The sequence below is a fragment of the Gobio gobio genome (genome assembly GCF_949357685.1).
Source record: "Gobio gobio genome assembly, chromosome: 19".
NCBI classification, from domain to species: Eukaryota; Metazoa; Chordata; class Actinopteri; order Cypriniformes; family Gobionidae; genus Gobio; species Gobio gobio.
The window spans coordinates 25,293,641-25,581,998 of record NC_137112.1 but is presented as its reverse complement, the minus strand read 5'-3'; the positions used below and the strand labels follow the sequence as shown (position 1 = coordinate 25,581,998).

The 288,358-nt window shown below is 38.6% G+C and overlaps 7 protein-coding genes across 16 annotated transcripts in view; 4 read left to right on the top strand and 3 right to left on the bottom strand.

The window, feature by feature from the left end:
• slc4a10a (solute carrier family 4 member 10a) overlaps window positions 1-62,301 on the bottom strand; it is a 74,625-nt gene extending 12,324 nt beyond the window's left edge. For 2 of the 6 annotated variants that reach the window (XM_079844897.1, XM_079844894.1), the window contains exons 1-15: window positions 48,407-48,764; window positions 25,839-25,920; window positions 16,116-16,259; window positions 15,887-16,025; window positions 15,230-15,390; window positions 12,130-12,318; window positions 10,161-10,249; window positions 5,417-5,574; window positions 5,208-5,295; window positions 4,979-5,125; window positions 2,869-2,969; window positions 2,580-2,754; window positions 2,347-2,480; window positions 451-696; window positions 227-332 (exon numbers count right to left, since the gene is read on the bottom strand). In XM_079844897.1, coding sequence (XP_079701023.1) covers window positions 227-332; window positions 451-696; window positions 2,347-2,480; window positions 2,580-2,754; window positions 2,869-2,969; window positions 4,979-5,125; window positions 5,208-5,295; window positions 5,417-5,574; window positions 10,161-10,249; window positions 12,130-12,318; window positions 15,230-15,390; window positions 15,887-16,025; window positions 16,116-16,259; window positions 25,839-25,920; window positions 48,407-48,448 — 2,001 coding nt within the window. In that variant the 5' untranslated portion in view covers window positions 48,449-48,764. Of the gene's footprint in view, window positions 1-226; window positions 333-450; window positions 697-2,346; window positions 2,481-2,579; window positions 2,755-2,868; window positions 2,970-4,978; window positions 5,126-5,207; window positions 5,296-5,416; window positions 5,575-10,160; window positions 10,250-12,129; window positions 12,319-15,229; window positions 15,391-15,886; window positions 16,026-16,115; window positions 16,260-25,838; window positions 25,921-48,406; window positions 48,765-56,451; window positions 56,479-62,055 lie in introns of those variants that run through there. The other 4 variants (XM_079844895.1, XM_079844892.1, XM_079844896.1 and 1 more) reach the window with 4 other exon arrangements.
• A 3,379-nt stretch (window positions 62,302-65,680) lies between these two features.
• On the bottom strand, window positions 65,681-71,223 carry tbr1a (T-box brain transcription factor 1a; the record flags this gene model as incomplete). The annotated part of the gene is made up of 6 exons (XM_079845349.1): window positions 65,681-66,467; window positions 68,803-68,864; window positions 68,954-69,112; window positions 69,870-69,991; window positions 70,273-70,427; window positions 70,688-71,223. 6 exons carry the CDS (start codon window positions 71,221-71,223, stop codon window positions 65,681-65,683), a joined length of 1,821 nt encoding a protein of 606 aa, XP_079701475.1.
• Window positions 71,224-73,991: 2,768 nt separating this feature from the next.
• psmd14 (proteasome 26S subunit, non-ATPase 14) lies at window positions 73,992-93,869 on the bottom strand. The gene is made up of 11 exons (XM_079843950.1): window positions 93,773-93,869; window positions 93,142-93,198; window positions 88,210-88,281; window positions 87,390-87,509; window positions 82,946-83,016; window positions 82,685-82,835; window positions 78,128-78,235; window positions 77,963-78,037; window positions 77,755-77,880; window positions 77,542-77,604; window positions 73,992-74,788 (listed from the first exon to the last, which is right to left on the bottom strand). Exons 2-11 carry the CDS (start codon window positions 93,187-93,189, stop codon window positions 74,690-74,692), a joined length of 933 nt encoding a protein of 310 aa, XP_079700076.1. The 5' UTR covers window positions 93,190-93,198; window positions 93,773-93,869; the 3' UTR covers window positions 73,992-74,689.
• Window positions 93,870-135,151: 41,282 nt separating this feature from the next.
• On the top strand, window positions 135,152-159,752 carry rbms1a (RNA binding motif, single stranded interacting protein 1a). Of its 2 annotated transcripts, none has more exons than XM_079845048.1 (14): window positions 135,152-135,461; window positions 141,676-141,857; window positions 146,018-146,076; window positions 147,009-147,100; window positions 150,598-150,755; window positions 150,885-150,964; window positions 151,097-151,203; window positions 151,462-151,508; window positions 153,558-153,645; window positions 153,752-153,802; window positions 153,995-154,105; window positions 154,219-154,299; window positions 154,930-155,011; window positions 157,513-159,752. In XM_079845048.1, exons 1-13 carry the CDS (start codon window positions 135,408-135,410, stop codon window positions 155,005-155,007), a joined length of 1,188 nt encoding a protein of 395 aa, XP_079701174.1. In that variant the 5' UTR covers window positions 135,152-135,407; the 3' UTR covers window positions 155,008-155,011; window positions 157,513-159,752. The 2 variants fall into 2 exon arrangements, with proteins under 2 accessions (XP_079701174.1, XP_079701173.1); XM_079845047.1 differs by having other exon boundaries at window positions 151,097-151,212.
• A 3,382-nt stretch (window positions 159,753-163,134) lies between these two features.
• On the top strand, window positions 163,135-193,937 carry itgb6 (integrin, beta 6). 3 transcript variants are annotated; one of them, XM_079845305.1, is made up of 17 exons: window positions 163,135-163,461; window positions 172,184-172,253; window positions 173,464-173,543; window positions 174,281-174,479; window positions 174,735-174,981; window positions 175,210-175,375; window positions 175,480-175,641; window positions 176,739-176,834; window positions 177,209-177,298; window positions 183,504-183,638; window positions 184,267-184,532; window positions 184,608-184,759; window positions 185,698-185,920; window positions 189,745-189,839; window positions 192,807-192,923; window positions 193,051-193,217; window positions 193,357-193,937. In XM_079845305.1, exons 2-17 carry the CDS (start codon window positions 172,199-172,201, stop codon window positions 193,444-193,446), a joined length of 2,340 nt encoding a protein of 779 aa, XP_079701431.1. In that variant the 5' UTR covers window positions 163,135-163,461; window positions 172,184-172,198; the 3' UTR covers window positions 193,447-193,937. The 3 variants fall into 3 exon arrangements, with proteins under 3 accessions (XP_079701431.1, XP_079701432.1, XP_079701433.1); XM_079845306.1 differs by lacking the exon at window positions 163,135-163,461 and adding an exon at window positions 171,801-172,072; XM_079845307.1 differs by lacking the exon at window positions 163,135-163,461 and having other exon boundaries at window positions 172,088-172,253; window positions 174,281-174,560.
• A 627-nt stretch (window positions 193,938-194,564) lies between these two features.
• On the top strand, window positions 194,565-230,278 carry pla2r1 (phospholipase A2 receptor 1). The gene is made up of 30 exons (XM_079843837.1): window positions 194,565-194,821; window positions 203,265-203,645; window positions 204,967-205,140; window positions 206,484-206,648; window positions 208,457-208,570; window positions 208,665-208,811; window positions 210,659-210,847; window positions 210,923-211,074; window positions 211,388-211,498; window positions 215,807-215,919; window positions 217,136-217,305; window positions 217,409-217,617; window positions 217,786-217,931; window positions 219,063-219,147; window positions 219,366-219,498; window positions 219,948-219,983; window positions 220,067-220,218; window positions 221,553-221,608; window positions 221,977-222,074; window positions 222,166-222,302; window positions 223,189-223,306; window positions 223,392-223,504; window positions 223,590-223,725; window positions 225,236-225,474; window positions 225,547-225,712; window positions 225,802-225,933; window positions 226,039-226,161; window positions 229,231-229,407; window positions 229,739-229,780; window positions 230,015-230,278. The coding sequence occupies exons 1-30, from the start codon at window positions 194,671-194,673 to the stop codon at window positions 230,230-230,232; spliced, it is 4,383 nt and encodes a 1,460-aa protein (XP_079699963.1). The 5' UTR covers window positions 194,565-194,670; the 3' UTR covers window positions 230,233-230,278.
• A 10,290-nt stretch (window positions 230,279-240,568) lies between these two features.
• Window positions 240,569-286,506, top strand: ly75 (lymphocyte antigen 75). 2 transcript variants are annotated; one of them, XM_079845268.1, is made up of 35 exons: window positions 240,569-240,844; window positions 242,887-243,255; window positions 251,228-251,401; window positions 251,967-252,125; window positions 254,150-254,266; window positions 255,843-255,977; window positions 256,061-256,258; window positions 256,386-256,543; window positions 256,638-256,745; window positions 256,946-257,034; window positions 260,661-260,830; window positions 261,152-261,360; window positions 261,452-261,594; window positions 261,715-261,793; window positions 261,946-262,017; window positions 267,749-267,872; window positions 268,085-268,120; window positions 268,214-268,383; window positions 270,231-270,301; window positions 270,683-270,759; window positions 272,519-272,655; window positions 272,746-272,854; window positions 272,972-273,135; window positions 274,183-274,312; window positions 274,400-274,620; window positions 277,416-277,578; window positions 277,696-277,854; window positions 278,061-278,183; window positions 279,453-279,641; window positions 280,870-281,093; window positions 281,210-281,393; window positions 281,478-281,636; window positions 283,053-283,175; window positions 283,356-283,538; window positions 285,185-286,506. In XM_079845268.1, the coding sequence occupies exons 1-35, from the start codon at window positions 240,751-240,753 to the stop codon at window positions 285,355-285,357; spliced, it is 5,193 nt and encodes a 1,730-aa protein (XP_079701394.1). In that variant the 5' UTR covers window positions 240,569-240,750; the 3' UTR covers window positions 285,358-286,506. The 2 variants fall into 2 exon arrangements, with proteins under 2 accessions (XP_079701394.1, XP_079701393.1); XM_079845267.1 differs by having other exon boundaries at window positions 240,573-240,844; window positions 256,058-256,258.
• Window positions 286,507-288,358: the final 1,852 nt, after the last annotated feature.

The following is a 288,358-nucleotide window of genomic DNA, read 5'->3' as shown; positions in this document are numbered from 1 at the left end:
GCCGGAGACGGGTTTATTGAGGATGACATATCGATTTAACAATTATTAAATTGTAATATTCGAACAATCGGAGTCATCACGCCGGAGACGGTTTTATTGAGGATGCCGTGTCGACGAGGCAATTTCAGGGGGAGTTTAATTGACATGGTCTCTGCAGACACTTCAGGGCCAACAGTCCCAGGCAAACATCCCAGGAGGACTTGAATGCACCAATAGTCACACTTACCTTGACATCTAGACCTAACCAGTCAATCTCAGATGCAGTGATGTTTTTTTCCTCCCAGTAATTCAGTGTGGCATTACTTGGTTCTTTAGGCATTGTGCACACACACCTGCAAAATAACACACACACAAATGCATCACCGTATTTCACATTAATAACTTTACCACACATACAGCGGAATTATAACTGTGAATTCGAGGAAGAATGATATGTGTGTCATTACTCACGAGTACTGAGTGAGCTGGTTGAGGTTGTTGTGCATGTTAAAAGGGTATATCTCTCCCAGATGAATGAGTTTCTCCAGAGCCTCATAGATGAAGATGATGCAAATAAGGGAAGCGAAGGCTTCCTCTGTGAACCGTGTAATGTAACACACCAGTGAGCTGGCGTCTGTGGCAACCAGCAAAAGACAGAAAAAGGCCGTCCACAGACCGATACACACGCGTAAGGAGAGGTAGGACAAACCATAATCTCTGAGGAGAAAGACACAAATGAAAACAAAATTGACTTAAAATGACTCTAATAGATTAACTAAATAATTACGGCAACTCTGTGTGATTTTTCAGCTAATAAAAAAATATTTTAAAACCTTTTTTTTCCTTTCTTTAAATCGTAGTCACTAATCACCCACAATTCGTATTTTTCCTTTATTTTCTTTTGTATCTATTTTATTTTTATTATTTCATTATGAATTAATACATTTTGATTTGTGGGAAAGTACTTTGTATACACACTCTATTGCCAAAATTATTGGGACACCCCTCCAAATCTTTGAATTCAGGTGTTCCAATCACTTCCATGGCCACAGATGTATAAAATCAAGCACCTAGGCATGCAGACGCTTCTACAAACATTTGTGAAAGAATGGGTTGCTCTCAGGAGATCAGTGAATTCAAGTGTGGTACCGTGATAGGTTGCCACCAGTGCAATAAGTCCAATCGTGAAATTTTCTCACTCCTAAATATTCCACAGTCAACTGTTGTGGTATTATAACAAAGTGGAAGCAATTGGGAACAACAGCAACTCAGCCACGAAGTGGTAGGCCACGAAAATCACAGAGCGGGGTCAGTGCATGCTGAGGCTCACAGAAGTCGCCAACTTGCTGCATATTCAATAGCTACAGACCTCCAAAGTTCATGTGGCCTTCAGATTAGCTCAAGAACATTGCGTAGAGAGCTTCATGGAATGGGTTATCAGGGCCGAGCAGCTGCATCCAAGCCTTACATTACCAAGTGCAATGCAAAGTGTGGGATGCTGTGGTGTAAAGCACGCCGCCACTGGACTCTAGAGCAGTGGAGATGTGTTCTCTGGAGTGACGAATCAAGCTTCTCTGTCTGGCAATCCGATGACCGAGTCTGGGTTTGGCGGTTGCCAGGAGAATGGTACTTGCCTGACTGTATTGTGCCAAGTGTAAAGTTTGGTGGAGGGGGGATGGCCCTTTAGTTCCAGTGAGAGGAACTCTTAATGCTTCAGCATATCAAGACATTTTGGACAATTTCATACTCCCAAATTTGTGGGAACAGTTTGGGGATGGCCTCTTCCTGTTCCAACATGACTGCGCACCAGTGCATAAAGCAAGGTCCATAAAGACATGGATGAACGAGTTTGGTGTGGAGGAAATTGACTGGCCTGCACAGAGTCCTGAGCTCAAGCCGATAGAGCACCTTTGGGATGAACTAGAGTGGAGAATGCGAGCCAGGCCTTCTCAGTGCCTGACCTCACAAATGCGCTTCTAGAAGAATGGTCAAAAATACCCATAAACACACTCCTAATCCTTGTGGAAAGCCTTCCCAGAAGATTTGAAGCTGTTATAGCTGTAAAGGGTGGGCCAACTCCATATTAATCCGGATTAAGAATGGGAGGCCATTCAATTTCATGTGCTGTAAAGGCAGACATACCAAAACTTTTGGCAATATAGTGTATATATTTTTGTAATTTTCCCAGTAATTTATTGAGTGAAAAAAAAATAATTTAGATAGTTAGACAGACAGACAGACAGTTAGATAGATGCATGTGCAAATAAACAACACTATCAGCACAATTAATTCTTAGATAATTCCCCCCTTAATCAGACTTTGAAATACTTTGAAATGGTTATTGCAAATGAATCATAGGAGCCTTACTTGCAGAATTTGAAGAGGATTTTCTCAAAGACCAAGACAGGTCCCGTACTGCCCAGGATAGTGAGGGGCTGCCCAGCAAACAATGAATATGCTATACCCGTCATAGAGGCTCCAAACAGAGACTCTATCGCACTCTAAGAGAGAAATCGGAAGAACATATCATCAGTCACAGCATAATTATTCAATATACAGTACATGTTTTTGCTAATATAAATTCACTTATGTGTTCTTACTATGCGTCCTTCTGTAGCTTCACCCAGCAGACCTCCAAAGGTGATCACAGGAGACATGCAGGCACAGTACAGGAAGAGGAAGGAGGCGAGACACTGCAAACTTATGGCATCTGTGTAATCGGACAGGTAGTGAGGAGCCTTACGCTTTATGTCCATAAGTAGGCCCCCAAATATCCTGTAGAAACAATTAAAAGACATCATCTGAGATCCGGGTCTGTCTCAGACATGAAATTGACAGACTTTACGAACACAAAAAGATATGGACAGTACATATTCATAGATTACTCACATCCCTGTGCGCTGTAGCTCTGGTCCTCCGTGGCCTCCGTGTTCCTCAGCTTCCCCCAGATCAGCCCCTCCATTGGCCAGAGGAGGAACCTTCCGCTTCTCCTGCCAGATTAAGACATAAAACCAACGTTACCACTGATCTCAGACTAGAGATAAGAATATGAATTATTCCAGCTAAATCAATTTTTTACAGAAACCGAAATTAAAGTTTTCATTTAGCTGAAAAATGAAATCAACATCTATTTAATAATCTCAATTAGGTAATTAAATCTATTTAATAATCAACACTCAATTTTTCAAAACAAAGTTGTATATAAACACTTAAATTGCACAGTTGCACGGTTTTATATCAACTTTTTAATGTTATGATTTTAATGTTTCTACTCCAATTCTTTGTTGAAACATATACACTTAAATGGTGGCTGTAATAAAAAAAAAATCCTGACATTTATTCAAGCATGCAATAAATAATGAAGATGACAGGTTAAGTAAACACATAATTAATAGTCAATATAGTGCATATATTTAGCAAAATGCTCCTCTCTAGAGTTGACTACATGCTATGGCTAACTACAGTAGCTGACTAATGAGCATTGGACATTTATTGGCTTTCCTGAGGTAAATGTAAGGTTATGTGACATTTTGGGCACTATTTTAACGTTCTAAGCGCATGGTCTAAACTAAAGTGCACAGCGCAGTTGCACCAATAGCTATGTTTCCATCCAAAGTTGCGAATATAATTTATCCGCAATAAATTTTGATTTTAAACGCAATATCACATAAAACATCGAAAAAAGTCGAAAAGAACATAATCGTCACTTGCAGATGTGCTTTTTGGGAACACAGTCATGTAAGACAGTTCAAGGAGGGAAATATACCGAGCATGTTTGACAACAGACTTTTTAAAGACCAAAACTGCATTTCAGATGCAGTGCCAACAAGATTTTTCCGCTTGTTAGTAGATTTATGCTGTTACATCGCGAAAGTCACATGATTTTCTTTATGCGCATCAAGGAATTTATTCAGTAAATGCATTTCCATCTTAGTTTATGCGCATGTTTTCGTATCGGATAGAACATTTATCCGACTCAAACGAGCGCATACGTTTTTAATGCACGTTTTTAGAATTTATGCGCATCTTGGCGTTTCCATTCAGCATTTTTTGATGCGATATCCCAAAATGCGCATAAAATAGGTGGATGGAAACACAGCTAATGGCGTGTCTGAATCCACTTTTTCTAGTTTAACGACGGGAAAAATGGTCGGCACACCAGGTGCATGGTCTAAAAGGGTTGCCCCTATTCTCTTAATGAATAATGACTGTATTTTGGGTGTAACGTGCAATAAAAACAATCAGTCTCATCTCCCATTCCCTTTAAAAGCCAGTTGCGGTTGCAACATGACGGATTCGCTATTTACATGACGGAATTTGCGAGTGGAAAGACTGAACACCTCTCCAGAAAGGAATCCTTTTATTTGTAATATTTAAAAATGTTTATAAAAAATTTAAAAATTACCATTGTGTGTAATAAGTGTGTTGTGGACACGCCTATAGGCTCATATTACTAACACGCTCTTTAAATAACAAAAAAATGGTCTGTTTCAGTTGCCTCAAAATAGCAATCGGCCAACAATGCACCTAAACACACCTCGTTTTCAGATGACGCACAAATGGGCGCAAATGCATTTGCTATTTAAACAACATGGCGCAGGACATGAAAATGATAACTGCGTCAGGCTGAAACTAGCAAAAAACTATTGCGTAGCGCCTGGCGCCACAGTGTGCCGGTTGTATGATAGGGCCCGTTGTATACAAGTTGATTGAGTGATTACACATTTCAGTAAGTATCTCTTAACATACCCTCTGATGTTCATTTATGTTATTTTGTATTATAGCAATTAGTAAAGATTGAGAAGACTGATCGGTTCATGCATACTCTGCACTGACACTGAACTGAGATGACTAAGTTTCCATTTTGGTTAATAATTTTGGCCCTCCAAAACTGTTCAAAAATTCATTTTTTGGCTGGGATCGTTTTCGAAATCTATATCAATAATTCCAGTATCAGATCTGTGACGAATTAGCGCATGGAGTTTGAGAACTGGGTTACCTGTGATGGCACGTTTTTGGGTGGCTCTATTCTGATGGTGGGATCCCACTCGCCTGGGGGCAGAACAGTGACCTGGTCCAAAAACTCATCAATTCCTGCCACAAGGTCAGAACGATCCTTTGCTTTATAAGCCACATCATGGAACACCTGAAAAAGAAACATAACACCCAGTTGCCTGTAGTATATCATCATTAATAGAAATAAACATGGTGTTGCCCATAGCACTAACCTCGTCTGTCATGAGCGTGGCGATGGAACGGCCAATCTCGTGGTACTGAGGCCCTTTGCCCATCGGCCCCAGCAGAATGAAGAGAAACCTGCACAACGACAAAGGGCTTAGAAGTGAACTCGGAGGCACATCGCTCTGCAAAATGAACTTGAATGATTGAGACATTAACACATTTCATGAGTTTTTTGCACAGATCACTCTGCTCTTACCTGGTGGTGATGGGAACCTCTGCCAGGCCGTTGAGCAGCACAGCGGGAGACAGGCGGATGAAGGCCACCACAGGTTTCTCCAGAAACTCTAGCTCACCCACCAGGATGTTGGATGCCTCAGCCCCCGGAGGGATTTTCTTCATGAAGTGGAGATCTATCTGCAGACACAAAAACATGCTTCCTCAGTAATTCAACTTTTTTAAACCATCAACACTTTCATGGTATTAAAATTGTTGGTATAAACCTTTATCTGTTGAGAAAGCATGCTTATAAAGCACAGCGTTGCCCCTAAATCAAAAATCGGATGTTTTTGACAGAAGTATCCTCTGCACAGTAGAGGAACCCAGCGACCCGATGCTTTCGGCAAAATATTATCAATCTGCCTACTGCTTTCGGGAGATATCCATCAGTGTCCGGGCCCTACTAACTCTGAAACAGTGGAATACCGGCAAAAGAAGTTTACCATCAACTGCTGCCCTAACTGCGGAAAGGTGGTAAGAGCAAACGCCAAAGCAGTTGCCTGTGACTTGTGTGACGTTTTTGTTCATATAAAATGCGGGAATATTGCTCCACAATTGTATGACCGGGCAGTAAGAACTGAGTCGGATATCCCGCTGGTTTGTAACCGGTGTTGTGCGGCGTAAATGTCTTTGATGACACAAAGGAATTGCGAACTTATGATGACGACAGTATGGACGAGAGACACTCTGAGTCACTTGGTCTTTTAAATCAGAAAGGGATGCATTTTATTCACGTTAATGCAAGGAGTCTGTTACCCAAACTGGATGAAATTGGCCACCTCGCGTTTACATCTAAGGCTGCTGTGATCGCTGTATCGGAGACCTGGCTAGACTGTTCGATTCAAGAGTGTGAAGTTGGGCTTACAGGTTATTCCATCTACCGACGCGATCGCAACAGACATGGAGGAGGAGTGTGCCTTTTTATAAGGTCTGATATAACTTTCAATCCGCGCCACGATCTGCAGGTTGATGGCTTGGAGGCAGCTTGGGTGGAGTTAATTCTTCCTAAAACCAAGCCCATCATTGTTGGTGTATGTTATCGTCCTCCTAAGCAAACTGACTTTTATGAACTCCTTGAATCTGTCTGTTGTAAAAGCAATGTATGCCTAGAGAAAGAATGCATCATTATGGGTGATTTTAATACAAATCTATTATTGCCACGAAGTAGCTTGAAAGAATGTCTCTCATGTCTATGTAGGGTGTCTGGTTTACAGCAATTAATTACAGAGCCTACTAGGTTGTCTATAAACAGTCAGTCCCTTCTTGATTTCATTTTGGTATCTGACCATGAAATGATAAGTAAATCGGGTGTGTTGGATGTGGCTTTTAGTGATCATAATGCAGTCTTTTGCACACGCAAAAAAATGAAATCTCAACCAATAAATGAGCACTGTTCTATCAAATACAGATGTACCAAACAGTACTCTGCTGAGGTGTTCAATCAAAGGCTGTCTGAGAGAGACTGGTCTGATGTGTTTGAATGTAATGATGTTGATAAGGCTTGGGATTTGTTTAAGCAGCGTTTTATAGCAGCTCTTGATGAAGTCGCTCCTATGAGGGAAACAAGAATTAGGCATAGAAGTGCATGTTGGATGACATCTGAAATTGTTGACATGATCAGACAACGTAATAGATGTTTCAGAAAGTTTAAAAAGTCTAAACTTCCAGCGGACTATAACTCTTATGCTTATCTTAGAAATCAAGTTAATTGCAAGATACAGCAAGCTAAGTCTCAGTGGAAAATTCTCAATGATATGGGATCAACAGCAAAGGCAAAATCTAAGTCTGGAAAAGCGGGGCTTATTAATCAGAATGAGATGTGTTTTGATAAGCGGCTGATTGCCTGTCATTTTAACCATTATTTTACAACCATTGCTGCCAGTTTGGTAAGTAAATTGCCTGGTGTTTCTGACAAATTTGGCATAAATTTTGTTAACTCTTTTTATAAAAGTAAAAATGTCTCTGTAGGTGCATTTGTAATTAGCCCGGTCACAGAGGATAAAGTAAAAGCGATCCTCTCCACCCTGTCAGTGAATAAGGCTTCTGGCTTGGATCTTATCCCCTCCAGGTTTCTTAGGGATAGTGCAGGGGTTATATATACTATTCTTACCCATATTATAAATTTGTCCTTAAGTCAGGGTGTTTTTCCATGTGATATGAAAAATGCAAGAGTGGTTCCTCTTTTTAAGAAAAGTAGCAGAGCTGATGTTGGAAATTATAGGCCAGTATCAATCCTGTCAGCTGTATCGAAGATTTTTGAGCGCCTTGTGTATGAACAGGTGGAGGAGTATTTCATCAGGCATGATTTATTATATGAGCTCCAGTCTGGGTTTAGAGCTGCATATTCTACCGACACCTGTCTCATTCACCTTTTTGATTATGTGCGTCAGAATTTTGATCGAGGGAATTATGTTGGTATGCTATTACTTGACCTGCAAAAAGCATTCGACACTGTGAACCATAAGATTTTGATTTCTAAATTACAGTGTATGGGTTTTAGTAACTCAGCACTCATATGGTTCACTTCTTTCTTAACAGACAGGACCCAGGTCTGTGATGTTGAGGGGACCCTTTCTGATCCACAGAGTATAACATGCGGGGTGCCCCAAGGTTCGATCCTGGGGCCCCTGTTATTTTTAGTATATATAAATGATATATCAGCTGCGGTACGGTGCAAGTTGCTATTATATGCTGATGATTCTGTTTTACTTGTCCCAGGGTGTAATGTTAAAGACATTGAAAATACTCTTGGCATAGAGCTCGAGTCTGGCAGCCAGTGGCTAGTAGACAATAAGCTCTCTATGCATCTGGGCAAGACTGAATCAATTTTGTTTGGTACAAAAAGGAAACTGGCAAAATCAAATACTTTAAAGGTGATGTGTAATGGGTTTGAAATTGTATCCAAATCAAGTGTTACATATTTGGGTGTAACATTGGATCAATCACTTAAAGGTGAAGCCATTGCAGCCAAGGTTTTAGCCAAATGTGCCTGTAAGTTAAAGTTTTTATATTGTAAGACAAAGCTTTTTGATTCCTCTGTAAAGAAATTATTGGTATTAACTCTGATTCAATGTCATGTAGATTTTGCTTGCTCTGCATGGTTTTCTGAGTTGACAGCGAAATTTAAAAATAAATTCCAAGTGCTGCAAAACAATGTTATTCGGTACCTATTAAAAGTACCCTCCCGTACTCATATAGGTAGGGAGGAGTTTACAAGAGCTGGTCTACTACCTGTACATCTAAGAGTAGAACAACTTAAGTTAAATCATATGTTTAACATTGTTAATGGTCATGCCCCCAAATATTTATGCTCTAACGTAAACATGGTCCATACGCAGCATGGCTATAATACTAGGGCCAGCATCCGCTCTTGCATAGTTCCTAGAGCTACAAATGCAATTAAAAATTCTTTCTTTTATACTGGTATCATGGCATGGAATATTTTGCCTACTGCTACAAAACTCCTATCATCAAGAGGGATTTTTAAAACACAGGTCAAAAAACATTTATGGGATAGGGTAAATTAGTTATTAATAGTTTGGAGAGTCTTTATAGTGTTTTTATTTTGTTTTAGTTTGTTTTATGTGATTTTTATTTTTACCCTTCTCTTCATATTGTATGGGTTTGTTTTTGTTTTTTCTTTATTTTTGTCCATTATGTTTCTGTTTATTGTTTTACAGTGTGTAACACCAAGGACCATGCTGGAAATAAGTATTTTTACTTTAGCATGTTATCCTTTTGGATTACTGTTTTTTTCTTTTTGTACCGGTTTGATCCAGAAATAAAATCAATCAATCAATCAATCACACAAGATTTACTAAACAAGGAAAATTAGCGTGAGCGCAATTCCAAAAAAGCGCAGATGGGAGTGGAAAGTTCTGCGCGTGATCTACTGACGACACGCAAATAAAAAAGAACACAGACACAGCCAGATCATTTCCATAATGACCAACCCAATCTACCAGTTAGCGTCTGGTTTAAGACTCTCCTTCCATACATTTTGTGTCTGAAAGTTAACTCCTACAAATGTACATTAAATAAGTTCAGCCACAAAAATAACTATGTCCACGACTTTTCAGCGCACATTTTTCACTGTGTGTCTTTAGTAAATCCTGACAGTAGTTTTTAACACCAAAAGATGGGTTTCCGCTGGCGCAAGCTGTTAGTAAATCGGACCCCAAGACTTCATTTATTTGATCAAATATACAGTAAAAACAATAATATTGAGAAATATTATTACAAATAAATATTTAAGTTATTTAAATTAACTGTCCTCTATTTCTTCTATTCTATATCAGCAGAAATTACTCCAGTCTTTAGTCACATGATGTTTCAGAAATCATTCTGATATGCTGATTTGGTGCTCAAGAAACATTTCTTATTATTATCAATGCTGAAAATTATTTCAGAGTTCAATAATTCATAAAATTCATTTTTGACCGGAATATTTTCAGTTGATCTGTGATTTAACAGCTGATTAACATTTTTTGTGGAAACTGTGATGCATTTTTTCATGATTCTTTTAATAGAAAGTTTAAAATAACAGCATTTATTTGAAATAGAAAACATTTGCAACAATGCAAAAGTCTTTACTGTAACTATTGATCTATTGAAGTTAATGCGTCCTTGCTGAACAATTTCTTTGAAAATATACCTCACTAGTTTATATTTACATACTTAAGTTCTGGAGTAAGATTTACAACTGTCTGAAATGTGATTCTTACTTTGCTGAAGTCAACAGCACTGTTCTCACGACTGCCATCCCCACGTCCCTCTGTAGTGGTGGGCTGAGCCTGAGGGGACACCATCTGACCTGGAAGCAGTGCAGCAAACATACAAAACAGAGGAAATATATAACAGACTATCATATTAACAGATCTGATTGTTTAGAAGAAAGACAGTAATGTTAAGGTCATAGAGAGATAAAGACGTATGTACACTTACCTGGTTAAAATAGTTGTAAGAAACAGGTTAAGAAAGTCAGATACAAACTTCCTTGTCTAAATCTAAATCAAACTTAATCTAGAAGCAGTGAAGAAACAATTAGATGAGGTTGGATATATAGTCTACTACAAGTCCCTGTACTTTAAAAACTACTTCCTATGTGGTTAAATGCTACGCTAAGTGTATTGTTGGTTAGAGAATAGATATGGAACACCTAAGGGTGTGTTCACACTTGGCAGGTTTGGTTTGATTAAAACCAACAGGTGTTGCTCTGTTAGTACAGTTCATTTGATTAAGTTTGAACCCTGCCATTCAAACTTTGGAGCGCACCAAACAAGTGGACTGAGACAAGGGAGCCTCGGCCTACTTCCAAACAAACTCTGGTGTAGTTTGACTGAAATATGAGAGTAACATGGAACAAAGACATCTAAACGAAGCCAAAACAGGATGTGATGTCACAAGATGCAACCCAAAAATGAACAGAATGCTCAAGGATAACTGGTTCTTCTCATCATAGATATGTTGCCCATTACAGTTCGGTACTGGCGTCGGAACCACCATCTCCTTGCAGCAGATCTTCATTTGTATGTGTAACGGAGGAATTCCTGCCACTGTTTTCACTCATTTACACATTTTATAAGCTCTTTGTGAGTTCTCAGCTGGTAAACAATACCATCATATATACGCACTAACAACGAGTGCTTTAGACTAGCAAACAGCTTTGGTTTGGATGTTCAGGAAGTTCCGTCACAAAATATACCTCACAAAAGCTGTTTTTTGGTCTTGTATATTTTGGTTTGGTGTTAAAAATTACAGTGTGAATGCTAAGCGAAACAGGACTAAATGTATCTTCTTTTTTTTGGTCTGGACCAAAAGGATCAAAGGAGAAAACCAAACTACAAGTGTGAACACACCCTTAATGACGCACTATCAATTATTGCTAATTACCGTGTTGCATTTGCATATCCACCATATTGGAAAGGCCAAGATCCACCCATAAACATGCAAATTAATTGACATGGGATCATCGATTGCAGTATCTAGATCATCTAGATCCATATCTATGCGTTAAGGTGTGGTCACATTTAGTGTTTTCCACAATTTTTGCAAGCAAAATCCAGTTATTTCAATAGGAATCCACGCAATCAAAAATTTCGCATAAGGGCAAAAGATTTCTGCATGCAGGTTTCGCAAGATGGTCACACAAATTCACTGCGTTGACCAATAGAAAGCTGCTTGGTTCATACATCACCACACTATTGACAAAGGACTGTTTGTGCTTGCAAAATTTTGCTGAAATTTCACTAATATGACTGCACCTTTAGATTACAAGCGAATCTATGATCATATTGCCTGATTGTGGCTCTTCTTCAGGGTCGATGGTGGGGATGACATGGTAACCATAAGGCAGGCTTAATCGTTTGCTGAAGGGCATAAAGGTTTTTTTGGGTCGGATGAGGAGGTTGTCTGGGGCAGGGGGGACAGAAGAGCATGTGTGGGGTTTCTGGGAAGATGACACACACTTGGGACACCTAATGGACCAGGTTTTACATGAGAGCACCTGTCTGTTTCTCACACTGCGACTGAACCTAGACCAGAGAGAGGAGAGGGGACTGGGGGGCGAATTGGTCATGAAGAAAACTGGGAAACACAGACAGACACACCATTAAAAAAGGATGGTAAGACACATGCATGGCCAATGTAGAACAATGTAGAACAATGCATCTGCTGGAGAGTGTGGAGCAGTACCATTCTTATCCATGGAGTGTGGTTCGGACTGCTTTCTGCCGATATCTGCGAAAGAGCGTACGATGGGGATCCGGTTAGCCAGTTTCTTCTGGTTCTGATGGTGGTGCTGTTTAAGGAGAGCATTTCGGACCTTCTTCCTCACTTCCTCTCCCAATAAACCTGACGTCTCGTGCTGGTCCAGAACCATATCTTTAAAATAAAGACAATAAATAAAGCCATTTATGTAGAATTTATTCAAAAGTTTGGGGTCAGTAAGATTTTTTAAAAAATAAATTAATAGCAAGGGGATATATATTCATATGGTATATAGTTTTATATATACGTAGTGAAATTAGCAAGATGCAAATGCTTGCAAATAACCATATGTGACTCCATATGACCCAATACTAGTGCACTATATATGGGCGGCACAGGGGTTCAGTGGAGAGTGGGTCCCAGGTTTGAGTCCCGGCTGAGTCAGGAGGCCTGTCTGTATGGGTTTCCTGCGGGTGCTCCGGTTTCCCCCACAATCCAAAAACATGCAGTATAGGTGAATTGGAGACTCTAAATTGTGAATGTGTGTGTGAGTCCCAAGCCATGTAATGGGGAGGGTTGAGGAAAGACCTTGCAACCTACCCCAGAAAAAACATCGCCAAGACAGTCTCTCATGTTTGGCATGAGATGGCCCATAGAATCACCAAGAGTTGATTGAAATGGGCTGCACAATATAAAAACGTATTTTTTGTTTTTGCAATTCCTCTTCTTAGACTTTCATTCAAAATATTCACAAAACATCTAACCTTTAATTCAAGTCAAATAGTTGAATATTAAAAACATTTATCACATTTTTCCCCCTGAAATACATTCATTCCACAATTATTGGCACCCTTACAATCCAGTAATAATTAGAGTAAAAATCCGAAATCTAAACTGAAGTGTATTCCCATTCATATGGTGTTTCTAAGATCACCTTAGTGATCAGGAACACTTAAGTGACAAGTCATGATGAGTTGCTGTTTCACTGGGCTCCAAATTCCTAGTCATCAATCAGTATGGGAAAGACCTGAGAATACAGTAATGATGTGTGACAAAAGGTTGTTGAGCAATAAGTGGCTATAAGATAAAAGTTTAATTGTTGGAATACTCATTTCCACTATCTGGGCATAATTAATACGTTTAAATCAACTGGAGATTGTAACAATCTACCTGGAATAAGATGTGTTTGGCCCCACACGCACTGAGTAGGATGGTTCCAGTCACAAAACAAACTGTAAGGATCAAAGTTGAAGAACTGGAGATGCTAGTTGGGTCATGGGGTCAGAAAGTCTACAAAACTATGATCATACCATATTTATATAACCTGAAATTGCCTCACCGACACGGCATCCTCAATAAACCCGTCTCCGGCGTGATGACTCCTATCTTTCGAATATTCCTATTTAATATTTGTTTAATCGACATGTCATTCTCAATAAACCCGTATTCCGGCGTGATGACTCAGATCTTTCGAATATTCCTATTTAATAATTGTTTAATCGACATGTCATCCTCAATAAACCTGTATTCTGGCGTGATGACTCCGATCTTTCGAATATTCCGATCTAATATGACCTCTGACCTGTAAAGTTGCCAGAATAATAATCATACACTGTTTGTTAATTGGCCAGAGGAGAACTGGCACCCCGACTGAGCCTGGTTTCTCCCAAGGTTTATTTTTCTCCATTATGCCACCTGATGGAGTTTTGGTTCCTTGCCACTGTCGCCTTTGGCTTGGCTTGCTCAGTTGGGGACACTAAATTTTCAACTAAATATCCAAATAAATTTAATTACTAAATTAGCTGTATCAACTAAATTACTGATCTGCCCACATTGTCACTGTATGATAATTGAAATGAGCTAGATGACATAACCAAGTGGCTGTACAGCCGAATTAAAATAGTTGCATTATTTTCCTGTTTAACACTGAATCTGCTTTGAAACAATCTGCATTGTAAAAAGCGCTATATAAATAAAGTTGACTTGACTTGACAACTTGTTTGTGAAGGTTACAATAAAGAGCCTTTGATGACATCAAACAGCAATCACATACACCTACAGTTTGCCAGGCTTTACAGGAACTTTCAGTGGGACTGGGTTTTATGGTCAGATGAGACCAAAATAAAGCTTTTTGGAAAAACACCAGAGGTGGGTTTGGCATAGACAGAAACAAATCCATGTAGAAAAGCGCCTCATCCCCACTGAGAAGTATGGTGGTGGATCTTTAATGCTGTAAACTGGGCTGTGGTTTGATCTTCCAGCATGACAATGATCCAAAGCACATCTCAAAACAAACAACAGAACAGCTCACTGACCACAGAATGAAGGTTTTGCCATGGAAACAGCAATCATCTGACCCATAAAAAATGTAGTGGTATAAGCTAAAGAAAAAAGTCCACAAGCATAGACCTCTAAATCTGAAGGATCTGAAGATTCTCAGGGGGAATATGGAGGAATGGTCTCAGATCTCTTACCATATGTTCATCAACCTTACTATGCATTATAGGAGAAGATCCAGAGCTGTTATCTTGATTTCAGGAAGAATTTTTTTTTTTTATGGTAGAATTTTTCTTTCAACTATTTTACTTTAATTAAAGGTTACATTTTTCAGAATAAGACTAAGAGGAGAAATTGCAAAAACTAATTTTCACAGTCACGACTTGGGTCGTATGGAGTAACATATGGTTAATGTTTGCAAGCATTATCATCTATCTAATTTCACTGTTAAAGTGTAACTTTTATATTTAGGGCTGAAAGAGAACCATCACAAACCCCGTTTCTGTTATGTTAAGAGCTGTTGGCATGCATTAGCATATTAGCTGAAAGAAATGCACAGATCATGAAAATCCACCCTAAAAAGTATATCAACCATCACCTGTAGCACAATATTTTCAATGTACTATCGTTTAGGATGCAATAATCTAATCTTGAATAATATTTAGGATGGTCAGTGTGTTAAGTGGGACACTAAATGTTTAATGGGCCTGTATTGCAAACTGAAATGAGTAAACAGCTAATTAAAATTTGGATCTGAGAGGAAGGTCTTCAGAAGATCAGGTTTGGCCAATGTTTTCAGACTCTGTACCTGCAATCTCCTCCAGTGAGTTGGCCCTCATGTCCAGCATGACGATGCCATTTAGGATGCAGCTCCGCAGCTCAAACAGGCTATGAAGGGAAAGAGTAGCCACATATGGCTTACTCCACCTCTCCCCTCCGTCCTCCACATCCTCCTCAAACTTCAGCCATCTAGAGACAAATAAGGGACATGAGAGAGAAGAGTAGGAAGAATGGGAGGAAAAAAAGAGAGAATGACAATGACAATTAAATTCGTTTTCTCATTTAGCTGCAGCACCACAAATTGGTATTGCATTAGTTGTAATGGATACATGCCCATTCCTCTCCTAATCTCTTATTCCATACCACAAATATTGCTCTTAAATAGGTTTGTTCTTGATTTAAAACACTTTTAATCTCACTCCACTGTTTGTTTCTGGCAGGTCATCAAACCCTCGTTGACCCATACTTTGGACTTCTGAAATTAGGAGCAAAGTCTCCTTATTTGGTTTAAGTTTTTGTTCCAGTTTAATGTTATGGTTTCAACCTAACTATATTTTGAACAATATCCTTTTTATGGGTCGAAAAAGAGAAAATATCCAGTGAGCGGAAGTTCGGGGTGAAAATGCCTTGTTGTTGATGCCAGAGGAATGTTTCAGCACCTTGTTGAACTTGTGTGGATTCGTACCTAGCTGTCTCTTTCCATTCCGCGTCCTCTCCCTCTTTCAGGCAGATCTCGTCCAGCTCGGTGAAGAGAGCATGAGGAATGTGTTCCTCGTCATCCTCCATTCCCAGCAGAAACTGTACACGCTGTGATGGTGTGTCCGCTAGAGAGAAACAAGAGTTTTTATCTCTTAACTCTGTCCTTTTTGACATAATCCATTTTTTCGGTTATCCTTCTAGAGTGTCAGTCTTACTGTAAGAAGGAGATTCTCTGCCATCTTCAGTTCCGGAGTCTCTTTCCCGTGACCTCTTCCTGTGGCGGTGTCCATGGTGACGATGCCGTCTGTGTGACCTCCGACCCAAAGGTACATGCACCCCAATGTAGAGGGTACGGTGGCCTGCCAGGGACAAAAAGAAAAGAGCAGTTATCACAAAACAACCTTAAAAAAATAACTACAATTTACATAAAATCAAAAGAATCGTTCAACCAAATTGAAAAATTAAACCAATTGACCAGTTCATTAAAAAATATATATATTGTTTTAAACAGGATCCAGGGAACCTAAGGGGGCCAAAGAAGGGTGTTTGGCAGTCAATGACAATTTTTGTGATAAACTAACCAATTCTTTTATTACTACAGCTTATTACTGTTATAACGGATTGCTTTAAACCAAACAAACAGCTTTACAGTTTTAAACATGAAAAAACAGTGTCACTTTTGATTTCAATTAGAATGATTCAATTTCTACTATGAAGCAGCTCTCCAGTGTTTATGTTTTCACTTGCGGATGTCTGACCTCGATGGACTCAATAGAGGAAATGAACCAGAGATTTCCACGTCAAAGAGGGCGGAGCCTCAGAGAGCACCTACCTATTATGTAATGCCATGGACCAATGGTGGTTTGAAAGTGTTCACCAACTTTTCCAGAAAGTTTGCTTTGGTAAACTGTTTTGAACTCCAGAAACTCACTTCGTTTTGGCCTGATTTTGTTCGAAATAACATCACACTACTTCATCCTTCGATTGTGCTTTAAAGGGGTAGTTCACCCAAAAATAAAAATGTTGTCATCATTTACTCACCCTTAAGTTGTTCCAAACCTGTATGAGTTTCTTTGTTCTGCTGAACACAAATGTTTGTAACAAAGCAGATAGAGCAACTATTGACTACCATAGTAGGAAAAAAAATGCTATGGTAGTCAATAGTTGCTCTATCTGTTTTGTTACAAACATTCTTCACTCTATCTTCTTTTGTGTTCAGCAGAACAAAGAAACTCATACAGGTTTGGAACAACTTGAGGGTGAGTAAATGATGACAGAATTTTCATTTTTGGGTGAACTATCCCTTTAAGTATTGGGCCTTTACCATATTTTACAGTGCCCCTATTATGCTATTTTAAAGTTTCCTAATTTTGTTTTGAAGGTCTCCTACAACAGGTTTACATGCATTAAAGGTCAAAAATCACTTTCATTTTCTCATAATATACATTGCACTTCACCACAGTGTTCAATGATTCTCAAACGACTTGTTTGATTAATCGGTCTCTCTAAATCCCTCCTTTGGCGCAGGCTACTCTGCTCTGGTTGGCCAGATGGCCCAGTCTGTTGTGATTGGTCTACCGCTTTCAGCGCACGTCGGAAACAAGCAGCCATTACCATAACTGTCCTTGAGCTTACAAGGCTTCCTCAAACCTCAGCGATTGTACACACTGTGAAGACAGTAACGATGACGTCGATTTTACCCTATCAATCCCAGCGCGAGTCCGATGATGAAATATTGGAAGAACTAATTATTCAACCCGAACCTCTATCGCAAAGACATCTTGAGCAGGAAGTTTCTTAGTGATGCTACTCAGTTTGAGATACATTATTAGATGTTTAATCTTTTATTCCTCACCATCAGCATTAACAAGTGTATGTCCATCAACAAACCGATGTGTGTGTAATTTATTGCCGTGCACATGCAGGAACTGTAACAATAATTAACTGTATCAATAACGGTGCATACATTAGCCGAGCACTGACATGAATTTACTTGTGTAATATTAAAGTTTGCAAAACAAATTTTGCTCCATCCTTTATCTTTACTCAAAGTAGTAAGAACGACAGACAAGCTGTGTTAATAGACACAGTTTTAGGTAATAGTGGCACAGCTGATTTTCAGTTGTACTTCAGTAAGACAGAAATAACACGAGTTAGCAGTTAGCCAGATACCTACTCAATATTAAACACAAAACTACATATTTTGAACGCCCGGTAAAAAATATATGAATCAATAATGAATCATACTAAAGGCCAAAGTATACTTCACTTTTTACGCGAACGCAAGGGTCAGCGTACAGTGCGCCAGATGTGAATTTCGTCATTAAAAGACGACGTGCAGGTTGCACATGCGGATTTAATTTTTTTGCAGTACTGACATGGGTTGTAACCATAGACTGTAAAAAAAATTATAGACGTAGTGTCAGTGACGTCACCCATAGGATTCTGAAGAGCAGTTTTGAAGTGTAAAGTAGGGTCGAGCTAGCTGTTGCCATCTAGGCAGCGTGTCATCGCGCATCACTCCTGGATAACAGAAAATGGGCAAAGAGGCGGGACATGGGTGGAGGTGAGGTGACATGATGACTAACAGACAGCAGACAAACGGCAATCCACCTGTCACTCAAAGTGGCCACACTCTTAATTATGCAGAACTTTAAGGCTTTATATAATGTAAAGAAATGAGTAATAAAAAAAATTCACCCCCCTCACAGTTTTCATAAAGGGCAAAATTAGCTATATATACCAAAACCACAATTTGTACCAGGCTGTAAACATGTTTTAATCTGCTGTAAAGTTGGGCATTTTAACATGGAGCTCAATGAGACTCTGCTCCCTTTCAGAGTCTGTCCCTAGCGGCCAGTTGATGAATTACAGTTTAAGTCACTTCCCTATTGGCTTCAAGAGAAACTGGGGGAGGTAGCCGCTTGGTTGTAACTGTTCTGCATTCGACTGTGCGCATACCCTCGCGTCCGTGTAAAAAACGAAGTATACTTTCGGATTTACAGGTTGTGATTCTGAGGAGCAGGATGGTCCAAACAAACTGAGTACTGACCCATTTTTTAAGAGCAAGCATTTTGCGAATCCTGTGTTGAACTCAGAGGTTTGAGAAGCAGTCGTCAGTAAAATGATGTATTCACTGGCGGATAACGTACAACATAGGCGGGCATCATGCAAATGTTGTTTCTAGTGATGTAGAACCGTCACGCAGTAAGATTTAAAAACAAAAACGACTCGCATTGGCAGGAGTCTTGATTTATCGTGCACTTTCGACTTTACAACTTTGCAGAACGTTTACATTAGCAAACAGATATATCACACACAGCATGAAAGGAAATATTCGCAAATAATAGAGGCACTTTAATGTATTGTCGTAATTATAAAAAAAAAACACTGGTTTGTAGAGCAAATAGTTTTACTTTTTTACTGCACTTTGTTATTTTTGTCCATACAATTTACGTTGGCTTTCGTATAATGAAACGACAAAAAACTAACCATTTCATTTTAAAACTATAATGTTTTAACCGTTAGTTTCACTGATTAAAAATTATAATAAAATTAGTTTTTTGGGGGGAGAAGGGGTGAACTGTTACTTGATGAATAGATCCTTTATTTGTTTGTCTTAAAGTGTCTAGCAGATGTAGAAGACTGTTGTGTAAGATTCAATCTCAGTAGTCACATAATCAGACTCAGTGATTCTGTACTTGTTTACGGTCTCAGATTAAACTATAGCATTAAATCCCAATCTCTCTCCCTCGGCAGCCCCTCCCTCCAGCTCACTGTGTCTCTCTGAACAGAGATGCAGCCTGACAGTGCGTGTCTGTGGGGAGAGAGCACATATGTGTGCTTGTGTGATTCCAGCCCTGGGCACTGACACAGAGAAGTAGGAGACACAAATCAGACCTTTACGTCACGACTTAAGTGTGTGAAGCAGACAGATGGAGACCAAAAGCAGATCTGCATATAGAAACAGCTGCTGGCCCATGCTGACAGTGTCTTGTGAATCACACATCATTTTTTAATATAACCTGCGTCTCATTCTTCAGAAATACACACTCTAACGAGCTTTAGTTTCACAGGCTCACAATTTAGCATCTAAATAAGTGATAAAGACCTCCAGGGTCCACACAAACACACACGTGTGCTTTAATCTCATTACCTTCACTGATATCTTCCCCCTGCAGCCTTGAGGTGTGTGTGTGGCCATGTGGTAGTTCATACAAAGCGGAGTCACTTTCTCTTACATCAGTGAAACATCCTCTAAATAACATCTAAACACTGCAATACAGAGTAATGGGACTGTTGAACAATCTATTGTCAGTCTGTCATGTGCATTTCTGTCTTCTGCAGAACACAAAGATTTAGAAGAACGTTAGGAAATAATCAACACTGGAGCCCATCGACTAAATTGTATTGATAAAAAATACATTCTTCGAAACAACTTGCTTTGTGTTCCACAAAAGAAAGAAAGACTGTTTGGAATGGCATGACGGTCAGGGATTCTGGGTGAACCATCCCTTTAACAAATTTTAGCCTCCTAAAATCCAAAAACCTCACATTCCCTATAGGGTCTGAGAGCTATTTGAAGAACTAATATACTAAATATATATATTTAAAATCTAAAATTTGGGGTCTCAAGGACCCTAAAGGCCCTGAAACTCTTCAAAACTGGTGTGATGTCATTTTTAACAAAATCAGGTTCGATACAGTTCTGGAAAAGTTTGATCTGGTTGGTAAATAACTTTGAACTATCGGTCCTTGACAATTAAAAGGATTCACCCAAAAATCTAAATTCTGTCATCATTTACTCACCCTCAATATTTTGTAAACCTGTATGAATTTCTTTCTTCTGCTGAACACAAAAGAAGATATTTTGAAGAATATGGGTAACCAAGCAGTTGATGGGCCCCATTGACTTTCATACTATGAAAAAAAAGCTATGAAAAGAAAATAAATTATTTATTTATAATTTCTTCTGTTCAGTCCGTCGAGGTCAGACGCGAGTAAAAACATAAACAGACTGTAGAGCTACTATAGTAGAAATTGAAGTTGTGAAAGTGACACTCTCACAGTTTTTTTATGTTCATACTGTAAAGCTGCTTGATTTAAAGCAAGCTATTGTTTAAAGTGGTATATACATAAACATGATGTGACTTGTTTATTTTGTTATTGAGAGAAAAAAATGTCAGAACATATTTACATATTCGTCTAAATGTCACTCTCAGTAATGTGGGTGGTGTTTGGATGTTTCCTAACAGTATAGGCTATCGCTACAAAGGTATTTCACACTTCTTTTTAGCCCTAAGTTAAAGGGATAGTTCACCCAAAAATTTAAATTACCCCATCATTTACTCACCCTCAAGCCATCCTAGGTGTATATGACATTCTTCTTTCAGATGAATACAATCAGAGTTGTATCAGTGTTCTTGAGCTAATCTGAAGGCCACACAAAGTTTGGTGGTCTGTAGCTATTGACTCTGCAGAAAGTTGGCGACTTCTGTGCACCCATATGGAAATGTAATATATGTACATATATGAGTCATGTGGGTGCAAATGATCAGGCAGGGCAGAGGATCTAAACGCAGGAATATTTTAATAACACATGGAGAAACACTAGGACCAGGTATACATGAAGAAACGCCACACATATCATCCACAACATGGCACAAGACAGGAAATAACAAAAGAGTCCACAAACAGACAGAGAATTTATGACAATATGTCCCTATGTGGTGATGTCATATATGTTTCATATAAGGCAATACATTATTAGCACATATATATCATCACGATAGATGAAGATATAGGTTTATACCATGTGTGAAATACCCATAGAAGAATTATTATACATATATTCAAATTATTTATATGATGACTTTTTATATGGTATTGTATGTTAATGCCATATATGTAAACAATATATGTCTAATTTATATATGCAAGTTTATTTAAACAACATATATGCAAACATTCAGTATGCTTATATAGGATTTTATATGGATTTAGTTGTATACCACATATAAAATATCTATAGTAAAATGAGTATATACAGTATATGCATATGTTACAGATAATGAATATAATGGATGTTGGTAACACTTTACAATAAGGTTCATTAGTTAACATTAGTTACAGTTAACATGAACTAATAATGAACTACACTTATAAACCATTTATTAACCTTTGTTCATTTTAATTTCAACATTTAGTAATGCATTATTAAAATCTTTCTAATATTAGTTAATGCACTGTGAACAAACATGAACAAACCATGAACAGCTGGATTTGAATGAATGTTAACAAATATTAACTAATGCTGAACAGGTGTTGTTCATGGTTAATTCATGTTAACTAATGCATTAACTAATGTTAACTAATACAACCTTATTGTAAAGTGTTACCAATAGTTTATATTTTAATTTTCATTTGTTTTATACATAAAATATATAACTCTACGACATTTATCAGTGACATGTCAGTGACAGTAATTTGTCACATACTGTATATAATTTGAACATATATAATATATGGAATAGAGTCATATGTCAATATTTGGAATTGTTTTAATTTCTGATAGGTTTCATAGCGGTGCATATATGTGCTGTGCATTTATGTTTTTACTCTATGTGAGCACATTAGGATATTTCATATGAGACAAATATTTCAAAATATGTATTGTACATACATAATCATATATAATATATGAGATAAATGTATATGTTAATATATGTAATTGTTCCAATTTCTAATAGGTTTCATTTATGTGTTTACTTTATATGAGCATATATTGATTATATTGATATTTTATATATGCACATATATTACATTTCTGTATGGGCACTGTACGTCTCAGTGTGCGGTGACCCCGCTCTGTGATTTTACGTGGCCTACCAATTCGTTGACCGTGGAATATTTAGTACTTATTGGACAGGTGGCAACCTATCACGGTACCACGCTTGAATTCACTGAGCTCCTAAGGCAACCCATTCTTTCACAAATGTTTGTAGAAGCGTCTGCATGCCTAGGTGCTTGATTTTATACATCTGTGGTCATGAAAGTGATTGGAACACCTGAATTAAATTATTTGGAGGGGTGTCCCAATACTTTTGGCAATATAGTGTATATCAGGGCCTTTTTCTTCATCTGAGGTAATTTAACCTTTATATTATACAGTATGTCCATTTTTTTATCTATTTGTTTTTTGATGTGGCAAACTGAAAGCAATGTTACTAGCATGGATACCACTCTCATTTATGAAATGTGCATGCATGTGGTTAAACAAATGGGTAAAGATTCAAATAGCTGTAAAGCTTCATAATAACTGTCTAATTGGTCGTGATTATGTCAGAGGAACATCTTAAAATAATTTGAAGAAAATACAAATTAATTAAATGAGAGAAATGACAGAAATGACCTTTAAAAGGAAACAAATTTGTTGGTAAAATAATGATTTAACATTAAAAAAATATATATATATGCACACACACACACACACACACACACACACACACACACACACACACACACACACACACACACACACACACACACACACACACACACACACACACACACACACACACACACACACACATTTACTTATCTGGTTTGCTATCTTTGCTATCTTTCTATAGACATAATTGTTTTTATACAGTACAAACTGTATATTCGATCCCTTAACACCAACCCTACCCCTAAACCGACCAGAATTTTCACACAAAACTTCTTTTTTACACTTCCAAAAAGACTAATTCTGTATGATTTATAAGCTTGTTTCCTCATGGCAACCTCAATTTGGGTCCCGACGGTGACTCGAGTCCCCACCAGGATACAAATACATGTACACACACACACAAAGCATTAACACACACTTTCTCTGAAAATCCGGAGTCTTCACAAAGGTTAAGTAAGGATGAGGATGAAACATTCTTCAGGCACAGACACTCTTTGGCTCCGAGTGTGTGTGAAGGAGCTGGAATGAAATGTTTCTCTAAATGGAATATTTCCTCAGGACTAAGAACAGCTAATGTCAAACACTGGATTCATTTCCTCTCTACTTCTCTGTTCTCGGAAAATTAGGGCAGGATTCTAAAATGGGTTTTTGAGCTTGTATGTTGGCATCTATGAGTTTAATGCCTCCTGAATGACTGTTTAAAGTGGCTTTGATGCACTACCAGTGCTGGCTAGATTACTTACAAATTGTAGTGGGTTACTGATTCCAAAGTACATGACAAAAAATACACATTTACGTTATTCGAACGACTTTTAGATTACTTTCGACATAACTCGCATTGAGACTATCACATTGCTTTGAATAAAATAATCTTGTACCATATTGAAATAAAAATATATAAATTCCAGACTGGGTTTTGTGATGTAACTGCAGGGGGTTTGTTTAAAGCTACAATATGTATTTTTTGCCGGTAGGGGTCGCTAACCTCTAACCTAACAATAACAAAGCCGTAGATTGATGACGCAGTGAATAAGCGTAGAATTATGGAACTTGTCGTCATACCGATGGATCTAATAATGTTTATGGGGAAATAATGTTGAGTGAATGCATTCATGTTTTTTAACAGGGCGCGATTACTAATAAGAGACCGATATCAGCGCCACAAGCGAGTCCCAGGGGATATAAAGAAATGAGGACATTTCATTCTACCGAACTACCCGTAAGTGCAGAATTACTACTGTACTCATACAGGTCAGTTTATTTGACGAATTAAAACTGTGAGGAAACGCAATGCTGTTTCACTTGGTCTACACTATCTAAACTGCATTTAAGTGTGTTGAAAGTTATAATGTTATTCTCTGTGTTAGTTTGTTGGCTGTATGAGACTAGCAGTAAGCTTTCATTTCATTGTGTTGAGCTACATAACATTGTTTTGTTTTATGTGCATTTGCTCACCTGTCTAATAAAGCACATGCAAGAACGCCATCTCTATCAAGTCGAAGTTTGTTGCGAAGCTCTCGCCATCTCGAAAACGCCACGTCGATACTGGTCCACTTTTGATTTCTCATTTTATTCCAAAGGCTGCTTGCCATGGTCCATAATGTTTGAACGAAACTACAACAGCGAGACGTTATGCAGTTGTCCATGTATGTTGCCATGGTTTTTACGGCAGTAAAAGCGGAAACCGAGGGTAACGCAGATATGATACGACTCCCTCACACGTCCCGGTTACTTGGTTAAAAACGCAATTTTCTCACGATTTACCAATAGTTAGAAACATTTGGGATATTGTAAGCACTCCATTGAACAAAATATATAACACTGGCCTAGTGGTTTTTGGATATTTTACTGCAAAAATCCTACATATTGCACCTTTAATGAAAAACTATTAACTCTTTCCCCGCCAGCGTGTTTTAAAAAAAAGTTGCCTAGAATTTTGTATCATTTTCACCAAATTTGTATGGCTCACAGAATATTTTGTTGTATGAATATCTGAACATGCAATATATCAAAAGAAAGAACAGACCCTCTGTCATTTTGAGCAAAAAGCTGAGATAATCATGTTTTTGTCAGCATATGCTAGACTACATCCAGATTGGATTCAGAATGATGATCAAAACACAGATGGAGTAGATCGAGTCCACCAACACCCCCAAAGCTTCACAGTCCTATAGCTCTTCCTGGGTCAACACTTCATTCAGTAACGTTTTGATTTATATGCTGTTCAATGCTGATGATGATCACGGGTATTTTACATATGCATCTGCTTGGGTAATTCCTGCATTGCATGTAAATATGAAATTATGTGAATTTGTACATTTTAATGTGTTTGAAAGACAAAACCTTCCGAAAATAGTAATGCATTAAATGACTCACTGAGTGATAATTGAGATGAATGTGTTAGTCAGGAGCTGACTAGATATGTAATGTTGCAGTGCTGTGTGGGTCTCAGTTTTCACTCATGAGTGTGTGTTATAGCTTCAATTACCTTCTAGCTCCTCTTTCTCGAAATTCGTGTTGAGCATGGACCGAGTTCCACCCCTGTCCAGCACGGCTTCCTCATCGTTTCTCTGCAAAACAAAGTACAAGGCACAATCACACATACAAATTCATGTTCTCTTATAGATGATCACTCACTGACAGTAACTCATCTACAATCCATATCAAATAGGCCTACGTCCCAAAAAAACATACTTTACACATATAAACACATATACAATACCATTCAAATGAGTCTGTAAGATTATGTCTTATGCTCACCAAAGCATTTATTTAATCAAAAATATAATATGATTCGATCAAGAAATATTTCTCATTATTATTAATGCTGAAAACAGCTGTGCTGGCTTACATTAATATTTTTGTGGAAACCATGATACATTTTTTTAGGATTCTTTACATTTTGTTAGAACAGCATTTATTTTGTATAGCTATAAATGTTTTTACTGTATCTTCTGATCAATTTAAGCATCCTTACTGAACTAAATAATAAACTAAATAAAAGACCCCAAACTTTTGAATAGGTGTGTACATGTATATACATATTAGTTATGTTGTTGTTATTATTATTATCAGATTCATTGGTTAGTCATTGCAGCCCTACTTGAATTGTTTTGAACCATGCACTTTTAACAAATGCACATGTGGGAGGTTTGGACTCTCTGAGTCACGACTAAAAGGAATACTTTTTTATTTTTAAACACACAAATCCTTTCACCTGATTGTCTTCGGTTTACTGACGTCACATACAACACCAGTCCATTCATGTCTCCAGGGCAAAATATGCACTTAATGATTTACACTTTTCATGATTTACTCCAAATAAATGCCACACTGAGGCCATAACAGACAGACCCTCATTCTCTCTCACACCACCAATGGATGACATCCCAAATTTAAGCAGCCGGTCTGCCTGAGCCTAACCTTAGCAGACAGTTTCCATGACAACTAATGTGGCCTGCCGCTAGTTGTCCCCAGAACATAAATGACATTGTTTTATTCCCCTGTGAAGCCAAAGTCTCACACATGTGGCTCAGAATCCAGATCACCCACAGTCCAGTATAGATGGAGTGCTCATTCATACTCTTTAGCAGGGTAAATAACCGCTCACACATAATCAGTTGCATGTCTTTAGAGTAACATCTGGATACACAGCAGAACCAAAGCAATTCATTTTAAAGGGATAGATGACTGTGATAAGATCCGCTTGTACATGAGTGCAGAAAGAATGATGGCATTATGGATGGGAGACATAAAGGGCCATATCAAGAGAAAGACAAGATTGTTCACCTCACAAAAGACAAGGGCTGAATCCGAAATTACCCCCTATACACTCAAATAGGGCATTATTTGAGGGGACAGCCATTTGTAGAGGTGTCCGAAACCATAATGGACATTATTGAGTGCACTCATTCATTCCCACATTGCACCGCAATAACGAGTATAACAACGGCTGTCCGACTTCTCGCACACGTTTTCATTCACTCCTTCAAGTGAACTATATTAGTGGACTAAAGTAGGGAATAGTGAATGATGGTTAAGGGGGAGATTTTGGATCCAGCCAAGGAGAACTCTAGCCGGATGAGACACGGACCACATGGGAAAAGATTATAATTGTGTGCTGGAACATCCCAACATACATATGAGCGTGCGTGTGAGAGAGCCAAGGGGATCATGGGAGAGATCAGCAAATGCCACAAGTTTGGTTGGTTTGACCACAACAGTGTATATATGTGGAAATGAGGAATCATAAGGTTATTTATAATAACACTATAAGAGTTCAACAGTTCATGCCCCATTTTTCAGCGGTGCTAACTCCGGAAGTATTATTTTCATTCATTTTTCCCATAGGGATTTTTTAAAAAAAAGTCTTTGTTAAAGAGTTATAAGCCATGAACCAAGCTAATCAGCTACGAGGTGAATCAAAGCATTACAAACTTAGCAAAAACATTTGAAAATCTGCAAAATAACAAAGGTGCGCTTAACGGTTTTAGTGAGGGAAAGAACTACAACTCCATGAAGCACATAATCAGCATAATCTAACGAAAAACAATGAGAAAAATAAATCTTTCCATGTAGAAATGTATACTATATACATAAAACCAATATATTTTAAGTTTATTGCAAATATTTAAGTATTTTGAGAGCTTAGAGAGATTGGCTGAATCCGAAATCGCCCCCTTAACCCTCATTCACTATTCTCTCGGTTAGTCCACTAATACAGTTCACTTGAAAAAGTGAATGAAAACGAGTGAGTGGATTCGGACAGCCGTTGTGTGTACATCGGCTGTCCATTCATTATTGCGGTGCAATGTAGGATTGAATGAGTGCACTCAATAATGTCCGCTATGGTTTCGGACACCACTACAAATGGATGTCCCCTCAAATAATGCCCTATTTGAGGGTATAGGGGGCGATTTCGGATTCAGCCATTGACTCGATTATGTCATTCGCAGAGCTTCATAGGAGTGGGTGGAGCTAAAAAGCTATTTTGGAGTAATTGATTGGTGTCATTTTCTGTACAGCATCATGGGTGATGTAGTTTTTCACCAGGAATTCCGCTGGTAAATACATTTAATTTAAAAATAAACAGAAATAACTCAGGCTGACGGCTTCAACAGAAGCAAATACTTTGGGTTAACAACTTCGTAGCTCACAGTAGGTCTTAAAAAGTATTGTTCAAAATCAGTTTCCATGAATGGAGATTTTACTTACGGAACCTGACTGTTGCACTCTATAACAGGCCATCTGACATGTCTGTCAACTTCTCAACACTCTTAATTTCCAAATTACATAAAAGTGGTACTGATTAGCTCCAACTAGATTATTACATTCTATGAATAAAAAAAATAAAAAAATAGTTAGCTGTGCATGCGATGCAAAACTTTCCAGTACAATGCAAAGGTGTTGTAAGTGGGTGCCAGGGCATAGTTATGCAGTATGCAGTTCAATGTGGAGGTTTTTGTACATTGCTATGTGTGTTTGCTATGGTGTTCTGACTGATTTCTATCAAGTAGCTAGTCTGTTGCTAAATTGTTCTGTGGATATACGGAGCATGCATGAACCTAACACCGTCTGAACCACCGTCTTTTTCTTTCAGACAACAGATGCTGTGCTGATACTATGAGCAGGGGTGAACCGAGGAATAAGGGGGCGAATTTGGCGAAATGTACACTTATTTAATAACAAATAAAACATATAAAACATCCACGTTTGCACATCAGTGCCTGTATTGAGTGCTTTAGGGTGTACTCACACTAGGCACGGTTGCCTCTTACCGCGCCCGAGCGCGATTGTCTCCCCTCCCCACTCCCCCGCTGGCCTACTCTCACACTTGCACTTAATGTACCGGGCCGGAGCACGCTTACGTCATTCACGATGCAACTTTTTGTTTTGAAGAAGACCGGAGGAAAAACACTTTTGCTAATAGACTGGCTATTAGATTTATCATTTATGCCGCACACCGATTTTTCACTTGATTGCACTGCACGTATCAGAAGAATACGGAGGCAGCTGACTTTGATGGAGGAATTTGCAGCTTTACTCGCAAACTACAATTCATGTTCATCAATAAGGTGAGAACCAGGCCCGTTATAAACCTAAATCTACAAGTAAAAATAGTTTGCTGTTTGCTGTTGTAATGACGACAGTAGCGCACAGCTGTTCCGTTCTCTGGCACGGTTAGCGCTCACACTGCATGCGTACCACTCCCGAGGCCAACCAAACCGCGCTCTGGCCTACCTCTTCCAGACTTTGGGGGTCAAACGCGCCCAGGCACGGTTCAGATCGCCTAGTGTGAGTACACCCTTAGTTGCAAAACATAAATGTTAGAAACCCAAGAAGGTGATGATGATGATGATGATGATTATTATTTAACTTAAGTTCAGTCAGGACCACTTAAGTCAAAAACACCATAGACAAACTTTTAGTCAACATTTTGATTGGCATATTTTGCAAAAGTTACATTTGGCGATATGGCTCTGTTCTAAATTCCCCATCCTTTTCATGAGCTCCATGAAAAGCCGAGACAGGGAAGAGCAGCAACTTCTGGGGACAACCTCCAATTTTTTTAAACTGGGAGAGCAGCGTGAATCCCTCCATTGAGAACAGAGCATGCATCAATGACAACAGAATTATATTGATTAAGTTAAACTCAGTTTAAGGAGGAGCTGACGAGGAGGTGGGTTGCAAAGCAGCGTGGAAGCAGCCAAGCAGGCATATTGAACTTAAGCTGTGCTTAAGTAAGGCGCCCTGTTTGAGAGTTGCCAATTTGCATAGGAATCGGATCAGCTGATATGGGCGGGTTGGAATTTCAATCCAATCAGCTGATAGCAGAGCATGACTACGTGGCCTGCAAGAACTAACGCAGAATGCTTGATTTATAATTACAAATAACTTTATTTGAATGTGTTTTCATCCACCAGGATGATAAAATTGACATCATTATATGTGGACGTAAATAACCTGATTATTTAAACAAACTGTCTGAAAGAACTGGTTTGCGGAAAAGAACCGGCCTTCCCATCACTAGTTCTATGCTGCTATGTATTTCCTTAGGTGTTCTGAAGGGCTAACCCCCAATTTCCACCTGTTGCGTTACGGCTGCGGAACGGCTCCGCTGCGTGACAGCTCCGTGTTACGTCGTCCGTCAATACCCACCAGGTCCGGATTTGTTGCGGAACGGCTGCGGTCATGACTGACAGCTGACGTCACGAGGCCCCATGCAATCTCGCGAATTCTGGTGTGATCGCGCGATATGTAGTTTCTATAAAAAGAACTACCAAACCAGGAACAGTTTTCCATCCTTTTTAATGTTGTCCTTATAAAAAGGATGTGAGGGGTCATAGATGATGGGTTGATTCTGTACCTCAATAATCAGCATTTCTTCATCCATCGTGTCAACGGGGTTAAAACAAGCCTGTCTCCGCCCATTTTGACGTTTTCAAGGTGTAGTGTAGGGAAATATGAGCGCGGTGTATTTTATTTTGAAAATTAAACGGATCTTTTATTTTGTTTCTGGCTGTTCTGTTTTGTCACTCGACTTCCTGTCCTGCGTACTCTGCCCTGTAGTGCTGCGGAGCGCTCCGGCATCCGGCAAAAATAGAAGCTCTGCGTATTTGATGCGGAGGGCTGCGGATCGCCGGAGTCGGAACGCAGCTGTAACGCATTCAGTGGAAATACACTCATGGACTTTAATGGAAACCTATTGACTCCGCCGCCGTGACGGAGCCGTAACGCAGCCGGTGGAAATTGGGGGTTAGACTGCCCTAATCATGGGTTAGCTTCATAAAGGAAGATAGAGTAATGGAGTAAAGAGTAAATTAATGTTTCACGAAGGGTCAGCAGCACTTTTTACCCAGGGTTATGAAACCCTGCTCAACAACAGACAACCAATCACGTCCATGCCTCATATTCACACGTTTTGGACAGCCACAGAAACAATGTGTGTTGTGAAAAGTAATAGAAAACGCCCATTGATTATTCAGGACAATTAGCAAAGGCAAACACTTCCTGTGTGAGCGAACAGGGCCACCAACAGTAGTTTCAGCGTTTGAGGGGGAAAATGTTAAATGGATGTGGAGTGAAGAAGAGACTTTATCTCTTATATTTTTATCTCTATTTAACTTTATAGTCTAAAAAGTCCATTCTGGCTAAACTTAAAAGTACACTCTGCAATGTATAATATATTCTGTTTATAGTAATAACGTCTCTCTATTTATACATATTTATACATATTCAGTACATATCCATGTCCTGCACTTACGCATCCATTGTATATCCTGCACTTGCTGCTATTGCACTTCTGGTTAGACCTAAACTGCATTTCGTTGCCTTGTACTTGTACTTGTGTAATGACAATAAAGTTGAATCTAATCTAATCTAATCTAATATGAGGATGCACAATGCTAAAGCCTTTATGTAAACATATCGTGTTCGGCGTTCGTCCAATCAGCGACACTGACACCACAAAAATACAAATAAGTACATTAACCCAGGGTTTAGGAATGTACAGTGTGAAACATCAGTTTATCGATACTCAGAGTCAATTTTTAAATGTGAAGGAAAATCACCCAGGGATCTGTTTACCTGGAGGTTTAGAATGAAATGCGTTATGAAAAGCCTTTTTTTTTTTTTCTCCATGCATTTGCTGTGGTGGTTTCTACCTATTTGCTATTGTTGCTTGGCTGTTCATAGTGGTTTTTACTACGTTGAGGTTAGCTAATGTCACATGGTGTTTTGGTGTTGGTTCATGTTTCATGTGTTTAGTTCATCAAGTTTACTGTCATGTTTCTAGTTTGTCTTGTCCTTTCAGTTTCCTGGTTTTGTCATGTTTCATTGTCATGTGACTCCCATGCCCTCATGTAATCTTGTGTCTTGTCCTGTCATTGGTTCATTGTTTAATCACTGTTCACAGGTGTCACTTGTCTTGTCATTTAGTGTGTGTATTTAAGCCCTCATGTTTGCCATGTGTCTTTGTCTGTTATTAACGTTGTAACCTGCTGGTGGTGAGTTTTGTTTAGCCATGCCATGACTTTGTTTTATGTTTTGACCAAGTTAAGCCAAGTCTTTGTTTTAAGTTTTGTTTATTGTTAATAAATGCTGCACATGGGTTCGAAACACTTGCCTCCAGTGGACCGTATGTTACAGAATAACAGACCTACAAAATGGACCCAGCAGTTATATCCTTGCTTCGTCTACGCCAGGGAAACCAAGCCATAGAGAACTATGTGGAGGAGTTTTGTGGACTGTGCTACCAGGTGAACTTTAATGATGTTGCCCTCAAGGGTATTTTCTTAAATGGACTTAATGACCTTTTAAGGTATTTGATGCCAGAGAGCAATTCTCCAGGAACTCTAGCTGGATATATTGACTATGCACTTCAGTTGAGTGGCTCATCTTTTACTGTGGGAACGGTGGATGAGGAGCTCCACGTTCCCACAGTACTCTCCACCCCAGTGAGCCCAGCCCACGGCCCCGTCCCGGCTCCAGCCCACGGCCCCGTCCCGGCTCCAGCCCACGGCCCCGTCCCGGCTCCAGCCCACGGCCCCGTCCCGGCTCCAGCCCACGGCCCCGTCCAGGCTCCAGCCCACGGCCCCGTCCAGGCTCCAGCCCACGGCCCCGTCCAGGCTCCAGCCCACGGCCCCGCTGTCCCGCCCAAGAAAATTTTGGGGGGGGGCAGGGGGTACATGGAGGCCATGAAGGCCACGCCTCTGTGGGCCCCTGAACCGCCATTAACGCCATGGCCTGATGAACTGCCGTTACCGTCATGGCCTGATGAACTGCCGTTGCCGCCATGGCCTGGTGAACTGCCGTTGCCGCCATGGTCACCCACGCCTAAGGGTCCAGGTCCTCCCACGCCTGAGGGTCCTGGTCCGCCCACGCCACAGGGTCCGCCCACGCCACAGGGTCCGCCCACGCCACAGGGTCCGCCCACGCCACAGGGTCCGCCCACGCCACAGGGTCCGGGTCCGCCCACGCCACAGGGTCCGCCCACGCCACAGGGTCCAGGTCCGCCCACGCCACAGGGTCCTGGTCCGCCCACGCCACAGGGTCCTGGTCCGCCCACGCCACAGGGTCCTGGTCCGCCCACGCCACAGGGTCCTGGTCCGCCCACGCCACAGGGTCCGCCCACGCCACAGGGTCCAGGTCCGCCCACGCCACAGGGTCCTGGTCCGCCCACGCCACAGGGTCCTGGTCCGCCCACGCCACAGGGTCCGCCCACGCCACAGGGTCCAGGTCCGCCCACGCCACAGGGTCCTGGTCCGCCCGCCCACGCCACAGGGTCCAGGTCCGCCCACGCTCCCAGGCCCGTCCAGGTCATGTCTGGGTCCGGTGCCCCTGCACGGGCCTGGCCCACCATCCCTCCCCCAAGACCGCCCCCCAAGACTTTTTGTTAAGACTCTTTGTTAGGTTATTGATGTGTTGGTGTTTGGGCGTCAGGGGCCGCCCATAGAGGGGGGGATCTGTCACATGGTGTTTTGGTGTTGGTTCATGTTTCATGTGTTTAGTTCATCAAGTTTACTGTCATGTTTCTAGTTTGTCTTGTCCTTTCAGTTTCCTGGTTTTGTCATGTTTCATTGTCATGTGACTCCCATGCCCTCATGTAATCTTGTGTCTTGTCCTGTCATTGGTTCATTGTTTAATCACTGTTCACAGGTGTCACTTGTCTTGTCATTTAGTGTGTGTATTTAAGCCCTCATGTTTGCCATGTGTCTTTGTCTGTTATTAACGTTGTAACCTGCTGGTGGTGAGTTTTGTTTAGCCATGCCATGACTTTGTTTTATGTTTTGACCAAGTTAAGCCAAGTCTTTGTTTTAAGTTTTGTTTATTGTTAATAAATGCTGCACATGGGTTCGAAACACTTGCCTCCAGTGGACCGTATGTTACAGCTAAGGTGTTCTGAGTAGTTTTAGTTGCCAGGGCGTTGCTATAAGGTTGCTTAGGTTTCCTTAGTGGGTTTTAGTTACTTTAGTTTTAGGGCGTTTTCACACCTATAGATCGTTTGTTTTGTTCCGAAACAGGGACTTAATTTTTTACACTGTTGCATTTCTTCTTGGTGAGCTTCGTTTTCATAAGGCAATGTTTCAAAGCGTACCAAAATGTGTTTATGTAAGTCACATGCGAGTACAACCATCCTCTTATTGGTCAGATTTTCCTCTGCGTCATACATCAAGATGACTGACAAGTTCGCTCCATGAGCTTATTGTGGCTTTATCTGTAACTGTCGAGACACATACAAACACCATACAAATGTAGCTGTCATTCCTGCTGTTAAACGATAAACTACATTCGTATTAATACTGCAGCAAATTCAAATGCGCTCTCACTGGATCGCCCAGTGCTGTCTAGAGGTTAACTGTCACATGTCTGTCCTGTCTCTTGAGCACATGTGGTGTTTTGTTATTTTGGGCCATGTGCTCCTGTCTGCAGTCTTGACCCCACCCTTCTTGTCATCTAATTAGTGATTCATTTGCCCCACGTGTTGTCCTCGTTACCTGCCTTGTTTGTCTCCTATTTAGGCCCCGTTTACACGTACATGGTTAATTTGAAAAACGGAGACATTTCCCTTCATTTGCGCCCTTTGTTTACACGCAAATGGAGAATTCGCCTCTGAAAACGAGTCTTTCTAAAAACTCTGGCCAGAGTGGAGATTTTGAAAATCTTCGTTTGCACGTTTGTATGTAAACTGAGACTGTTTAGAGAGCCAACGTCACAGTATGCGCCAGAGCTCGCACCTACGTCAAAAGTGCGACCTATGTTTACATGTGATCATGGAAGCGTTGAGAGTAGCAGTCGCATTTATGTTGGTGCAAACTCTTCTCATGTGTTTGCACTTGCAAATACAGCTGCTCCATTATGTCGAGGAGCAGAGACGAATGAGTGCTCGGAGGTCAGCAATTTTGCAACAACTACTCCCTCCAACACGAAGAACCAGTCCGCGTCACCGCCAGCGGTTTTGGGTCCGACCAGGGGGCGAACTGCTGTCTGTTGGGAGAACTTCGAAAATGAAGTGAGCTTCTCGTTACACCGCCACCTACAGGTTTGGCATGCTCTTGACGGCATAAATACACAGGTACGTGTAAATGAACACTTTTCTGAAAACTGACATGTGTGCACGGTGTTATTTTTTGAAATCGGAAAGGTTGAAATATCCGTTTATGAAAATAGCCGCCCACGTGTAAACGTAGCCTTAATCTCCTTCTGTTTTCTGTCCTGTGCTGGTACGTTGTCTATGTCACGTCGTCTGTTTCCCGTTCCTGACTTCTGGTTCATGTTCGTGGTTTGTTTTTGTATTATGTTTGATTTTCCCCCTCGTGGGTTTTTGTTTTGTGTTCTGTTTATTTTGTTAATAAATTCCACCATTCTCTGCTATTGAGTCCTCACTCCAGTTCTTCCTTGGTTAAACATAACATTAACTGTGTCAAGACACACACAAACACTGTCAAGGCTTCATCGGGACAGCATTCTCGCACATAGAAGCGCAATTGCACAACATTTTAAGATGAAGAGGGGCTCTTTTGGTTTTCAACTGTGATAACCAATGTGCTCACTCACAGAATCAGACACTATTGCTATTATGGCATATTTCCTGTTATGAATTATAATACCACTTGGTTCGTTGGTCCGTTGGGTTGGATTGCTTTCACACCTAAAGCGAACCGCCCCAGAGTTAATTTGCAATCGGGCCGAGACCACCTCATTCAGGCACTCTCAGAGCGATCATTGTGTTCACATATGCCTCAATGAACTGACCCAAGGGAGAAAACGCACCAGGTTCCGTAACAAACTCTCAGGTGTAAAAGCACTCTTAGTTACTATGCAGACTCAGGTCTGTACCAAATGCACTGCATCAGTAATAATGACGCTTGTCTAATAAAAGAAACAATCTCAGAGCATCACTGCCATGGTGAGTCATTTTCTTTAGCTATGATGCGTGCGTGCGTGTGGTCTGAGGTGGTGGCGGAGCACTCATGCCTGCAAAGAAACCATAAATGGGAATCCAGGGTGAACTATATAGATTACCATGGCAACTCAGCCCAGCAGACTCATGAGAAGCTCCATTCAGTCTGGCTGTGATGTCATCAAAATGAGCCCTGATCTCTCCATCTTGTTCTTGGAGGAGAGATGAAGGACACACGTGCGCACAGACATTCTGATAACTCATTAGCACGTCTGTCGAACACGTCATTAGCACGGCACATAACGAGAGGTTACGGTTATAAACATGAAGGGGAAAAAACAGCTGGCACTGTTTGATCGAGGTAACACCTGTGCAAACACACACACACACACGTGACGTGGACACTCACACACACATGATCGCGCCCCCTTGTGTGTTCAGATCTTACTAATGAAAGCTAACAGTGTGTCCCGCAGGCCTGATCCTCTTTATATTAATAAGCATCTTCCTGTGTGCAGCTGAGGTATGACATTATATCTGAGATCCCCCTCGTCCTGTCCTTCCTCGCTTGCTATGCCTCCGTCATCCCTAATCTTTCGCACTTCTTTTTTTTGGTCCTCTCTTTGTATTCCATTTTATGTCCTTCTCTCGTTCAGTCCCTCTCAGCCTCAGCAGCATGTCGGGTACAGTCACATGACCACGACTGCTCGGGTTGAATAATGATGAGGCAGATTCGAACATGTGGGGACAATTTACATACACAGAGGTGGGGGAGGGATCGGGGTCACTTTCATATGCCGGTTTCATGTAGAGCAGAGCAATTTAGAGGGTTTTTTTATTTTTATGTAAAAACTAGGCTGTCAATCGATTTAGATTTTAATCAAATTAATTGTATAATATGAGGATAGATTAATTAAATTGATTGCAATTAATCGCACAATTCAATATTTCATGTACAGTTCAGGGAGCAGGATTCATTTCTCTATTTTGCATAATGTTTTTATAATTAATCAACATGTTAAATTAACAGCCATAGCAAAATCACAAAGGATCAGAATAATGATTTTGAATAATGAAAAAACTGAATGTAGCCGTGTGAGATAATAAAGTGCAGTTCAATGGGAAGTTAAAAAGTATCACTATAACAGCCATGAATCCCACTGCAGTTTTTCCATTAAATATTTAAAAATAATCCACCCTGACCTCATTTTATACTTAAAAACAGATTCTACTCTTCTTCCAGAAACGCAAACAAACATTACATTTTCACAGGCTAAAAGACATGAATGTTGCTGAAGCCAACATGAAATCAACATGAAATCAATATTTACCATATTTTTTGTTTTGTTTTTAACACATGATTTTGAGGATCTGTTTATGCCCAACTCATAAATCCATGTTAGGCCTTGTCCACACGAACACAGGTATTTTCAAACCCCTTTTCTAAGTGGTTTGGCCGTTCGTCCACATGCAAACGCAGTATCCGGTCACTGAAACCAAACTTTTTTGAAAACTCCTGCCAGTGTGAAAATTTTTAGAAACTCCGGTTTTAGTGTTGTCATGTGGACAGTGGAATCTGAGATTTTGGCTTGTTGCGTCAGAACCGGAACCGACAATAACCTTTTTTCCAGGCTTCTAATTGGCCAACATGGCGTTACGGTTAGGGTTATATTTCCACCTGCTAGTTTGGCATGCTCTTGACAGTGCTTCATGGCGTCTTTTGCGTTTTCATGTGGACGCAATTTTTTTTTGTTTATAGAACTGTTTATAGAAATACCAGTGTATGTGTGGACTAAGGCTTTACCGAATAAAAAAAACGTATCTAGACAATCTAAACATTTAGACTGACAACACATCACTTTCAACCCCTCTCCTAGAAACACCTGACTCTTTTTTGGTATGTTATGCCCACTTTTCATAATCAAATCAATTCCCAACGGATAATATCAAGTACTACATTTTTGTCTCACCTTTGGAAATAAGTCAGATCAGGTTGCTTCTTTAATCTCCTATTGTTTTTCATTGTTTGTCGACTATATAAAGCTAAAGACATGAATTAAAAGCACAGTATGTAAGTTTCACTACTAGAGGTTGCTTATTCAAAACAATCACAAAGGTGTAACCTGATGACGCCGTGACTGAGCGTGGAATCATGGGAATTGACGTTTTCACCTCCACATCTGATGGAAAGCAATCCAGAAATCATGTTCATGCATTAAAGGGATAAAAAAACACCCTTTATTAACACCCCGGAGCTGCGTGGAGCACGTTTTTTGACGGACAGATGCACTTTTTATGGACTTCAAAAACAGAGCAACTATTACAGCTATTATAATGCTGGATTAGCCTGGACTTTTTTTAATATAACTCTGATTGTATTCGTCTGAAAGAAGAATGTCATATACACCTAGGATTACTTGAGGGTGAGTAAATCATGGGCTAATTTTCATTTTTGGGTGAACTATCCCTTTAATGTTTTATTAAAGTTACTGTGGCATAAAGCAGGGCGCGCAGGGACATTTTACGTTTCCGTTTTTATTATGCTTTGACAAAATCAGATGCTCCTGCTTCTTTCGTTTTGTTGTTTATATTTATTTTATGATTAAAGTTACGTTTAACGTCCGCCTCCTTCACGTTATTTTATTTAATTATAATGAAATAGCCACAAGTGCTAAATTACTACTCATACAGGTTACTTTACTTGACAAATTAAAATTGTGGGGTAATGCAGTGCTGTTTTACAAGGGCAAAACACTATACTAAAAATACATTTGAGTGTATTGAAAGTTATGTTAACGCTACGTGCGTTTGCTCAGTGACTGGTGTGCAGTATCGATATTAGAATATCATATTAATAAAAGCTGGATGACTTATGATGCTAAATGGCATGCAATTCAAGAATAAAAGAGATTCAAACAATAAGATTTGTTTGGTGTTTCCATGGTTTCTACGGAAGTAAAACAGGGAATCGAGGGTAGCGCGGATATTACATCATTGACAGATGGCGTTGATTTTTGAATAGGCGGATTTCTCTGGATTTAAATACTGTTGGAAACATTGTTCTGGTGGTTTTTGGATATTTTAATCCAAAAACGTACATATTGTGCCTTTAAGACATTAAAAGATAAAGGCTCAATACTGTATATATGGAGTCTGATGAAGCAAAATGATGTTCAATTATACCATTGACCTTTGAAAAGAAAATCTTATTAGGACCTTATTAATAAGTTTTCTGTTTACCCTTTACCACTAATCTCCAAAGGAAATTTCCATCGTAAACTCTCTAGAAATAAAATAAAATGTTCAAATTGATGTATATGTTCATTATTTTTTATATAATAATAAAAACTAATTGAAAATAATTGTTTACATTGACTAACTACTTTTCCTGATTTTGAACAGATTATTGAGAAGGAATAACCCAGCCCACCCAAACCTGAACTACAGAATGTACATTTCTGTTTTCAGAATCAAACTAATTGTATTATATCACTTACTGTATACTGTAATTATATCAACCAAAAACCACCCTACACTCAAGATATGGACATCTAAAGCTGGATTCTTTGCTGTCCAGCATCTCCCAGAACATGAAGATAAAGGCTGCCTATCTTACACCAGCAGCCGGAGAGTATCTCCAGCACTTCATCCTTTCCAGTGTCACCCTCTTGCTGTCCTCTGTCCCCTCATGCCCCATTTAACATTGACAAAGAAAGCCACTGTTACAAGCAGAAGAGGAGCGAGTGAAGAAGGCAGGAAAAGATTGAGTCGGGACACTTTGAATGTAAGTGCCGAGATATATACTACCCACATTTGCCTCTCTGCTGAAACAATACCGAACTAAACAAATCAACATAAATAAAAGACAAACGTTGTTGTGTGAATGCATTAAGCTCCTATATATTTACTCCTGTGGTTTGTAGAGTCACAACAGATTGGACATCTTACAGGAAATTCCAGTGCCAGAACTGAACAGCATCCATTAACTCTGCAGAAGTGCATGTACATGTATATTCACACAACATTCCTGAATAGCAATGGCTCTCATTAGACATTAGACTGAATGGGCTACTAAGAGTTTATGCTCTGAAAGGCTCTTTTGTGCCATCCGGTAAGAATTACAGTCTGAATTTACACTAACATCTCCGTTCTTCAGCCATGATAGCATTCTCAAAGTCTTCTGTCTGCATCTAAGGAGACCTCAGTCAACTGCTTCCGCTAATAAAGCAAGCCTCGAACTGCGTTTAGACAAAGAGGCATTATGAGGACGCGAGGATGTATAATCAGTCATCAAATGTTGCATGACACCCAGCATTAGATCATAACGGCTTTATGGAAATGGTTAATAGCGGATAAAAAGGTCATTTATATATGGTGAGTGCCGGATGTTGCTTTTCTGCTCCATCCAGAGCAAGTGAGCTATAATGAGCGACTTTAAGGCTTTCAGAGATTGATGCTGGATTGGTGTACGCTCAAGGGTTTTCATGGACGTTTAATGCGAAAAGTAATCAACAAACTTCAAAAAGCCAAGAATTGTGCTGGGATTTGTATTGTCTAACACTACGAAGTCATCACAATGCAACCAGAAGAGTCTGCAAGAGATGAAAGAAGATCAGATACTACTGGACTAATGATTCTCACTCCTAAAATCAGACCGGACAGAGTCGCCTCTGAGGGGGGACATCCAGTCAACTGTAGCTGAACTGCAACTGAGGGCCTGGAGGGTCCTTCAGGCGATGTTCTCTCTAAAGTACAGCATAAATACACAACGGAAAATGAATGGTGACACACGACCAGATGCAGAGTTGAAGACCCAATGAAATGGCTTGATGAGTGCAGTTTTATGTACTTGGAAGTTGTGGTTTATCGATTCTAATATCAGTTTAAACCATATTCAATACAAAAGAATATATGGCACACTGGCTAATTATTGAAATTATTTAGATGAAACTCGTGTTATATTATGTAAGTACAGTTTTTAATGTTATAGCAAATAAGCAACAAATTAAAATTCATTCCTATTTTATATAAACAAATTAAAAATAAAACACCAAAAACTAGAATGTATAGTTTTATCCAAGTGAAAAACAAATCCATATGAATTAATTTGTTTAGTCCAAGGTTCTGAAGGGATGTAATTGCTTTATATGATGGATGAAAATATTTAATTTAGACCTATATTCACAAATAAACATTCATCAACTCACACATCAGCTACGGTAAATGGAAGCACAAGCATGTTTGCTTGATGTGCAAGAACCAATAATGTTCATCCTTGTGTGTTATGCAGCACATTTGAGCTTCCATATTGCCACATTGGCAGGTAGCCAATGAGAATTGAGTGATTCATTGGGCAGTTTGAGAGGATGCGACTACGCTCATGTGATCGGAAAGAAGATGAGGCCCTTCTCTGACTACGTTTGGATGTGCGAGTATTAAACTGTTGGTGAGATGCGACGAGATAATGCAACGCTGATGTAGGCTACAGTACAATGACAGTTGCACAGATGTGTGTGCGTCGTGTGCATGTGCATGTTGGAAGTTGGAAACCGGTGAGAAAATGTGCGGTACCCAGTAACTTTACCAGTAATAATAATATTAATTTAGTTCTGTTTAACGGTTCCCGAACGCTGTAACTAACAGCTGCCAAGACCTGTCTACTTGACTAAATCATCCATCAACACAGCTGCGTGTGATGTGTTTACATATGAGCTGCGGTAGGTCTATATCTGTGGACTCAGTCAGTATATGACTGTCTGTGACACGGGAAATCAATTAATAAAAATATATTTTTTTAAATTATTATTACTTATATTGATTTTGTTAATAACTTGTTTGTTAGTTAAAGAACAATGTTTGTGGGACTAGTGGATTTTTTGAAGGGGCAAGTGAAAGAGAATTTTACTAGACTAAAACTTCAATAACAAAAAACAACTATGGAATCACCAAAAGGCAAGAATAATTCTGCATTAATTTAGTGTAAGTGGCGATCGATAGTGGATAATAATATATAGCCTAATGTAATGTAACACGGTAACACCGTTGCGCTGTTGATGCTTGCGCAGCCTCTCGAGGAGAAATCAATTAATTAACATTAAGTCACTTACATTTTAGATGCACTATTGAGTTTTGTTCGATTTCAGCAGCGAAAATAGTTCCAAACAAAGATCATAGCAGAACCATAAAAATGTTTTAATGCAGTTGTCATTTTTCAGTGTAAATTATTTAATTTGATTGGTAAAAGCCCTACAGTGTCTTATTATTCTAATTTAAGTTATAGATCAAAAGCTGAAGCATAGCCTTTATTTAATTAGATTAAGGGGAAAAAAATCCCTTTATAAAAGGTAAAAATATCAAAGATATGCAGATTTAAATATCTCAAAGAAGATTGAACACTGGTGAGAATATTGTTTCAGAATAAATTATATTTACAACACACACGTGAACAGGCTCAAAGTCGAGCCCTGTGAGGCAAAAAAGAAAAAAAAAGTGGCTGGTAAAAAGTCAATGTGGCAGGTGGAATTAAAAGTCCACCTGCCACAGTGACTTTTTACCAGCCACTTTTTTTTTTTTTTTTTGCCTCACAGCAAAAAACCCTGGTGGTCAAAAAAGTTAATTCCAGGCCCTGGTTTATGCAGCAGGTTTGAGCTTCTGCAAGAACCAATGAGAATCATTCTCGTGTGTTATGCAGCAGGTTTGACCTTCCGCAAGAACCAATGTGGATCGTGTGTTATGCAGCACGTTTGAGCTTCCACAAGAACCAATGAGGTTCATTCTCGTGTGTTACGCAGCATGTTAGAGCTTCCACAAGAACCAATGATGTTCATTCTCGTGTGTTACGCTGCACGTTTGAGCTTCCACAAGAACCAATGAGGTTCATTCTCATGTTACGCAGCACGTTTGAGCTTCTGCAAGCACCAATGAGGTTCAATCTCGTGTGTTATGCAGCATGTTTGAGCTTCCACAAGAACCAATGAGGATCGTGTGTTATGCAGCATGTTTGAGCTTCCACAAGAACCAATGAGGTTCATTCTCATGTGTTACGCAGCACATTTGAGCTTCCACAAGAACCAATGATGTTCATTCTCGTGTGTTACGCAGCAGGTTTGAGCTTCCACAAGAACCAATGAGGTTCATTCTCATGTTACGCAGCACGTTTGAGCTTCCATAAGAACCAATGAGGCTCATTCTCGTGTGTTACGCAGCAGGTTTGAGCTTCCACAAGAACCAATGAGGCTCATTCTCGTGTGTTACGCAGCACATTTGAGCTTCCACAAGAACCAATGATGTTCATTCTCGTGTGTTACGCAGCACATTTGAGCTTCCACAAGAACCAATGATGTTCATTCTCGTGTGTTACGCTGCACGTTTGAGCTTCCACAAGAACCAATGAGGTTCATTCTCATGTTACGCAGCACGTTTGAGCTTCCATAAGAACCAATGAGGCTCATTCTCGTGTGTTACGCAGCAGGTTTGAGCTTCCACAAGAACCAATGAGGCTCATTCTCGTGTGTTACGCAGCAGGTTTGAGCTTCCACAAGAACCAATGAGGTTCATTCTCGTGTTACGCAGCACGTTTGAGTTTCCACAAGAACCAATGACGTTCATTTTCGTGTGTTACGCAGCAGGTTTGAGCTTCCACAAGAACCAATGAGGTTCATTCTCGTGTTACGCAGCACGTTTGAGCTTCTACAAGAACCAATGATGTTTATTCTCATGTGTTACGCAGCAGGTTTGAGCTTCCACAAGAACCAATGAGGTTCATTCATCTGTTATGCAGCACGTTTGAGCTTCTGCAAGCACCAATGAGGTTCAATCTCGTGTGTTATGCAGCATGTTTGAGCTTCCACAAGAACCAATGAGGTTCATTCTCATGTTACGCAGCACGTTTGAGCTTCCATAAGAACCAATGAGGCTCATTCATCTGTTATGCAGCATGTTAGAGCTTCCACAAGAACCAATGATGTTCATTCTCGTGTGTTACGCAGCAGGTTTGAGCTTCCACTAGAACGAATGAGGTTCATACTTGTGTGTTACGCAGCACGTTTGAGCTTCTACAAGAACCAATGATGTTTATTCTCGTGTGTTACGCAGCAGGTTTGAGCTTCCACAAGAACCAATGAGGTTCATTCATCTGTTATGCAGCACGTTTGAGCTCCCGCAAGAACCAATGAGGTTCCTTCTCGTGTTACGCAGCAGGTTTGAGCTTCCACAAGAACCAATGAGGTTCATTCTCGTGTTACGCAGCACGTTTGAGTTTCCACAAGAACCAATGATGTTCATTCTCGTGTGTTACGCAGCACGTTTGAGTTTCCACTACAACGAATGAGGTTCATACTTGTGTGTTACGCAGCACGTTTGAGCTTCCACAAGAACCAATGAGGTTCAATCTTGTGTTACGCAGCACGTTTGAGCTTCCACAAGAACCAATGAGGTTCATTCTCCTGTTATGCAGCACGTTTGAGCTCCCTAAAGAACCAATGAGGTTCATTCCCGTGTGTTGCGCAGCAGGTTTGAGCTTCCACAAGAACCAATGAGTTTCATTCTCGTGTGTTACGCAGCAGGTTTGAGCTTCCACAAGAACCAATGATGTTCATTCTCGTGTGTTACGCAGCAGGTTTGAGCTTCCACAAGAGCCAATGAGGTTCATTCTCATGTTACGCAGCAGGTTTGAGCTTCCACAAGAACCAATGAGGTTCATTCTCGTGTTACGCAGCACGTTTGAGCTTCCACAAGAACCAATGAGGTTCATTCTCCTGTTATGCAGCACGTTTGAGCTCCCGCAAGAACCAATGAGGTTCATTCTTGTGTGTTACGCAGCATGTTTGAGCTTCTGCAAGAACCAATGAGGTTCATTCTCGTGTGTTACGCAGCACATTTGAGTTTCCACAAGAACCAATGAGGTTCATTCTCGTGTGTTACGCAGCACGTTTGAGCTTCCACAAGAACCAATGAGGTTCCTTCTCGTGTGTTACGCAGCACGTTTGAGCTTCCACAAGAACCAATGAGGTTCCTTCTCGTGTGTTACGCAGCACGTTTGAGCTTCCACAAGAACCAATGAGGATCCTTCTCGGGTGTTGCGCAGCACGTTTGAGCTTCCACAAGAACCAATGAGGTTCCTTCTCGGGTGTTGCGCAGCACGTTTGAGCTTCCACAAGAACCAATGAGGTTCAATCTTGTGTGTTACGCCGCACGTCTGAGGTTCAACAAGAACCATTGAGGTTCATTCTCGTGTTTCGCAGCAGGTTTGAGCTTCCACAAGAACCAATGAGGTTCATTCTCGTGTTACGCAGCACGTTTGAGTTTCCACAAGAACCAATGATGTTCATTCTCGTGTGTTACGCAGCACGTTTGAGTTTCCACTAGAACGAATGAGGTTCATACTTGTGTGTTACGCAGCACGTTTGAGCTTCCACAAGAACCAATGAGGTTCAATCTTGTGTTACGCAGCACGTTTGAGCTTCCACAAGAACCAATGAGGTTCATTCTCCTGTTATGCAGCACGTTTGAGCTCCCTAAAGAACCAATGAGGTTCATTCCCGTGTGTTGCGCAGCAGGTTTGAGCTTCCACAAGAACCAATGAGTTTCATTCTCGTGTGTTACGCAGCAGGTTTGAGCTTCCACAAGAACCAATGATGTTCATTCTCGTGTGTTACGCAGCAGGTTTGAGCTTCCACAAGAGCCAATGAGGTTCATTCTCATGTTACGCAGCAGGTTTGAGCTTCCACAAGAACCAATGAGGTTCATTCTCGTGTTACGCAGCACGTTTGAGCTTCCACAAGAACCAATGAGGTTCATTCTCCTGTTATGCAGCACGTTTGAGCTCCCGCAAGAACCAATGAGGTTCATTCTTGTGTGTTACGCAGCATGTTTGAGCTTCTGCAAGAACCAATGAGGTTCATTCTCGTGTGTTACGCAGCACATTTGAGTTTCCACAAGAACCAATGAGGTTCATTCTCGTGTGTTACGCAGCACGTTTGAGCTTCCACAAGAACCAATGAGGTTCCTTCTCGTGTGTTACGCAGCACGTTTGAGCTTCCACAAGAACCAATGAGGTTCCTTCTCGTGTGTTACGCAGCACGTTTGAGCTTCCACAAGAACCAATGAGGTTCCTTCTCGGGTGTTGCGCAGCACGTTTGAGCTTCCACAAGAACCAATGAGGTTCCTTCTCGGGTGTTGCGCAGCACGTTTGAGCTTCCACAAGAACCAATGAGGTTCAATCTTGTGTGTTACGCCGCACGTCTGAGGTTCAACAAGAACCATTGAGGTTCATTCTCGTGTTTCGCAGCACGTTTGAGCTTCCACAAGAACCAATGAGGTTCATTCTCGTGTGTTAAGCAGCAGGTTTGAGCTTCCACAAGAACCAATGAGGTTCATTCTCATGTTACGCAGCAGGTTTGAGCTTCCACAAGAACCAATGATGTTCATTCTCGTGTGTTACGCAGCACGTTTGAACTTCCACAAGAACCAATGAGGTTCATTCTCATGTTACGCAGCACGTTTGAGCTTCCACAAGAAGCAATGAGGTTCATTCTGGTGTTATGCAGCACGTTTGAGCTTCCACAAGAAGCAATGAGGTTCAATCTCGTGTTACGCAGCACGTTTGAGCTTCCACAAGAACCAATGAGGTTCAATCTTGTGTTACGCAGCACAATTGAGCTTCCCCAAGAACCAAGGATGTTCATTCTCGTGTGTTACGCAGCACGTTTGAGCTTCAGCAAGAATCAATGAGGTTTCATCATTTTCATTTTTGGATGTATCAAAAAGTGTAAAGAGGAAAGTCGACAGCGAAATTTTGCAAATTACTGATACATTTTAGTTCTAAAAGTACTAACTAAAATAAACATAAAACTGAAATAAAAACAAATTAAAACAATTTGAAATATTTTTTAAAATGACAAATACAACAGAAAACAGAAAAGTATTGAAAGAGAAGTATAGAAAAATCTGTAATGTAGCGTATATATCTAACATTCATTTACTCAGGTATCCAATCTTTTGCCGGTAGCAGATGTGGTATGAAACGATTTGGTGCAAAATAATTTGGTTCAAGAAGGTCATTTTATAATTGTATGTCTCTTAGTCACACCGGATTTGCCATAAACAGGCTTTTGCACACTGAAATGCTATCACTTTCTGTTAATCTTTTTCAGCACACAAAGCTCTGCAGTTTTCTGGGTCACGGTACCTTGTGACCCAGTTCTGCCTATGGAACTTTATTAACTGAAAAATCTGCATTTGCTGCACGCAGTCTTCTCCATAAAAGATCACTTTTCAGCACAGCGCCAGACCATGATGCCAGACCCTTTAAACAGCCGAAACAGAACAGTGTGTCACCTGCCATGGATCACGTTATTCACTCAGTTTGTCTATCCAAGAGATTTCCCTGCATGTGAGCCTTCAAAACTGCGTGATCATGCAGTAACAACCATGAGAGAGAGGATTACTGGGATGGCTGATGAGGCTGAGGGGGGATGAATGGGATCTGAGCTGTTCGATTGGTCGAAAGCAGCGGGACTGATCCCTACAGATGGCTCTGGTTACCATGGCAATGGAAGGATCAGCATCAGCATCCGTCCAGAGAGCAGAAAGCGACGCACACTAGCATGACGCTCACACAAACAGCCCGTGCCTCATCAGCATCATTAAAACGCATATTTACAGCTTCATCCATCATCAACCTAAATATTTTCTGCTGTCAGATACAATATTTTCTTCCTCTGACCTTGTCGTCCTCCTCGTCCTGTCCCTTTTCTATCCATTTGTGTACATCTGCTCCTTCTAAAGCTCATGTCTTCCGTTTGAGGGGGATGGATCTGAACAAACCCCCTCCGACAACCAGATATAATTCCTTTCCATCACAGTAAACACAGAGAAAGATGAAAAGGGAGCGAAGAGAGAGAAAGAATGATGTGAAACAGAGGACCTGTGGGAAGGAGAAAAGGGACCAAAATAGCTCCAAGAAGACACAAACAGGAAGGTTGAGAGAAAGAGGGTAGAAGCTGAAAGTGCACCTTAAGCAACCAGGAGGAAAAACACATCTTTAAATGTTATATAAACATTAACTCAACGCTGAATCAACCACGTCTCTACACACGCAAACACTCTCAAGGACACGGGAGAGACACTCCGGCTCTCAGGATGCTCCATCCTACCTGACAGTTAAAGCCAGCATTCTCAGAGGATCTGTGCTGCATGCTGTCTGCAGCGAGTCCCGACGACCGTCCCTTATCCCAAGGAGAGGAAATGTGCAGAGAGGATGCACCGGAGAGCAGCTGAGGTTCCTCTGTGCACCTCTCGCCGCACTAACCCTTCTGACACGGCAGTAACCCTGTTCGCCGGGGCTGTGTTGTCCAACTGTTGAGAAGAAGACGTGCAGCCTGTGTTTGACAGACGTCCCTCCACCAATCAGAGCAGAAATTAGAGTGCTGACATCACTGGCTGCGTGGACTGGTATCTGAATTGGGGCTGTATGAGCGCGTGTGCTCTGTGATTCACACTCCGTGTGTGAGTGTTTTGGATGGTGTGTGGAGCTCTGAGCTCCCTCCTCTCAGCTAAAACATCAACATCCTTACGTGTCTAATGCATGATGGGAAATGTAGTGTTTCCTTCTTAACCTTTTTAGAGACACAGAGACTGCTGTTTAATTTTTAGGAGCCAATTGAAGATAGATTTTTATAAAATGTGTTATTTACAAAACCATTTTTTCATTTTCTATTTTTTCAGATGTTACAACAAGGCTTGTGTAACCCTGAGAATTCATTTGAAATAAAATGAAATTCCGGAATTTGATTTCAATTGAAAAAAATAATTTTGATAGATAGTCTTTTAGTCAAAAATAGTCACAATTTGGTTTTCATGACCATTTTTCTCTTTGACCCTTAGGCCCTGTTTACACCTGGTATGTGTTTTGGTCGATCAGATCACAAGTGGACGACACTAAATACAGGTGTAAATGGGGTCTAAAACGATTTGAGCGTGTCCACTTTCATCCACTTCCAGAGGTCGTCGAAAAACACATTAGCCTCGATTGCTATCATAGTATAGACCGGGGTCGCCAAAAAAAAATCGCCACAAGATGGTGGGCCAGAATATAGTCAAGGGATAATTTAATAAATTAATTGATGAAAAATACAACTAGAATTGCCTGTGACATACTGTTACAGTGTCTTTTGTAACTGGTAGTAGGCTGTTAAAAAAAATGATAAATTAATAAAGCAGTAGTGACACGTAACTTGGCAAAGTATCTTCATTCACCAACTTGCAACACAGACCGCCTTGCTAAAACACACATATGTGGGAGATGCGGAATGGATTAAAATAACTAAAAAAATAAAAGAGTGACTTGAATAAGCCCATTAATGGCATGATTGAGTCATGCCAGGCCTTGTTCTACGGGGGTGCTAGAAGGTGCTAAGCACCCTCAAACGCAAGCAAAAGCACCCTCAGTTGATACTGTAATAATATTGGCGAAACAGATTTGGCAGATTTGCAAATTTGTGTCCGAGCTCTGAAGAGCGTCAAATGCATTATTTACAGCGTGTTTTTGCAGCGGTGAGTAATGTAGCCAATCACAGATAGTTGTTGATCTCTCAAACGCGATCAGTTTTTATTCAGTGCTGAGTTAATGCAGGCTCGCGAAAACTCTCATTAACAAACAAAGTCAAGACATGATGTAAGTAAGAGATTTATTATTGACAACTTCATTTTTAGAACGGAACTTTGTGAGATTGAGATGAACTGACAAAGCAACAGCATTTTAGTGATCATAGCAATCTTGGCTCGCTTTTGAGTCTAACGTCTATAACATTCACTGAATAAAACTATTGTTGCTAAGAGGACCGACGGCCAATTGCATGCTGCAAAGGTTTGGAATTGACCATTTCGACAGAAAAATACAGCAGTAGTACAAGCTCCTGACTGGTGGAAAGCAAATGAACAGCGCTTCCCAAGGCTGGCCACTCTAGCCAGGCGTTATCTCTGTATTCCCGGGACATCAGTGCCATCTGAAGCCTTGTTTAAGGCTTTTCGTAGTGTGGTTTTGGTCAAGTTTACTAAAGTAAACATTGTCACGTATGTTCTACTAGCCGCTATTTCCTGATGGTTTATAGAACAATTACTCCGAGTCGCCCTCTGTCGTTTCAAAGAACAACACAACGGGGAGCGCACCCCGAGACTATTGGGCATTGCAAATTGAACATGTAGCTCGACTTGAATCGCCTTTCTTTTGAATTAAAGTACTGCCACGTTTTCTGTTCATGAGTTCCATTTTCACTTTCTCACAGCTGACTGGATTCGAACGGTCCACCTAGTAAACACCTTCCTGTAGCCTAATCAATGGCAGCGTCATTACGTTCGACCAGCGGAGCGCGCATAGTGCAAACCTTTCGGTGGAAAAAATTCTGAGGTTCGGCAGAAACCGAACCCCGTCAAAAAGCCCAATATTCGGCCGAATCCGAATCCTGGATTCGGTGCATCCCTAATTTTGATCCAATTGACCAATACCAGGTTTAAACAGGGCCATAGATAAAGAGGCTGTTTTTACTGCTGTTCCTGTAACTGCTTCATCCTTAAAGGGTCACTTCAGTGATTTAGCATTAAGCTTTGTATCAGGAGAAGCCCCGTAGTATATTTGAATTATGGTACTTTCCCCCCTCATATCCCCCTGAAAAAAGAGAATTATGCATTTTATTTCTGGAAAAAATCCTCAGATGACGCAAAATGACGATATTTGCGTCATCTGAGGATTTTTTGGCCAGAGCCTAAAAACTACAGCCAGTAGAGGGAGCTGTTCCGCATGTTATCAACCCGCCCACAGGGGAGAGATCTCACTCACAGAATGTAAATACATGTTCAGTTTTTAATTGTATTGTTTATTCTCTAACTGAACGAAATTATTGTAATATTATGAAGATCAAAACGACGTTGGGGGCGGTGTAGGGAGTGGCCTCGTTGGGCAGCGAATCAAGTGCATTCTGGGAGTTGTTGTCTTTCATCCACATGAGACAAAAATACATTTTGTGTCTTTTCACAGTCTAGAAGGCACCAAATTCAAAAATACTTTCACATTTCTACAACATAAATGACACAGTTTAAATACACATTCATCTTCTCAGCGCTGAAGTGCCCCTTTAAATATCAGCCTCTTTTTAAAGAGGGGCCAAGTTTCTTCTTGCAGGCATGTGCAAATGTAGGCAGTATGGGGCATTTATTATTATTTCTAGTGTAATTGTTTTCCAGCTGAGATAAAGCTGATCTTTTGATCTGGTAAGTAATACCTGAGCTCTGAAAGTTACTATATACTTTCATAGTACAATAAGCTCTAAAAATAAAGGAAAATGATTCCTCATGACATGGCCCATTTAAAGACACATTAAAAGTCTGACCTGATTGGTCTGAGTGTCCTGTTGTAATGGTTAGCCTATATTTTATTCTGTTCTGTTCTGTTTTGGCTAGGTTTCGCTGTGTTTTAGTTCTGTGCCTGTTTGCCTGTGTGACCCAGTTTCCTAGTGTGTGCCAGTTTGTTCCCTTGATTGATCTCATTCACCTACTGCCCACTTAATTAGCTCTTTTGATCCTCTGTGTATTTCAGTCCCATCATCCTTCAGTTCACTGCTCGGTGTCGTCAATGTTAAGAGGTTTTTTCCCGTGTTTTGCTGTTACTGACTATTGACTACTGACTATGTTACCTGACTATCTGTTAAGACTATCTCCTAGTATCTCTCCTTCATTGTTTTAGAAATAATATGCAAGACATCATTTGATAATATAACTTGGAGGCCATTCACATAGTAAGCTTTCTCGCAATCCATCTGGTCTATGTACATATATGGATATCGGCATAACATTATGACAGGTGAAGTGAATAACACTGATTATCTCTTCATCATGGCACCTGTTAGTGGGAGGGATATATTAGGCAGCAAGTGAGCATTTTGTCCTCAAAGTTGATGTGTTAAAAGCAGGATAAATGGCCAAGCGTAAGGATTTGAGCGAGTTTGACAAGGGCCAAATTGTGATGGGTAAACGACTGGGTCAGAGCATCTTCAAAACTGCAGCTCTTTGTGGGGTTCCCGGTCTGCAGTAGTTTTTATCTATCAAAAGTGGTCCAAGGAAGGAACAGTGGTGAACTGGTGACAGAGTCATGGGCTGACAAGGCTCATTGATGCACATTGGGAGCGAAGGCTGACCCTTGTGGTCTGATCAAACAGACGAGATACTGTAGCACAAATTGCTCAAGAAGTTAATGCTGGTGCCGCAGACCAGTCAGGGTGCCCATGCTGACCCCTGTCCACCGCCGAAAGCGCCAACATTGGATCAGAACTGGACCACGGAGCAATGGAAGTAGGTGGCCTGGTCTGATGAATCACGTTTTCTTTTACAGCACGTGGATGGCCGGGTGCGTGTGCGTCGCTTACCTGGGGAACACATGGCACCAGGATGCACTATGGGAAGAAGGCAAGCCGGCGGAGACAGTGTGATGCTTTGGGTAATGTTCTGCTGGAAAACCTTGGGTCCAGCCATCCATGTGACCATGTACACCCTTTCATGGAAATGTTATTCCCTGGTGGCTGTGGCCTCTTTCAACAGAATAATGCACCCTGCCACAAAGCAAAAATGGTTCAGGAATGGCTTGAGGAGCACAAAAACGAGTTTGAGGTGTTGACTTGGCCTCCAAATTCCCCAGATCTCAATCCAATCGAGCATCTGTGGGTTGTGCTGAATAAATAAGTCCAATCCATGGAGGCCCCAACTCGCAACTTACAGGACTTAAAGGATTTGCTGTTAACATCTTGGTGCCAGATACTACAGCACACCTTCAGGGGTCTAGTGGAGTCCATGCCTTGACGGGTCAGGGCAGCAAAAGGGGGACCAACACAGAATTAGGAAGTTTGTCATAATGTTATACCTGATTGGTGTATATGGAGAGAGAGAGAGAGAGAGAGAGAGAGAGAGAGAGAGAGAGAGAGAGAGAGAGAGAGAGAGAGAGAGAGAGAGAGAGAGAGATTTTTATGCACAGTCCCCCAACTTTCAGGGGCTCAAATGTAATTGGACAAATTAATATAATCAAATAAAATGTTAATTTTTTATATTTTGTTGAGAATCCTTTGCAAGCAATGACTGCCTGGAGTCTGAAACCCATGGACATCACCAAAGACTGGATTTCCTCCTTTGTGATGCTTTGCCAGGACTTTACTGCAGTGGTCTTCAGTTGTTGTTTGTTTGTGAGATCATCTTCTGTCACATCATCAATAAACACCAGTGACATAGTGCCACTGGAAGCAATGCATGTCCATGGCATCACACTGCCGTCATTTTGGTACATGTTGATCTTAGTTTCATCTGTCCGAAGAATACTTTTCCAGAACAGGTCTGGCTTTTTTAGATGTTAAGTCTAATCTAATCTAATTCTTGAGGCTTATGAATGGTTTGCACCTAATGGAGAACCCACTGTGTTTGCTCTCGTGAAGTCTTCTCTTGATTATAGACATTGACAATGACATGCCTCCTGGAGAGTGTTTTTCACTTGGCTGGATGTTGTGAAGGGGTTTTTCTTTACAATGGAGAGAATCCTGCGAACACCCACCACTGCTGGTAAACATGTTTATGTTGCTGAGCTCACCAGCGCATTCTTTTTTTCTCTCAGAATGTTTTCTCCGAAATTCCACCCTGCAGCTAATTTCATTGGTCAAGGTTACAGTGACGGTGACGGTGTGGCAATCACGCCACTGTAGGTTTAGGGTGTTTGGTGTAGGAAATCAGTACTGTGATTGACATGACCAGTACAATCGTAAGAATCGGCTGAAGGGCAGAGTTACCACTGAACTGGTTTTGGGGGAAAAACCACACTGGAGCTCTGAGCACAGACTGAGAGCAGAGGGAACCGGACAACACAGATGGTCAGGGAAGCCGAGGTGGAGCCACAGTTATGAACGTCCTAGGTGGAGCCAGGGTGCCTGAGGACTGAGGCAGAGCCGGTGGGACCAAGGAGGAGCTGGAGGGAAGGCGGAGCCAGATGGAGCCAAAGGGGTGAAGAGACGGAGCGCAGTGGCGTTCATGGTGCCAGCATGGCGACATCTGACCAAGGCACAGCCGAAGGGACGAGGGAGCCCAGTGGAGCCGCAAGGATGAAGGTATCTGGTGAAGCCGATGGAGGCAGGAGCCAAGGTGAAGCCGGCAGGTCAACGGATCGAGGTGGAGTGACGGGATTAGCAGATGGAGGTGGAGCCAGGAGATCCACTTGCCTGGGTAACGCTGGAAACCTGAAGACTAGAGGTGAATCCACACAGTGGAGTGGTATCAGAGGCAGGGCTGAGGAACTGACTGCCTTTGGAAGAGGAGGACACAGTAAATTTCATGCTGGACAGGATCAGTGGGGGCACAGGAGACTTTGTGCTGGACGGGACCAGCGGGGGCACAGGAGACTTCAAAATGGCTGGATTGGACCAGTGGGGAGAAACATGCAAATTTCCTCTAAATAATTTCCAGAGGACAGGCAAAACTCTTCCACACGGGTGGGGGTGTGGGAGGGGCTTTCCCTACATGCCATCGAACTTCACAAGCAATCACACCAGGACAGATGATCTAGCCGGCTCTATCTTTCTCTGTGGCTCGGGCTCCAGGGCTATGATTTACTCTTTTTTCCTACTGGCTCGTGCATCGTGGCAGGCTCTGTCTCACTGTCACATATTCAGTTAAATTCTGACTTTTCTGAAAAACAGACGTGCTTTTGTTTTCCGCATTGAAACTGATTAAATAAAAGACGTGCAGAGAGCGGTCCTGAAAGTTGGTTAAAAATCCACTGGTGTGCTTGAGAGATTGCTGCGCCCTGCTTAAGGCAAGGCAGCTGGACTGCCGGTAAGACCATATTTGCGTAGCTGAGTGAAGCGCACAACGAAGATAGCAGGAATAATTACTCAAATACAACTATGCACACATCGACAATAAAGGACAAAGAACTAAGGAAAACTCAGTGATTAAATACATGGGGAGTAAAGAGGATACAAATTAGACAAAATTAAAATAACTAACTTCTGGCGGACCGCTGTACGCATCGATTTACGGCGAAAGAGTAACCCTGGACCCTTGAACCCTTGACGCATGCGTATTGACGAACGCAGAAGCACAGAGGATAGAGCAAAACAAAACACCGGACATGAATTAGAAGTCTAAAACAATAATTTTAGATAGAAATGGCGGAGGATTTCGATATAAGAGAAGAGGGGCTTGAGTTTGTTGCCCAGCCCTATCTGTGAGAGGCGTCAAAGCTTGTGATGCTCCTATCGCATCAGGGGTTACTCTTTTGCCGTAAGCCGACTTGCGTACCACTGACCACCGGAGGCTAGTTATTTTAGTCTATACAATTTTAAATATGAATATTTTTCTTACACTAACGCATCACTTCGCTTCTCCCCCCTGCAACCCCCAAATGACCCGAGGGAAGGATGAGGGTTAAATCTTAAAAGCTGTTGATTATCACTGATTTTGGCCCAGAAATTCCTTATCGATACATCTCTACATATCACATTATGTAATTTTCGACAGTTTACACTTTCTTGCCAATTGCCATTTCCAGCAAATCCTCGCAGCATTTGACAAACCAACTCTTGTATGATGACATTCCCACAAGCTCTGTGGGCTTTTAAGCAGGGTGTGTTTGGTTATTAGAGTGATGAATCGTACATGCAGTCCTGTAAATCTTTGGTTATTGAGACATGTAGCAGGCTGAGGCTCGCCACAGGTCTCAGAGCTCTATGTCCTCCAGAGCAGCATGTTTCCCCCGGTCACGCCGTCTGCTCACACTGGCTCTTCTCCAGCTCACTATATGATCAACTCTACAAGCTGTCTTCTCTCTCTCTCTTTAGACTCACAGCTATAGACTAAACAAAGATTGGTGCCTAAAACATCTCAAGATCTCTTAAACTGTCCCAGTGACCAAAAGCTTGTGGATGGAGATTTGAATTAACAGCAAGTGACAAGCTTTACAGCGTGTCTACAAATATCCAGTCAAGCGGTGTCACTCTCACATGGAGGCATTAAAAATTGACTGACAATCAGTCACAACGAATCGCATCATTTGGGTGCATGAAGAGCAGACACTCGCTCACTCTCGCAAACAAACCAGTAATTAATTCCAAAGTCCACTGCATTGTGCATGCTGTGAAAAACATAACATAGGAAATAAAGAACTGGGACTCACCCCGTTATCACTAGCAGGACTCTGAACCTGCAGAGGAGCAGAAAGGCAATAAAATCACTCACACCATCACTGAGTATTTACACGAAACACATCATTACAGTCAGAAAGATCTCAGACTTTATACAACCTACATGCAAAGTTTTTCTAAAAAAAGCATATGCATGAAACAATCACAACACAAAACAATCAAAAACTAGTTTAAAATAAGTTCTTAAAGCCCGTTCACACCAAGGACGATATAAAGATTTAGTTCTTAAAATCGTTCTCAATATTAAAGAATAGCAGAGTTCACACCACAACTATAACGATAACGGCACAGAGAAACGTTAACGTTGGAATCACTTTCAGAATATTTTTTTCCAGCTGATGAAAACATTAACAGCCAATCAGAATCCATCCTGCTGTCACGAGCTTGAGCATTTAAAGTGAAAGACAAGCATGCACATTGAATAAACACAACAATATCATCCGCTGGTGTGAACGCTAATATAGTTATCTTTGTAGTTAATGGTTTCATGTGGTTTTCAAGACACGTTGACATTCGACTCATGTGTCATGTGGTGTCACCATCAAGTAAAAGTAATAGCATATTTTCCTTACACACTGAATACAAATTTTATTCATAATTTAAGTATTTTTCTAAATAAGTATTTTAACAGATATCGTGAATTATGAATTCAAAACTATCATTACGTTTTTGGGGAGTCACATCACACAACATTTTACAATATGAACTAACCTTGCCTTGTCAAAAAAAGGTGAAATGATCTGATATTATAAGAGACTTCTTGATCTCGACACACAGTCAAGAGGGTCCTATGATATCATTTGTGTTTTTAGCGGAGTGCCTATTTACACAAAGTCTTGTCGGCAGAGGCTATTTACACTAGCTAGACCCACCATTGTCTGACTGAGCTGGACAAAATTTCAAAAGAAATCCTGATAACAACAGGAGCAGTGGTGTGGAGAGCCAGGCGGATGACGTTAGCTTTTGACACGATCAACCCAAGTTCGAATCTGACTTTTTTCCTGAACTCATTCTTTTCCCCATATCATATCAGCTCAAAGAGGCATTTATTTTAAATAAAATCAATAAAATATTCTAAAAGTGGAAATAAAGTGCCTAATGGGTATTTAATAATGGGAATAGAGTGTTTAAAGGGTAGGGTTGTGTAGGGATGGGCTTTAGGGACAAGGACAAGTAATGTCCCAATTTATGATTTTAATAAAAAAAATATAATCATATACACTGAATCATTTGTTATTATTGCATACTGTTTTATAATATACCACAATACACTGAGGTGCAAATAGAATCTCCCACTAGTATTTGCATTTTTCACATAGTATAAATAGTGTTGTTTTTTTCTTGTTTTTTTCTTTACCACATCAATATTTTGTGTCTAGGAAGAGGAAAAACTGTAAACTTCAAATGTATATATTCGCAACTGGATAATTTTAAACTACAACGCAAACAGACATGCACTAAAAGCCACAAAACTCCCATTTTGATTTCACAAGGTCTAGTAAAATCAGATGAGCGAATAGCACAAATTTACCGACATTAAAAAATAAAGGCCTACCAAGGTAATTTCTGGTCAGACTAAAGGACAAAGATTCATTCACTCTTCTTTGACCTGTTTTATTACTCACACATCAGCATTCAGGGCACCAGCTGCAGCTAAGCGGGCAATGACTTATGATGGTCAGAAAGGGCCCTCTGGGACAGAGATCACTGGCATCAGTTCAGCTCACAGTGAGAGCAACAGATAAATGTACCAGCCCAGTGGATTCAATTGGCGCACCAGAAACAATTCAACCGATCGCTGGATCTCTGCCAGTGACATTGTGTTCAATCTGTCCCTCAGCTCAGCCAAAAGATCACAAAAAACATATTAAAATGTTTCTATATTTTAAATTTGAGTAGAATTTTTAAGCCATTTCTACTTCTTGTTCAGGTTTTTATGGAAGATTATTTCCGCCACAGAATAAAACATTTTAAAAGATAATTGCAACATTTTATCTCACAAGTGTGTTTACATCTCACAATTCGGACTTTTTTTTCCTCAGAATTGCTAGATATAAACACGCAGTTGCGAGAATTCTGAGAGTTGTCAGAATTGCGTGATATAAAGTCAGAATTGCGAGATATGTCAGAATTGCGTGATACGTCAGAATTGCGTGATATAAAGTCAGAATTGCGAGATATAATATCAGAATTACGAGACATAAAGTCAGAATTGCGTTATATACAGTCAGAATTGTGAGATATGTCAGAATTACGAGATATAAAGTCAAAATTGCGAGATATAATGTCAGAATTGCGTGATATAATGTCAGAATTGCGAGATATAAAGTCAGAATTACGAGATATAAAGTCAGAATTGTGAGATATAAAGTCAGAATTGTGAGATATAATGTCAGAATTACGAGATATAAAGTCAAAATTGCGAGATATAATGTCAGAATTGTGAGATATGTCAGAATTGCGAGATATAAAGTCAGAATTGCGTAATATGTTAAAAATTGCGTGATATAAAATCAGAATTGCGAGATCCTGGGAAAAAAAGTCTGAATTGCGAGAAAAAAAAGTTGCAATTACCTTTTACATTTTTTTATTCTGTGGCGGAAACAAGCTTCCATAGTTTTTCAACCTTTACACCATATATACTCAGAAAAAAAACTGCAAAAAATTATCCTTTAACTTCACTAGGGCAGTTAATACTTTTTCATTCGGCAAGGATGCATTAAATTGATCAAAAGTGACAGTAAAGACATTTATAATGTTACAAAAGATGTCCTTTTTTTTTTTTAAATGCTGTCCTTTTGAACTTTCTATTCATCAAAGAATAAAAATGTATCAGTTTCCACAAAAATAATGGAATGGAAACTTCCAACAAATTCTTCAACACTATAAATATTCTCTTGGTGTATTTCTGAAGGCAGCATCTGCTTTTTGTCTTGCACTACGCTATACTGAAAGTCTGGTTTTCTGATGCGTTTATTACATGGTTGGCGGCTAAAGTTCAAATAGTCGAAGTGGCTGATAAAGCCTTGCTGCTGCATATGCGCAAACTGTACTTAAGGATTTTGTAAGTGTACACTGCTCTTAGCAAAGTCTGGAATCCTTTGAAGCGTGCACGCAAGGGATTAGACAGGAATGCAAACCACAAGCAGAGTGTGTATAGCTGTGAATATATTCTGAGGAGCCAAATGAGTGTGTGTCTTTGCTGCATGGATGGCAGAATCAATAAGGTGTGGGCCAACTCTTCTCAACTCCAGCACCAAACTGTCACAGAGGAAGAAGCAGAGACCCTGGCTCTGACCCACGTTAAGATGGCTGATGCTTTTTTGGGTTGATTCAATCTTTTTTTTTTTTTTACAGGGATGAAGAGCAATTACAGTAAGAGGCTAGAGAGCGCTGCTTGTTTTGGGGTCACTTAACCAACAGATTATGAAACACAGGCTGGAAAAGCAATATGCTGCGATTAATCCAGGTGTTTCGGCTATAAATCACGTGACCCAGAATGTTCTGATGTTAATAGCCGAGTTTCCACCGCAGGAACTTTCCCCAGGAACTATAGGGACTTTGGGGTGGCACTTGGGGTGTTTCGACCACAGGAACCAGGGTCTAAATGAAGTAATGTATCCTCAAAACGTCCCTGCTTCCGAGGTAGTACTTTTTCAAAGTTCAGGAACTTTCAAGAGAGGGACATGGGCGCTGAACATGCTGATTGGTTGAGTTCACGCAGCATTTTAAAAGTTTGGTGGAAACAGGGCTTAAAGCCCAACCAAGATCTTAGTGGTCAACCAATTCTGGACCGTCATGTCGCATGCACTTTCTTCAACTGTTTTTGTCTGTAAAATGAAAGTCAATTGGGGTCCGAAACAATTGGACTTCACTAACTTTCAGTGTATGGACAAAATTACACTGAGGGGGTTTTCATACTGGGCATGTTTGCCACGGTCCAAATCTGAGTGCCTTTGTTCCAAGCCTTTGTGCACAGGCTACATTACTTCCTGAACAAATGTGCACACAAGTCTAAATTGCTTACACATTCACGCAAATTGTACCACAGTTCAATGCAACCCAGGTCCTTAAGTGATGACAACATTTTCATTTTTTGGAGAACTATCCAACCTAGGCTCAATGGGGAAAAACATGCTTGTGGCGACATTTCCGCACACACCTTGCTTCTTGCACATTTCGCGACAATTTAAAAGTGTGATGTCCAGTTGCTGCTAAAAGCACATTCCGTTCTTACCAAAGCCAATTAACGTCAAGGTTTTATTTCATTGGTTGCTGTACGTATCACACAATTTCGGAAATTAAATATCAGGTGAGTTGCGCTAGGCAACCATGCCATTTCGGCTTGCTTCTACAAGTCTTCGACAAATCATGACCTGTGTATACCGAACACTTCACATTGCAAGCTGTACCAGGTGAGCTACCGATCAAGTTTAATACGTCAAAAAAGCCATACGACAGTGGTTACGTGACATAAATGTAAAAATGAATTAGTTTACAACTCTTCTCAACTCCAAGTGTTTTGAACACTTTTACCATAGTGGATGGTAAACTAAACAAGTCTTTATTAATCAATAATATGTGTAAAAGGGAATAAAATAGGTTGCTGTTTTTAATGGCGCTAGTGTTCATGTCAGCTGGAAACTGCAGTTAATTGTAATTTTTTGAAGTTTTGCAAAAATGCAGGTAAATGCGTGTTTTTTCCAATGAGCCTATGCTGGTGCTATCACTTTAATTTTTACATATGGCCTCTCCAACCATAAATGTGACCCTGGACCACAAAACCAGTCATAAGTCGTACGGGTATACTTGTGGCAATAGCCAATTGTACATTGTATGGGTCAAAATCCTACCGTAAATATATATCAAAAATTTATTATTAGTAGTAATATGCATCGCTAATGACTTCATGTGGACAACTTTAAAGGCAATTTTCTCAATATTTCGATTTTTTAGCAACCTCAGATTCCAGATTTTCAAATAGGTGTATCTCGTACCGGAAAGCTTATTTATTCAGCTTTCAGAGTATGTATAAATCTCAATTTTTAAAAAATGTAGGCTAACCGTATGATTGGTTTTGTGGTTCAGGGTCACAAATGTACATCCATGGCAATAAATGTAAATGTGGCGAACAGGTGGAATCTCGTGTCAAACGCAATCACATGTGAAGGCCTCATCAAATTCAAGAGTAATGCAGGGGGAATTTGATTTACGCAACTCATGAGAATGCTGAACACACACATCTACAGCGCATAGCCTACTGTACGTCATTACACTTTACTAAACGTGTGTAATGAAATGCATAATACACTCAAGCCTGTGTGAACCTTATAGTGACCCAACAAACGCCGTATCCATGTAACATGAGCCATATTCCCAGTAAATGAGCCTGTATTAAAGGTGCTATGAATAATTAAAACGACGTCTTCCAATGGTGGTGGCTGAATGATGCTCATAATGGGCTTTAACCCAATGCGGCTCGAACCACCGAGACCTCTTTCCCGCAAAACGCAACAGCATCATGTCATTGTTCTTCCATTTACGGACCCCACATGAAAGATGAAACAGGTTCTTACCGCAGGAAGAAGCGGCTCCATCTGCGCCCCTTGATCTTTCACATCCATCCTAGATATTTTGGCTTAGCTTTTGTCTTGTTCGTCTGTGGTGAATGTTCTCTAAAATACTGATAGGAAGGTGGCGAAAATGTAATGTATGTTGATGCGTAGAGGTGTAGTAACCATTGGGGGGGGGTTTCCGCTCTTCCTTCACTCGCGCGCGTCCGTGCTTGCGCTCCTTCAGCGTGTCATTTGCGCTCGCGTGACGCAACTGCGACCGGCAGCACGTGAGTTAACAGAAACCACCGGGACGTGATGGATAAACGGATGAAAGACACAGGGGACAAACGGACACTTGAAGCTTCAGTTTACTACAGTGTGAGAATATTATTTATAGAGCGCGCTGAGTTCAACAAATGCCGAACCTGACGGGGGGGAAACGTGATTGATTTATAACATCTATAAACTAGATTTTATTTGTCAAAAATGTTTGAATAGCCTATAACTAAAACTGAAAGTATGTAGCCCATATTTATTTAAATATATATATATATTTGATTTACAAATGTCAGTAGGCTAATTAGCTTTTGTGTTTCTTGCAGTGTAGCCTAATTTTTTAATCTTCTAGTTCAAAACCAGATAGGCTGTTATTAACATAAAATCGCAAAGTTGTCGCAAAATGAACTTCCTATTTTTTCTGGCCAATAACAGTGGACGTACAATAGCATACGGGTGTCTTAAACGCACGTCTGGTTAGATATTTGTGGGGACTCTCCATAAACGTAATGGTTTTTACAACTGTAGCTATATTCTACCCCCTTACACTTACCCTACCCCTAAATCCATCACACACAACTTTTTGCATTTTTACATTTTCAAAATAAATAAATAAATTATAATTAATTCTGTATGATTTATAAGCTTGTTTCCTCATGGGAACCTCAATTTGGGTCCCCACGGTGACTCGAGTCCCCATCAGTGTGCATTCAGGTTTAAGTCTCCATCAGGATAGAAAAACATGTACACACACACACACACACACACGTTTGTTTTTGTGAAATGTTAGGACATTCCATAGGCGTAATAGTTTTTATACCGTACATGTAGGCCTATATGTATATTCTATCCCCCATACACTGCCCCTGCCCCTAAACCTACCCATCACAGGAGACATTCTGCATTTTTACATTTTCAAAAAGCATCACTTAGTCTGATTTATAAGATGTTTTCCTCATGGGGACCTAAAAATGTCCCCACAAGGACGAGGATTTCGGATATTGCCATCTTTGTGGGGACATTTTGTCCCCATAACGTAGGGATTACCAGTCCCCCCCCCCCCCCCCCCCCACACCCCCCACACCCCCCACACACACACACACACACAATCACCATTCAGCTGAATAGCCAGCAGTGGAATTGCATTTACAGCATGGACAATTAAAACAAAAAGTACCTTCTTAAACAATCAAATGTAAAAAATGAATGAACATGCACAGTTTTCAGTGACAGGCCAAGTTCTACCTTTTCTGACCATTGGACTAATGTCCATCTCTTCGTAAGACATAATTGTGCTTTATCTAGGCTAAACCCACATATATAACTGTACATAAAACTTATCTATTACCAAAAGCATTGGCCTACAGTTTATCTAAAGTGCTTTACCGCTGGACAACTGAGTGTCAATCAATCTCTTCCACTAGACTTTGACGCCACCTTGTGGGTGAATAGCTATATAACGAGAACGGACCTTTTAGCGATGTAATACCCGAAATAATTTCATTATTATTTAGACTAGCTACTCACCTTCATCATGGTTTTCGAATTCCAAATTTGTATTTTTATGTGGAACAAAAAATGAGATAGGCTGTGTATCTTCAAGTGCCAAAACACATTAAAAGCACTATAAAAATAAGTTAGGAAGCTATAGCTACATAATATACATATTATAGCTTTGTGTGGAAAAATGTAGCCTAAAATGGTTGTCAGTAGGCAGTGAAAATCTTCCTTTCCGCGTTAACCGATAAATGATATGCGTATATCAAACTGTCGACGCGCAGTGTTTGGGTGGACAAGTCAAGAACAAACTGAACATGACCGAATGAAATGCCATGTAGGTGAGGAAATAGTGTAACATTTCCATTCCTGGAAGGTCTATAAATAAATTGATTAGTATTTTACATAGGCTATGTAAACAGTTTGGCCAGCAGGGTTGTTTTGTGTAGGGTCTCTGGTTATTTCAGGTTGACAGCTGCGGAAATAGCTATTCACACTTGATCCCTTCACTGTAATGTAGCCTACACTAAGAGAGTTTGTAGCGGCATTTAGTCATAGATTCTGCTTCCGTGTTTAAGCCTATTGCTTATGGTAGAATTACACTCTTATTTCCTCCGGGTCAAGGACACATAGCCTACTAAGCTGTGTCCCAAAACCATGGTCAGCTGCACATTGCCTACATAAGACAGACAGCATTCGAAAGTTCATTCTTACGTTTGCCGCTAGGAGTCAGTGTTGTAAAGTAGGCTATTATACACTCACACCAACTTGCAATGTTGTAAATAGTGTCAAATGGGTTAATCGCGATTAATCACATCCAAAATATATAATGTATATATTTAAGAACTATTTGCAAGTATATACTGTATTTATATCATTTATATTATATATAAATATTGTATATATAAATATAGGCTAACATTTTTTTCTTAAATATATACATGCATGTGTGTGTATTTATACATAATAATTCTACACAGTACACACACATATTATGTAAACACATCCTTTTATTTCGGATGCACAGTACACACATATAAACACATGCGATTAATCGCGATTATTCGATTTGATAGCACTAAATGTAAATAATACATCAAACGATCAAGGAGTCGAATATAAACTGTAATTTAAGTTGCAGCGATTTTTTGAGGGATTTAATATACTCAAACATCTGACAATTTATTTAGGTTACACATCAAACATTCTGACACCAGCAGAATGCCATGACTTCACATTAACATATTCTATATTTTACAATAAGCATCTAATCAAAGAAGCTTTAAATAAAGATACAGTTTTGATAGACCACGATTATTAAATTCCCATAGTAAACACTGTTGTGATAGTAGGCTAATAACAATTTATCTAGATTCATTATATTGGGACTGTATGTTTTAACAAACACTCATATGATGGTCTATAAATGCATATTTTTTCCTTTCCTTTGTTTCATATTACCACCACTAAAAAAAAAATACACAGAATACTCAGTTCAGACATGGTGGAGCAATGGTGCAGAGTCATTAAAGGGTTAGTTCACCCAAAAATGAAAATTCTGTCATTATTTACTCACCCTCATGTCGTTCCAAACCCGTAGGACCTTCGTTCATCTTCTGTACACAAATTAATATATTTTAGAGGAAATCCCAGAGCTTTCTGACCCCTCCATAGACAGCAATTTCAAGGGCCAGAAAGGTAGTAAAGACATCATTAGTCCATGTGACTACAGTGGTTCAACCAAAATACTTTCATACTTTCACTTTCATTTTTGGGTGAACTAACCCTTTAACATTAAAATAAATAAATATTGTATACATAATGTTATTTCTATACTAACAGCATTATAATTGCACACTCAGTCCAGGGAGGTTTACATTTGAGTGTCAAAATGAAAAAAGTCAGGTTCTTTGATCAAATTTCTTTCCCTGTTCTGTGAGACCTGAGTGTCTTTTGCAGTTTGAACATCTGAAACAGGAGTGATAGAGGAATTTCTCTGTTGCGCTTCTTCCAAAATCCTTAAATCACTGGAATCGACTGATTCAATGGAAGATTGAGTCTCGGTCCACGTCGAATCCGTGGCATCTTTTCCTTCAAGCTCCTCAGAAACCTCCAGAGCAGATCCGTCTATTTCCAACATATCTCCATCCTCGGGCATGTAATTCAGTTGGGTTGATCTTTCAAGAGTCGCGTCTACGCCCCAGCCAGGCAGATTTGAGACGGTTTTACTACAGTTCTCCAACAAACCCTTTGAATCCCATCCAGCGGCACTGGTGTAGTAATCCAAACTGTTACTAGTGCCACCAGTACTAGTAAAAGGCACACTTTTGACCCCCGCTGTGGCGTAAGAGAGGAGAGCTGCTGTGTTTACATCAGTTTCGTATGATGGAGCAGCTGAGGAAGACACAAACCAGCGCTGTCCGGAGGGTGTACTGCTCTCTTGGGTTTGGTTTGTTAGGCTGTTAGTAAGCGTGAGGTGTCGGTCAGTAGTGCCAGGGTCAGGGCTAAGAGTTGTAAAACAGGATTTTGCGTAACTGTTGACAAACTGCTCCTGGAATAAGGCGCTTGTCATTGCGTACCGGGAGCCAAGAAGCCACTGTGAGTGTGGAGAGTCGACGGGTGTGGGGGTCAGTCGGTCAGCGTCGCAGCCACTGTAACTTCTAGAGACGTGGAGAAAAGAACAGAAAAACAGGAGGAAATTAGGTAATATTATCCACCTTTTTCCTACGCCCGATGCTGGGAGTAACTTTTGTTAAACTGTAAACAATCTCTGTGAACGCAATAAGCACTGGTACAATGAGATGGCATTATTCTTCTCGCCCTTTAACAAAGGAAATTTCACAGTGAAAAAACATTAACAAATGACTACAACAGACCATAAATATTTCCACAGCAATATTGCAGACATGTTAAACATCACTGTAGTGAGTCTGCATTATGTAACATAATCAAAAAATGCTCAATAAATGGAACATTGAGTAATAATAATTCAAAGTGATTTCCGTCATTTTGCCAGGCCATAAATATTGCATACCTGCTTTAGAAACCGGTAAACACTGCTAATAGGGATTAGAAGTGAAAAAGGGAGACAATTACTTTAAAGCATCCGTGTGAAAACAAACCTGAAGAGAGATGTGAGGAGTTGGGGAGAAAAGTGAGAAATTCTTTGTGAATTCCAGTGAATTATTCATGGGCTATTTCATAAATTAAATCGGGAGAGCGCACTACAAATGTGCACTATACACCGATCAGGCATAACCTTCCTAATATTGTTTTGGTCCCCCTTTTGCTGCCAAAACAGCCCTGACCCATCAAGGCATGGACTCCACTAGACCCCGGAAGGTGTGCTGTGGTATCAGGCGCCAAGACGTTAGCAGCAGATCCTTTAATTCCTGTAAGTTGCGAGGTGGGGTCTCCAAGGATCGGACTTGTTTGTTCAGCACATCCCACAGATGGTGGATTGGATTGAGATCTGAGGAATTTGGAGGTCAAGTCAACCCCTCAAACTCGTGCTCCTCGAACCATTCCTGAACCATTTTTGCCTTGTGGCAGGGCACATTATCCTGCCAAAAGAGACCACAGCCACCAGGGAATACCGTTTCCATGAAAGGGTGTACATGGTCTACAACAATGCTTAGGTAAGTGGTACGTGTCAAAGTAACATCCACATGGATGGCAGGACCTAAGGTTACATTGCCAAAAACATTCCACTGCCTCTGCCGGCTTGCCTTCTTCCCATAGTGCATCCTGGTGCCATGTGTTCCCCAGGTAAGCGACGCACACGCACCCGGCCATCCACATGATGTAAAAGCAAATGTGATTCATCAGACCAGGCCGCCTTCTTCCATTGCTCCGTGGTCCAGTTTTGATGCTCACATGCACACTGTTGGCATTTTTGGTGGTGGACAAGGGTCAGCATGGGCACCCTGACTGGTCTGCAGCTATAAAGCCCCATATGCAACAAACTGCAATGCACCTTTCTATCAGAACCAGCATTAACTTCTTGAGCAATCTGAGCTACAGTAGCTGGTCAGTTTGACTGGACCACACGGGCCAGCCTTTGCTCCCCACGTGCATCAATGAGCCTTGGCCTATGACCCTGTCGCCGGTTCACCACTGTTCCTTCCTTGGACCACTTTTGATAGATACTGACCACTGCAGACCAGGAAAACGCCACAAGAGCTGCAGTTTTGGAAATGCTTTGATTCAGTTGTCTAGCCATCACAATTTGGCCCATGTAAAACTCGCTCAGCTCAAATCCTTGTGCTTGCTCATTTTTCCTGCTTCTAACACATCAACTTTGAGGACAAAATGTTCACTTTCTGCCTAATATATCCCTCCCACTAACAGGCGCCGTGATGAAGAGATAATCAGTGTTATTCACTTCACCTGTCATAGGTGATAATGTTATGCCTGATCGGTGCATGTCGTCTTTTTTCATACTGTTACAGCAGAATACAAAGGGGGAAAAAAAAAAGAATCAGGAGGAAAAGAATGAAAAGAGCTATTGTTGTTATACCATGTTAAAATACCAAGCATTACGTTATTGTCCTAAAATAGAACATGAAGGACATTTTACAGCTAATACAGTCAAACAGACGGATGAGGATTTTTTGTTGTGCAATATTATGGTGTAAAATTATTTGTTTCAGTCTTTTTGAGTGGAACTTCCCCAAACAGGAAGTGCCTCTCATAATCTAAAATGCGAATTATTTAAATTTGGAATATGTGTAGCATGGCCATTGTAATGTAAAGTGCTAACAGAAATAAACGTTTTAATTATTATTATTAATATCAACAAATATAATACTCATCATTAATATCAACAATAATAATAATCATAATATTGTTGTTAATATTAATACATTCAATTTATTTAAATTCATTTTTAAAAGCATTTTCATTTCTGCCGTCAAGTCCAAATAAAAATTCAGATTAGAAAACCTGCAAGAGAATCAATTATCAAGGCATTAATTTGCATGGAAATGAACTTACGAATCATAATTGTCCCGAAATCCTTTCGCAAATGGATTGTGATCAATTTTTAGTTGAGTTACCTGAGGAAATAAAGACACATGCATCATTAAATCAGTTCATATTTCTTTTCTTGTAGTGTAAATGAATGCAGCGAAAGACTAGTTCTTACATCTGTGTTCTGGTAAGCTGTGACAGCCATAAACTGCGTCTCGGGAAAGGTGAATGTCTGCACTCGATCAGGATCACTTGTATCTTCATCTCCACTCTTGTTTATTTCAATCACATGCACCCTCGGCTGATACTTATGAAGAGACTGTAGGACGATCATCTTGGAAAGACAAAGAAAAAATATAAATGATAAAAAAAAAAAAAATCCCAAGAAACTTCACAAGCTGCCCATAAAAATAAAGAATACATGTACTGTATCATTTCCCTTGTTACTACACCATAAAGGACAAGTAACACCATTTAACCTCATGTGCGTGCTATTACACAGCTACAAACAAGCTCTTTGGAAATAAAGGTGGTTGTAAGATATGACATTTTAGCTCATACTAGTGTTATAATTAATCATTTGTAAAAAGCGTCCCACTTTATTTATATTAAGGTAACATGTTAAGATAAAATTGAGACCCTCACAAATAATGCCATTTTGAAACATCATTATCAAGGTCCAAAAATGTTTTGAGAAGCTAATTTTGGTCACACTTTATATAACTTTATAAAGTACACATTAGTAAATAGTTCATTCATCATTTATAACGCAATTATAGACATTAGTAGGCAGTTTATAAATTCAGTTGTTTATAAGCATATCTATAATGTGTTTAATAATTTAATTTCTTTACTTTATTATCAATTTATCATTTCTAAATTAAATATTAGCATTTATTAACACACTGACTGGTAACTATTACTATATGTCTAAATAATAAGATGTATAAATGCAGTTATTATGAGGTGTCATGACAAAAATGAATGACAAAGACCTTGTGGCAGTTATTGTTGATTATTGACTCTATATATTGTGACTAAAATACTCCTACTGATTGTTTTCATGAAGAGAACATTAAATATGAAATCACCTGAGTGGTGTTGCTGGACGCTCCCTTGTTGTTTGTCAGCTTCAGTTTTCCGAAAGAGATCTCCTGACGCATCCAGTGCGCGCCGGTGTTTGGAGAGTCCGGGTGCGTGTATACTCGGTTTCCTTGAGGAAAACAACCAAACCATTTAATTCATCTGTTAGGGACTACTATTAAACGGGAGAAACTAACATTATTATTACTGTGTGGTTATTTATTTATTAAAATCAGACTTTCCCCCCCAGAGTAAGCTATGTCATTTGGTCCATTACGCTTTGGAAAAAGGAAGGAAAATCGCCACAATTTTGATTGCAAAAAAAAACTGTGACTCTTTGTGCTCGATGCAAAGCTTCATGATAAATTCCTCTTGAGTTGATTATTAGTTTACCCGTAACATGGGGTTTACCGGTGACATTAGTGTCCGCTTTGCCACAAGGAACCCATTTTCCGCCCTGGAACCTCCAGTGGTTCGGATCCGCCAGAATCACATCCACAACAATATTATACTGACACGTCGGGTCAAGACCAGAAACGCTAAAACTTAGAAACGGAAACATCCGGCTGCAGGAAAAAAGGGAGAAAAAAAATAAACAAAAATAGCATTTTTATATTTTTTACACACCGAAATACCAGACATACTAGACATGCACCTGCAATAAATGGGCTGAAAAACGTTAAAATCGTTTTATAATTTATAATAAATTACTACCAATGTAATTAATTACAAAACAATATTAATAACAATTAAATACAATTATATTAAATTGTTCCAAAAAATACAAATAGATCAATTTAAAAGATTATTTAAAGAGTAGACTTACCGTCCCTGTTTAGTAATGATCATTTCTGTTTGGTGTCTGTGGAATTTGAACCACAGCCCCCGGTTACACAGGTAAACCTGAGCTTTACCGGGAACCGAGTGGAAAGGATAGACCGCGGCGTTTGCGTAAGTTTGTCCGTACGGCTGTGAGTACGCGTAGCTCAGCCCATTGTACGGCCCGTTGCTGATGACCGGGTGAGGTGTCATGTAGTGACTGGAGAGTGCCGGGAGCGCGGGCACCACATGCTGACCCGAGTACGAGAACATTGCAGAAGACGATGCGAAATCCGTCCGCGCTTGACTTGATTCAGGCAAATTACACGTGTCCGCACTGTCACTGTCATCCCGTGCCGCGGAGACGCAGTCCAGAGCGTTTGGTGAGTTTCTCATCCCTGTGGAGAGTCTTTTCAAAGGTGGCTCGTTCTCCAGGGTGTCACCGGAGGAGGAGACGCGGTCGTCCCCCGCGGCGATGTGCGTAAAATCACCCACCGGTTCGTTGGCCAGTGCGGACGGTGAAGGGAGTTGTTGCAGGTGCATAACTCACTGAGAAAGTTCTCAGAGTTCGACCTGGGTTCAGAACTTCAGACCTCAGACATGATGCTTTGACTGGATGCCCTCTGTGCCAGCGTGTTCACACAGAGCTTAATATAGGAAAATGACGTCGCTCCGCGTTTGATAACAGCAGAATGGGCTGGTATTTGCATTTAGATTGGCATTAAGCCTGCTTACGCGGCTTTTTGGAGTAGGTTAAATCTGAAATAAACCCATTAACTGTTAAACTGTATTCTACTGGGTTACAAGAGTATAAAATGTTCCTGCTACCTGACAAATATCGCAGGTGTCCTGAGAAATGCAGTGACACCCAGCTCAAATGAAAGGAAAAAATGTGAACGATCATGTTAGTTTAGTCAGTCAAAATCGCTTTGCCAAAATCAACCAAGGGCTTGGTTTTATTGTCAGCACAGTTCGGAATATTTATTATTATTAATAATTATTATTATTAGTCATTGTTTTATAACTCGATGCCGCTAGCAGCACATCATTTACATTATGCAGTAGCTATAGGCCTAGGTTTTCAGTAAACTATACTTAATTTAAGCTATAGGCCTACTGGCTTAAATATTGCATATGGCTGCAATTTTCATAAATCACTGTGCATGGATTCCTTTCATAGAATAGATAACTGGCACAACCTTGCCTTTTAGTTATTGTTATCGGTACAAATATTATATTGCAGTGTTTTCTATAAATAATTTATCCGTGTAGATTCATAAAATTGAATGAAAATGACTTCTTGCAGACTTGGCAAGGGCTGGGCATCCTGTCACTCACATGACATCACAGCATAGCAAACCACAATCCAATCAATTCCCGAACTGGAAAATCAAGTCCCACCCTACGTTTTTTCTTGTTCGAGAAGCCGTTTCACTCTGATATATGCAGTGTTGCCAATTTAGCAATTTTGTTGCTAGATTTAGCAACTTTTCAGACTACCCTAACAGCTTTTTTGTCTTTTTTTTCCAAAAAGCACCTAGCAACAAATTTAGCAATTTTTTAAATTTATTTGGCAACTTCTGGAAAGTGACTCTAATCCAGACAACACGCGCACAAGCTCAATAGGTCAAGCGGTTCATTCATTCATAATTCCTTAAGAACGCTGTGGAAATCGCTGTAAATACCGGAATATCATTTAGGTAGCATATTTGCACATGACATGCAGGAAAAAAACTAGTCGGCTAAATCGTGCGCACAATTTATAAATCGAGGGAACAAATTAGCAAATTCTGCGCACAATTTACTTTTTTTTCTTGTACATCATGTGCAGAGCTCCGTACATATTAACTTACACATTGCTTTAATTATTTTACAAACAAATCTAAATTAGCATTTTAAATATCTCCGCATTACATAATGGCATAGTTTTGCCTTGCGATTACGTAATGATGTCATTTAGCAACTTTTAGCAACAAATCGATCTGCATTTAGCAACTTCCCCTGAAAATTAGTTGGCAACAGTGGATATACGTCACAATAGTGTGGAAAAGCCTATCCCATGGGCGTCACTAGGCCCTTTTTAGGGGGGCTTCAGCTCATTGGTCTGTCACCGCTCGTCAATGTCAAAATATTTGAGAAAACCAATTAATTCAGAGTAGGCAGGCTTTATGCACGCACAGATGCTGCTGAGGCTGAGCGCGAATTTTAGCATCTCAACTCGACGTCAAGTGCGAGATATGTAGTTAAACTAAACATTTCAGATTTGACAGCTGCTTCTTTAAGTCAGAAATGTTAAACAAATGACAAAAATATTCAGGCAAATTAGTAAACTTTTGTCTAATTTCGCCATTTTGAATTGAAATATAGGCCAATGTAATGTCATTTATAATATAATTAACAAACAAGAAAAATTTACAAAGCCGTTTTCTTCAGATTAGGCATAAGATTAATAGTAATGAATGTGGACATATTGTAAATTAATATAATTCCATTTGTAGCCTTCAGTAAATAAAAAGCTCAGCTTTTTTCATCTTGTATTGGGCATAAGATTAGTAATGAATGTGTGCATATTGTGAATTAATTTAATACATTTAGTTACCTAGCTTTCCTGATAGCCTCCAGTAAATTAACATGTCTATGAAAATGATTCATAAAACATATATCAGTTAAACATGTTTTACTGTCTTTACTGGCGAAAATGGAAAAACTATATCAGTCTGCCCACTGACATGGTTTTCAAGCTATTGTTATCAAATTTTTTTGGCGTTCAGAACATCTTAAAATGCACATATGTAGATCATGGAAATCAATTTTCTCAGGGGAGCAAGGCCCGAACCCCCCTAACGACCTCACATTTGGGATCTCTGTGATTATAAACCTGCTTACATTGTATGATTAAGGGATGTACAATATGGTCATGCAGAACAAGGCATTCATATTTGTTTTATAAGTAATAATAAACAGCCAATATCCTAATATGCATACTAATAAGCTACTAGTTAATAATTGGACCCTAAACTAAAGTGTTACCATTTTTTTTCATACCCTCACTGGGGGCTGAGCCCCGCTAAAATGAATATCCTAGAATCGCCCCTGTCCTATCCCAACTTCCTTTTCATGACGACTTTAATTTTAATATACAGTGAGCATAAGAACTTAAACAATTTCTAGAAGCTCAAGAGTCGCAATGAGAATGATAGCATGGTAGGATAAGCTGGTGAGAGGTTAAAAGGAGCTGGATGGGAAAATAGAAGAATAATTGTTACGCCATCTAAATAAGTTATCGTCCAAAGAAAAAGTAACATGCATTACAGATTACTATATATACATTGTTTAATATAGTAGTACATTTATTAATATAGTATAGCAGTGTTCACGGCATTGCTAGGTCAAATCTTTTTTCTTAGCGGAAACAATAAAATAATCTACAAGTAAAATAATTTGCAGCCAGTCAATCATTACTGGATATTAATCCTTTTATATCACATTGAAGGGGGCCATTTTGCAACAGTTACATATTTGCTTAATATCTGAGACAATGTTCCTTGATCTATAGGGACAGAAATAGAGATGAGTTTGGAAAGAGGTGAATTCAAAATAATCACGTGGAACCGTTTAGACAGGAACAACAATGTTTACCGAGCACACAAATAAATATTTCACACTGATGCTCACTTAAGCGTCGTCCTGAAGTGCTGTCATCTTAAATAAGGCGTTTCATTGTAGTTCTCTGAAAATCTCCCTCAGAGATTTCATTCCTCAGGAACTTCAAGGGGAAATGCAAGGACAACTGATTTTATATCCCTTTACAGCAATAGTTCAAGATCTACATAATTAATTTTTTGGGCAATTTCTAGAGTTTGTTTGAACAATTGCTTTCTACATGTGCAAGCTTTCCTCTGTGTCCATGAAGGAAAGACAAATGACGTTACTGGAATTTTGTGTTTATTTCTTAAAAAGACAAAACAGTTGTAGAATATGAACATTTATGCACAGACAGAGACGGAAATCACTGGAACACAACTGTGTCCAACATTGCTGCGAGGCACTGCACAATATTGGATGTCATAAGAACATCCACATGCTCTTCCAAATGCCGTTTGGGATCCTACAGAGAGAAAGAGAATGGTGGTAAACACGATTATATTTTGAGATTCTGCCACTGGTGAGTATTTGGCAGGTCACCTATGGTTTTTACAGTAATTACTAGGGCTGGGCATTGGCACAAATTTCACAAATTTCAAATTTAATTTTGATTCACAAGCTTGCGATCGATTTCAATTCAATATCCAACATGTTGAATGTTTACGGGAGCATAGACGGAAACATAAAGATGCCCTCTTGCCTGTCATCCGTCATGTTTGTTTATTTGAAAGTTACGTTTGACCACGAGAGATTTTGCGAGATTTCACGTGTTCCCAGTCGGCACTCTGGTTGTTTGTGAACGATTGTGTCTTGGTCACATCACGGCACTTCAACACACTATACGAACAAAACCTTTAAATCTATGATTTTTTTTATTGTCATATTTGTGGTCTTTTAATGCTGTTGAGGGACTATAACTATACAGGGAACCCCAATAGGTACATCACTATAATATTAAAGATTAAAATTTACTGATTTATAGGCGACTTACATTTAAATGCAAGTGTATGTACATTAAATGTATGTACAAGAAAGTTTCTTATAATTCCTTTTTTTGAAATGTGAACATTTAAATGGTGGCTAACGACCAATTTATTTCAAAAATACATGAAATATTGAAGAACAGGTTTGTTTACAAGCTGTTTGATTGATGTTTTTCAGCAGTTGAAATACGGAGCGATTAAATGTGACATGATACGGATTTCTTTAAGCTGTACTGTATCTTTCAACATACCTTCTGATGTTCATTCAATCATTTCATGCTGTAACTAGTAGTAAAGCTGAAGAGATGATCAGTTCACTTGCGCTGCCGCATCGCTTGAACTGCGATCGGTCATACCACATTAAAGAGCATCAAAGCAGTATTTATTGTTTGAATTATGTAATAAAATTGACTATTTGAAAGCTGAGAATTTATTTCATATCAGAAGTGACAAAGCTTATTGTGGTTTATTGAATGGGAGGTACGCTACAAAAGCTTTGTTCATTCATCAACTGAAAATAGCAAAGACTGAGAGATTGATTCTTGAAATTTAAGGGCCTGTTCACACCTGGTTCCTTCATGTGTTTTTACTGATCAGATAGCCATCTGATTTGATAAAATGGTTCCAGCTATACTTGACCTTCCGATCTTCAATTCCCCCGCTATATGCAAATTTTACAGAGTTCACGTCAACGGAAGCTACTGATATCAGCTAATTTCAAGATCAAAGACAGCAATAGGAGAGAGAGTGGCATTCAGCACTGGTAAGATCATTTAGTCTCACTACAGGGCTCCAGACTAACATTTAAGAGGAGTGGTACCAGCGCTGGAGGAAAATTCAGCAAAGTTCATTTAATCATAAAATGACTATTGTTTTGTTAAGTGCAGTTACTGATAATATTACATGTTTGTTTATTGGAAATGTAGCAATGAAGCACTGAGCTTGAATTGATATGCAGATAAAATGAACTTTTATTAACAACAGTAATGTGCAAAAAACTCATTTTTATAGTATTTTGATGTTGACATCTGTGTAATTCAGTCACAATTTGAAGGAAAGTTTTTGTTTTACATGAGACTGTGACTTCCTCCTTTTCCCCCCCATATATTAAGGAGTGGAAATAGCTAATATGTCAATACGTGCTCCTCTGCCACCACCTACTGGTTATAGTGGTATTTTCATCTTTTCAAAATAAAAGTGCTAGTTTGCCTACACCTGTGGACAAGTGGACTACACCTTTACATTTTCAGTTTTACAAATCATCACATTAAAAATAACATTAAAAATGGATTAAGTGCTTAATTTAAGTGCTGGAAAAGTGTGAAGCACTTGAAATTCACTCTCAAAAGGTTGTTCGAACCCTGAGATGAATAATGTAAAAATAAAAAAACTCATGCAACAATGGTTTCTCCTGCTTTCCACGTCAGTGCTGTTTGATCTGATATCTGTGGTTTAAAACAGAGAATTCTGCGGCAAACGTTTCCCACTAGATCTCGCAGCGATGTTTTAAATTCTGTGGCGAAATCAAACGCTTTCTCACTGGATGTCCCAGCGCTGTATGAGCTTGCGCTGTCCACGCAGCATAGCTCAAACGAGTAGCACAGTTATGTTCCGCTTTCGTTTCTCATATGTAACAGAAATGACAGCTCTTATCAGTTGGGCAATGTGGTGGTCACACCAGTGTGACCTCTAACAAAATTTAGTCGCACCAGCTGGAAAAAAGTCCCAGTCTGGAGCCCTGCACTACTTTTAATGAAGATGATTGTGACGAACGTCTGCATCTTTCAGTTAAATTTGAGGCAGTTTGCTACTCATCTGCGATGATGCGTGTTGCTGTAGCGCTGTCATATCTGGCTAGAACATGTCATACAGCCTTTAATGCGCTCTCATGCGGTGATTTTTTTGCATTTTTGAGTAAAATTTACATATGTAGTATCAACAACCAGATGCATTTACACTTGTCCAATTTCGTCTGGGACGCATCTCAGAATAACTTCCTGAAGTGGTTTGAGTCATCAGATATAAATCCATCTCAAAAGCGTCTCGGAGAGCATTTACACCTGTTCTTTTCCGATCAGAGAAAACATGAAGTAACCAGGTGTAAGCTGGCCCTAGAATCGATATCGGTCTTTCAAAATAAGATATTAATTAAAATCAATATTTTTAGCCCAGCTCTAGTAAATATAGGTGACAAACCACAGCATAAAGAAACAAACAAAAAGAAACTAATAACCTGTTTTCCAACGTTCTTAATGGCAAGCTGCTCAGGAGTCATCTTGTCTTCTTCCTCTACAGCCTGAAGGAACAAAAAAAATGTAATCAAACATACTTCACAAAAACATCTGCCACAGGCTACAATGAAAAGCTCCCTCAGCTCAATTTCAGCTCACCATTGAACTTTTCAGACCTGAGAGCAAGACACCCATGCCCCTGAGCATTTTCTCACCTTATTGTAGTTCTTGGCCAGTTCGAGCATCTCCTTGACAATGGTCTCGTTCAGTTTGCAGTGTTCACTGTAATCCTGCAGGGTCAGACCCTCCATCCAGCTTTTCTTATGGAGGTTCAGTAACATCTGAACACATAAACACATTATGACCATCTGGTTAACAAATGAAGAACAAAAAAGTCATCTTAAAACATCTAGAAATACAAACCTTCTGTTCCAATTCATTTTTCCTGTAGTTGATGGTAATGGAGTAATAATGTCTGTTCAGCCCATGAATCAAAGCCTGCACAAGAGAAACAACTTTTAATACATTTCTACATTAAAAGTAATTGACACGTTTTTTTAAATGTATTATTATATATAAAAATGTCACCTGAATAGATGGCTTGTTAAGGTGTCCCAGGTTAGAAGTGGTTTGACGTGGCTCATGACCCAGTACCATCATATTGGCATTTATTAGCCTGAAAGCATCAATCACAACCTGGAGGAGGAAAATGAATAGAGGTGTTCATATTCAAAAGTTTATATATAAACAAGAATTTTTAGTTTGAATGTATTATGGGAGCTACAAAGTAACCTCACTATGGTTCAGTAAATAAAATCTGATCTAATCCAAAGGACAGAAAAAGACATTTACAGAGGCTGAGCGCAGGCTTTGCAACAATAGCTAATGCTTTGTGCTGTCACATCACATATGTGATGATAGCGCACCTGAGCTCACACACAGGTCAGGCCTGCTCACATGAACACCATGTAGAGCAGAGCAACCGTCACACACAGAAACATCACAGCTATGTACACACATATACACATAATGGACGAGAGGTGACAGACGATGTATGGTGCTGACTATATAAATCTCTTTTCCAACATTGAGCACAGTTTTTCTTGCAAAAGCATGACATTGTGTACCATTTTTTTCCTACAATGGTTCTAAAAATTCAGGATAAGACTGCACATTACTTTAGGGGCGTAAGAGTTGGCAAAAGCTTTTCAAATTGTAGTAAGTGGGCACGGAGGATGATTATATTATATTATTTAGAAGGGTAAAAGATCCCAGACTAGCTACAAAGAACATTGACACATACTGATATACAAGTTAACGGGTTTGCTAGCATAAGGTGATGGAAAAGGCACAAAGAATAATATTGAAATATTCTAGAAAACTTTCATCTTGTTGCTATAGGTGTAGGTTTGGCATGGTTAGCTAAATCCGGGCCCGAAATGGTGTTATTGTATCGTGTTATTTCTGTCCCTCCATTGACAGTTACGCAGCTACCGCTTTGACAAATAAAAAAAATCCATAAAGAGATTGTAAAACTAATCCATATGAAAATTTTCTGAAGGGACACAATCACTTTATATGATGAACAGATTGAATTTAGGCTTTTATTCACATAAACATTCATTCATCAATGCACACATCAGATATAGTAAACGGAAGCTAAAGCATGTTTGCTTGACGTGCGAGAACCAATGAGGTTCATTCTCGTGTTAAGCAGCACGTTTGAGCTTCCGCAAGAACCAATGAGGTTCATTCTCGTTTCATGCAGCACGTTTGAGCTTCCGCAAGAACCAATGAGGTTCATTCTCGTGTTAAGCAGCACGTTTGAGCTTCCGCAAGAACCAATGAGGTTCATTCTCATGTTAAGCAGCAGGTTTGAGCTTCTGCAAGAACCAATGAGGTTCATTCTCGTGTTATGCAGCACGTTTGAGCTTCCGCAAGAACCAATGAGGTTCATTCTCGTTTCATGCAGCACGTTTGAGCTTCCGCAAGAACCAATGAGGTTCATTCTCGTGTTAAGCAGCACGTTTGAGCTTCCGCAAGAACCAATGAGGTTCATTCTCATGTTAAGCAGCAGGTTTGAGCTTCCGCAAGAACCAATGAGGTTCATTCTCGTGTTATGCAGCACGTTTGAGCTTCCGCAAGAACCAATGAGGTTCATTCTCGTGTTAAGCAGCACGTTTGAGCTTCCGTAAGAACCAATGAGGTTCATTCTCGTGTTAAGCAGCACGTTTCAGCTTCCGCAAGAACCAATGAGGTTCATTCTCGTGTTATGCAGCACGTTTGAGCTTCCGCAAGAACCAATGAGGTTCATTCTCGTGTTAAGCAGCACGTTTCAGCTTCCGCAAGAACCAATGAGGTTCATTCTCGTGTTATGCAGCACGTTTGAGCTTCCGCAAGAACCAATGAGGTTCATTCTCGTGTTACGCAGCACGTTTGAGCTTCCGCACGAACCAATGACCTTTGTTCCAAGGGGGTAGCCCAGCCCCCGGAAAGCGTACCACCCATAGGCGCGGCCATTGCTAACCAAGCCATCACCTGTTGTTAGCATCCCATTGACTCCCATTCATTTTGGACTCACTTTGACAGTGAATATCTTTACATCTGAGGCGTTTAAAGACTCTATTCGTCCATTGTTTATATCTAAACAAACACGACAATGTATAAAAAGCTCCATTACCTTGTATCTTACACTATCGCCCCGTTGAAGCTGTTTTTGTAAAATATAGGCTAACGATTGCGTCATAACCACGCGACTGTCGCGTTGTTGAGCAAATTACCGCAGATTCAGATTTTACGTTGCACAACTACTAGAAGATTTGCCACTGTCGGACAGGCTGATCACGTCACATCTACGTCAAGCTCAGTCTGAGGCTGCACAGTACATCAGCCATCAGGAAGTAAGTGCTCCTATCCTGACTTCAATTCTCCCCGTTGAAGTCTATGGGGTCGCTCTGTCCATTTCTTTTACTGTCTATGCTTTGTTCTCCTGTGTCAAAGCATGTACGGTTGAGCTTCTGTTCATGATCGCAGGTCAATGTTTTATTCAAATGTTAATAAAAGCCTAAATTAAATCTGTTCCATCATATAAAGCAATCAATTCTCTTCAGATAATTTGGACTAAACCACTCAATTCTCTTTTTGAGCCTTTTTGAAGCGTCAAGGTTGCGTAGAGTGTCAATGGAGGGACAGAAATCTCAGGAGTCATTAAAAATTTCTATATTTGTGATACAAAGATTAACAAAAGTCTCACAGGTTTGTAACGACATGAGGGTGAATAAAAAAATGACAGAATTAAATTTTTTTGGTGAACTAACCCTTTACGTAGAGATGCAATGCTATAAAGTTTTTACGAATGTAAACAAAGGAAATTACAGAGGAAAAGACACTCCCTGATGTTTTTATATTCAGGATGTATAAATATAAGTTCCAATTTATATTTTTATATCCAGAAATATAACTTTATATTCAGGATTTATAAATAAACATTGATATTACATATATTCCAGTATGACTAATATATTTATATTATTATTATCTTTCCATATTTTTATGGAATTTTTTTTTTTAATCTAAAGAAAAATGCTTGAAAATGTTTAGTAAATAGAGAAATGGAATACTTGTTATGCTGAAAAGTTTTTCATATTTTTAACCAAATATAGAACTGTATAATGAAATGTTATGATGAATTACATTGTATCAAGTATATTATCATAGCCTATTTCCAAAATGATAGGGAATCTGGAGATGTGGGCAGGTTTTTACAGCATAAAAGGACCGTACAATTATAAAGCTATAATTATAGTAATAATAAAGAGTAGTGATAATAAGCTTTTAGAGCTACAAAAAACTTCATTACTTCATCATACATCATGCCTTGTTTCACATGCAGTGTAATAAAAAAGAAGATCTGGATTTTGGATAAGAGTTTTTGTCTTGGACAAAAGAGTGTTAAGTAGGAGAGGGAGCAGGAATGTGTGGAAGAGCACCAAACACACACATGTACACAAAGTAACACCTCCTGAACCCTGGGGACTCGTTAGATCCTGAATGAACGAACTGGTGTAAAATCCTGCAGTGCCCCACATCTGTGCTGAGGGGGACGTACCCGTTTGCCGGGATGTTTGGCGGTTTGAATGTGTGATGCTCAGGGGGGTGAATTATCATCAGGCACAGGAGAAAGACAGAGAAACCATGAAGGGCTTACACCAGGAAGAACTCACAAACCCTTTTTAAACCACTTGTACTGTGATGATACTCCGGAGGTGTGGAACAGGAACATTTTAAAACAGAAAACAAACAAGTGCAATGCAGTGAAACCTTTCAGGTCAAATACTGAAGTTAAAGTTCAGCTAAATGTTTAATTCCTCCCCCTCCACCACTCAAGTATATCAAGTAAAAATAAATTATATTATTGCTCAAATTGACACTGTGCACATAAATAACAAATTATTGTAATAATATATGTATTACAATAAGGTAAGCATAATAAAGAATGTATTCTACCGTTTAAAAGTTTAAGGTCATAAAATAATTATTTAATGCTCACCGTGGCACCCACAGTAAAACAGAAATATATTGAAATATTATTACAATTTAAACATATTTTTCTATTGTAATATTCTTTAAAATGTAATTTATTCCTGTAATGGCAAAGCTGAACTTATACGCATGTGAAGTCAGCCTTAAATATTTACATCCATAATCAAACAAACTGAACTACATCTGCATAGCATGTTATTTGCTTTTCTCTTTTTTATCATTTATTAATGCCCCCTTTCTCTTCCTATAAAACCATCTCTTCTTCCTGTCCCCATCCCCCTGCACAGGACTGATGGGAGAGATGGAGTCCTCACACTATCTCACGTGGTTCAGAGGGTGCTAATAGAGCTCACAGCAGCAAGCAGACAAGAAAAATCACAGACATCCAGGCACTCTCACACTCTGACAGGAAGTGTGAGCGCATGTTCACATATACAAAAAAAAAAGAAGGAAAAAAGAATCTCTGCAGAATGTGTGCGAGAAGCGTTAACATCTGTAAGTGTGCGTTTAAAGAAATAGGAGACCCAAAAATGAAAACACTTCTAGATAATGACCAATTCCTTTAAAACGAGTGTTGCATTGCATATGTTTACGGACTGCTACCTTTCCCTTGACGCTCTGGATGGGATCGACCACCACGGCAACAGCTCGTTCAGACAGCGCCTCAAAACTCTGCTGTGTGTTAATGTCCACACCCGACAACCAGCAGCCAAAACCAGGGTGACTGTGGTACCAGCCCACCACCATCTCAGGCCTACACAGAGATCGCAAACCCTCATTATCTGACATTCAGTATTATATCAAAACAGTTTTCATCTTCATCTTTCATCAAGAAAGTTTTCATCTTCACTGAGATTCTCTCACCTTCCCGTCTGCTTTAACATATCCAACATCTTGGCTTGAAAAACAGGGTCCACGGCCTCAACGCTCACACCCTGTCAACAGAACAAACAATCAGAATAACTCTAGTTAAACACACTGTTAAGTGTAAAACACACTAAAGCTTGCTGTCAAACACAATGCTCCAAATGTGACGTGACCTCTTTAGAAATACAATAGAAATCTGCAGGGCTTTTAAGACCTTTTTTAAGACCTTCTCAGATAAAATTAATATCATCAGATAAAATTAACATCATATTGGCAGGATATAGAAATATATCTATATATACCCAGTAGAGCTGCAACTAACGATTATTTTTTCTGTCGACTAATCTAACGATTATTTTTTCGATTAGTCGACTAATCTAACGATAATTTTTTCAGATTAATCTTATTATTCTTTTTTACTGATTATTGTATTTCAAAGAGGGTAGTGAATTTGTATATTATTTTAACATGAAATCAATGAATGATGACAATATTAATTGTATTTCAGGAAGGGTAGTGTACATAGTGTGCCATTTTATAATGAAATATATGAACAAAAGAAGCTTTTTAAACATAATATATAATGATACTATTCATCATAAAATGTATACAGAGTAGGCCTAATTAGGAAAAGTTGTTTACTATAGTAGTTGAGTATGATTTACTTATTGATTTGTGTCAATAGTAAACGAAAATGCACTTGTATTTATCTGCAAAAGGTTCACATACAGGAGCTTTCAGCATAGTTTTAATTTATAACTAGTCGTCTATTTTGAAGATACATGTGCATAAACAACGACTAAAGCTGCCAGAAGTTTTTGCCCAAACTTCAAAGACACATTTAAATTATTAAAGCTAGAGGCATATCTTAACTTTAATGTTACTTTAATCATGTAAACTACCTATATACAACAAGTTATTATGCATATGTGTTTGGGACAGAGCGGAACCAGGTCGCATTAACAGCAGATATATGCAGCCCATAATAAATAAAAGCACGAGACGTACTGGGGTCGGAGAAGAACCCAGGAAAATGTGACCGTCTGTTGCAATACACGCGCCACGGTTCAGCTGCGCGAGAGAACACTGGCAGCAGGGTTGCCAGGTTTACACAACAAAACCCACCCATTCGTTACTCAAAACTAGCCCAAAACAAGCCCAATCGCGTTTCGGGGAGGTTCTCTGGTAAACATCGCGTTCGGGGGGTTAAATATGTGTGTTTTTTTGCTTCAACCCGCGGACATAAGACACAGCCCGCGGCAACAGTATCATCGACGACGTCGACGCGTCGTTGCAGCCCTAATACCCAGGGATCGACATTAAAAGGGGTGGCTGCATGCGATTTCACTTTTTAAACTTTAGTTAGTGTGTAATGTTGCTGCTTGAGCATAAACAGTATCTGCAAAGTTACAGCGCTGAAAGTTCAATGCAAACGGAGATATTGTCTTTTAAAGTTATGGCAGTTTATTGCCTACAAAAACGGGCAATTTGGACTACAACAAGCTTCTTCCCGGGTTGGTGACATCATAAACCCTTGCTATTAACATCAACACTGCCCCCGCGAACACGCAACAAAGTGGGCGAGGCCACGTCGCAGTCATTACGAAAGAGAGAGAGCTGTTGCAGAACTACAAACTACATTTGGCCATCTAACCAATCAAAGACCATTGCGTTTTTCGGAGGGATGGGCTTCACAGAAGCAGGAAGCTTGAACGAGCCGCTCAAAGGACAGTGAAGACAGTGGTGTGGAATAAAGGTAAAATATAAGAAAAATACGGCGTTTTAAAAAAAAAAGAAGTATTAAGACATGTTATACTGCGCCCCATAAACACAACCAAGTAGGGGTGCTCCGATTGATCGGCAAGCGATCTCGATCGGTCAATAATCGATTTGGGATGATTGATCGGCGGTCTCCAAAAAGGCCGATCTCATGAACCGATCTCATGCTGATGACACATAAACCTGCACCTGCCGTGAGAGCGAGGGCATGATATGCAGCGACACCGTCTCATTCTCTTTCCAGCGCGGGTAAAATAATTATAATGCTGAAGGTGAGGTACAATTCATATTTCTATATTAAATAAATTACGCAGTCATTTGAAAACTTTCTGTGAGACGCAAGTAAAAAAGCGCGAGTAAATCACTGCGTGCGCGCGCTCTCTCTCTCCCTTTCAGAATGCTCAAATGGCTTCACATCATCGCATCTGCACTAAAATTGAGCTGCACAGTTGACACAGGATTTGTCACTTCAGGATTTGCACAATCGAGGCAGTCGCATCGTCACTAAAGTTTACCATTCGCATTTATTTTTAAGTCTTGCCAGTGTTCAAACCGCTCAGCACTCGCACGCTCTCCAGACCGTGCACGCGCGAGCACGCACGCACACACACATGCCATCTCACAAAAAGCTTGCGAGTACAAATTGCGCTGAAATGGTCAGATACACACAAATGTATGTACTAAATTACCGTCTTGACAAGTATGCACGTAAACCCCGTCGTGACTTGCGAGTGAACGTTTGTGCAACTGCATGTAACCGTATCCGTGTTCACTCTTAAAGTGACAGCTGTCGAATAAACTGCTGCTGTCTCTGAGTTTCTCTTTGTCTTGTGTTGTTTGATTAGCCTTTATGACACTCACTGCTCTTGAATGACTAACTTTTGCAACCTTAAGTGTAAGGATTAATCTAATTTAATTTATTCAGGGAAGACCAATATTAATTAGGGGCCAAGCACCGAAGGTGCGAAGGCACCTATTGAAACCGTTCCCGTTCTTATTATTATTATTCATCTTCTTCTTCTTCTTCCGCCACGAAGTCTATGGCAGCCCATAGAACCGTATGGTAAAAAGTTGTGAAATTTGGCACACTCATAGAGGACAGTCTGAAAAGTCACCATAGCAAATTTGGAGTCTCTAACTCAATCCCTCTAGCGCCACCATCAGTCCAAAATTTGACTCATGTTTATGCTAATAATAGACGATTCGATTGCACCCTATGATCCAACTTGTTATTGTCTTCCGTGTGTGCCTCCACGACGCATGCGCGAGAATATGACGTAGCGCCAGCGTTCGGGAATCCATGAAATGCACACTTTAGCCCGATTTTGAGAACTACACGAGACCTAAAGCACGATCAATGTAGAATTCAACAGCTTAGATACGCGCGTCTTCCTCTGCTCGTAAACAAATCGCTTCTGGGTCATGTGCCCGAACGCCGGATCTGCGTCATATTCTCGCACATGCGTCATGGAGGCACACAAGGAAGACAAGAACAAGTTGGATAAAGGTGTTATTTTGATTTTTTTTTGCGCACAAAAACTATTGTCGTCGCTTCGTAAAATTATTGTAGAGTCACTGTGGTGAGATGGACTTTGTAACGACGTTTTAAGTGCCTTTTATGCGTCTTGGGAGTGTAAATGTACTGAATGCCAATGGAGGCCTATCTGAAGCCTTTCTCAGCCATCAGCTTTCAACTAAAATATCTTAATTTGTGTTCCGAATATGAACGGAGGTCTTACGGGTGTCGAACGACATGAGGGTGAGTAATTAATGACATAATTTTCATTTTTGGGTGAACTAACCCTTTAAGAATAGGTTGTTGAATCTTTGATTCAACTGATTCATTCAAAATGCTGAATCATTCAGTAACACGCTGTTGCTGGGAGACGTGCTGTGCTGTGGTTCTGCTGTGATCTTTGTTTGGAACTATTTTCGCTGTTGAATTAGAACAAATAAAGTTAATATTGTATCTAAAATGTAAGTGGCTTAATGTTAATTAATTGTTTATGGAACTGTCATATAAAATCAGTGTCAAATTTTCAATCGTGATGGATTTAGGAAAACAGCTCTGCTCATTTGTTTAAATTTCTCCTCGAGAGGCTGCGCGAGCATCAACAGCGCAACCATGTTACCGTCAGTTCCTTACATTATATATTATCCTTTATCGATCCCCACTTACACTAAATTAATGCAGAATCATTCTTGTATTTTGGTGATTCCCTAGTTATTTTTTGTTATAGACGTTTTAATCAGGATACTTGTCCGATCGGGCAAGTAAAATTCTTTTTCACTTGCCCCTTCAAAAAATCCACTTGTCCCGGACAAGTGGACAAGTGGACAAGCGTTAATGTCGAGCCCTGTATACCGATCAGGTATAACATTATGAGGTAAAGTGAATAATCTCTTCTTCACGGCACCTGTTAGTGGGTGGGATATATTAGGCAGCAAGTTAACATTTTGTCCTCAAAGTTGATCTGTTAGAAGCAAGAAAAATGGGCAAGCCTAAGGATTTGAGCGTGTTTGACAAGTGCCAAATTGTGATGGCTAGACGACGTCCAAAACTGCAGCTCTTGCTGTGGTCAGTATCTATCAAAAGCACCCTTAGCGGAGACCCAGTTAGAGTATACCAGAATATCAAGTTGTTAGAACATTTTTCACTCACCGTTCCTGACTGCGGCATGGCAAACACATCAATCACACGTACAGTGTAATCATCCACAAACTCTCCCAGCATCAGACCCATGACTTCCATGGGCACACCAGCACGGCCATGTTTCAGCATCTACACACACAAACAAACAGATGGAATAAAAGAAGAAAAATAACAATGGTTCTTCGTTTCTTAAAAGGGGTCATGACATGAGAAATCAAATTTGCCTTGATCTTTTGACATTTAATAGGTCTTAGTACCATTAAAACATCTCACAAGTTTCATAGCTTAAAACAACATCCTCATTATAAACAAAGCATTTATTTAATCAAGCTCCAAAAACAGCTTGCTTTGATATTGCGGGATCTGTGACGTCACATGGGCAAATACATTTGCATATGACTTCCTCCTCAATCAATACAGTTTTATATCAGCCAATCATAACAGTGGACGTTTATTGATAGGCTTTAAAGGAGTCACCCCTTAAAACTGATAATTTCAGACAGAATAAGGGGTTTTTGTGCAAAAAAACTTTGGCATTTTAAGTCAACCTTAAAGAACATATTAAAATAATTAAAAGTAAAAATCCATGTCATGACCCCTTCGGAGCTTGTGCTCCTAAATAAAGGTAAATCAAATTGGTATTGACCAATCACAGCATTAAAATGATGTTAGTGTCTAATCATACAGCCCTAATAGTAACATACAATGTATTTACAGAACCAAACTGAAACCGTGACGACAGAACCAAAACCAGGAGAAATTAACCACTAGAGTTACACAAAAACAGGTATGAAAGAAGGTGTGTGAGAGGAACTGCGTGTATCCTGACCTTCAGCAGGGCGAGGGAGGAGATGTACACCTGCTCAGCTGTGTCCACAGCGGGGGCATCTGTGGGAGGACCCTGCAGAAAACACAGTTACACTTCAATCCAGGGGAGTCAAATCTCTTTAGCAAGACACTGTGCATACATATGGCAAGCCGATTTGACTTTACCATTCCAAGGAAACTAGTTTCTCTCATATCAACAATTCAATTTCCACTACTAAAAACACGAATCCATGATAAAAAAAAACATAATTACTTGGTGTGATGATAAACTTAGCTAATGAGACAATACACGATATTGGGGGTTATGACAATATTATTAAGAAACACACTATATTTAAGAAATCTTCAATGACAAAATATGACTGGAAAAGTATTTTATTCGAATGAAAGTTACAAAACAATGCAGGTGCATTTCACTTATTTAACTAACAATTTTTTGTTAATGTGTTTAATTATTTTGGTAATTAAATGAGTAATTTTTTTAAGTGAATACCCTTTAAAATGACTTAAAACACATAATAATAACAACGAGGCAATAATTGGTTTACATAAAGTATCAAATTCAAGTAATTTTGTGGTTCTATTAAACAACACTAAAAATACATAACGTAATATACATAATATTGTAAACAAATCAACTTATGTATATTATGTATTATTAAAATATTGATTGTCGTTACACTTAACAGCATGTTTAATATTAGCCCAACAACATTTAATTCAAATTTTGACAAAATCTTTAATATTTGGCCACTTCTTTACAATAGAAATGCTACAAGCCACTGTCATTTCTTGAACAAGAACATGTGGATATTAAAACATGCAAACTCAAGGGGTTAAACTTATTTTGAAATCTCCATGAAAAACACTTTGCATATTTGGTAACATGATGTATTCTCCTATGTTAGTGTCGATTTCAAAATTATAGAAGAATGGTGTGCTATATTATGATTTTTAAATTGTTTTATATATTTGACTAAGAAAAAGATCTAATAAATGCAGTTCATGGATTTGTCAGCTCTACACTTATCATCTTGTAATACATGTCACTTTAGTTCTACTTTCTGAGTATGAATTATATGCATTAAAAAGACAGCAATATAATGCAAGCACTATAAAAGATTTTTGCCACAAAATCAACTCAGTCATGCTGATAAGATATCACGAGACAGCTTTTCACATCAACAAGAAATATCGTCACCTTTTTAATATTGCATGGCACGAGATCTTGTCACACCCCAAATAATTCATATCAATTAACCATTTTTATTTAAACCTTAAAAAACGTAATTCTAAATAGCTGTAACTGCATTTTCACTAGTTAAGTATTCCAATGATCGCATTCAAATGCAATTATATTTTTACATGCAAAAATCCCATTGCTGATATCATGAATAAACATTTAAACTACTGAAAACGTAATTGTTGCCATCAAAAACTAATTTCCTAGGAATGATTAAAAGTCAAACAGGCTTGCCATAAATACCAGCCCTCATTGAGATATGATTTTAATGCTGGTAAACGGATCATCCGACCTGCACTGGATCCGTTTACATCTAGTACTAAAATCTGCAATGGACACAGCAAAACACGTACAACAAGGGAGATAAATTACCTTTTCTAGATCTATCTATCTTTCTTATGTCTGACAACGTGCAGTGAAACAAAGTAATGCATGCAAAAGACCCTAACCTTGACACATTTGAGGTGGATGTTAACACCAGGTGTCAACAGAGTTGTTAATTAGTCAGCTTATTAATAAAGTTCTTTGAAACCTCTACTAATATCGTGAGATGAAGAATGTGACTAGCAGATCTTAAAGACAATAGTAATTCAAATGTAATAATTGTAATAAAATGTGTTATTTTAGTTATTTTTATCAGGGATTTAAAGTGTTTTGGAGACATATGATATATAACAAAGCTGATTGCTTCCGAACCATTTTATTAACAGAAACTGGGAGTATTTACATGTTAAATTAATTAAAAGGTTAGTTCACCCAAAAATGAAAAAAATCTGTCATTATTTACTCACCCTCATGTCGTTCCAAACCCGTAAGACCTTCATTCATCTTCGGACCACAAATTAAGATATTTCCGTGACCCCTTCATAGACAGCAATTTAATTACCACTTTCAAGGCCAGGAAAGGTAGTAAAGACATCTTTAAAATAGTCCATGTGACTCCAGTGGTTCAACCTTAATTTTATGAAGCGCAGAGAATACTTTTTGTGCGCAAAAAACAAACAAAAATAACGACTTTATTCAACAATCTCTTCTCCTTTGTCAGTCTCCTACACTGTTTACGTTGGTCAGCTCCTGCGTCAGCATTACGCACATGCGACGTGGTGCTCACGCGTAAAGCTTCGGCCAATGGTAAGCCGGCATTCTGGCGTAACTCTGACATAACTCGGAAGAGCTGCACTGTATTTATTACATCAAAAGGGTAGGAGACTGACACAAACTTGAAGAAATTGTTGAATAAAGTCGTTATTTTTGTTTGTTTTTTGCGCAGAAAAAGTATTCTCGTCACTTCATAAAATTAAGGTTGAACCACTGGAGTCACATGGACTATTTTAGCGATGTTTTTACTACCTTTCTGGGCCTTGAAAGTGGTCATTAAATTGCTGTCTATGAAGCTCTAGGATTTCATCAAAAATATCTCAATTTGTGTTCTGAAGATGAATAAAGGTCTTATGGGTTTGGAACGACATGAGGGTGAGTAAATAATGACAGAATTGAACTAACCCTTTAACCATTATTCATTATGTGATTCCAGAAGTTCCAAGAACTGTATGTTCTTCAATAAAAACAATATTATTTAACTTATTGAGGGGAGAGATAGAAAAGATTTTACTTGATTTACAGTTTACTTGATTATGCTTTTACAATTTTAATTTATAATTGAGTTTGATTATTATACAGTACATTCATAATAATGTATTCATTTAAATATTTTTAAGTCATCCTGTGGTGTGGAGGAAGTTATATGTTTGTAAAAAAATAAATAAATAAGATTTATTCAAATCAAAAATGTGGCAGGAAATCTGAACACAAAAGCAGACGGAGGAAATGTTCATAGATTGAGAGGTGCCGACTGTCAGTGCGGTCTGATTGACAGCTGCCGCCTAAAGCACAGGATTGATGCCAGCGCAACGCTGACAAACAGAGGACTGAAGAGATTTCCTGCTAAATCTATCCATCAGCTTGGGAAACATCTTTTAGAGGTTAAGTGACCCTTGTGTAATTGTCATGCACACATTTATGTACCTCAATTATCATCAAACACACTCACATTAGGCCATGTGGATATGTGTGAACATCAAACAGCCAATCAGAGCTCACTTGCACTGAGAAAAGTCAATATGGAACTGCACAAATCCAATCAACACCATCCAAAATCAAATCAATCCTTTATGGAATATTATAGGGTTTTAAACATGTGCAGCTGCTGATGGAAATAAGAGTATGAAACCAGCACGACGGAAAAGAAAGGAATCATGGGTGTTTTTTCCCCCCGCACCCATCTCTCACTCTCTTCCGTGCTGACTGCTGGAGTGGGGTGTGAATCAGAGGGAGGCAGCCTGTTACTGGAAGTGTTAATTGGCAGAGAGAGCTGAGAGACGTCTCTCCACCCATCCTGCGCAGGCCTTGAGAAGAACCACATGAGGACACTCTCAGAATACCAACACCCTCTTCAATAACACCACCCAAAAAAGCATCCTATTTGTGCACCTGCTTACCACCCGACACATTTATGCTCACGTTCCTAGAAAAACTCAAGCACAGGGATTTTCACTAATAGGAAGTGTTTGCAGTAATACAGATGTCATTACGTACGAATCAAATGATTGGGAAAAAATATCTTAGAACAGTCTAAGCTGGTGTGATGGCCATAGGGTTTTAGGCACATTTCATCTGGTTGCCAGGTAAGACCAGGTTGAACAAGCTTTGGTTGGTTTTCAGATCTTTTTTTTAATTTCAGCATGAAATTGTTAAATTATATATAGGCTAATACTGTTCAAAAGCTTCCACCAAGGCTGCATTTATTTGATGAAAAATACAGTAAAAACTGTAATAGTGTGAAATATTATAATTCAAAATAACTTTTTTTTTCTTGTATATTTTAAAATGTAATTTTTTCCAGTGATGGAAATTTTCAGCATCATTACTCCAGTCTTCAGTGTCACATGATGCTTCAGAAATCTCTCTAATATGTTGATTTACTGAACAAAAAACATTTCCATCAATGTTGAAAACAGTTGTGTTGGTTCATATTTTTGTGGAAACTGTTTTTTTTTTTTCAGGAAAGTTTAATAAATATAACTTTATATTTATATATATATATATATATATATATATATATATATATATATATATATATTTACTGTCACTTTTCAACTTCAATTTAATGCATTCTTGCTGAAAAAAAATATTAATTTCTTTAAACAAATAATGCTTTCACTTCACAATAAGGTTCCTACATTAGATAACATGACCTAACAATGAAAAATACTTCTAGTTATAAAGCATTTTTTAATTTTAGTTTGTTAATTTTAACATTTGCTAATAAATCATAAAAAATAAAAAGCTATATTTAATGGACCTGAGCTAACAATTGAAATGTAACCAGGTTTATTCTTAAAATAAGACTCAAATTTTAAGACTGAGACTGTTCACCTTAATAAGAATCTATCAATGAACATTAATCAATTTTAAAAATACACTAATAAAATGACAGTAAGAGCAAGTGCTTTATAGAGCTATCAGTGACTATTTCCCCGTATCTCACTGTGTTTGATGGCAGTTGTACTAAACATCAGTGTTGATGTGCTGTGTGATGCAATCTTCAGCATTCAGCTTACAACTGTCACTCAAAGCAGCCACTCAAAACATCATGTTTATCAAAAAATATCTTAAAATAAATATTATTACCTGACTGAGTCCCGGCATCCCCCCTCCAAGTCTCAAAAGCCGGTCCATTCCTTAGATCTAGACACATAGAAACAAACAGATCTCTTTAGTTTACAAGTTTGTCAGTTTTTCACATTAAAGGCTCTGAACACGGTTATGAATGATGCTGAATCATGGATATTCAAAAACACCTACATATCACAATTAACTGTTTTTAAACTGTAACTAATAAACATTTCAAGGTGTCAACCTCAAATATTAATATTAAAAGCCTTTATTTGTGATATACACACACACACACAAGTATTTTAACTCACTGCCAGACCTCAGTTGCTAACATGCTGAGCTAAGTTACTTAGCATAGTGCTATTTACAGAGACACATGACAATTCATAAGCACACAAACAACGGGAAAACGACAATGTGTACACATAATATATACTGTAAAATAAGAGACACTAATTTTGATTTTATCCATGTATAACTTTATTTAATCTCTAAACAACTGTATGAAAGGCTAATGATGCTAAAGAGGCTAAATACATCACTCAACAACATACTAAGCGTTTACAATCACGTAAACAGCCTCCCACAGACTGCAATACTCCATAAACAAATATTTTATGATAGAAAATATGTATTATTCATTTACCTGTGCAACGAGAATGAGATAATGTCAGAGTGCCAGCTGAGTTTCAGCCCGACTACAATGAATCAGCCAGAATTACCACCGTGAAACGTACCACAACAGGGTTATACAGGGCAGGGAGATCGGATTTTCAGAATAAAAGTCTCGTAAACGTTTTAACCATTCTCAGAAGTTAGAGCTTTATCACACAAAATATAACATAACATTATTTAATTAATCATATTTTTGTATTAAATATGCTGAATTATATAGTTTTGGTGATTCATACATTAATTATCAGCACTTACAAGCTGCCAATCAACGTTTCTATTCTATTATTTTCTATTCTATTCTATTCTATTCTAATTGCTAAATGCCTCGCTTCACAAACAAGGTGGATAATAAGCCATTGTTTACTCTCGTTTACTGTTTTTTACACTAACATATTTTCCCTTTCATTTCCTCTTCTTCCTCCAGGCAATTTTGACACCTAGCAGGAGATTGAGTCTCCTGATGCCCTGCACTCACAATCCTGCCCCCATCATCCCATCAGTGTGAGGTTCTCATGACCTCAGATGATCAATGCAGAGAATAACATCTGTTAATTGTGTGACAACAGAGAAGCATCTGTTCATGATGGACTTCCCTCTAATTTGCAGCTTTATATTGGATCGGATACAATGAATATTTTCGTTGTTTTACTTGGTCAGTGGCCAATGTGGTATAGAGATTGGTGTTATGCATCATGTTGTTCTATGTTATAAAACATATTGGAAATCTGAGAATTTTTGTTAGACTATTATTTTATTTGTATTTATTTTTTATTTTGAAACTGGAAATGCACAAAATATGTAATAAAAAAAAAGATATATATAAAACCATAGAATTCAATTGGGTGTCCTTTAATTTACACGTCTAAATATATATATATATATACATATATAAACAGCCCTGACGCATCGAGGCATGGACTCCACTAGACTCTGAAGGTGTGCTGTGGTATCTGGCACCAAGATGTAAGCAGCAGATCCTTTAAGTCCTGTAAGTTGCGAGGTGGAGCCTCCATGCTGGACTTGTTTGTTTAGCACATCCCACAGCTGCTTGATTGGATTGAGATCAACTCAACACCTCAAACTCGTTGTTGTGCTCCTCAAACCATTCCTGAATCATGCTTTGTGGCAGGGCATGTTATCTTGCTGAAAGAGGCCACAGCTACCAGGGAATACCGTTTCCATGAAAGAGTGTACATAGTCTGCTACAATGCTTAGGTAGGTGGTACGTGTCATCCACATGGATGGCTGGACCCAAGGTTTCCCAGCAGAACATTGCCCAAATCATTCCACTGCCTCTGCCGGCTTGCCTTCTTCCCATAGTGCATCCTGGTGCCATGTGTTCCCCAGGTAAGCGACGCACACGCACCCGGCCATCCACGTGATGTAAAAGAAAACGTGATTCATTAGACCAGGCCGCCTTCTTCCATTGCTCCGTTGTCCAGTTCTGATGCTCATGTGCCCACTGTTGTCGCTTTCGGCAGTGGACAGGGGTCAGCAAGGCACCCTAACCCTGACGCAACAAATTGCGATGCACTGTGTATTCTGACACCTTTCTATCAGAACCAGCATTAACTTCTTGAGCTATTTGAGCTTCAGTATCTTGTCTGTTTGATCAGACCACACGGGCCAGCCTTCGCTCCCCATGTGCATCAATGAGCCTTGGCCGCCCAGACTGAAAAAAAATATTTTTACTGCTTGTTCAAATTGCTTAATTAAAATGAGCTAAAGCAACACAATTGCTATACATTTTGTCCTCACTTAATTTTGTGCTCAATCCACTTAAATATAAATCACATTGAAGTTTACTTAATCCGTTTGTGTTGAGATTACATGAATGATTTGTGTTGCATTAACTGAAACTGGGCAAGGCTTGTTAGTTCCCAGCATGCTTTGCATGTGGCTAAATCAAGAGAGAGTAAATGTTGTTATTCACTGAAAAAAATGATTCGTTGAATTTACTAATTTTTTTTAACGTAAGTGGTCGCAATCAATTTATTTTATCTCAATTTAAACAAAAACACATACAATTCCCATAAAACCAATTCATTGTTTTTAATTAAAATCAAAAAACTAAATTTAAATTATTTAAACGAGCACAAATTAATTATGCTTAATTTAATCAGGCCATAATAATTTTTTTCAGGGTATGTAAAGGTGTTATTTTATGTATTTTGGAGCAAGATGAGAAAAGGGGAGACTTGATTGTGTTTAATGGTGTTTAATATTCGATTATGTTGGAATTATTCGAACAATTTAAATTACTGCGGGTTACCATTGTGGAGAAGAGTGGAGCATTTGACGATTAATGTTTGAATTGCTTTACTGAAGGAGCTTTTAATGCTTAGCATTTAAGTTGCTAATGTGTGCTATTGTTAGCTAAACTATTGTCAACTGGTTCACCACTGTTTCTACCTTGGATCATTTTTGATACTGAACACTGCAATAGCTGCAGGTTTGGATATGCTCTGACCCAGTTGTCTACCCATCACAATTTGGACCTTGTCAAACTCACTCAAATCCTTACGCTTGCCCAATTTTCCTGCTTCTAACACTTCAACTTTGAGGACAAAATGTGCACTTGCTGCCTATCCCACCCACTAACAGGTGCCGAGATGAAGAGATAATCAGTTATTTACTTTATAATGTTATGCCTGATCGGTGTATATATATATATACAGTCATGTGAAAAAGAAAGTACACCCAATTGAATTCTATCAATCAAATTATATAAGCAAAGAAATTCATGAAGAGTAGCTTCATTAAATTAAATATACAAAACCCACTCATTCTTTTGCTGCATAGCAATACAGTACTCCCTTAGAAGATGAATTTATGACATTGAGGTTCTTAATACATTATTTTCTCTATAGTCTAACGCAAGTCTTAATTGTAAGCAACGGGACCCAGTTTATTGACACAACAGCGCCATTCAGCTCAAGTGATATTACGTGTGTTACACTTCTCTAGATGAATATAGAGCTCTCCTGTGATGTAATGAGAGTTAATAACCACTAGATGGATGACCTGAGCTGTGATCCGTTACCTTCTGATCTAAAGACCTCCATCCAGACTCTTTAGTCAACACACGGTGCTTAAAGGGTACATTTTCTCTGAAACACTTCATTTAGGCTATATATTGCCACATTGAAACTTGGAAATCATATTATGTTATCTTTGTCCCACTTGCCACCTTTTAATTTTAATAACATAAAAATCCACGAGAACACAGTTTCATAAACAATTTCAATATTTATTGTGTGTAAATGTTAATTTAAACACAAACACAAATGACATCTCTCAGTTTTTTTATCTCTTCCACCACAACCAAACAAAAGTTTGTCAGTGAAGAGGTTGAGTTGATTTGAGATATATATATATATAGCCTATATATATATATATATATATATATATATATATATATATATATATATATAGCCTATATATATAGCCTATATATATATATATATATATATATATATATATATATATATATATATATATATATATATATATATATATATATATATATATATATATATATATATATATGAACAATTCATCTGTGCAAGTTAATACACAGAAAAACATTTGTTTGCCGTGGTAATCTTTAATCAAAAACTGAAAAATAACTTCCGGTCTGGAATGGCGTTCCTTTTCCGATGATGTCAGTTTGACGGCTTGGGTTTGAATATCCTTAACCACTCCCCTCCAACCGTTAGTATGCTATGAGCGAGAGATGGAGAGGAGGAGTGCTGAAGTAAAACCCTGCCCTCTATTCCGTTTCACTGGGAAATACGTCACAGCACTGAAATAAAATCAGTTGCAACTTCCGGTTCACTGGGAAAAACATTGTTTTAAAAAACATTGAAGATATCACTTATTTATCAAGTATTTTTGTGCAACGACGCTGTAATTTGTATTATCTAATATAAGACTCAAGGATCATAAAGTTCATAAGATCATAAGTTAAGAATGCAACGCAATTAGAAAAAACACTCCAAAATAAATAGAACATTTTTAGAGACCGCAGAGTCAATGGGTGGAGCTCGAAGTCCAGCTCCCCCTGACTGGAAGTAATGGGCAGAGCTAGATTGTCCACCCAAACCCTACCAATGCCAAAGGTTCTCGATCGCCTCCAGGTGGCTGGATGCAGTATAGGTCATAAACCCCGCCCTCTCCATGTAATTTCATGGGACATAGACAAACTAAACAATCGAAAAACACTTCAAATGCATTTTTTCCAAAGATGATTTCTGTCATTTTAGGCACGCTGATGTTAGTTCAAGTGTTCGTTCTTTAAATAAGTTTGTTTTAAGTTCGTTATTTGATGCTATAAAAACAGGGGTGTGACGTTATGCTGCGTCAGCTGAGATTGACTTCTCTGAGCGATGTTGTCACTGAGGCACCAACTGGAGGAGATTGGAGCTTTAACTTTAATTTCTACATTTCCATAACTGTTTATTTCATGAAAAGTTGTTGATTAGGCGGAAGTGTGGGCGGGACTTTGATATTGCGTCATGTCCGAACCCTATTTGGACACTGGCGGCTTCACTTACTTCAAAGGAAAAGTTTGAACGTGCGTTGTCCATCTTTTTACAGTCTATGCCATAACCATATTGCTAAATATAACTCCACCCATTAGGTCCACAGAGGTGGAGCTGGATTAGGTCAAGCTCCACCCATTACATTCAGAGAGGGGGAGCTGGACGTCACTTGTGAAGTGAACACCACTTCGGCCCTGTCCCAAATGTCACACTTCATATGCACTTACGGACTCGTGGACTTACAATGGCTGTCTTGTGTGTGTGTCCGTTAAGTTGATGAGACAAAAATCAAAGCGGCGTTACGTCACGAAAATGCGGACTCATAGGAAGACCACGAGTATTTAGGGTGCCATTTGGAACAGGGCCTTTGATTTGGATGTGCTTTAGACATCTGCCCACAGACACAAAAAACAGAAGATGAAAACACAATGCAGGACCCCCACGAACCCCTAGGGGGAAACTCTGGACTTGAAATAAAAACACTTGGGCCGCGTCTGAAATCCCATACTTGAGTAGGTACATATTTTGAATAAGTAATTCAAAAAACGACCACTAAAAAAGCACATTCTATATAGTATGAATTTGTACAGTATGTGTGGAATCTGGACGTACATTCGTCATGTTGCCTTTATCATGTTAGTTGCGTCTTATCACCGCCATTCATAAATCGGCCTAATGGGATATAAGGTGTCCATCGCATACTTCTGAATCCTGCTGGAAGTAGTGAGTCATCCAGGTACTCAAGCTTTTATGAGTACTGTAAATTCGGACATGGCCGAAACCTTTTTTGTCATATACTGTTTTTCGCCTACCATAGGGAAGTGTGTGATTTTGTATGCAGCCATTGTCACAGGCCTTTATGAACACATAGTTTTTTAATGTATATAAAATTCCACTAAACATTTTATGATAACAGTGCAACTTCTTGACTATGAAGTGGCATTAAAGGGATAGTTCACCCAAAAATTTAAATGTTTTTTTTTCTTCTGTCGAACACAAAAGAAGATATTTTGAAGAATGTTGGTAACCAGACAGTTGATGGTAGCCATTGACTTCAATAGTATTTTTTTTTCCTACTATGGGAGTTAATGGGTGCCATCAACTGTCATGGTTACCGACATTATTATCTTCTAAAATATCTTCTTTTGTGTTCAACAGAAGAAAGAAACTCATACAGGTTTGCAGGGGCGCCGCTAGCAATTTTGGGCCCTATGAAAGAAAATGATGTTGGGCCCTCTACCACACCAACCTAGCTATCCAAAATCTTTGTCTGCAATTTAATAATACTGACCAATTAAGCTCCGCTCGCTCAACCCAGAATGCCCCAATTGGCTGATGAAACATTGATTAAAATTAAGATACAATTTATCCAAAACAAAACTTAATGAAGTGGTTAATGAATCATGTCTGATCAACTCCATTCATCTTATGATGTGTCCTATCTCATGCTGTTCACTTTTCATAATCGACATAGATAGCTAAAACCCCTATTTCAAAAACCCCTTATGATGACAAAAAGAAGGAGGACCGTGACGTCGCCCGGTATGGCGCAGCCGGGGCCCCACCCTGGAGCCAGGCCTGGGGTTGGGGCTCGTATGCGAGCGCCTGGTGGCCGGGCCTTCCCCCACGGGGTCCGGCCGGGCTCAGCCCGAAGGAGCGACGTGGGGACACCTTCCCGTGGGCCCACCACCCACGGGAGGGACCGTAAGGGGCCGGTGCAAAGCGAATCGGGCAGCAGTCGAAGGCGGGGGCCTAGACGACCCGATCCCTGGACACGGAAACTGGCTCTTGGGACATGGAATGTCACCTCGCTGGCGGGGAAAGAGCCTGAGCTTGTGCGTGAGGTTGAGAGGTTCCGACTAGAGATAGTCGGAATCACCTCCACGCATGGCTTGGGCTCTGGAACCACACTCCTCGAGAGGGGATGGACTCTTTACCACTCTGGAGTTGCCCATGGTGAGAGGCGGCGGGCTGGTGTGGGTTTGCTTATAGCCCCCCAGCTCTGCTGCCATGTGTTGGAGTTTACCCTGGTGAACGAGAGGGTCGTTTCCCTGCGGCTTCGGCTCGGGGATAGGTCTCTCACTGTTGTGTGTGCCTACGGGCCGAACGGCAGTGCAGAGTACCCGACCTTCTTGGGGTCTCTGGGAGGGGTGCTGGAGAGTGCTCCGACAGGGGACTCCATCGTTCTACTGGGGGACTTCAACGCCCACGTGGGCAATGACAGTGAAACCTGGAAGGGCGTGATTGGGAGGAACGGCCCCCCTGATCTGAACCCGAGTGGTGTTCAGTTATTGGACTTCTGTGCTAGTTACAGTTTGTCCATAACGAACACCATGTTCAAGCATAAGGGTGTCCATCAGTGCACATGGCACCAGGACACCCTAGGTCGTAGGTCAATGATCGACTTTGTGGTCGTTTCATCTGATCTGCGGCCGTATGTCTTGGACACTCGGGTGAAGAGAGGGGCGGAGCTGTCAACTGATCACCACCTGGTGGTGAGTTGGATCCGATGGCGGGGGAGGAAGCTGGATAGACTCGGTAGACCCAAACGTACTGTGAGGGTCTGCTGGGAACGTTTGGCCGAGTCTCCTGTCAGAGAGATCTTCAACTCCTGCCTCCGACAGAGCTTCGACCGGATCCCGAGGGAGGCTGGAGATATTGAGTCCGAGTGGACCATGTTCTCCACCTCCATTGTCAAAGCGGCTGCTCGGAGCTGTGGACGCAAGGTCTCCGGTGCCTGTCGAGGCGGCAATCCCCGAACCCGGTGGTGGACACCGGAAGTAAGGGATGCCGTCAAGCTGAAGAAGGAGTCCTATCGGGCCTGGCTGGCTTGTGGGACTCCTGAGGCAGCTGACAGGTACCGACAGGCTAAACGGACTGCAGCCCGGGTGGTCGTGGAGGCAAAAACTCGGGCCTGGGAGGAGTTCGGTGAGGCCATGGAAAAAGACTATCGGCTGGCCTCGAAGAGATTCTGGCAAACCGTCCGGCGCCTCAGGAGGGGGAAGCAGTGCCCTACCAACGCTGTTTACAGTGGCGATGGGCGGCTGTTGACCTCGACTGGGGATGTTGTCGGACGGTGGAAGGAATACTTCGAGGATCTCCTCAATCCCGCCGTCACGTCTTCCATTGAGGAAGCAGAGGCTGGGGGCTCAGAGGAGGACTCGTCCATCACCCGGGCTGAAGTCACCGAGGTGGTCAAGAAACTCCTCGGTGGCAAGGCACCGGGGGTGGATGAGATCCGCCCTGAGTACCTCAAGTCTCTGGATGTTGTGGGGCTGTCTTGGCTGACACGCCTCTGCAGCATCGCGTGGCGGTCGGGGACAGTGCCTCTGGGATGGCAGACCGGGGTGGTGGTCCCTCTTTTTAAGAAGGGGGACCGGAGGGTGTGTTCCAACTATAGGGGGATCACACTTCTCAGCCTCCCCGGGAAAGTCTATGCCAGGGTACTGGAGAGGAGAATCCGGCCGATAGTGGAACCTCGGATTCAGGAGGAACAGTGTGGTTTTCGTCCTGGTCGCGGAACACTGGACCAGCTCTATACCCTCTACAGGGTGCTGGAGGGTTCATGGGAGTTTGCCCAACCAGTCCACATTTGTTTTGTGGATTTGGAGAAGGCATTCGACTGTGTCCCTCGCGGCGTCCTGTGGAGGGTGCTGGGGGAATATGGGGTCCGGGGTACTTTACTGAGGGCTGTCCGGTTCCTGTATGACCGAAGCAGGAGTTTGGTCCGCATTGCCGGCAGTAAGTCAGACTTGTTCCCGGTGCATGTTGGACTCCGGCAGGGCTGCCCTTTGTCGCCGGTTCTGTTCATAATTTTTATGGACAGAATTTCTAGGCGCAGCCAAGGGCCGGAGGGTGTCAGGTTTGGGGACCACACGGTTTCGTCTCTGCTCTTTGCGGATGACGTTGTCGTGTTGGCCCCTTCTAACCAGGACCTTCAGCATGCATTGGGACGGTTTGCAGCCGAGTGTGAAGCGGCTGGGATGGGGATCAGCACCTCCAAATCCGAGGCCATGGTCCTCAGTCGGAAAAGGGTGGCTTGCCCACTCCAGGTTGGTGGAGAGTTCCTGCCCCAAGTGGAGGAGTTTAAGTATCTAGGGGTCTTGTTCACGAGTGAGGGGAGGATGGAACGGGAGATTGACAGACGGATCGGTGTAGCTTCTGCAGTAATGCGGTCGATGTACCGGTCTGTCGTGGTGAAGAAAGAGCTAAGCCGTAAGGCGAAGCTCTCGATTTACCGGTCAATCTACGTTCCTACTCTCACCTATGGTCATGAGCTTTGGGTCATGACCGAAAGGACAAGATCCCGGATACAGGCGGCCGAAATGAGCTTTCTCCGCAGGGTGGCTGGGCGCTCCCTTAGAGATAGGGTGAGAAGCTCAGTCACTCGGGAGGAACTCGGAGTAGAGCCGCTGCTCCTCCACATCGAGAGGGGACAGCTGAGGTGGCTCGGGCATCTGTTCCGGATGCCTCCTGAACGCCTTCCCGGGAAGGTGTTTCGGGCATGTCCAACCGGGAGGAGGCCCCGGGGAAGACCAAGGACACGCTGGAGGGACTATGTCTCCCGGCTGGCCTTGGAACGCCTCGGTGTCCCCCCGGAAGAGCTAGAGGAAGTGTCTAGGGAGAGGGAAGTCTGGGCATCTCTGCTTAGACTGCTGCCCCCGCGACCCGGCCCCGGATAAGCGGAAGAAGATGGATGGATGGATGGACATAGATATAAAAAACCCACATTATAATATTTAAACATAAATATAAAAATAAATACCTTAATGGCTGCAACAATTATAGCACGTCATGTCGGAGTGGGATATGAGTGAACGTAGTTTTACCGGTGAGTGTGAGCAGTTCATGGGTGGAGCATTTTGCTGGATTTTGCCGGAAATGTGCCATCATTTTTTTATATTTGTAAAGGCCTTTGCACACTGAGTCCGAAATTCGCATGCGAAATTTTCGCACGTCAAAAAATAAATTCAACCTCACGTTATGTCAATTACGCTTGCACACTGCCTCCGAAACTTTCGTCCGTCAAAAAAAAAAATCGGAACAGGTTCGATTTTCTGCGTTTTTCGCATCCGTTTTTCCCATCTACAGTGCTGATGCCCAACCTAAAACTGCTGGCAATGGTGGTGAATGAATCGCCAGTGCTCAGATACCTACATATACAAATATTATTGTATCAAAAATACTACAAATATTATTATATCACAGCTATAATTATGGCACACCAAGTCCCTGTAAACCGTGTGTGTGTGTGTGTGTGTGTGTGTGTGTGTGTGTGTGTGTGTGTGTGTGTGTGTGTGTGTGTGTGTGTGTGTGTGTGTGTGTGTGTGTGTGTGTGTGTGTGTGTGTGTGTGTGTGTGTGTGTGTGTGTGTGTGTGTGTGTGTGTGTGTGTGTGTGTGCGCGCGCGCGCGATCCCTTTAGACATAGGCTGTCAGTCTCTGTTCAGGATAAATTGATTCACGAAAATTTGTGGTCTTCTTTTTAATATGTGGCTCCTTTTTACAGTTTTTTTTCAATTGTTTACACGCAATTTTGAAAACAGAGTTATTTTTGTCAAAATATAATCACAATTATCCAAACACCACACTCAATTAGCAAAATTCCTAGATTGTTTGCAAAATGACACACTTCAGTCAAAACATACACACTTCAGTCAAAACATATACACATATTTGTGAAAATGCTATTTTTTTTCATTTAACCAACACAGCCATCAATGATCATACACTATTGCAGCCAGTTTCACACTGCTGTGATAAATAAAAAACACATTTGTAAAAAAAAATAAAATAGATTTTTAGCCAGACATTCTTACTGTATGTAAGAGATAATTTAGGTGACAAAAAATAGTGAGAAACTCACAACATTATTCATGATTTGTTTTGAGATAGGAGAATGTAGACAAATACTGTAGGCCTACTATAACCTTACTGCACTGCACAACACTTGATGCTGCAGACTGAATATTTCAAGTATTTATTTCAATACTTACAGTATTGTAAGTTACAGTAATCAACCAACAATGATATCAATTACTGTAAACAAATAAAATCTATAGACAAATAAAAATTACTGCATGAATTACAGTACATACACTTTGACTCTGAAGAAAAGTAAAGTAAAAGTAAACAGAAATGAAAGAAAACTCAAAGCAACAAGAATACTGCAACTATCCATCTCTCCGTCTGGCTGGATCAGGCCATAAGATTTCATCATCATCACAGGCTATGTCTTCATTGGCAAGGCACCGTTGGAAGAATCGCCTTGTGTGACGAATCCACCCCTGCACTGAAGCTGCTTCAATAAGATCACATGCCTGTTCCATGGCCTGAATGAGGGGCAAACGGTCATAAGGCCGCAGGTCATATACCTTCCACCGCCACGCTGAAAAAAAATATTCTATAGGATTCAGGAAGGGGGAGTATGGGGGAAGGTATAAAACTTAAAAATCAGGGTGATCATGGAACCAGTTCTGGACCAGAGCAGCCCGATGAAATGAGACATTGTCCCAAACGACAATGTACCACATCTGGTCCTTGGTGTAATGCTGTGACAATCTCATGCAATCGGTCAAGAAATGCAAGTATCAGATTTGTATTATAGGGTCCCAGATTTGCATGGTGGTGGAGGACCCCATTTTGTGTGATAGCAGCGCAAAGGGTGATGTTACCCCCTCGCTGCCCTGGCACATTGGTGATTGCCCTGTGCCCAATTACATTTCTCCCTCTTCTTCTTGTTTTTGCAAGGTTAAATCCAGCCTCATCCACATATATAAATTCATGTTGAATTTCATCAGCATCCATTTGCAAGACTCTCTGAAACACATTAAAGAAAATAGGATGCTATTCAATATCTATAGCACAGTATTTTTATAAGGTGTGAAAATGTGTGTAGAGTTTTACAAATCACTGTATGTAATGTTTTGCAAAAAGGCTGAAGCAGACATTGTGTGTAATGTTGTGCAAATCTGTGGAGGTGTTTTGCTCATTGGAGTAAAGTTTTGCTAATTGTGTGGAAATTTTAAATTTAATTTTAATTTTAGACTCCGTTTGATGCTAGCAAAGCATCAAATGGAGTCACTGACATTCTAAAGTAAACTTTGAATCGGTCTGGATAATCCCGCAACGCTCCTTGATAAGAGGAACTCTCCTTCCTCTCTACGCGATCGCAGAAGTGGATGGACCCAATATTTCATTTTTTTTTTTCATTTTTTAAGAGAGAGGACAAAAAAAATCATCCTCACTACTTGAAGACGGCATTTGTGTTGTTTTGCGGTTTTTTTCGTAACGCATTCATTAATACGCATCGGACTCAGTGTGCAAGGTCTCTGTGCGTGACGAATTTTTCGGATCACGAATACGAAAAAACGCATGCGAAAATTTCGGACTCAGTGTGCAAAGGCCTTAACTCTTTGGTAGATTATACATTTATAATACATTACTACTAGTACTGTTACTACTAATAAAACCGATCTCTGGGGGCCCCAAAAGTGTGTGGGCCCTTAGAATCGTCCTAACTTTCCCCCCCTTAGCTATGCCCCTGCAGGTTTGGAACAACATGAGGATGAGTAAATGAGGACAACACTTTCAGTTTTGGGTGAACTGTCCCTTTAATTCATATTCACAATAATTCTCAGTATGTTTCAGAATGATGTAATTAAAGGGTTAGTTCACCCAAAAATGAAATTCTGTCATTAATTAGTCTACTAACCTTCATGTCGTTCGACACCCGTGAGACCTTTGTTCATCTTCAGAACACAAATTAAGATATTTTTGATGAAATCCGATGGCTCAGAATGGCCTCCATTGGCAGCCATGTAACTTGCACTCATAAGACCCATAAAAGGAACTAAATATGTCGTTACAAAGTCTATCTCACTACAGTGATTCTACAATAATTTTATGAATCGAAGAGAATATTTTTTGTTGGCAAAAAAAAATAAAAATAACGACTTTATTCAAAAAGTTTCTGTCTTCCGCCTGCGCCTTTGACGTGAACTCACGAAGCACCACGACGCATGCGCGAAAATATGACTTTCATTTTGTGGCTTTGATAAGGCACTTTTACGCGCACTTGTTCGTTTCTCACGGTTCAGGCATCCAGGAAATGCACACTTTAGCCCCATTTTGACCACTACGCCAAGACCTAAAGCACGATCAATGTAGAATTAAACAGCTTAGATACGGCGCGTCTTCCTCTGCTTGTAAACAAAGGTCCTCGCTTCTGGGTCATGTGTCAGAACGCGTGCACGAGAATATGATGTAGAGCACGTGTTCTCGTGGTGCTTTGTGAGTTCACGTCAAAGGTGCAGGCAGAAGACAGAAACTTGTTGAATAAAGTCGCTATTTAGATTTTTTTTTTTTCCCAAAAACTATTCTCGTCGCTTCATAAAGTTATTGTAGAACCACTGTAGTGAGATAGACTTTGTAACGACGTCTTTTGGACCTTTTATGGGTCTTGAGAGTGTACAGTGCATTGTGCCAACGGAGGCCTTTCTGAGCCATCAGATTTCAACAAAAATATCTTCACTTGTGTTCCGAAGATGAACAAAGGTCTTACGGGCGTCGAATGACATGAGGGTAAGTAATTAATGACTAACCCTTTAAATGTGTTCACATTACCTAAAATCCTACAATTATTTTGCATGAGCTTCTTAATTGAAGGAGCATTGCATTCTTAAACTGATTCAGAATTAATTAAAACATACCATTTATGACAACTTTAAAATTGTGTCACTCACTAATTACTTCACAATAAATGCTCAGCAGGACAGAGTTCAGAAGATGACCGATAGAAAGGATCCCGTCCACCAATCACAGCGGAGCTCCCGAGCGTTTCCACGGCTGCTGAGGTGTCTGTTCAGGCAATTATCCCCACAGGACTCCAGCGCTTATGAAAGGCATGACCTAAGGGTAAAGTTTCAAAGGAGACCTCTTGTCCTGGCAAAAAAAGAAGTGTTCTCCAGAGGGTGGCAGCATCCCTCTGACCCATGGAAACCTCCTGTGGGGCGTGACACAGATAAGACACCCAAATTCAGGGCAGAACATACAAATTTGCAAGCTGTCAGTCATGATATGTGACAACCTAAAGCCTCGTATAGCCTTTACATTTTCTTAAGATTAGATCAATATCAGTTTCTGGTATGAAACTGTTTCTGATGTGAAACTTGAGCAACTTCCTCTGGTACAGGAAGTGGCACAGTAAGAGGTGTAGGATGACTTCCTGTGGAAATGGATCTCTCTGCTAATCGAATCAGATATGCTGAGCCTTTGCCTATATTAGAACCACCTGTCAATAAGGCTAAACAGCCTTTCTTTCTCTTTATGATTTCACAAATAGTCATCAGAGAAAGTACTTGCTGGTTCTCAACTGGTTTTGCTTCAGGACCAAGATAGCTTCACTGGTCATTGTTGCGAATCAACATGGTATCAAAATGCTTTTTATTTAAAATAATACATATTATTAAATGTCTAAACGTCTGTCTTATTTTAATGCTTTTGTGCTCTCGCTGCATGAAATCATGCTTTACTTAAAGGTCCCGTTCATCGTGTTTTTTTGAAGCTTTGATTGTGTTTACAGTGTGCAATATAACATGTGTTCATGTTTCGCGTGTAAAAAAACACAGTATTTTTCACACAATGTACTTATCTGTGTACCGCTGTTTCCACTGTCCTAAAAACGGCTGGTGATTTCCTCTTTCTATGAAGTCCCTCCTTCAGAAATACGTAACGAGTTCTGATTGTGCAAGCGCTTACCGTGTTGTAATTCGACCACAGCTTAGCGCACGTGAAAGCGGTTCCTGTGTTATGATTCGACAGCAGCTTAGCGCACGTTGGAAAGGTCACGCCTCTTAACGGAGAGATGTATGCGTTCAATAATCTCTACAGCGTCCCTGGGAAAGCCAAACAAAGGTGATTTGACTCCTGGATGAAAATAACAGCGTCTCGATGACATGGCGATAAACACACTCAACGCAACAGTTCCTTTTCTCCACGCGACACGTCCGCTTCTCCACGTGGGACAGCAACAAGACCGCGCCCCCTTTTTCGCGTTTCTTTGTGGGCGGAGGTTAGTCTGTTCTACTGCTCTACTGACGTAATTAAAGGGTTAGTTCACCCAAAAATGAAAATTCTGTCATTAATTACTCACCCTCATGTCGTTGGACACCCGTAAGACCTCCGTTCATATTCGGAACACAAATGAAGATATTTTAGTTGAAAGCTGATGCTGAGAAAGGCTTCACACAGGCCTCCATTGGCATTCAGTACATTGACACTTTCAAGATCCATGAAAGGCACTTAAAACGTCGTTACAAAGTCTATCTCACCACAGTGGCTCTACAATAATCATACAATGCGACGACAATAGTTTTTGTGCGCAAAAAAAAATCAAAATAACACCTTTATCCAACTTGTTCTCGACTTCCGTGTAAGCCTCCACGACGCATGCGCGAGAATATGACGTAGCGCCGGAGTTCGGGAATCCCTGAAATACACACTTAAGCCACATTTGGAGCACTACGCCGAGACCTAAAGCACGATCAATGTAGAATCCAACAGCTTAGACACGCACGTCTTCCTCTGCTCGTAAACAAATCGCTTCTGGGTCATATGTCCGAACGCCGGATCTGCGTCATATTCTCGCGCATGCGTCGTGGAGGCTTACACGGAAGTCGAGAACAAGTTGGATAAAGGTGTTATTTTGATTTTTTTTTGCGCACAAAAACTATTGTCGTCGCATCGTAAGATTATTGTAGAGCCACTGTGGTGAGATAGACTTTGTAACGACGTTTTAAGTGCCTTTCATGGATCTTGGAAGTGTCAATGTACTGAATGCCAATGGAGGCCTGATTGAAGCCTTTCTCAGCATCAGCTTTACACTAAAATATCTTCATTTGTGTTCCGAATATGAACGGAGGACTTACGGGTGTCCAACGACATGAGGGTGAGTAATTAATGACAGAATTTTCATTTTTGGGTGAACTAACCCTTTAAAGAAGGAAGTACCAGGATGTAGTCCAAGCCAGCCGTTCGCTGTAGGCTTTGAAAGGGAACTTCTGTTAAATAAAATATCTCGCTTGGCATTGAACTTTGAGCTTTATAATTTTACAGGTATTATTTATGCTCTAACAGCAACATTACACACTAACTAAAGTTTGAACAATGGGATCATGCGGAATGGGACCTTTAATTCTATGAAATGTAGCAAATAAATACATTATTTTATTATCATATTTTGTATTAATATAGTAATAATATTTAGTATTTAAATAATAATAATACGTATTATTACTGGTCTCTCTTATGTCTGTCTTAATGGTTTCATGCTCTCAATAACCTCATTGCATTTAATGTAGTCAGAGTTGTATTTTTGACATTTATTTTTGCAAACATTTGTAATGTTTTTGTCTAATGCAACTTACAGTGAATTCATGCTTTTTCCTTATTGCATTATGGAATCTGTGCTGTACACTTTTTTGCAAACATGCATGCATGTATTATACTTTTATCTAATGCAACTTACGGTGCATTCATGATGCATTCCCTGGAGTCAAATCCATCAGTTTTGTTCATGTATTTCAAGAATGAGGGCTTGTTATGCTAATTAGTAGGGGTGTAACGATTCATCTACTACATCGATGTATCGATTTATTTTCCTATGATCTAACTACATCGATCTGTGCTCGGCAAGATGGCCTTCCGGACGACATATATCGATCTAACATCGTTTTAAAAGGTAATCAATCGATTGTATCGATCATGGGAAATAACGCATTGGATTTAAAGGTCCCATGGCATGGCATTTTTCTATTATTTTATAATGTTTCCTGAGGTGTACTTATATTGTTAGTATGACGTTTACATCATAAAATGTCATAATTTAGAAATAAAAGGCATTTTTTTCTATACTGCTGTTTGCCCTGTGGCTGAATGCCCTGCTTCAAGAGGCGTGTCTGCTGTGAGACTTCAGTAAAAACGCCCACTGTTGTAATTGGCTGACATCTTTGCATTTTAAATGAGCGGAGGGGGCGTGGTTTAACGAGGTCTACGAGGCACGAGCAGGCACGAGCTGCTGCCAGAGAGACGGATGGACCTGAGTGAGTTCACTTCACATCAGTTCTCAGCATGTCTGAACTGTTGTAGTTACAGCATATACTTCAGGTTATTAATCTATTTCTAGTCGGAGGGGCTGTCACTCATGTCAGAAAGTTAGTAACTTTAGTAAATTATGGATCAGCGCTGACTGGAGACGCGAACTGTTTAGAACGATTCAGTCCGATTTGGTGAACTGATTCGGTTCACTAAAAAGAACTGGTTCAAAAGAATGATTCGTTCGCGAACTGGACATCACGGAGACGGAGCTCAGCGATTGCTAACAAAGTTATTTATAGTAACTACTGAGTTATGAGAGCGCTGTCAGTCAGCGCGAGTTTATTGTGTTTGTATCTGAGAGTTCTGAATAAACACGAGTCCCAGTCACACCGAGTCGTCTTCATCATTATTACCAACTTTGTAACACATGCAAAGTACCATTACAGCTGTCGAGATGAACGAGTTAAAAGTAAGTGTTGATAATAGCATTATTTTTCAAATAAAATAAAAGCGTCAGTGACGCGCGTTGAGTACACAGCGCAAACAAAGACACAACAGCAGTAATCGAATGTAATCCAGTTTATTGTGGGGCTAGGCTGGCTAGCCCGAATATGCTCACGCTTACCCCCCTTCTGCTTAATCTCACGCCGCGTTTGCTGCCTCCGCTGTGGGTCAGATGCAGTACTGGGGGTCGGGGATGATGAAGGCCGACCGGTCAGCCCGAGCCTCGGCGTGTGTAAGGTTTATCTAAGGATGTGTCTCTGCCGATGTTGAGCAGAAACTCCCGACTGTATGCACATTCTAGAACCGATAGACGCGACGAGGACGTACAAAAACACTGACTCACAAGATAGAAAACACCGTTCTGTCTGGAGAGAGAGAAGCCGCATTGTGTGCACGAATAATAAATAATTAGCTACACATCAGAAATCACTGATCACAGATCAGAAGGAACTGAAAAAAGACTTCTGTTTTCATTTGTACATCCAAACACTGAGAAACTGCCAGCATTCACTCGTTCACAAGGAATGATCTCTCGAGCGTTTGCATGGGCGTGCCAGATTCTCTGGGCGGAGGAAAGGGAGGAAACCGTTCCTGCTTGGACGTCAAACCAGGAGACTTCAGGATTGGCTCGTCTGGCCTGTCATTTTCTCAAAGGCAGAGAAAGACAGCCAGAACTCAGGTTTACACCGATCAACATTTCTATCCACTTGGGGAGAATATTCAGGCTAGGGGAACTCATATTAATGTTGAAAAACCTCATAAAATGAAAATTTCATGCCATGGGACCTTTAAGCACGTCAGACTTTATATGGATATATGATAATGATAAAGCCGTTAAACGTTACTCGATTAAGTCTGCCTATCTGTGACATCATCGCAACGCACGCACCAGCAGCAGCGCAAAGAAAACAAAACAGCATGGCGGATGACAGAGAAGCCAACGTGCGAGAAATTATCAAGCCACCAGGAGAAAGAGCTAAGTTAGTAACGTGTTACCTGTACTTTCAACCCTTGCTTGTCACCTGTGCATTCCTGACACCAGTGTGCCTGCAGAGCGAGTTTTAGTACTGCTGGCGACATAGTGAACGCACAGAGAAGTGTTCTGCGGTCAGATCATGTTGATATTTTTGAAAAAGAAATCTGTAGAGTCATTGAAGAGTAGTTGGTTACATTTTATCTTTGTTAAATATTGTTTGTTTATTAAACTGAGAGTAGTAGCAGGTTCAGCCAGTTTATTCAACCTGAAGAAATGTTGGTTGCACTTTATTTTTGATATTAATATTGTATTTGTATTATTTTAATGTTGTAAAACAACAGCAAAAGTAGCAGGTAAACCTACTATTAATTAAACCTGAAGAGTAGTTAGTTGCACTTTATTTTTTATACTAATATTGTAATATTTTTATGTTGGAAAACAAAAGCAGAAGTAGCAGGTTAACCTACTGTTGAAATGTTGGTTGCACTTACTGTGCTTTTATTGAAAATGTATTGAAAATTGAAAATGAGAGCAGAAAAGGTTAACTTCCTTTTAATTAAACCTAAACTGTTGGTTGCACTTTATTCAAATAAAATTTGAATGCATTTGCCATTAATTGTTGTTTACTTGTTTGTTTATATCCATAATTAATTGGTACCTGATTCCCTTACAAGAAACAACAGGAATCTAGGAAACTTCACCTGCATTGAGCAGTCTCCAGATATTTATTTCAGTCACACAATTTTTGGCTAAAAAGTTACTGAATCGATTTCAAGTCACTGAATCGTTTCGGATCGTATCGTTCTAAATGAACCAATATCGTCCTTGAATCGTATCGACAACCTCAAATCGTGATACGAATCGAATCGTTGTTAAAACGAATCGTTACACCCCTACTAATTAGACATCCACAAAGCAACACGTTGAGCTAAAATACAGCAGAACTTGATTGAACACACAACCTTTGATGTTAACAACAAAAGAAAAAAAAAAGCATACGTCCTTAACTATTAGATGGCCAATTAGCACTGTACTACATGCATTTAGCATACACCGCTAACCCGAATAAGGTGGAAAAACTCAACAAATTGAGGCAATCAGTTGCTTTGAAATATTTGAGTAAGCGAATTTATTTATTTAACTTAAAAAAATATCACATAATCTCAAATTTTTAGTAGTGGAAACGTCTAGGTTACATAACCTCGGTTCCCTGAGAGAAGGGAACGAGTATTGCATAAGTAGCTTACGCTGTGGGAAATTCCTTATTTCTCGAGAATATGAAGCAAAAAAATTATCCTTATCATTTTTAATAATGTAAAGCGCAGTGCAGCTGCACAGCGGACCCAGGCGGAGCTTACTTGGCTGTGCTGCGGCAACTGCACAAACCTATGGCAAGGGCTTCTGAGGTGTGCACCAATGAGCACGCCAGACCCTGCCTAAATTAGCATATTTAGGCTATAAAAGCCCCTGTCAAGCCATAGGATTCAGGTTATAATGGACTGAAGTGACACCCTGACATAAGCACAATAGCACGCGGGTTATGCAATACTCGTTCCCTTCTCTCAGGGAACCGAGGTTAAGTACTCTCATATTGCGTAAGTAGCATACGCTATGGGAACCCAATTGAAAACGCTGTGTGTGCTTGAACTTTTGTCTCGTATATATGGCCTGGGGAGAACCAGAGGCCCATAAAAGAGAAAAAGTGTGAAAACCCCAAAAGAGGCCAACCTCAGTGAGCCTTAAATAAGGGTATATATAGGAAGAATGTTCCTGTGTGATAACCAATAACTAGACCGGACAAGGTCGGACCTTATTGAATATGTATACATTGTATGTATTGGTGAACATGCTTGAGTTACACATAGCTTATTAGGGGTTGATATAAAACCCCAGACCGGAAGAAATTCTAGATCTAGGATGGGTCTGAGATCGCCATCCTTTTTCGGGACGAGGAAGTAGCGACTCTAAAAGCCTGTCTCACTTATCGCAGGGGCAACAGTTTCCACCGCTCCCTTTTCTAACTGTTTTAATACTTTGGTGCGAAGAATGTGACTCACGTCGCTTCTCACTGATGTCTCGACCACGGCGCGAAAACGCGGAGGTCTGCGAGCAAACTGTAGCGAGTAACCTCGTTTTATAATGTTCAACACCCATTCTGATATGCCCGGGGATGGCCTGCCAGGCCTCGGCCCGTAAAGCAAGGGGTTGGATTAGATCTGGGGACGGGCCGCTGTGTATTAGGGACCCGGTTGCCCGGTTGATTTGTGTTTGTGACACTGAGGGAATAGCGCTCATGTGCAGCGTCGTGCACTGTGTAGTGGGCGAGTACTTTACATGTAGTGTGCTTGCAGAGTGTGCCGGCGAGTGAGTCGACGGGATGGCCTGTGAGACTTTGTGGTGCTGTGGGGACAGTGCTTAGGTGCAGGGGTGCTTACTGTGAAGTGGGCACACTGCCTACAGACAAAAAGCTCTCTTTGTGATTTATTAGGGTCGCCATGAAAACGGTGTTTGAGTACAAGCGAGCATGCTTTGTAACAGGCTCGTTGTCTGCAGAAAAAACATCTCCAGTCGCCTGAGTGCAGGGAACAGGACAGGTGAGGGCGAGGCACGCAGGGAATTTTGATTTGGTTCAACTATTTTTTTTTTATTTGAGTTGGCTCTATCAAACCAATTAATTATTTTGGCGTTAGGGATTACAGTGTAGCTTTTTGATACTATCCATGACCAGAACAGACCTACGATCCATCCAAGTGACTGCCCAATGTTTTAACATACATGTAGGAGGAGTGTCATAGGTATGGCACAGACACAATGATGACGACAGATCAACAACAGGTACATTTATTTATTATGTGAGACTGGCAGGAACAGACATAATAGCAGGTGAGTAAAGATTTTGACAGATGATTTCAGAATAATGTGATGGATAGTGATTTTCTTTTGGATGATGTACAAAGATGACAACAACACACCGCACAGCAGACGAGACGAGGATATAGCTACTGACTTGACAGGACGGTGATTGGGAAGACTTTGGTCTGGTAACAAAAAGAAATCCTCAGGTAAGTAAGGCAGGTAAGTGAGACTCATGAGACTGATGAGGTCAGACCACTTGCGATGGTGTGTGTGCTATATAGTGCTTGTGATGAGTGACAGGGAGGATCATGGGCAATGCAGTCCGTGGAAATGAGGGGGTACTTCTCATAATATTCTAATACCACTGCAGGGGGAGGGGAGACATGGGATTCGTAGCATGTGAAAACACTTGTTTTATAATCCCGGACTGACCCTTCACCTAGAACAGCAGTTCCGCAAGAAGTGATGGGATACGGCTGTGAGGCAGCAATCTGTACTGCTTAACGTGAGAAACACAACGCTTTCATTACCACAGAATCCATCATATGCGTTAGTCATTTGCCCAACGGGTTCATCTCTGTTACCAACTGAGATTATAAGTTTAAGCATGTGAAACCGATCTTACATTAGCACATGCAAGGAATGTGTTAAAAGCAATCATAAACCCCTAGTGGGGGTGAGAGTATGTGGAAGATATCATACAACAGTTAGCATGAGAAAAAAGGAAAGTGTGTGTGTATGTGTGTGGGTACTTGTTTTTCTTCAACCTGAATGCACAATTACTCATAGGCACACCGTGGGGACCTAAATTGAGGTCCCCATGAGGAAACAACCTTATAAATCATACAGAATAAGTTTTTTTTGTGAAAATGTAAAAATGTAGAAAGTTTTATGTGATGGGTAGGGTTAGTATAAGGGTACAGAATATACAGTTTGTACAGTATAAAAACCATTACATCTATGGAAATTCCCCACAAAGATAGCAAACCAGAAAGAATTTTGTAAACTGCACTACACAACCACTGCACACACAATACAGCTAACAGGGAACGTTCTCAGAACATTCTGAAGAGGTTCTCTCAAAGTTATGTATAAATATTCTTCCAATAACTTTAATAGAATGTTCGGTTACACTTTATTTTAAGGTCTCTTTGTTACAGTGTAATTATATATTTAAGCACTGAATAATATTAATTAACTACATGCATGTAATTATGCATAATTTATAGTAATTACTAGAAACTACATGTAAAGTGAAACAAGGACACTGTAAGATAAAGCGTTACCGAATGTTCGTTTAAAGTTATCTGATCTCTAAAGATTTCTCAAAACCATAGTGCAAAAAAAATATTTTAGTTTGTCTAACGTCCTAATTGTTTCAGAATGTTAAGACAATATTCAAAAGTAACATTCCAATAATGTTTGCAAAATTATAAAGTAGAATGTCACTTAATGTTTTTATGACTTCATTTGAACATTCTTGGAACATATACAGTGGGGAGATCAAGTATTTGATAGGATTTTGCAGGTTTCCCCACTTACAAAGTATGTAGAAGTCTGTAATTTTTATCATAGGTACTCTTCAACAGTGAGTGACGGAATCTAAAACAAAAATCCAGAAAATCACATAGTATGATTTTTAAATAATTAATTTGCATTTTATTGCATGACATAAGTATTTGATCACCTACCAACCAGTAAGAATTCCGGCTCTCACAGACCTGTTCGTTTTTCTGTAAGAAGCCCTCCTGTTCTCCACTCATTACCTGTATTAACTGCAACTTTTTGAACTCGTTACCTGTATAAAAGACACCTGTCCACACACTCAATCAAACAGACTCCAACCTCTCCACAATGGCCAAGACCAGAGAGCTGTGTAAGGACATCAGGGATAAAATTGTAGATCTGCACAAGGCTGGGTTGGGCTACAGGACAATAGGCAAGCAGCTTGGTGAGAAGGCAACAACTGTTGGCGCAATTATTAGAAAATGGAAGAAGTTCAAGATGACGGTCAATCTCCCTCGTTCTGGGGCACCAAGCAAGATCTCACCTCGTGGGGCATCAATGATCATTAGGAAGGTGAGGGATCAGCCCAGAACTACACGGCAAGACCTGGTCAATGACCTGAAGAGAGCTGGGACCACAGTCTCAAAGAAAACCATTAGTAACACACTATGCCGTCATGAATTAAAATCCTGCAGCGCACGCAAGGTCCCCCTGCTCAAGCCAGCGCATGTCCAGGCGCATCAGAAGTTTGCCAATGAACATCTGGATGATCCAGAGGAGCAATGGGAGAAGGTCATGTGGTCTGATGAGACAAAAATAGAGCTTTTTGAAGAATGAGTACAACCCCAAGAACACCATCCCAACCGTGAAGCATGGAGGTGGAAACATCATTCTTTGGGGATGCTTTTCTGCAAAGAGGATAGGACGACTGCACTGTATTTAGGAGAGGATGGATGGGGCCATGTATCGCGAGATCTTGGCCAACAACCTCCTTCCCTCAGTAAGTGCATTGAAGATGGGTCGTGGCTGGGTCTTCCAGCATGACAACGAACCGAAACACACAGCCAGGGCAACCAAGGAGTGGCTCCGTAAGAAGCATCTCAAGGTCCTGGAGTGGCCTAGCCAGTCTCCAGGCCTGAACACAATAGAAAATCTTTGGAGGGAGCCCGTATTACCCCGTATTACCCAGCGACAGCCCCGAAACCTGAAGGATCTGGAGGTCTGTATGGAGGAGTGGGCCAAAATCCCTGCTACTGTGTGTGAAAACCTGGTCAAGAACTACAGGAAATGTATGATCTCTGTAATTGCAAACAAAGGTTTCTGTACCAAATATTAAGTTCTGCTTTTCTTTTGTATTAAATACTTATGTCAATGCAATAAAATGCAAATTAATTACTTAAAAATCATACAATGTGATTTTCTGGATTTTTGTTTTAGATTCCGTCACTCACATTGAAGAGTACCTATGATAAAAATCACAGACCTCTACATACTTTGTAAGTGGGCAAACCTGCAAAATCGGCAGTGCATCAAATACTTGTTCTCCACACTGTGTATATATATATATATATATATATATATATATATATATAGGGCAACCAACCATATATATAGTTCTTAATACAGCATATTTTATACAGTCTTTATTTATATACCTACATTTAAACCCATTTAACAAACCATTTAGAAATAACAATTAAACATTTAAAAATAACATTTTAATTCAAGTTCGGTGTGTTACCAAAATCTGAGCAGGTGCTGGGCTGATGTTCAACAAGGGAGCAGCGAACTTCAGACCACTGTCCTGCTGTTTCTGATATAGCCTGAAAGATTCCTGACTCCTTAGAACCTGCCTAAAAACACACACTCACACACGTTTAATATCTAAACGGGGACATTGCATAGACTTCTTTTGTTTTTTTTATATTACCTACCCACACTCTAAACCTACCCATCATAAAAAACTTTCTACATTTTTAAACAATAATAATAAAAAAAACTTAAATTACTTTATTTTTATACCAGTTTTACAAAGGAGGACATCCCCAAAGGGAGTTTTTTGGAGATTTTGTCACTAACCGCTGGGTACAAATTTGTTCCCAAAATATGGTTCAGTAAGCACGAACGCACACGTACACACACTCTCTCACACACTCACACTCTCACACACACACACACACACACACACACACACACACACACACACACACACACACACACACACACACACACACACACACACACACACACACACACACACACACACACACAGAGAGAGTTCTTGAGAACATATTATAAAGTCACCATGAAATCAAAATGGACAATTCTTGTTTTTTATTGAATGTTGCAGTATGTTTTATAAATTATTTATCCGTGCACATCATTATTAAAAAAATAAATAAAAAATGAATGTGCCCTCGTAATCTTTAATCAAAATAACTTCCTCTCTCTCTTCTCTTCTCTCAGATTGCAGCATAGCAAACCACAACGATCCCATAAATTCCTGATTGTAATGTATGAGCATTTAATTTATTCTATGATTGGAAAGTGTTCTTATATCCACTGGCATCCTTATTTGGCTCTACAAACATGCATATGAGAGCGATTACAACAGGGAGTGACATTACACCGATGAACAAAATCAAGTCCCGCCCTGCATTTTTTCTGGTTCGAGAACACGGCTGAGAAACAGAAAAACTCAAACAAAATGGCTCAACCCAGCGTTTGGGTATAGAAAAAAATAACCCAATGTATTTAGTGTGTGTGAACAAGACAGGATGAGAATGGTCGTGAAAACCAGACCTCTTCACTGGTATGTCAGTAATGCGCTATTACCCCCCCATCCCAAACACACACTCCCTTTCTCTAAAGCACAAATGCGACCCCCCCCCCCCCCCCCCCAATCCACCGAGGGGGTTCACTTGGTGGAATCTCAGTCTCCAGACCCCTCGGCCCCCTCAGCAATAAATGCCTCCAGCCTTTCTCCGACCACCCACCTACCCACCCTTCTCCTGCAGGACAGGATCCCGTTACAGCTTTTCCCTCTGGCCAGCTGGAGATAAGACTTAAGACTACAACTAAAGATTGCAGATCAACTCTAAACTGGCTCAATATGCGACCAAGCTTTCGTTCTGCGGTCCTCACCTATCATGTTACTGCATTAGAGATTGGGCCTCTCGAGTGGATAAAAATGCAGGATTAGAGTGCAGTATACCATGGACTGACTAATGGAGCTGCTCATGGATCAGAACAACATTACCATAGTTCACGAATGTGAAAGTGATTGGAATGTTGGAGTCAGTCAATATGTGGAGAATTTCGTCATGGCCGTGAGGTGGAGGATGTGTGTTTTGGTGGAAGGGGGGGTGGCCATTCCTGGAATGCTGAGAGTAAAAGTTCACAGATCAGATTACAGGAAGGAAACCACAGGAGAAAAAAAAAACACTGAGAGGAAACAGGCATCAAACTGCCGCCTGGTTTTCAGACAGTGGAAATTCAATAAAATACTTTTGCGTTCTCTGATTCAGCTTCAGATCTGATTCAAAACTTGATTCAGTTTCTTTTCTTCTTAGAAGGTCACATTATTTTATTCTTTTTTTTTTTAGAAAAAAATATTATTTTTAAATGACTTTCATGTAGATTTTTATTGTTGAACCATTCATCACACACCGATACCTTTAATCCTAAAATATATATTTAAAATATATATATATATATCATTATTTATTTCATTGTTTATATTTATTATGGATTTTTTATGTGTGTGCAAGGTTTACAAAAATGATCAATTGTAATGTTATTTCTACCTAAACTCCCCCTTATAAATTTTTCATATTAAAACTTGGATACCATATTATTTTTGCCTTTTATTTGATTGTTTTACCTTATTATTTTATCCTTGTCCCACTTGCAAACTTTAAAATATTTTTTTAAATCATACAAATATTTACAATTCCATAAACAATTGAAATATTTATTGTGTGTTAATGATTTTACATGAATTACGACTCTCAGCCTCTCAGTTATTGCATCATTTCCAACACAACCAAACAAAAGTCTGTCAGTAAAGAGCTTGAAAGGAAATATGGGATGTGAATAAAATCTAGAAAATGGAAGGTAAATATCACTTGCATGTAATCAAAGTATTTTTGTTCATCATTTTCAAACAAGCTGTAATTTTGCCAAATTAAGGGGAAAATTTGTGTGAAAATATTATTTAACAGTGTGTATTTTGGTTATATATAGACGAGACAAAGAAAGAATTTTAGACAAAAAATGTTTTAATTGTATCACATCTGTAATTTCCTTAATATGATGCAATAGCCTACACGTTTACATACAAATTAATTGGACAAATGAAAAGTGTAAATAGAAATAAATTAGAGTTTGTTTTTGTAAAAATCCACAAGGTCAAAAGTCATATTACAGAATGTCTTTTTCTTTTTGCCAAGCTGCAAACAACCCCAGATTCCTTTTTTCCCCCTCCCAATTTAGCATTTTGTGTGGTTTGACCGGGTCTTTGGAGCAGTAAAAAGGGATATCAGCGGTGACTAAGATCCATTTGGCCAATAAGTGAACCGTGTTCGGCAGCCTCCCAGTAGGTGATCGCAATGGGCCTGAGGGAAGAGGAAGCTCCTCTGGGAATAAGAGAACAGCACATGCCATCTATTATTCAGCAATGGGGTTTGAGATGACGTGGGCCCAGAGCTTACGGTGAAATATACCCTGTTATTTTTGCTCTTAAAATAGATGCAGTTCAGGTTTTGCTGACCGCTACAATCTGAAAAAGAGAGAGAAAAGAATGTTAAATAGAATAAAAATTCAAATAAATAACTTTCAGGGAACAAGTTAATGTTGTTCACTGAATTTACAGCCATAGAATGTTTAACAGAAACATATGTTGATGGCGCCATGCCTACAAATTATTTCTGCTAAGATTGCTGCCTTTAACAATCCAGACGTTGTTATTTTCAAGACATATTTTAAGATCATTCCACATTTATGAGAAGCGAGTGAGTCAGGCCTATGATGTATGTTAAATTGCTTTCAGCTGAGTACAAGCGTTTCCTCCAAAAGGATTTTAACTTGGTGGTTGTAAAAGCATCAAGTTCTCTTGGCTCAATATGGCTAAACAGGCTTTACTGTTACACGCTCGCCTGGCTCAGATCAGTCATTAAAATTCATGCATGTTTAATGCAGCAAAATTGCTGTAGATCAATCGCTTTCGGAGAAACTCTAAACCGCAGTGTTTTAAATCAAAAGAAGAGAGAAGTAGACCCAAGCATTTCCAGGCAAGGCCATTGAACGTGAGCCAACAAAGATGTACGATGTGTGGTCGCACAGCTCTCCGTATCAGGATTTGACTGGGCAAATGGATCGCTTTCTCAGACTGAATAATTAAAGAGGCAATGCAAGAACATCCCCACAGTCGGATATAAGCTATTTACCCCCCTTCATGAAAAATGATCCAGCCCATCAGACATAAAACACCTCCAGCTGATAACATTGATCTAGGAACAAGCTAAATTCACAAGCTAAGTTTGACTTTGAAACACCTTCCGTCTACAAAATAGGCGGGACATCGTGTGCATCACTTAAATCTCCAGATCAACATTCTTGAGCATCTGCATGCTAAAATGTTCGGTACATGGCACATAAATATAACAGCAGAAAGATTGAACTGATGCACATGGTGTACTGTAGGAAATGTTCAGTTCTAAGAACTTTATGATGGTGGTTGGGTGTGTTAACCAGTTTTCCTAATTTTGGCTCTTGACAGAAAGCCTTTCTCTTCTCTCAAGGGACTATAATTGACTGTGACAGGCTACGTTTTATGACTGATGAACTAGATTATATAAAATGTACATAGTGAACCTGGCAGACACTGTGGTATTGCAGTTATTAGAGGAATGAGAATGAAACTGCGGCCATTGACCTTAAGCAACAGGCTATGAGGTCACGAAATGTCATGGGTCTGAACAATATGAATTCTTCCTAATGTTCAGGGGTCTGAACAATTTGAATTCTTCATAAAGTTCATGGGTCTGAACAATATGAATTCTTCCTAATGTTCATGGGTCTGAACAATATGAATTAATATTAAGTTCTGATTAGGATAAATGGTAGACAGAGTTTGCAAATTACATGCTGTACTATTTTAAAAAACTAATTTCATCAAAAACCTAAAATATGTGTACAAACAGCAATTTTTTTATTTAAAGGGGTGGTAAAACACATACTTTCGAAGGCTTGATTGTGTTTGTGGGTGCACTGTAACACACTTCGTTTTAAAAAAATTGCATTATTTTTCATATATTTTACCTTAATTCTACACTGCTCTGTCCCTCGGTCTGATGGTTTCCGGGTTGTATGAAGCCAGTGCCCTCAAAAATACGCAATGGGCTCAGATTGGTTAGCTGGCCCAGTGTGTTGTGATTCACTAACCGCCTAGTGAACGTTTGTCGGAAACGTCACTTTACCGTTAGAGTATGCTTTGGGTAGTATTAGAAACAATGGCGTCAATAAAACCATACCAATTTGAGCCCGAATCAGACCCAGACAATTTTAGTTAAGATGATCGAGCAGAACCTGTTCAACCTGTTCAGTCCTCAAGAGTAAAGACTGTGGATCTATAGTGATTGCTACTAAATTGCACAGTTACTTTTGTATTTTTAGAACGATTATAGCCAAATATCTGTCGCAAGATTTATAAACCCAAGACGAACACTTAACATTGGCTTTACCATAGTAGCCAAATCAAACACAGAAGCATGTTTAGCATGCCCGTAGATAAACAAGCATGTAGATAAACAATACATAAAAGTTCTAATCAAAAAATTATTTACACTAATGCCAAGTTCGCTGTTGAGATTTAAATTTTTTTTTTTAACATTAGGTGTTTGTCGGATAACGTTAAGTATGAATGAGCATTTAACAAACTGGTTTGCAGAGCCAAACACCGTTGTCATCTGTGCATTCCTTGCTACAACGTACAATTAACAATACGAACCAGGAGAACACATCGCCGAAAAATAATTCATACTTACACGTTGTGGCCGGTAAACAGCTTCTGTTTTTAAATCCATCTTTCAGGACAAGCCGTTGTGCAAATCCTTCATTGAACTCGCGAAGATTGTGGAAGCTTTCCTCCGTGAAATGTGCAGCTGAACCGCAGCTCGTGTATTGCAAATACAGATGAATATTGTCCATTATGTCACATTTTCCGGTCTTCTCCTCCGACCCCTGTCTGTCTCGTGCCTTGATTTATGATGGGCAACATATATCTGCTGCAAATGTGACCCGTTCCCCTCTGTCTCATACACACATGCATTTAACATGTTGTTAAACGCACTGCAACACACCCCCGTCCCTAGGAAGGCTGAACAAAGTGGACCTGCAATCCGGATGAAAATAACAGCGTGTCGTCGGCATTGCGGCTACAACACTCCAGCCTACTATACCACAACAAGGCTTCCCTGCAGCGATACAAAATGGCCTCGCACCCCCCCCCCCCCCCCCCCCCCCATTTAATATTCTCAGAGGAGGGGTTTATGTAAATATTGGGGCTGGTGATGTCAGCAACCCTGGAGGAATGTCTAGTAGTCCCCACTGGCCGTTTGCTGTAGTCCTTAGAAATTAATTTCTTTAAAAGCAAATATCTCCCTTTGCTTTAAACTTTGAACGTTGTAACTTTGCAGATGTTGTTTATGCTCAAACAGCAACATTACACACTAGCTAAAGTTAGAAAAGGGAAATCGTGGTTTACCACCCCTTTAAGTCAAATTTATTATTCAATATGGTTAATACTTGACAGACTTGAAAGATTACACTAACAGAAATAACTTTTAAAGGTGCACTCAATGTAATGTATGGAGCCCCTAAAGGGGCATGGTGATGGAAAAAATATAAAATGGGGGAATAAATGTTCTTTTTAATGCTTTTGCGTTCTCTCGCAAAAAGTTTTGTGTTCCCCCAAACTCTTTCAATTAAACTCTTTAAAGTTTTGCGTTCCCCTAAGAAACTTTGTGTTTGCTTGAGGACCAAGACGAAGCCGGAGGGAGGGTGGACCCTGCTGGAGCCGAAGCGGTGGAGAGATGGAGAGCAGCGGTTGGCTTGTAAGTCCTCGTTGCAGGCAGGGTGATGGCTGACCGAGGTGCAGCCGGAAGGACGAGGGAATTCAGTGGAGCCGCAAGGCCAAGGTTCTCTGGTGGAGCCGAGGGTGGGAGGAGCCAAGGCAAAGCTGACAGGGCGATAGGCTGAGGTGGAGCGAAGGGATCAGCGCAGGAGGCGGAGCCTAAGGATCCTCCCACGAGTGACCATAAGACCCGAGACTTCTCCAAGCTGCAAGGCATCAGAGGGGAAGACAACTTGTAATCTGTAACCTATTACATTTCCAAAGTAACCTTCCCAACACTGGTGATTCTCCAAATTTTTTTGTTATGCTGTTTGAAAGTCTCATCAGCAATCACTATGTTAAACGATCTAAATATATTTTTATAAATATATTGTTTGTGATAGGCATAGGACCATAACATTTTTGTTCAATCATTGCATTAGGGCATGTGTTCCCTATCAGTCAACGTGTGTTTGCATACCACTGCGCAGCCTGTTCAAGCAAACATCATACGTCATCAGCACATTCACATAATTCGTCATCGCTTCTAGTCTGTGCACGCATATGTTCTGGAGGAGGCGTTGCTTTGGACGGCGCTTTGCAGGGAGGGTGGGATCATATGCTTTCAATGCATTTCCCAGTTCACTTATTGTACCTTTCAACCTCGTGCACTGTTCGATTTCTGGTTACACTCGAGATTGGCCCTTGGGACACTTGCCTTTATACATTTAGAACAATAATATCTTAGTCTAAACATAAAGTAATCTTGACCAACTATATAGCATTTTAAAGCTTTCAGACTCTAATTTTCATATTTGGTGACTGATTTTCAAAAGAGATGACAGAGCAGTAGATAAATAGCGATAGATTCGTCATTTGTGATGCGGTGCCAAATTATAACGCACGCTCTGACTCTTTCAATATGTTTTTTATATGCATTTTAGAGATTGAATTCAAATCAAATATTAACATTACTGCCCAAACTACTTCTGAATAGGATGTCTACTTCATAGATATTTTGAAAAGTATGAAAATACAACGTTCAGATCGCTCAAACCATATATGGAAATTGAAGAGTCTACATGTCATCTAGTGGAAAACGTTGGTACTGCGCACAAAAGAATTTTTTTTTTTAGATATCAACCTAAAATTTGGCACAGTATTTGTTCAGATATTTAGCTTAGATTTTCTTGAAGTTTTAGAGTTGAACATGTTTGTAAAATGTATATTTTATATAAATAATATATATATATATATATATATATATATATATATATATATATATATATATATATATATATATATATATATATATATATATATATATATATATATATATATATATATATATATATATATATATATGTTTTATATTTTACATGTTCATAAACTTCTATAACTTGTTTTAAACTTTATTTTTACGACTTATACAGTGATGGCCGATTTCAAAACACTGCTTCATGAAGTTGTTAATCTCAGCAAGACACTGGCACTTCAGGACTAGAGTTGCTTTTGAATAGCTGTCCTATGGGTCAAATTGACCCACAAACAGCAAGAGTGTATAACATTTTGATATATGCACATTTCACAATGTATCAGCATGTTGAAACTTTGCATGCACGTTAATGACCCTAAATGAGAAAAGGTCACACAATTTCAAGAAAAACAATGTAGGTTAAATAGTATTTCAGATAGATTGAAAAAAGAAATGACAGCTTATTTTTATTTGTGGCATACAAAAAATATTTCTGTATTGAAAAAAATGGGGAAAAGCTATTTTTTTTAGCTTCATAGGTTAGTAAAAAAACTAAAATAACAAAATATAACCAAGAAATGTTATTATTTTGGGTCTCTACAATTGACTTAGAACATTAAAATATGCGGGTCAAATTGACCCGTGAACACCACAAACGTAACAGTACTTTTGTGTGTATATGTCAAAACACATCAGCGTGTTGAAACTTTGCATGCATGTTCATGACCCTAAATGAGAAAAGGTCACAAAATGTAAAGAAAAAAAATATAGGTTGACTGATATTTCTTAACTTAAAAATCAAAACGGGTCAAATTGACCCGAAACATAACAAGGGTTAAAGTAGTTTGGTGATGACTCGATTACATCCTTTGCAGTGCTTCAAGGGAATGGGCTGTTAAAGTGATCTTTTGGTGCGATTTGCTTATCGTAATTCTCTGATTGGTGGAGATTTCTCTGCAAAATCATGGGTAATGTTGTTTCTTTCCAGGAATCCCACTGTTAAACACGATTGTTTAACAAATAAGTTGAAATAATGTGGGCTGATGGCTTCAACAAATGCATATACCATAGATTAACAACCTCATAGCTCATAGTAGGTCTGCTTTCTTGGTTTATATAAAAAATAATATCAAAATAGCTGTTGTTAAACAGGTTTCCTGAATACACCCCTCATCTGCTATTGGCTAGACAAACAAATAGCCCTGCCCCCAAAGCACACGATTGGATGAGCCACTGTTGCTATGTCATACTAGTCGAGAAACTCAAAAATACAGCAGTATTTTAAAAACATTTTGAGGGAATCAACCGATCCATTACGGTTTGGTTTGCATATTAAATTAGATGACACATTTCACAGCTTTTTACCGCATATTCACTTTTTACAGTGAAATCAGATAGTTTCCTCTCAAAGGCTTAGGTGTTGGGCTCTTCTCTGATCGTAATCATGTGGAAAGGACGATTATTTTGGGTCATGCATACTTACATTTTCCCATTGGCTGTTTAATGGAAACAATGAGCAGTAAATTAAAATCTAAATTTAGATTATTGTGTCAGGTAATGTTGTAGGCCTATATCTATACTGTGGGCTTGACCTTTCCCCTGCTGCCATTCATGAGTGTGTCATGGGAGATTAGAGTGCTGTTGAAAAAGAGAGAGAGAGAGAGAGAGAGAGAGAGAGAGAGAGAGAGAACGAAAGAGAGCACGTGCTCACTGAACTGCTCTATTTGTGTCTGGGCATAAAGCCAAGTGTTCTGACTCTCTACACCACAGCCTTGAGTGGGGCCATCGGCCCTTTAAAATACATCATCGTGAAGTGTCTCCAATGCGAGGACGTATGTATCTGTGAATGTGTTGGTGTTTACCTGTGAGTGAACTCCCAGCATAGCGTGCTTGTTGTTTGTGTAGCCCTGCAAATTTATGGAAAAGGACATGAACGCAACAGGGGATTGCACAAACACAAGAGCCGAGACTCGACTCTCGCTGCACGCAGACTCAACAGTGTTTACTGACTCCGTTTGGATGGTTGCATGGCAACGGCAGCAACCCAGTCACTACGGGCCACTATTGCTTTGTTTTGCAGCATTGTAACTGTGGGGAAAAGTGTGTGTGTGTCTGTGTGTGTAATGGAAGAGGAATGCATGTTAAAACCCATGACTTTTGGACAGGAACTGACTGAACACCCACATGATTATGTGCATGTGTGTGTGTGTGTTTGATGGTTGAGTATGTATCAGTAACATATACAGAATTTTTCTGTAATCACTCTAGTTTAATGTACAAAGATGACTAAGTAAGCCATTCTTAGGTTGACTTCCTGAAAAGTGTAAACACTGTCCCTCTGCTTTAATACATTGCGCAATGTTCCGACATGTCACATTCTGTCCTAAACAATGTGAGTTTAGGGCGGGATTTCCTGACTTCTGGAGAGAAATAGCGCAGACACTGGACAAAGACAAAACTTTCTAGTGCATGTGTTGAGCACCTGAGTTCATGCATGCTATCTCGAATGGAGTATACTTTGAAAGGCTATGCATACAGTTAGTGTTTGTGTAAAAAAAAATCTAAGCTCACACACAGACTGTAAACCCTTATACTCTAAATAATTAATAGTTTTGAGTAGGGTAAACTTAAAGTGCCCCTATTATGGATTTTTGAAAATGACCTTTCATGTAGTGTGTAACATCTAAGTGAATGAAAACATCCTGCAAAGTTTTAAATCTGAAAGTGCACAGTATACTGTATAAAGATATTGTCTCTCAGAAGTAAGAGTCGACAATGCATGTAAACCAGTTGTTGGAGACCTCCAAAACAAAATTAGGAAGCTTTAAAATAGCATAATAGGAGCACTTTTAATGAAACTAATTCGTTCAATCAAACTTTTATGAGTATTCAGAACTTTCTTTTTATTTTGAGTTCTTAAAGTATTTTAAGTAATCTGAATTATTTCATTGTTTTGAGTTTTATGAACTTGTTTCTTTTAATTTAGACAAAATTTAACTGAAACGGGGCTGTGATTTCTATTTCCAAGCATGCTTTGCCATGACATTCGAAAAGGAGAGTAAATACTAAAATTAAGTGTTATATAATATTTTTTTTGCTAGATTAATGTTAAGTTGGAGATTTAGTATAGGGTTTAATGTTTTGCTATGCTAATTCTTTAGAAGAGTTTCTGTTTTGTTGTGGTTTTTGGGGGGTTACCATCATGGTGAGCATGAGCTTGGTTTGAAAAAAGATATACGTTAAATGTTCTATAGTGTTGAACTCATTCAGCAATTGCTATAGTATGCTATGCTAATGCTATCAAAACATTGTGTAATCTGATTTAGTTTGTTAAAGCTACACTCAAAAAAATAACTCTTTGAATGAACATAAAAAAATCATGGAAAGTATTTCCACATGATTAACTTGCTTTATTTCAGCATTATGCAATTCTGTTATTTGAAATTGAATGTACTTACGTTGGGTCAACTTAATTTATTAAGGTTGATTCAACTTATTTACTATGGTTAGGCACAGCTTAATTTAATAGTGTCAGCCCAACTAATTTGCAATGTTTTGGACCAACTAATTTATTTAAGTTAGCCTAACAAAAGTGCTTAATGCTGAAAGAAAGCCATTTAATCACATGGAAATCCTTTACATGATTTAATTACATTAATTCAAACCTTTTACAAGATTTTATTGGCTAGCCAGAAGATGGTTTTGTTACATCCATGGCATGCCCAGAGTAGTTTTTTATTATTAAAACAACTTTAATAGTTATTAGTAGGTCCTCACCCCAAGCACATGATCTACACTTCACCACAATGGTAACCTCCAAAAACACTAACATAACACAAACTTTTAAATACCAACATAACAAAACATTAAGCATTAAAAAGTCTCTCAATTTTCTCATCTTGTTAAAAATGCATCAAATTGCACTTTATTTAAACATTTACTTTCCGAATCCAGCCCCTTAGCAAAGCATGATGGGAAGTGAAAGTCTTATTTCTTTGGGTTACTTGATTGAAACATGTTATTTCAAAATGAAAACATCAAGTTATGTCAAAGAGTAACGGTTTTAAGTCAGTTTAACATGAATCAATTACATTTGAACCAGAAACCTAGTATAATGGTGTTAAATCAAGATGAATTGCTTAAATAAAGTGAAAAGCATCATAAATAATTTTTTTGAGTGTAGCCAAGTTTCCACTGCTAAAATATTTAAGTTGAGATAACATGATACTTTTAAGTTAAATGTATGAATTACACTCTACAAATGCTGGGTTGTTTTAACCCAATTTTGGTTAAAATATGTACAAACCCAACCGTTGGGTAAAAAATTTTTAATAAAAAATGTAACCCAATGGCTGGGTTTGTCCATATTTGACCCAAATTTGGGTTGTAACAACCCAGCATTTTTTAGAATGTAGCTTACTCAAATATTTCAAGTTAAGAGCAATTAAAATGTATGAGTACAAAATGAATAATCTGCCAGTTCTGCTTACTTAGGGTGTTTTCACACTTGGTCCTTTTCAGGGGTCTGAGCGCGGTTCGCGTAATTTTTGGCCCATATGTGAACACTCCTAATGATCTCAGACCCCTTTAAAGCGAACCGAACCGAGACCATCTAAGGAGGTAGTCTGGGTACGGTTAGATCTCATCTTATGGTACGGTTCGCTAAAAACACACAATCTGAACAAAAATCGTTCTGGGCTTACTTGATTTTTCTGTTCGCAAATTCCAATGTAGTTTGGTAATCAGATGCCTCAGTACAAATCGGCTGTTCATCATGGCTGCTTATTCTGGCAACGCTCTACAAATTATTCGTTCACAACTTACACTTGTTTATTGCAATACCTATATATTTGTGTAAAAAGATAAACAACTCAATTCAACAGCATTTGTAGCAATGTCATTTTAAAAAAAAAATCTTTACAAACCAATATCTTGGTTACTGAGGCTCAAACAATGTAAGTGAATGGGATACAATGTTGAAGGCCATAGGGTCAGCCATCAAACATTGAACTTGACTAGATCCAAAAAGCAACAGTATGAACACAAATGCGTCTGGGACCACATTCCTACTAAAGTGGACCAAAAAAGGATCTGAGTCCTCTTTCAGGGACTGGGACAGTGTGAACATGACGAGAACTGGGTCCTTTTTTCACTTGGTTCACCTCTTGGTCCACTTAAAGGAGTCTGAGTTTGGTTCTTTTAAAGAGGACCCAAGTGTAAAAACACCCTTAAACTTTGAATTTCTTAACTAAACAAAACTGATTACCTAAAAAAAACTTTTTTTGCATTAATTACTTTGTCCACAAGGTTAGCAACACTGCCCTGGTAACTAATATTTTATGAAATGTCTATTTTTAATGCTACCAAACCAGTTTGGTTAATAACAACCAATATTCTTCAAAATATATTATTTTATGTTCCACAGAAGTAAGACATACAGGTTTGGAATGACATGATAGTGAGTAAATGATTACAGAATTTTCATTTTTGGGTGAACTATCCCTTTAAGTACTGAATTTAACCATTTGTTCCATGCACATTAATGATACCTATAGTATTTTTTTACAGTCATTGTAGAACCTCAGCATCACTCACATTTTCTTCAGAAAATGCAACAAAAAAAGTATTTTCCCTACATAATTTACAGCAAAATATACAGATATTTTCTGCATATTACTGCACACAGCAACGCCAAAAGCTCACCTGACAATGTGACACTCTGAACAGACTGTTACAATCTGCTGTTCTACCTGATTCTCCTCAGTGACCTCCCACAATGCTGAGTCAGAGCTTTCTACCTCTCAATTTCTCTCCCTCTCCTTTCCCATCTCTGTTGACCTATTGAATTTTCCCCTACAGCTTCATGGACTGCTGGGCTTCATTCTGTTTGACCTCTGGTGTTCTGTGACTGACCCTGTGCTGTAAAGGCACTCGCCCCTGGAGACATACAAAGCATAGGCTGAATTTCTCTTCATACGTCCAATGGAGACCTGACCGAGCTGAACAAAAGCCATCTTGCTGAACTGATCTCGGGTACTCGCAACAGAGAATACAGAACATAGCTTGCTTTTCAAGCACTTTAAAAGAGCTTGTCTACATCAAGTCCCCTAATTGACGCCGGGGGTGAAAAGAACTGCCTAATTGCATGATTTAGTCTCACAATACGCCCTGACAGATGTCACTAATCACAGCAGGAAGTATTAAGCCATATTTCTTGCTTAGACAGCAAATAGGATGCGATAAAAGGTCACACGTATTGGTTTTATGATATGAGTGCAAAATATGGTTAAAATGTCTCATACGCAGCAGGGCCCTTGTGTGTGTGTGTGTGTGTGTGTGTGTGTATACTCACTCATTGAAATGCATTCAGCAGAGCTCAGCGTTAAAAAGTCGATATTAAACTGTGTTTAAGTGTGGCCCTTTGCACCTGCACTGTCCCAAATGACAATAATGACACACAACTAACAAAGATTGATGAGGTGTAAGTAATATATGATTGTCAGTTTATAAACAGTCCCTAAAAGTGTGTGTGTGTGTGTGTGTGTGTGTGTGTGTGTGTGTGTGTGTGTGTGTGTGTGTGTGTGTGTGTGTGTGTGTGTGTGTGTGTGTGTGTGTGTGTGTGTGTGTGTGTGTGTGTGTGTGTGTGTGTGTGTGTGTGTGTGTGTGTGTGTGTGTGTGTGTGTGTGTGTGTGTGTGTGTGTGTGTGTGTGTGTGTGTGTGTGTGTGAGTGTGTGAGTGTGTGTGTGAGTGAGTGAGTGAGTGAGTGAGTGTGTGTGTGTATGTGTGTGTGTGTGTGTGTGTGTGTGTGTGTGTGTGTGTGTGTGTGTGTGGGCATGTTTTTGTGAAATATCAGGACACAAATGTGTATAATGACATGGGTATGACATGGGTATTACAAAAAGAGGGTGAAATATGAGGACGTTCCCCATGTCCTCACTTTTCAAAATGCTTATAAATCACACAGAACAAGTTTTTTTTTCACAGAAAGTGAACTGCACAGTCTCCTGTGAGGGCTAGGTTTAGGTTTAGGGCCAGTGTAAGGGGATAGAAAATACGGTTTGTACAGTATAAAAACCATTACGCCTATGGAATGTCCTCACATTTCACAAAAACAAACATGTGTGTGTGTGTGTGTGTGTGTGTAAGGGTAGGTTGAGGGTAAGGGTTTGGGTTAGACAGTTAGTTGTGATGGGTAGGGTTATGGTATGTTGCTATAGAGATTGCATTGTGTCAGTGAATGTCCTCACAAAGACGTACAAGAATGAGGGTGTGTGTGTATGTGTGTGTGTGCATGTGCGTGTGTGTTATTTTTACTATTGGTTAGTGTTGTAAATTAGTTGCAGGCCTTTATCTAGATATTTAAGCATACAACTAAAGTCAAATAGCACCATACAATCTGTATAAGTTGTGGTTTGGTTCTATGGCAGCAGCAGGGGTTCTCAGGTTGACTGTGGTGGGTTGCTGTGGTTGGGGTTTTGGGGTGTGTTTGTGGTCAATAGTGGAAATTCAGGTGTGACTTTTTTCATGTTTGTCTGATTATCATCAATCGAAGAAAGTTTTGCTTAGTAATATATTAAAATGCTATAGGTCGTTTCAACACGTTTGGGTCCAATAGGGACACACCCAACCGTTGGTTTAAACTTTTTAATTACTTTTTTTAACCCAAAAGTTGGGGTTGTCCCTCTTTGACCCAAACATTGAAACGACCCAGCATTTTTTAGAGGATAAGATTAATAAACCATGTTTAATAATAAATATTATTGTTATTATTAAAATTCACATTATTAATTATTATTCTATTTTATATTTAAATGAATATATTATTATAATTATATGTATATTGTTGTTGTTATTAAACATTGTTTTTAAAGAATATACATAATATCTTATTTCATATTTTATCGATATTAGCAATATTTAATCTTCTTTATTTTGCATGCACTCTTCTTTATAAAGCCAATAAATGTAATAAAATAATGAAAAATCAAAACTTTTAGAGAGAGTTTTTGCATATTAAGAGAGAAAGAATGTAATGTAGAAAATGTACACACTTTCATACATTCTGCTTTTCACATGCACGTAGTCAGTCTGAGCTCTGTGGCCTCTACCCTGATTCACTCTGGCTTTCTGCCACACTAAACTCTCACACCACACGGCGAGTGGAAGTAGAAATCACTCAGAAGGTGTGTGTGATGAGAAAACCATTCTCAGACGACAGCAGAGTCTTTGTGTACAATAATTAGCAATATCACGCAACAGCTTTCCTTTGGACAGTAAACATGTAAGCTGTTAGAGGCACAGAGGCGTGAGAAAGATTCTCAGATACATGATTTCGTTCAAACGTATAGAGAATAACTAAAAAGACAAGTCAAGTGAGCGCTTAAACACATTCTCATTAGCTTCCAAACACCTGTGTGGCATTTCAATTCATTTAATATTTGTCCCGCACCAAATTGCAAACTGTCATTGAGTAACACTAGGTGTTCCTTGAATCAGTACAAGCTGTGAAATGTGATTACAGACGAACATTACCATGACAAAAAGTAGATAAGACATGCCCTGGGCAACCCTCTAGGAGGTGTCATTTCATTTCAGCTTTGTTATTATTGTTGCAAGAGGGAACTAGTTTCACACCCCCCTGCCATTTAATACCACTCTGCACATTTGTCTGTTTCTATTAAAGTTAGAAAGTTAGTTGATGCCCTCATTAAGTTTTGTTTGCGTGTGGCTGGGTCTTATTCGTCTTAGTACAGGTTTTGTAATGCAAATTAATTACTTAAAAATCATACAATGAGATTATCTGGATTTTTGTTTTAGATTCCGTCACTCACAGTTAGTACCTATGATTAAAATTACAGACTTCTACATGCTTTAAGTGGGCAAACCTGCAAAATCGGCAGTGTATCAAATACTTGATTGAATTGTTGTGATCTCATATTGTGAGTGACAGGTTCTGCCCTGGTGCCATGTGAACACATCATCAGAAAAGAAAAGAGACACACACACAACAAAAATTGTAGCCTAAATTATGATTTCATGGTGACTTTAAAAGGGCTATACAACTTTTTAAATAAGCATAATGTATACTGAATACACCGTTCAGAGCATTCAAATATACAGAAAAGTGTTAATTGGGGTGTATCTATATGCAGGGACGACCACCCAGGCCATAGTGGGACAGTATGCTGTGTGTATTGTAGATGGGATCTGATGGCGAGGTAGTGGAATGTGTTGCATGCGTGCGGGATTGAACCAAACCTCACGTAGGGGAAACGTTTGACGCTGACAAAACATGACACGGTTTGTGTCTATTTTTCTATTAGCGTTTCAAAAGTTTTATTTTTTAATTTAAAAAAATTCCCTGAATGTGTATGATTTAGCTGTTTACGTCGAAAATACACGTCATGTATGATTATTAGATACGCCACCCCCCTGCCGCCTGGCTACAGAATGGATCGTTCCTCAGTAGGTGGGTCTTCGCTGCGGGCAACAGAACCGAGATCAATGAACCAGACGAATTACTGAAACTGGTCGGACGAACCAAGGTGGGAATAAACCATCGATCAAGAGCGAGGTTTTTATTTAGCAGAAGCATTTATCTGCTCAAGAACGGATTATCACTTCACTCCGAAGCCAACATTGAAGTGTGCGATGTGGAAAATTTACAGTTCTCTTCTGTAACCTAATATCAACTGATTTTGAGAGTAACGTAGATTTTTTTAATTCATCGTTGGGTCACATAACGCAGGGGAATACAGGATGATCTTCGCAAATACGGCCAATCCGCTGAGAACTTCGTCATATCGAAAACAGGTAGGTAAAGTATGGCATTGCAGTTGTAGTGATGGTAAAGACTACAGGATGGACTCACAGTGGGTCAGTAGATCCTTTTACCTGGGACAGAATGTATTTAACTCCTCTTGCTCGTGCGCGCGCGCGCTCACGCACAGCGGCAGTGTTTCAATATCAAGTGAGCTGCCTACATAGACAGCATTTTAGGGTGCTTGTGGCGTTTTAAAAAAAAAAATCTTTGCTGACTCGAAATATGATGGACAAAATGTATGCACGCATGATGCTAAAAATGCTTTCTAGGTAAGCAGCTCTATCATTTTTTTTATATGAATCATATCCATTTATGTTAATTTGGTGTATTACACAACACCACCTCATTCGACCTATAGTTGCACAGTGTAATATTTATAGTGTTGACGGAACTGAAAGTGTTTTTTCCTGCTTTTTTTGGGTGTCACAGTGAGTCTGGAAATAGATGAGACCATAATAAAGTGTCATTTCATTTTTATTAACACTTCTTTATCATATACATGCACTAGAAATGTTCTTCACTGAATAATTCCTGTCATAATAACTTACATTTGTGAAGTAATATAATGTTACTGTCTTTTTAAAAAGAGGAACATTAGCAGACTTGGTGTTAATGTGTGAAGGGAGATGAGAATGAGAGAAGCTTTAAAGTCTCCCATGGCAACTTGTGTCAGTAGATTTTTGGGTGTGTTATGAAGAATCTCTGCCTAATTAATATTCATGAGTTAATACCATGTTTTCCAGCAATTGGTGGGCCAACAGTGGGTGTGGCCTGCGGAATTCTATTTAAACATTGCTTGTCTACTCTATACATTCCAAATCTTCAAACGTGAGAATTTATGGTCACACATACGCACACACACATGCTCTGCATGAAATCACACATTTACACATGCATTTGCATAGGAGCTCATGTGGTGGAGCTGAGAGTGATGGCTTGAGATAGAGGCAGCAGAAGTTAATGGGCTTCAGGATTTCACAGTTTATAGGAACCATATGGTCTAGGATGACTACAGCGCATAGCTCGGGACCCAAGGGACACACCGACGTATGAGAGATGGCTTGGATATTGAATGTGACCCTCCCCCCCCCCCCCCCCCCCTCCATCCCTCTCCCATTGCTTTTTCTATGTCTCAGTTACCCTTCCCTTGACTTTGTTATTTTCCCTATTGATAAAACTGGACATGTTCCCTTGAGTACTTTTTATACTGCACTTAAAATCAATACATTTTCATCATGAAAGAAAAAAGAAAGACCGAAGAAAGTTAGCATCTTCAGTCGATCGACAGATTGAAGAGAAAATTAGGACAGGATCTCCATCTGTCTTATTCAACTTTCTCCTTTCATTTTGTGGATGAGCTCTTCCTCAGTTCTTTTCTGACAAGTTCTTCCTGTAAATCATCCCTTCTTTTTTGCTATATGTTCCCCTAAATCATCATGTGATTTCCATGCTGTTGTAGAAGGAAAAGTGGCTTGATCTCTTGCCTCAGTAATTAACAGGCGCTAACAAGCTTATGGGTCCATGTCCAGTTTCACTTCAGCGCACAAGTGTGAGTCGCTCATGCGGAAATAGGTCAGTGTGTCAAAAACGGAGAACTCCCACTAACCTAATTGAGTTACAGTCAGGTGTTCACACACACATAATGACATGCTCAGTTTTACATGCAAATATAAATATATATGTATACGATAGTTTGCCTGCTGAAAGAGCTACTGTCTTTTTTAACCGCGTCTGACGTTTTGAGGTTTTGCCGTCACTTTTGTGGTGGTTTGGTTCTGTGAACAGTTACCCGCTGGTGTTTAACAGGCAGCCATTTTGTGCCGGCTGAGAGAAATGGAGCCGTTTTAATGAATGACTAAGAAACAGGAAGTGAGTCAGTGATGTGGGCTGTGGTGGCCGCTGCTCGGGGTGGGCGAGAGGCCCACACATCCTGTATCCCAGAGCGCTCCTGTATCATGTGATCTTTCTCTGGAAAACATTCCTTCCTCTCAGTTAAAGCAGATTTATGGAGAAATCGCAACTCTCAGTTTGAATGAACATGCCTCTGTGGTGAGTTTGGGTCTGCGGTTTGGTAATGAGACTCTTGAGTCAAACTCAATCCCCAGCCGAATACACAACAGGCACTGAAAGGTGAATACAAGCATAAATTTCGCATATCTCACTAAATTCTCAGAACATTTTTGTTTTTTTTAGATGCATCACCCTAAAATGAAAATTCCATCATGACTTAAAAGGTATAGTTCACCCAAAAATGTTTGTCATCATTTAGGCTACTCATCCTCATATTGTTCCAAACCAGACAGTTGACGACACCCATTGACTTCCATAGTATTTTTGGAAGTCAGTGGGTGCCGTCAACTGTCTGGTTACCAATATTCTTCAAAACATCTTCTTTTGTGTTCAACAGAAGAAAGAAACTCATACAGGTTTGGAACCACTTGAGGGTGAGTAAGTAATGACAACATTTTGGGGTGAACGATCCCTTTAAGGCCCGTTCACACCAAGGATGATAACTATAACTTTTTAATGATAAAGATAAAAAAAGCGTTCAAAATGTTAAAGAATAGCAGAGTCCATGCCACAAATATCCATGCCACAATTCACGTAAAGGAGCCTGTTTAAACGCTTCAATACTAAATTCCATATGTGTCGACCTACCACTTCCCTATCCTGGTTCCGCCCTCCTATGTACTTCCGCTCAATTTTCATTTTCCTTCAGTACTCCGTCTGGGATTGCGTTATATTCTCTGGTTTTCTCCGGTAAAATTTTAACCGGTCCAATCAGCGAACAGAGGGAGTGGCTGAGAACGATGACGTGCGCTAGTTTTAAGATGACATACGTCACGACCAAACGTTAGCGATTGGTTATGGCAGATCCAGAGTGGCTCTGGGCAGAGTACCTGCCTTCAAGGAAGTTAACGCTTGTCAATGGAGAGTGGCCAGACTCTCTGTACAAATGAAATGTACGAGAGTCTGGTAAGACCAGGCTACAACTTTCCCACCACCCAAGAAAAAACTGCCACTCAAAACAGAGAAAATAAGTGGTACTCACCAGCAAAGCCGCAAACTTCTCAATTAGCATTGAAGAATTTCTAAATCAAAAAGAATTGGATGAGCCCCCAATTATTGCGCCCCGAGTCTAGGGGACTAGAGAAGACTCTATAAGGGACATAATAAAAAGAAATGGGTTGTGGTATTGGAATCCCAACAACAAATCACTCCGATTGATAATCAAACACACATGTTACTAGAACAATTTAAATTTCATCGGCCGGAGGAGGGATCCAGGAGCTCTCAACCCGTTTGCGGCCGAACCAACAATGAGCTCCTCGTCAAATGTCGGCAGCGTCCTTATATAGTCCACGCCTCAACTAGACGACCAAAGACGATTATCCACACCATCACTGGACAACTTATCAGAACGAGAAGGAACAGGGAGAGAGAGAGAAAACACAGAACAATATAGGTACAAGAAACGCAGGTCGTAACAAGAATCCATCCTGCTTTAAAGAGCTTGAGCATTTAAAGCGGAGGATTGTCAAAACTGCAGCTTGTGCTCAGAATAAAAAGAACAATATCACACGTAGGTGTGGAAGCTAATATAGTTATTGTTAAAGTTATCTTTATTGTTATCATTCTTGGTGTGAACAGACCTTTACTCACCGTTATTATCGGTTAGGTGCAAACTCTCCCCGTAGTCAATATCATTGGTCAATATTGGTCAACTCAATCTCAACCAGTCAAGAGAAGTTCAGACAGTGTTTAAATATCATGGAGGGATTCAATTACCAAAAAAAGTAATACTATCTACATGATGTGCTACCTATGCGATACTAGGGTTACTAAGGTTAGGGACTAGGCAGTCAGCACTGTGATTGACATGACCAATGAAATCTTTAGAATCGGCTGTGGGGCGGGGCGGGGTTTTCTGTTTGCGTTGAACTGGTTTGAGAAAAGAATCACACGATTCATTCGCAAGGAGAGTCTTAAGATTTCACCATTTCAATTTCTGTATGTTCCTCAAACAAAGCTATGGTATCTGAAGACTTGAAAAGTAGCGTTTAAGTCATATGGACCACTTTAATGATACATTTATGTAGGGCTGCACGATTAATCGCAATTAACTTGAAATCATACTTAAACTTAGCCTGACGTCGTCATACTCCATTCTAGTCAGAATATGAGTCTGATACTGTGCCATTGGGCTGTGATTATGGGGCGTGTTTCAACCGAACCAGGAAAGACCTCAATTGGATAGACCTACAACCAATCAGAGCAACGGAGCGACGCATAACATTAGTTGTCAAATGTCAACAGAACTCAACTGTTTTTCCCTGTCTGCGGGTTGAAGCGACCCCAATTATGTGATATTTAGACCCAGGAATGCGAATTTTAGCAGGCAACCCTGCCAAAAAAACATATCCAGAGAACCCCCCTCGAAAGCTATTGGGCTTATTTTGGGCTAGTTTTGAGTAGCAAGTGAAAATTTGGCAACCCTGTCTGCACGCATGCTGGAAGAAGTAGAAGAAGAAGATGAGTGTAAACGATCTTTGTCGGTTTTGTAAAAAATGATTTAAGGATACACGGAGTACTTACCAACACGATCAGCATTTCTGAGAGAAATGGTGAAGGTGAATGCATATACGAACAAGTTCTCCGTTTAGGATTAGAACAAATTCAACCCAAGCGCTCTTTGGTGACGTGGATGCTTACATTACTGTTTATCATCTGTCCATCATCGTCTAAAGCCCATCCTGACAATTCCATTGGTCCAAACAGCTCCTGTTCGGACATAGTTGCTCTACGACGGATCAATTCCAGACCGAACTTCCCAACCTCAAATGTTGTGGGCGGGGCTAAGTTCGGCTGGCATCCAGGCTAACTTAAACCGATTTGGCTTATTGAAAGGCTGTGATTATTTTTATTGTTTACAATTTTTTTTTAATGCACAGCTTGTCAGGGAAGCACGGCTCTGATCAGTAGTAAATGCTGTTCAATCTGAAAGTACTGCGAGTTGCTTATAACATGAATATGAAAAGTCAACACACGTCAAACACCTTTCCAAACATGAGAAGCATTTATGATGCTCTTGTCCAACAAAAGACAACTTTTAATAACATATTTTTACTCTAAACTCACTTCATAACGACAGTTGAGCATCCTTCTGTGAGATGATGTGGCTTCTTACACAGAATTAGGCACACAACATATCATTTCATAGTATTATATACAGTGATAATGGCTATGTCGATTAGCATTAAAGTATAAATATACTTTATTATCATGAAAATACCCGAGAAGGCTTGAAGAACTCAACCATATATTGTTGTAGTCGTGTGTTTATTAGTCAAAGCATTTCAATCTTCTGTTTATTCAGCTACAGCGATAGTATGATGCCCGTAGGGATTTCCTGGAATGACGTGCGTTATCGTACTTCTGCTGGGCATATTTGATGTTTCTGCACGAGAGCGCCCTCTGGCTTTCAGCATTTACTACTGATCACAGAGCCGTGTTTCACTGACAAGCTGCGCATAAAATAACCGCAGCCTTTGCCAAATTACGTTCATCTGTTCATTTTAATTGCGTGGAAAAGAGCAACCAGCACAGTCTTCAAAATATCTTTTTTTTCTTCCACTGACGAAAAAAAGCCATATGGGTTTGGAACGACATGAGGGTGCGAAAAGATGCCAGGATTTTCATTTCTGGGTGAACTATCCCTTTAATCATTGCACACAACCATGTGGCAAGCGTTGAAAGCAATTGATGCTGCATTAGGAATGTCTCCAAAGTTGTATGGGCTTTCATCCAGAGAAATAATCCTAACACATTCAGCTCTGGAAGAATGCGTAGATTGGACTGATATGAGAGTTGAAGGGCCGACTGCGCCTCTAGGCCTGTTTGTGCTTCGCTTTAATGGGAATTAGACTGTAGGGAGCTGTGGATGTGGGCAGACTCACTGACGATGGCTGACTGTGTAATAATAAGACCAGTTCACTATAGAGTTAAAGATATCATCATGATGAATGGAGTTGCCGGTATTGTGGTTATTTTTCTTTTTTTTAAGAAACTCATTTAGAGTTTGGTGCTGTAGAAGAAAGAGAAGTTTGTCCCTGGTTTGTTTTGGAAGTTTCAGTTATGTGATGTCATCTTCTATGCATTTCCATTTGTCAAATCAATGAAATCTCTGTTCCATTCCCATGACAGCCTCCTGTTGCTCCGCCCACCCTCCCAATGGCCCCGCCCAGCCCGAGCACCAATAGCAGCACCAACAACAGCAGTAGCAGCAGCAGCACGACCGGCTGGGAGCAACTCAGCAAAACAAACCTCTACATCCGCGGGTTACCGCCGGGAACCACCGATCATGACCTGGTCAAACTCTGCCAGCCGTGAGTATTTGCTGTCATGACAATATCACCAATAACTGTCCCGGATGTATGTTCAACCAAATAAATACAGTTTTTATTCTGTTTTCCTCTTGGTGTGAAATTCTGCAGCACAGCAGGGCTGGTGTCTGTTAACAGCTTGAATGTGTGAGATTGTCAGAATTGGGTCAAGTTATGGGATAAGCCCTCATGAGCCCCTATTTACCCTGCAAACATCCACCACAATCAGCTTTTTCAAGACTATACCACTAATAACCACTTAAAACCAACTCAATCATGTCAGTGATATTATAGCCTGTCACATGTTTCTCATCAAGTCTGCATGAAATGGTGTTCACAACCAATTTTACTTGGATAAGTCTAATGTGTAGCAAGGATATTCAACAAAAAAATGTAGTGCAGAAGATTTTCTCAATTAAAAATGTGACCCGGGATGTCTTTCTTTACTCGTTATTTGAACTGACTTCCAAAAACATTTGCGTTACAATTTTAAAAGAACATTTATTATGTTAAAGTCAACCTAAAATGACGCAGCTAATTTTCTTCTGTAAGCTGATGTATTTTCCGAGTGAAACGGGATGTTCAACAATAAAAAAAATCATAGCATGGAACCTGACTTTGTCCATCAGGAATTGACTGGATCATGAAAAGTGTATGTTAATTACCAGAATTGAGAATTTTGGAGGGAAAGTAAAAAGTGCCCATCAACTTTTTCCCGCTCTTTTTTTTTTTTTTTCCCTAAAGGGATTTTTAGAAGTCTTTGTTAGAGTGGGTGGCCACTAAAGAGATTTCGTCGGGAAATGTAGTTTCTTCACCAGTTGTTGAACATTATTTAAAATGTCTTTATAAACTTTATAGATAGGGATTTCATTTTATGTTGACTTTATTTAGTATTTATTTAGTTTTATCATAGCATTGCAGAAAAAGAATTAGATTGTATTTGTAGAAACCATGAATGTGTAATGAGGTATTCTTAAAGTCAAGTGTCGGTTATTCATATCAGGGCTTTCTCCTCTAGCTATTCTACTACACAAGTTCTTCACGCATCACTCTCTGAAGCTCATAACACACACACACACGCAGACCAATGAGTGTTTGTTTGTGATCCGTTGGTTCCTAGCAGCCGTTCTGCCTGCAGAATTAGACCAGCAGCCATGATTCAGCAGTTACTGGAGCAGGAAAAGTCGCAAGTTCCCTAAAATATTGCTGTTATTGCGGTTACTAATTTCATCTTGCTGAACACAATGGAATATTTGGTAGTGTTATTATGGACCCCCTCACCCGTCATCATGCTGACTTTCATAGAAAACATATGCGTGTTTATATTTCATACAAACATATGCGTGTATGCGTGTTTATATCGGTGAGAGTGCTTGTTTGTGCAGAGCCGTCCTGATCCAGCATGTATTCCGTTCATACATTCCCACTGTGGGTTAATTTACCCCTCGCTGCCCCCGGGAGACCAGTCATCACCATGGTAATCCTTCAAATTGATTGTAAAGAGTCAGATGGGGGGCCCATAATCCTCTTGGCTAGTATCCTGGCTAAAAGTGAAGCTGAGGTCATATGTACATTATAACTATACACAGCACCACCGACTTCATGCTTATGATCGCAACCGCAGATTTTGGTTAAAACCATGAGGAATGTGTCAGTTCAGCTTTGAGGTATTGCAGTGACATTGTAATAACCTTGTCTTCCGGAGCCGTTTTAATCACAGAGAGTGACCGTTCAGGGCAGATCCGCGGATTGATTTGCCTTGATCCGCATCAGGCAGAAAAACAGCGTCGCTCTGGGAGCTGCTGACGGAATTCTGCCGGTGGGGGCAGGAAATGGGGCCTCCCCGCTGGAGCGCATGGGTCAAGGCCAAGGTCGCGCGGTCCTCTGGCGCGTGGAGTCTTGTGATCTGTGTGTGAAATGTGATTGGCTCTGCTTTTCCCTCCCTTGTGACCCGGCCCAGGACGCGCCCCCAAAATGCTGTTTAGTGTTTGCTTTGCAGCTCTGCTAAACGTCACACTGAATAAATATTTATTCCTCTAAGCCAGAGTTTTAATGGCGCAGGAAGATGGTTTATAAATATATGAGCGTATTTAAATTTCAGCTTTGGAAAAGGAGCCCTCAGTGAAGGGGAATGAAAAACAGCCCTTTCCCAGTCAGCACTACTGTCACGGCTCTTTCCTGCACAGCCTTCGTGAGAGAGACATCAATAAATCTAAGCCAGGAGAAATGTGAATTTATTTTTCAGTCTACAAGCACATGAAATGCGGTCATATCGAAGCTGTGGTGTTAGCAGCTAGCGTAAGCTATCGTTCGAATGTTTGGGGTCAGTAAGAATGTTCTCTTTTTTTTTTTAAAGTAATGAATACTTTAATTCAGCAAGGACACATTCAATTGATCAAATATGACATTAAAGACATTTATACATTTTAGTGCTGTCAATTGATAAAAAAATAACTAGATTAATCACACTTTTTTTAAACACGATAATATATTTTATAATGTTAAAATTTCACCCGTAATCTCCAAATGAATGGAGAAAAAAACATAAAGACAGTATATTTTAAACACTTGTTTCATTCTTGTTATGAATGAAGGACAGTATCACTGATAATAATACAGTTGCTGATGTCTCTATGAAGTTTTGTCAATTTTAAACATTAATTATACACTGTTAAACCCGAATAAGTTGGGAAAACAAATTTTTTTTGAGGCAATCGGTTACATCAAATTTTTTAAGTTAAGAAATTTAACGTTTCAACACATAATATAACACTTAATTTGAGCATTTACTCTCCATTTTGAGTGTCACGGCAAAGCATGCTGGGAAATGGAAATCCGAGCTCAGTTTCAGTTAATATTAAGTTAGTTTAAAGAAAAGAAATAAGTTAAAACTCAAAACAATGAAACAATTCAGATTACTTAAAATGTGTCAGTTTTGTCAACTAAAAAAAAATTCTTGAGCAGCAAATCAGCATGATTTCTGAAGGATCATGTGACACTGAAGACTGGAGTAAGGCTGCTGCTATCACAGGAATAAAATGCAATTAAATATATATTGTAATACATTGTAATTATATTTCACAAAATTACTGTTAAATTTTATTTTTGATTAAATAAATGTAGCCTTGGTGAGACTTCTTTTAAAAAACATTTAAAAACTCTTACTGACCCCAAACTTTTGAATGGTCGTTCCAGATGTGCTTTGGTGCTGGTGTGGAAGATTCGGGTTTGATTCCCACGTTTAGTCAGAATCTGAAATAAGAAACACATGGGCTGTGTTTGCAATAGCATATTCTCATACTGTTTCTGCAATAGGAAATGTGTGTACTGTGCATATTAGTATGTGAATGTCTTGTATGCGTTGAATGCTCTTATGACCTGTTACATTTGACAAATGTAAACTGCACTAGGTACAGTATATCCCACAATGCAATGCCTCATTCCATTTCCAGTGTGACAGATAATCAGTAAAAAAAAAATTCTTTATTTAATCAGTCTTTTTGCAAAAAAATATTTAATTCAAAATGAACAAATATAAAATGCTGGACGCAACTTGGAGAATTACGTATACAACAAGATGAGGTCATGTGGCATGATGTGGCATAGCATACTACTTTTAAAAAAACGGCGTATAAAGATGTGTGAAATTGTATGAATTATGCAAAGATAATCCATGCAGAAAGCAGCACGCTAGTATGCATTCACTTCAGTGTTTATCCCTTGTTCACTGCACCATTAATGGCGAGTTCCTTTTCTCACACACACGTGTGCGCTGAGACAAGCGTTTCCTTTGAACCGTGGTGATTTGTGCGCTGTAATAACAGGTTTCACATAGACACTCCATTAAAGCAGCTCAATCCTCGTCTGTCACACAGTGACTCTAAAGCACCTGGGCCGTCGGCATCAAGTGTCGGTGGATGATTCTGTCACAAGTGGCTCTTTGTTTCTGAATGAAATGCGTGTCAAGCAGACTTTGAGAGCTCTTTTGGGTAGTGTTATTTTTACTCAGCTCATGGATTATGGTAGATCTTGTGTTTCATGTCCTTCAGGTCGTGAACTCCTGTGCTGTTGTGTCATTTGACACATTGACTGACTCGTGAGCTGAGCCCATGTTTAACGTCTTCTCTCATTGTCTTTCTCTCTTTCTCCCTGTCTGTAAGCAGATATGGTAAAATCGTGTCCACCAAAGCCATTCTTGACAAGACTACAAACAAATGCAAAGGTTTGTCATGTCATTTTATTTTAACCAGAGTCCGAAATGAACACTCTCTCATCATTCAATATAATATATTACGTGCCACAATAATACATACAGTATATTACATATAATATATAGTATAGAATAGTGCTGTCAAATCGATTAATCGCACCCAAAATACAAGTTTGTGTTTACATAATATATGTGTGTACTGTGTATAATTATGTATATATAAAAACACACACATGCATATTTTTAAGAAACCTGTAAATGTAAATATTTCTATATTATGTATGTGTGTGTATTCAACTATACACAGTACACACACACACACACATATATTATGTAAACACAAAACTTTTATTTTGGATGTAATTAATCGATTCGACAGCACTAGAATAATAATAATAAAATAAAAATAATCCAAAATACAGTGCAATGACCTTTTAAAATTTAAATAATGTGCTATTTTCTTAACTGACTGGTATTTTTTTAAATAGTATTACAATTTAAAATAGCCGTTTTCTATTTCAATATATTTTATGATATAATTTATTCCTTGGATGGCAAAGCTGAATTTTCAGCATCATTACTCCAGTCTTCAGTATCTCGTGATCCTTCAGAAATCATTCTAATATGCTGATAAGAAACAGTTATTGTTATTATCAATTTTGATAAATAGAAAGTTCAAAAGAACAGCATTTATTTGAAATAGAAATATTTTGTAACTTGTCTTTACTGTCACTTTTGATCACTTTAATGCAAAAAAATCTTACTGACTCCATATTTTTGAACGGTAATGTAAATATAATGATACATTATTAATATGGTAATCATTTAGTACCATTGTGTATGTGTGTAGTTTGATACTAGTCACGTAATGCTTAAAGATGTGTGTTTGGTCAAGCTTTTTGCTGTAGATTAGTATGTGGTAAAGCATTGTGTCTTCTACGTAGGATATGGGTTTGTGGATTTTGACAGTCCAGTGTCCGCGCAAAAAGCCGTCACAGCACTAAAGACCAACGGAGTTCAGGCTCAAATGGCCAAGGTGAGTTATCCATTTTTGATATTACTTCCTTTTAGCTAGTTCATGACCCGTCTGTGAGCACGATTCAGAAAATGTCGATCTAAAACATAAAAAATTTAACCTCTGGTGTCTTTTCTTGTGTGTTTCTCCCTCGTTTCCTCTCTCTTTCTTTTCTCGTCCAGCCACACACATACATTTCCTGTGTATCTTTGCACCACAGAGGAGTGTGTATAACAATCCTGCTGTGACCTTCTCCTAGGTTCTGCTTGCTTTTTCTGCCTGCATCTTCAATTTTTAATCTGCCCTCTTTTTCCTCTTCCTCCCCACTGTCAGCATATTACTCTTCCACTTCCCTGTTGTACGTGTATGTGTGTGTGTGTACCGTGTAAACATGTTTGACGTATACATGCTGAGGAATGTTGACGTCTTATCCTGGCCCGCCCTCATTTCTGCTGAGGCATCTAGAATAGCGAGCTGAGATTCTGCCTTCAGCCAATCAGACATCAGACTGAAATCCAGTTTGTAGTGTATCGTGTGTCCTTGTTAGCTGAGAGGCGAGTACAAAATTGTATTGTAGCTTGACAAAGTACTTATGCCCACATCACAGCATAGAAAGAGAGAGAGTATAAACCGCCTGAAGGTCTCACCCTTGAGTCACTGGGCACATGATTCTATACAAATGGAAAAATGATTGAATAGATGGTATAGCTTAGTTATAGAAGAAGAATAGAATTGCAATGCGTCATGATATCGGAGTGCACTGAGAAATGCTGGTTTTGAGCTTATTCAGACAACCTGCTTCTTTATTATTTGAACTGTAGGATGAACGACTAAATTCTCACAATATCTTTTACGTTATTATAATAGCATTTCCACTTATCCTTGAGTGGTAGTGGTAGCTAACAGACTTAACATTTAAAGCTAGCATGCTAATTGCCTCACACTATGCAAAGGATAGATTATAAGCTAACTAAAAAAAAAGAATTGAGCATTTATAGTTAATTTAAAGGTGCAGTGTGTAATATTCATATGGATCTATTGACAGATATGCAATATAATATACATAACTATGTTTTCAGTGGTGTAAAAAACCTTGCATTATGAACCGATGAGCCATTTCTATCTACATACACTGCAGGTCCCCTTACAGTGAAGTCGCCATTTTGCGCCGCCATGTTTCTACAGTAGCCTTAAACGGACAAACTGCTCTACAGAACGCTAGCTACTCTCTGCTGTCTCAGATGACATTTTCGTCCTGTGTTGGCCACCGTAGCCATGTGCTTTGAAAGGGAGGGGTGGGCGGTTGCAATTCGCAACCTCGCCGCTAGATGCAGCTAAAATTTACACAGCGCACATTTAAATACATTAACATATTGTCAGGATTAAGATTAAAAACACCAAAGTGTCATTTTAAAATGTTTAAGGCACCAAATTAATCAGATATGGATAGCTAAGATAGCATGCTAATCAGTCCACAGTATTCTACGCTAGCAGGCTAATACCCTAGCAATATGCGAGGTTAGCTTTTAAGCTAACTGGGAAAAAAATATAGAATGGCAAATGATTAATTTGACTATTTATAGTTTTAGCGATATAATGTGATATGTGGAGTCATTTAAATACTTTAAACTTTTTTCATGATTATGACTAAATGCAGAGTGATTTTCTATCATTTTTTATTTCAGGCAGCAAATTAATCAGAGATAGATAGTTAAGCTAGTTGGCTAATCCGTTAACAGTATACTAACTAGAAGTCAAGTCATCTCGCAGTATGCTAAATACTAAATAGTAGATTATTAGTATAAAGAACTTAGAATGACAAATGCTTAATTTGACCGTTAGTTTTGGTAATATGTGATATTTGATGTAATTTAAATACATTAACATTGTCATGATTACATTTTTTTTTATTTAAGGCACCAAATTAATTAAACATAAAAAGCTAAGCTAGCAGGCTATTTTTTGCTAAACTAACACAATACGAAAAGACAAAGGGGTCAGCTGACACAAAATTAAAAAGTTACCATGGTAAAAGTAAAAACATTAAAAGTACCATAGTAAAAACATGTAATATTGAGTTAATACATATAAAAACACATACCAACACATTCTCATCTGTGAAAGGTTATCCCAGGAATTTAAATCTCGGCGGTTTCACAACTAGAAGCTGCGCAATGTTGTGGCATCATTGGTTCTTACTGTGAGTGACGACGCGCTGACCGTTGCAAGATGGCGTGCGCGCCAGCGTGTCTGGAGCGGTGGAATGTGGCATCTACGAATACATATCTATGGGCTAATCAGTTTTCTATGATATCTTGTTAATCGCACAGCAGTAAGCAAGATTTAGCTTTCAAGCTAACTGGGGAATTTTTTTTTAATTACAAATGTTTTATTTGATTTGACATTTATAGTTTCTGTGTACATTCACATATTGTCATGGATAAGAATATATACACCACAAAGTGATTTTCTATTTCTATTTAAGGCACCAAATTAATGAGGCATGGTTTGCTAAGCTAGCAGGCTAATCAGTTAGCAGTATATTAAGCTTGCAGGCCAACCATTAAAAGTCGACTTGAAACTGAAGTTGCGACAGTCTTTTCATCCCTACTGTGATGTATATTAGAGAGAAACGGCTTCTGGAATGAGAAAAATGTAGGGCAGGATTTGATTTCATCCTTTGGGAATTGATTGGATTATAAGAAGTAGGCATTGCTAACTAAATGCAGATCTAAATGCAAGTTTGCAATCAGTCGTGGAGGATATTTAGCCCCCCCCCCCCCCCCCCCCCTCGCGCTATGAAGAGAACAGATGCCGTTTTGAGGGGGAGGGAAGGTTAATGTTTTATTATTACAGATTACGAGTGCACATGAATTAAAAAAATAATGATGTGTATGGATAAATCATTTATAATAAGCACTGCAACATTCTGTAAATAAATAAGAATTGGCAATATTGATTTCATGGTGACTTTAACCATATGCTAAGCTAGCTGGCTAATTACCTAACAATATGCAACGGTTAGCTTTTAAGGTTAGCAAAAAAAACACAACAAATACTTAAATTGACCATTTATATGCCTGGTTTCCCAGACAGGGCTTAGAATAAGGCAGGATTAGGCCTTAGTTTAATTAGGAGATTTAATTCGCTTTTATAAACATGCCTTATGTGCAATGCCGGTGCAAGTTACTTTCAGTTAAGCAGCTCAAACATGCATTTTAGTCTGGAACTAGGCTTAGGCCTTGTCTGTGAAACCGGGGGTAACAGTAGTATGCTAAGCTTGCAGGATAATCAGTTACCAGTGTGCTAAGCTAACAGGCTAATCGCCTAGCAGTAGGTTTATGAGCGAACAGAAAAATCATATAACAAAAAATGTTTGCTTTGACCATTACATAAAGGTCTTTGGATGGACTCACTCAGGCCTCACAGTGGTTATTATATCAGCTGAATAGATATATGAAAGACGGTTAATTACGTGTGTTAAATAGTGTTGTGTGTTCCATGTTTTCTGAATACAGCAACAGGAGCAGGACCCGACTAACCTGTACCTGTCCAACCTGCCCGTGTCTATGGATGAGCAGGAGCTGGAGAACCTCCTCAAACCCTTTGGACAGGTTGTGTCCACCCGAATCCTTCGCGACACTAATGGAGTGAGCCGGGGAGTGGGCTTTGCCAGGTCAGTGAGACTACTGATTTTGTGTGTGTATGTCTGTGTTCATGTGTGAAATGTGGTCTGATTTACGCTGTTCATGCAAGTGAATGTTTTTTTTTATAATTTTCTCTCTTTATTCCGCTCTATTTCAAGGATGGAGTCCACAGAGAAGTGCGATGCTGTGATCTCTCACTTCAACGGGAAGTTCATTAAGTCCTCCTCTGGGATGCTGGGTGAGAATTCAGCACAAAATTCATGTGGTGGTTTCTATAATCCGTATATAGGCTATATGAAGGCTACAGACTATAAGCTATTTAGTCTTTGTCTTCAGTACTGTAAGTGAAGCGTGTGTGTGTGTGCTACAGGTGCATCAGAGCCTTTGCTATGTAAGTTTGCTGACGGCGGTCAGAAGAAGAGACAAAGTCAGGCTAAATATGTCCCCAACGGACGAACCTGGACACGGGACGCCGAGGTGAGACTAGTAAGTCCTGTTTACAATTGTGTATGTGTGCGGTGCAGACGGCAGGTGAATGGGTGTGTATTTGCGCCTTGAAGAGGAATGAGCCATTCCTGCATGACATCATACGTCATCCTTTGTTTGGTTACTATTGTACTCTAATTAAATATAATTATTGACATATTTTAACTGTCAGTTTTATAGTGAAGCTGCTTTTATGATGTGTATGAAACCAGCTGTGGTCGAAACCAATATTTATTTTACTTTCTTTAGAGCGGAATGACCTTGACCTATGACCCCAATACCGCCCTTCAGAATGGGTAAGAACATCTTGATTGAATGTGTCTTCAATTGCTCATTTATTTTCAGTTTGAATGTGTATTTTCTTCGCTATTCTACAGAGCCCAGCAAATGACATGTGGAAAAGAGAATTTGTTCCTAGTCATTCATTCCCTTGTTTTAGTTTAATCTTGTCCAGGTTGTACTCATTAGTTCCCTTGTTTTAGTCCAGGTTGTACTCATTAGTTCCCTTGTTTTAGTCCAGTCGTGGTCATGTATGATTACATTTTTTAAAAAGTAACAAATTAAAACGTCTGCGCGAGGGTGGGGTTAAATATCCACAACTGATTGTAAACTTGCATTTAGATCTGCAGCATCCTGACTAAATTGAAACTCTCTACATTGGCTCATGTGAAGCACACGAGACTAAAACACAGTTGATTGACATTAGCATGTTGCTAAGCTAATGGATCTATACTCTAATTAATATACATAAAAATACACAAATATTGGGTAAAATTGTTTGTTTTTAACTATACAGAACTATTTGAATAGATTCTCTTAAGTGTTGAATGAAAATTAAGAGTACTTATAACATTTCTCTTGACGACTGCACCATTTTGAGGGAATTTTTCATTAAGCTAGTCGCAATGCATTCTAGTATTGCCTTTTCCTTAAATGAATGGGATCAGTGTACGACCAACAAACTGTATAAAATTAACCCTACTGTGAGTAAAAGGTGCGTCTTTACTTTCGACAATCCCTGGGATCTGATATACACTATATTGCCAAAAGTATTGGGAAACCACTCCAAATCATTGAATGCAGGTGTTTCAATCACTTCCATGGCCACAGGTGTATAAAATCAAGCACCCAGGCTTCTACAAACATCTGTGAAAGAATGGGTCGCTCTCAGGAGCTCAGTGAATTCAAGCATGGTACCGTGATAGGTTGCCACCTGTGCAATAAGTCCATTCGTGAAATTTTCCTCACTACTAAATATTCCACGGTCAACTGTTAGTGGTATTATATTATATTATCATTGTGTGGCCATGTAAAACGGGGTCAGTGCATGCTGTGCGCAGAAGTTGCTAACTTTCTGCAGAGTCAATAGCTACAGACCTCCAAACTTCATGTGGCCTTCAGATTAGCTCAAGAAAAGTGCATAGAGAGCTTCATGGAGTGGGTTTCCATGGCCGAGTAGCTGCATCCAAGCCTTACATCAAGTGCAATGTAAAGCGGGGGATGCAGTGGTGTAAAGCACGCCGCCACTGGACTCTAGAGCAGTGGAGACGTGTTCTCTGGAGTGACGAATCAAGCTTCTCTGTCTGGCAATCCGACTGATGAGTCTGGGTTTGGTGGTTGCCTGGAGAACGGTACTTGCCTGACTGCATTGTGCCAAGTGTAAAGTTTGGTGGAGGGGGGATTATGATGTGGGGTTGTTTTTCAGGGGTTGGTCTTGGACCCTTAGTTCCAGTGAAATTAACTCTTAATGCCTCAGCATACCAAGACATTTTGGACAATTTCATGCTCCCAACTTTGTGGGAACAGTTTGGGGATGGCCCCTTCCTGTTCCAACATGACTGCGCACCAGTGCACAAAGCAAGGTCCATAAAGACATGGATGAGCGAGTTTGGTGTGGAGGAACTTGACTGACCTGTACAGAGTCCTGAGCTCAACCCGACAGAACACCTTTGGGATGAATTAGAGCGGAGACTGTGAGCCAGGCCTTCTCGTCCAACATCAGTGCCTGACCTCACAAATGAGCTTCTAGAAGAATGGTCAAAAATTCCCATAAACACACTCCTAAACCTTATGGAAAGCCCTCCCAGAAGAGTTAACCCTGTTATAGCTGCAAAGGGTGGATCAACTCCATATTAAACCCTATGGATTAAGAATGGGATGTCATTTAAAGTTCATGTGCATGTAAAGGCATGCGTCCCAAAACTTTTGGCAATATAAGTGTATATATATATGTCTACATTGCTGAATAGGACATTCCAGAATCAAACACAAGTTCGTAAAATGAAGCGCAAATGTCGTATACACCCTCAGAAACATTGTATCCTTATTATAATGTGATTTTACAGGTACTATGCTGCTCCTTATGCTATGGGGAACCGGTTAATGGCTCAGCCAGGAGTGTCTCCATACATCTCTCCCATCTCTACATACCAGGTACTGCTCTTCTTCACTTCCCTCAACTTCACGCTCACGTTGTGTTGATGTGAGTGTTTCTGACTAGCACCTGCTTTCTTGCTAACATCTGCGTTTGTGTCTCCAGGTACAGAATCCTTCATGGATGCCACATCAGCCTTACATCATGCAACACCCAGTAAGGCCAAAATGTTTATTTTCCTTTTATCTCTTTATATTTATTCACCTCTCCTTTCAAACAGAAAGACGTGTGCATGTTCACACAGTATTTCCGTGTTTGCCCTATTGTGGGCAGAATTTCTCTGTTATTTAGTGTGCAGATGTGCTCTTTCTCAAATATGATGGTTGTACTCTCTGTTTTTTGACTCAGGGAGCTGTTCTGTCACCCTCTATGGAGCATCCCATGTCACTGCAGCCGTCCGCTATGTTGGCTCCCCTCACACAGCAGATGGGCCATCTCTCTCTGGGAGGCACTGCAACCGTATGATCCTATCACACAGATTGCACTAATATGGCACAAGCCTATATGCTAATTAATAAGTAATATTAACACCTGTGTTTTTAATAAAGCCACATATTTCTGCTCTCCTGCAGTTTATTCCTGCCAACACAGCAATGCCAGGAGCTTACATCCCTCAGTATGCCCACATTCAGCCCGCTGCCATCCCTTCTGAGGTCAGTCCCACACTCAGGTTACCAATGACAATTATAGTTGTCATTTGTATCACAGACTGCTATGTTTGAAGTTTATGGCTTTATTTTTGTTGCCAAATTATAAGCATAAACCTTGTTAAATTCATCATATTTACACTACTGTTCAAAATGATGAGGTTTGTAAGATTTTGCCATGGATGCATTTATTTGATCAAAAATACAGTAAATTGTGAAAAAACAATAATATTGTGAAATATTATTACAATTTGAAATATGTTTTTATTACATCATCACTCCATCCTTCAGAAATCATTGTAATATGCTGATTTGCTGCTCAGGAAACATTTCTTCTTATTATTTTTTATCAATGTTGAAAACAGTTGTGCTGCTTCATATTTTTGTGGAAACCATGATACATATTTGATACTTTTGTAACATTATAAATATTTTAACTACCACTTTTGATCAATTTAATGCATATATTATATTATAAAAAGAAAAATATTAAGAAAGATTAGACTTTAAGTAATATTCTCTGGAAACGACTCGCACTGGTAAAGTGAATTTAGTCAGTTTTAAGGATATTAAGAAATTTTATTGAATAATTTCACAAAATATTGAATTAATTTTGAAATTTCTTTGATTTTTCAGCAGGAAAGTGGTGTACAGCCACAAGATGTGTCCTCCTCGGATGCTTCATCGTACTCTTTCCAACCCAACAAGCAATAAAACGGTATTTGATTATCATTTTTGTTATTCTTGTGTTGGTAATTGTTCTGTTCACTCACTCTCATGTGCTGTCAAACCCATGTGACTTCCTTTCTTCTGTGAACACAAAAGGAGAAGTTGTAGAATGTTGACAGTGCTCTTTCCCATACATTGAAAGTAAATGGGAAATACTGAGCTCTCATCGACGTCCAAACCTTTTTTGATATATGAATGAGATTTTAGAGATACAGCAGATTAAACTGAAGACAAAGCCATTTTGTGGCCTCAGAAGACTAGGAAAGCAATACTCAAGTGTACTACTTTTATGGTACTTTTTGGCATTTTTGTAGTTAGACTGCCCTGTCCACATTAGTCTCGCGTAGCCAGACCTTCAGACTGGCGGCAGAAGGTCTGGACTCATTGGCCAAGGACCGCCCAAGAGGACACCTTACTGACATGTAAAGCAACCAATCACAGTTCGTTTTGTTTAGGGGCGTGAAAAATGTAAAGTCGATGTCCCTACAATAACAGACCGGAGTGTAAAAATCTTGGACCTATGGCGTGAACCTCACATATTTCACATACTTCACTCGATCATGATAAGCACTTATTGTCACAGTTGTAAACACGACGGCTTTCTTCTTCCATTAGGGGGTTTGGTATCAGATGACGACTTTGAAACTCAAACCGTGGGTGTGACGTCTGAGGCTGAGACTATGTCCACATTAACTCCCTATGACGTTCTACAAAATAACTACTTTTTGTGTGCCACTGAAGAAACACTGTGTGCCAGTGTTTTATATTTTGTTCAGTTGAGTACTTACAATACCCCAAATGTTTCCAACTATTTGTAAATCGTGAGAAAATTGCGTTTTTAATAGTGCTGGGCATCAATAAAAATTTTTTTAACTCATTAATCACATTTATTTTCTGTAATTAATCGCGATTAATCGCAAGTTTTTAATATTTTAAGTTTTTAATATTTTGATATTGTAATCATTTCAGTTACTCTCCAAATTAATGTATAAACAATTTAAAGACAGCATATTTTAAATATGTGTTGTATTGTCATCTTTTTATGAATGAAGGCCAGTATCACTGATACTAATGTCTCTATGAAACATTAATGACGTTACATTACAGTATAACTGAAAGCTCCCAATTTCAACATTTATTAGGCTTTAAAAAAACTACTTTTAATTTAAGTGAACTTAAGTGAACAATCTTTACATAAACCCCAAATAATAAATGTTATATTTACCCATAGCCTTCCCTGTTATACATATACAGAAATGTAATAGTTATCAAACAACTTTTTTTAACTGCATAAATAATAAATGAAATATAGATGAATCATCATTAAAGCTACAATTTTCTCTGTTCCCGTTGTTCTGTGATGAACATTAATGACAGGCATCCTCAGTGCTCCTGTCACTTTAAGAGCGGCCGCTGACGAACATGACGCAGATATCACGCGCTGTCCCGCGCATCTCATTTCCTCACAACTCTTTAAGTTAATTTAAGACGTTATTTAACTAATTTAAGACTCCTAATATGAGAATACTCAAAATCCTCTGTGTTATTGTTTGTTCAAGAGCAAAAGAGAACTCGATGTGAGCAGGAAACTGACGCGAGTCTATCTATGCGTCGAGTGTGTGTGTGTGTGTCTCAGAGTGTCCCTTGATTAGCTGACACAAGCAATCCACACAGACAGGACACTGACACACACACACAGGACATTGGCATACAGCGCGTTCTCTTGTGTCTTGTCGCTTGGAAGCATTTACATGAATAAGAGCATGATGATCATGTAACGCTAAGCAAAAATGGATATAAAAACGGACGCTGCGTTATTTGCGTTAAATATTTTGAATGCGTTAAGATGAAAAAATTAATCACCCGCGTTAAAGCGTTAATTTGCCCAACCCTAGTTTTTAACCAAGGAACCGGGACGTGTGAGGGAGTCGCCTGTCGATGGCATCATATCTGCGTTACCCTCAGTTTCCGGTTTTATTTTGCAGAAACGCTTTACTCTTACTACAGTGTGCAACAAATGTCATAGCAGCCGCTGAGTGAACGCACAGAGTAACGTCAAAACATAATTTTCAACACACTCAGATGTATCTAATATGATAAACAGAGCTGTGTTACCTCATACTTGTGGCCGGAAATAGTGCCGGCGACTGTGGCATAATAAAAGTCCCGCCGGCGACTATGCCAAAATAAAGGGCTTGTGTTGGGTTCTTCTTATTAACAATCGCTCCTGCTTCTGCTTCATACTACAGTAACGTTAATAATCGCATCCATGAACATGATTTCTGCCCGAGTCCTATCCCGATTCTTTTCCACCGGCTGTGAGGTGGAGACCACATGACCAAGATTCTGCGCTCAAACTTGGCCTCATCAAACTATGCCTTTGTTTTGAATAGGCGACCTCTAGTGGACGGAAAAGTTACATAGTGCACGGAACACAGCTTACATAGTCCAAAGTGTTCGATATTTAAATAGTGTTGTTTTTTGTTTCAGGTTAACCATCTGAGGTCAGAGCCAGACACAGTCTGCTGAGTGTTGCTACGGTAACTACATTTGCTTTCTCTTAGAGGAAGTGACATCAGAGAGGAAGTGACGCTCGTGCTCGGGTTCCAGAAAATGTGTCCACGATTGAATCATCTACTAAAAGAAATCAACAAGAAACCTCAGAAGACTCTTGTGCAAACATTTTCTCCAGTAAATCAAGACAGAGGCAATATCACATCAACTACGGACAACAAAGGGGAGCAGAGTTTTATTTTGCTAGAAAGAGGAAGGAGAAGATGACAAATCCTTATTTTTTACCAAGAACTTTTAACACAGACCATGTCTGTGAGCAACAGTGAGTGATGATAATGGTGATGACACCTTTCGATGCATGATGTTTTTTTAAATATGGTTTTTATTATGTTTTTATGGACTGTTTCTCAAACAGACAAAAGAAGAAAAGAAAAAAAAGACGGTTGCAGTCGAAATGAAGAGGTTTTTGTTTGCTTTTTGGTCTTCCACTCTTTGCCTTTTTAGTAGTTCAAATATTTACCTTTAAAAAAAGGTTGGGTGGGGTTTAGAATGACTGATGCCATGCTTGCTGGCTATTGGTCCTTGCTCCTGTCTCTCAAAGCAATGGCTTTCCTGTTTCCTTTTTTAATGTTGCTCTGAATCAAACACGTTTTGTTTCCGATATCGTGTCTATCGTGGATGAGTCTTCTTTCCATTGAATTCATGTGTAAAGTCTTTTGGTAGATGTAGAAGTGGATGTTGAGATGAGAGCGGGTGGGTGGGGTTTCGTGGGAGGCGGGGCATGGCTGGGTGGGGTTAAGATAGCTGAGGTATGTGGGTGGGGCTAATAAAAGGGATATTGTGGATCTGTTCACAGGATGATTGCGGTTTTATTTTCAGTGCCATTTTTTTATTTATTTTATCTTTTTTCTTCATTTTATTTTTACACAACACATCAGGATTTATTTGATGCTCATAAAAAAAAGTGCAATGTTTCTTTAGGTAGAGAGCAAGAATACAAATTTGAACTTTTTCGCAAGTCGATTAAAGAAAAAAATATTTTTAGCTCTTTCAAAATGGCATTAATGTAAATGAAACCTACATTTGTGGCCTAACAGATTCTAAACATACAATAGAACAGTTTTGCAAATGAATGCATTTCTGAATAAATAATAACAACGTTACAATTCGATAAATAAATACTTCAAGGCAACTATGACAATTTCCACCAAAGACCTTTTCTGCCTACTATTGAGCACAATAGTATGGACTACTGCAATAGGGTTTGGTCAAACTGAATGGTAGTTTGTGTCTTTTTCGTCAATCTCTCCGCTTTAATCTAGTTTTCGCAGGTGTGGACACATGAACATCTCTAAGCAGTTGGATGGAGGGAAGACTTGATCACAGGTTCATAACATGGTTGTAAACAAGCCTTTCATCCGTCTGTCTTGCAGTTAGTTAAGCAGATTTCCGTGTGTCTGTGTGTGATTGTGTATTTAGATGTCCAGGTCAGCTTGGCCTTTGATCTACCTCAGAGTTGTATCTGTTGTCTGATTGGTCGGGCTGCAGGTCTATCCTGTCCAATCAGATGTAAAAGCGCCAGCTCTGGAGCTGGTGTCATGCAGAACTTCATCTTTAATGCGTCTATTTGTCCTCCTCTTTAAAGAAACATCTATGTTTTGTACCTGTATGTCTTTCTGTTGGTGTTTTTTTTTTTTTTTTTTTTTCATTGCATTGAGATGTTTTGAGCTTGATAGTGTGGAGAATTTCTTTAATTTTCTTCTTTTTCTTCCTGATAAGTGCAGTAAAAAAATACAGGCTTGTGTAATTTTTCCTGCATTTGTTTCAATCATTTTTTTTTTCCTCACAAAAATCCATGTAAACTACCTTCTCTGGAATTTTTCACTTTGCTGTAGCCTCTCCATGTTTAGAGGCCTAATCTGAAGAACCAAAGTTAAATATTATCATGGTGAAAACGTGTGTCAAAAAGCAGCACATCATAATTTCATTGGACAGATACAGTGTCTTAATTTCAGCTGTCAAAAGTTAACGTTTCAGAACAGCAATCATTCACACAGTGTATAAATACAGGACTGTTGCTGAAATTAATTTTTTTAATTGTTTTATTGAACACCTGCCACTTGCACGTCCAGACTTTTTTGTTTGTTTTTATTTCTATTTTTTTTTTTTTTCTGTTGTAAAAAGAAAAAAAGTTTAATTAAAAGAGCTCAAACTTGTGTTTTTGAGTTTGGTTTGTAATCCTGTGATTTTTAGGAATTTAACAGTATATTACTGCATGCTTCACGTGATAAGGGAATGAACCGTAATTTTATAGGATTGTCCTAAAAAGAATATCAGCCATTATATTTATAATCATCTGCAGCAGCTGATTTTCTTAAAAACAGCTATGGTAAAGCTGATTTTTTTTCATAGCCTTTTTGTTTTGTTTTGTTTTGTTTGTTACAAAACTAACAAAATATTAGAGAGTGAAAAAAAACGTATTGAAAACTTCCAAACCCTGCCTTTACTCAAATACACATATTTTTGAGCTGTCGGGGCGAATTTCGCGGGAAATTGCATACATAGCTACGTCATTCGCCCGTAGGCTACGTATAATGTCATGTCTGCACACTGAGAAAAGTAGCTTTAAATTAAAAAGTTGCTTTAAATGGACTCCAAAATTGTCCGTTGGCCTACATTAACCTGCAGGTGGTGCTGTAAGTCACACAAAATCTTTAGAACGCTTGTTTTACTGATGCTCTCTAGTAGCCTAGCTACTTACGGTATTCATTTAGGTTAGCTAACGTTACTTATTCATATAGGTTGCCATAATGTCGTCCATAACTTCATATTTAGCTCTTTAGCCGAGAAAGTTGTCTTTGTAAAGCCAAACAGAAGGGTTTTATCCATAAAGCCAACAGCTTATGGCACCTTGAATAAGGTTTTCTCTCTGTGCCTCGTTTGTTTCCATTGTTTAATTATCTCGTTCTCAAGTCATTCTCGAGGTGTTCGTAGTAGCCTACACCAAGTGTAATATCAAAAGCCTATCTAGATACAATTCAGCGTATGTCTATTAAGATGTAGCTGTATGTCTGTGGATAAGGGGTTTCACAAATATAGCGTGTCTGTCTGGTCCGGTCTGGCTGTAGGGCGTCAAAACAAATCGTATACTTACACTGAAGGTGGTACCAGGCCAGGGTCAAAATATCATTTGTGGATTCTACACCCTAGTAACTACATGAAAGTTACAATCACTCATCTTTGCCTTTATAAAATCTAGTCATTAAAGCAACTGTAAATCGTTATAATTTACAATTTACATTCATTAACCAGCAGATGGCGGTATAGTTTAGGCCACAAAACTGTCAGTAGCCTACCTCAGCTCAACTTGCACACATCTTCAGCATTTTTGTATTTTGCCTTGATTTTAAACTTTACTGCCTTTGACATAGTACATTTGCATTTTGGCCTATATTTAGATAAGGCTACATTTAGCTGTCATCTCTTTGGAAGGTCATTTTGCACCTTTTTAGCTGAGAGGGGCCCTCCCGATGGTCCCTTTGTAATATCAGCCTGCTTGGTTTTATCATAAATCCAGGAGATTATGTCTAAGACTCACAGGCACCTTGCACATGTCTCTCTCTTACACTCTGTGTGTGTGTGTGTGTGTGTGTGTGTGTGTGTGTGTGTGTGTGTGTGTGTGTGTGTGTGTGTGTGTGTGTGTGTGTGTGTGTGTGTGTGTGTGTGTGTGTGTGTGTGTGTGTGTGTGTGTGTGTGTGTGTGTGTGTGTGTGTGTGTGTGTGTGACTGTGTGTGTGTGTGTTTTCTCCACTGTCTAATTGCCACAGACTCGAACTCTAATCTAAGGAGCATATCTGTGATAGTCCTCTTTCTCTGTTTCTAATTCTTTCACTCTCTTTCTCATTGTCTTTCTTATTGATTCTGTCAGACGCTGGCTTCTTGATCTATATTAATGACAAGTTCACATTTAATAGCATGTACACCTGTCTTCCCCCCCACAAAAAGACAGCTGAAAGGACACACACCCTGTATCCTAGTGGGAGTGTGAAGGTTAGGTGCATGTATGTGCGAGTGTGTGTGGATGTACATGTCTGTGCTTGATGTGTGTGTGTGTGTGTGTGTGTGTGTTAAATAGGAGATCTGTATCTAACTTTTTTAATCTAAATACCGCCATCACCATCACCATCACCACCACAGCAACCTGTCAATCAAAACCCACATGCTGAACCCCACGATGGAAAGAGACCGTCACAGTCAAAGAGCATAACTTATTGTGCTGTTATATTTCTGAAGTAAACCTTTTGAAATGCCAAAGTTCATTATAAAGCCATTTATGTTTTGTACAAACTGTTGGCTGTCATTTTGAACTGATAAATTGTGGTTTTGTGTAGCTATACATTGAGGGCAAAATTATCCCAGGAGTCTGCTAAATCTGCTTAAATGAATGAATTAAAATTAACCAATAAAATATATCAATTAAATATCGATAAATAAAGAAATAAACAGGAAGTCCTTAAAAGTAAATGTTTTATTTCAGGGTTTGGTTTGTTAGTCTAGCTTTCTTTAAAAAACAATAACAGACTATGGTGCATCCTCATTTATCTAAGTAATAAAATGTCCTCACAAATAGTGAAACATCAAAAGCTGACTTAAATCAGGGTTTTGTTATTATCATTATCTTTCAATGTAACAATTGCATTACTATAGCTTCTGAAGTCTCTCTCTCTCTCTCTCTCTCTCTCTCTCTCTCTCTCTCTATCTGTGTGTGTGTGTGTGTGTGTGTGTGTGTGTGTGTGTGTGTGTGTGTGTGTGTGTGTGTGTGTGTGTGTGTGTGTGTGTGTGTGTGTGTGTGTGTGTGTGTGTGTGTGTGTGTGTGTGTGTGTGAATGTGAATGTGTTTGTTTGAAATAGTACAACCACAAAGCTCACTGCCCACATTATTTTCCCTTTGACTTTATATAAAAGAGACACTTTCCCTCAGTGTCTCTTATTCTCTCTTCTTTCTCTCTCAGTTTCTCTGCATTCCATTCATATTTCAGTGAGGAAGAATGAGGAGTGTGCCATTCATTTCTGGTGAGTGTGACTGCAGCACTCCAACACATGCTCTCACACACACACACACACACACACACATACACACTCACACTTTGTCTACAAACTTCATTTGTTTTTATACTAAGCTAATGATGTTTTCAATCTCTTAACCCTAACAGAAACATTTCTGTATTTTTACATTTTCATTAATATGTATTATAGTATCTTTACAATGCCATTTTCCTCATGGAACACTTGGCTGACGAGTCAATTAATATCTGTGGTAATCAAGACAAATTCTCAGAAAACGTCCCAAAATTCTCTGGATTAAATATTTCCCAATGTAGCAAAAACCTGACACGAGCATATTCACACATACTGGGCATGCTAAGACCTGTTACTAAACAAAAACAAAAAAAAAGCACCTGACACTGATGGTGGATTTTATAGCCACAGAATCAGTTTCGATGTCTGACAGGCAACAGAAAACCCCCACTGACCTACATATTGCGCACACACACATTCAGCAAAATCCACAGTGCCCATTTGGCCTGTTAGTCTCTCTCACACTAATGAAGAAGCTTCACGCTGTGTGTATGTATGTGTGTAGTCCTGCAGTTGTTGCCGTCATTCACACAGAAAAGTCTGTGTGTGTGTGTGTGTGTGTGTGTGTGTGTGTGAGTGAGTGAGTGAGTGAGAGAAAAAGGGGTGAGGAAGGGAGCACAGGCGTCATGCTCCATAAAGCCACTGTGATAGTTTGAGCGTACTATTGCTTCCGACACACACGTCCAGCCGGACAGATATTCACACACTCCAGTATCGCTCTATCTCACTTGCTGCTGTGGTTTTGGTATTGAGAGAGGACAGCATGCTAGCTGCCGAGGCCTCCAGGGGTAAGTTACTCCATTCGAATATATCCAAAATGAAAGAAAAAAAGAGAAAGGGTTCAAGTTTATAGTTTATATAAAGGTTAAAAAGTTAGTCACACACATACAGCCAATGTCAAATGTAAGCCTAATATATGTAGATTGGGATAGGATTAGATATGATAGGACAGTCAGGATTGGATAGAGTGGGTGCAATAGAATAGGATAGGATGGGATATATGAGATAATGGGATTATAGGATATAATGGGATATATGATAAGATAAGACAGGTTTGTTTGTTTATTGAGTTTTAACACCATTAGCATCAGGGCTATTTAAATGGAAAACAAAAGGTCAATATTAAGATAGGACGAGATGTATGACAGCATAGGATGGGATAGGATATAGGGACATGGGACTGGATAGGATGGGATATATGACAAGACATGATAGGATTGGATAGGATGGGATATAGGATAGCACAGGATAGAATATAGATAGGATAGGATAGGATGGGATATAGGATAGGATAGCACAGGATAGGATATAGATAGGATAAGATAGGGTGGGATATAGGATAGGATAGAGGACTGGACAGGATAGGAGTGTTGTAGTACTTGAGTCCACACAGCACCAGATTCAGATCCGTTTCAAGTCCAAGACCATATATTCAGGAGCATTCCTGATCTGGTCTCGACTAGTAAAAAATATGGTCTCTTCTTTAGGTCCGCACAAAAAAAAAAGAAGAAAATGATACATTTAGTCCTGGTTCCCTTAGTGTTCACGCTGTCATTTTTAACACAGAACCTAAAGCCAGCAAAAAAAGGCTTTTATGATGGGTATCTTTTGCGACAGAACTTGTCGAACATCGAAAACAACGCTGTGTGCCGGGCTAAATGCGCTCACTGTATGTGCATGCATGCATATGATGGTATATGATGGAGCTGACAACTTGTGAAGAGCTTAAAACACACAAATGAAGATCTGCTGCAAGGAGATACAGTTCTGATGCCTGAACTGTGATGGCCAACATCGAGACTATGATGAGAAAAAACAGGTATGCTTTTTAGGGTCGCATCTTGTGAGCTCATGTCCTGTTTTTGGTTCGTATACGTTATGTCTTTGTTCCATGTTGCGTTCATATTTCAGTCAAACTACACCAAAGTTTGTTTGAAAATGGACCGAGATCCAACTTTTAAGGGCTCTCGGTCCACTTGTTTTGTGCGCACCAGGGTTCGGATGCCAGCGTTCACACTTGAGCCAGTTTCAAATGAGCCACACTAAATACCTGTTCACACCGGGATGATTTTCGCGCGCTTTTATCGCCGACGTTTAACGCCTCGTGACTAAACAAAGGGCGCCAATGTGAGTGTGCACACCGACGCGCAAAACGCCAGGCGTAAAAGCGTCATTTTTAAAAAAAACGCCTCAGGTTCGTTTTTTTATTTTGACGCGGCGCGTTAAAAACTAGCCGACCAATGAGATCAGCGCTTTTGTTCATGTGCCTGGAGCTGCTGAAGTGACAGTAAAACACGACTTGGTGGCGCTCAAGCACAAAACGGTCTTGCCGAGCACACATTGATACGACGAAGAAGTAGTAAGTAGACAAAGAAGAAGATGAGCTGCTTATGCTTCCTGCCAGTTAGCAAAAAGTGTGTGAATGGTTTTGGCCATAGACATAATATATCTGTGGTTTTGGCACGTAAATACTGTCTCTCTTCTTCTGTGTGACAAGTGAGTGTCAGAAGCGTAAAGTGCCGCAGTACCACCTTGTGTACCGGGAGTGCATCTACTGAATGTGCACGTTCACTCGGCGCATCACCAGTGAAAATCGCTTGGGTGTGAACACTCAAGACGTGCCGAAAAACGTCATGAAAAACGCTGGCGATAAGCGCGTGCGATATTCGTCCCGGTGTGTACAGGCCTTAACAGAGCATTTTAATCGAACCAAACCTGCCAAGTGTGCACACACCCTTGTAGTTCGGTTAGTTTGGTCCGGACCAAAAAACAAAAACAAAACATATAACGTTAGTCCAGGTCCGCTTAGTGTTCACACTGGCATTTTTAACAACGAACCTAAAGTTACCGAACCAAAGGCATAGGTCATGATGTATATTTTGCGACGGAGCTTGCTTACCGAACATTCGAAACAATGCTGTGTCGATACAGCCTTCGATCGATACACCGATCGTCGTCAAATCAGCTGACTTGTAGCATCGCATCTTGTGACATCACGTCCTGTTTTTGGTTCGTTTACATGTCTTTGGTCCGTGTTGTGTTCATATATCCATCGAACCGCACCAGAGTTCGTTTGGAAGCGGACCGAGACCCATCTTTTCTCAGCTGGTAAAAATAAAACCATATGTACACGCATAAACTGATGGTGTTTAATCCAGCACACAGCATTGTTTTGAAAGTTCGGTAAGCTAGCTCCGTCGCAAAATATACGTCATAAAAGGCGAGTTAGGCGACCAATCAGGTTGTGACCGTATCCCTATGCCTTTGGTTCGGTAACTTTAGGTTCACTGCTAAAAATGCCAGTGTGAACACTAAAAGTGGACCAGGACTATATGTTTCGTTTTTGTTTTTTGGTCCGGACAAAACGAACCGAACTACAAGTGTGAACGCACCCTTAGCGGTCTCAGTTAACCGCACTAACCGAGCAATCGCACCAGGGTTCGTTTTTTTGTTTTTTTTTGTTTTTTTAAGTTATGTTTTTGGCCTTTTTGTGCCTTTATTTGACAGGACAGTAGAGATTTTTGACAGGAAAGCATGGGGTTGAGAGAGAGGGGAACAGGATCAGCAGAGGACCTCGAGTTGGGAATCGAACTCGGGTCGCCAGAGGCGCAGTTTCAGCATGTGTCGGCACTAACCACGAGGCTATCGGTGCTGACACCAGGGTTCGTTTTAAGTGTGAACCCACCCTTAGAGTCAGACTTGAGATGGGCTTGAGTCAAAGTCCGGTCTTGTCCGGACGTGAGTACAACAATACTGTTGGATAGGATAGGGTATGACAGGACAGTTTGAATTGAAAAGGTTTGATTGGTCTTAGTTATACAGTGCCTTGACAACTGTCTCTTTCTCACTCATCTTCCATCCATGGCTACATCTCTTTTCTTTTAAGTTAAATTCCAAATCCCATTGTTCTAAATGGAAGTGACTAACCAAATCCCTTCATGAAGGTCCCTTTCAAGGGTACATATGACTGTCACTTCAATTTATGGTCATGTGATCCTGGGTGGTGCATATTTTATTTTTAAAGCTGAGGTATTTTAAGTAATTAAATATAAACATACAAATACATTTGATAAAACTATTACTTATATAATTACATAAAATATAAATAGAATATAAATTGATAAACTCTTTGAAGAAACTGACCTTTTTTTACTGTCTCAGTCTCAGAAACATCACAAATGCGATCTTTGAAATTTTAAATAATTTCAGTTGTAAAAATTAGATTAAACTGAGAGTAAATGATATTCAGTGTGGTCTTCTCAAATGTTCTCCTTAGAAAAAGTCCCCAGTAATCTCACATGCCTCTTCTAGAGTTTCAGAAGACATCACAACAATGTCTCAAACTGTGCTTGGATTTGCCAAGATGCCAAGGAATTTTAGAAGGAACAGAGTTGACACTTTGAAATGATACATAACCAAGTCTATTAAGTCGAAGGCTGTGGATAAGCAACATCTGAGCTACAATATTTCAACTCGGTCACACACTGACCTTGAATTATGCTTGTAAATGAAAACAATACGTTATTCCATCTATTGTTACCGTGACAGTAAAATCTATCCCGAAGGCCTCATCCACTTGCTCCCACTGGTGGCCATCCCAACAATTTACAATCAGACGTTAATCATTAAATTCTGTCATTCTTTTGAAATATGAAAACAACGACCTGCACATTTTGTAGATCCTGATTAGTTAAACATTGACATGGTTTTATCTATATATGTCTGTGGTCTCAGACAGAGGCTGAGTCACGGCTCTTCACAGCCAGGCGTGGCACACACACACACACACACACACACCTGTTTTCAGGCATATAGAGAGGAATGTGTCACATGCAACCACACTCAACAAATATTAATATTAGTCAAGGCCATGGGGATTCCCGCAGGCTTTGTTGAAGAATCAGGCTGTTCCCTATGGATATACGGCAAAATACACATATAAAAGTCAATGCAGGAAACAAGATAATAACAGAATTGATTCCCAAAAGACGTGTTTGCGAACATGTTTAATATATTTAGGGGTGTTTTTCATAAGTAATCTGTATTATGTTTGGGGTCAGGCGAAGTTTGATATCTAAAGTAATGTGCTGACAAGGCATGATTCATTGCAAGGTCAAAGCCTGAGGTTAACCTCTATGTTTGCAGTAGGCTTGTTGTCAGTCCTAATTGCATTTAACTGATGAGTGTGGAGATAAATACTGTATAACAGTATGCTGTATCAACTAAAAAATGAAAAGAAGAGATGAAGATTTATATGTTGTTCACACCGAGTGCTATTCGCAGAGAAAATATGACCATGAATCTTTCATTTTTAGAGTTAGGAAGGTGAGCGACGGGCGATATTTTATGTGCAAATGTGACATTTTGGGCGATTGCCAAAAGGAGTCAGAGACAAGTGCCTGACAAGATAGTCAAACAGGAATCAACCAGTATAGTGACTTGGGGGCCTGGTCCCACTTTATATAGGTGGTAGATAAAAAAACAAGTACAATGTACTTATTGTGTTCTGTATTGCACAACACTTTTGCTGATATTGAGGTCGGTAAGTTTAAGGGTAGGGTTAGGTGTAAGGGAAATGTCAACAGTGTAATTATAAATGTAATTACAGAAATTAATTACAGATGTAAATACATCCACCAGGTATTTTTTTAAATGTAAGTACAATGTAAAAACATGTATGTACACATGTTATGTGCTATTTACTTAAAAAAAGTATGGTAACAATATTACACATACAATTTTTGAGTAGTATTTCTTTAATGCAATCTACCTGAATAAATCACGTAAAATGTCCAAAATGATTTAGTCTATGAAACAAATATTTTTATATTTTACTTACTTATTTTAAGTTGACTCTAAAAAGGGGTGTGGATTAGAGTGAATGGAAATGACTTGTTTATTTTTGACTTTGAGTCATGATGTACAATTAATAGACTGTATGCTGCTAGCACAGCACAAGTAGAAACAAACGTGTAACTGCACTGGAATTAGCAAAGTTATTGCTCATTGAACAAAGCAACATGCATAATATTATTAGTATACATGCAGTTATCCACAACCTAACCATAAGATCTATTCTTCTGCACATTTGGCAACGATAAAAACTTCAACATAACAGACACTCTTTCAAACGTCAAACATAACTGATCATTAAACATTAACAGATGTTTCCCATCACTCAAAAACACATAAAATAACTCTTTCAATATTAATGCTCATTTCCATTTCCAGCCATATGCAATGCATGCTGTGAACTAACAATGGAGTCTCTAAATAAAACTGCATATTTCTCTTGAAATAAATAAATCCCTTAATTTTATCAGCTTAATCGGTTCCTCAATTCATGCCTCAAAATTGCTTGAGTTTCCTTTAAAAAAATTGGAAAATGTATCTCTTCTTTTTTTGTATAAATATTTTCTATACAACACTGGACCACCATTTTCTTAAGAAAATATACATACAATTTTTTATTATCACCTTCATTTTTTGTGTGAATATTACAAGACCCATGATTCATTTTTTACAGTGCAATAAGTGCATTGTATCATTTATTCATTTAAATGTTAGTACATAGTAGTTAAGGCCACCTAGTTTGAAGTGGGTCGGGGGCGGGGGGGTTTTGGGGGTTGGGTGGGGGGGGTTGTTACTGGAGCTTGATTCCCCTAATTACACCCCTAAGGAAATCAAGACTGCAGTTAGCAGGTATTATGTTTTCATTATTCATGTCTAAATATATACATTTCAACACCATTTTCAAACATTTCAGTAACCACAATATTTAGATTACAAGTTAGTCAGTACTCTAAATAAGACTATATCACAGAAACTTCAGTGTTTTGTTTAAAAAAACGCCTTATGCCGGGTTCACACTGCCCGATTTTAACCCCGATTTTGACTTGCCGACAGGTTTTGCGAAATCACTGACAAATGTCCGAAATCATAGGCAAATCGGTGCCTGTGCACGTAAGTGAAAATCACGCAGTGAATTATCAAAGACGCGATCAGAGAGACTCGCCAATGAGGCCGTGAGATATTTGGCATGTTAAATATCTGGACCTGTTGGCGATTTAAAATCCTGCTGTGTGAAATGTGTTCTGACTGAAAATGACATCGGCGATGACCTACAGCTAACCTGGTCCTACCAGACTCTCGTACATTTCATTTGTACAGAGAGTCTGGCCACTAACCATCGACAAGCGTTAACTTCCTTGAATGCGGGTACTCTGTTGAAGTTTAAAACTATTGGATATGCCCAGAGCCACTCTGGATCTGCCCTAACCGATCGCTAACGTTTGGTCGTGACGTATGTCATATCAAACTAGCGCACGTCATCGTTCTCAGCCACTCCCTCTGTTTGCTGATTGGACCGGTTAAAATTTGACCGGAGAAAACCAGAGAATATACCGCAATCTTAGACGGAGTATTGAAGGAAAATGAAAATTGAGCGGAAGTACATGGGAGGGCGGAGCCAGGCTAACCTACAGCCAATGAGAGAGCAAGATACAACGCAGCGGGAACTTCAGGGAGGAGTTATAGACCAGAATATCAGTATTTTAATAAATGTTTTTACAATTATATCAAACGGAAACAAAACACAAACATTTGCTTGACCCGCCGCAACAGCAGCACATTGCAAAAGTATTTATTTACCTCAAACCAATCCTTGCTCCCCCACGTCTCCACAACCATTTCCTCCGCCATAATCGTTTTTTTTTCTTTTTCTTCTTCTTTTTTCTGCAAATCAGTAGCCTGACAAGCCAAACTCACATTAAGATGTTGGGTCTGGGAACACATCATTGGCAGGGCTCAATCCGAGGGGGCGGGATAAACGGTTGTCTTTCTAATTCCCTCTGCACGCAATAGGATAACGCTAAAACCAACCAGAGCAACGAAGAAGGTGAAGCGGAGCTAGTTGATAGATTAAACTTTCGCCGTATCCGGTCGGCAAAACTCTGAACACATCTTCCTTTCTTAAGAATGACTTCAGTGCCGTTCTTTGTTCTTTTCTCAAGGAAAAGCTTAACTCCAAGTCTTCCAGAGTCGCACCCAAAGCCGATTCGAAAGACCACTGTTCGCCAGCTTCTTTATTTACAAGTAACCGCCACAACTCTGCCGTCATTATGTTAAGGCCGCCCACCGACTCTATACACAATGTGATTGGCCTGACCAGAGTTTGGTTTTTCCAGCTCGCAAACCAACGGAGAGTTGCTAGAGGACCCTGGCTGCAAATTAGATTTGCTGCTGCTAGGGTGCGTCTAGATTTCTAGGCTTGCAAATCAGGGCAGACAATTTCGATCGCAAGCTTCTTGTGGGCTATCATTTTTAATAACAGTTCCAGTCTCACACAAGAACGAGTGATCTTGCGTTATTTCCTTATCACTTCTCGCGTGTGTTTGGTTGTGAAATGACCAGACAGAAATGTAGCAGAGTAAAGTCATACAATGTGAAACCCCCTGTCGCAGAGCCATCGTGCAGTGTGCACATACCAGCGACTACCCCAGGCAGGGCAGTGTGAACTGTGCACAAGAAGACATGTGGGCCACACAAGACCAAAATTGACAGACTACTCCCTGAAAATTTCTGACAGAATTGTTTTTTTTTTTTAAAAGAGTACATTGAAAGTCAGTGACTAATTCACGCAATGCTGTGAAAGCTTGTTTAGCTACATATTGTAAAGGGTATTTGGATAAAATAGATAACAATACAGGCTATAAATCAAGTGGCTGCATCTTTTTCTCACAAATAACTTTAACTTTCTTAGTCACATCTATCATTTAATATTTAACAAGTCCCAGAGTGAGTTTAGTGAATGTAGGAAGTCAGTTCCCCTTAAGTTCACACAGGACAGGAGTCAAATTAACAACAACTAGGCCTACTGTATGACCATGCAGGACTAATATTTTACAACCAGAGATACAGACCTATCTAAATACTTTTAATTTTGTTATCTAATGCAATAGCATGGATATTTTACTTTCTCAGCCGACCAATTCGATGTCTAGTCTCACTCTCAATGTCGCAATTTCTACCACATTAAAGCGTGCTTGCAGAAGTGAGAAAGACATCTGAAAACGTCACATTATAGCCTACCATAGAAAGTGCCACACTAACACGTTTAATATATTGTACAAACCTAATCATTTCTAGACTGTGAATGAGGCACAGCTTCGTCTGAATTCTGAATCTAACGACCAAATGATTAATAGAGAGTAAACTCAATCGACTCTTGTAAAATACGTTTGAAGCCAATCAATTTCTTACTCATAATCGCGATGTCAATATGCGTTAGAGAGGCTGCTGTGCTGTGACAAGTATTTGTGTGAAATATCTGCACTTGTGAGAGAGTGACTTACCTGTTGTGTTCTCACTTGCACGGAAGTGCATATAAAGGTTGGGCAGGTAAGCGCACGCGCTGAGTCCAGGTGAGCTCAGACCTGCTCGCGCTACATGATCGCATCCCGCGTTTGTTTGTGAGAGAATATGAACTGTATTTGTTTCTCCTGTGATCAGAAACCGTGAGGACTAATGGGGATTGTTTCACTCTACCTTGTCCTTCACTTCTGGCTGGGGACTGTCGGAGGTAAGACTGAACAATTTTTTTTATCAATTACACACACACACGCACACACACACCTAAAAGTAGAGTAGGCTATATACGTGCAGTTTCGTTCTCATATAGCTTTTTATTCCGGCTTTAAAATATGAATATGAATTAAAAACATGAATAATTTAGAACAATTAGATGCAAATGTGTGTAGGCTGATGAATTTAGGCTACTTAAAAAATTGTACTAATTTTTTTTTTAAGTAAATGATTTGTTGATAAAATGATTTAAATGATTTATAACAGTGTATGTGTTACATATGCTACTTGTATTTACCATAGTAATTACAGTACATTATGCATAATTACATAGTAAGTACATAGTTAATCAATATTACTCAGTACTTAAATATATAATTATACTGTAACAATGACACCTTAAAATAAAGTGCAACCATGATCTGCATTAATGTTACAATTACCTATTTAGATATGTAAATATAAGTTCTGTCATTTTAAAATAGCTCTAAGTAGATTGTTTCCCTCATTTGCATTTAAACCGTTCGATATAATGCACTTTTCATGTGTATTCATGAGAATAATGTCTCTTGTTGACTAGCTTCCTGTGACAATATGTAAATACTCATCTGAAGGGTCTCGATATATAAATCACCCTGTCACATTCATCAAGATGTCACATTCATACATTCAAACTTGGTACATGAAACATGTTTACAATCAACTAACTGGTCATTTTAATAGAGGAACAAACTCATTCTGACATCACAAGACAATAAACATGACAGCAAAATTAACAGCAATAATATAAAAAACAGTTAGTGCATGCACAATAAACATGACAACAAAATTAACAGCAATAATATTTAAAAAAAACAGTGCATGCTCAACTGAACCACAAACCCATACTTTTCAGTGTAAGCTTTTTTGAACTCCCAACATGTGTCAATCCAAGTCACCTGCTATGTTTGTCGGTTTCACTTTAATTCACAAAAATAGTATTTTGTAATAGAAAAGTAGAAATAAGATGCATTACATGTGTTCTTGCAAGTGAAGCAACAACAAAAAACAACGTTTTAGTGTACTTTCAGTCTTTTAGTGTACTTTGTTGCTCTGAATACTTTTGGACAGAGAGTAGAAATATCAGCTGACTTTCTATGGTTTTGATGTTGCGTGAGAAACAAGCGAACCACATCCACAAACCACGCTGCACTGTGCCTTGTGTGCAGGGACGTGTTCTCAATTCGGCGCTGTCTCCTGTGACGAGTGTCTGCAGCTGGGGCCGCAGTGCGCCTGGTGCACACTACAGGTAACACAGCACTCCCACCAAATTTACTAGCATTTTCTGAGTGAAAATCGGTTAAAAGTAAATCCTGCACCAATTTTGCTAAAAATATTATTTTTTTTAAAAAGGATTGTTCACCAATAAAAGTACAATATAAATATAAATGTTTCCTCACATCCTCTTTTTAATGAATTATGAACTTTTAGGGCACATAGAGCAATACAAAATTGCCATTAATGTATTTTCTATTAATGTGCAATTTTCTATTATGGATTCAATGTGTTTTATGTGTTATGAATAAGATGTAGGCTATCTGTATGTTTACAAAAACGATAATACACTGAAAAAACTATGTTGTAGGATCTAGATTTAAAAAAATGTACTCAGAAATTGCTAGTAAATTTGTACAAATCATTACAAAGAAACAGCTGTTTTATGATAAATAACGCAATTTTCAACTTTTTTATAAGTTATAGAAGATTCAACTCCTTTTTTAAGTCAGATAAAATGTTTTTAGTTGATTGTACTTAAAAAAAATTAAGGCAGCAACTGAAATTTTGAAGTAAATTTTCTTGTAAAATATACTAATCTTAAGCTTATTTACAACTTTAAAAAAATATATATTTTTATGTATAAAAAAATCAAATCACTATAATATAATAGTTTTTGTAAAGCTGCTTGAAATTATTCTTATTATTCTATTTTGGTCAATTATGTCAGTATACAACACTGTCTAATAATAGTTCAAATTGTTTATATAGAATTTCACCGACTTTTTCTCAATCGACGAGAGATGCGACACACCGGAAGCCCTTCTTCTGAAGGGATGCTCTGGCGAATTTGTGGAGTTCCCCGTCACGAATGTCAAAGTGCTGAAGGATCAAGGGTTAGGAAAGAGCGCCGGCCACACCAATGTTTCATACATCGCGCCTCAGAAGATGCGCCTGCAGCTCAGACCAGGTATAAAAATGGGTGACACAGATTTGAAAATCAAAGAAACGTCTCTCTCTACCCACAGCTGCTGAGGTACTTCCCCCGACGGTAAGATTTAGTCATTCAGAGACCGAAAACAATCTACAGACAAACAAAATAATGTCTACTGGTTAGAGTGGGTATACTGAAGATCCCTTTTACCTGGAAAACATTCGTACCGCACTGGAATCTTAGACTGCGCAATTGGAACTTTGAGCTTTATTTGTCACATCTCTTCCACAGGAAGTCAGCTGACCTTTCAGATTCAAGTGCAGCAACCGGAGGACCATCCGGTGGACATCTATTACCTGATGGACCTGTCAGCATCTATGTTTGATGATCTGAAAATGATCAAAGAATTGGGTACGACTCTCTCAAAAGAGATGGCTAGTCTTACCAGCAAATTCAGACTAGGATTCGGCTCCTTTGTGGAGAAACCAGTTCTGCCGTTCATCAAGATAACACGCGAGGAGCTGGCCAATCCCTGCAGGTAATTCCCATAATACACCACCTTAGCCAGATCTAAAGGGTCTGCCAGTATAAACCCAAGAAGTAAGATGAATTGTGACAGCCGAGTGGGGGAAATGTGTGATTTAATTTCAACTAATCATATTTATGGCCACTGAGATCAGCGCATTGCATCATCTTCCATTTAGAGGTGAATGATGAACTGTTTCAGACAATAGAAACCCATTTGTATCACTTTTGTCTTTTGCAGGAGTGTTGATTTTGAATGTCTCCCCACATTTGGATACAGACACCTCCTGTCGTTAACAAGCAGTACTGACAAGTTTAATGAGATCATCTCAAAGCAACGGGTATCTGGGAACATTGACGTGCCAGAGTGCGGATTTGACGCCATCATGCAGGCAGCGGTGTGTGGGGTGAGTCGGTTTCCACAGACGCCCTTGAAATCCTACTCAGTTTTTGCTTTTATGGAGGGATGCCATTTTGTTCCAACTTCCTGGAAATGTCCATCCCACCCCAGGACAGGATTGGCTGGAGGAACGATTCCATGAAGCTGTTGGTGTTCGTGAGCGACGCAGATTCTCATTTTGGGATGGATAGCAAGATGTCCGGCATCGTGGTCCCCAATGACGGGGAGTGTCACCTGGATGGCAATAATGAGTATTCCATGACTGCCCACCTGGTAAGGTGAAGTCTGCAGAGTAATCAGGAAATTTGGATCACCTAAAGGAATATTCCGGGTTACAATAAATAAAAATGAAACTCTATAGTCATTTTTTAACTGATGCAAATAAATAAGAGGCTGTGAGGGATAGATGTAGTTTTGGAAACGCATATTGTCAGTATTTCCCTGGCTGAGCGATCAAGATAAACGATAGTTCAACATTGAACAGACTGTACATGTATCACTCACAGCCCTGTTTTCATTTGCGTTTGTCAAAGGTCCATTGATGGCATCTGTGGCATGCTGCTGAATACCACAGAAAATCATTTTGATCCTTCAGTTTCTAAAAGGAAAAGTTATATGTTTACAGGTATGCGTTTACAATAATATACATTTTGGTAGCTGAGGGGAACTACTTTTGGGAAGTTGTTTCCTGCGGTATGACCTATGGGTATGACATGCTATACTACTATAACTTTTGTAACAACCATCTTTAATTTTTTTTTGTTTATAATGTTTATTGCAGCTTTTATTATGGTAGTCAATAAATGAATGCATTCATGGAATATGTACTTAAATTATAATATAATATAATATCGATTAATTGCATCCAAAATAAAAGTTTGTTTACATAATATATGTAATATACATACATGTATATATTTACGAAATATTTGCATGTATATACTGTATATATATAATTATACACACATATGTTATGGAAACACAAAACTTTATTCTGGATGTTATTGATTCGACAACACTAAATATAATATAATATAATATAATATAATATAATATAATATAATATAATATAATATAATATAATATAATATAATATAATATAATATAATATAATATAATATAATATAATATAATATAATAAATAGTTAAGTCAGATGATGTCAATAGAACTTAATTTTTATGTAACCTGGAATATTCCTTTACATACGGCAATATAATATTTATTTTGAGTTCTTGTTTAAACCAAAATTGATTAAATATAGGTTGTTGTTTTTTTAAACAAAAATGTAATGATGTTCTGTATTATTTTTGTGAATTTGTTGTTGTTTAACTGGGTGTCTTGTTTTGGTGCTTTTGTCCCTCATATTTAGGAGTATCCAACATTAGGGCAGCTCGTCGACAAACTGGTTGAAAATAATATCCTCCTTATATTCGCTGTGACTGATGTACAGAAACAGAACTATGAGGTGAGAAAAGAGTAAGGGACTTTCTCACTCATGTTTATTCATATTATAGGCCACAATGAGGCAAACAAACAGGCATGTGTTTTTCTGAGCATGTGGAACCTGAGAGTACCTGTGAAGGAAGATACATCAGTGTGTGAATAGACTGCATGAATCACTAGCGTATTCAGTTCTCCTAACAACATGTTCAAACACAGACTTTATCACATCACCTAGACCGACCTCTCATGACACAAATATTTTATGTTTTCTGAGTTCTCCTTTTCTTTCTTCTTCCCTCCCTTTCTCCTTATCGCTCTCCCACATCTCAAATTCTGTGGCTGTTCTCCAGGTGATTGGAGTTGATGTTTAACCACTTTCTTCTCCATTTCTGACAGAATTATGCAAGTCTGATTCCTGGTGCTACTGTGGGGGTGTTGGCATCCGATTCAAAGAACATTCTGGAACTTATCATGACCTCATATAAGGTAAATCAATGCATATGAGTCTTCACAAGTCTCAGTGTAATGAGGGTAATGTGAGAGTGTTTCTTGACAGTTGATGGTGTCACCTGCCATGTTAGGCCAACGTTCATACATTTGATGATCATGTATGTGATTTTATGCTTTGCAAACTTAAAGGGGTCCTTGATTATGGACCTTTTTTTAAACTTTAGTTAGTGTGTAATGTTGCTGTTTGAGCATAAACAACATCTGGAGACATCTGGAAACAACACAAATAATAGCATGTCATAAAAGCAAGATGACAACATAAGTTATAACCTTCATTAAACTAAACTATACCTGTTCTATCTTCATGCAGCATATATTCTCTGTGTCTCAGAGAATTGATAGATTATCATGACAGAACATACTAATGAATGACTGGAAGATAGTTAACTCCACAGCTACATAAATTCATCAACTAACCATTCAGAAACGTCCTGTTGCATTCTGCATGTTGTCACTTCTTCTTGAGTCTCTTCATCATTGTCCGACTTTGTTTTGAACATAAAAGGCTGAACCGTTTCTGACCTTTTCAGTGCGTGTCTGTGTGAGGTAACCGGGGCTGCTAACATGCTAACTTTTGAAGCTCCACCCTCTTCTTGAAAAGGGGGTCGGGAGTGCCAGCTCATTTGCATTTAAAGGGACACACACTAAAACGGCGCGTTTTGCTCACCCTCAAAAAGTGACAATTTTAACATGCTATACAAAATTATCTGTGGGTTATATTGAGCCAAAACTTCATATACATACAAACTCACACACACAAACACACACACACACACATCAGAGACTTATCTTGTAAAAAGGGGCATAATAGGACCCCTTTAAGCATTTAGATTTCTGTGATGTTTTGCTAATTCTGAAATGCTATCCAGCTTCTTAAGAATTGTTAGTGATTTAGTGATCATTTTGGAAGCAAAAATATTTGAATTCTAGATGTAAGATTGCAAATTAAAAGTAAATTTGATTTGAATATATTTTTGAAAGAAACCATAAAAATAAAAATATATAAATTAATATACAAATAAATATGAATATGAATATCAAGCAATTTATTTAATTATGTATTTATTTATTAATAATTAATAATAATAAAATCTTAAGCCTGAGACCCTCCCTCCCCAAAAAGAAAGAAAATTGATTTGAAAATTGTTTCATTTGTGATGATTTGCTGGAAGTTACATAAATGACCAAATTATCATTAAGTATGAGAGAATAGTTTATTATTTTTTTAATGCTGACGTGTCTTAGCTGTTCAACATTCCCCTTCCCTTTAACCCCCTCTGTTCATTTTCTTGGGAATCGCAGTGTTCACAGAGCGTGTCTGCACTCGTTCTTTGGCTGTTGTTTGATCTCTTCATCTCCGTTTCTCCATCCCCCACTCTCTCTTTCCTCTGCCTGCACTCTAATCTTTATTAGAACCCTCTAAAAACGACTGCACATCCCACCTACCTGACACAGGTGCACTATATGGTGGTGTATTTTTTATTGAAGTGTGAAGTTTATGACAAACCCCAGTCAAAAAAATAGAATAGACTATTTGAATTGAAGTTGACCATCTAAAAATGCTCTGGACGTGTTGGCACCTGGTATGCCTGTATTGCTGACTCGGTACGTGAGTCATCCAGACACATGATGGGTGGCTCGGGTGCTCCAGCTTACAGGATACCACATACTTATAAGTCAGGTCAAGCCAAGTCATCTTTATTTATATAGCGCTTTATACAATACAGATTTCGTTTCAAAGCAGCTTTACAGTGATAACAGGAAAATTATTCAATGACGCAAACATAGTTCATTGTAACGATCATCATTAATTAGATATATGATGTATGATATATGATATGATGTCATCGCCCAGCTCATTTCAGTTCTCATCCAAGTGCGTCAATTATATAACATTGTTTTGAGTTCTTGAAGCTGATTGGTGGTTTTAATATGTTGTTTTCTTTATTACCCAGCTCTATGAAATACTTGATTGTTATCAAATACAGCATTATATAATGACCTCTAAACATGATTGCACTTATTCGCAATCACAAAAGTTCATTATTTGCGTGTGCTTTAAAGCCTTGCCGGTTAAGCATCTCATTCGCGTGTTGTTCTGACATGCGCTTTATCTTTTTCGTCTGATTGTGCAAATACAACACACACTACTACGCACAAGATGTACGCAACACAGTTGGTTATGTCTAAAGTGAAAGTGATCAATTGCGTCTTTTGAAGAATGTGGGTAACACATTGGTGGTCCCCACTGACTTCCATAGTAAGAAAAAATATACAGTTTGGTTACCCACATTCTTCAAAATAACTTTTATGTTCAACAGAAGAAAGAAACTCATTCACATTTAAAACAACTGAAGACAGAATTTTCATAGTTGAATTTTTTAATTTTTTTTAATTTTTTTAACCAAAAGCATTTCAAGCGGTTAACTTGTTTACAGTAAGTGCATTGTCTGCTGGTTTATTTCAGTAGACAACATTAAAGGGTTAGTTCACCCAAAAATGAAAATTCTGTCATTAATTACTCACCCTCATGTCATTCCAAACCCGTAAGACCTTCGTTCATCTTCGGAACACAAATTAAGATATTTTTGATGAAATCTGAGAGCTCTCTGACCCCTCCATAGACAGCAATTTAATGACCACTTCATAGGTCCAGAAAGGCAGTAAATACTATATTAAAATAGTCCATGTGACTATATGAAGCGTTGAGAATACTTTTTGTGCGCAAAAATTGACTTTATTTAACAATTTCTTCACGTCTGTGTCAGTCTCCTACACCAGGGGTTTTCAAACTTTATGATACCAAGGACCCCCAAATATGATGAACCTTTATGAGGGACCCCCTTTCTAAAATCCATCTATTTTTATGCATGAAAAAACATTTAAACTAGATAAATAGTAAGTGTGACATTTTAAATATAATATTGTTTCCCAACTTAAATTGGCTATACTTAAAGGTCCCATGGCATGGATTTTTTATTTTATTTTATAATGTATTCTGAGGTGTACTTATATTGTTAATATGATTTTTACATCATAAAATGTCATAATTTAGAAATAAAAGGTATTACTTCTATACTGATGTTTGCCCTCTGGCTGAATGCCCTGTTTCAAAGGGCGTGTCTGCTGTGAGACTTCAGTAAAAACGCCCACTGTTGTGATTGGCTGACGTCTTTGCATTTGAAATGAATATTACATCTGGTAGCGGAGGGGGCGTGGTTTAGCGAGGTCTAGTAGTTTATTTCTAGTCGGAGGGACTGTCACTCATGTCAGAAAGTTAGTAACTTTAGTAAATTATGGATGACTCGAGACGCGAACCGTTTAGAACGATTCAGTCCGATTTGGTGAACTGGTTCGACCGGTTCACTAAAAAGAACCGGTTCAAAAGAACGTTTCATTCGCGAAACCGGACATCACTACTGGACCAGAGACGAAGCGATTTCTAACAAAGTTATATTGTACCGAGTTATGGGAGCGCTGTCAGCGCAAGTTTATTTTGTTTGTATCTGAGAGTTCTGAATAAACACGAGTCCCAGTCACGGCGAGCCCGTCTTCCTCCTTATCTTACCAACTTTGTAACACATGTAATGTACCATTACAGCTGTTGAGATGAACGAGTTACGAGTAAGTTTTGATTATAGTATTATTTTTTGATATTTTCCTATCATATGAAAGGCGTCAGTGACGCGCATTGAGTACACAGCGCAAACAAAGACACAACAGCGCAGTAATCAAATGTAATCCAGTTTATTGTGGGGATAGCTGGCTAGCCTAGCACTGATACGCTCACGCCTACCCCCCGTCTGCTTCATCTCGCGCCGCGTATGGTGCCTCCGCTGTGGGCGAGATGCAGTACTGGGGGTCGGTGATGTTAAAGGCCGACCGGTCAGTGCAGCTCGAGCTTCGGCGTGCGTGAGGTTTATCTCTAAAGATGTGGCTCTGCCGATGTTGAGCAGAAACTCATAACTGTATGCAAATTTTAGAACAGATAGACGCGACAAGGACTAGGGATGTGACGGTGAGGAAATTTTCCTACCGGTTAATTGATGTGTGACAACACCGGTAATACCGGTATCACCGGCGGAGGCTTTTAAATCACTAATTCTATCTAACCGAAAGTAACATGCACACGACCGCTCTGAACTGAAAACGCGCCAGTGTTGCGTATTCACACACCGTCAATGACAGCTCGTCTGTAAATGCGCGCTCTGTGAGGCCATGGGTGCGTCTCAATCAGTTCCCTAGTTCAGTAGTCAGGGCACTGATCAAGCATTGATCAGTCTATGATTGAGATGCACGCCATGAATGAATAACTGTTCGTCCGTAAAGCCTCGTTTATACTCGACGCGCCCGCACGAGCGCGAGGGTGCGCGCGGCAAAAATAAATGCGCGCAGTCAGCGTAGCGGAGGCTCGCACTGCGGAGCCAGGCGAAAGTAAACAATGCGCGCTCTGTGCGGCCGTGCACATTTAACTTTCGGTTTTGAATTAGCGCCAAATCGGCTGCGGGTTGCTTGAATTATAGGTTCATTAGTCTATTATTTTTAATGAAAAACACAACAACAAAACAATTGACAAACTTCCTTAAATAGTTGCTTTTACGTTTCGCTTTGAAACCAAATCTTCCGCGATCATCTCAGTCAGCTCCTCACTCTTAAATCTGATGAATGACTCCTGCCGCTGCCGAGACTCACGGTCGGATCCTGCTTTATTAAGCAGATACGTTCAGTTTTTATTTGTATTGTCTGTTCTCTAACTGAACTAAATTATTTTATTACTATAAAAAAATCAAAAAGACGGTGGGCGGTGCCACGGTGGGCAAGTGATGTAACTGGTGTTGAGTCTGGACACCGGTAACACCGGCAACACCGACTATCGTAGCAAGCCTAACAAGGACATACAAAAACACTGACTCACAAGATAGAAAACACAAAAACACCGTTCTGTCGGGAGAGAGAGAAGCCGCAGCGTGTGCACAAATAATAAAGTTCTGTGTGAACTTGAAAAATTAGCTACACATCAGAAATCACTGATCACAGATCAGTCAACTTTCACATTAAATGTATGTAAGCAGCTTACGTACTGCGTTAAGAAAACTGCCTTACAACCCCAGTGAGCAAGCTAGAGGACTATAGTGAGAAAACTCACTAGAAAGATACAAAGCAAACAAATACAATTCTGGAAAGTATGTATACGGCAAGAAAGGAGAGAAAACGTTAGAATGTTCGGTAGACTTTATCCATTTTTGCTTTGTTGTTTTACTCTCTGAAATTTTCTGGGGACCCCTTAGAACCCTCTCGAGGATGACCCCAGTTTGAAAACCCCTGTCCTACGCTGTTGACAAAGTAAATACAGTGCAGCGCTTCCGAGTTACGTCAGAGTTACGCCAGAACGCCGGCTTACCATTGGCCGAAGCTGTTCACGTGAGCACCACGACGCATGTGCGTAATGCTGACGCAGGAGCTGACCAACGTAAACAGTGTAGGAAACTGACAGATGAGAAGAGATTGTTGAATAAAGTTGTTATTTTTGTTTGTTTTTTGCGCAAAAAGGAATTCTCGACGCTTCATAAAATTAAGGTTGAACCACTGGAGTCACATGGACTATTTTAACAAATATTTTAATTTGTTTTTACTACCTTTCTGGGCCTTGAAAGTGGTCATTAAATTGCTGTCTATGGAGGGTCAGAGAGCTCTCGGATTTCATCAAAAATATCTTTATTTGTGTCCTCAAGATGAACGAAGGTCTTACGGGTTTGGAACGAAATGAGGGTGAGCAAATAAGGAACTAACCTTTTAAGTATATAACTTAGTACTGTAAGACTTTGAATATTAAAGTGCAAATTATCACCTGGCCACCCTTGTGGGTTTGCTACCCTTACAATTAAAAACCGTGAAGGGTAAAAACATGCCAAGCAGACATTGATGTAAGCAACAATTAATACAATTGGTAATGGGTGGGTTCGATTTATAGTGTGCGAATAATCAAGTATTGACAACAGCCAATCATATTGGCGGCACAGAGGGGCCCCCAAATAAAATTCTGCTTACAGCTTCCTTTGTTTTGTTTTGACTGGGTTTATGTTGGAGTAATGACTGGCTCAAAGGACAGTTTTTATAACACTGAGAAAATGACACAATTCACACATTAAAGAACGTTATATGTATGTTGTTTAACTGACAGGAACTGAGGTCAGAGATTGATCTGGAGGTTCTGGGCAACACTGAGGGTCTGCAGATTTCCTTCACGGCACTCTGTCAGGACGGGACTATCATCCCCGGACATAAAAACTGCTCCAATGTTAAAGTTGGTGATGTGGTCAGTTCTTTATTCTTTCTTTACTTGCAGTAAGACTGCCCTATTAGATTAAAACACACTCTTAAAAAAAAGGTTCTATATGGCACTAAAAATGGTTCTTTGTCATAATCATAGAGGAACCACTTTTGGTGCTATATAGCACCATATCTTAACATGTTCTGTATATGGTAGCGGTGCTATATAATTAACTTAGTCAGTGGTGCTGTATAGCACCTTAGCAAAAGAACTGCTGAAGAACCACTGAAGCACCAAAATTGGTGCTATACAGCACTTAAAAAGGTTTCCCTATGATTACGAGCCAAGAACCAATTTTAGTGCCATATAGAACCTTTTTTTTTTTTTTTAGAAAGGACTAAGCAAAATGCAAAAAGTATGAAATATATAATGGCATGAATATAATATTATTATAGTTTAGAAAGGTCTTTGCTCTCATTGTGCTGTGTACATAACAGCTATGTGTTCAAGCAAATAAAACGGTTTGACAGTTACAAACAAACCTCGCCAAACAAGTTAGACACGTTTCGAAAATATTTGCTTGAAATGTTGAGAAATATGTCCTGTTTTCTTTAACAATAAATTGACATTTTCTCAAAGAAATTTAAACCAAAGTGATCTTTTTTTCACTCAGGTATCTTTTAACGTTATGGTCGAGTTAAAAGGCTGTCTTGCTGGCCCACGGATGTTTTACTTTCGGCCGGTGGGTTTCCAAGATACCCTGGAGATCGAACTGGAGTCCCAGTGTGTGTGTGACTGCCATCAAACCCCCGAGGCGAACAGCACCTACTGCAGCCGAGGGCGCGGGGCGCTGGAGTGCGGAGCCTGTGTGTGTGATCCAGGCTTTGTGGGGCCGAAGTGTGAGTGCATAGAGGGCCAAGACCAAGTCAGCGACTGCAGGTGAGGATAAGCGACATGGAGGGTTTCCTGCGGGGCACGTAGACATAGTTTAACTTAAGTTTATGTCTGTGGCAGGGCACATGAAGGTGGGGAGATGTGCAGCGGGCAGGGCGAGTGTTTCTGCGGACAGTGCGTGTGCCACCTGTCCAATTTTGGTCGCGTGTATGGGCCGTACTGCGAGTGTGACGACTTCTCCTGCCTCAGGTTCAGAGGAGAGCTTTGTGGAGGTCAGTACACACTGTAACACTATGACAAAATTTGAGGGGAGGAAAAGAAAGCGCTGACACAGTGGGTGGGATATTTGATCTGCTCTCACCCTGTGGAATGTTAATGAAAGAATAACACACTGATAATTGCCAAAACAGTTGCTGTGCCCGGGAGGACACGGGCGGAAGGGTTTAGTTTGGGCCATCCCATGTTTATATTTATGTACATACCATGCAAATGTGCAATGCCAGTTTATTTATATGTATTTTATGGCTGTCAATTTAGTGTGATAAACATCACAGTCATGTCATGTGATAAAATAAAAAAGAAATATAATTAATACAATTAGTATAAAATACATTTGTAATAAGGAATTTTCTTACCATTGGAGCAATTCTAGTTTGAAACTTGTCTTAATAATGTAATGTGTTAAATTATGGAAATTTGGAAGGCTTCTCTTAGCAAATGTTGTTCATGGAATGAGATTATTTTGATTAATTAATCAGCATATCATGTAATGAATAATTATGGTCTAACAAAATTGATTTATTAGTACAGTATTTATGGCAACTATATTATATATTTTCTTAAATATATACATGCATGTGTGTGTATTTATATATACATAATAATAATATTCCCAGTACACACACACACATATATATTATGTAAACACAAACTTGAAGAGTTTCTCACCAAGAAGAAAGACTGCATTTATTTGATAGAAAATACAGTAAAACTGTAATATTGTGAAATTATGAAAATGAAAAATAACTATAATTATTTTAATCTATTTTATATTTAATCTATTTTGATATGTTTAAAAAAAAATCCTATGATGGCAAATCAGTCAGAAAACAGTTGTTCTGCTGAATATTATTGTGGAAATCATGATAGAAATGTTTTGTAAACATTAAACATTTTTTCCCATCATTCGTGTTAATATGTGTTTGTGTAGGTCACGGGGAATGTGACTGTGGCGAGTGTGTGTGTCACAGCGGTTGGATAGGGGAGTTCTGTAACTGTAGCACCAGCACCAGCTTGTGCACATCTGCGGATGGGTCCATCTGCAGCGGACGGGGCAAGTGTGTGTGTGGGAAGTGCGAGTGCACCGTTCCCGGAGCCTCAGGAGAGCGCTGCGAAAGGTGCCCAACCTGTGAAGATATCTGTAACTTACCCAGGTAAAGACATTCACAGGTATCAGTGACAGAAACTGACTTTCAAAATGAATATGAAACATTTAAAGGCATTTGTTTTGACTACAGCCTGGTTTGAATCATTGTGGGCTGTCTAATTTTTGTAATCAACAGTTCAAGACATTATTCTGAAACTTTTCTTTTTCATAAACAATACAAAACATTTTTTGAATCCTAAGAAAATTTTCCTTTGTCTTTGGAGATTTTTGTTTATCTTTTCTATATCTATTCTATATGTATAAAACAAAAACATATAAAATCACAAAAAAAAAAAAAAAATTACAAACTTCAACTTAAATGAAAATGGAAATACTGTATATAAAAATAAAAGCTAATTCAAAATATTATACAATTATATTATTATAATATTATAATAGTATCTGAATAACTGAATAATACTACAACTAGCACTAGCCCCAAAGCATGAGAGCCGACAGCGCTCTGCATCTAGTGGTCCATTTAAGAAAAAAAATCAAAAGAAACAAATGGAAGGAAATGTTTTAAAATAATTGTAATTGTTGTAGCGAGAACCTTGTATGATTGGTCAGCACAATGTGGCTGTTATCTGATTGGCTTAAAGAAACAATCCATTTTTTTTTTTTTAAATAGGCTCATTTTTCAACTCCCCTAGAGTTAAACAGTTGAGTTCTACCGTTTTCGAATCCACTAAGCCGATCTCCGGGTCTGGTGGTAGCACTTTTAGCATAGCTTAGCATACATCATTGAATCTGATTAGACCGTTAGCATCTCGCTCAAAAATGACCAAAGACTTTCGATATTTTTCCAATTTAAAACTTGACTCTTCTGTAATTACATCGTATACTAAGAAAAGTTGCGATTTTCTAGACCGATATGGCTAGGAACTATACTCTCATTCCTGCGTAATAATCAAGAAACTATGATATTACGCAGCGCCTGAAAATAGGCTAACTTCTGTCCACATAACCAACGTGACAACCTGCTTGCACAGAGAGCGTGCTGGGGACTATTTTCAGGTGCTGTGTAAAATCATTGCGCCGCTGCACCCATGGTATGGCAGGAAAGTTCCTTGATTATTAGGAATGAGAAAATAGTTCCTAGCCATATCAGCCTAGAAAATCGCAACTTTTAATTTTCCGTCTGTCTTAGTACACGATGTAACTACAGAAGAGTCAAGTTTTAAATAGGAAAAATATTGAAAGTCTTTGGTCATTTTTGAGCGAGATGCTAACAGTCTAATCAATGATCTATGCTAAGCTATGCTAAAAGTTCTACCTCCAGACCCAGAAATCGGCTGAATGGATTCGAAAACGGTAAAACTCAACTGTTAAACTCTAAGGGAGTTGGAAAATTAGCCTATTTTCAAAAACAAGTGTAGTGTTCCTTTAAGTAGACAGTGGGTGGAGTCCAATTATTTGTGGATGTTGCGTCGCTAGAAGCATTTCAAAATCCAAAAATGCGTTTGGTGATCCACAAACGCACAAGAAGCGATTCACAAATGCACAGAAAGAGAATTGCAAATGAATGCTAAGGCAGAGTTGTGTTTGTGACATAAAACATATTTGCAAATCTAATTTGATTTGTTTGTGAATTGTATTCTTTTTTGGTGAAACTCTTTACATTTATTTGTGGATCTTAATCTCTTTATTTGTGAATTTGATAATTTTTTTTAAATCTTTTTACATTTATTTGTGAATCTCAATCTATTTATTTGGAATAATACAATAATTCTAACCCCATAGTGTATTCAGTTAACTGGAGACTCGCTCTGAACGGATCATTCGGTGAGTTTTTGACTCGAGAATAGGGCTGCACGATTTGGGGAAAATATCTAATTGTGATTATTCTGGTTAAAATTGCGATTGCGATTTAAAATGCGATTTTTTATTTTATTTATTTTTTACAAATGAAAAGTGTGTATATAACATTTTGTGTTTATATATTAATATGGCTATTAATTATTATTATGATTATTATTATTGCTAAATAAAAATAAGAAACATTACTATTACAATTACATTTTCATTATTAAAAATTTAAAATAGCATTTAAGAATAAATATAACAGTATAATAATAATATTTATATTTTACAGAAAACTTATTTTACAGAAAAATGTGGGTTACCTGTTGATATGCAGACAGCCTATGACTAAAAATAATTAGAAAGGTCTAAAGATTTATTGTAAATAAATATATATTATTATAAAAATCTGTGCTTTTTATCTGTGATATCAATTTCTGAAAGTCTATGTCTTTAATATGAAATATGAGCCTCTTATGCATCCACTGTGGGGATTAAAACTCCTCTACATTGAAGAAAAACATATGGATTGTCAAATTTACATATAAATTTATTTAGGAGTATTATTTTACCCAAAAGTTTTATTCAGACTGGAAGCCAGAGGGCGCCCTCGAGCAGAAACTCCACATTTTCCACAGAGAAGTAATAATTTTCAGGAAATCCCCATGGGAAATCCCTAATGCTGTAAGCTGAAGAAGAAATAAACGATTTGACTGATTAAACATGAAGATAATACTTCTGCTACAAGATATGGTGTATTGAGTTCTTCAAGCCTTCTCTGGTATTTTCATAATAATAAAGTATTCAGTGCTGATTGACATTCTGTGATAAGAAGCCACATCAGCTCGACTGACTATATGAAGTGAGTTAAAACATGTTATCAAACTTATTTTGTTGTACAACAGGATTATGAATGCTTCACATTACTAGTTTGTAAAGATGTTTGACGCGTGTTGCTTTTTCAAACGCATGTTATAAGCGACTCAAACTCGCAGTGCTTTCAGACGGAGCAGTGTTTACTGATCACAGAGCCTCTCTTCACTGACACGCTGGGCATTTATTTATTTCATTAAAATCCCAGCCTTTGCGCTTTCATAATCGCACATTAGCCAAATCGCGATTGCGGTTCGATTTTGATTAATCGTGCAGCCCTACTCGAGAACAGTTGCAATTGGATCAGTCCAATTCGTAAATGAATCGTTTGGTGTGATTTGCGAGCCGATTGAACAGGCTCATTGAAAAGAATCAGGTCGTTCACGAATCGCACACCGCTGGCGCATTTTGGAGCACATGACAATCTCTTTAGTTCAAAGTAATGAGGAATGAGATGTTTTTTAGGAATTGTAGTGGAGTAAAAAGTACGATATTATGCTTTAGAATGTAATGAAGTAAAAGTTTCTTTAAAAAAAAAAAAACTTTGTTACTGTTCACTGATTATTTTAGTACCTTGGCAACTTGATGAGATTAAATAAATGTACAGGTTTTTTTATAATATTTTATTTAAAGCAACAACAATATTTTTATTGATTTAGTTTCAGTTAACTATATAAACTTGGTTATAAAGTTACAAATTAAATTCATTTTCACTGAACATGCAATAAACAAAAACTGAAAGTACTAATAACACTTTTGCAACTGCCATACAATGTAAAACAATACATAATTGAACCTAATAAAAACATGAATTGATTTCTTTGAGCGTTGACATTGCACCCAATGTCTTCACATAACCAGGGCTCCCTCTGTGTTTTTTCTCATGACTATGTGTTTGTGTGACAACGGTTTTTATGAGTCTTCCTCTTGTCCGCTCATTTCCAGAGGGCATAAATGAGCACCAAAAGGCATGTGGCAGCTCTGTGGTATTGCATTTCCTTCCCACCAAAGGTCCTGTCACCCTGTGGGTCATTTGAGTCTGTGATAGAGAGATACAGAGAGAATGAACTCACAACGAATACAAAACTGAGCTTCCTCTTGAGACAGACTCTCTGTGAGGTCGACAGGTTAATGTTGTCATTATGTGTCCCACAGGTCTTGTGTGGAGTGTTACCTCAAAGCTAAAGACCCGTCGGACGAGTGCGCCGCGAAGTGCAACTCCCTACATGCCACTGTCAGCAATTCCACAGGTCAGAATACTTTGTTTTGTTCTCTGCGTTGTTCCTTTATAGTGGTCACATGCTCAATACGGGTAGTTGTTTATTAGGCAAAAATCTTACTTTACACCTCTTTTAAAGGCACAGTATAGCTAATAACTTTTTTGTCATCATTTATAAACTCGCCCCTATATTACTTCAAACCTGTATATACTAAGTGTTTTTAGACAATTTTATGATAAATGCTGATTTCCTTCAAAACCTCATCAAGTCTTCATGTACTCATACATTCACATAAAAAGCAGCCATCCTTTAGATCAGCCCTCTTGACACTTTACAAAGGAAAACATGCTACTTAGCTTGTTGTGTGGAGAGCCTATTGTCGGGGCCCATTGATTTTCAACGCCCTGAAGTGTCTATACAAGATCTGTCTATTATATGAACCCTGAGATCACAAGCCAACTGGTATTGTGGAGGCTGGCTCTATACGGTCTCTGACTGGGAGACTATGAAAAGACACAAAACGCCGCCTGTCCTTGATAAAGACACAAGAGAGACAAAGGAAAGAGATTTGAAGAAAAGAACAATGGAAAGGAATAAAATTAGGTTTGAACAGGGTAATATCATACATGCATGGCATGGTGTATAAGAGAGGATGGTGAATATTGGAGTGACGGATAACTAATTTTGAGGACAAAATGTAGTACAGATTTTGTCTGTCAGAAGTTGATTGGATTGTGAAAAGAGGCTCTTATAGGACAGGTGGTTGAAGAGGCGGGGTTTAAAAATAAGAGGACTTGGTGATGTCATCAGAAAAGGAACCTTGTTTCCAAAGGTAATTTTTAATTAAAGATTATTAGTTCAAGATTTTTTTCTTTTGAACAAGCTTAACTCTTTCCCCACCAGGGTTTAAAAAAAAAAAGAGTTGCCAGCCACCGCCAGCATTTTTGACTTTTTTCACAAAAAATGAATGGCCCCCAGAATATTTTGTTGTATGAATATCTGAACATGAAATATATCAAAAGAAAGAACAGACCCTCTGCTAAACAAAAATGTTTTATTCTAGCTTCATGCATTCGTTTTTTTGAATGTAAGTTTCATAAACACGCAACATTTTGAGCAAAGAGCTGATAATCACGTTTTTGTTAAAGGCTACATCCAGATCAGAACAATGATCAAAACACAGATGGAGTAGATCGAGCCCATCAAATGATTGCACAGTCCTATAGCTCATCCTGTTTCGATATTTCATTCAGCAACATTAGATAGTTATGATTTATAGGCTGTTAAATGTTGATTATTGCATTATTTTACATATACATATGGGTGATTCTATAATTAGGGCCCGAGCACAGATGGTGTGAGGACCCTATTGGAATTGCTCGGCCTATTGTTCTTCTTCTCCCAAATGAATGGCATTTTTGAGGGCCTAAAAATGCTTGAAAACCCAAGAAACTTTGCACACACATCAAAAATGGTGAAAATTTACGTCTGATATGGGTTTCACAATTAGGCGTGGCAAAATGGCTCAATAGCGCCACCTACAAAATTTCAACTAAGCGCTGTTCGCGCTACGCTTCACGTACGAGTATGAAATTCGGTAGACACGTGTAACATGTTGCTCAATACCAACAATAAAGATCCTGGGTGCAAAATCTGAAAACCCAACAGGAAGTGAGATATTTAGAATTTTCTCTGCAACATTTTTGCAGTTTTTGCCATTTCCAGACGTTGTACTTTAACAAACTCGAAACCCCTCCTAGAGATTTAATCAGATCAACATCATATTTGGTCAGTCTAATCTAAAGGCCTTTGCGACGTTAATTTGTGAAGATATTGAGTTTTCCCCGAAGGGCGTGTCCGTTACGCCCTGACAAAGTCTGATGTTTCGCCATGAAACAGGAAATTGTTGTAACTCTGACCTGCCCCAAATTTCACATTTTTTATAAGAGTCCTGACCTGAAGACATCTACATGCCAATATAAGTTAGTCATAGCGCCACCTGCTGGCAACAAGAAATGGCATGCTTTACACTGTAATTCCCTCCCAGAAACACATTTAAATATGCCATCAAGTACCAAACATGCGCTCTTAATTGTAGGTACATTTGGTGTCCAAAGTGTTTTTTTCTGCTTTTTTCAAATGGTTATATTATTTTATTAATTATTTTAATAATTTGTTACTCATTGTCATGGATCACAAGATGTTACAGGCGATAACAATATAATATTTTCTGTAAAAAGTGTCTTATATAGCTGAAAATCATGATCTCTTGTTGTCCGAATTAGTCATTGTATTTTTCCATCAGTGTGTAATCAAAATATTTTATTTTACTTTTCTTTTGGTAATTTTTAAATTATAAAAGCCTTAAATAGTAATTTTCCTAATTCTACAACATTAAATTGTTTAAAAATACCGTTTATCTAATTAAAATGTGTGTTCATCAATTCTGTTACCGTACCATACTTTGCCTTTAAAGGGTTAGTTCACCAAAAAATGAAAATAATGTCATTTATTACTCACCCTTATGCCGTTCCACACCCCTAAGACCTCCGTTCATCCTAGGAACACAAATGAAATCCGAAATGTATCTCCGATTATAGAATCACTCATATGATTACATATTGCTTGTTTCTGCGTCGTCTTCGCCTGTGTTTTGATCTGGAGATTCAGTACTCTTTCAGAAGATGTGTCATAGCAGCCCGTATAATGGTGAAGCTAGAAATTCTGCGTATTGTGCATTAAAAGGATAGTTCACTCAAAATTGAAAAATGTCATCATTAACTCATCATTGAGTTTCTTTCGTCTGTTGAACACAAAAGAAGATATTTTAAAGAATGTTGGTAGCCAGACAGTTGACGGTAGCCATAGTAGGAAAAAAATTCTATGGAAGTCAATGGAGTTCAACAACTGTCTGGTTACCAGGATTCTTCAAGATATAAATAATTAATATAAATGTGTGTATATTTCTTTTAATTATGTATTTATTTATTTTTCTAGATTTTGAGGAAAACCGGGCAGCATTGTGCACCTTACAGAACGAGGACAGCTGCCTACTGTCTTTCAGCTTGGTGGACAGCGATCACGGCAGCATCATTTACAACCCCAAGCTTTACGGTGAGAATAAAACATTAGATTTTTTTTATATGTGAATGTACACGTTAACTAATACACTGTGGCATTTTACGTAAGAATATAGGTACAATTATATTTTAACTTGTTTGTGTGTATAATTATCCTACAGCCTGCCCTGAGCCACCAAATGCACCATTGATCGCTCTGGCCGTGTGCATGTCTGTCCTCGTCATTGGCATAGCGCTCCTTGTGATCTGGAAGTTTCTTGTTTCTGTCCATGACCGGAAAGAGGTTGCCAAGTTCGAGGCAGAGAAGGCGAAAGCAAAATGGCAGTCGGTATGATAACATTATCGAGAGTTTGGCCCAATTTCAGCATGTTCACTAATGCATTTCACTGTGTTTTCCATTCATTTTAACGTGTTAATGGCCCAATTTACTTTTATGTAATGTGCTTTTGTCTATCTTTTATCCCCAGGGCACAAATCCTCTTTTCAGGAGCTCGACATCAACATTTAAAAATGTGACCTACAAAAGCAAAGGGCAGCAGAAGAGTGATATTTCTTAGGGCTACTGACCAACTTTGTGCGTTGAAACACAGAATGCAGGCTTCTATTTACCAGGAGCGAATACTGTTGTGTGTGTGTGTGTGCAGGTTTTTTAGTTTTTTTTTTTGTTATTTAAATTCATTTTCTTGTACTGTACAAGTGGGACACTGTGTGTGTGCAATTGTGTGCTTGTAAGGTTGGGGCAGGACTGCCAATTACTGGCAGTGAGTTTATTTAAAAAAATGTAAATGTTGTGCTGCTAAATACTGTTAAATCTGGGCAACACTGGATCTTCATGATTTACATTTGGCGTTTCTCTTGGTTGTTATAGCAATTTTTTATTTTTATTTTATTTGTTGTAGTGTTTGTGACCATCGTTTTTGATTGGTTAGTTGAGGCTGAGCCTTTTGTAATTAGATGATTAATGAATTAAGATTTTGCAGGATCAAATGTAAAAAGTCTGTCTGTAGGCTACTTGTGTTTTGTAATATATTTGATGGTTTTCCATATGGAGTCTCGCATTATTTCTTTGTAAATGATTCAAATAGTAATAGATGCATGGGGGTGGTAGTGGGGGGAAAAGTGGACCTGACTACCCAGGGCCCCGTCTAGGGAGAGGGCCCTTTGAAAAGTCTGGAATATATTTTAACATTGAACATGGGGGCCCATCAGGACTGCCTATAGGGCCCAGGATTTTGTGCTACACCCCTGCATAGATGTATTCAGTGCAATTCAAGCTTTTCACAATAGGCCTACATATCTTTTTAAAGCAGCTTTACAGAAAAATGCTTGTTTCAGTGTTACATTTAAAATTTCTGCTGCATTTGTAGTTCCTGAACAAATGCAATGACGAGTCGTGCAGCAATAAACGCATTGTAAAGTCACTTTTTGTGGAATAACAGGCCACTTCAGATGCAGCTTCTGTGCCGCATTTTGCTGTACAGTGAAGTGATTTAAAACAATCTAATGGAACATTTAATATAAGTATTGCTATAGGTTTATTTTCTTTCAAAATGCTCGATTACACTCTGCACGCGACTCAAAACGCCTCTTACTTCCAGCGTTCATATGGTCGCGTCGCGTTCAGAGCAGCAGACGGTCTGTAAGAAGAGAGGAATATTTTGCCTTTTATTGCCTCATAGGAAGAGAGAGAGAGACCAGTGACGTAAAGAACCCCAAAACTTGCGGAAAAGTGTGGAGAAAAACAGGCTGCAGTCTATGCGGCGCGCTCAACAGCAGTGGAAATGCAAGGATACACTCAAACACTTCGTATTCGCTTCCATGAAGCGCTTTATGTCCTTTATATGCTGCTTTATGTCAACTTCGCTTGTGCTGCTGCGGAAGTGTCGAACATAACTGAAGTTTGGGACAAAACTCAGCTTCTCGAGCTGTACAGTAAGTGCAACCGGCCTGCGAGATATTAATGTGACATTTCTTACTGAAACGATACTTTGCGCGATGGCATGAGCGCGTGGGTTTGGTCAGGATCAAGAGTTTGTCGTGTATATGAAGTGTGCTGAGCTCTGCAGATTACATTAGTATGTAGTGCGCATAGTCCAGCTCTTCTCTATGAAAAACGGACCGTAGTGTGTCATTCCTCGTCTGAGATCCTGCACAGACTATTATTTCAGTGTCAAGCGGGAGTTTAACGTTAAACAAAATATGTTTAGTAGCCTAATGTGTTTTTAAGAGTTACGCAATTGCTGCTCATTAAACTTGTTTTAGTGAAAGTTTACTGCACACAAACAAACCGATAGGCGGCTGCTCATCACATGATACAACAGAAAGACAGTTTGGACGAAACTCAAAGTAGCCTACACTTAACTTTTAAATAAACCTAAAGAATGTTTTTTTTTCAGTGGCCATTTTCAAAAAAGATACATTTGATTGAACACACGTAAAATTGACCTTTGTGATAACATGACCCAATAGCCAACAGGATGTTTCACAATGGAATTTGACATTATGTGAAAGGAAACAACAGACAAAGATAATAATGTATTGTTAAGTTAATACAGTGACAACTTGCCCCAGTATACATTGACACACTCATTTGATAAGAACAAAGTTCAGCTTTTCCGTTAAAATCTACCTTCATTATATGTTACTTTTTTTTTTGTTTTACAAGGCCCTAGTTAGACACTGATTAGCTGGTTCAGGTGTGTTTATTTGGGGTTAGAGCTAAACTCTGCAGGACAGCTCAGCGGCCCTCCAGGACCGAGTTTGGAGATCCCTGCTTTAAAGGGTTAGTTCACCCCAAAATTAAAATTTCCTGATAATTTACTCCCCCCAATGCCATCCAAGATGTTCATGTCTTTCTTTCTTCAGTCGAAAATAAATTAAGTTTTTTGAAGAAAACATTCCAGGATTTTTCATCATAGTTTTCAATTGAAACCAAAATGCTGAAGGTCCAAATCAATGCAGTTAAAATGGGCTTCAGAGGCTCTGCGTGATCCTAGATGAGGAATAGGGTCTTATCTAGCGAAACGATCGGTCATAAACATTTAAAAAAAAATTTGAACCTTAATTGTTCATCTTGCGCAGATCTGCGAAGACGTAGTCACGTCGGAAAAGTCACGCTAGACATAGGCGGAAGTACCGCCCCTGTGTTTACAAAGCGCTCGTGTGAAGACTAATACAAACACCCTTTAGCAAAAAAAAAAAAAAAAGGTAAAACTACGATATTGGACGATTTTGAAGGTAAAAATGTAGTGTTTTTAGTAAAGGCCGTTTGCATTAGTCTTCACATGAGCGCTTTGTAAACACGGTGGCGCTACTTCTGCCTACATCTAGCGTGACCTTTCCAAAGTGATTACGTCATCCTTAGCACCTCGCAGAGCTGCACAACATGAACAATTTGGCTTAAAAAGTATATTAATTTTTATTTATTTTTTTAAAATGACCGATCGTTATCCCTATTCCTCATATGGGATCACGCAGAGCCTCTGAAGCCCATCGAAACGCTTTGAAACTATTGATTTGGACCTTCAGCATTTTGGTTGCAATTAAAAACTACTATATGATGATAAAATCCTGGAATGTTTTCTTCAATTTCTTTTCGACTGAAGAAAGAAAGACATGAACATCTTGGATGAGATGGGGGTGTGTAAATTTTCAGAACATTTTCATTTTGGGGTGAACTAATCCTTTAAAGGTGCACTATGTTACTTTTCTGTCCACTAGAGGTCGCCTGTTCAAAACAAAGGCGTAGTTTGATGACGTCACGTTTGAGCACAGAACCTTGGGAAATGCGGTCTTCACCTCACAGCCGGTGGAAAAGAATCGGGATAGGACTCGGGCAGAAATCATGTTCATGGATGCGATTATTAAAGGTCCCATGGCATGGCATTTTTCTATTATTTTATAATGTTTCCTGAGGTGTACTTATATTGTTAGTATGATTTTTACATCATAAAATATCACAATTTAGAAATAAAAGGCATTTTTTCTATACTGCTGTTTGCCCTGTGGCTGAAGGCCATGTTACAAGAGGCGTGTCTGCTGTGAGACTTCAGTAAAAACGGCCACTGTTGTGATTGGCTGACATCTTTGCATTTGATATGAGCGGAGGGGGCGTGGTTTAACGAGGTCTACGAGGCACGAGCAGGCACGAGCTGCTGCCAGAGAGACGGATGGACCGGAGTTCACTTCACATCGGTTCTGTCAGTCTCAGTTCAGTGAACTGTTTTAGTTACAGCATATACTTCAGGTTATTAGTCTATTTCTAGTCGGAGGGGCTGTCACTCATGTCAGAAAGTTAGTAACTTTAGTAAATTATGGATCAGCGCTGACTGGAGACGCGAACCGTTTAGAACGATTCAGTCCGATTTGGTGAACTGATTTGGTTCACTAAAAAGAACCGGTTCAAAAGAAAGATCGTTCGCGAACCGGACATCACAAATGTACCAGAGACTGAGCTCAGCGATTGCTAACAAAGTTATTTATAGTAACTTCTGAGTTATGAGAGCGCTGTCAGTCAGCGCAAGTTTATTGTGTTTGTATTTGAGAGTTCTGAATAAACACGAGTCCCAGTCACGCCGAGTCCGTCTTCATCATTATTACCAACTTTGTAACACATGCAAAGTACCATTACAGCTGTCGAGATGAACGAGTTATGAGTAAGTGTTGATAATACCATTATTTTGAGATGTTCCTATCATATGGAAAGCGTCAGTGACGCGCATTGAGTACACAGCGCAAACAAAGACACAACAGCAGTAATCGAATGTAATCCAGTTTTTTGTGGGAATAGCTGGCTAGCCTAGCCCGGATATGCTCACGCTTACCCCCCTTCTGCTTAATCTCGTGCCGCGTAAGGCGCCTCCGCTGTGGGCCAGATGCAGTACTGGGGGTCGGGGATGTTGGAGGCCGACCGGACAGTGCAGCCCGAGCCTCAGCGTGTGTAAGGTTTATCTCTAAAGATGTAACGACTGTATGCACATTGTAGAACCGATAGACGCGACGAGGACGTACAAAAACACTGACTCACAAGATAGAAAACACGAAAACACCGTTCTGTCGGGAGAGAGAGAAGCCGCAGCGTGTGCACGAATAATAAATAATTAGCTACACATAAGAAATCATTGATCACAGATCAGAAGGAACTGAAAAAAGACTTCTGTTTTCATTTGTACATCCAAACACTGAGAAACTGCCAGCGTTCACTCGTTCACAAGCAATGATGCAATGATCTCTCGAGCGTTTGCATGGGCGTGCCAGATTCTCTGGATGGAGGAAAGGGAGGTAACCGTTCCTGCTTGGACGTCAAACCAGGAGACTTCAGGATTGGCTCGTCTGGCCTGTCATTTTCTCAAAGGCAGAGAGAGACAGCCAGAACTCGGGTTTACACCGATTAACATTTCTATCCACTTGGGGACAATATTCAGGCTAGGGGAACTCATATTAATGTTGAAAAACCTCATAAAATGAAAATTTCATGCCATGGGACCTTTAACGTTACTGTAGTATGAAGCAGAGCAGGACCGAGTTTTGTGGAGCTGAGCAAGGCCACTGGAGCGATTGATAATGAGAAGAGCAGCGGGACTTTTATTATAACACGGTTTCCGGCGGGACTTTTATTATGACACAGTCATACTGTGCCACTTCCGGTTTTCCGGTCAGGAGTATGAGGTAACTCAGCTCTGTTTATCATATTAGATACATCTGAGTGTGTTGAACATGATGTTATGACGTTACTCTGTGCGTTCTCTCGGCGGCTGTTGTGACACTTATTGCATACTGTAGTAAGAGTAAAGCGTTTCTGCAAAATAAAACCGGAAACCGAGGGTAACGCAGATATGATGCAATCGACAGGCGACTCCCTCACACGTCCCGGTTCCTTGGTTAAAATAGCAATTTCTCACGATTTAGAAAATAGTTGCAAACATTTGGGGTATTGTAAGTACTCAACTGAACAAAATATATAACACTGGCCTAGTGGTTTTTGGATATTTTAATCAAAAAAATGTACATAGTGCACCTTTAATTACTCACCCTAATGTTGTTCCAAACCCGTAAGACCTTTGTTCATCTTCGGAACACAAATTTAGATATTTTTGATTCTTTTTTTTTAAAATCTTTTCCTAGAGCTTTCTGACCCCTTCATAGACAGCAATTTAATTACCACTTTCAAGGCCCAGAGAGGTAGTGAAAACATTGTTAAAATAGTCCATATGACTCCAGTGGTTCAACCTTAATTTTATGAAGCGACGAGAATAATTTTTGTGCAGAAAACCCCCCCAAAATAACAACTTTATTCAAAAATCTCTTCTCATCTGTGCCAGTCTCCTACACTGTTGACATAGTAAATACAGTACAACGCTATGTCAGAATGCTGGCTTACAATTGGCGGACGCTGTTCACGTGAGCACCACGATGCATGCGTGTGATGCTGATGCAGGAGCTAGCCAATGGTGAGCCGCCGTTCTGCCGTAGAACTCGGAAGTGCTGCACTGTTTACTCTACATCAACAGCGTAGGAGACTGGCACAGACGAGAAGAAATTGTTGAATAAAGTCGTTATTTTGGGGGGTTTTGTGCACAAAAAGTATTCTCGTCGCTTCATAAAATTAAGGTTGAACCAATGGAGTCACATGGAATATTTTAACAATGTTTTTACTGGCTTTCTGGACCTTGAAAGTGGTAAATGATAAATTGCTGTCTATGGAGGGGTCAGAGAGTTCTCAGATTTCATCAAAAATATCTTAATTTGTGTTCCGAAGATGAACAAAGGTCTTATGGTTTTGGAACGACATGAGGGTGAGTAATTAATAATAATAATAATAAATAAATAAAATATTCAAAAGATCTATCTAGGTTTTGTATGCTTGTAAAGCAAAGCAAAATTTTAATCTACAGTATCTATCTTTCTTTGCTTTACAAGTATACCAAACATACATATATCATCATGTTTTGTATTCTGGCATGTTGTCCACATTTTCCCTTAAAGACTAAAAATTAAGTAAATCTTGTGGATAATACAGTACAGTACAATTCTGCATGACTTCTCCTCTAATAAACGGAATGTCACAAGTATGACCCCCGCTGAAGGACACAGTGGGTTTCTGAAGTTTGTCCAACAGCCTGATTCGTTACAGTCCCAGTTCATTTACATTTACATTCATGCATTTGGCAGGTGCTTTAATCCAAAGTGACTAGCATTGCATTCCAGTTATACATTTACGTGGGAACCAGCATTGTGAGTCACAGTGCTAGTTATAAACAGGGTCAGCTGAGGTCAGCAGAACATACATAAACATACACCTACACCCTCGCTCACTCAGACCGGTAACAACACGCTCTACATACTCCATTTGGGTCTTGCAGTTCCAGAGAGTATTATGATCTCACACAGCACATAATTAATCTGTCACTGAGATATTTAAGGTCATGGAACACTTTCAGTTTTGTTTCAAGAAGTAGGAGGAATTCAGGTAAAGTAGGACCCTATCACCCAAAATGAGCTCTGTTGAACATAAAAGAAGATACTATGAAGATTGTTCCACTGTTTTTGTTCATAGAATGAAAGTCAGTGGGGTCCAAAACAACACTGGACCCCATGTACTTTTATTTTATGGACTAAAAAAACATATGTTTCAAAATATCTTCCTCTGTATTCCTTGTTTGGACACAGTAAGTGTACTGAAAAAAGTTACATGAAAGTATCAAAAATAAACAAATGAATAAAATTAAAAGAGAAAAGGTAAATATAACTTTAGGACATACAGTCAAACCAAAATGTATTCAGACACCAGAAATAATATTTTACTGGTGGGTGTGGGAAACTATAGTTCATTTATGTAATTGAGGATAGCAAAATAAAGTAAACTGAGACATATTATACCCCAAAATTCTTCATACATTGAACTTTACACCGCAGACTTGAACAAAATGAAGCATTGCTTGGTAATTGGTTGACCTAAATTGGTATTATCTAACTGTGTACTACTTACAGTGGGGAGAACATGTATTTGATACACTGCCAATTTTGCTGGTTTTCCTACTTAAAAAGCATGTAGAGGTCTGTCATTTTTATCATAGGTACACTTCAACTGTGAGAGATGGAATCTAAAACAAAAATCCAGAAAATCACATTGTAATTGTATTAACTGCACCTGTTTGAACTCGTTACCTGTATAAACGACACCTGTCCACATACTCAATCAAACAGACTCCAACCTCTCCACAATGGCCAAGACCAGAGAGCTGTGTAAGGACATCAGGGATAAAATTGTAGACCTGCACAAGGCTGGGATGGGCTACAGGACAATAGGCAAGCAGCTTGGTGAGAAGGCAACAACTGTTGGCGCAATTATTAGAAAATGGAAGAAGTTCAAGATGACGGTCATTCTCCCTCGTTCTGGGGCACCAAGAAAGATCTCACCCAGTGGGGCATCAATGATCATTAGGAAGGTGAGGGATCAGCCCAGAACTACACGGCAGGACCTGGTCAATGACCTGAAGAGAGCTGGGACCACAGTCTCAAAGAAAACCATTAGTAACACACTATGCCGTCATGAATTAAAATCCTGCAGCGCACGCAAGGTCCCCCTGCTCAATCCAGCGCATGTCCAGGCCAATCTGAGGTTTGCCAATGACCATCTGGATGATCCAGAGGAGCAATGGGAGAAGGTCATGTGGTCTGATGAGACAAAAATAGAGCTTTTTGGTCTTAACTCCACTCGCCGTGTTTGGAAGAAGAAGAAGGATGAGTACGACCCCAAGAACATCATCCCAACCGTGAAGCATGGAGGTGGAAACATCATTCTTTGGGAATGCTTTTCTGCGAAGAGGACAGGATGACTGCACCGTATTTATGAGAGGATGGATGGGGCCATGTATCGTGAGATCTTGGCCAACAACCTCCTTCCCTCAGTAAGAGCATTGAAGATGGGTCGTGGCTGGGTCTTCCAGCATGACAACGACCCGAGACACAAGCAAGAAGCATCTCAAGGTCCTGGAGTGGCCTAGCCAGTCTCCAGACCTGAACCCAATAGAAAATCTTTGGAGGGAGCTGAAAGTCCGTATTGCCCAGCGACAGCCCTAAAACCTAAAGGATCTGTAGAAGGTCTGTATGGAGGAGTGGGCCAAAATCCCTGCTGCAGTGTGTGAAACCTGGACAAGAACTACAGGAAACGTATGATCTCTGTAATTGCAAACAAAGGTTTCTGTACCAAATATTGAGTTCTACTTTTCTGATTTATCAAATACTTATGTCATGCAATAAAATGCAAATTCATTGCTAAAAAATCATACAATGTGATTTTCTGGATTTTTGTTTTCGATTCCGTCGCTCACAGTTGAAGAGTACCTATGATAAAAATTACAGACCTCTACATGCTTTGTAAGTGGACAAACCTGCAAAGTCGGCAGTGTATCAAATACTTGTTCCTCCCCACTGTAAATGTAACAGCTGACAGCTGATTGTAATCCATTACATAACTTTCTATCAAAGTTATCAAGATTAATTTGTTCTGACAGTTTAACTATGAGTTCTTGTCATATTGTATTACCATTTTCTAAACTATAGCAAATAAACTGTGATGATGTGAGAAAATGTTAAGGCGTCTGAATAAATTTTGGTTTGAATGTATTTGTATTCCAGGAAAGGTCACTACATTTTAAAGAAGAACTTAGGCTCTCACTGTGAATCTAATCTTTTCCATTTGGAAAACATACAAAGATCTTCAGCCATATTTAAAACTGTATGTGTGAAGGACTAAGCCATTAACGGATTTAAAAAAAATAACAGTATTGTTCCCATTCTCAGGACAATCTAAATTGAAATGCCACCACAAGACAAGAAAATCCTATACTTCCTATACCTTTCAAGCACATTCTTGCTCTCAGACATATGGCGAGGATAATGCGTAGCTTCCCTTTGAAGTTTTAGAATACTCTGTGTGTGTTCGACTGTTTGAGAATATCTTTGTCTTTGGCCTGTATCTTCAATTACTCTTTCGTGTCAACGCCCACAAAAGACCCTCAGCCCTGACGGCTCTGAGAACTCTGAAATATTAAGCCCCATTTTGTGGAGGTGAAACTGGAGATAGCAGCTCTATCTTTCTATCTGTTCGCTGCATTATCAGACCTGTCTGATACCTCAGTGCCTCTGAAAGGCTTAGAATCTCCAATATCACTTGCCATTATAATCTAACATGGCCCTGCATGTAAATGGCTATATAATACTCCTAAAGAAAGGCTTTTCCCACTGGTCAAAAAACCCTAGGGCCTCACGTCTCCCAAATGTATTTGATACGACAAGAAAATATGCTTTAGCTTGACCTATTCGAAAGCTGCCATATTCAACATTGTTGTGCATCTGTGTTTGTGTGACTCAGGTAAAGGAGTTTTCCGTTTGGAAAGTGTACCACATGAGCTTTGCCTATCAGCAGACTCGTCCGGTCTATCTCTGACCAGCTGTGACCCCCCGTCTGCCGCCCTGCTTTGGAAATGGGTGTCCCGGCACCGTCTCTACAATCTGGGCTCCAGTCGGTGTCTAGGGATCAACACGACCAAGCAGCATCCTGACGTGGGCATCTTTGAGTGTGATGTTTCCCTCTCAACCATGTGGTGGCGCTGTGGGGGCAACATGTTGTATGGAGCGATGAATAATAAGCTAGCGGTAGTGGATTCAAAAGTGGTGGTAAAGAAGGCCATTCTACAACAGTGGAGGATTTATGGGGCGGCTGGTGAAGGGCCATGCGCTTACCCCTATGAAGGCAAGATATCTTCAGACACTTTTTTTCAAATTAGGATCAGTGACAAATACAAGTGTCCACGATAAAGCAAAAGTTAAATTCTAGTTTAAATGCACGTTCACACCACAAATAAGATCTAGAACGATAACTATGTTAGCGTCCACACCAACACCAAAAACACATGTAACAAGTTCTTAGAAATGTACTCTTTGTATTCATGTTGATTTCGTTTGTTTCTTTTATACCATTTTCAAGAACATTTTCAGTTTATTGACTGGGTGTAACCATAAAGTAAAAAGTAATAACATGTTTTCCGAACATTTTGAGTAGATGTGAGTGAGTTTCAAAAACCTTTTGAATGATAGAGATTTTTAAGAATAAATTATTAGTTCACAAATCATTAAAGTCCCCCTGTAGTCAATAATCTTTGATCACCAAAATTACATTAATAGTTTTTTCCTGTGAAAAAATGTCTTCATGCCTTAAAATAGCTTGAATGTAACTGTACACCCTTGCTTCATGTAGTATACGTGGAACAACGAATATGCAAATTATCCCCGCCTCCACTCACTCATACAGACTCGTATACAAGTCGATGTATCAGAATGCGTTTTATGTCTCTCTACAACGTCGGACACATAACGGTAATTAATATGATTAGCCTTTTGCTTGACTATGTTAGCAAACAACTAATAATGTGTAGCTAAAGTTACACAAACCATGTTCCCAATTGCCATCTCAGAGTCATATAGCTGCTTTCTAAAAATCAGCATCCTTAGAAACGCTTTGAACAACATAGAACGTCAGTGGAGAAAGGCATATAGTTCATCATAACATCGTAATATATACAGTATCATATATCATGGTTATAAGGTAGTTTGTGACTTAAGGAACACCAGCGATTTCAAAAGGAGTCTTGTTTCATTGCAGTTTTAAGGAGAAAGTACTCAGCAATGGTTTGTCTTAAAGCATTATCGCATTTTATAATCTGCACTAACTTTGCATTGCCAAAAACAAAGTTGATTTGATATTTTAAGGGACTTGCTGACCTTGTCAAAAATGCATTAGGGTCATCGGGTAGTGTCCTGTTTTTTCTTTTCCTGCATGGTTCAGCATTTTGGTTGTACCGTATGACTTTTATTTAGCAGAGCTTAAACTTACCTAAACTAAACTGCTGACAACCCACTCTCTAGATAGTGTCAGCGCTAAACTGATGCCCCATTTTGGTTGACCACTATCAAACTAGTCCATTCAGTGGATTGTTTGATGAGGTTTATTTGATGTGGCCGGAGTCAGACAGATTCTGCGCGTTCTATAACTGTTGTTTGCTTTCCATTGGCAGACATCCACACACTACAGGGAAACTCCCATGGCATGACCTGCTCCATACCCTTCAAATACAACAATAAATGGTTCTGGGATTGTACCTCTGAGGGCAGAGAGGACCGTCACCCCTGGTGTGCCACCACAAACCGCTATGATCAAGATGAGAAATGGGGCTTTTGCCCCAATTCAGGTAAAACCCTATACTTATATTTAAATAAATATGCATTTTTTTTATACACTACTGTTCAAAAGTTTGGGGTCAAATTCTTTTTTTTTTTTAAAGAAATTAATATTTCTATTCAGCAAGTGCATTAAATTGATAGAAAGTAACAGTAAGGACATTTATAATGTTACAAAATAATTTTTCATGGTTTCCACAATGATATTAAGCAGCACAACTGTTTTAATAATATTAAGAAATGTTTCAACATATTAGAATGATTTCTGAAGGATCGTGTGACACTGAAGACTTGTAATGATGTATGTAATGGTAGTAATGATCAGTGTTGGGGAAAGTTACTTTGAAAAGTAATGCATTACAATATTGCGTTACTCCCTTAAAAAGTAACTAATTGAGTTACTTAGTTACTTTTTAAGAAAAGTAATGTGTTACGTTACTTTTGCGTTACTTTTTCTCACCTGGGCTGGGCTTGTTTTTGTTTTTGTATTTTTTATAACAAAAAAGTTATATTTTTGTGCAACTGTAAAGACCTCTTCATTCATACCAAAATTGAAATAATAAGTAAAAATGCAAATTCACACATGAACAGTAGAGGGCGCAGCTCTGCTGCGCTGCCATTCTGGATAATGGTAGAATAGGATGCAGGAGAAAAAAGTTTTACCAATAAAAACAAAAAACCTAGTAATTTTCATCAAAGGTCAGCAGCAAGACATTGGTAAATTAAATATAAAGGTAGATTATGCATAAAATAGTTGTTTTATTTAACATTTGATTATTGGAGGTTTTCATAGTACTCTGATTTTGCATTTGACTGATTTTATTCATTTTGAGGAGTACAGAATCTTTATTGTGCAAGTGAGATAAATAAATGCTCACATTTAGTCTAGAACTACAATAACCATCATGTTTACACACACACGCCTCTGCACTTATTTTTCTCAACATGGGGGCAGGAGAGCTGTCAGTCAAATTAATGTGAAAAAGTAACTCAGATATTTTGTTGTGAATTTGAAAAGTAATGCGTTACTTTCCTAGTTACTTGGAAAAAGTAATATTATTACGTAACTCAAGTTACTTGTAATGCGTTACCCCCAACACTGGTAATGATGCTGAAAATCCAGTACAGGAATAAATCACATTTTGAAATCTATTAAAATAGAAAACTATTATTTTAAGTTGTAAAAATATCCAACAATATTACATTTTTACTGTATTTTTGATCAAGTAAATGCAATATTGGTGAGACTTTCAAAAAATCTTCCCAACCCCAAGCTTTTGAATGCGACTGTGTTTTGAGTAGATACTAACTAACTAAAGGAACCAAATAAAGCCTATCTATGTGTTTTCTTCAGTGCCAGGCTGCAATGAATTTTGGGAGAGCCATCCGGCGCTGAATGCCTGTTATCAGTTTAACTTGTTCTCCATCCTCACCTGGAGTCAAGCTCTTACTTCCTGTCAAGCACAGGGTGGGAGTCTTCTGTCCATCACACAGTCCACTGAACAGAGCTATATCAGAGGTATACACACACTCAAATGTTTGCACATTCAGAATATTTTGACATAATTTCTTTGCTGACATGCATTGGTTAATCCTGGTTTGGGTTTGGTCTGACTGGCAGATAACTAACCTAGCCATTGTGTTTGCCAACTAAATGTAGCTTGTGGAGATGGTCTATGAGCATGATTTGTCTGGTGAAGCTAGTTTAAGAAAGACATGCTAGCTTAGTTAAAGGATACATTCACTTAAAATTGAAACTTTCTACATCATTTACTCACCTCCTTGTTGTTCTAACCCTGTATTATTATTTTTTTTCTTGTGATACACAAAATATATTTTTCCATTGAAGGAAAGTCGGTGCTTAAGAATAATTTATTTTTATAATTAATGTTGAAGATAGCATTAGTGGTTATTTATTTGTGGAAACTGTTATACACTACCATTCAAACGTTTAGTGCTAGTCAGGTTTTTAAAATATGAAAGAAATTAATACTTTTCAGGGCTCGACATTAACGCTTGTCCGGGACAAGTGGACTTTTTGAAGGGGCAAGTGAAAGAGAATTTTACTTGCCCGACGGACAAGAGAGTAAAACTTCAAAAGCAAAAAAAATATCTAGGGAATCACCAAAATGCAAGAATGATTCTGCATTCATTCAGTGTAAGTGGCGATCGATAGTAGATAATAATATATAATGTAATGAATGTAATTAATGACTCGCTCATTAAGAAGGTCACCTGCCACCACCTTCTGGCAGATTAGTTTCATGTTTTAACATTCTTTCCAACTTTTCTTATTTGTATATTTAAAAAATATTTACAACAATATCATAATATTATTTAGTACAGTTGTAATTTTTCAGTGTAAATTATTTAATTTGATTGGTAACAGCCCTATAGTCTCTTAATCTAGTTTAAGTTATTGATCAAATTTAAGAATATACATTTAAAGCTGAACCATAGCCTATATTTAATAAGATTATGGAAAAAAAATGCCCTTGAACACTGATGAGAATATTGCTTTAGAATAAATTACACACTCACACTGTACACACACACACACACACACACACACACACACACACACACACGCACACACACACACACACACACACACACACACACACACACACACACACACACACACACACACACACACACACACACACAGTAATAAAATACACATTTCCAGACAAGCAAATTTTTTACTCTGACAAGTGAATGACAGATGTACTAATTATTAATTTTTCCTTGTTTTCAACAATGATAATAATAAATGTTTCTTATCAGCTTATTAGAATGATTTCTGAAGGATCATGTGACACTGAAGAGTAATGATGCTGAAAATTCAGCTTTGCCATCACAGGAATAAATTACATTTTAAAATACATTAAAATAGAAAATAATTATTTACATTTTCATAATGTTTCACAATACTGCATTCTTTATCAAATAAATGTAGCCTTGGTGAGCATAAGAAACTTTTTCTAAAAACATTGAAATTATTCCAATTATCATTATTATTATTATTTATTCCAAACCTTTGACCTGTGGTTGTATATGGCTAGTTATACTGTCTTGCTCAAAAAAGCACCAAAAATAAGTAGTCCATCTGACTACAACATTAAATATCCAGTCGTCTAAAGCCATAAGATAAATGTAATTGTTGCATAGACACCTTTTATGGTTCTTTTGCTTGTTTTGTTGCACCTTAGCACTACATTTCCATCCACTATTTTATGGAAAAGATGACCTCAAACATTCTTCCTAACATGTTGTTTCATGGAAGTATTTAGTTGATGCATCATTGTTGTTATTGTGTTCCACCAGAAAGACTCTCAGATATGGGTGTGATGGTCTGGATTGGATTAAACCATCTCAGTCAGCACGGGGGATGGCAGTGGTCTGATGGATCTCCTTTGGCTCTTGTCAATCAGACCGCAGGTATAGCTGGCTTATGTTTTTAAGCAGAAGAATTGTTCTTCATGGGCAGTATTACCTATTAAATGCTCTATTCACTGTTTATTGATCTGTCCAGATCTGACCTCCACGCCGGTGCAGCAGAACCAGCAGTGTGGGGTGTTTAACTCCACGCAGGGTTTCTGGCAGAGTCTGTCCTGTGAGTCAGCCTTGCCCTACATCTGCAAGAAAACCCCCAACTACAGTCGGAATGCCGAGCCGCTTGGTAAAGAGATGAGTTATTTGACTGCTCATTCATCCTTCCTTTCATTAATCCAGCTTTTTTGTCTGTCCATCCATCCGTTTCTAATAGCCTTTTGTCTTTCCCTCAAACATGTCTGACTCTTCCCAGAATCTCCATCCACCTGGTTTTCTCAAGTTTAGTCTAGTTTAATCTTCAGCCCCAGCATGTAACAGCCAGTAATACGTAAAACGTGTGTCATTTTCCAGTGCTCATTATTGAGGGAACGAGCACGTTGTCAGATAGATTAGTGAATATTGTTTCCATGATGGTCAGCATTGATTGTGATTGGCTGGAAGAGAAGAATGTGGGTGTGTCCTGAGTTTTGTTCAAAGGCACAACAGCTGTGGCCCATCTAGAGACTGAACTCCTGCCCCTAGCTATCAAACACACACAAACACACACATTCTCCCAGTGTGTGTAAATATAGAAACAGTCGGGGTCATCCCCAACAATATAAGAATCAGTCCTTTCCTTATAAGGGTTGGCTTAATACCAAAACTTTATACAGTATATTTTGGCCCCCTTGCATTGCCTGTTTGGATAGGCAATGCAAGATCTTGACCAAAAATTGATGCACCTCTTGATGGAAATAACATCACAACATTTATTTCCATCAAGAGGTGCGTCAATTTTTGGTCAATATCTTGTATTGACAATGCAAGAGTCTAGCCCTCTGTAAAGTCTCCTCCAGCACATCCCAAAGACTTTCATTGAATTTAAGGTCTGAACTCTGAGGTGAAAATGATTCTTCATGCTCCCTCTCAACCATTCTTTCACAATTTGAGCCTGATGAATCTTGGCATTGTCATCCTGGAATATGGCCATAATGTGTCTTCCTACATGGCTGCTTTAGAAATGAAAAGCTACGCTCTCCATAAATTAGGGTTAGAAGAACTGTTTCCAAACATATATCATGCTAGAAACATAATAATCACTGCAATAATGATCCAGTCATAGACTCTTAAGCATTTGCCTATTTCAATCCAAATGGGGACTTTTTTTTTTTGGCCGGGCAGTGTATATACACATTATATTTTTATATAATTATAAGATTAAGGACTTTCATTCAAACAAACTTTTTCATTTAAATTAATTTAGGCATCACAGAAATTGAGTTAAAAATTTATTGTTTAATTTTAATTTATTTATTTTTAGATAAAAGACTATAGATTTTTTATATCAGCTAATTATTTATAAACTGAAAACGATTAGCGATTTTCTTTTTTTTATTTTTTTTTTATTTTTGGTATTGTCCAGAAATGTATTATTGGTGCAGCCCTATAGTTTTGGCCAAAAATTACATTAAAAACATCGGCCTACAATACCGTTTAAAAGTTTTTCGGGTTCGTTTTAAAAGAAATTAACACTTTTATTCTGCAAGGATGCATTAAATTGTTCAAAAGTGACAGTAAATGCATTTACAATATTACAAACATTTTTTATTTCAAATAAATGCTGTTCTTTTGAACTTTCCAGTTGTCAGAATCCTGGAAAAAATGTATAGAAGGTTTATACAAAAATAATAAGCAGCACAACATTGACAGACAATATAACGTTATTAAAAAAAATCAAATCGCCATATTAGAATGATTTCTGAAGGATCATGTGACACTTAAGACTGGAGTAATGATGCTGAAAATTCAGCTTTGCCATCACAGGAATAAAATGTAAAAAAACTATTTTTTGTTTTGACTGTAATTCTGATCAAATTATTGATTATAAAAGAGACTACAAAAACAGTAATACATCTTACCAACCACAACTTTGAAATGGTAGTCTATACTGTAATATTTATTTTTAAATCTTCTCTCTGTCTGTTTGTCTACAAGAAAACTGGCAATATAAGGAGACGATTTGCCCTAACGGTTGGTTGGACCACAATGGGTTTTGTTACCGGTACCTGAAGGAGAAGTCGAGCTGGGACAACTCTTCTAGCGCATGCAAGGCACTTGAGGCAGAGCTGGTCAGCGTCCACTCCCTCTCCCAACAGGAGCTGCTGCTGAAATTGCTCTCGAATGGTTGGCTGGATGTTTTTCACTTTATAGTAATTTATTAAAGTTACAGTGATCACAATATATAATTGGTTGTGTCAGGATCTAAGGTGTGGATCGGCTTGCACAAGGAGGCCAAACTTCCTGCAGTCCAATGGTCAGATAAATCTCCAGTCACATTCACATCCTGGTACTCTCAGGAGCCTTCCCATCAACATGCCGACAAGCGCATCTGTGTTACAGCAGACTGGAAGGTGAGTTCAGAGATCAGATTAATGTCACAAGACATAAGTCGTAAACCGAGAATACAGTAAGTGGTCACAAAGGAAGCACATGTCCAGAATCACCCCATAAATCATACAGCAACTGTTGTGCTATGAACACAGCAAGATCCGATTTCAGAGACAGTCACTGCATGAAAACTTTATCCTGGGTAATAAGATGCACAGTCACCAGTTAGTCACAGTAGTAAACCAGCAGGTCATGTGACACATCTAGCCATTCTGATTTTTCTTCTGTGTTTGATGATAGACTCATTTTGTGTGTGTGTGTGTGTGTGTTTTTTAGGAAGGCAGATGGCAGTTTGCGGAGTGTGAAGAACAGCATGCAGCAATCTGTAAGGTGTCAGGTCTTGTTTCCCAGCATCCTGCTGGAAAATGGGATGAAGGATGTCCAGAGGTGAGAACATAACATAACACACATACACACACATGTTGGGTTTTCATGTTTTAGTTAGTTAGCTTTATTGTCCTTAGAGGCAATTCTTTGTGTTGACAGCAGTATACATACACGTTCGTACAGCAACACAATACACATTAAATAACACCCTTTTATAATAGATCATTTAAAAACATAATAGCAGCCGGTATGAAGGAATTTTTGTATCTATTAGATTTACACAAAGGGAGTTTAAGTCTCAGACTCGATGGAAGCAGTTGAAATTCTTTGCACAATGGATGGGTAACGTCAGAAAGGACTAGCTGGCCCTTCCTAGTCACCCTATGTTCATAATATGTTCTATGTTCATTTATGGGGACTTTCCATAGACAATGATTTTTATACTTACAAACTGTATATTCTATCCCCTGACCCTAAACCTACCCATCACAGGAAACTTTCTTAATTTTTACATTTAAAAAAAACTTAACTTAGTCAGATTTAAGCTGTTCTCCTCATGGGGACCAAAAAATGTACCCACACGGACAAGGATTTCCGATATTGCCATCTTTCTGGGGACATTTTGACCTCATAACATACCTTGCTCACACACACATAAAGCGGAAATGAAATATAAATATTACATGAAAAACTTAAAATGTTGCTTTGGCAACTTACTGTAATAAATAAGTTCTAAAATTACTAAAACTAAAAATGTGCAGGTGTATTTGCCACCTATCATACATTTTTCATTATTTGATTTTTTTGATAAATTGATACAGTCCACCACTATGTAGAATAAAGTAGATTTTTCTTGGCCACTAAACTTTCATAATAAAAGCATGGCAAGAACAAAAAACAAACCAAAAGTTCCCCAGAACAGTCATATTCACCCACATTTACCATGTCATTCCAAATACATTGCGTGAGTAACATGAATAAAATGCAGTGAATCATTGGAGGCCTTTGACAAAAAAACTCAGAAATTACCGAACTGCTTTTTCCCGTCAATCTCATTATCGGCACTCCCGTTCCATCTGTTTTCCTGCATTTCTGATTGGCTGTGCTTGAGATGAGCTTTGTGTGGGGTGAGGAGGGCAGACAGGCCGTGTGTCTAGAGGACGGAGTGGCCGTCAGCGAGGGTGAGAGCAGGTCATGGCTGGAGAACAACAGACTGATTCAGATCTGTTCTGTCGCTCTGTTTCTGCTTTTGCTGGCTATGAAACAGACGGCTGCAAGAAGGACGAACATGATGAATATGGCTAAACAGAGAAAGGGCACTTTTCAGAGATGAACACGTGCTAGTGAACGCTCACGTATGTGTCACACCCACACTTACTCATCTTGTACTGTATGTGAAGAACAACCGTTTATCTGTTCTGTATCTATTGAAATGGTTTTGTATCCTACTGAAAATGGTGAAAAAATATTTTCGCACCTAAAATATATACTTTCCATTTCAGTTTTAACCTAAAGTCTTGATCCTGAATAAAAAGGTTTAAAATTCAGCATCATCTACTCGACTGCCTCTCTTTGTAGCTGTTAAAAATGCTTGTTTCAGTCTGGTCCAGGTTATATGAAGGACATTAAATTGAGGCCATGGGACTCAGGGTTAATGGAGGACAGGTGTGAAAACACAGCCAGATGCCACTGGAAAATTGAAGATAACGCTTTACCCCAAAATTACCTGCTATTACTATGAACTATGCCCTATTTATAGTATAAGTGGTATTCTATACCATATTTTCTCTCAAATAAGTTGCATGTGTATACATGTCACGGTTCTGTCCATTTGGACTTTTTGTGTTTCGCCACCTTCTGCTCGAGTTTATTATTTGTTGTCATGGTCACTCTTTATGTCCAGCTGTTCACTCATTAATCTACTCATTATCACGTGTATATACACTATATTGCCAAAAGTATTGGGAAACCCCTCCAAATCATTGAATTCAGGTGTTCCAATCACTTCCATGTCACAGGTGTATAAAATCAAGTACCTAGGCATGCAGACCGTGATAGGTTGCCACCTGTGCAATAAGTCCATTCGTGAAATTTCCTCACTACTAAATATTCCACGGTCAACTGTTAGTGTTTTTATAACAAAGTGGAAACAATTGGGAACAACAGCAACTCAGCCACGAAGTGGTAGGCCACGTAACATCACAGAGCGAGGCCAGCGCTTAGTGAGGTGTTCACCAACTTTCTGCAGATTCAATAGCTACAGACCTCCAAACTTCATGTGGCCTTCAGATTAGCTCAAGAACAGTGTATATAGAGAGCTTCATGGAGTGGGTTTCCTTGGCCAAGCAGCTGCATCCAAACCTTACATCACCTAGTGCATTGCAAAACGTTGGATGCCGTGGTGTAAAGCATGTCACCACTGGACTCTAGAGCAGTGGAGATGTGTTCTCTGGAGTGACGAATCACGCTTCTCTGTCTGGCAATCTGATGGATGTGTCTGGGTTTGGCGGTTGCCAGGAGAACGGTACTTGCCTGGCTGCATTGTGTCAAGTGTAATGTTTGGTGGAGGGGGGATTTTGGTGTGGGGTTGTTTTTCAGGGGTTGGTCTTGGCCCCTTAGTTCCAGTGAAAGGAACTCTTAACCCTTAAATGCATGACTGTTTTGTCAAACATTCTTACAATATTCGGGTCTTTAGTCTGCAGTAAGTATGAGTGAAACGTCACTTCATCATTGTGTATCAGACGCTGCCACCTTGTGGAATAAAGGTGAATTGCACCCATTTCGTCATTATAGATTCATTTATTATTGTGCAGAGAAAAAAAAGTACAATCTTGCACACCTCGGGTCGTTAGCGACCCTATACATTTTTGACAAAAAACTAGTGGATAAACAGGCATTCAATTATAATTGTATTATTTTTTTGTTATATTGTTATATTAACATGGATTGATTGAGGTTTACTAAGAAGGTTGATGTCTAACTTTAAAAAATGAATGAGGAGGAGGGTAGTGAATGACGTCTCGGGTCGCTAAAGACCCGAGGTATGCATTTAAGGGTTAATGCTTCAGCATACCAACACATTTTGGACAATTTCATGCTTCCAACTTTGTGGGAACAGTTGGATGGCCCCTTCCTGTTCCATCATGGCTCTGTACCAGTGCACAAAGCCAGGTCCATAAAGACATGGATGAGCAAGTTTGATGTGGAGGAACTTGACTGGCCTGCACAGAGTCCTGACCTCAACCCGATAGAACACCTTTGGGATGAATTAGAGCGGAGACTGTGAGCCAGGCCTTCTCGTCCAAAATCAGTGCCTGACCTCACAAATGTGCTTCTAGAAGAATGGTCAAAAATTCCCATAAACACACTCCTAAACCTTGTGGAAAGCTTTCCCAGAAGAGTTGAAGCTGTTATAGCTGCGAAGAGTGGGCCAACTCCATATTAAACCCTACGGATTAAGAATGGGATGTCATTTAAAGTTAATGTGCATGTAAAGGCAGATGTCCCAAAACTTTTGGCAATATAGTGTATGTTCAGTTATGTAGGAGTTTTAGTTGTCCGGTGTCATCAGTTAATGGATGTGTTCTGTTCTTGTTGACTATCCTGTGGATTTATTCAATATTGCCTTTATCTTAATCTTTGTGTGTGTTTATACAACCACCTGTGTGACAATATGGGACAGATTTACTAACAGCTTGTGCCAGCACAGACCCTAAAAAAAACTGCTGTCAAGATTTTACGACCTTTTCAAAATTAGAGATGAAAAGGCGTGGACTGGACACTGTTATTTTTGTGGCATACTCGTAGGAGTTTCCCTTTCAAACAGAAAATATATGGGTGGGCAGTAATTTAAATCATGCAACATGATTTAATAATGTTTGCAATAGTCGGTTTACTGGTATTTGCGCTATTATTTAACACTGAAAAGTCTCAATCCATTTTGCACTTGACATGGCTGCATCTGTTCATTATTTTGCACATTGTCAGTAGATCACCTTCAGAACTTTCCACTCCCAAAATCGCTTTTGGGATGCTAATGTGCCCTGTTTAATAAATCTGGCCATATAAGGACCTGTCCCAAATGGCACACTTCACTTGCAGTCTTGTGAATTTACAATGGCTGTCGCGTGCCCGTTAAGTCCACAAGACCTTATTTTGTAGTCCACACTATATATGACACATTAATCCTGTACTACACACTACAAACCATAACCATTTTTGTGAGGAAATCTGTTTTATATTCACAAATATCTCAGCATGTTAATAATGCTATGTTCATTCAAGTCTTTTTATATTATTAATGTATCTGTATATCAATTAAAGCCTTGCAGAGTCTATTTAAAGTTTGCTTATTGTGTGCATGTGCAGGGCTGGAGAAGGAAGGACAACTGGTGTTATAAGATCACAGATCAGGAGCAGACGTTTGAGAATGCAGTGAAAGGATATTATTGCAAATCTCCTCTTGTTACTGTAGAAAGCAGGTATGTAGAAAACGTCTGGCTGAAATTTTGTTGGTATTGAACAGAGTAAGCAGTAACTGTGAGCGGTGACAAATTAGTTTGTACACAATTTGAATAGTGTAGAATTTAGTTAATTAAACGCCTAACACGTATGCTACTTTTTATATTGCTACATTAGCTTGGTAAGTGAATTAAATAAAACATGAAATATGAAATTAGTACATCTATTTTATTCTGAACAAAATCCTTTACACGTTGTATTTACTATTTTGGGGTAAAGTAAGGGGTATGTTTTAAAAGAAGTCTCAAATGCTCACAAAGGCTGCATTTATTTAATTGAAAATACAGTAAAAACTTTTAAAAAATTTAAAATAACCGTTTCCTATTGTAATATATCTTAAAGTATTTTTCCTGTTATATCAAAGCTGCATTTTTATTATCATTACTCCAGCGTTCAGTGTCACATGATCCTTAAGAAATCATTCCAACATCCTTTCTTATGTTAAAGCTGCTGTCCGTAACTTTTTTTGGTGTTCAAGATTTACAAAAATTATATAAGAATTTACAACATGAATCCATTTTCCAAACCGTGTTTTTGTCTTACCCTGAATCATTATGGTGCACTTATAATAAGTGTTTATATTGGGACTATTTCAGACCAGACTGGTAGGAACCGCTGCGGAGGAGCACAGTCCCTGCGTGACTCGCCATAGACATAAACAGAGAGAAGTAGCTCCGGCTGCAAAGTTCTTCCGCAAGACGCATGCAGTTCTGTTTATTAACCGCTAGAGCACAAAAAGTAACAGACTGCAGCTTTAAATGTTAAAAACAGTTGTGCTGTTTTATATTTTTTGGGAAACCATTATACTTTTTTTTTCTTTCAGGATTCTTTGATGAATGTAACATTCAAAAGAATTTATTTGAATTAGAAATATCTTTTATAACTTTATAAATGTCTGTCACTTAATTAATTTTGATTCATTTAATGCATCCTTGTTGAATAAAAGTATTAACTCCCTTCAAAAACCTCTGAATGCTAGTTTATGTCACTAGTGGAACTTCCCAGGATCATAAACCAACCTGTAATAACCTGGAAACGTGTTTCATACATAGTGTTAACCTCAAATGAGTAGCTGAGTCAGGAAATGCTTACTATACAAGGGCAATTTAGACGTTTACAACATGAAAGAAGCAGATACATTCATCACAATTGGAGTGTGTGGTTTCTCTGTGGCAGGTTTGAGCAGGCCTTCCTAAACAGCCTGATCAGAGAAATGGGAGGCTCTGATACCCAATCCTACTGGACAGCTCTGCAGGACCAGGGCAGAATCGGAGAGTACCGCTGGCTGACCAAGGACAACTCGTCGACACCCCTCAACTACAACAACTGGAACCGACACCAGCCAGGTAAGACCATAAATCAGTTACTGTCATAAACCTGGGCTAGCAGGCACATACACATAGACTAAACGCTCTTTATTTATTTTATCATCTCTTCCTCTGTCTGCAGTGAGTAGAGGGGGGTGTGTGGTGATGTCTGGGGGTCAAGCACTGGGTCACTGGAAGGTGAAAAATTGTCACACCTTTAAGGCCCTGGCTGTGTGTAAACAGGAAGTGAGCGGTAACCATGATACCCTGATGCCTGTGCCACACATAGATGTAAATTCATCATGTCCGAAAGGATGGGACAGCGGCAAAGACCTGTCTCACTGTTATAAGGTAGTGCATATATATAATCATAAATCCATTATAGAGAATCACTGCATGAGCTCATAATCTTGCTTTGAATCTTTTGTTTGATGCATATTTACCCATTGTTTACTTAATATTTAGTGTGTTACTGCCGTCCATGTCTGTTGGATCATCATCTGTTTGTTTGTTGTTTAGGTGTATCACAGTGAGAAGATCCTGATGGAGCGCACCTGGACTGAAGCTCAGTTCTTCTGCCGGGCTTTGGGTGCGGATCTGGCCAGTTTCCATCATTATGAAGATCAGAATTTTGTCAAAAATCTCCTCTCCAAGATGTTCCAAAGGTTGGTTTACACGTTTACCCATGGCAGGTGGGGGTATATACGCAATTTTTTGGTTTTGTTTTGAGGTCGGTAAGAATGAACAAAAAAAAAAGAAGTCTCTTATGCTCACAAAGGCTGCATTTACAGTATTTAGTCGAAAAGCAGTAAATCAGTAATATTGCGAAATATTACAATTTAAAATAACTTTTTTTTTTTATATTTGAATATAATTAAACAGTTGTGCTGCTAAATATATTGCTTAAATGCATTTTTCCAGGATTCTTTGATAAATAGAAAGTTCAACTTTTGTAACATTTTTATGTCTTTATTTTCATTTTTTATCAATTCTTAATTCTGAATAAAAGTGTTTTTAAATTGTACATGGCTGTCTATGTAAGTGTGCATTTATAAATGCAAAAGTCTAAGACTACATTATAAAATAATGGATTTAAAATGTAGTTTAAACCTTAAAGGTTTACATATTAAGTAAATAAATATTTAATAATTTGGAATATTTCTAGGTAAAATAAACAAATCAAACTGTCAGTCAGATTTGTGACTTGTGACTGTCAGATTTTTTTTTATGCTTCCATTGAAGACTTTTGGCCCCTGCTGTATCTGGGTATTTTCTTAAGATCATTTTCAGAAAATAATTAATTAATTAAAAATATAGTGAATTATTTGTATTTATTAATTGCAATTCGAAATGTTATTTATTTATTTATTTTATTGCTGTAAAATCGATTAATTACGATTAATCGCATATAACTTAATAGTTTGTAAATAAGTAATCTATGTGTGTGTGTGTATATTTAAAACCCCACACACACATATATAGTGCTGTCAAATAGATAGATAATTGTGATTAATCACATCTAACATCAAAGTTTGTTTATTTAATATATGTTTTATTTATTTATTTTTGTGTGTGCGTGTCTGTGTATATACTGTGTGCATATATGTTTTAATATATATATATAATTATATATATATATATATAATTATATATAAACAAACATGCACATATATTATAAAACACAAACTTTTATTTTAGATGCGATTAATGCGACAGCACAAATTTTTATTTTATTTTTTACTTTTATTAATTAATTTATTAATTTCTTCCTTCCTTTACTTTTTGTCTCTTTTCAGTACAGAGGGCCGCTGGTTTTGGGTGGGCTTTACTAAGAGAAACCCTAGGTCTGACGGAGCCTGGGAGTGGTCAGATGGCACCCCGGTAAAAATTCAGAGAAAAAATAAAAACAAACAAAAAAGCCAGGAAAAAAGAGAAAGCAGAGAGTCGAGTGCTTTGGTTATGTTTGAATATATTATCTACATGTAAAGAAGAAACACAGAAAGTCTGTTTAGAAAAACAGACCATCTTGGAGGAACCAGTTCATCAGGTTGTATATGTACAGTATTTTAAGTAATTGTCATATTCATACCATTCTGTAGGTGGTGACATCGTTCATTGAGGATATGAATGAAGGGGACTCTCACATGTGTGCTGTGTACAGTGACCTCACAAACACTCTCACGCCCCACTCATGTGACTCCAAATATGAGTGGATTTGCAAGGTCCCCAAAGGTTTGTGTTTAGGGTGTATTATGCATTTCAAATATTTAATGAAAAATGTATTATCAACCTGTTGAAAAGACCAGTTGCATTAACATAGCCATTAAGATAACACTGTGTCTTAAGAACTAGAATAACCAACCAATCAGTCTTACTTTTTGGTAGACCAATATGTTTTTATGTAACTTTATGGGGAAAAAAAGGATGACTAGTCTGGTTAATGCAACCGGCCCGAGCTTAGACATTCTTAAATTTCCACACTGCTTTCAGATAATCCTTTTAATAGTTACTTTTTAATTTGTTTGTATTTATTTGAAAAAGGTGTAGTGTTATTACTTAATTCATGTTTTTTTTAGTATAAAACAACAACATGCTGGTCTTTTAAGCAGGAAAAACATCCATAAAACTGCACTGAAATGTAAATTAATTGTTGAAATGTAGGTGTTTGATTTTTTCCTTAGGTGTGGCGTTGGTCAAGCCGTACTGGTACAGAAACCGTAAGTACAGTACAGTACAGGTAAATACTATAAAGACTCACTGATGGTATTGATGATGATTTTTATTTTTGTTTATGGTGTAGAGCCATGGGTGTTTTTCCATGGAGCTGAATATTACTTTGCCAATGTGCCATTTCCCTGGGAGGCCGTCGCCTTCGCCTGTAAGATGATGGGTGCTGATCTTCTCTCTGTCCACTCTAGCAAGGAACTGGACTTCATCAGAGAACGCATAACGGTTCTATATATATTTATTTACTTATGTACCGTTCAAAAGTCTGGGCTCAGGAAGTTTTTTTTAACGAAAATTAATACTTTTATTCAGCAGGGATGCATTAAATTGATCTTATACTACAAAGCTGTTGAATGCTTGAATCTGATTGGTTGACAAACGTTCAAGGTGGGCAATTATTTTCAGGGAAACACGCAGCTAAAGTAGTTCCAGACAGGTCTTGACCAAGTTTCAAAGGTCCTAACAGCCGACAACAGCAAAAGAACCAAAATCCACAATGACACTGACCAAGCAAATAAATATAGTAAACAATAGTATAAAAATAACTAATTATTTCCATATTTATTTATAAAACACATACACTCTTTCTCCTGCTCTCTCTCTCCCACTCAAACACATGCACATACAGTACAGACACACACTCACACAGAAATGTGTTGTCAGCTATAGAGTAGTATTGCATCCTTCATATCTCTGAAGAGTTATCATATTCATAAAATAAGATCACTGATGGGTGCGCTCTTGCTCTAGCTCTGGTTGATGTGCGTACACGTTCATCCGGGAGAAGTGCCCATACAAGGAATTCCACCCTTTATGATGTCATAAAGGGTCATACTAAAAAAAACTTGTGTATTTGGCACAGAAATATGCTGTCATATGTCCAACTCATTTTTTGAAATTTTGGCCATGTTTAGTATGAGAATTCAACAACATTGTAAATAAGTCAAAATATATGAAATAAAATTAGACCCCCCCCCCTGCTTTTAGCAGATAAACTTATGTACAGTTTCACCATTAGTAGCATTAGTTTAACTGTCGTCAAATATTTATTAGATTTATTATTTATTTATTATTATTCCTTTCAAAAGTAACAGTAAAGTAATTTTGTAATGTTACAAAAAGATTCCCGTTTCAAATAAATGCTGTTCTTTTGAACTTTCTATTCATTAAAAAACCCTGAAAAAATGTATCATGGTTTCCAAAAATGTTAAGCAGCACAAGTGATTTGAAAATTGCTAATAATAAGAAATGTTTCTGGAGCATCAAATCAGTCAATTAGAATTATTTCTGGAGGATCATGTGACACTAAAGACTTGAGTAATGATGCTGAAAATTCAGCTTTGCCGTATTTTAAAATATAATCAAATAGTAAACATTTATTACATTTTTTTTTATAGTTTTAATTACTATTTTTTACCAAAAAAATCAAGTTTTGATCAAATAAATGCAGCATTATTGAGCATAAGAGACATAAAACTTGCTGACCCCAAATATTTGAACAGTAGTTCAATAATAATTGTTATGTATATAAAAGAACATCTTTGTTTCTGTCTTTTTAGGTCTCTGAATATTGGTGGATTGGTTTGTCTGCTAACAGTGATCACAATGGCCTCAGGTGCCTTTCTTTGACTACCATAATGAGTCTCTTTTACTGTAGAATAAAGTAAAACATTTGACTTTTATTCATGTATTCATTGTTATATGATAAGCGAAAGATACACACTGTGTTTGTCTATGCTTTCTGTCACTGTTTACACTCTTATTTGTGTTTATAATCAATAAAAAATAAGTTAAAAATAAAGGCAGAAAGAAAAAGGAAGACATTTTATTTCATCTTTAAAAAAAAAAATTCTCAAGTTAGCTTGTCGACAAGTATACACACTTCACCTTTAAGAAAGAAAGATGAGCATAAGAGGAACATACTGTACATTATGAAGCAGACTTGATGTTGGGATTTTTGTCTTTTATGGTTGTGTTCTGCAGTTGGACTGATGGATCCGCTCTGGATTATGAGAACTGGGAAAATGGTAAATTTTCCCGAAAGTCTGGCCAAAACTGCATCCAAATGTCATCTCAGTCCGGTAAACAATACATGTACACACAATATTTTATGCACACACAAGTACCATTATCTAGTATACTCAAACACAGCTTATCAATAATGTTGTGCAGGTCAGTGGTCAGCCGGAAGCTGTAAAGATCTTCATGCTTATGTGTGCAAGCGCCAAACGGTGTCTTTAGTGGAGGACCCACGCGAGTCTCACTATATCGGCAAATGTCCAGAGAACTGGTTCTACTACGGAAAAAAGGTTCACATACACTAGAAGCTGGTTTAGCAGCCTTGTAAGAATGTAACCTAGATCAGTGGTTCACAAAGTGCATATTCCTGTCATATTGCTCTTGCAAAGTAGTAGTTTATTGGTTTGTCTATTTATTTTTCTTTTGTACAATGACCAGAAAACCAGTCATAAGGGTACTTTTTTATTTATTTATTGAGATTTATGCATAATCAGAAAACTGAATAAATAAGCTTTCCATTGATGTATGGTTTAGGACAATATTTGGCCGAGATACAACTATTTGAAAATCTGGAATCTGAGGGTGCAAAAAAAAAATCGAAATATTGAGAAAATCACTTTTAAAGTTGTCCAAATAAAGTCCATAGCAATGCATATTACTACTAATAATACATTTTTTATATATTTACGGTAGGAAATTTACTAAATATATTCATGGAACATGATATCTACTTAATATCCTAAGGATTTTTGGCATAAAAGAATTTATAATCGACAATACAATGTATTTTTGGCTATTGCCACAAATATACCCGTGCGACTTATGACTGGTTTTGTGCTCCAGGGTCACAAATTATATAGAACATAATAAAATCCAATTAATTTTTTCTCATTAATCATGAGAAAAATGTCAGGTTTTTCAATATAAACATTTTTATTTAACAATTAACTCCTAATATTGTAGGCTCATGCCTTTTCTATTTCACATGTACCTTTTTTATTTTATTTAATTTTTTTAAGAACTAATATTAATAGCACTCCAAAATTATTGCACAGAGTATGTTTCTATCCATTTTCTTCAGATATGATGAACTTTTTATGAACTTTTTATTTACCATTTAAGGTTCTTGTGTTTTATTGTATGATTGAGAATTGCTTGTTTGTGCTTGGTTGCCAGTGTCTGTTTCTGCATCTCCCAGCCCGTCCAGAAGAGGGCAAAACTTGGAAGGATGCACAGTCCAATTGCTCATCCTCTCAGGGATCTCTGGTGTCTATAGAGGATGAAATCGAACAAGGTAAAGATCACGTTCATTTCTGATGACGTTTCAGATGTTGTTTTCTATTGACATTTTTCTCATGGCTTTTATCTTATGGTTGAAGCCTACATCGTCATGCTGCTTCATGGCAGGTCAGCGGGGGTTTGGATCGGTGTACAGGGACGTTTTTCTCCCGAATGGATCAATGGGAAGCCACGCGTCTATGATAACTGGGAGGTATAAAAACTCAGGATTTAATATATTTGAAATGTAACTTGATTTTAACAGTTTTTAAAAGTTTTTTCTATGTGTGTGTCTACAGAAGTATAATTCTAGATCTCCTATGGAACCACATTGTACTTACCTGTCCAACAGTCACATCTTCCGTCTGACAGGGAAATGGCATGATGACATCTGTACTGAGAGCATCTATGGCTTTGTCTGTCAGAAACCGCAAGGTAGGCTCATTTTCACGTAATAGATTCACAATAGTGATTTTTTGTATTATTTTTTATTGATAAATCGGTAGTGGGTATTTAAAGGGTTAGTTCACCCAAAAATGAAAATAATGTAATTTATTACTCGCCGTTCCACACCCGTAAGACCTCTTCGGAATACAAATTAAGATATTTGTGTTGAAATCCGATGGCTCAGTGAGTCCTGCATATCCAGTTATGACATTTCCTCTCTCAAGATCCATTAATGGACTAAAAACATATTTAAATAAGTTCATGTGAGTACAGTGGTTCAATATTAATATTATAAAGCGACGAGAATATTTTTGGTGCGCCTAAAAAACAAAATAACGACTTGTATAGTGATGGCCGATTTCAATGAATCGTTATGATGGAGCGTTATGAATCAGCGTATCGAATCAGCGGTTCGGAGCGCCAAAGTCACGTGATTTCAGCAGTTTGGCGGTTTGACACGCGATCCGAATCATGATTCAACACGCCGATTCATAACGCTACGAAGCTTCATGAAGCAGTGTTTTGAAATCGGCCATCACTATACAAGTCGTTATTTCGTTTTTTGCCGCATTTATTCTCGTCGCTTTATAATATTAATATTGAACCACTGTACTCACATGAACTGATTTAAATATGTTTTTAGTACATTAATGGATCTTGAGAGAGGAAATGTCATTGCTGGCTATGCAGGCCTCACTGAGCCATCGGATTTCAACACAAATATCTTAATTTGTGTTCCGAAGATGAACGGAGGTCTTAGGGGTGTGGAACGGCATTAGGGTGAGTAATAAATTACATTATTTTCATTTTTGGGTGAACTAACCCTTTAAATGCGGATACACATTTAATCTATTTTTACATTTATATTGCATTTGCCGTCTGTCACTAACTTTAAAACACAAGTAATTTAATAACACTGTTAAATGAAATCTTTGGCAAAGCTAAAAAAAAAGGATATCCATTTTTCATACTGTGTATTATATTGTGATGTTTAAATTCACTTGTTGTATTTAAAATGATTGATTTGTTTAGACAAAATAAAAATAAAAATGATTACCCAGGTAACAGGGAATGTTTTCAGAACTTTCCTCCAGTAACGTTAATAGAACGTTTGTTCAAAGTAATCTGGTCTTTAATAATGTTCTCAAAGCATTAGCACAAATCTTTCTAAAACGTTTTAGTTTTAAAAAAATGTTTAAATGTTACTACTTGTTTCAGAATTTTCAGGGGACATTTAAAAGTAATGTTCCCGTAATGTTTGCAAAATGATAAAATTGAACTTTGGTTAACGTTCATATAACCAAAAAAAAACTTACAAAAAAAAAATAGTTTTCTTTAAATGGGCATTTTGAATGTTCAAAGACAATTCTGAAATAATTAATAATGAGTGTTAGCAAAACATTTTTAGAACATATTTTTGTTAGCTGGGTGGTTACTGTTCATAACATGAAAATAATTCTAAGCTTTTTAATATCGGTGCATCCCTCCTTTATCTCAGACACCACCAAGCATCCAACCCAGAAGTATTACACCGCTTCCTCTCTGGATTCATCTGAGTATAAGAACCACAGTTACCGTATCATCCACGGCAACTTGAGCTGGTACGAGGCCCAGAAAGCATGTTTTGATAAGGGGGCGGCGCTTGTGAGCATCACAGACCCATATCAGCAGGCCTATCTCACTGTGCTCATCAACAGACTTGAACACCCACTCTGGATTGGCTTATACAGCACAGATGTAAGGAGGCTTTGAAATCACACTTTGATGAGTTGTGTTGGTGTATTAAACAAGAGCGCCCTCTATCTATAGGATGAAATAGATCATCAGTGGGCCGATGGCAGTGAGGGATCGTTCACTAACTGGGAAATGCCATTTGGAGATGGAGAATGCGGCTCCATAAATGTTAATGGACGCTGGAAATACACTGAATGTGAGATGGTGCTATCAGGAGCGATATGCTACATACCTCCTCCGAGTGAGTCCATTCCTCTCCGTCTTTCGGTAGAATTTTTTCAGTTTGTAAATTCTTGAAATCTGACTGATATCATTGTTTGTCCTCGACAGAAAGCATGGCTTTCTCCTATGAAGTGGTATGTCCTGAACAGTGGCTGAAGTTTCGCGGGAGCTGCTATTATTTTAAAAGTTTTGTAACAAAGATGACCCTGGAGGAAGCGAGAATTCACTGTAAAATAAATGGTACAGCATTTTAAAATAGTTTAGATCAAGAGCTCCACCTAGGGGTGGCTATGATCAACTTTGGTTGCATTTTCATGGCTTAGCAAGGCTTCTTTTTTTTGTCAGGAAATTCTTCAGAACTTCTGACAGTTCAAGATGATGAGGAGAGCCGGTTCGTCATTAATGAGTTGGGCCGTTATTACAAGGGGCCTCGGAAATTTTGGCTTGGAATTTTCTACAACACTGACAGTAAGAGATGTGATGTTACATTTTGAGCTCTCTCTATATATATATACAGTCAAGCCCGAAATTATTCATACCCTTGGTAAATATGACCAAAGAAGGCAATAAATCTGCGTTGTTAATCCTTTTGACCTTTTGTTTTAAAAAATTCTAAAATTCTAACCTTTCATTGGAGAATAAGAAATTTAAATGGGGGAAAATCTGTTTTTCTCTAATACACATTGCTCACAATTAATCATACCCTTTTATTCAATACTTTTTCAAACCTCTTTTTGCCAAGATAACAGCTCTTGAGTCTTCTTCTACATTTACATTTATGCATTTGACAGATGCTTTTATCCAAAGCGACTTACAGTGCCCTTATTACAGGGACAATCCCTCTGGAGCAACATGGAGTAAAGTGCCTTGCTCAAGGACACACTGGTGGTGACCACTGGGATCGAACCAGCAACCTTCTGCATATCAGTTCCATGGTTTAACCCACTGGACCACCATCTCTTCTTCTATAATGCTTGATGAGTTTGGAGAACACCTGGCAAGAGATCAGAGACCATTCCTCCATACAGAACCTCTCCAGATCCTTCAGATTCCCAGATCCATGTTGGTGCTTCTTCTCTTCAGTTCACCCCACTCATCTTATATAGTGTTAAGGTCAGGGACTGGGATGGCCATGGCCATGGCAGAAACTTGGTTTTGTACTCAGTGACGCATTTTAGTGTTGATTTTGATGTTTGTTTTGGATCACTGTCTTGTTGGAAGATCCAACCTTGGCCCATTATAAGATTTCTAGCTGGGACAGTCAGGTTTAAATTTTTTATCTTTTGGTATTTGCTAGAATGATACCATGTATCTGAACAAAATGTCCAGGATCTGTAGAAGAAAGATAGGCCCACAACATTAAAGATACAGCAGATTATTTCATTTTACACGTGTACCAAACCCATCTTGAGTGTTTGCTGACAAAACGTTTTTTTCCATCTGACCACAGAACCAGGTCCCGTCTGAAGTTCCAGTAGTGTCAGTTACTTTTCAAACGTTCTGTGGTCAGATGGAGAGAAAAAAAAGAAGAAGCTTATTGTGATCAAACACTCAAGATGGGTTTGGTGCACACAGGGATAAAAAAGTACCCCATGTGTAAAATGAAATACTCTGCTGTATCTTTAATGTTGTGGGCCTATCTTTCTATCATGGAATCTAGCAAATACCAACAGATAAAAAATTTAAACCCGACTGTCCCAGCTAGAAATCTTATAATGGGCCAAGGTTGGATCTTCCAACAGGACAGTGATCCTAAACAAACATCAAAATCAACACAAAAATGTGTCACTGAGCACAAAACCAAGTTTCTGCCATGGCCATCCCAGTCCCAATGGGATGAACTGAAAAGAAGAAGCACCAACATGGATCTGGGAATCTGAAGGATCTGGAGAGATTCTGTATGGAGGAATGGTCTCTGATCTCTTGCCATGTGTTCTCCAAACTCATCAGGCATTATAGAAGAAGACTCAGAGCTGTTATCTTGGCAAAAAGAGGTTGCAAAAAGTATTGAATAATAGGGTATGATTAATTGTGAGCAATGTGTATTAGAGAAAAACAATTATTTCTTAATAATATTTTCCCCCAATTTAAAATTCTTATTCTCCATTGAAAGGTTAGAATTTTATACATTTTTAAAACAAAAGATCAAAAGGATTAACAACGCAGATTAATTTTTACAGCCTTCTTTAGTCATATTTACCAAGGGTATGAATGGGGACTGTATATAGATAGATAGATAGATAGATAGATAGATAGATAGATAGATAGATAGATAGATAGATAGATAGATAGATAGATAGATAGATAGATAGATAGATAGATAGATAGATAGATAGATAGATAGATAGATAGATAGATAGATAGATAGATAGATAGATAGATAGATAGATAGATAGATAGATCAATTCATATTTATATCATAATATATAAATGAAAAAAAAATATATATAATGTGTTTAGAATTTTTATATTTATTATAGTTATATAAAATTATGTGTAAAATTATTATGCATAAAGGTATACAATTATTTTTATATAAAAATAAAATATATAAAAATAAATATCAATGTGTGTGTATATGTATATACACTACAAAAGTCATTTGAATTTGAATTTATATTATTTTGTATTTATTTAAATCTTTCTATGAAAATGCCTTATTGTATTGAGATGTATTTTTATATATATATAATTTTTTTATATACACATTATTTTATCTGGAATTTATATTGTTATATTTAAAGTGCTCCTATTATGCTATTTTAAAAGTTCCTAATTTTGTTTTTGAGGTCTCCTAAAGTAGGTTTAAATACAGAGATCAAAAAACACATTTTCTCATAATATACTGTACATTGCTGCATCACCTCATTTCTTACGATGTCTAAAATTGTTCAATAAATGATTCACTCTCTACACCCCTCCTTTCCGAGAGCCTAATCTGCTCTGATTGGTCAGATGACCCAGTCTGTTGTGATTTGATCAACCGCTTTTGCCCCTTATCATATCTGAATTTCAGTTCTGGAGGCTTCCTCAGCACATGTATACACAGTGATTCGAAAAGTAGTGATGCCGTCGGTTGTTCCAAATCACTTCGAGCATGAGACCTTTGAAAGTGCATGCAAAGTGACCGCGCGAACCAAAGTGCAACATGAACCAAACACTTCCTGGCCTCAGCTAGAACTACCGTGGTTGAGAGCAGGACAAAGTAGATGTTGTTCACAGGCAGCCACTGAAGACCATAGGCTGGCATTATGCAAATGTGTTACAAACATATGCTAGCTTGTGCTGGAAGTTAGACTGGAATTACTGTTGACTTGTTTCAGGCATTTCAGAATCGGTCTTCAGTAACTCCATTTAGCGTTCACTTTGATCTTTTGAAACTTTGCAGACCCTTTACATTCACAAACACTACATGAAAGGTAATATCTGACCAAACATAATAGGGGCAATTTAAAGTTTTATGCAAAATGTTATATTTACTGAAAGTTTTATCTGAAAAATGAAATCATCCTTATGTAACCAAAATGCTTATTTTAGAGAACGCTTTTACTCGGCTGGATGGCTCGCCGCTCCAGAACACTTACTGGCGCTCCAAAGCTCCAGATCCCAGTGTCCTGAGGGCTGGTCTATGTGTGACCATGCGGATATCGGATGCTGTGTGGCATTTAGACAACTGCACTGACACACAGGGCTTCATCTGCAAAACCTCATCAGGTAAAAGGCATGACCTCTGACCTAATAATAACCACCACAAACTACCAGCAGAGGCCCAGCACAGTCATTGTTACTGCAGAAACAGAACAAGAAATGACTATTGGCCTTAGAGGGGCAACATTTGTGGTTGCGGTGCTGTATTTTTTGTGCACTGACACATAAGTTGCAAACAAAGTATCTGTTAATAGTCATGTCTTATGACTTACTTTCTTCTGTGCAACACTGTGGTTTTGAGAGCCAGAGCTGAGAGCGTTTTTATTTTATTTTTTATTAATGCTTCTGCTGTGTAATTGGTCAGATTTTAATTCAGATGTTTTACTTTGCATCACAGGAGCCACAGGAGCCAAAGAGGTAGAAGTGGAGCCATTGAAAGGTTAGAATAATCTTTTTTGCGCAATCATATTTTTGAGGAAGTGACAACTCTGTATATTCTGCAATACTGCCGGCTCTGTTTTGACACGATAACTACCTCAAAATTGAGTATAAATACTTTATAATTTGTCTCCAGTGTCTGTTTCTCAGTCAGGCATCATATGAAAACTGATAAGAAAACATGTTATAAACTATGAAGCATTTTAAGGGCTTGTTGTGTGTCATTTCCTTTCAGGTCTGCACCATGGTGTGATCTCAGTGGCTGCTTTGGTGGCCATTGTGTTGTTTGGTGTGATGATCGGATCATTGTGGCTCCTTTACAAGAGAAACTCTCTGTGCATCCAGAGGCTTCCGACATTTGGCAGCGCATATTACAGACAGACAAACTCCCAAGCCAGTGAACAAGATGAAAATGTTTTACTCACAGACCTAGAGACACAAGGACGGGACTAGTATGTGAGTGTATGTGCAGTGTGTGTTCTGTGTGAGAGTGTGTTAGTTCAGTCAGGGAGACTGCAGTGGGAATATGATGAAGATAGTCGAGTTGTCTGTCCGTACTGTAGCTACGGGAAGATATTGTGCACACACAGGCGAATCCCACTACAGTCCATTTGAAATCAGTATGAAAGGGATATACTTTATGAAGCGGGAAATGGGGCTTTTTACACTTTGTCTCATATTCAGGACAACAACAGAATTCCTCTAGAATGTAAAAGTTAAAATGGCCAAATGGGCTTGTTGGTTGAGTGTGCTTTGATATTGTTAAGGTGTTACGGCCTGTTTGCATCAACACAAATGTTCAGCATGAAAATTCACATGCGATATGTCTGTTCAGACATAAAAACCGTCAGACGGACTGAATTGCACTTTCACTCTCTGAAAGTAAGTGGCGCTTAAAGGAAAGCAGAAATCCGTGGCCTAATGGTTAAAGAGTCAGACTGGTACAATCTAAAAAATGCTGGGTTAAAAACAACCCAAGTGGGGTTGAAAATGGACAAACCCAGTGATTGGATTGTTTTAACCCGGTGGTTGGGTTAAATATTTGCCCAATGTGCTGAGCAGTTTTATTTAACCCAACTGTTGTTTAAAAATCACTATATGGCTGGCTTAAAATGAACCCAAAATAGGTTGGAAATAAAAAAATCTGACACATAATTACTAGAGGCAACAATAATAATCTAAAGGTGAACATTTATTTAAAAGCAATTTAATAAATGTGTATTGTTTAATTATTATGCATTAAACGTATCAATAAACGTTAATTTCCAACATATTTTGGGTTCATTTTAAGCGAGCAATATAGTAATTTTTAAACAATAGTTGAGTTAAATAAAACTACCCAGCAGGTTGAGGGAACATTTAACCCAACTGCTGGGTTAAGACAAAACAAATGCTGGGTTTGTCTATTCTTAACCTAGTCTCAGCCTCAGACGTCATGCCCACGGACCGTTGGCTGAACGTCTGATACATATGACACACTTATATGGAAACACTTCAGGTTTTTCAAAGTCAACATCTGATTGGTTGACTTCTACAGGATGTCCGAGAGACGTTTGTGTTGCGTTCTTTAACGGTCTGCCTGGAAGCAAATGCCGTGACGCCAAACTCCCTGGAGGAAGAAGAACGACATTGTGTTTACAACTGTGACAATGAGCGCTTACCATGATCAACTAAACGCTGGATTTTCAAAAGTATATGAAGTTCGTAGCTCCATTGTTGCAGTAAACTTGCACAATGTTCTTGAATTAATCACTTGTAGATGCACGCCGGTCTGTTATTGCAGGGACATCGACTTTACATTTTCACGCCCATAAACATGACGCCCCTACTTGGGCTGTTTTTAACCCAGCTTTTTTTAGAGTGTAACCCGAAGATTGGGGGTTCGATTCTCAATAACAGCAGGAACCCCCAATCGCTCCTCGGGCGCCACAGCAAAAATGGCTGCCCACATCTCCAGGTGTGTGTGTCCATGGTTTGCAGTGTGTGTGTGTATGTGTGTGTGTGTTCACATACTCCTAATGTGTGTGCACTAACTTGGATGGGTTAAATGCAGAGGACAAATTCGGAGTATAAGTTACCATACCTGGCCTTCCACTGTCACATCACTTTCACTTAAATACCACAAGGTGTCTAAGAAAACAAGTCGTCAATTTCTAGAATAGTCATTTATCACCAGAAATGACATCAAAAGTGGAAAACCAACCGCAACTTTAAGATGCCATCTTTATTTTTTAGCTTAACTGTCACTGAATAGAACACAGGATGTCACAGGATTGTGGGATAGTGAAGGATGCATTTATGCTGCCTTCAAAAATCGATCAGATGAAGGTATCTCAAGAGACAGGACAAGAAGCTAGCATTGTATTCGGACGTGTCTTGATGCCTTCCTATCTAAGAATGCATCCTCTAAAGGCAGCATTTTTAAGCTTCCAGGCGCAAACGGTGGACCCTATTTTAACGATCTAAGCGCATGGTCTGAAGCGCATGCCGCAGGTGCACTTAAAGGGTTAGTTCACCCAAAAATGAAAATTCTGTCATTAATTACTCACCCTTATGTCGTTCGACACCCGTAAGACCTCCGTTCATATTCGGAACACAAATGAAGATATTTTAGTTGAAAGCTGATGGCTCAGAAAGGCTTCAGACAGGCCTCCATTGGCATTCAGTACATTGACACTTCCAAGACCCATAAAAGGCACTTAAAACGTCGTTACAAAGTCTATCTCACCACAGTGGCTCTACAATAATCTTACAATGCGACGACAATAGTTTTTGTGCGGGAAAAAAAATCAAAATAACACCTTTTTCCAACTTGTTCTCGACTTCCGTGTATGCCTCCACGACGCATGCGCGAGAATATGACGCAGATCCGGCGTTCGGACATATGACCCAGAAGCGATTTGTTTACGAGCAGAGGAAGACATGCGTGTCTAAGCTGTTGGATTCTACATTGATCGTGCTTTAGGTCTCGGCGTAGTGCTCAAAATGGGGCTTAAGTGTGTATTTCATGGATTCCCGAACACCGGCGCTACGTCATATTCTCGCGCATGCGTCGTGGAGGCATACACGGAAGTCGAGAACAAGTTGGAAAAAGGTGTTATTTTGATTTTTTTTTGCGCACAAAAACTATTGTCGTCGCATTGTAAGATTATTGTAGAGCCACTGTGGTGAGATAGACTTTTTAAGTGCCTTTCATGGATCTTGGAAGTGTCAATGTACTGAATGCCAATGGAGGCCTGTCTGAGCCATCAGCTTTCAACTAAAATATCTTCATTTGTGTTCCGAATATGAACGGAGGTCTTACGGGTGTCCAACGACATGAGGGTGAGTAATTAATGACAGAATTTTCATTTTTGGGTGAACTAACCCTTTAAGGCGTGTTCGAATCCACTTTCCACAACGATGGAAAAAAATGGTCGGTGCACCAGGTGCATGGTCCAAAAGGGTTGTACCTAGTCTCATAATGAGTCATGGGTGTGTTTTGGGCATGACGGGCAATAAACCAATCAGAGTCTTATCTCCCATTCCCTTTAAAAGCCATTTGCACTTGCACCATGACGGATTCGCTATTTACATGGCGGAATGTGCGAGCGGAAAGACTAGAAGCTTCTCCAGAGAGGAATCCTTTTATTTTTAATATTTAAAAATGTTTGTGTGCTGCTGCGCATCCCTGTGTGTGTAATAAGCCGACTGTACACGCGTTGTGCACCCGCCTATAGGTTCACATTACTAACACGCCTTTTAAATAACACAAAAAATACTGCACTATTGACTTCAGACCAGGTTTGTGTTGGTAAATTGCGCAGTCGTTTTCAGTTGCCTCAAATTAGCAACGCGCCAACAATGCTCCTGAACAAACCTCGTTTTCAGACCAGCATGCCCATAGGCGAACAGATGAGAACGAATGCATTTGCTATTTAAACAATGTGGCACTGGACGTGAAAATTATAACTGCGTCTGGCTGAAACTAGCAAAAAACACTTGCGTCGTGCCTGGCATCGCATTGCGCCAGGTCTATGATAGAGTCCTTAGTTTTATGTAACAGCAGTCGCTCAGGGCATGTGACCAAAAAAAGTGAGACTCTTATTGGTTAGCCAGTTCTTCACAGTCCAGTGGAAAAGAGTTTAGAGCCCTTCTAAACAGACAGATTAACTTTCAAAAATGTTTATTGCACAAATTTTGCTTCGAACATTTGTCTTTTTGTGAACAGGCCTTTAAAGTCAGCATGGAATCAAAAAGGTGCACTCAGTATTTTTATCCTCATTAAAATGTTGTACACACAATTAAATAAATAGCTGTAGTATATAAAACAAAAAACAGAAATTACTGGCAGTGTTGCAGGAGGGGAGGAGTCATTCACAATTGACTGCAAACTTTTGTATGGAACAGACACTTTTAATAACGTGTAACATTTTGATGCATTCATCACATTGCGAAAGCAAAAGTGGTTGTGGATGTCATTTCATGTTGACTTTTATGCTTTACTCTCTTGCAACTATTCAACAATGCAACTTTCGAATCTCTGTCCCAGCTAACAAAAAGATGTTCTAAGAACGTTTCGCTAACTTATGAAAATGTTATTTCTAACTTTATTTTAAACGTTTTAAAAACGTTTATGGGAACATTAAGGGAACATTCAATTTTATTTCTGCAAACATTATGGGATACTTTTGTATGTTCTTTATGCGTTCTGAAACAAGTAGTAACATTTTAAAATGTTAAACAAAGGTCCAAGTAAAACATTTCAGAAAAAAAACTTTCCACGAATGAATGCTTTTGTGCTAACGTTTTGAGAACATTATTAAAGACCAGATAACTTTGAACGAACATTCTATTAATGTTACTGGAAGAACGTTTGTTAATAAATTTGAGAGAACCTTGCCAGAACGTTAGCCAAAGTTCTGAGAACATTTCCTGTTTGCTGGTGATCCCCCTACCCAGGACGAACAGATCTTTTGAAGTCTTTTAATAGTTAATCAACAGCAGGAAGCTTGTTTTTACAAGTAGTTTGTCCTAGATAGAACAATAAACTACAATAAAAAAGCATCCACATATTCAAAATAAGCCACTGCACAACAAAGCACAGCAGTGTGGCTATGAATAATTGTTTACCTTGGTGGTTGGTGTTATCAGTATTACAAATCCTTTGATACTCTGAAACTGGTTTGAGCTAAAGTGTGTTTGTTAGGATTACATATTTGTTCTTTATACACTCCTTACCTTGCACAGCTCCCATAGCACCGGAGCCATGTTATGCCCTTCAGATTCTTCTTCTGTCGTTGAAAAACTTGACTATGTTCAAAGTTCAAACCCCTTATCTTCATTTCAGCTGTTTTGCTCCTCTGTGTTTTGCGGATTGTGCTTCTCTGACTTTGCGTTGTCTAACAGAAATTATATTAGTGCCTTATTCATTGACACAAAAATGTGAATGAAGCACACACACTAAATGCTGTATGCTTCGGTTTCAGAAATCCCCTCTGTAATATGCCATGCATATAAAACTGCCTTGGAATTTTGTGTGTGTGTGTGTGTGGTGTTGGACTATATGGCAAGACAATCATGGCTTCATAGTTTTTTTGTGTGTTTTTTTTTTTTTTTTTAATCAACACAGATTTCATATATTTGTAGTAAATTTTGAAGCAGTTATATTCTGATATGTTATTTCTATTCTGAAGTTTTGTGTTACTGTATGACTGTTTGTCTGTTTATATGTGATTGTGTTTAAAAGGTCTTCATCGTGTTATTGCATGTCACAGTTTACATTTTTTTTCTTTTTATTATTGTTTAGCAGTTTTGTTTCTAAAGAAGTAAAATTGTCTGTGTAAATTGTGGCTTTTTTTTTTTTTTTTTTTAAGAAAACTTGAAAAATATTAAAAACTCTATAGGAATCTTTTTGAGTCTTCTCTAAGGTTACAGTGAATCTATAATCTAACACAATTAATTTTAATTATAAGCAAGCACGAATTATAAGAAGACTGCTTCTACAAAATGGGTCGCTCTCAGGAGATCAGTGAATTCAAGCGTTGTACCGTGATAGGTTGCCACCTGTGCAATAAGTCCATTCGTGAAACTTCCTCTCTACTAAATATTCCACGATCAACTGTTGGTGGTATTATAACAAAAGTGGAAGCAATTGGGAACAACGGCAACTCAGCCCCGAAGTGGTAGGCCACGTAAAATCACAGAGCAGGGTCAGTGCATGCTGAGGCACACAGTGTGCAGAAGTCCCCAACTTTCTGCAGAGTCAATAGCTACAGACCTCCAAACTTTGTGTGGCCTTCAGATTAGCTCAAGAACAGTGTGTAGAGAGCTTCATGGAATGGGTTTCCATGGCAGAGCAGCTGCATCCAACTGGAACTCTTAATGCTTCAGTTTACCAAGACATTTTGGACAATTTAATGCTCCCAACTTTGTGGGAACAGTTTGAGGATTGCCCCTTCCTGTTCCAAAATGGCTGCGCACCAGTGCACAAAGCAAGGTCCATAAAGACATTGATGAGCAAGTTTGGTGTGGAGGAACTTGACTGACCTGCACAGAGTCCTGACCTCGACCCGATAGAACACCTTTGGGATAAATTCGAGCGGAAACTGCGAGCCAGGCCTTCTCGTCCAACATCAGTGCCTGACCTCACAAATGCACTTCTGGAAGAATGGTCAAAAATTCCCATAAACACACTCCTAAACCTTGTGGAAAGCCTTCCCAGAAGAGTTAACCCTGTTATAGCTGCAAAGGGTGGATCAACTCCATATTAAACCCTACGGATTAAGAATGGGATGTCATTAAAGTTCATGTGCATGTCAAGTCACCATTTATATAAAGCTTTTTACAACACCGCTTCAAAGCAGCTTTACAGTGATAATAGGAAATTCAATTAGCTTTAGAAGAGAAGCTAAGTAGGTTTTTGATTGAATAATTTCTGTTATAAAAGCTGATTAGTTATTTAATTTGGTGCCACTTAAACAACACCATCCTCAACTAAAATAGAAAAACCCCAATGCGTTCCCGACGCCCGTCTGCTCGGCCACAGTACTTGGTGGCCGGAGAACACAAACCATGAAATGGGTTTAGAAATAGTTTTGAAACTATACCATCATCATCATCCCCGGACAAACCCCAAACAAGGGCGAATCTGCAAAAACTGCGACGACATGAACGCAAGCATTACGTGTTTAGCTAGGCAAGAGCGTTTTGAACATGTGTTTTTATCTGTACAGAGGGGAAGGGAAGGGAAGGAAGCCGTCACAGGGGAGAGTCTTGACACGGTCTCTGCCGACACTTCAGGGCTGCGTTGTTGTCATGTCTAGGTCGCAGGTTCACCATCTGATCTGGATCTGGTAGACTAGAGTAAACCTATAGGGATAAACAGAGAGACTAACATTAGCCTAGATGGAGCTAAATAATTTAGTGCTTTGTAAGTAATAAGCAAGATTTTAAATGTATACAGTGTTTAATATGGAGCCAGTGCACAGTGTTGACAGAACAGGGCTAATGTGGTCATACTTCCTGGTTCTAGTAAGAACTCGAGCTGCTGCGTTTTGGACCAGCTGCAGTTTATTTATTAAGTGAGCAGGGCAACCCCCCCAGTAGAGCAATACTGATTATTAATACTAGATTACAATAATCTAGCCTTGAGGTCATGAACGCATTAACTAACTGTTCAGCATTTTGCATTGAAAGCATGTGCTGTAATTTAGATATATTTTTAAGATGGAATAATGCAGTTTTACAGATGCTAGAAACGTGGCTTTCAAATGAAAGAGTAGTTCAGTTTTCAGTGATAGGCACATGACTTGTGGCTGGTCTGTGTGTGCAATTCCACAAACCTTGAAGACCTTCTGAACATATACAAGCAGACGCAGTAGGTAGAAAGGAAAATTGAAAAGATGAAAAATAAGTAGTTGGGCGAATCAATGAATTATGAATATTTGACTGCCATTGTGAGAATAACATGTAATCATGTAATATCAATAAAAAAGTAACTTAATATAATAAAAAGTAACGTAATATAATCAAATTACAAGTAGCCTACGTAATTTTTGGAATCTGATTACGTAATCCACATTACATGTAATCAGTTTCTACCCAAGTGAGGACATTTAGCTCTCACAACAAGTAGAGCCAAACCCACACACAAATGCACCCATTAATAATGGCACTATAATAATAATAATCCACTGTATGTTGGATAAACCGGTTGCATTAACCGTTAAGACTAGTCTTACAAGTTAGACATAAAAAAAATTTCTTGAAGACTGTTCATAATTTTTTTTAATCAGTTACATAAAAACATAGACAGGCCTAATTTGATACAAAAAGTAAGACTGAATGCCACTTGCCTAACTGCAGTGGCTCATACTAGATCTTAAGACGCTGTCTTAACATAATGGCTTAGTTTATGCAACTGACCCCAGGACTTAAATCATGTTTATCAGGCATTTTAGAAGACACAACAAGTGAACAGGGAAAGAAATTACATATCAATGTTCCTATAAAATATGAATATGCAAATTAGAGACAGTGAATAGATACATTGCATTGAATTGAAAACCCTTGTATGGCCATTTTACCCACATTTCAATTAATTCCATTATATCTTTCATAACATAGTTGAGAATCATCTTTAAACAAGGTTTGGTTAAAAAATCCTGAACCCTAAATTGATTGGTGAATGAAAAAAAAATCCCATTGTTTTTGCCTATACGTGTCCTTTCATTTCATTTTATTTATTAAACAACTGAGTCCCGGTGTCCACTTATTAGGACATAGCATCACAAATTAATAAAATATTACCTCCAAACAAAAAAAAAAATGTCCACTTGTTTCTAATGCTCTAAACAATGTAATGCCATAAAAAATAGTGCTGGGCACTATACACTAACTCGCGATTATTTGCATCCAAAATAAAAGTTAGTGTTTACATATTAATATATGTGTGTGTACTGTGTATAATTATTATGCATATATACATACATTCTCCTTCATGTACAATATTTGCATGTATATACTGTATTTATGGGTCATTGGTATGCAGTAACATTTTGGCTTCATAAATGTTTGGGAAAAAAGCATTCTACCAAAATAGTGACACGTTTAACTATCAGGAATACACATTGGTCAAGCTCAGGGACTTAAAAAAATAATAATTATGGGTAGATTCATTGTTCAGACACGGGCCGTGAAGGTGTTCCACCCTGTTAGGGACATACAGTTATCACAAAATGTTAATAATGTAAATGTTAAACAATAATGAGCTTTTCTTGGATAGTATATGTCCCTTATGCCATCATGGTATTGTTTTTTATTCCTGAAACAATAACACAACTATTATTGATGAATAGAATGTCTTGATTATTAAGAACAGGTACTTTTGTACCCATTTTTGCCAACAGGATGGTAAATAACAAAAAAGATGTGTTCAAAAACATATACTGTATATGCTGTTAATGCTCCTCACCTCTCAAAATAAGACATAAGTATGCAAAACATTAAACCTTGCTGTCAAATTATTATTTAAAAATGACCCACCTAACAGGGTGGAACCAATGATAACAGGGTGGAACACCATAACAGTGGATCAGTTTTCCGTCATTGTCCTGCATGATTTGTCATCAGTAATGTGTGGAACTGCACCTATATAATATTGTTTTATATATATATATAATATTTATACATACACATATATGTATATAGAATTTGCAAATATACACTAAATACAATTTATTCTATTAGAATTTCCACCCTGTTAGGTTTATAGACATTCTTCATAACAGAGCCTAACAGGGTGGAACTTTAAGAGTGGGACAAGCAGGATAACATTTAAAAAGAAAAAAAAGGTAGAGGTGAGAGTTGAAGCTTACTTCATTTTGTATGGTTGAATTCCAGCAGGAAAAATAAATGATGTAATTTCCTGAAAATGGTCTATATGGAATTGTGGTCTTTTTTGGAAGTCGAGAAATACATCCTAACAGGGTGGAAGATGACTTCAGGGACACGGTTAATTAATAAAATTGTACAAAAAATAACTAAAGTTTAACATGATGAATGTTTATGATTAGAGGAAGTTTAGCCTATTCTATAACATAATCTAAAAATATTTTGAGATTTTTATCATTTCATGGTTTATAGTTCTTGTGGAAGTTGATTACTTTGCACTGAGTAGCCTACATGATAAAATTGAATGCTTATATCAATAAAAAGGTGTGTAAAATACAAAATAGTATTTTTAATATCTATTATATCTGTTTAAGTGATAAAGAAGACCTACATTTATAATTTAAGCCATTTCTTATAAATATGTGACTCATTTTATAAAATATATGGGACAGTATAAATCATAGGGACAGAAAAGTCACTGTATAACAGGACCCTTATATAATTTATCTTATATATAAATATAAATATTTTATTTTTCTTAAATATATACATGCATGTGTGTGCATTTATATATACATAATACGTATGCACAGTACAAACACATTATGTAAACGCAAACTTGTATTGTGGACGCGATTGCCCAGCACTAGAAAAAAAAAAAACTCAATTAAAAAAAGAAAAAAAAGTATTCCCCTGGGTCTTAGGAGGTTAAATATTTACTGCCCACTTTAGTGACTGCCCAAACTAAATAAAGAAATAACTTTTTAAAAAGCTGTAATAATCAATGTTGCAATAAATATACAAAGAAGGTGAGGAGACGCATGAAGTCACAGAAGCAGCAGCATGCACTTCAGATTAGGGCGTGGCGTTTCCACCATGACGTACTTGACAGCAGACACCCCACAGCGGCCCGTTTGGGCATAGCGTTTGGGTAGCAATAAACTGAAACAGAAAATGTTTCAGGAGTGGCGAGGCAACATCATCAGGAGGGATTTTCTGCCGCTTCCAGCGTGAAACTACAAACCCGGCCTCTACAAGCATATGTAGTCTAGAGAAACGGATGACTGCAGTCAGGAGGGCTTGTTTACATTACTGAGCATGGATTGGAGCACACAGCAGTTGTTTTACACTATAATATTCCTACTTTCAGGAGAAAGCGCAGCTGTAAGTTACGCATTAGCTGTAAACAGCGGTAAGTCTGCCTTTCTGTTCTGTATATAATGATATACGTCCTCTACAACATTATACTGACTTCTATTGATACAATTATTATTGAACCATTCTGACATTTAAAACCTGAAAAGCCTAAAATGACCGAAGCCCCGCCAGTCTGATGGTGAAGGTGAGGAGAGAGTGAAAGCAGGTTGTTTCAGTTTGTTATATAATTTGTGCGTGCTGTTCTGAAGCATTTAATACGCATACGTAAGTGGGCCATTCGTTAATTCAGTTTAAATGTGTGAGTTCGTGGGTCGGGTGGTTCGTTCACATGCTGCCTGTTTAGAGAGTCATGACCAATTTATTGAAAACAATTCTCAGTTTTATAACAGCACTGAGATATTAACCCACTCCATTGCCTTAATGTAGATCACGGTTCATATCCGTCTTCTGCAAAACACCTCCTCATATTTCAGTAAAGATGTGAGTGAGTGTGTATGTGTGTGTGTGTGAGAGAGAGAGAGAGAGAGAGAGAGAGAGAGAGAGAGAGAGAGAGAGAGAGAGAGAGAGAGAGAGAGAGAGAGAGAGAGAGAGAGAGAGAGAGAGAGAGAGAGAGAGAGAGAGAGAGAGAGAGACCACACATCCGCAATTTTTACTGTATTATTTATATTTGAGTTGTCATTATATACTCTATATGTAGGCCTATATATATGTATGTATTTATAAATATAATTAATTAAAAAAATCAAATGAAATAAAATATGTATGTATTGAATAACTGTATTACTATTAACTGTATTTATTTATAAAATATTGAGTTAGTGAGGAAGGGAGTATTTTGACACAATTTTAACTTTTATGCCACTGTTTTCCTTCGAGCCTTCAGGATTTACTATATTATGTTGATAAACATAATTCAAACACAATTTAAAACAGTTTAGTATTATAATAAATGTCTACAATCTTATATATATTAACAAGCATTTCTATATACTATATTTTTATTAACATTTTCATTTTTTTGAAGTTATATATATATATATATATATATATATATATATATATATATATATATATATATATAAACTGCGTAATGTAATATATTGTATTAAATAATTTAAGATTGAGAATAAAATTAATATAACATTAAAATACATACTTATTTATTGAATATATTATGGTAACGCTTTAGAATAAGGTTTCATTAGTTAACCTTAGTTAAATACTTCTACAGCATTTATTTATCTTAGTTAATATCAACATTTACTAATACATTATGGAAATCATGGTTAATGCACCGTGAACTAACTTGAACAAACAACGAACAGCTGGATTTTTATTAACTAACATTAACAGAGATTGATAAATACTATAACAAATGTATTGATAATGGTTAATTCATGTTAGTTGATACATTAAATGTTAACAAACGAAACCTTATTGTAGAGTGTTACCGAATAGATTATTAATTTCTAACTTGTTCACGCATATGTTGTATGTTGGCTAAATATGTGTAAACAAACTGGTTAAGTATTGTACAAACAAAGATTTTCAGCAGTGTTCTTCAGAGAAATGTTGATGTAGTGTTTGTTTTGTTGGTGCTGCAGTGGCGGCCCACACTCCATATCTCAAAAAGCCCTTTGTTTTCTTCCTGTTGTTCCCAACAGCGAAGTGCAAAGCAGAGTGCAGACACTATTATGACACAACTGTGACACTTTATCAGATGTTGTGGAAAATAAGTTCACTTTGGCAAGAGAGAAAAACCTATTAATAATCCAGTGTTTATTTATGTAAATGCACTCCAAGGCTGCTTCAACAATAACACATTGCTGTATAAACAAAGATTGCAGCCGACTCTAGACATTCTGCACAGCTATACAAGTAGATATGTCTTGGTTAGAAATGTGCTTTCCTCACGTGGTCTGTGGCGTCTGTAAAAAGTGCATCTAAGGACACTTGGATCTTAATCATCTTTGTTGATATATTTAAAACGGTGATCGAGCACATAGTAGTTGATTTCTCTCCACTGTCGCCATCTCTCAGATAATCACCAAATAACCAACTGTTTTATTCACGCAGGAGATGACACGTTTACTATCCAGCACAATGGCAATGGGAAATGCCTCCTGGTCCAGAATGAAGCCTTGAAGTTGGGAAATTGTTCGTTAGTCCCGGCCGTGTCGTGGAAGTGGGGTTCGGCCCACAGGCTGTTCCACGTGGAATCGTCTAAGTGTCTGGGTTTGGAGGTGCGCTCCAAAACCGTGACCCTGTTCAGCTGCGACTCCACGGAGATTCTGCGGTGGAAGTGCTATGAGGACGTCATCTACACAGAATACCAAATGAAGCTCAGCGCCGGGCCTAACGACTCTGTAGCCGCAAAGAGGGACGGACAGGACACTTGGAAAAGAGGAGGGAGCTTGGATAACATCTGTCAACGGCCGTATCGAAGTATGACACTAAGGGTGTTTTCACACTTGGTCCTTTTCAGGGGTCTGAGCTTGGTTCTTTTAAAGAGGACTCAAGTGTGAGAACACGCTAACACTTTTTTTATATACCTACACTACCTGTCAAAAGTCTTTAATGTTTTTGAAAGGGGTCTCTTATGCTCAACAAGGCTGCATTTAAAAAAAACAAACAAACAAAAATACAGTAATATCGTGAAATGTATAGCAATTTTAAATAACCCTTTTCTAATATATTTGAATATGTAATTAATTCCTGTGATAGTAAAACAGAATTTTCAGCATCATTACTCCAGTCTTCAGTCACATTCTGAAATCATTCTAATATGGTGATTTATTAATATGCAGTTATTATCAGTCAGCTTAATGTTTTTTGTAAAAAAAATGATAAATTTTTTCAGGGTTCTTTGATAAATAAAAGAGTATACAATTGAGCTTCAGTCACATGATCCTTCTGAAATCATTCTAATATGCTGATTTATTTATATGCAGTTATTATCAGTCAGCTTAATGTTTTTTGTAGAAAACATGATACATTTTTTCAGGGTTCTTTGATAAATAAAAGATGAAAAAATTGAGCAGCAAATCAGCATGTTAGAATCATTTATGATGGATCATGTGACAATGAAGACTGGAGTAATGATGCTGATAGAGTGCAACTGCAAGTAAAAACTCCATTCATTTTCTCCGTAAGGAAATAGATTTTTAACGATAGCTTACAAACCTTTGAAGACAGACCTATGCCATTCCATATTATTTCAGGTTATTTAAGAAAAATTATGTTTGTCAGTGGCATTCCTGGTGAAAAATTACATTACCCATGCTGCTGTACAGAAAATTACACCAATCAGAGAGTCGAAAAAAGCAGCATGCTCCAAAATAGCTCTTTAGCTCCGCCCACTCCCATGAAGCGCTGCGAATGATTGAGTCGGTATCCCTATGCTCTCAAAATTCTGAAATGGTTGTGTGTCCATGTGTATATATACAGTTGTGGTCAGAATTATTGACACCCCTGATAAATACGATCAAAGATGCCTGTAAAAATAAATCTGCATTGTTTATCCTTTTGATCTATTATTCAAAAAATTCGCAAAAACCTAACCTTTTATTGAAGTAAAAGAATTTAAAGTCGGGGGAAAATCACATTATAAAATAAATGTTTTTGGCCACAATTATTGGCCCCCCTAGAATTGTTTTAGTATATTCCCATTAATATATATATTTTTTAGCCCACCAGGGTGACTAGGAACATGAAATTGTCTCGCTATGACCTCTTGTTTCACAGGAGTATAAATATGAGGAAACACAAAGGCCAAATTCCCTTAATCATCCATCAGAATGAGTAAAACCAAAGAATATAGTGCTGATGTGCAGCAAAATAATGTTGAGCTTCTCAAAATAGAAAGTGGCTGTTGGGAAATAGCTAAAGCATTGAACATTTCCATAATCAGGGCAATAATTGAGAAGTTCCAATCAACTAAAGATGTTACGATTCTGCCTGGAAGAGGACGTGTGTCTAAATCATCCTAATGCACAATGAGGAGGGCAGTTTGAGTGGCCAAAGACTCTCAAAGGATCACAGATGGAGAATCGCAGAGATTAGTTGAGCCTTGGGTCAGAAAACCTAAAAAGAAAATCAAACAACCCGTACATCACCACATGTTGTTTGGGAGGGATTCAAGAAAAATCCTTCTTGCTCATCCAGAAACAAACTCCAGCATATTCAGTTGTCAGACACGACTAGAAATTCAAAAGGGTTCTATGGTCAGATGAAACTAAAACAAGAGCTTTTTGGCAGAAAACCCACCAGATGGGTTTGGTGCAAACAGGGATAAAAAGTACCCCAATGTCCACGGTTAAAAATAGAGCTAGATCTTTAATGTTGTGGGCCTTTTTTTTTGCTGGAGGTCCTGGACATCTTGTTCAGATACATGGTATCATGGATTCCAGCAAATACCAACAGATAAAAAATCACAACCTGATGGCCTCTGCTAGAAATCTTATAATGGGCCGTGGTTGGATCTTCCATCAGGACAACGATCCAAAACAAACATAAAAAACGACACACAAATGTGTTACTGAGCACAAAATGAAGCTTCTGCCATAACCATCCCAGTCCCCTGACATGAACCCTATATGAATGGTCTCTGATCTCTTGTCTGGTGTTCTTCAAACTCATCAGGCATTATAGGAGAGGACTCTTATTATAGGGCTGTTATTTTGGGAAAAGGATGTTGCAAAAAGTATTTAATAAAAGGGTGCCAATAATTATGGCCAACGTGTTTTGGAGAAAAAGATTTATTTCATAATGTGATCAACCCCCCAGTTTCAATTCTTTTACTTCAATGAAAGATTCGATTTTTGCGAATTTTATGAATGAAAGATAAAAAGGATAAACAATGCAATTTATTTTTACAGTATCTTTGATCGTATTTATCAGGGGTGCTAATAATTCTGACCACCACTGTATATGTATATGCATATTTTGCAATAAACTTAAAATATATAGTTCTTATACGTATAATAATTTTTTTTTTAATTCGGTTATGCTTTTCGCAATGTTCCATGGGGTTGTAGTTCTTTCCCTCACTACTAAAACGGTTATGTACACAGTCTTGTAACTTTTTTGCTTTAGAACAAATTTGTAATGCTGTGATTCACCTCGTAGCTGATTGGCTTGGTTCATGGCTTATAACTCTAACAAAGACTATTTTAAAATCCCTATGGGAAAACTGAATGAAAAAATACTCCCGGAATGAAATACTTTCGAGACCAGCACTGCTGGCAAAGGGGTCAGGCACTGTTGCACTCTATTGAAATAAGCTGTAATGGGTCATGCTATGAGCAGGTAGCTGAATGCATCAACCATTGTGACCTAGAAAAAGGTTGTCCAGGGTGATTGACCTTATAAGTTCCCACATATAGACTAATTCGTGGCGGTGTGCCACAGAATCAACAGCGGCCACCACATATTACGTGTCGTTTTTCTTCTTTCTTTTTTTACGCTATTTAAAATGCGCAGCATATTCGTTCAGATGCACTTCCTTTCCCTGCTCTCCCTCCGTCTCTCTTTCACTCATGCACGTCTCTCGCTCTCAAATGGCCAAACCTGCTCTTGATATGAAAAAGTCTAAGCTTTGAAACATTTTTAAAGTTTTAATACGAAATTCAAACAATAAATAGCGTTTTGGCGCTAATGTGGCATAACAGTTTAAAGCCAGAGGCGTTGAAAAACAGAGTTGCGACATGCTCTCATCTCCCGGCGGCGCGCACAGTCACGTGGTTCAAACCCACGCTGTCAATGCATTTGAATGGATAGACAGTTTCACTATACAGGTATTTGCAGCAATTTTTGGTAAACAGTACAGTATAGTGTGCATTGATTGTTACGTCAAACATATTTCCTACAGTATCATTTTATAATGGAGAGTGATGGAGATCAACATTGTTAACATTAATGTTAATATTTTTCTTGTATGCAGCCCTCAGGTATTCCTTACTAATTGGTCACCCTCACTCATTGATGGTCAAATGTGACCATACACCTTAACTATTTTTCAATTAAATAAATGTTCTATATTTTAGTTTAATAATATTTATTGAATATTTTGAGGAGATCTTTTGGTAATAAATAGGCCTACTATTTGTGCAATAATTATGGACCATTAATGACCATTTAATGAATTAAAACATTTTCTTCTAATATTTTTCTTATTTATATTACAATTAGTGTAGTAATTAAGGTTAAAATAGAGAATTCCAATGCAAAGAGGCAAATTAGAGTCATTTTGTGGCTGTAAAAATAATAATTTTCATTTGTAATGCTATTACCCACTAGAGGTGCCTGCATGGCTCTTTAATAAATATACATGTATCTAATCTAGCTGCTCAAAAAAGTATTGCAGATCATAACCGCTTAGTTATTTTTAGGTTTTGCATTTGAATACATATTTAGATATGATCAAACACTAGATTTCTTTAAATGTGACATTTTAAAATGTTAATAACTTACATCCTAATATTTTTAATGATACTTGTATAAGCACACACAAGTGAATATTAATGAATGCAAGCTGATATAATTTAACCCAAGAAAAGTTTAAAATAGTGTTAAAATAGTGCTAATGCAAACCTATTTTTCCTTAAATATACAGTAGGCTATATACATATTAATTGATACTGAATCAAGATCGAAATCGATATTTGTGCCAATCACCAACCCCAAATAGCCCCCCAACCGCCCACCCCAACCCCTGCCCGCCGCCACCACAAATTGGTTTCTAATCTGTGGGAAACACTGAAGGTATCAGCTAAATGGTTCACAAAAGCACTTTCATGATCCTGCAAGCTCTAATCTGATTGGCTGACTCCACAAAATGTACACATTTTTTTATTTTCTTTTTTTTATTTCAGTTTGCCTGAAAACAAAGTTTTGAAATGAGTTTGGCGCAATGAGTAAGACTATACAGTTTTTTTTATTATATTTTAAGGGGATTTCCTGTCACTCATTGATAGATACAGTAATACATTTAGGAGCATTTCTATGTTTGTTTTAGTGTGGTTTACTGCATGTCGTGCAGTCTTGCAGCATATGTACAGGGGGCTGCTGTGGTTTAACTGTTGTTCAGATCATCCAGTTCATCTGTTTTCCGTTTCCCTGCCCTGCCGGAAGAGTCTTAGTTTTGGCTCTGGATCTCTGCGTACTGGTTTAACCACTGTTGTTTCATGTAAATGTAGCATACAGTAATGGAGTTTCTGGGAAACTCCACCTGCTCGTACAGTTTATGTGCACAGCGGTTGGTTCATATCTGGCAGTAAACAACGACTTGTATGAATTTACTTTCTGTTTTTCATATGACTAACATTTGTTTCTCTGAGCCCGCCTGCCTGTTGAATCTGCACATTCTCAGATAGTAAACATTTTGAAAAAAAAAAAAAAAAAAATGTTGAGAATGTTGTCACATGCTACGTTCACACAGCTGCAGAATGTGGTTGACACGTCTGCTATTTACACTGAACAAAATTATTAACGCAACACTTGTTTTTGCCCCCATTTTTCAGCTGAACTCAAAGATCTAAGGCTTATTCTATGTACACAAAAGGCCTATTTCTCTCAAATATTGTTAAAAAATCTGTCTAAATCTGTGTTAGTGAGCACTTCTCCTTTGCCGAGATAATCCATCCAACTCACATGTGTGGCATATCAAGATGCTGATTAGACGGCATGATTATCGCACAGGTGTGTCTTAGGCTGGCCACAATAAAAGGCCACTCTAAAATGTGCAGTTTTATCACACAGCACAATGCCACAGATGTCACAAGTTTTGAGGGAGTGTGCAATGGGCATACTGACTGCAGGAATTCCACCAGAGCTGTTACCCGTGATAGTTCACCCAAAAATTTAAATTACCCCATGATTTACTAGTTATATTAAAAAAAATGTCCTGGTAAATTCAAGCATTATAATGGCAGCCCAAAATTTGAAGCTCAAAAAAGTGCATCCATCCATTATAAACGTACTCCACATGGCTCCAAGGGTTAATTCTGAAGCGAATCGATGGGTTTGTGTAAGAAAAATGTCCATATTTAAAACTTTATAAAGTAAAATTTCTAGGTTTTGCCAGACCGCCGCCTCTTGCCGTTCAAAGCACGTAAGCTACGTCCAACGTCATGCATTGTGCCGGTTACGCCTTTTTTCAAGTTGTACACAGAAGGCGGTCCGCCAGAAGCTAGATATTTTACTTTATAACATGTTAAACATGGATTTTTTCTTACACAAACCCATTGATTTGCTTCAGAAAGCCTTTATTAACCCCCGGAGTCGTGTGGAGTACTTTTATAATGAATGGAGGCACTTTTTGGGCTTCAAATTTTGGGCTGCCATTCACTGCCATTATAATGCTTGTGTTGTGAACTTTTATCTTCTAAAGTGCAGGAAACTCAGAAGATGAAGACCAGAAGACTTTGGGATCAAACAGAAGTTATTCTTTTAATGAGAACTCTGTGCTGCAGGTCGTCCGAAAACAGTCTGATTTAACAGTACAAAATAATTCAATTTATCTACATTTCAGGGGGAGAGATTATACAGCAGGGGAGGAGACATTAAAACAAAGGAATGCATATGTTGTGTAGGTAAAGGACACACCCTACTATGAAATCCCTACCAGTCCCATTGAATCAGCATAACTATTCGCATGCTGATACTGGCCAGGAACTCCAATTCCAAGAGCCATCCCAGAGCCATTAAAGACAAAAGGGGCAACGTCTGGGCTCCGAAAGGTGGAATCTCAGTGATCTGACTCATTTAAAACACAATTGAGAAAAAAGGTCTGGCAGGAAAGGAGACTCTTGCTAGAGCCTCTGAAATCAGTAAAACAGGTCTGGAAGATTTGCATAGCAGACTAATTCATCTGATATCATCATTTTTACCTTAAAGGGTTAGTTCACCCAAAAATGAAAATTCTGTCATTAATTACTCACCCTCATGTCGTTCGACACCCGTAAGACCTCCGTTCATCTTCGGAACAGAAATGAAGATATTTTAGTTGAAATCTGATGGCTCTGAAAGGCCTCCATTGACACAATGGCACGGTTCACTCTCAAGACCCTTAAAAGGTACTAAAGACGTCGTTACAAAGTCCATCTCACTACAGTGGTTCTAAAATAACTTTATGAATCGGCGACAATAGTTTTTGTGCGCAAAAAAACCCTAAATAACGACTTGCATAGTGATGACGATTTCAAAACAAGGCATCATGAAGCTTCGAAGCATTATGAATCAGCGAGTCGATTCAGTGGTTTGAATCGCCAAATTTCAGCAGTTTGGCGGTTTGACACGCGATCCGAATCATCATTCGGCTCACTGATTCATAACGCTTCATGAGGCCGTGTTTTGAAATCGTCATCACTATGTAAGTCGTTATTTAGGGTTTTTTTGCACACAAAAACTACTGTCGCCGATTCATAAAGTTATTTTAGAACCACTGTAGTGAGATGGACTTTGTAATGACGTCTTTAGTACCTTTTAAGGGTCTTGAGAGTGAACCGTGCCATTGTGTCAATGGAGGCCTTTCAGAGCCATCAGATTTCAACTAAAATATCTTCATTTCTGTTCCGAAGATGAACGGAGGTCTGACGGGTGTCGAACGACATGAGGGTAAGTAATTAATGACAGAATTTTCATTTTTGGGTGAACTAACCCTTTAAATTCTAAATGCAATGTACTTTCTTAAATTTGAAATCCCACACTTGGATTATAAAGCTTGGATAACTCTGATTGTATTTGTCTGAAAGAAGATTGTCTTATAAACTTATGGTTGGCTTGAGGGTGAGTAAATCATAGGGTAATGTTCATTTTTTGAGTGAACTATCCCTTTAAGTAACATTACAAACAGCTGCTTATTATTTTTGTGGAATTTTATCTTCTGCATTTATTTGAAAGAAATCTTTTGTAACAATATAAACTTCTTTTACTGTCACTTTTGATCAATTTAATGCATCCTTGCTGAATAAAAAGTATTAATTTCTCAACAAAAATCTATATACTGTATATTGTTCTTTTTATTTTTATGTAATTTTATATTATATATTTTTTGGGGAACCATATTTTCAACAATATTTATTTTTCATTATTCTGGACACTGTTATCTTGTTACTCAAGGATGTCCTCACTGAATGCATGGATATATAAAGGTCCCGCAAGAGTTCTGTTTTGTATAGTTGTGGTCTAGTCACTGTATATTCCCAGCCATATTCTGTTACGTCACCCATAAACTAAATTTACCCCATGTTTCTACCCTGAGCAACATTTAATTTTATTTATGAGTCATTTATTCTTTGAGAATGTGGCCGAGGGGAACTTTTGTCAGATTTAAAAGACTTCTGGGGACAATTTGGTGAGGGAAGTATAGCTACATAAACCCACAAACAGTATAAATTCCTGTTCCTCTGTTCCTCAGGAATGCACACAAGTGGGGGGAATTCTAACGGGGCACCCTGTGAGTTCCCCTTTCTCTACAATGGGACCTGGCACCACAGCTGCCTGCCTGGCACCGGCAACAGAACACTGGATTGGTGCTCTACTACAGCAAACTATGATCTGGAGAAGAAGTGGGGAACTTGTCTGAAATACGGTAATGTTTACATCCACCACAGCTACTGGGGGTTTTCCAGAGAGCAGCTGTAAAGGACAAAGTGCATTTAAACTTGTGACTCTTTGTAAACTACTGACTTTTGGATGCTGTTTTATTTATTCAGTCCAACGCAGCTACAACATTGGTATAATAAAGGGATCAACTTTTTGTAATCGAAAGCCAATGTGTGGAGATAAACAAACAAATACATTAATATAAATTAACCACCTAACCGTTTTCCCACAAACACCATGCTGACCTACTTATGACATGCTTAGTTTTAAGTGGAACTCCTGCTGGTTTAAGCTTCCCTTTTCAGCAGGGAAAAGACATTGACTTACACTGTTCTGTTCTTGCAAAGCCACTTTAACTATTACTCGTGTTTGTTGCACATTCCTTTAATACGGCTTCTTATAATTTCTGAAAAAAAACATGGAAAAGATTACAGAGGGGTCCAAAACTTCACAAGTCAGAGAATCACATATGCCTTGAGTAGGGCATGAGACAGATGGAGGTCTATAAAGTGTAAGAATTTTAACTACCCCACCTGTTTTCTTTTATTTAGTGGAGGGATGTTCTACTTTATGGGAGGAAGGCCCAGTGAAAGGACGCTGCTATCAGGTGGTATCCACAGCGGTGGTGTCCTGGCACGAGGCGCGGGATGCCTGCCGTAGTCAAAAGGGAGATCTACTCAGTGTGTCTAGCCTTCAAGAGCTGGAGTTCTGTAAGACTTAAATCTCATTTTCACTTTTGTGTCATGCTTTTCAACCATCTCTATATCTGAACCTACAATCTGCAGCTATAGGATTCTGTTATACTATATACAATAATGTACTGCATATATAACCACCCAGAACACCCTAGCAACTACCTGAAAACCATCCAGAAAACCATAGCAACACTGTAGCAACCACCTATAATACCCTAGTAGCCACATAGCAACACCCTAGCAGCCACCAGGAACACCCTATTATCTGCTTAGAAACACCCTAGCAACCACCTAGAATATTATTAGCATTTGCATAGCAACACCGTAGAAATAACCTGGATTACCCTAGCAACTTCATAGCAACACCCTAGCAAACACCCAGAACATTCTAGCAGTCACATGGCAACACCCTAGGAATCACCTAGAATACCCTATCCATCCATCCATCCATCCATCCATCCATCCATCCATCCATCCATCCATATTATATCCATCTGTCTATTCATAGTATCCGTCCATCCATAGTATATCCATCTGTCCATACATAGTATATCCATCATCCATCCATAGTATATCCATCGTCCATCCATAGTATATCCATCCGTCCATCCATAGTATCCATCCCTGCATAGTATATTCATCTTTCCATCCATAGTATATCCATCCGTCCATCCATCCATCCATAGTATATCCATCCGTCTATTCATAGTATCCATCCATCCATGGTATATCCATCTGTCCATCCATAGTATGTCCACCCATAGTATCCATCCATAATATATCCTTCCATAGTATATCCATCTGTCCATCCATCATCCATCCATCCATACATAGTATATCCATCCATCCATTCATCCATCCATCCATAGTATATCCATCCATCTATCCATAGTATCCATCCATCCATAGTATATCCATCGTCCATCCATAGTATATCCATCCGTCCATCCATAGTATCCATCCATAGTATATCCGTCCGTCCGTCCGTCCATCCATCCATCCATAGTATATCCATCCGTCTATTCATAGTATCCATCCATCCATAGTATATCCATCGTCCATCCATAGTATGTCCACCCATAGTATGTCCACCCATAGTATGTCCACCCATAGTATGTCCATCCATAGTATTTCCATCCATAGTACGTCCATCCATAGTATCCATCCATAGTACAGCCATCCATAGTATATCAATCTATAGTATATCCATCCGTCTATCCATAGTATCCATCCATCCATAGTATATCCATCGTCCTTCCATAGTATATCCATCCGTCCACCATAATATGTCCATCCATAGTATCCATCAATAGTATAGCCATCCATAGTATATCAATCTATAGTATATCCATCTGTCCATCCATAGTATCCATCCCTCCACAGTTTATCCATCTGTCCATCCATAGTATATCCATCCATCCATCCATCCATCCATCCATCCATCCATCCATCCATCCATCCATCCATCCATCCATCCATCCATCCATCCATCCATCCATCCATCCATCCATCCATCCATCCATCCATCCATCCATCCATCCATCCATCCATCCATCCATCCATCCATCCATCCATCCATCCATCCATCCATCCATCCATCCATCCATCCATCCATCCATCCATCCATCCATCCATCCATCCATCCATCCATCCATCCATCCATCCATCCATCCATCCATCCATCCATCCATCCATCCATCCATCCATCCATCCATCCATCCATCCATCCATCCATCCATCCATCCATCCATCCATCCATCCATCCATCCATCCATCCATCCATCCATCCATCCATCCATCCATCCATCCATCCATCCATCCATCCATCCATCCAAAAACATTCAAATTTCAAGCTATTAAAACAAATTCAAACTTTCCGGTCAGGCTTTTCCAAGTCGACATAAAGTTTGTCTTGACAAACTTTTTTAACTAGTTATTTTTGCAATTCCATTTGGTGGTGCAGAACACTGATCTCACTGCTAAGTTTTTTTATTTATTGTACTTTATATATTGTTCATTCTCTCTCTCTGTCCCTGCAGTTAAAGATCAGAAAGACTTGCCAAGCAAGCTGTGGATCGGCTTGAACCATCTGGACTGGATGCAGGGTTGGCAGTGGTCAGATAGATCAGCTTTATCTCTTGCCCCTTGGGAAACAGGTGATTTCAAGCACACAATATATACTAACCAATATGTAAATTATTGCTTTTGTTTTTATGTTTTAAAGAGATATTTTAACCAAAAAATTTCATTTATGTTATCATTTACCCTGTGTTGCTCTGGCAAACTTCTGGGAGAGGTGAAATGTCTTTTGAAAGAACAATGATTTCCCTTCCCTTGAACCTGTCGTACCACCTTCTGTTGGGTCCTACAGTACATTACATTACATTTAAAGCATGTCTTTTATTCAGTTTCACAGTGATTTTAGGTTTAGCAGATCAAGGAGGATATATTCTCCATCTTATCTTGGCACGAGTCTGCTGTTCAGCCACTGAAAGGGACATTTCTATCACTGTTATTGTGGCAGTGTGTGTATGGGCATAGAATGAGATTTGTTTTGCTGAATAACAAGCTAATGACTTGAATGGCGTCTTTATGCAGAAAACACAGGCAGAATCTGTCTCTGTCTCTAAGGACATTGATGACAGCATTGTCTCTTACTGGTCAGCTGTGATGATGTGGGCAGTTGGTCTCTCCTCGCGTGTGTGTGTTGTCAATGTAATGAACTGTGTCTATAAACACTTTTTATGCAAATAATTTGCATGCATTGTTGAAGTTACTCCAATAATGTACTCTTAACCTTTACTATATTGTAATGGCATTAGTAGTTACTTTATTTGATGTTAATTGTCTCTTTACTGATTAATTAATTCAATTTTAAAACTCAAGCTCTTGTCCAATTTTTACCAGATCAACAATAAAATGATAGACACCAAATTTTATTTTCAGTTCTCAATACAGTTGAGACCTTTTTAGACCTCAAGGAATAACTTAAATTGTATTGTAATTATTATATGCAAGCATTATTCTTTCAGATTTTAAAAATGTCTAAAAAGCTATAATTATATGGTTTAGAAAAACGTTTTCTTTTAAATTTATTGACAAAACATATATGCTATAACCATCTTGTAAAAATTGATAACACCTTTAATACATGTGAGCACACACGTGTTTACGTCTGAAAGGTAAAGGTTTGTTTAGAATTTTTTTTTAAGATATTAAATTTTTTCAGAGAATTGCTCCATGTGACATTTTACATCCCGATCTAACCTTACCCTGTCATAAAAAGATCAGATAATTTAAGAGACGTTTAAGAAAATATTAAAATAAATTTTAATTCGGACATTAAAATCATAACCATCATAGAAGTGGTGTATTTAAGTCATTGTATGAATGAAAGCATTTATTTTTGGATGAAAACAATAAATTCAGAAAAATTTGCATTTTTAGTTGATTATATCTTTGGCTAGTTCTGGTGCATTTACGGTATTGTTTATTAATGTGTACTGCTCCTGTTCAATAATCAAATAAATAGATAAATAAAGGGTCATTGACACTTTTAATGAAAAACTAATGTATTTGGTTATTAAATTTAGGTTTAACACTAAGTACGGTAGTCCTTTTTCTCCATAAAATAAACATATAAATACATATACACACACACACACACACACACACATTTTATATATATAATGTTTGCATGAAGTGTTACATTTTTGTTGGCATGTTTGTTAGGTATCCCAATAAGATCCCTTATTTCGGATGAGGACTGTGGGGTTCTGAAGGAGCCATTGCATTTTGGCGCAGAGACGTGTGAAAATCGGCTTCCATTCATCTGCATGAAGAATAACAAAGTCAATGAGAGTACAGGTCAGAAACTGTCCTCTCGTACTGTTTTCCTTCTTTTCTTTCTCTCTTTCTTTGCACAGTCTCCCTTCCTCTCGTTTCAGCAGTCAGGGAGGTGTATAAGCCCACGGCGTGTAGAGATGGTTGGATTGGGTGGAAAGGATTCTGTTATAAACTCCACAGTGCAGCTGAGTCAAGACTGTCCCAGTTTGAAGCTCAAAACACGTGTAAGATGGATAAATCTCAGCTTGCCAGCATGCACAGTTTAGAGGATATAGAAATGCTACACACAAACTTTCATGCAGGTAAACACGTCTCACTACACACAGGTATCAACAATGTGTTCTGAAAAATAAAACCGTTTTTTGTTCGTGTTATATCTGTCCAACTTGCATCATAAACATTTGTATTGACTTTGTATGTGTGTGACAGATCTGAAGACCGAGGTATGGATTGGTCTTTTGGGTAATGGAACCACCTCAGTCTTTGAATGGGTCGATGAAGTGCCAGTGTCTTTCACATACTGGGCCAGAGCTCAACCTCCACCACTTCTACCAAATACTATCAACTGCGTGTACTATTCAGGAGAGGTGTGTGTGTGTGTGTATGTCATGTCAGATTTTTCAGAAGCAGTATCACATTAACAAGAGCACTGTTTTCTGATTTCTCTATGTGTGTTTGTAGCATCACACATGGTCTGTGTCTGACTGTGAAAAGGCGAGGGCTTACATGTGTAAGGTAAAGGGGCATGTGAATGAGAGCGCCCCAGAGGAAGGCTGCCCTCCAGACGGGGTGAGTGACCATTACTGACTGACACATGACATAGACGGCCCGAGCCACTATTGAACAATTCATTGTAACTCCAGAGGAAATACATCAGTCATGTTTGTGCTTCATGTTGTTGTTGTTATTGCCATCCATTTAGATTCCACATGTGAATCTTATTCAGATATTACTGTATAAGCAGACATGTTTTTTTTTTTACTCTCTAGAACTGGAAGAGACATGGCGATGCTTGCTATAAAGTAGACACTGATCTTGTGTTCTATAAAAACAGCTGCCACATCACCATTAATAACAGGTAAATATGAGCGTGCCGCTGTCATTACGTCACATCTGTATACATAAAGAAGGAGTCCCAGCTAGTTGGCTATATCGTGTGTGAGGATCGCATAGTCTATGGTGAGGATGCTGCAGGTGGCGGATCATTTATAGCCTTTTCTCACAGCAGCTGAAATTATTAAACTTATCTTTTTGATGGCGGATTGTAATCCAGAAATGTCCAAAAGATTAGAGATTAGACTGTGCAGAAATTGAAATCTACAGGCAAGGCAAGGCAAGTTTATTTGTATAGCACATTTCATACACAGTGGCAATTCAAAGTGCTTTACACAGAAATGAAGTTAAAATAGTCATAAGTGAATAAAATAAAAATATATATAGTATAACAGTTATAATAGGAATTAAAAGGAAATAAAAATAAAGATGAAATCCCCTATCTGGGGTGGAAGAAAATGGAGAGTCAGGTTTACTTAAAAAAATATTTGTCAGGTAACTGTGCGTTTAGACAGTACCCTTACAGACAAATCTTCTTGGCCTAACTTGAGGGCGTTCTCTAGATGTTTTACCCTCCAGAGCAGATCTAAACTGGTCTTCCTCGCACCGGAGGGAGTACTCAAAAAATATTTGTCAGGTAACTGTGCATTTAAACATTACCCTTACAGACAAAGCTTCCTGGACAGGAACACCAGGGCTATCTCTACTTTGTTCGACCGTCAGAGCGGATCTACACGGTCCTTCCTCTTACCACCAAGGCTATACAGATCTATCCGTCAGAGCAGATCTAAACGGATCGTCCTCGCACCGGAGGGATTTCGATTTATCGCTCCCCCGTCTCTCAACCTCAACCAAAAAATAATAAAAAATAAAAAGTATAATTAAAAACTAAAAATAAAACAGGGTTAAATTGAAACACATAATTAAAGTGCAAGCAGTTCGGACAAAGCACAGAGCTCATTGAGTAAATGCATAAGATAAGGTGCAATCAGTCGGACGTACAGTGGCACAGCTCATTCAGTAAATGCACAGCTAAACAGATGTGTTTTGAGTCTGGATTTGAAAGTGGGTACTGTTGGAGTACATCTGATCTGTTCAGGAAGCTGGTTCCAGCTACGGCTGGCATAATAGCTAAAAGCAGACTCTCCTTGCTTTGAGTGAACCCTTGGTATTTCTAATTGACTTGATCCTGATGATCTGAGTGATCTGTTGGGTTTGTATTTAATCAGCATATCTGCAATGTATTGAGGTCCTAGGTCATTGAGTGATTTATATACAAGTAATAGTACTTTAAAATCGATCCTAAATGTAACTGGAAGCCAGTGTAAAGACCTGAGGACTGGTGTGATATGGTCATATTTTCTGGTTCTGCTCAGAATCCTGGCAGCAGCGTTCTGTATGAGCTGCAGCTTTCTAATGGTCTTTTTGGGAAGGCCAGTGAGAAGACCATTACAATAGTCCACCTTGCTGGTGATAAAAGCATGAATGAGTTTCTCTAAGTCTTGCCTGGAAATAAAGCTTCTAATTCTTGCAATATTTTTCAGATGATAGTAAGCTGATTTAGTTATTGCTTTGACATGACTACTGAAACTCAGGTCTGACTCCAAAATCACACCAAGATTCCTGACTTGATTTTTTTATTTTAGACCTTTAGCCTCAAGATATGCGTTCACCTTGAGAATTTCATCTTTGTTTCCTAATGTAGTGATTTCAGTTTTGTCTTTGTTTAACTGAAGTTTAACTGAAGTAAAGTTTTGGCACATCCAACTGTTAACTTCATCAATGCATTTACATAGAGAGTCAATGGGGCTGTAGTCATTAGGTGATCGGGCTAAGTAGATATGGGTGTCGTCAGCATAGCTGTGGTAAGCCATTTTGTTATTTTTCATTATTTGGCTCAGTGGCAGCATGTACAGGTTGAATAGGAGTGGTGCAAGAATTGACCCTTGTGGGACTCCGCATGTCATGGATGTCCACTCAGACTTATGGTCACCTATACTCACATAATAACCTCTCCCTTCTAAGTATGACCTGAACCATTTGAGGACCATTCCAGAAAGCCCAACCCAATTTTCTAGCCTGTCAAGAAGTATGTTGTGGTCAACAGTGTCGAATGCAGCACTGAGGTCGAGTAGTACCAGAATTGATGTTTTGCCTGTATCTGTATTGAGGCGAATATCATTTATAATCTTTATGAGCGCTGTCTCTGTGCTGTGATGCGGTCGGAAACCAGATTGAAAATTGTCAAAGTATCCGTTTGAGTTCAAGAATTTGTTCAGCTGACTGAAAACAACTTTTTCAATGATCTTGCCTATGAAGGGGAGATTTGACACTAATACACACTAAATGCTAAATGTAGTCACGCAATGCTGATGTTGTTAACATTAACAATTTGAGAACAAAGTATAACAATTATAATCATTTGCACGGTTTGATGATGTGATATGAGCTAAGCGATCGTTAGATTTAATCACCGTTGGTAGCGCGATTCATTGTAATGCTTTTTTTCCTCAGAACAAAAGTGGCAGACATGTTACTTGTTCAGATGACATTTTCCGATGAAAATTCTTATTTTGGTCATACTTCCAAGACGTAGAATCTGTGATTCGGAGGTACAGTGAATATCGACATGGCGACAAAGAGGCAAAACTTGCAGACTGCAGCTTTAACATAGAGAAGATCAGCATGAAACAAACAGCTGTACTATTACAGTTAATATTATCTGAAAACATCTCTACATGAGCTAATGTATTGGTTTATAATGGTACACGTTAATATATCTGCAAGTATCCGTAGAGATTCTATAGATGTCTATAGTTCAGTTTTAAGTAAATAGTAAAAAGCATTTATTCAGCAGTAGATGTATTTATTTTCCTGCAAAAGACCAATATATTTATAAAATTGTTTAAAGAAGTCTGGGTTTGAGTGTAAATATGCCAGGACAAAATTTGCTGCCACTATGTTAGGACATTTTTGAGTGCTTGACAGTGTGTTGTCATGTAGTTGCTATAGCCCAGTGTCTTGCTATGCAGTTGTTATTCTGTTGAAAGGTGTTCTGGGTGGTTTCCAGCAGGGCTGCCACCACTGATCTATATAAATTACATTTCGATCATTTAGACATAAAGATCAGTGGTTACCACACAGCAAAACTAACCTAATGGCCAATCAAAAATAGCCTCTAAGTAGCCCATTGCAATTTATTCTGAATTATTCTGCAAAATTGTATGTTCCAGGGGTGGGGTGAATATCAACATTTACTAGGGTTTTGTTGGGGGCCAGTGTGTTGGTATGCAATATCTAGGGTGTTCTGTCTGGTTCCCAGTGTGTTGCAATGATGTTGCTTGATGCTCTAAAGGCTCTTGTTGCTAGATAAAAAAAAATCATATTTTGGTCTCTAGATATGACTGATTATGACTGATTATTTGGGTCACGTTCAAAAATGCAACAGCACGCATGATATAAAGCATTACTCATGTTACAGTGCAGAATGAGTTACATGACAGTTTAACACTTCTGTTCAAATATTTAACCCCCAAGTATAATCAATAATAATAATAATAATAATAATAGTGAACCATTAATAAAACAAGATAACTCATGCTTATTTTTCAAATGTTCTACTGACATGAAGATGTATAATCCTCTTTCTAGATTTGAACAGGCCTTCATTAACAGTCTTCTGAAAGAGCATATCAGCACTGAGGTGTTGTATTTCTGGACGGGACTTCAGGACACTAAAGGGTCCAGGGAGTACCAGTGGATCAGTCAGGATGGGACGGCAGACCGGGTGACCTACACCAATTGGAAATGGCTAGAACCAGGTAATGCATATTATGGATTTGGCTGTGGTTGTTCTAATAAAAAAAATGTTCAGCATTTACCAGCAGTTGTAGCATCTTATTACTGTGCATTAGGGCTGTCAATAGATAAATATTTAATTGCGATTAATTGCATTAAGACGTGCACTTAGGGTGTGTCTGAATCCACTTTTGCTAGTTTAACGGGAAAAAAAATTCTTGAATATTTTGCCCTTATAATCAGTATATATTTTTGGGGAACAAAATATCCTAACTTTTTAAATATCATAAATTAGATAATTCAAAAGAATTTTCATTGAGTTTGAATGTAAATATGTGTTCCAGGTTCCTCCGGTGGCTGTGTGGTGATGTCTACTGGGAATCCTTTGGGCCAGTGGGCTGTTAAAAACTGCACCCTATTCAAAGCTGGTAATATCTGTAAGAAACCCATAAAACCGATGGTCCAACCCACCCCAGATCCAATTGTTCCCAACCCCAATGCTTCCTGCGCACCAGGATGGGTCTCAAAGGAAGGCCTAAACTACTGTTACAAGGTGTGTTAAGGTGGTATTCATCAAGACAATGAAGACATTTGCTCATTAGATCTAACTGACATCTTTTTGAATGTGTTTTCCGGGACTGTAGGTGTTTCACGAGGAGCGTTTGCCCCGTAAGCGCTCGTGGGAAGAGGCAGAGCGTTTCTGTGAGGCGCTGGGAGGTCATCTGCCCAGCCTCGCTGAGACGAAAGATATGGAAGCGCTACATTACATCCTGAGAGACTCTATCAGGTACAGATCGCACAGTTTATAACTCCCATTATTATACCCCCCCCCCCCCATATCCAGACACAAAACCAAATGCTGTGAAATGTATTGATTTGTATTCATACTTTTTGTTTCCCTTTACAGTGATAATCGTTTTTTCTGGGTGGGACTAAATCGCCGAAATCCAAATAACAACAACTGGGAGTGGAGTGATGGGCGTCCGGTGAGTCCCTGACATGTGATGTTTCCTGAACACAATAAAGACATAATTGAGTTGTGGTCAGAGCCGCCATTTGCTCCTTTATTACGTTGTTTACTAAAGCTAATGTGTGAAATGTGTAGGTGTTGTAATTTGTTTCTGTTGCTTGGTAACAGGTCTCCATGATGATCTTTCCTGAGGAGTTCAACGAAGATGATGCCTATAACAGGGATTGTGTTGCCTTTAAGGTGTGGTAAACATGACCCCTGAAATAGTACCCTTGACCTCTGACCTCATAACATTATAATACTGCATTATTATGCAATATTAGCTAAAGAAAGCATTTGTACACCCCCAATATTTTCTACACTGATAAAAGACATAATTTAAACGAGATATTTGGGTGGCTGAACATATTCTATACATATTCATATTTATGTTTGATATTTCAAATCATTTTCAAATCATTACAATGTCTTAATTTTATTTGACAATAAGCACACATCAACAATTAAGTCAGACGCAGATTCATTTTTGTTTATTCATTACACTAAAATAACACTGCAACAGTTTACAATAAGGTTCCATTTGTTAACATTAGTTAACTGCATTAGTTAACAATGGAAAAATACTGAAGCATGTATTAATCAAGGGTGTTTTCACACCTGAAAGTTTGCACCAAGGTCCGAACCAAAGTTCATGCTTTGATACATTCGGTTAGTTTTGGATTCACATTGCAATTATGCGAGCGCACTAAAGAACTTTACTTGACACACTTGGCATCCTGTCGTCATCATTTATGTGGGCTGCATCTTGACATTGATTGGTTTGTAAACGGACATGCGTCTGACGCCAGCGTGTTGTCAATTCGGCGGGTAACTTTGACAAGAATGAATGAACAGATGCATATCGTTGCCACTATAGTGTTATTATTATGGCGTTGCTACCTGCAGCACCAACTATACTCAAGGCTAGTTCAAATTTGCATAATGAACGTCCTCGTGGTGCGAACATATTATCGTCGCCGGCAGGAAAGGAGGAGAAGACTGCAAGCAATCCTTCGAGCCCTGGCACCTCCATTTGCATTCTCTCAGTTGTTTAGGCTACACGGGAACCACCAGAACTTTCTGTAAATGGTCTGAAAGTCCAAACCATACAGAAAAAGCTTTCACTCTAGAATACGAACCAAACCTTTGTCTTACCAAATTCCGTCTGTTTGGTCCGGGGGAGGTTTCACACCTGTAATTTTGATTTGGATCGAACTGAAAAGTCTGAAAATCCAGACCAAACAAGGTGTGAACGGGCCCTTAGTTAATGTTAATTAAAGGTCCCATGGCATGGATTTTTTATTTTATTTTATAATGTATTCTGAGGTGTACTTATATTGTTAGTATGATTTTTACATCATAAAATGTCATAATTTAGAAATAAAAGGCATTTTTTTCTATACTGATGTTTGCCCTCTGGCTGAATGCCCTGTTTCAAGGGGCATGTCTGCTGTGAGACTTCAGTAAAAACGCCCACTGTTGTGATTGGCTGAGGGGGCGTGGTTTAACGAGGTCTACGAGGCACAAGCCTGCCAGAGAGACGGATGTCACTTCTCATCAGTTCTCTCAGCACGTCTCAGTTCAGTGAACTGTTGTAGTTACTAGCATATACTTCAGGTTATTAGTTTATTTCTAGTCGGAGGGACTGTCACTCATGTCAGAAAGTTAGTAACTTTAGTAAATGTTGGATCAGCGCTGACTGGAAACACGAACCGTTTAGAACGATTCAGTTTGATTTGGTGAACTGGTTCGAACGCTTACCCTCCGTCTGCTAAATCTCGCGCCGCGTATGGTGCCTCTGCTGTGGGCCAGATGCAGTATTGGGGGTCGGTGATGTTGAAGGCCGACCGGTCAGTGCAGCCTGAGCCTCGGCGTGCGTGAGGTTTATCTCTAAAGATGTGGCTCTGCCGATGTTGAGCAGAAACACACGACTGTATGCACATTTTAGAACAGATAGACGCGACGAGGAAGTACAAAAACACTGACTCACAAGATATAAAACACGAAAACACCGTTCTGTCGGGAGAGAGAGAAGCCGCAGCACGAATAATAAAGTTCTGTGTGAACTTGAATAATTAGGTACACATCAGAAATTACTGATCACAGATCAGAAGGAACTGAAAAAAGACTTCTGTTTTCATTTGTACATCCAAACACTGAGAAACTGCCAGCATTCACTCGTTCACAAGCCATGATCTTTTGAGGACAAACAAATGTGGCGCTGTCATGGGCGTGCCAAATTCTCTGGGCGGAGGAAAGGGAGGTAACCGTTCCTGTTATGACGTCATAACAGGAAAATTCAAGATCAGCTCGTCTGAGCTGTCATTTTCTCAAAGGTTGAGAAAGACAGCCAGAACTCGGTTTACACTGATCAAAACTTCTAGCCACTTGAGGATAGTATTCAGGCTAGAGGAACTCATATTAATTTTGAAAAACCTCATAAAATGAAAATTTCATGCCATGGGACCTTTAAATGTTCAACATTTTCTAATACAAAAAAGTTGGGACATTTTGTAAAGTGCAATAAAATCAAGAATCTGTGATTTTTGTTAATTCTCTTTAACCTTTATTTACCTGGCACAAGTACAAAGAAAATAATGTTAAAGTTTTCAATGACCATGTGATGTAATTGTATTTTGTAAATATAAACTAATTTTGATTTTGATGGCTGCCACAAAGTTGATGAAGTTTGGACTTTCCTTTTAATTACACTTTTTAAATGTTTGGGAGTTGAGGATATTAATTGCTGCAGTTTTGCAAGTTCCAGTGGATTTTTTGCCCAATCTTGCCTGATACAAGACAGCTGCTCAATGTGGTTTTCTTTGTTTGATTCTCCTTTTTATGATGTGCCAAACATTTTCAATAAGAAACAGATCTGGACTGCAGGCAGGGAGTCAATCACATCCCTTCTACGGTGTAGAGTGTCTAGAAACCACTCTGTTTTAGCATGTGCAGAATGAGGCCTGGCATTGTCTTACTTCTCAGGAAAGATGTCATCTTGATGGCAGTATATGTCTCTGTACAACCCCAATACACACCTCCACGTCAATGATGCAAGTCACCCATACCGTTTGCAATGATGCACCCCCATACCATAAGAGATGTTTGCTTTTGCACCTATTGCTGATGAAAGTCTGCTTGGTCCCTTTCGTATGTGGGACTGAGAACTCAAAAAGTGTCTTTTGGACTATATGAGATGAGCTCAGAGGCCTAGAGCACTCAGCAGCATCGCTGCATAGAGTTGATGTATAGAGTTCTCCTTGCGTAACAGAGATTCAAGTTGCATTTCTTGATGCAGTGGCGGACGGTGTTAAGTGACAACGGTTTTCCAAAGCACTCCCGAGCCCATGTGGCTATTTTTTAACACTGTAGCATGATAGTTTCTCATGCAGTGCCATCCGAGGACTTGAAGGTCACGCACATTCAACAAGGGTCTCCTGCCTTGCCCTACATGGACTGAGATTTCTCTGGATTCCCTGATTTTTTTTCACAATATGAAAAATATTGTGTGTGGTAAAAATGTGTATGGTAGTTGGTGAAAGCCCTAAATACTTTGCAATCTTGCATTGGGAAACGTGATTTTTGAATTGTTTAATTCTCTCTTGAAATTTGGCACAGATTGGCAAGCCACGACCCAGCTTTACTTGCAAAGGCAGTTTTTGGTGGATGTTCCTTTTGTACTCAATCATGGTACTCTCACCTATAACCAGTTCACTTGCTAATTGTGGACTGTTTCAAAACTGTTTAACGTGGATATTCTGTAATCTTTTCACTTTTATTTAGCCTCTACACATGCACTTTAATGACGTTCTTAATCCGTAGGGTTTAATATGGAGTTGGCCCACCCTTTGCAGATATAACAGCTACAACTCTTCTGGGAAGGCTTTCCACAAGGTTTAGTTTTTGACCATTCTTCTTGAAGTACATTTGTGAGGTCAGGCACTGATGTTGGACGAGAAGGCCTGGCTCACAGTTTGCGCTCTAATTCATCCCAAAGGTGTTCTGTCGGGTTGAGGTCAGGACTCTGTGCAGGCCAGTCAAGTTCCACCACACCAAACTTGCTCATCCATGTCTTTATGGACCTTGCTTTGTGCACTGGTGCGCAGTCATGTTGGAACCGGAAGGGGCCATCCCCAAACGGTTCCCACAAAAATGTCTTGGATTCAGCAGCTCAGCCATGGAAACCCATTCCATGATGCTCTCTACACACTGTTCTTTAGCTAACCTGTAGGCCACACAAAGTTTGGAGGTCTGTAGCTATTGATGCCAAAAATTGGCTACTTCTGCGCACTGTGCACTTCAGCATGCGCTGGCCCTGCTCTGTGATTCTACCATGGTAGCTGAGTTGCTGTTGTTCCCAATTGCTTCCACTTTGTTATAATACCACTAACAGTTGACTGTGGAATATTTGGTATTGAGGAAATTTCACAAATGAACTTATTGCACGGGTGGAAACCTATCACAGTACCACACTTGAATTCACTGAGCTACTGAGAGCGATTCATTCTTTCACAACTGTTTGTAGAAGCGTCTGCATGCCTAGGCGCTTGATTTTATACACCTTTGGCCATGGAAGTGATTGGAACACCTGAATTCAATGATTTGGAGGGGTGTCCCAATATTTTTGGCAATATAGTGTGTTACAGCCATCAAAATCAAGATTTTTTTATATTTACAAAATACAATTATTTTGGCCAGTGAAAACATTAACATTTTTTTTTTTTTTTACTTTTGTTAGTTAACGAAAGGTTCAAGAGAATGAACAATTTTTTTAACAAATATTAATAAATACTGTAACAAGTGTATTGCCCATAGTTAATGTTAGTTAACATACATAAAATAATGGGACCTTATTGAAAAAGTGTTACCAATAACAACATAAACATTATCTAAACAACCTACAATGTTACATTTAACACTAATACACATAACTGATCACAAAAATTATAAGAAACATTAACTATTTAAATAAAATATAGTGAAATCTAATGCATCACACAAGCATTTACTTACAAAAAAAAACTATTTTAAACAATATTTTAATGTAAAAGCTAAAATAGTGATAAAGGATACAATTTTTCATTATGTCACTTGCATTGAACTAATTAACAAGGTTTTTACTGTATTATTTTATTATTTTTTCATTAAAATTACATTATAGTGTAACTTTATGTAATTCAAACATGACAAGAATACCGGGTTATAGTTCATGATTATGTGAGGTTGATGTTTCAGCTTCATTGTGGTGTGTAAATGTTAAGGAGGGGGCAGTAATGGACACAAAACAGCCTATCACCGTTGGCAAACAACAGCCAATCAATAATCAGAAATCTATAATAGTTACAGCATGACCTACATATGGCCTCCGCCTTCTTTTTGGGAGTAGAGAGAGATGGGAAATAATCAGATCAATGGATTGTCATCAAACAAGATTCAAATACTCAAGATTCAAGATTCAAGATTCAAGAGTTTTATTTGTCACATACACAGTTATATACACAATATACAACTGGCAGTGAAATGTAAACAGGTCCGCTCCATGGACAGTGCAAATAACAGTTACAAGAAATTAAATAGAAATAGAATAAAATTAGAATAAAAAGTATTAACATAAGTAGAATTATAAATAAATCAAGTAAAAGATAAAAATAGGAAATAAGATAAAAATAAAAATATAAAAAATATGTGGATATGATAAGTGAGATAAACTGTAGACTTAAAAATAAGTGGTTAACATAAAATATATAATATGTATATATAAAGAAGTATAAATAAGTATATATAAAGAAGTATAAAACACATCAGAGGCATTAAACTGACAACAATAAAAACCTGAAAAGTAGATGTTACACTGTAAAAATTAAAGGTCATTTTGAATTCAGACAGATTTGATAATTATTACTATGTTTGTGTTTTTGTGTTATATCATCAGACTTTGAAAGGATCCTACAAGCCGTTTCTCTACCTCCTGCTTCATAATGTTCTTTCACAGCGTTTTTATCCCAGCACCTTTCACTGTGACGCCAAACTGGAATGGGTGTGTCAGATACCACGAGGTAAACAACATCCAACACATGCAAAGTATAGATTATAGTTTTAGTTAAAACTGCTTACATAGATTCCATATTTGCTTTGAACACCAAAAACCAAATACGTTAGATCAGAATTGAAAAATAACTGCATACAGGTTTGGAACAGTGTGAGGCTAATTAATATGTTTTTAACAAAAAGCATATTGTGCTTTCATGGTGTTTGCATCATTCTTTAGGTCAAACACCGAAAACACCAGAGTGGTACAACCCAGGTAGAGCATTCATTTTAAATGCACACTTTTTGGGGGATTATGTCATTTATTTTGTGTGGAAATGAGTGACATATTGTGTTTCAATACTAACAGATGGGCACCATAACACATCAGTGTTTATAGACGGCCAGGAGTTCTGGTTTGTAACAGAGCCAAAGCTGTCCTTTGATGAGGCCATGTTGTACTGCAGCAGCAACAACAGCAAACTCGCCACACCCGCCAGCATTAATGCTCTCCGCCTCCTTCAGGAACATCTTTTTGAGGTACGGTACCAAAGGGGGTAGATGTTTGAATTACAGGGGTGTTAGGGGGGGTTTGACCCCTTAATTAAAGCTTTACCTTCAGAAGGATGTCAAAAAAAATTTTGTGAGGTCTTAAAAAGTAGCGACACAAGTAAACAATAAAAATGCTATTTATGCGTCTATTCATGCATAGATAGACCACAAAAAAAGCTTAAAGTTTTCTTTTAATCTGTTTTTTAAAAAGTAATTTAAATAGTTATTTAAAACGAATTAAACCTTTTTAAAACTATTTTAAAAAGTTATTCAATAAATACACTACGATTCAAAAGTTTGTGGTCTGTATTTTTTTGTAAGTCTCTAATGCTTACGAAAGTTTGAAAAAAATCAGCAATATTGTAAAATAATATTATTGAAATTTTAAATAAATGTTTTATATTTTAATATATTTTAAAATTTAATTTATTCCTGTGATCAAAGCTGAATTTTCAGCATCATTACTCCAGTCTTCAGTGTCACATGATCCTTCAGAAATCATTCGGATATGATGATTTGCTGCTCAAGAAACATTTCTTATTATTTTCACCGTTGAAAATGGTTATGCTGCTTAATATTTTTTGTGGAAACTGATACAATTTTTCAGGATTCTTTAACAAAAAGAAAGTTTAAAAGAACAGCATTTATTTGAAATAGAAATCTTTTATAACATTGTAAATGTCTTTACTGTTACTTTTGATCAATTTAATGCATCCTTGCTGAATTAAAGTATTTATTTATTTAAAAAATGTTTTGACCCCAAACTTTTGAATAGTAGTCTACTGAACCAAATATGAACCAAGCTGTCTGCAAATGTACTGTTTTATTTAATAAATAAATAGTATTGAAGTAAAATCATGATAACCAAGTCATCAGAGTCAATACAGATTGTTTCAAAGCAGCTTTATATGGATAAACAGGAAAATAATAATCAATGATGCAAAATCTTTAAAAAGACAATAGTGTCATTATTCAGCTCAAGTCAGTTAATTGTTTATTCAGTTCAAAAACAGTGTAAAGTTCATCAGTTATTGAATGAGTTCAATTTAGCTTTAAGCAGCTCTATAGAAGACAATAGTTTTACAATAAGGTTCCATTTGTTAACATTAGTTAACTGCACTACTTAACATGAACTAACAATGGAAAAATACTGAAGCATGTAATGCTATATGCTATATACCCTAATCATTAACAACATGTATTCTTATTTCACTTATTTATGTGCCTTAATTTAATTATTATATTGATTCACTTTGAGTCAGTTCAATGCTGATTCAATTCAGTTCAATAACATAAACAATAAAAATGAGTCGAAACAAAGTCAAATCAGCCATTAAGCAGCTCTGCAGAAAACAGTGTTGCCATCGTTCAGCTCAATTCAGTTCAATTTTTGTTCTCATCGGATTGCGTCAGTGCAGTCAGATCAGTAATATTACAAAATATTAATATGATTAGTTAATCACAAATTTTGCATAACTAAAAGCCAAACCATTTTACCTGTTGCCAAATAAACGCATGTGGAAGTTGCGTTCATATCTATAGCAACACTTGGCTATGGGTGCATTTATGATAATTGGGTGATAGAAATAAGTATCACTTTCGTAAAATTTGTATATACTTAGTGTATCAAAAATGAAACAAATCAATTATTTGTTTCCTTTTTAAATGTTCTGCTGGCAGTATTGTAAGAAACCCTATATGTACAATGTTTAATCCACTACAAAAGCAAGTAGAGATCTGTTGAGTAATTGATGATATTAATATGAGTGAGTATGTGAATATGTGATTGTTCATATCAGCCTGTGATTAATCTAATTTTGAATGATCTGCCGTAGCATTCAGGACAAGAGGGTATGAAGTGGTGGGCAGACTTTCGTTACCCTGGTCCTGGTCATGTTCCCTTTTTGTAAGTTCTGGTTTATAATATCTTATCTAAACCACAATTATAGACATGAACCTCTCTTTCATTCATAATTTATTGTCTTTATATAGAGGAGCCTGTGGATGTACAGATGTCTTTAGGGTTATGGGAGAGAATAAATAGTTTGTACAGTATAAAAAAAACCTTGTCTATATTGTTACGACCCCTAAAGTGGTCAATCAGTTATATATCTGAGCTATATAGCATGATTATAGAGGAATGTATTTACAATAAGTAGGTAGCTTTAAACAAGAAAAAAAAAAAAAAAAACGAATGTACAGATATATACACAGTATGGTATATATATAAAAAAAGTCCCCATAATGTATGGAAACCTAATGTGTGTGTTTGTGTGTGTGCTTGCAGATTCAGCCCCATTCACTACTATCATTCAGCCTTCCTCGGAAGATGCCCTTCTATCACTCCTTTTGCTATTGAACCCGGTATGAGTGTCTCATTGTGATTCCTAAAGTAATTTCAACACCTTGCAGAATTGATCTTGGTGCAGCTTGACATGTTTTTCATTTGAAGATGTTTCATGGCTCATTCAAATGGCTTCCCTAGTTATTGCACAATGGAAATTCCCTTGAATGTCATAAGAATCACTTCTACTTTGGTCAGGCCAGTGATCCCTCCCCCTTTTTGTAAATTCCCCTGGTGACATTTTCACTGACCATGAGACAGACATTTTTTTTTGACTAAATGTCATTATCAATTTTATAAAATATTAACCCCCGGTCCCCGGTTTCACAGACAAAGCTTAAGCTTAGTCCCAGAATAAAATGCATGTTTGAGTTGTTTTTAACTGAACGCAACTTGCACTGAGATATCTTAAAATACATAGTTTCTTTTTTCTCAAGATGCACACCAGTTATGTTTTTTCTAAGGCAAAAATGCTACTATAATGCTTCTTAGATGTCCTAATTGACCTAAGGCCTAAGCCTAACTTAATCTAAGCCCTGTCTGTGAAACCAGGCATAAGACTTTTAGGGTTTGTTCACACTTGTAGTTCTGTTCACTTGGTTCATTTGGTCCGGACCTGAAAAAAACCCCATTTATTCCTGGTCCACTTAATTTTCACATTGATATTTTAACCCCAAACCTAAAGGCATAGGGATATTTTCAACCTGATTGGTCAGCTTTTATTACGTATATTTCGTGACAGAACTTAACGAACGTCCAAAACCATGCTGTGTGCTGGGCCACACACACAAACTCAAGAAGACGCGGTTCTGATGAACTGTGATAGGCAAACTCGTGACTATGACAAGACAAAAACAGCCATTCTTTCACTTTTAGTGTCGCATCTTGTGACATCATGTCCCATTTTTGGTTACTATACATGATTTCGGTCGGTGTTGCGTTTATATTTAATTCGAATCGCACCAGAGTTTGTTTGGAAGGGGACTGAGATCCATCCATCGTTTGGTGCACACCAGGGTGGGCGGCAGCGTTTACACTTGTTCAAACTAATCTAACAGAGCAAACCAGTTTTTTTTTAATCAAACCAAACATGCAAAGTGTGAACACGCCCTTAAACCGTTTTAATGACTTCTCTTTGCCACAGGATTTCAATCAATTTTCTTTACTTTGCCAGGACATGATGCTTCCAAGCAGGAGTTTTTTTTTTTGTAGCAGTTAGTGTAACGCCTTTTACCCTAATGTTTTCTGTAATAAAATAATTGGTCTTTGCTGTTTTTGACTTTTTCATATTCTTACATTAATCCATTTTACTGTAAATATTTAAATAGTGTAAATAACAATAGAGCACAGAGCTAGCAACACCAAGGTCACTAGTTCGATTCCCAGGGAAAGCAAGAAATGATCAAATGTTCATCTCTACCTTGAATGCAATATTAGTCACTTTGGATAAAAGTGTCTGCCAAATGCATACATCTAATTTAAATAAATAATGTTTATAATTATAATCATTTTTCTTCCAGACACACTACCTAAAAATGACCCCTCCCAAATTTTATTATTTTTTAGTACTATTATATAATTATAAGGTCCATTTTATACAAGAAAAGCCAATAAAGCATTTTAATTGCTTTCATAATAGAGGATAAGAAAGACTAATTTATTTTTAAAAGATAAGAAAAAAGATAATTTGGAATAATATCTCTCTGAACTGATAGCAACAGTTAGTGTTTATGAAGCAACTCAGATTATCCTCTTTAATCTTTTTTTTTTTCTTTGTAGGTTTCACCAGAAACTGTAATGAAAGACAGCCGTTTGTGTGTGAGACCCTGAATGTGACTTCTGTGGAGAAAGGAACCCCAGAACCGCACCCACCAGGCACCCCATGTGGAGGCAGTTCCCAGCACTTCAAAGACAAGGTCTGACATGCACACACAGCCAATCACATCTCTTATAAAAAAAAATTAAAACACACGTTCAAATTTCATCATTGTATATGTGCCTTGCAGTGCTACTGGGTTTTAGCTGACTCCTATTTCCAAAACTTCAAAGAATCCAATGAATTCTGTGAACGATTGAAAGGCTCGATGCTCACCATATCTGACCAAGTCGAACAGGGTTTGTTTGGTTTTATTTAGCATTAAAATCCACCCAGGAACATATTTAAATATAAAACGCATACTGTATTTAACACACTTAACAACTTTCCATCCTGTGGATCTTCCCTCCTTCTAGATTTCATCACTACAATGTTACCAATGTTACCTGGGCAACCTCGGAAGGTCTGGATTGGTCTGAAGTTCAAGCTTCATTACACTCAGTGGGTGGACAACTCGCCAGTTGCATATCTGAACTTCAATCCACTCCTGCATGGCCAGTTACGATCCATATTCATCAATGCAAGTGTCCATCTGCTTTGAAAGTCTTACTGTAAATTATATTGTTCATCACAGAGATCTGGTCCAAAGAACTGGAGGAAATCAGGTTTTGTGGAAATCAGGTCTATGTACAGTATTTGTGGCATGTGGTGGATTATACAGAGAATAGAGTTGTTTCTCATTTTATAAAAACATCTTTAGACTAACACATTTACTATGAAAGCCTACCTTCTATTTTAAAGGGATAGTTTACCCAAAAATGTATGCTAAAATTATAGCAAGAACGCATTATATAACATTATTGATAATGTTGCAAAAGATTTCTATTTTAAAATTATCTGTGAAAAATGTTTTGCGTATCCACAAAAATATTAAAAGAAGCACAACTTTTTTCAACATTGATAATAATAAGAAACTTTTCTTGAGCAGTAAATCAGCATATTTCTGAAGGATTGTGTAATCGTGTGGAGTAATGATGCTGAAAATTAAGCATTGCCATAAAAAAATATTAATTACATAATGAATATTACAATAGAAAGTAGTTATTTTAAATTGTAATATTTCATAATATTACTATGTTTACTCTATTTTCGATCAAATAAATGCAGTATTGACTTCAAAAACCTTTTTTTAAAAATGATACAAACCTTAATCTTTTAAATGGTACCATAAAAGCAACATGATATTGAGCCATCAGACATGTAATGGTCTTCTGAAGTCATACAATAACTAGAAAGCGTACATTCACGAACATTTTTTGTCATTTTTAGAGCTTGGCAGCCTCAGTTCCCGTTCACTTTCATTGTATGGAAAAGAGCATCATGAACATTCCCCAAAACATCTCTTTTTTTTTTTTTGCTTAATGGAAGAATGAAACTCATATGTGTCGTACAAGTTTTCATTTTTATGTCACTCATGCCATGTCATGTATTAATTTGGCTTTACTTTTAATATCATAAGCAAACATTTCATTCTGAATTTTACTTAAAAACATTTTGGGGCCATATAGTAATCACGATACACTTAATCTGACTTAATTTCTCCTTTTCCTCTTAAATTGCTTGGCAGACGTTTGATCAGGATTCCCTGGAGCTCTGTGCCTACATGTACAATGATGATCATTCTGACATGATGGGCACCTGGGACTACACCTCCTGCTCTGACCGGCAGAATCTCAGCATCTGCCAGCATTATGCAAGTATGAGCCACCAGCAACCGTCTCCGTCGTCTGTGTGTTAAATGTAAAAGCATTCTGTTGATTAACCTCCCACTAACAATTTCCCAGATAAAACAGAGGAGCCTAAGCCTGAGGATGACTTCACGGTTCATAATCATACATTTAAGGTGGTACAGCAGGACAATTTAACATGGACAGAGGCTCTTCAGTTGTGTCGGAACAACAAAATGGACTTAGCCAGTGTACCGAACGCATATGTCCAAGCAGTGCTTACAGTGCAAGTTTCCCGAAGAGGACAGCCACTCTGGATTGGACTCTTCAGCGAAGATGTGAGTGAAACTCACACACACTATCATTCAAAAGTTTGGGGTCAGTAAGATTTTTTTCTCATTTTAAAGTATCTTATGCTCAGCAAGGCTGCGTTTATTTGATAATAAAATACACTAAACTGTAATATTGTGAAATATTATTAAAAAAATTCTACTACCATGTACACTTAAATAAATAAGTTGATTTTACATTGTGCTTACATATAAAAATACTTTAAAATTTCATCTGTAATTCATTTTTGTAGTTACTTCTATAATTACACTGTTGACTAGGGGTGAAGCGGTTCAATTTAGTCACAGTTAGGTTTTATCATGTTTTAGGGTCATGGTTTCAGTACGGTTCAGTGCTATGCTCAGGGAAAAAGGACTTTTGTCAAATAAAAAAGAAAATTAGAACAAATGATCGAACTACAAGCAACAGCGCAAATAAATACAATAGAATAGGGATGCACCGAAATTAAAATTCTGTTTAATAAAACACTTGGCCAAAGGCCGAACGCAGTTTTCCGGGGGTTTTTTTGTTGTTTTTTTTGTTTTTCGTTCATTTTGTCAATTTTTTCACCATTGCATAAATTAAATCGTAAAAAATTAGCTTTTTACTGTTTTGTCTTGCTTTTTTTTTTAAAGAAAAATTAATTACAAAACCACAATTACAAAATATTTATTTAACACTGAACATTTTTTGGCATTCCAGCAGACATTATACAAACAAAGCACAATATAACTTAAATTTTATTTTTTTTAAAGAAAATTTATTTGGCCATCTATTTTATCTTTGGCCTATAATGCCTACAGGTATCATAATCAAATCACTGAGGGTACTTCTGAAATCACTCTATTAAAGTGCAGATGTAGGCTAAACAACGGCTCCACCACAGCAGTGAGTGTACAGTGAGACATTATTTAGATTATTTAGAATTTCAAAAGTATTTTGCAATGAATATTTTTCTATTAGTCTGCCTTTACATTGCTTTAATGCGTTACTATTTCACTATGTCACTTCCGAACTTTGCAGCATGCAATTGGCCATTAATCCTTTTTGCAACATGGAAAAACTATAGTTTTATTCAATGGATTATATAGACTGTAGACTCAAAAGCGAGCCAAGACCGCTCCATTTATGATCACTAAACGCTGTCACTATGTCAGTTCATCGCAATCTCACAAAGTACAAAGTTCAATGAAGCTGCTAACAATGCACAATAAATATCTTACTTGCGTCGATTCGTGTCTACACTTTGTTTGTTTCTTCATGAGAGGTAAATGGAAATAAACACATTGTGAATGGATACATTTGATGTTCTACAGACACAAATATACACTGGAGCATTTGCCAATATATTATTACAGTAACCGAGGGTGCTCTGGCTTGCATTTGAGGGTGCTTGGGCAGTGTCTGCAAATGGCCATTTTTGCATCTATCTCTGCCACTTTAATGCTTCCTCACTTCCGACATTTTTGCTGCATTTAGAAGCGTGCGCGCCTTTCTCTGACACGCGCTGGTTGCTATATTTGATTGCGTCATCAAAAACATCATTGTTTGGTTAAATTTATTCTGTCTTTTTACTTCTTCCGAATAATTTCAGTTGCCGAACATTCGGTGCATCCCTACAATAGAGCAAAGATACAAATAAAATAAACGGGTATCTAGTTTTCAGGTACAAAAAATTTAATAAAGTAATCAAATGTATAATAATATTGCATTTAATCTCCACTTTATACATTAAATAAAGATTAATCATTAAAGTTACAAAAGCTAGCAGTGAGTGCTTTCCTTGTCTTTTGTTGTTTGATTAACATTAAAAATACAGACAGCAGGAACATTAGGCTACTGTCACTTATAGGGCCAGTTTTACTAACAGCTTGTGTCAGCGCAAACCCTCTTCTGGCGTTGAAAAACAACTGTCAGGATTTACTAAAGACACAGTGAAAATCTAGCACTGAAAAGGTATGGACAGAGGTATTTTTACGGCTGAACTTATTGCATATGCAGTTGTCGGAGGTTCCCTTTCAGACGCAAAATTAATGGGAGGGAGAGTATTTAAGTTTATCATGCAAGGTGATTTACCAAGCTTTGCCCATGTCAATTTACTGGTATTTGCACCATTATTCACCACCCAAAAAAAACCAGACGCTAACTGGTAGATTGCGTTATAGAAAGGATTTGGCTGAACTTTCCGCTCCCATCAACGCTTTTTTGGAATTGCGCTCAATATTTGCCCGCTGTCTGAGATGTGGCTTTCCGTGTGTGTGTGTGTGCTTGGATGAGTGCACACACAAATCTTCTTGAAGCGTGCAAGTTTTCATTCATGTCTTCTTGCACTTGAATGTTTAAATTGGCAAGGCTAAAATTAGTTTAGTTTAAACACAGATAGCAAATTGAGCTGTTCAGGTCTCACCGGCGGTCGTGCGCTATCAAAACCCGGGTGATGACGGCGTAAATGACTGGTCATAATTAGAGCATACGGCACTCCTATTGAAGTTTACAAAGAATGACATTTTTTGGATCATACTGGCAAGCCAGAATGCATATCCATTGACTGAAGCATACATTAGCCAAACTCTGTCTGTTTTACGCAATATTTTCAACAAACCATTTTATAGATGCGTCATCAGATTTTAGATGATCCACAGTCACTTTTGATCAACTTAATTCCTCCTTGCTAAATAAAAGTATTAATTAAAAGAATATTTCGGACCCTAAACATTTCGGACCCTTTTTTACCGTGGTGTATTACATACTGGAACAGTTCAATGCCATGAACATCCTTGATTATGATTTGCTTTTATTCTAGGAAGGGGAGCACTACCACTGGACAGACCAAAGCCACACTGAGTTTAACCGCTGGTCCTCTGAAGCCACCGAAGGGCTCTGTGTGTATCTGGACACTGATGGTTTCTGGAAGGCCACCGAATGTGAAGAAGAGCTTTCAGGAGTGATCTGCCACATCCCACACGGTGAGGATATGTCATAAATGCTAACTACTACTTATGTAATCTTATCTAATGATATTCAACTGCTTTTCATTATTTACCAACATATGTTTTGCTTTCAAATGCATTTTTCCATAACAGTTAAGACCGTCACTCCTGAAGTGGATTCAGTCTCATGTCCCCACAAAAGCAATGGACAGAACTGGATCCGCTTTAAGAAGAACTGCTACACGTTGCTGTTAGGGTCTTCCAGGTGGGGCAAGAAAAACATCAGTGACCAGCAGATCTGCGAGACCCTTGGTACGAATGGTTCATCATATCTTCATACTATTCTACTGTGATTTTAAAGTTTTATTATATGAAGAAACGGCAACTCTCAGCCGTGGTCGAAGTTGTTGTAAAATAATTATAAACATAAATGCAGATGTTTAATGATTTCAAAGGAGCATTACCTGTCATATCTGAATTTCATGATGTTTCATGGTAATCTTTCCTGTATGTTTTAGCCGGGTATGGAGAAATCCTTACCATTCGTGATGAGGCAGAGAATGATTTCATCAGGCAGCAGTTGCTGCCGTTCAAAAGCTTGGTGACGTTTGTGTGGCTGGGAATTAAGAAAAGCAAGACAGGTAAGATGATCGCTTCGTAGGGCCCTATCATACACCCGGCGCAATGTGAAGCCAGACATAAGGCAAGGGTTTTTTGCTAGTTTCAGCCCGACAAAGTTATAATTTTCATGTCTATTGCCACGTTGTTTAAAAATCAAATGCACTTGCGCCCATCTGTTTGCCTATGGGCATGCTGGTCTGAAAATGAGGTGAGTTCAGGAGCATTGTTGGCATGCTGCTATTCTGAGGCAACTGAAAACGACTGTGCTATTGATCAACAAAAACCTGGTCTAAAGTCAATAGTGCAGTATTTTTTGTGTTATTTAAAGGGCGTGTTAGTAATGTGCGCCTATAGGCGGATGCACAACATGCGTACACTCTGCTTGTTATACACACAGGGATGCGAAGCAGCACACAATCATTTTTAAATATAAAAAATAAAAGGATTCCTCTCTGGTGACGCGTTCAGTCTTTCTGCTTGCAAATTCCGCCATGTAAATCTGCCATGGTGCAAGCCAACTATTTTTAAAGGGAATGGCATATGAGACTTTGATTGGTTTAATGCACGTTACGCCCAAAACACACCCATGACTCATGAAGTAACTAGGTACATCCCTTTCGGAACAAGCACCTGGTGTGCCAACCATTTTTTCCGTCATTAAACTAGAAAAAGTTGAATTGGGGAACACCCTAAGTGCACCTGCGCCGTGCGCTTCATACCATTTGCTCAGATCGTTAAAATAGGGCCCTTAAAGTTTAATCTTCTCAGTTGTGTTATCTTAATAGCCAATAATCAGATTTACAATTTTTATACACTACACAACTTTTAAAATCTTAGCATGACATGTTACATTTTGCTGACTCGTGTAAATGGTTATAGAGAAAAACTGGGCATCACACACTACCAGACTTTCAAGTAATTCCAAACTCCTGCAGAAACATGCGCCTTTTTGCTAGGAGACGCATGACAATTGAAAATAATAAGTTTTCCAGATTCGGCTCAATGGAATCATAGTCAGAATCTAAATATATGAGTTTGTGCCCATCATACAATACACAATTTTCTGTGGAATCTGTTGGGAACTACGACTTCCCAAAATCTGCAGATTGGCTCTGACTTTTGCCAACTAGCATTGACTCCTCCAGACTAGTTGGGGCAAAAATCTGTCAAAAAGTCATGCCAGTCTTTATTGGGAAAGATGGATTGAGTAAGAAATGACTGTATACTGTAATATAATAAAAAAAATACTTCTCAGTTAATTTTTGCCCTCTATGATGTCTTTGTTTTAGATGAGCAGCTGAAATGGCTAGATGGCAGCAATGTGCAGTTCTCCAACTGGAGATATGGTGAAAGACCAAACATCACAGGGCACTTCATGGCTGGCCTCAATGTGATTGGAGAGTGGGAAATAATAACAAACAAAAATCTTTTCGATACCTTCAAACAGCGAAGTATTGTGGTGTGCAAGAATGAACATGGTAAAGCAACACCAATGAGTTTTCAGCTTTTTTTCAACTTAAATACACATATATTTTTTCAAAAATACATATTTTTTATTTAGCTTGAAACTGAAAAATTAGCAATTGAAATGACAGAAATAATCCATCTATTACTCATTAATCAATTATTTTATATTTTTTTATCATTAGTATGCATGCTCATATTAATTAAAAAAACGTGAAATATATAGAGCCAAATGTTTTAATGTATTTATTATAAAGTGTAAATTGTATTTTTGTAGCTTTGGAGGGTCTATATACTATTGTACCATGAAACTTTTATTTATGCTCAAATTTGATCTATACATTTAAAATTTTCAACTATTAAAAAAATAAATAAAAAAACTTCTATATGTCCTGGCCCATGAAGATACTGTAGGAAAGAAAACTGTTATTGTCAAACCAGTCAAATACCATGTGATCTTTAAGTGAACAGCAAAAAGAAAATGTATTATTAAAAATATTTATAAATATATTAATAAATATATATATATTTTAAAGAGGAAATAAACTATGCACTTACACTACCATTCAAAAGGTTTGGGAAGATATTTAAAAAAAAACTTAACTACTTTAATATATTTTAAAAATGTAATTCATTCCAATGTTGGCACTTTGCACAGCCTGTGATTCTTATTATTATCAAAGTTGAAAACAGTTGTGCTGCTTAAAGTCGGCATGAAATGGAAGTTCCTTATTGTAACGTATATCAGAGTAAAAGAGCTTCTCCAACAAGATTTTATGTTTTCCATGCGGAATTGATTATATCACTGGATTATTGTAGCTTGCTATTGCTGTGATTTTCATGTGAGTGACAGGTTGTCCTGCCCTCATCAGAGAAGAGAAGAGATGTCGCCGCAGGAGGGAGGGAAATATATTTTTATTGAAGATTATGAGGGCACATTTAAAAAAAAAATAATAATAATGTGAACAGAAAAATAGTGCAATATTCCATAAAAAAAAAAGAAAAACAAAAGAAATGTCAATTTAGATTTTGTGGTGACTTTAATATTTTTGTGGAAATTGTGAGGCTATCTTTTTGATTAATCAAAAGTTCGAAAGAACAGCATTTATTTAGTGAGCATTACAAGGGTCAGTCCTTCCTAAATAAACAAAATGGTGCTACTTCCCTTACATCTATGTAAATAGTAGCCAAAATTCTTGATGTTGCATGTTATTTGTCAACTTACGAAAATATCTTTTACAGATCCCAAAGATGAATTCATGAAGGGTGTGGTTGACGTTAATACTCCGGATGGCATAAGCTACCGTCGAGTGGCCAAGAAAATGGACTGGTTTCAGGCACTGCAAGCGTGTGGCAGCAATGGAGGCCATCTTGCCAGCATTAGTGACAAAACGACTAATGACAACATGGCGCTGATTGCCAAAAGGGACGGCTTTTCACTGTGGATTGGCCTCTCCAACCAAGATGTACACAGTTTTTGTGATAATAGTAACAATTCACAGCAAATGACAGCTATAAACTGTGAGCTTAATCTTTTGCTCTCAATTGTTATCATTATGAATTTGTTTGGCTCTTTCTCTAGGTAAGCGGATGGCCCTTTGAGTGGTCAGATGGGACCAAGGTACAATTCAAACCAGATGGCTTTGTAGATGACGGCCGTGATTCTGAAGAAAAGTGTGTGTTTATTGACTCCAAAGGCACCTGGTCATCTGTCAACTGCCATTTAGCCCAAGAAGGGGCCATCTGCTACAACCACATCAATGAAGGCAAGACAAGCATGCGATAACACGCAGCTGTTGTTCTGAAAAGATCAGTCTGAAACTGGTTTCTCTTTCATTTTTTCCCCCCAGGAACTAGTGCTAGTCTCTCTTCTCAGTCCAGCAGCAGTTGTCCTAAGAGTGATGGTCAGACCTCTTGGGTCCTGTTTAAAGATCACTGTTATGCTTTTAACATGCACAACTACACTGTCTTTAATATGGAGAGTGCCAAGAATGTGTGTCAGAATCTGGGTGAGTGTACTTATGCTGTATTGCTGTGTCTTTAGAAACTTTCACCTAGTGTCACTTCCAGTTTGCAGCTTTTTCTGGCTTGGTTAGACAGGAAGCGACAACATGCATGCAAATGGTCACAGTTTGTTTTGTTTCTATTTGGGGCATATCTGAAATGAAATGTTCCCACGATAATAGATCAACATGAAAAAAAAAAATAATAATAATTGTGCCAAGGTTTCTACCAGTGGTTGTACGGATAAAATTGTGTGCCCTTAAAATTTCAGCCAGCTCTTGACATTTTTCTGTACAATAAGCATAACAGAACTTAAGGTAAATACTTAGTGACAGCCTTAAAGGGTTAGTTCACCCAAAAATGAAAATTCTGTCATTAATTACTTACCCTCATGTCGTTCGACACCCGTAAGACCTCCGTTCATCTTCGGAACAGAAATGAAGATATTTTAGTTGAAATCTGATGCCTCTGAAAGTCCTCCATTGGCTCAATGGTACTCTAAACTCTCAAGACCCTTAAAAGGTACTAAAGACGTCGTTACAAAGTCCATCTCACTACAGTGGTTCTAAAATAACTTTATGAATCGGCGACAATAGTTTTTGTGCGCAAAAAAACCTAAATAACGACTTACATAGTGATGACGATTTCAAAACAAAGCATCATGAAGCTTCGAAGCGTTATAAATCACTGAGTCGATTCAGCGGTTTGAATCGCCAAATTTCAGCAGTTTGGCGGTTTGACAAGCGATCCGAATCATCATTCGGCTCAGTGATTCATAACGCTTCAAAGCTTCATGATGCTTTGTTTTGAAATCGTCATCACTATGTAAGTCATTATTTAGGGTTTTTTTGCGCACAAAAACTATTGTCGCCGATTCATAAAGTTATTTTAGAACCACTGTAGTGAGATGGACTTTGTAACGACGTCTTTAGTACCTTTTAAGGGTCTTGAGAGTGTAGAGTACCATTGAGCCAATGGAGGACTTTCAGAGGCATCAGATTTCAACTAAAATATCTTAATTTCTGTTCCGAAGATGAACGGAGGTCTGACGGGTGTCGAACGACTTGAGGGTAAGTAATTGATGACAGAATTTTCATTTTTGGGTGAACTAACCCTTTAAGATTCCTTAAGTGGACCCTTAGGGTTTTTTCTTGCAACCCATGTTTCACTAAGGGTACCCTTGACCTTATAACTAAGGGTTTTCTTAACTTAAGGGCTTTCATGCAACCGGGCCCAGATGGTGGGTGAACAGACTGTCTGAGACTGAGACATTTTACATGGTTACTGTCATTTCTACCCCTGTTTTAGGCCCAGTTTCTCAAATTCAAACTTCAACATCATCACTAAAGTCTGCAAAATCCATTCAAAATCAACCTCAAAGTGTCTAACAACATCTTGTATTTCTTCCATATTACTGGCAGATTCTTCGTCCAAGCTGTTAACCATCAAGAGTAAAGAGGAGAATGATTTTGTCTCCACCTATATGAAGAAGAACCCTTCCATCACCAGCCGAGTGTGGCTGGCGCTCAACATTGACTCCAAAGGTAGAATAATGATTGATCTACCTTCAAGCTCACCAAATCCTTTTTTTAAAGACATTTAAGAGTTAAATATTGCAGCATGGATCATTAAATTACACTGTGTAAAAATACAAATGTTTACAAATGAAAAGAGAGAAACTTTGCAGACTTATTTTAGCTCTGTAAATCTTTGCTTCCTCAAAGGTAAGCCCACAGGTTGGCAGGACGGCAGTGAACTGGACTTCTCTAGCTGGGATGCAAAATCAGAATCGCACTTATTACAGATGACATCGGAGATCTGCGCAGTCATGGTCTCCAGCAACGGCATCTGGACCCAAGCCAGCTGCTCAAACAGCCGCAGCCGAATCGTCTGCAAAGCACCTGCCAGTGAGTCCTCGAAATTTCTTGTCTTGAAAATGGCTCGTAATATACATATAATCAATAATATTATGCAATTAATATAAAATGTAATAATAATAATTTTCAATAAAGTTAAAAATAATTCATAAATAAATATACACTGCAAGGGAACACTTAAATCACACATTGGATCTAAATTAATGAAATGTATATTATAATTCATATACAAAATAATGTACTATAAGGATAAAATAATATACAATCACATTCATAAAAAAAATTATTATAAATTATATTAATCATTGTTTTTTGCCAATAGCCCTGTAAAAACAGCTGGTTTTTGTGATGTAAAAATGAAATTATGATTTATCATATTAGAACTTTGGCACGTATGCAATGCCACTGATAACAAAGTGAAACTTATCAGAAAAAAAAAAGAAAGAAAATCTTTCTGCATACAGTGTGCATACCTGTTGATAATTGGGTATGTGGCTGTGTTCAGAATGAACTAATCATCAAGCTCATGTGAAATAGCACACACTTGATTTTTGACATGGTGATATCTTCTTGGTGGCATGCATTCTACAAGAGCCATGGGCCACAAAGAGCTTGCGTAGCATCAGCGGGATCTCATTGCCGAAAGGCATTAGATATACAATGGAACACCGTGAAGACAGTCATGAAAAAGTGGAGAAAGTACGGCACATCAGTGACATTATCAAGGACAGGGCGTCCCTCCAAAATTGATAAGACAACAAAGAGAAAATTGGTCAGGGAGGCCTTCAAGAGGCCTACAGCAACATTCTAAGGGCTCATACACACGGTGTAATGCGACGCCAGACGCAACACAATTGTTTTTTGCTAGTTTCAGCCCAACGCAGTTATCATTTTTAGGTCCAGCACCATGTTGTTTAAATAGCAAATGCACTCGCGCCCATTTATTCGCCCATGGGAGCGCTGGTCTGAAAAGAGGTGTGTTCAGGCGAATTGTTGGCGTGTTGCTGTTTTGAGGCAACGACTGAGACATTATTGGCAGTATTTTTTGTGTTATTTCAAGGGTGTGTTAGTAATATGCGCCTATAGGCGGGTGCACAACGCGTGTACGCTCTGCTTATTACACACACAGGGATGCGCCGCAGCGCACAAACATTTTTAAATATTAAAAATAAATGGTTTCCTCTCTGGAGGAGCGTTCAGTCTTTGCGCTCGCAAATTCCGCCATGTAAATAGCGAATCTACCATGTAGCAACCACAACTGGCTTTTAAAGGGAATGGGAGATAAGACTCTGATTGGTTTATTGCACGTAATACCCAAAACACACCGATGACTCATTAAGAGACTAGGTACAACCCTTTTGGACAATGCGCCTGGCGCACAGACCGTTTTTTCTTGCAAACTAGCAAAAGTGGATTCGGACACGCCCTTGGTGCACCTGCGCCATCCACTTCAGACCGTGTGCTCAGATCGTTAAAATAGGGCCCAAACAGTTGCAGCTCTTTCTGGCAAGTGCTGGATGTTTCAAAAGGTGCTTTAACTAAGCATTAGATTAGAGATGTGCACACTTATGCAGTTTTTTCTTTTTTTACTGAAATGTCACTTTGGTGATCAGTGGCATTGCAAATTTAAAACAAATGAACATTATGGTATAAAATGTTGTATATTGCATGTGCAGATCCAGGTAGCCCTGTGGCTTTGATCTTCTTCATCATTGTACTCATCTGCATCATCGCTGCTGGCGCCTTCCTCTTATACCAGAAAAACAAGCATCGCTTCCATAGGACTGTACGTTACCAGCGCAACTTCGATGACGCGGACAGTACAAGTATGATCAATGATGCGGAATGAAGACTCAACTGAATGATGTCAAATGAAACGGTAGCGATGATGATGTGCCTTTTACTATAAACACTCCCCTATGCCATCAATAGAAACACCGGCTTCAGTGGTTCAAACTAAGGTTATTTATTATTCACCCCACAGCATGGCTTAAATGGACGTCTCAACAGTTTGTGTAAATGCAAATAGGAGTGGTAATATTTGGAGGTTGTAATGTTTAAATTAAAATGTCTGAAATGCTTGTATATGTTTTAATGGGAGGACTGCTGGTACTTACCGTACTATAACAATTTGATTGTGTTACTTTGGCTTTTCTTGAAATTACATTATCAAATCAGGGTTTTTTCACTCCTCTTGAGCAGCACTGAATATTAACTTGCACTTAGATGGGAAGATTTTAAGATTGTACATTTTGCAAGATTTTCCTCTTTTCTTTTTGAAGATGTGATTTGTTTTTAACAGCGTCAAGGATCCCAAAACTGTCTCATTCATTTGAAATGTATTTTCATGTTTATCGTCTTTTTTTTTTTTTTTCTGAATGCCACTCTTTCAAATTTTCACAGATTTATTAGCCATCACTCAATAGAACATTCCTATCAAACTTGCCATAATGGTGTTTTTCCACAGTGTTTTATTTTCCTGTGATGATGTATCATGTACTTCTCCTGGCATTATGGCTTGGGTTTGCTTTCATTACAGTAATATCCAAGTTCTGTGTAACAGCTTATGGTAACGCAATAAACACAGTGCAGTAATCTAATGATAAAATGACATTCAGAGATGATTTCTATGCACTCTTATGCCTAATTTGTTCAAACTACTGAAATCTGATGCACTTTAATGAGCTGTTTGAAATTAATAAGGATTAATTAAGGATTTAGTACATACTTTGTAAATATTTTATTATATTTTTTGTTGTTGCTGTTGATTTGTTTGTTTGGGATTATTTTTTTTACTCCAAACTACACCAAAGATGATTCGGGAATTGATGGTGATGTATTGCAAACCCAAAAATGTTCACTGATGACGCTGCTTTTGTAAAAAGATTTTTAAACAGAATCTTTTGTGATCCTTGTCTTTTGATTTGATTACATATCAGCTTTCCTCTGTTTTGACCACCGCAGAAGATGCTCAATAAAACAATGTATGTCTTCTAATAGTCTATGTCCTTTGTCTGTGAATATTAAAATAAATGTTTTGGGTCACGGTGCTAAATTAGATTATAGTTTTAGTTGCCAAGTTGCAGTGTTTATTAGTATCTAAATGCTGCTTTAGTATTTAAAGGGTACATGACACACAGTTTCTGCCAGTCTCATGTTAATCTTGAGTACCTATAGAGTAGTATTGCATCCTTCATATCTCCGAAGAGTCTTAGTTTTATCATATTTATAAAAGACAGATACGCTGTACTAATTCTTTCCAAAAACTGCCGAGCTTGTGGAGGCATGCAGTGGGCGGAGCTAAAGTCACACACACACACACACACACACATACACACACACACACTACATCATGGCATTATCCCTGAATAACTTTTGATTCACTATACGTTTGTGTTGTTTACATTATATGCACGTATGGCGCCGATTGCCAACAAAACAGACATTTGATGCAATTTCACTGACCGCCTGTGCTTTCCACTCATGACCGGGAAAAAGCAAACACACTTGCAGAGCTCCGTTAAAAAAAAAAATGAATCCACTGTTTCCTTAAAGGGATAGTTCACCCAAAAACAAAATGTTTATGTTTATCTGCTTGCCTTACCCCAAGATGTAGGTGTCTTTGTTTCTTCAGTAGAACACAAATTAAGATTTTAAACTCCAACCTTTGCAGTGTGATAATCGTATAATGCATGTCAATGGGGATATTTTAGAGTATGAGAGCAATGGGAGTAAAAACACATACGAATCCTTATTAAACCATGCGGCTCGTGACGACACATTGATGTCTTAAGACAACAAACGATCGGTTTCTGCGAGAAACTGAACAGTATTTATGTAAAAAAAAAAATTTAATTCTAGTATTCCCAGCACCATAACTTCCGGCGAATAAGGTCAAAATACTGGCGCAATCAAAGATAAATATACATAGATGCCTCATTCGACCGATCTTCGCAGGCACTAATGAGGATTCTATGTACATACCTATGATCGCGCCGGTATTTTGCATGTATTTGACCTTATTCGCCGGAAGTGATTAGATTAGATTCAACTTTATTGTCATTACACAAGGCAACAAAATGCAGTTTAGGTCTAACCAGAAGTGCAATAGCAGCAAGTGCAGGATATACAATGGTTGAATAAGTGCAGGACATGGATATGTACTGAATATATATAAATATATAGAGAGATGGTTATTACTTTACAGATGGTTATACTAAACAGAGCAACTATTACTGCTATTATAATGCTTGGATTTGCCAGAATATAACTCCAATTTTATTTGTCTGAAAGAAGAATGTCTTATACACCTGACTTGAGGGTGAGTAAATCATGGGCTAATTTAAGTTTTTGGGTGAACTATCCCTTTAATGCTGGGTTAGTTGGGAAGCTGAACAAGGTTACCGTTCCCTCACAACAAAAAACACACTTCTTTAGTGACATTGTTGATTTTGTGGTCTAAAAACAAAATGCCAGTGCTGCCGACGGCTTCTGTAACCCAAACGAAGTTCGTTGATGGGCGCGCTTTCGCTCTGGTTGATGTGCGTGACCTCATACAGGTCCATACTTGGAAAAAAAAACTTTCCAAAACCTTTCGAATCCTGAAGGAGTGTATTTGGCAAAGAAATACTCCGTTATACGTCCAACTAATTTTTTGACAATGTGTCCATGTTTAGCCTGAGAATCCAACTCTTTAACAATGTTAACACATTACACAGATGTATTTAAGGTGGCTAGTATGTCATTCTATTCCTATACTAAACTGTATGATATACAATGCAAGTCGTTGTCTTGTCATCGTCCCACAGTGCATCCTGGGGCAGTCACTTCCCAGATTAAATGGCATACAC

Excerpts from the sequence above, each read along its gene's own strand:
- pla2r1 (XM_079843837.1), top strand. The coding sequence starts at position 194,671 with ATGCAAGGATACACTCAAACACTTCGTATTCGCTTCCATGAAGCGCTT. Across the intron at positions 210,848-210,922 it reads GCTGAAATTGCTCTCGAATG|GATCTAAGGTGTGGATCGGC; the intron begins GTTGGCTGGATG and ends TGGTTGTGTCAG. Across the intron at positions 219,984-220,066 it reads GCCGTACTGGTACAGAAACC|AGCCATGGGTGTTTTTCCAT; the intron begins GTAAGTACAGTA and ends TTTATGGTGTAG.
- itgb6 (XM_079845305.1), top strand. The coding sequence starts at position 172,199 with ATGGGGATTGTTTCACTCTACCTTGTCCTTCACTTCTGGCTGGGGACT. Across the intron at positions 184,760-185,697 it reads CAGAGGAGAGCTTTGTGGAG|GTCACGGGGAATGTGACTGT; the intron begins GTCAGTACACAC and ends GTGTTTGTGTAG. Across the intron at positions 185,921-189,744 it reads GATATCTGTAACTTACCCAG|GTCTTGTGTGGAGTGTTACC; the intron begins GTAAAGACATTC and ends TGTGTCCCACAG.
- rbms1a (XM_079845047.1), top strand. The coding sequence starts at position 135,408 with ATGATCTTCGCAAATACGGCCAATCCGCTGAGAACTTCGTCATATCGA. Across the intron at positions 150,756-150,884 it reads CGGGGAGTGGGCTTTGCCAG|GATGGAGTCCACAGAGAAGT; the intron begins GTCAGTGAGACT and ends CTCTATTTCAAG. Across the intron at positions 153,646-153,751 it reads CTCCCATCTCTACATACCAG|GTACAGAATCCTTCATGGAT; the intron begins GTACTGCTCTTC and ends TTGTGTCTCCAG.
- psmd14 (XM_079843950.1), bottom strand. The coding sequence starts at position 93,189 with ATGGACCGGCTTTTGAGACTTGGAGGGGGGATGCCGGGACTCAGTCAG. Across the intron at positions 83,017-87,389 it reads CCATGCCGCAGTCAGGAACG|GGTGTGAGCGTTGAGGCCGT; the intron begins GTGAGTGAAAAA and ends TTCTGTTGACAG. Across the intron at positions 74,789-77,541 it reads TTAAGAACGTTGGAAAACAG|GATCCCAAACGGCATTTGGA; the intron begins GTTATTAGTTTC and ends TTCTCTCTGTAG.
- ly75 (XM_079845267.1), top strand. The coding sequence starts at position 240,751 with ATGGATTGGAGCACACAGCAGTTGTTTTACACTATAATATTCCTACTT. Across the intron at positions 268,384-270,230 it reads TTCAGGAACATCTTTTTGAG|CATTCAGGACAAGAGGGTAT; the intron begins GTACGGTACCAA and ends GATCTGCCGTAG. Across the intron at positions 283,176-283,355 it reads GCTCAACATTGACTCCAAAG|GTAAGCCCACAGGTTGGCAG; the intron begins GTAGAATAATGA and ends GCTTCCTCAAAG.